This window comes from Volvox carteri (genome assembly GCF_000143455.1).
Source record: "Volvox carteri f. nagariensis unplaced genomic scaffold VOLCAscaffold_6, whole genome shotgun sequence".
Taxonomy (NCBI): domain Eukaryota; kingdom Viridiplantae; phylum Chlorophyta; class Chlorophyceae; order Chlamydomonadales; family Volvocaceae; genus Volvox; species Volvox carteri.
This window is the reverse complement of record NW_003307549.1, coordinates 1,873,493-2,147,919: the sequence shown is the minus strand read 5'-3', so window position 1 is coordinate 2,147,919 and position 274,427 is coordinate 1,873,493. Positions and strand designations below refer to the sequence as shown.

The window sequence follows — 274,427 nt, the reverse complement described above, 5'->3', positions numbered from 1 at the left end:
TCATGCCCTTCCTGGGCCCCTTGCGCACCTCAACGGCTCTTCGCACCACCACGCCACGCCACATCGCCTGCAGCACCGTTGCCGCCCGGCGAAGGCGTTGGTACCGCAGCCGCTCCACGCAGCACCGCCAGGACTGCTGAATGACCGTCGCGGCGCGCTCCACCCGCAGCCGCCGGGCCTCCCGGCGCGCCAGGAAGCCTCGGCAGTGGGCCTGTGCGTAACGGAAAAAAACATTCATCACGTGCCACGAACCGAAACCACGCTTGCGAGACGCGGCGTGCGTGCGTATTCTAGCCAAGAGGTGCCACGGTTTTGCACATATGTATGTACAACTGTGACACTTAGTGTTACGTCGTACTTCTCAACCTGCTCCGCCGCGAATGAACACCAGCTCACCCGCCATCCCAAGCCGTCCTACCTGTATGGTGATGATCGACCGCCGCAGGCGCTGGTACCATTGCTCCACCTGTACATGCAACAGTGGCACGTGCGCGTTTTTGGACTGACGTAGAACTGGAACCATTTCATAAATACACCTCGCATAAGATACCATGCGTTCTTGCAAACCTGGTTGTGTGCCCTCCATCCACTCACGATGCCGTTTAAAAGGAAATGCGGCACCCACCAGCCTTTCCCCCAATATGTGCGTACCTGGTGTCTCCGCAAGTGCGCCTGAATGGTCGTGGCCGCTGCGTTCGTCGCCGCCAAGCGCCGCCGTTCCAGTGCCGCTGCCGCTGTGGCGCGCAGAAACACCTTGGTGTGGCCTAGGTGGTACTGCGGCCCCGCATCCACCTCGCCGACACGTGGAGTGTCCTCCTGCCTCGCCGCAGTCAGCAACGTCAACGCCGCCTTCCGGAGATCGCTCAGGTCCAGGGAAGCGAGCTCCAGGGATGGCCGCTCCTGAGCAAGACACTCAGGTCCCAGAGCTTGACGTCGCCGGTGGCGATGATGATTGTGATGATGATTGTGATGATGATTATGGTGATTATGATGATGGTGGTGGTGGTGCCGCTGCTGTGTCAGCTGTAGCTCCGCCAACTCGGTGAGCCGCCGTCGCAACGCGTGGACGGGTTCGGGGCACAGCTGCCAAAAGTGTTCCAGGAAGGCCGCAAAGGGGCGCCTGCGTGCGCGGGAAAGGTTAAACCTGGTTTTACGGGATTCGATCATGAGCCGTCACAACCGGGTTTAATCATAGTCCGCCACCGAAAAAGCGCCTGAAGAAGCGGTGATGCAGAGCAGCCCCTGATGTGCATGTTGCTGCAAATACACATTCAAACGCAATCAGGTTCTTTCTCAAGATTTGTAAATAAATTCTTGAATTTTCCACAAACGGTGGCGCCCGTGTTCCCTTCCGTGCGACCACAGCATCATCTGTGTGTTTGTGTGTGAGAGAGAGAAAGAGAGATCTTAGGTTGGATTACTCTCCAGACGTGTAACGGCCCATACGAGCCGGAGGCCCAAGGGCCAGTCTAAGGCTGTCCGAAATAGATAGGTATCATGAAACGCAGGAACTACTATACCTGTACGAGTAGCCCGCACACGCTATACGTACGGCCTCCATGACACCGCCGCAGCGCAGCTGATGCAAGCTGTACGGCGCGTTGAACTCGCCAGGCGCACCCGAAGGGTTGGGCTTGATGCAGCGCACGTAGTGGGGCTGCAGCTGCGACAACGCCGACATGAGTTCCGCCAGCTGGCGGCGGCATTGAGATGAAACGCTGCGAAACTGAAACTGACTTTGGCCGCGAGGACCGCCTCCGGCGCCGCCGCCGCCGCTGCTGCTGCCGGATGCTCCCTCACCGGAAGAGGACGCGGCGGGGACCTCCGGCGCAAAGAGCTCCTGCAGCAGGGGCCGTCGGGATCGGCCCAGCAGGGATTGATGCTCCGCAACCACGTAGTCCCGGTTCTTTTCTAAAAAGTTCTGCGTGCTGTAGGTCACGGAGCCTGCACAGCGACAGCGGCGGCAGTGGCGGAAGCGACAGTGGCGAGACGACGGGATACCGCATGCCCAGACAGTGACGGAAGTGATGACGAGGTCGTTGGCCAGCCGTTGGCAATGAAAATGCGCGGAAGGGCGAGTTGATGAATCGGCAAACGGGATAACCTAAGCCCACCGATGGTGGAGAGAATACAAGGGGAGGCCGAGCTGCTGATCCCGCTGCCCCTGTCCTGCGGTACGCGCCCACCATCTGTAAGTGAACCCCCCTCTCTGTGTTCGTACACGATCTGCCCCAGGCCCTGCGCCCGCACGCCGCTTCGGTAACTTAAGAGGGACACTCCCACCCTGGTCCCCTCTGTTTTCCCCTTTTTGGGGCATCCATAGGGGTTTCACCCAAAGATATACCCTTCGGTGTTCCCTTCGGTGGACACCATACGGGCACGAAGCAGCTCTTCCCCTCTGGTTTCGCCAAAGGGGACACCGAAACACCCTGGCCTTCTCTCCATCGTTCCAGTAGTCGCCTTCGCCCAAACCCAAACCCAAAAACCACATGTCCGCAGACCCCAATCAAGCAAAAATCTTTCGGCCTCGAACCGAGCAAGTGAGCCTCGGAACTGACCAGCGTAATGCTCGACTCCGAAGGCCGTTGCGGGTCGGTTCAGCTTCGTAAAGCGCGGGTTGGCTGACACGGCGGCGCTGCTGCGGTACTTGTGAGACAAATCCTCCGCCGAAGCCTGAAGCGCCACCATAAGAACCGTGAATACCGGGGCTAGGGTTGGTGAAACGAGGGACGGATAGCTGTGTCGATCATGCGACTGGAAACTCGACACATCCATGGCACTTCGCCGCGAGGGCTTCTTATCATGGCAAGTGGAAAGCGCCCCCATCCCCTATCTGCAAAGCAGCAAGCGGCCCTACCCCTGCGGATGACGTGAATATCTACCGCGCCGCGCACCAAACATGTTGTGCGCCGCGTGTGAGGGCGGATGACTTGCTCCCTGTTGCCCAATGCGGTACTGACCGTTACCCCAAAGCGGAAATGCCCCGAGAAAATTACCAGAGAAGGAGACGCATCGGATGGGCACTGGGTTGCACGCGCACCTTTGGAAACCTGCACAGCTCGTCCAAAAGATCCATAAGGCCCATTCGACCTTCCAGCAGATCCAGGACTTCCGCATTGTCCCGAAAAGAGATGTACGACCAGTCCACGCCCTCGCGCTCGTACTCGGCCTAGCGCAAGACACCATAGGAAGCACGGGGTGGAGCACGGGGTCATCGGGGTGCAAAGCGCAGAGAGAGCAGGGGGGCAGAGAGCCGCAATGACAAATTGAAGCATACCGGCGGCATTGCTCATTGTTTCCTGCCCTCCCATATGATGCTGCTGAGTAGATGGACTTTTTAGAAGCAGTCACAGTACATTTGTAACAAAGCAGTTTCCTAACAACCTGTTTGAGGACCAGGGCAAGAGAGCTTACCTGTCACTGTTCCGCACAGAGAGACAGGTCATGAAAGCTAGATGCCATATGCGTTGAGCTTGAGAACTACCCGCTGACTTCGCTACTCGTGAATGGTTTCCTCTACTCAACAAGCAACGCCCCTTTTAAAATCCATGTCGAAGTGTGCACAGCACATGCAGGTAAAGTAATCGTGCACCGCCATCGGCATGTTTCCGTCAACGCGCCTCACGCCTCAGAACATCTTATAAACAACAAATGCAGCGCCCCCTACCTGCTCCCACTTGAATACATGCTGGTTGAAGTGCTGCTGCAGCTTCTCGTTCGTCAAGTTGATGCAGAGCTGCTCCAAATCGTTGACCTGTGCAAAGATTGTTTACGGTTGGCCACGTAAGCCGTGTTATCAGACAGGTTACACGAACGCGCTGTTTGCAAAGTGCGACGTGCCGCTGACATGCACACATGGCAGAGCCGCATTGCTTCAGGCTTCCCGACGCTGTAACCCTTGAGAAAGCCTCGCTACGCCATCCCATTCGCAGTTCCAGGTAGTTGCGATTAGAGGCCCCAAAAAACATATACACGTTCCCTGACGTTAACAATAGCTTCCATGCTCCTCCCACCAAAGGCCGCCATGCCCCCTCACAACCATCCCCGCATAACTCTTCGAAAGCGACCGGGACCCTACCCACATCGAAGCTTTCAAAGCCGTAAATGTCAAGCAGACCGATGGAGAGGTGCCGCCCCGGCGGTGTGCCCCCAGACGACCCGCCACCGGCACCCGTCCCGTTGTGCGCCTCGTCCACGGCAGTGTTGATGGCTGAGACAAGCCACTCAAACAACCGTGCGTACACGACCTTTGCCATGGAGTCTCGCGCGTCCACCGCGGCCTGCACTGACAAAGGCGTTGCAATCGGGCCTGCAAGGAGACGAATTAAGCCATGTCAGTTCGGGGTCATGGCACGGGAAGATAGAGCTTGCTGGAAGGGGAACAAGGCCATTGGTGGGTACAACTATCCTCTGGTGGTGTACGACGCCGGCGTTTGCCGGTATGTGAGGTTCAGTACGATGCTCTTCCCCGTGCTTGTTCGTAGGAGCCCTTGGGTGGTCCTCGTGAGGCTACGTTTCGCAGAACCAATTAATTAAAGCCCAAACCCCCTCCAATTAGTTCCCAAACCCAATTAGAGTGCCCAAACCCAAACCACATCCGCATCCTCAAGGCACGCCCATGCCCCGCGCCCATGTTCATCCGTCGGTTAGGCCCTGGAGCCACGCCACCCACCACCCTTCAGCTGGTCCCTCTCCAACTTCGCACCTCCCATACCGTCCAAGCAATTTCCACGCCCACTCAGGCAAGCTCCCCCCAAGATTTACAGAGGCCATAACGAAGCGCACCATCCTTCTCAGTCCATGTCTTCGTTTAACATACCTTCCGGTGTCTGAATCTGCCGTGTTGTGAGCGCCTCAGCCAGGGGCTCCGGTTCCACACCCAGCAGCTCCGCAGCCGCCTCCAGCGCCCTCCGCCCCGGGGCCCCCGCCACGACGGCACCTTCGCCATCCGAGTCCGTGAAGGTTATATTGCCCAGGTGCAGCACAGCGGCCACCGTAGCCAGCACCGCTGACTGCTGCTGCTCGCTGAGGCCGATGTGCGACATTGCGCGCCGAGTGTGCTGCACGTAGGTGTTTTTTCATTCCATGGAAGCAGAGCGCACAAGGCGTCAGTAAGTTACAACCTGCCAGTTGAGGATACTTGTGCCATAGGCGCACACTTCTCGGGCACCGTTGTCCTGATAATGCATTATCGGGGTTCCCCGTGTGAGTGGGGTTAGTCATAAACGAGAAATCCAGAAATGAGCTGCCGGCGTCCAAAGTCCGAAACTGCTGGAGCCCTAAGCGTGTGTGCGGGGGGTTCGGACAAGCAGCTAGACCGACGATCATACAGGCGCAGGTGTGAACCGCAGGGGCGCAGGCAAAGGGAAAGGCACGTCCATGCTCAAAAGCAGCGCCCCGCCACTGCTTACATGGTACTCCTCCACATTGCACTGCCCGGGTAGTGTGAAGCAGGAGCTTCTAGCCAGGTACGCGAAGTCCGACGCAGACTCCGGCAGTCGCCATGCCGCACGATCTCCTGGGCTTGCACCGTATACGAGCTGTACATACGGCATGTAAATGAAGCGGGCCGCGTTCGGTGTCAGGTGAACCCGAATCAGTATCCCCACGGTCGGGTCAGAGCTGAGGGAAGAACCGGAACGCACCAAAACCGCTGACGCACTTGCTACAGAAACGGGGCCTGTTAAGTACGGCTCCCCAGCGTGTTGCAACAAGTTTCCTCAAATGTGGTGACCCCGTTGCACAAATCGCACAGCATCTTTGACGAGGTCTGCAAAACACCCCTTGCAGCCCACGAACAAAGACACGCAAAACGCCAGCGATTCGCTGGGCGCCCTCCGGTCCCGGTCCCCTCAACCTCCTCTCAATCCCCAGGCGTTGCTTTTTGCATAAGGTCCGTAGTCGTTCCTTGTAAGACTGCACCTTCTCCATTCCCCCAACCCTAACCAAACGCTGCTACGTTTGGCAACCCTGATCCATCTCTCTTGGTAAGCTAACGTCAACCCCAAAGCCCTACCTGGTAAAAGATGTGGAAGGAGCGTTCCGGGTTGTTCACCGCCACCACCCGCGAGCGCTCCAGCAGGTAAGTCCTCACGGCCGCCCCCGTGACCATGCCCCCAGCTGCGGGATCGAAGAAAATCTCCACGTACTTCCCGAACCGCGAGGAGTTGTTGTTGCGCAGGGTCTTTGCGTTGCCAAATGCCTCCAGCAAAGGGTTCGACTCCAAAATCTACGATGCCCACGCCGCGTGCAAAAAGTCATACCACCACACCGGTACAAGCTGCGACGAACACACCACCACTCCCACACGCCCAGAACCACAAACCCGAACGTCATGACCACTGACTACCATGTGGCGGCAAATCACCCATCCTTCCTTGTCGCCCGTTTCGCCGCCGCAGCACTCCGCTTGAGCAGGAAAAGACATTTAGCCCCTTGCCCGCCCCGTGCCATCTTACTTCCCCATATACCGTCCAAATGTAACATGGCACTAGTTTTCCTGGCCGGTTGCAGTTCAACGCCCTCCTCAAGCGAAATTAACGTTGCCCTGGAAGGGCTATAATCTGGGATGGTTCTCTACGTTCTCAACCCACGCCCAGACTCCCAAATCCCGTGTTGCCTCATTCAGGAGCCCTGCTAAAGAAGGCGGAACTATATGAAAAATCTGCCCATGTAGCTCCGAGCAAATTAGTCCTTAGGGCCTGAGCCCGAAGCGGGTCCTACTGCCCCAGCTCAAAGCACATGAATCATTGCGGCCCAAGGACGCCACTGCCACGCTGGCCCCCCTTGCCAGTCGAGTCCCCACCTTTTGTTCAACGCCAGATACGCCCGATGACTGAACTGCCCCAGCTCCGCTGTGCCTGGAACTACTGTGCTGCGCTCCGAGGTGCGTCAGGCACGCCATGATCAGCTTCGCTGTCTCCGTCTTGCCAGCGCCGCTCTCCCCGGTGACCTAATACATGCCCCACGACCATGATTATGGTACACACGTGACAACAATAGCGGTGAACCACAGTTTGACCAATACAAGACCCAAATGCAAACCCTTTGCAGCCCGGCCCCATAAGCGCCAATCCACTTTTCTGCTAAAACATCACCCGCGACCTCGATCTGCGTTCCCTGTTACTGTGCACGCACACAACCCAGATCGCCTTGTCATTCCCCCTAATTACCCAGATCCCCATTCCTTGTAAGCTAAGGGAGTAACAGTCCTGATGTACCACATTTGGCCGTCATCATCCATCCAACATGCGCACCAGCCCTCGGTAACAGAACCCTGCGCATATGCCTTCACGCACGATGCGCCACGAATGCCAACCTACCAGGATGGCCTGTCCAGCACCGTCCCGTATCATGTTGCGGAAGGCAGCGCACGCGGTCGCATAAACGTGTGGCGGCAGCTGCTCTCGCGGTGAAGAGCGGTACTGATCGATTACATTTGCGCCGTACAAGTGGGGTACCGGCCTGAAAGGGTTGACTGCTATCAGAATGCTTCCTGTGTACGTGTAGATGTCGCCCCGCTTGTACCGGCTCTGCAAGAAGGTAGCAACCCACATGGTAAGGCAATACAGTATAGCTTTCCTTAAGTGAGAAGGTGCTCGTGAACGCCGCAAGGAAGCATGCACCTGCCAGTGTTAAGGTGCTGACCGCAGGGTCCAAGCCCCTTGCGTGGGAAGGGCGGAAGGTGGGCCTTACGAAACGGGTTTCGTACCCCCCCTTCGCCGGAAACGAAGTCCACAGGATGGGTCATGCGTTGACGCTGCAAGCAAAACCTTCGCACTCCGGTAATGCATAGTGCCTAAGTCCCCCTTGGCTCCCTCTGCGCCCAAGCGGGCAACTAGCTGGAATCTCAGCGCGTCTTCAAACCCAAATTCCAATAGAACTTTCCTTACCTGCAGGTTCCATAATACGCCAGGCTCATGCAGGAAAGACAGCGCAGTCATGTCCTGCAGGGTACGCAAAATGCCAGGCATGCGATGGTTTCATCGATCAACTGTGTTTTGGATAGTAATCAATTGTTAGGGTTTAACTGTGATTCGTGATAGCAGTTGTCCCCGGCACACCCTCGACGGAAAGCTAACAGACGGTTGCGAGCGACAAGAAGCTCCACACTTGGGGGGCTTGACGGTATAATTGAGGCATTCCTCAATGCTACCTAGTAACTCTGGGATACAGATAACCAGGCTAAAGTGACACACCTCAACATCACCGTTATTGCATATGTGTGCCTGCGAGCTGTCCAGCCAAACCTCGTGGTTGTCCTCCACCCGCCTGACGCACAGCTGCTGTCCATCGGAAGAGACGACTACTGCCTGGGCCCAGCCAGGCTCCCGTGGCACCCAGACACGGGCTCCAATCCCCGCTGCCATCGCTCAAGATAGCCCGCCTTGGCTGACAGTTGGACAATGAATCAAGAGGCTTCTGCAGTCACAGTTCTTTTATGTGGCTGCGCGCCCTCTGCGTTCGGCTCGGAAACCCATATCCTTATTGACCGTCTGCGTTTTCAAACAAGTTGGTATAGTAGATAGCGAACGCGCGCAAGTGTATGCATGTATCATAGATAAAAGGTGTACGCTATGATTTCCCATGCCTCCTGAGCGATAACAATCGGGCCTGCATGGTGTTACGGCTCCGATGCCGGACAAAAATGCTTCTCGAATAGACACGGGCTACACAGTGTACCTCAATTCCTATTTTTAAGACATCTGCAATCTGAATCTCTCGGCATTACTGTTACTGAGTGACCACTACGCGCTGTCACAGCTTTTCATTTATCGTTGTTAGGTCAGGTTGCGCGTGTCCTGTGCTCATCCTCGTCCACAAGAACCAGGATCATAAGAGATGAACCGGAAAAGACCAGAGCCGATTGCTGTCCCCGAGGAAAAGAAGACGTCCTATGTCCTGTGAGTAATGCCTGCCCACAGACCTGCCCCTGACTGGATTGGCATGGCGAGGGCTAGATTAAGTAGTCTAGTACATAAAATGTATCTCATTCTCCTGCCGGGCCGCGGCCTAAACCCATCTTTACGCGTTGTTCTTGCAGCACGAACAACGGCACGTTTGTGGAGGGCGACCTAACCATAAGTCGTGAAGGTCTGCAGATAAATTCACCAGCAAGCACGCTTGGGGCTGCGCGCCCTGGCTCGGCAAAGTAAGAATGTCCAAGCGGCTCTTAAACGGTTGGCTTGCTGCACAGGTTTGGGGTTTGCCTATAAAAAACCTTTTGCGGAATAGATAGATAAGTCTTTCGTTTTGCCAGGGAATGGACAGAGGCCCAACCGCTTGCATGACACCTAGTGACTGGCGCTGCGCATTGTAATGCAGTTCATTGCAGCCAAACAAGCGGCCACTACCACAGGAAGAGGACTCGGCGAGCTCGCGGGTAGGTTTGCGTTGTGAAGGGACTGCGGTTTCTGGCGTGTAGGAATGTTTCTGTACTTCACGCATGTCACCTTCCCCATGCAAACTGCATTTTTGGAGCCACACGCCTTCCCTGGGGCGGTAAGGGTCCCTAAAAAACGAACCTTGTCGCTCCTTGACGTATCCTCCGCCTCACCTCCACGGCTAGTTGCCGACCGCGTATCGCTGGTAATATTTTGAAGGCGCTATACATCCCACTGTCTATGGTTTCGGCGCTCGGAGGGCCTGCGCCTTTCTTTCGCGCAACTGCGTTGAGCGGGTCCTTTCCCACCCTCCCGTGTACACGAGACCTCATAAACTGACCCTTTTCCTGGGTTTCCGCATGCTTATTCCGCATCCGACCTACTCCCTTTATGCACCGTCCTTTGCTGAACCCCCATTTCTCTGCATCCGCGCCCATGACTGCACTCCATCAAGTAAACTCACTCGCACCCACTTGCACGCTGGCCTTTTCCGTTTTGACGTTGGCATTGTCTCTTTCGCTCATATTGTCCTCACATGTTCATTATATCGATGTCTTGGACAGGGGCCTGGCGAGGCAAGTACCAGCGGTAATGGTGCGGCATTGACCAGCCCGCACACTCGTTGTGGAGCTTCAGCGTCCTCGGAGCCGCTGACCCTGGATGACTTTGAGGAGATTTGCGTTATCGGGCAAGGAAGCAGCGGTGTGGCGAAGAAGGTCCGAAACAAGCGCGACGGCCGGCTCATGGTCTTGAAGGTCATTCAGTTTGATGTGTCTTCAGACGTCATTCGTAAGCAGGTGCGCGGGTCGTGGTGAGCACATGGCTTTGAACAAGAATTGAAGAAAGGGATACCGGATAAGAAGAGCCTCAGCAAAGACACAACATGGACCCGAGGGTAATATAGGGTTCGCTCCATGCAGGTGGGGTCTGGCGGGTAACAGTCGGGCTAGAGTTACGCTTGATTGCCATTTCGGTGGCTGGAGCCACTTGCAGCATAAGCCCGATGCCCGTTATCATGATTTTTTCGTCTTCGTAAAATCTCGTGCAGGTCACAACGGAATTACGCACGCTGTACGGTGCAGCCCACCGCAATGTGGTAAAGTACAGCGCAGCCTGGTTTGACAATGGTGCCATCACCATTGCCATGGAGTACTGCGATGCTGGGAGCCTGGCAGATCTGCTCAAGGTGGGGGGCCCTGTGGGGTGGCAGTGGATCTGGCGCGTTCCACTGGGCTGGCATTCCCTGCCCCAGGCTTCCATTCCTAGGAAAGCAAGGCCACGGCGGAGGGAGCAACAGGGAAGGCGCTGTCATACGCGGCGCGTTCTTGACACGTGCGGCATGGTTCATGGGGGATCATGGGGGAGACAAACGCAAGACCAAACGAAAAACGGCAAGGGGTTTACGTACGTGTGGCGTGGGCGTTATATTTCCTGCATGCGTTGTTCGCCTTCACCATGTCGCCCTCACCTACCTGGCGCTCACCAAGGCAATTCTTTAGGTGTCGCCGCCTGATCCCTGAAGCGAACATGCCCGTTTTATTCAGCACGCCAAGTCCTGCAGATAAAGACAGACGTCACTCGAAGACTCCTTGAAACTACAGCTTAACAAGCCATGCTGCCCTGTGCCCGGTAACTGCAGGCGCGCATGAGGCAATACCAGCAGCAGCAGCACAAGTTGCAGCACCAAGGCAGCCAGAAGGGCAGCAAGGGGATCGCTCTTGCTACGGCAAACGGAGGAGTAGCTGCGACTGGGGGGTTGGAGGAGCGCCTGGCGGGTCCGGGATTGCCGGAGCCCGTCATTGCACACATTGCTCGGCAGCTTGTGGCGGGGCTTCACTACCTGCATAAGGAGCTCAAGGTGTGGCAAGAGAAAAGAGGCAGGGGGCTCGGTGGGAAGTTGAGAGAAAAGAGGTTGAATGAGTGGTTGGGTTGGAGGATAAAGATAGGGAAGGACCGAACCAGAGCAGGGAGAGGTGGGTTGGGCGGTCAGATTCTTTAGAGGCAGCTATCGTCGGCTCATTGCTTCAAAGCCCCAGCCTTCCGGTCACTGCCACTGCCGGACGGCTTTCTGGGTTACAATGGAAGCTCGGGTCGTAGAAACGCAGAATCGTCTTGCTGGGTCTGCCCTGGGTCCTGGCCGGCTCCCACGCAACCCCCATGGCACGGGCCTTGACTGGCCGCCATTACTTATCACATCTGCCTGTCATGGCTGGTCTGCCCTTGTCGTGGTCACCCGGTCCGCACCGCCGCGGTGCATCAGGTTGTCCACCGGGACATTAAACCCTCCAACCTTCTGCTCAACGGCAAAGGGGAGGTCAAGATCAGTGACTTTGGCGTCTCGGGACAGCTGGCTTCCTCCGTATCCAACTGCCTGTCGTGGGTTGGTACGGTGACGTACATGAGTCCAGAACGCATCAAGGGCGACTCGTACAGCTTCGATAGCGACCTGTGGAGCCTGGGCCTTACATTACTGGAGTGCGCATTGGGGCGATTTCCGTACCCACCGCCTGGTGAGTCGGTGATGCCTGTGGTGACGAATCCTTGTGGGATGACGACTGGAACTGGAGATTCTCTCCTGCAGCATGGAGATCTTCAACTCCACAGCAGCAATAAGCCTGTCTAAACGTTCATTGCTCTAGGCAACGCCAGAACCGAATGGGTTTTGTGCATGGTGATAAAAGGGTTGCCTGCGCGAAGCCATTTACAAAAAAAGCAATCCATGTTTTCCTTCCTGCATACAGATTGGCGTCAGTAGCCTGCCAGTCAATGCATACTGTAACTTCTCTTTGACCCCGCGATCCTGTACCCGTCTTTCTTGAACAGGGGAGACTGGCGTAAACTTAGGGTTCTGGGAGCTGCTCGAGTACATTGTCATCGAGCCCGCGCCCACGCTGCCAGCTGACCAGTTCTCGCCAGAGCTGGTGGATTTCGTGGCGCAATGCCTGCAGAAAGATGCCAAGGCCAGGGCTAGCGTCACGACCCTAGCGCAACACCCCTTCCTCAAGCTCCACCCCGACGCATCTCTACAGGACGTTCTGGAGCCGGTGATGGTTGCCGCCGGGACGGTTGCTGCTGCTGCCGCAGTGGCGCCGCTGCCGCCGCCGCCGCCGCCACAGGCGAAATGAAGGGACAGGAGTTAGAGGAATGCAGAGCAAGTCCTTCCCCTTTGCTGCCTGAATCTCGGTGGAGGCGTACGATGTGTAGGGAGAAGGAAGGGCTCTTGTTTTTGTTTTCCCATTCTCAGAAGGGAGGAATGGGGAAACGGAACCCGCACGAGGAGCGCGAGATGGAGATGAAGGGCAGGGTTGGCAGTGCAGGCTGGTGCACGCGCGCTTGCGTGTATGGTCATGGTTGCAAAGCAAAAGCAAAACTTGGGGCAAATGTCGGGAACGCACTTCTCCGTCTTCACATGTTGACAACGGCGTCGGGTAGGATGGCAGCGGAATAGCACGTGTCAATTAATAACGGCTATGTTCACTGTCTGTTAGTCTAATAATGGCTTTCGAGGAGTGTCCGTTTAGGCACGGAGTAAGATAGCGTGGTGAGCCACCTGCTGGCTGGCTGGTTGGCTGAAGGGTTCTGTTCCCTGTGAAAGGGGAATGATGACGTGCATGCACGGTAGCGCGATGACAGGAGCTTGAATCCCAAGTACTTGACGCATAGGTCGCTGTGTTGCCAGCAGCCAATCTTCAAGTGACAATTTGCTAAACACGTGCGCTAGTAGCCAGACCTCATTTTTGAGGCCGGACTCGGATCTTTGTACTAGACTTGGTACGGAATCAAGCTCTGGATAGCAGCTCAATGACTCGATTTATGGGTTGTCCACGTCACTCCAAGGACTTCGGGTGACCAACGTATCATCAGAAAATAATCTCCGTACCTGCCGTACCAGAAGTTGGCGGTCAAACCTGCGCGCCTGTGTTTGCGTGTTTGCAACCGGACGTTGTGGTGGTGTTCCACGATTCTATGCTTCACTAGGGAGGGTGTAGGTGGCTGCTTCCCTCTTATTATGGAGGGACCTCCCGCTGCACTATCATCCTTGAAATCACACACATGGTCGCAGGCACACTAATTAGGGCTGTCGTTACGTGGTCGGCAGGCGCATCACCTGCCTATAATGAGCTGCTCGGAGCGATAACTTTGAGGCCATTTTCGGGGTTAGCCTTTGCGGCCGTGGAAGGCCGCACGCTTTGACTTCCTGCATGTCTTCACTAATTTCCGAATTTCAACAAGGCTTGCCCTTGCCGATATTCGGATTTCACTTCGGGCCCCCGTAAGGAAAGGGCATCACATCTTTTTGTGGTGGCCTAGCGTGGGAGCGTTGATCCCTTCCTCTGGAGATGTCCTAGAGCTCTCCTGCAAAGAGAAGTGACACCCAAGCGTGTCATCGATTGGTGCATTGTGTTCATTGCAGGCTTGACGACAAAAGCATTTTTCTGAGGGTCAGCAAGACTGCTTCCCACGTACACTCGTGTGTGCGCGTATCACAGCTATGGCTTTTGGTCGAAATGCCTGAGGTGGATTGCTGTCTGGAACCCTCCCGATCATGGTTTGGTTTAAATGTCATTGTTATGATAGAAGACTTCTTATCTGGTAGGTAGGAGTCGCGTGCGATGAGTGCATACGTTGACCCGAGCAGGTGCAGCGTCGAGCGTAGCGAACTGTGTGTGCGTTGCAAGGCAGCACCGCTTGCCTATTCGCGTGCCAGTTTGTCGGCCATTTTGATGCCGTTGCAAAGTGATGGCAAGGGGCCCTGTCCCACCGCGACGATTTGTGTGCCGGCTGGTTGGATGGCGAACTAGCCGGCTAGGTGGCATAATCTGGGCGATTAATAGGGACTCGTGAGAACAAGGCAGAACAAGGTCTCCCGCGAATCAGCGGCATAAAATGCATGCCGGACGTGTTATGGTTCCCTAACAACTGCAGCGCGTTGCCGCGGCGGTCCACCTTACCCTATCCAGCGCGACCGGCTCATGGTGCAGGCGCCGATACCTAGTGGCCGGCGTCCTCCTCTCTTTTCCGGCACGTCTCGGTGCGGGCAGCTGAGCGGAGCTGTATGGGGTATTGGCGTGGGTATTGAGCTGCGTTGGACGGAAGTCTAGGAAGGCTAGGGGGAGGAAATAATGCGAGCGAATGAATGTGCTCTTGAACGCCCCTGTTTACTTTAGGTCATGTCTCATCTGGGTCTCGCCTGGCCCCGATGTCCGATTACCTGCTTTGGGACGCCGGTTCCATTGATGGCGGCCTAGAGATGGCTTCCTGTTTGACTGGGTTTATGACAGGTCAGTTCAAATTTCTTTTCTCAATTGATGCAGGCGACCCACAGGTCGTGTATAGAAGGGTAATGGTTGGCATTGGCAACGTAAGGCCCGTTGGCCATCCCGTCTTAATCTTTGTTTGGGTGGGAACAAAAGGTGGAAGTACACACAACCATTGGCTGATTGCGACCGCGACTTTGGGGAAGGCGGCCAGGCTGGAAGGGTCTCCTCTAGGCCGTCTTTGAATTACGGTTGTGTATTTGCTGCACTGTTTTATGGAATGTGGTTTGGGCGGCAGGTGTTGTGATGGATGGGATGGGATGGGAGAAGGGTGGTCGGAGTGAAGTTCGCAGGAGGACACGGAAGACGCGAGGGGGTCAGCCCGTATTTTTTGTCCCGCAGGAATGCCTTTAGGGTGTGGACTGGAGAATCCGGCTTGGTTGCCAACCGTGCGAGACAGGCTGATAGGAGTTGGCCAGAAGTGTGGGACCTGCTGAAATGATGCTTAACATGTTATGCTTAATGGTGTAGTGACCTGTAGTGGCGCATTCTGTTGTGAAAGCGCATCTTTTCGCGTCGTGCCCATAATCTGTAAGTTGAAACTTTTCCTAAGCGGTGGTCTCCTTCGATATCCTGTCGCAACAAAGCGAAGCCTTGGGGCCCATCCCCGTCGAGACGCATCTAACGGTTATGTCCAGCTCCATGTTTTCGGTAGCTTGTCCAATTTATAATGATTTTGTAGGTCTTGCATTTAAGGCCCCTTACATGCGGGATTGGGCTCGTCAATGGCGGGAATCGCCCCAGCGCATACCATGCAGTTTTCCAACTGATTCAAGTCCACATGCAAGATGCAACATACGAGAAACAGGACTTCGTCCCAAAATAAATTATGAACAGTACAATACCCTTACTTGAGCCTATGCACAGCATTCACAGTGGCTAGGCTTTTCGCGTCGATGCTCCTGTGCCGGCGGGCCGCTACTATAGTGCACGTCTCTATTGTGCAGCAACTACCCTTACGCAATCTTTTTGCTGGTCTTCGGGTTCCACATTTTGGAAGGAACGCTGCCTGTGCGCTTCTCCGGCCGCCGGCCTGCCTTGCGCCGGTGGGAAGCAATCACAATTTTGCAGTAGTCGACGAGGTAGAAGACGAACTCGACATGGAAGGCGATTTAGATAGGGAGCAGACTGGTCCTGCAGCAAAGCGCCAACGCACAGGTGAGTGGGAACGCTACCTTCGCATCGGCGATATCAATCTTGAGTTGTACGTGGCATGACGGCAGAAAAGCTTAATTGCTACCTGACACGGCTCGTGTTGCAAAACGGCGAAACCAACAGATGACGGTCCGGCTACCCATCGTGCTGGCGGCGGGAGCACAGGTGCCAACTTGCAATCAAATGGAGCTCAGCCTGTTCCAGCTGAAAACAAGAGGATGCGTGCTATACGTAAAAAGAAGGAAAACCCTAAAGATTCCCGGGTGCGTGCAGGCTGGTTTAACGCCATCCTCTAGGCCTGGCATAAGCGTTTCGAATTGGCTTTGATCCACAGCACGCAGAATGGTCCAGGTGACAGGCGATGAAGCCAACATTTCAGGGGTATTCTGGGCAGCGCACCCATGGGTGGTCTATGTTGGTCAGGCCCGCAGTACCGGGCTCCCCTGCCTGGGGTCTCCCTCGGAAAGCGCGGCCCTTCGGGACTGCCGCTGGGGTTGTCGCGGGAAGGCTTGGGCCAGCGTGAAATGGGGGAAGCTGATGATGTGCCGCTCAGTGCTTTCACATCTTCTTTATCACATCCCCCCCAGAGGTTTAGTATACATGTACCTTGGGCCATTCCCTGTTCCCGCATCCACCCTGAAACAGAGGGCCGTTAGACCGCTTCGCCGAATAGCACGAGCAAGGTACCTTTGGCGCACATGTCATTTCATCACCCCCTAGGTGTTGTTTGGCGATGTGATCTAAATGACCTCCGGAGGCGGATGGTACATATCACCCAGAACAACGAAAATAACCAAACCCATCTGTTTCATTTTCATTTGCTCATTTCTGTTCGTGACAATCGGAAAATGATGGTGGTGATGAAGATGATGACGACGAAGGCGACGATGTCCGTGTAGTTGCATGACCATTGTGCGCAGTTTGCGAGCAGCTCCCGTTACGCAACTCACTAAGCCCCCTGTCCTGCCACAAACCCTTACTCAGATTCCGGTCATGCAGCAGGCAGTGAAGCGGAACAACCTCAAGGTGGGTTTGCGGATCCGGGTAACTTGTCTGGGTCGGTGTCACGGTGTTTGCTGGCCTGTCCCGCTGCTTCCTTCCTCGCGATCAACTATGACGACTGTGTAAGCGTAGAAAGACCAGGAGACGTGTTGGGCGGAAGTGATCTGGACATTGCAGTGCCGCAGGTGGTGCAGCTACGATATATGCTTTTATGTGTGGGTATGGGAGGGTTGGGGGAAGATGTAGGGATGTGAATGCACTGTTATCGAGCTTTGCCGGTGTGGAAATGTCATCTGTTTGTTCCTTCGTTTGGTGTGGATGTGGATGTGGGGCGTCCGCATGCAGTTCGCCATGGAGAGGTTCCGAGAGGCTGTGGCGGAGGGCGGGAACCTGCCCATCACCATCATCAACTCGCTGCTCTACGTGGCAGTGGGGGGAGATCTGTGGGAGCGACACGCGCGGGGGTTGCCGCCGCTGGTGGGCGCGGAGGCAGCGGCTGCTGCCGCCGCTGCTGCGGCCGCCGCTGGCGGGGGCGGGGGCGCGCTGGCCGGCGCGGAGGCTGACGCGACAGAGCCCCAGCAGGGCCAAGAGCAGCAAGAGCAACAAGAACAGCAAGAGCCACAGCAAGCCAAGGTCCAGCAGCAGCAGCAGCCTCAGCGTCCAGGTTTGTGCCCGTGTGGGGAAACAGCTCTCAACATGTCGAATGCATGTGTGTATTTTACGTCGAGCGTGATGTGTATTATTTGGCAGGACAGGAGCGAGTTATCAGGAAAACTGGAAACATGATGATATGCGGAATGCCTTTTTATATAGAAGCATCGACTTTTGTCAAAATTGTGGGAGCAGGTGCATTGCGCATGCTGTGGGAGCAGACGCAGGGGGCAGCGCGACCTTGCAGGAAGGGGATCAAAGGGCGTTCGGATGTCGTGTGGCATCTTCATAGCTGCAACCCAGTACCATTACCGCCACCCACCTACCACTACCACCCCGTCGCCATGGGCCGCGTCCTCGGACTGATCCTCTTCACATGAACTCTCCCTCTTGGTGGACAACTACGGTGATGGACCCCTCTCCTCTCGCTCGGTTGCGCTCCTGTCTCTTACGAAATCACCTGCGAAGCCCGGCAGCCGTTTCCTACCTCAACTGTGCCTTTCTAATACCCTGCTAGTGGTTCTTAGGTCCGCGAACCCTAATATCCCGGCGGCTAATTTCCCGATGCTGTGAATAGAGAACTGACCTAGCCCCAACCCACTGACGATTTGTTGTCTCATTCCTCATTAGCGAACAAGTCGTCCACGCGGCCGTCGGTTCCCGATCCGGAGGGGCCCCCACCCAGCAAGGAGGAGCTGCTGGCGGCGGCGGACGAGCTTTGGTCGTACATGAAGTCTGCCGGGATGAAGCCGGACCAGGGCACGTACCTGGCGCTGGCCCGCAGGGAGGCGCTGTTGGGGAACCCTCAGGCCGCGCTGCAGCTGGTGCGTTCTGGTTAGTGGTTCGCCGTTACAGACAAGGAGCCCTTCAGTAGCCAATTGCTGTATGGTTACATTACAGGAATGAAGGAAAATAAGTTGTGTGTGTGTGCGCACGCATGTCTGTTTTTCCTTTGAAGAGGCTAGTGAAGGGAAACTTGTCTACAGGCGAAACTTGGCGCTAGCGCAACATGAAAAGGGCTTGAAACGCAACATGAAGAGGGCGTGAAAGGGTAGTTGGAAGGGAAAGGGGAAGCGGCTTTAGTAAACGCCGTGATCAACCTTGTGTGTAATGATTAGTTATTTACTTGGCAGGAGCAGACAGACAGCCGCTCATGTGGAATGAGCAGAACCTCCTGTTTGGCTGCCTGTATCCGTATGTATATATATATATAGGTCTCAGGTTGCAGTCGCCGCTGCTTTTTGCCCATTTGGATTGGTGTAGCTGTATAGGGCTCATATCTTGCCAGGCTGCATCACCGCAGCATCATCACCATCACCACCCCATGGTATCTGACAGTCCTTACCCTCTTACCAAGAGACATAGTTTCAATCCCTCCACGCATTTCATCTAGCAGATGCATCTTTGGTCAGCACCCTAGCTCAGGTGCCTGTCACAGCTTTGGAACGGGTAGCGCGTCTGTCACTTCTCCTTTCCTTGCTTCCAGATTGCATTTTCTCTTAGTATTCCCCATACCATAAAAGCACATGCACACCGTACAATAAAATCGCTAAGAAACGCACCGTAAAATCATGCCACAGACACAGGAGTGCATCCAGGATGGCAAGCTGGCGCAGCTCCGAATGTTTCACCCCGCACAGGTAGGTAGCACAGATATATTGATCTACCATGTGGTTTCGGAGAGGTAGGGATTGGTCGAATGGTGTTACGGCTTAGCACCGCAAAACCACCGCAGACTCCTCCCTTATGGCCCCCTCCTCTCATGGCCCCCTGATTTTACGGACGCTACCCCGTACTTATGCGGGACTTGTAGCTTATTTCCCAGCGGCTGGGTGGGAGGGGAAGGGGAAGGGGAGGGTTTGGACGAAACGGCCTCCCGCAACAAAAGAGAATAAGCATAGCAGCCACGCATGTCCAGCGCCCCACAAAGCGCTGAAATGTCCCCTTCCAGGTCGCGGGCTCATTGATTGAGTGTATGCTGATGGATGCAGTTCATGTCGGCTATCATCCTTTTTTACCTGTCATCCTTTCCTGCGGGACCTCCACTCGCCGCCAGGTTGGCTACTGCCTATCCGGTGATGTGGCTCAACTGCACCACATTGACTCCATCATCGCCTCCCACCGTCTGGACAACACCGAGTACGAGTTTGCGAGACTGCTGGAGGGCATTGCTGCGGCGGGCACGTATGAGCAGATGAAAGGTGTGTTGGCATATTGGGCGAATACCAGGAAGGTAGCTTCTTTTTAGAGCAAGCGAAGCATTGACGAAGCGAAGCGAACCGAGACTGGTCTGTCGCGTGGGTGTGTGTGTGGTCATACTAAAGGGGGCTCGTGGGTGAGGTAGGCGAGAGTGTGTGCGTGTGAACAGGGGGAAGGGTCGTGCGCGTGCGGTTCCGGGTTAAATCTCTGAGTGGGTGTGGGTGTGGGTGTGGACCAGGTCGATTGCGGTCAGTTGACGGGTGGGGAGCTGGGAAACTGGAGCACTGGAGGTGTTGGGTTAACTTGGCCAACATGGCGAATGAGGACGAGAGATTTCAGACTCATCTGGTTCGTTTCTGTTTGTTGTTGTTCATTAAGGAAGCGTTGGCCGTAGCAGGGGTGGGTCCTGTACACGTATGCTTGCGCGCCTGGCGCCCGCCCAGCTCCCACCTCCTCCCGGGCCCCACCTCCTCCCGGGCCCCACCTCCTCCCGGGCCCCACCTCCTCCCGGGCCCCACCTCCTCCCGGACCCTACCTCGAGGGAGCCCACCACCGACCACCGACCGCCCTCGATACCCCCCTGCACATCATATACCTTAATTCCCTGTTTATCCAAATCATTCGTCCCTCCCTCCTCGGTCTTTTCCATTTCCCGCTTCAGCCGTGTTGGTGCGCATGCAGTCCGACATGAACCAGATGTCCCCGGAGACCGCCGGACATATCACCTCGTTTTTTGAGAAGAACGCCGCAGCACAGCAGGCCTTTGCGCCTGCAGACCAGGGCGGCTGCCGTGGACTGGTCCGGCACATAACTGACGCTGGTGGGGACAGCGGTGGCGAGTGGCGGTGGCGGGTGGTTCAGAACGCTGAGGTGGCCGAGGATGGCCGGTGTGAGGCGGCCGGCGGGACGGTCAAGGTGATCGACTTGGAGGATGAAGAATGGTGCGTGGCGAGATGGTGATTTGGGGCCTTAGGGGAAGGGTGTCTGTATCGGACCTGATGGAAAGCATTGTGGGTCGCTGCTTCTCGCATGTGCTCAGTCAGGAGGGTTGCGGGCGGTTCGGGAAGGGGCTGCTGGAGGTGAAAGGGCGTGTGGAGATTCGGCTCCATGGGGGAATAAGGGTGGGTGCTGATCAGGATGTGGACGGGGGTTCAGGGGGTGAGAGTGGAAAAAAGTGCAGGAAAAGGTACTCACATACACACTGGGTGCACCTACGGGCTCGTTGCGCACATGAAAGGGACTCTTCAGTCCTTCCCTCCCTCGTTGTCACCGGTGACACGTACGTCTTATGTGGTGTGTTTGGTTCTTCTCACGTTTGCACGGCACAGAAATTGCATGTGCTTTGCCTGGTATGGTATTAAACGAACATGTCCTCTAATAAGGTTACGTACGGCATTAACTATTTGCATCGAACCTTTTTCTTTAGGGACGCCTTTGCAAAAGCTATAGCGGAGCTGGCGCGCAAAAATATGGGCAGCCGCGCGGGCGACTTTGACGCGTACACCCAGTGGTACGAACGCAACGGGCCGTACGACATTATGGTCGACGCTGCCAACGTTGCTTTTTTTGGCCAGAACCGCGAGGGCGGAGGCTTCAACTGGCGGCAGGTGCAGCACATGTACGAAATGCTACGTCAGCGATTTCCCAACAAGAAGATTTTAGTGGTGAGTGAGTCTAGCGTGGTGGGATGCCCCGGGAGATAAAGCGGAACCCGGGAGCGGGCGGATGATGCGGCACAGGGACAGGGGCCTAGCGTTGAGGTTACTGGGTGGGAGTCATCCGACCCCAACTAAACCTGAGCTCCCGGGAGGCTTCATACAAACTCGTCGCTCGAGCAGTTCGGCGGTCAAGAGCGCCCGGCTCTGGTCTAAAGATCCAACTGGTCTTGCTCACAAAGGAAAGGGCCTGGTTGGGCTGCGTGGACTGTTAAGGGTGTACGGCTTGGATCGGGATTTATGGTGGCAACTGATCGGCGAGCTGTCTCCTTTCCTCTTCCGCTTCCTGCAGCCCGCCGTTCTCATGTCCATCCCTCCTGTGGCTCCCTGCTGCTGCCGTTTCCGTCACCCCCAGATGGTGCATCGAAAGCGTGTCAGCGACGCGGAGTCGCGTGCCCCGGGCGTACAGGAGTTCATTGAGAGGCTGCGCCGCGCTCGGAGCTTCTACCATACGCCGCCGGGTGCAAATGATGACTGGTAGGTGGGGGTTGAATATGCGCGCACACACACACGAGAGGAGAAAACCACTTTTGTGAGAGCGCTGCCTTACGTGCTACCACACGCATGCGTTGTTGTTCGTGTCTTTTGAGGTCCGTTTGCGATTATGGTTGGAAGGACTGCCACCAGGTGGGTCTGTCGGATAGAAACCTGCAGCCAGACGCAGTTTGTCCTTTTGACGCGCGTTGACACCGTTTTTTGTTTTTCGTTACTGTTTTTTGTAATCCCAGGTTCTGGATGTACGCTTCCGTGCGCGCCAAGCACAACGGCTTGCTGATCTCCAACGATGAGCTCCGAGACCACATTTTTAGCTTGCTGCGTCCCAGGCACTTCCTCAAGTGGAAGGAGCGCCACATTGCGCACTACCGCCTGTCGTCCAACAACCCCGGATACCTGTCGACCGTGCAGCTCGGCAAGCTGTTTGTGCTGCAGATGCCACACCCATACACGGCCTGCGTGCAGCAGCTAGAGGAGAGCGGCGCCTGGGTGCTGCCTGTTAACGACGGCACGTGGCGATGTGTGGTTCCAGAGCGGGCTTAGGCATGCGAATTTTACAACGAAGGGAAGGGTTACGCTGCAGCAATGCTGGCGGTGGTGGTTTGCAATTCGAGCGGAACTCTAAACTACCTAAGAGCTTGAGGAGGATGAGGAATACATGTAGGACGTCTGTGTAATAGCAAGAATATGCGAAAGGGGGGGGGGGAAGTGCCCCCAACTTTCCTTGGTGGTCAGCCGAAGATGATTTTGTTGGGTTTCGGAGTTCTACAAAGCATGCAGGGGCCGTATCGCATCGACGATCTTGTCACGTATCCATGTGTTGTTTTGGTGTTATAACATGTGTTGCGCATTTAAAAATATGGATATTCATTCTCCCGCGGTGGATGGAGCGCCTCCTGCCTGTGCCCTCGACTTTGCAACTGACAATCCGAGCCCACTGCCAGTGGGGCTCGTTGTGCTGGGCAGTTATTCGAGGGGCATGAATTGAGATCAACAAGCTTTACTGTACCCTGCTTATTTTAGTGCGCAGACTGCCCATTGGGAGGACAGGATAGAGGGCAGGGGTTGCATGGCGAGAGATGGTAGCTAGACGGACAGGATGTACAATTTTTACCCAGTCATCTCTTGTCGTCCGAATTAGATGCGACCGTGTATTAACGTGAAGAGTCGTGTGGACCTTATCTTCAAATGCTGAACAACTTCAGCAATCTCAGTCTGCACCACCTCTGGCCTTTTTCCAGTTGTGTGCGATATCCATTACTGCCCCATATCCGGTCCTTTAGGCGCCTTACCGGGAAGAAAACAATCATGGCTAGCTGCTGAGATGTGGAGTTGAGGTCACAGTAGATGGACCAGATTCGCACGCTTGATTGGTGGCAAAAGCCGGCACCTCCGACTCTTCGGACATTCGGGTGAATGGTTGAGGAGGGATCCCTGAAGGCTAGAGGAGGGGTCCCTGATCCGACGCCTCGGACATACAGTTTGTATGGCGAAGTTCAGTGTGTTAGTGGTGGATGGTGCTATAAGGCTATAAAACGTAGAACTGACAATGTGATAAAGCGGTCCAGAAGCCTCCCACTCTGTAACGTCTCATATAGCAACATAGATCCGAAATGGTGCTCAATTATCGTACATATCGTGGCGTAGTGCGCATTGTAATGACGCAAGGCCCATCTGAACATCCCGGGTTACACCTTTGCTTTGTTACAATGGTATTGAGACGGGGCCGCACAACTTCCGATGTAAACTTCGGGTCGGTGGTCCGATTCTGACAACAAGCAAGTATCGTCAACGGCTTTACTATGGTGTAATGAATCTAACGCAAAAAGCGGGAGGTGGGATAGCTCCTATGCTCGAAATAATGGCCGAGGATGTCCATTGCTAAGCGGGGGGCAATGGGTGACCCCCGCGTCTTCTCCATAGGAATTACCGGAGCCAAGGCGTGTCGCTATATGAAGTGGATGGGAGCTGCCCCGCCTAGGGGTGCGCGTCTCAATTGGTTGGAGCACACTAAAGGGACCATGCCCCAGCGACTTCATCATGTGCTCATGTGTTTTCGGTTAGGCTGTTGGGAGTTAGAGGTTAATAGGCCTAATGGGCGTGAGCGCACCGCGTGTACCTGCAGGCTTTGTGACTGTGGAGCGGTTGAAGATGAGTTGCATGTTTTCGAAGAATGTCCCGCTTACAAGAGTATACGGGCTAAGTATGATGGTGACCTAGTCCTTACGGGGCGCAGCATGCGCACCACTATGACTGAGGCGCCACCCCTGGCATTGGCCAGGTACCTCTCGGAAATTTGGGAGGCCAGGCATGTCGCGCTGAGGCGCTTCACCCTGAAGCGGACGAGGGAGAATGAAGATGACCTCCCGCGTACCTGCATCAATACCAATACAACGTCCATGGCCCCCCCGGCTTTTACGGACACACCCGCACTTGTGTGCGGAACTTGTAACTTGTAACTTGTAACGACGCAATGCCCATCTGAGCATCCCGGGTTACGCCTTTGCTTTGTTACACGCATACTGATTTACAAGTAACTTGCAACGCAAGTAAGCGCTTCACAACACATTCCGCAATTAATTTGTACCCAGTGCCCTTGACTCTTGTTGGCTCGTCTTCTCCTTTCCAACTTTGGATACCAGTGTGAATCAACGTATTGCATGCCCACTATCTGAGGGCAGCTTTGAATCATGGCATCAAGGATGGCCGTGTCACAGGCCATTCGCGCAGAGACCACCGGAGACGAGCTAATGGACTTGCTTGTTTTCGCGGCGCGCGTGCCCGAGACCCAGCTGGCTGTGCTTCAGGAAGCTGATACCAACAAGTTCATCGTGGACTTTGTGCGCCGGCTAAAGGCCGCAGGTGCGTTTCCCGAGGGCCTTTGTTTAAGCGTTGCGGTTGAAAGCGGACGAGCTTTTTCGCTAGCAGGGTCAGCTCGCTGAGATATGCCATAGGATCCGATGTGGTGTAGCCTCGCAGAACTTCTGCTCCAGTGCCGACTGTACGCGAAGCGATCGCTGCAGTCGACGGAGAGACTGAGGCCTCGATTGCTCCCATACTCGAAGTTCTTGAAAGGGAGGGTCACGATTTGAGCGCTGAGGCAGGAGGCGCATTTCGTCGTCTCGACGTAAATGACCTGCGAGCGCAACTTAATCTCCGGCAACGCAGGGCGTTGCGTTGCCGGAGGCAATCGAAACAGGCATGCATCGGCAAGCTTAGCTGCTTGTGGAAGCTCAGCGCATTCCTAGACTGGGTTGGGAGTTTCTCGGGTCGCTGCGGCTGGGCCTGTGACTGGGCTCCCGACGAGCACCGCTGTTTGCTTGTTTGTGTTCGCGATAGAAACACCCGCTGTACGTAGGAACAACGCTTGTTATTCGATTGTTGTAGTGTATGTCTTGAGTGACACACAGCTGACGCCTTTCCTTCCAAGAGGAAGGAAAAAGGATACAGATAGTGCTCTTTTTACTAGTTTTACAGCAATCTTTAGATTAAATTACATTTAATTATTAACAATAAAGGAGAGGTTATGGCTATTAAAATTACTAAGGGAAATGCCAAGTCATTGCATTATATTTCTTAGCTAAGGAACAGATATCTTGTATAGAGAATAAAACAAGAACTAATCTTTTTAGAAGAACAATAAAAAGTAAAATAAGTAGTAAACTTATGGCTTGGCTACTAACAGGGTATTTCCACTAGGCCGCACACTAACTTTTGGACATTATCTTTAATGTGGACTTAGTTTGTGGCTTGTGGACAGGTGTTTCCACTAAGCGCCCCGGAACCATACAACAGGTTGCTATAAAGGCACCAAACCATTGTTATAGTAAGATTGGGTGTAATTTAATGCGCAAATCATTACAGTTTGGTCGGCGAATTGCTGGAATGTGGGCAATTCGACCGGTCCTGCTGTGAATTCCACTGGTTAGCGGGCTATTTGCGGCTGTGGATAAAGGAAAATACAAAAGCCAACGTAGGGCCTTGAAGAAGGAAAATGGCTGACTATGAATTTTCCCGCTCGGAAGTTAATGTCCACTTTGAAAGTTATCAGCAGGTCTGAGGCCCTGATAACTAGTGTGCCACTAAGGCGGACTTAGTGTCCGAGGCGTTTCCACTGGGCCCTTCGGCTTTTCGCGTACGGAGCCCCTTTACGCGATTTTTTTAAAGAACTTTTACTTTCTATTAATGTATTTAACTAGTTTCTTATCGCTTGCATGATTTGCTGAGCCAGGTGTGAGATTTTTTGAACTTAATGTTAGTGTGCGGTCTAGTGGAAATACCCTGTAACATATATAGCTATATATAGCTAAGATTATTCGGTCTGGCTTAAACTAAAAACTAATGCTCATACGGCGTTTTTACGAGAATTTCAGGATTGGCAACAACCTCTTGGAGGGGAGGTACACCCAGACAGGTGCACCGGCGTGAGGTGCAAATCATTTTGCTGGGGGAAAAACAAGCACAGGGGTTGTATTTCCTTGATACATGCACACATGCTGTCTCTTTTTAGTCATATTACATTTTTAGGGTATTTTCTCGTTACTACGTCACCTCACATAGCATATGAACTCACCTCACACTAATCAAGCCATGCCTACACAACTGCATAAATGATCGTGTCCAGCCTGAGTGCTGACTGCTAACTACTGCTATAACACGTTCCCATTGTTGAGCAACTGATGATGTCAATGGTGCATCCCTCTCGTTTCTCCTTAACGTGCAGCTGCGGATACGGCTGGCCCAGGTGTTGTTGCTGGTGAGTGTGACCTGATTTTTTTGCTTCAGTACAAAGACACACCAAGGCCAAGGTCTTGGTCATGCAGGGTTGCAACCGTATTACAGAATAATACGCCAAGCACAATTACGCCCAAATATATGGTGGCGAGGTGGTTGATTTTTTGGGCGGCGTAATAGTGGCATAAAGTAGGCGTGAAACCCGCAAACCCTATTAGTTTTACCGTATAGTCATATAGGACCCAAACCGCTTGTTCTTATTTTATTATATGTAAGAGCTCCCTAGGCGGCTCGATTCCTGGTGGGAATGCCTGGATACCCTAGGTGATCCACGCACCTTCCCAAGTGGAAGTACTGGTGTCAAGGCATGTCACTATCTGAACTGGATGGGGGCGACCCCGCTTAGGGGCACACGGCATAAGTGGCTGGCCCACCCTGAAATAGACATGCTTGTGGAATGCCTGGTGTACACTAGTACACTGGCTAAGTACGAGCATGACCTCGCATTTCAAGGATGCAACATGGGCACAATTATGACTGAGGCCCCAACCCTGGCACTAGCCAGGTTCCTCTCGGAAGTCGGTTTTATTGAGGATCGACACCCATATGGGGTCACATTCTAACCGAACAGACACCTCGGTCGGGGATACCTGAGGTTGTATGGGCCGTCTAAGCTTCCTAAGCTCACCACCAATCAGCGTGACGCACCTCGGTCACATACAATTTGTTGATACCCATCGGCTTGGCTGTTGGCTGATATTCTGTTCCCGGTCTGTGCTATTGTGCTTATTGATATTTGCAGGTGCTGACACGACGGCCGAGTACCTGAAAAAGTGCCTGGCTCCATTCCCTGCCGAGGTCTTGCTGACAGGGGAGAACCTGCAGCAGTACCTCGAGGGGGACCTTGGGGAGGGGCTCCGCCTGCCGATGTCGACAAGGGCCGCTGAGCGGCTTTTTAGCTTGCATCCCTCAGGCGTGGAGCACCTGATGGTGTCGACGAGAGATGACCCACAGGTATGTGGACTGAGCTGGGTTGTTGGGCGGTCAGTCCGGCGGCATTTATTACTGCTGGGCGTGCAGTTGAGATCCACACCCGTTGCTAGCTGGAGCCGTTGAATATGCATTGTCATGTCCCATATTGTTGTAGACTTCAGACGACACAACCACATAATGGGGGCATCGAAAGATACCGATTGAGACAAGTGTCTTGAATAAATAGTCATCAGTGACTCCACTTGGGCCTCGCGCCGATAAGGATTCCCAGTACGACTGGGCAGCGCCGTATCCAGAAGCCATAGTTCACAGGAACTACTCTCGCTCGGTCAGACGAAACTGGGACACAGGTCCCAGCTTTACGTAAGTAAAACCCCCGCCCATACGCAGGTATGGACTTCCGCAGTGGTGCAGCATTAAGGTGGCGGACGACTAACAGTAGTCGCTGAGCCGCCGTCGCCCATAGACTTCCGCAGCAGTGCGGCACTTGAATGGCGGACGACTAACAGTAGTCGTTTGATCTGCCAGCGCCTATGGACTTCCGCAACAGTGCGGCATTCGGATGGCGGACGACTAACAGTAGTCGCTTAGCCGCCGTCGCCCATGCACTTCCGCAACAGTGTGGCACTTGAATGGCGGACGACTAACAGTAGTCGTTTGATCCGCCGGCGCCCATGGACTTCCGTAACAGTGCGGCATTTGGATGGCGGATGACTAACAGTAGTCGCTTAGCCGCCGCAGCTAACAGTAGCCGCAATTAAACTAATATCAGTATTAGTTAATACCTGTAAGCACCAACCGTGGAATTGACGGGTTGTTAGTTAGTAATATTGGAGTTTGGTAAATCGGAGTGGACGAGCTAACCACCGACAGTTAGGTTTCGGCACCCAAACCGTTACAGAAAACCTTTACAGGATACAACACATATGCATTGCCATGTCCCATCGAACACCGTACCTGGTACTCTGCAGGTGGCCAAGGCAGAAGACCTGCTCGAGTTCCTACAGGAGGTCGTTGCGCCCTGGAACATTGACGTGCACGGCTCCACAGAGCCATTCACGGCGTTCTCCACGCATATAGTAATTGGAAGGCCGCTCAGGTTCATCACGAAGTACATGACTTGGCCTGTTCTTAAGATGGACAGGAATGCGAAGGACAAGAGTAGAGGGACAGGTGCGACTTTGGGCAGTGTTTATATCATGAACCAGTAGTCCTTCCTGCTTGCCTATCCACCTTACACACCCCTCCTATCCCCTGGGCAGCTCGGTCCTGAGCATGCATGCCTACATCAACCTGTGCTGTTTAGCTCCATTGCGCCTGTGTATTGTGTTGGTTGCTGGTTACAAATTATTCTGTAATCCTGCAACGGCTTCATGCTTGGTACCATAGTGAAAAACTGCAGGCCCGACTTCCTTTGCTGGGTCAACAATGCCCTCTTGTTAAAGGGTGAGGAGAAGGCAAACAGGGACAAAATGCATCTAGCAGTTCGCGAGCTGGTGGACAAGATGTCGGACGTGTGGGCCACACAGCTGCTGCCAGACTACCCCGTCCCCTGCATGCTGGCCTTCGCAGCAGCCGGCACATTGCTGCGGGTAGGTTGTAAATATAGCCATGGTATTTGGCTGGTGTGTCGCACCTTGCCTGATTATCACTCTCCTGGTGCAGCTGGTTGTCGTGGGCCCTGTTTGCTTGTAGATCTCTGCCTCATCATGCTGCATGCTCTGCCGACGCCTTTTTGGACTCTTTCCCCTTCTTACCCATTCCTCATGTATCCCTCCCCCTTTCCTATGTTACCCTTGGTTGGCTTGAACCTGGATGGCAAGTTCTTCTGTATCAAAACAGTGTAAGCCTTTTCGATGTTCTCACATCTCGTTAGGATGCCCTGTCATTTGCCTGCTTTGCTGTTCTGTAGTAGGCTGGGCACTGCTGTTTGTTATGCTCCCACCACCTCCCACTTTGCATGTTGTTGACTCAGCTTCGCATTTTGCAGAAACGGCCGGGTTACGATCGAGCCCATCAGCACCATCTACGAGCTCTCGCTACCTGCTGGGCGGTTGCAGGCAGTGCGAGCCACGTTCAATGCCTACAGGCTGCTGGCTGGCTATGCGGCAAGCATGCCGCAACTTCCATTCACTATTGGCCACGTCAGCAACCTCATGGATGGCGGCGGCAACATAGAGCGTTCCATCACTTACCTCACTGGTCAGTGCTCCAATACCGCGATCTTGCCATTGAGTCAGTGCATTCAAGTGTTGAACTGCAGGCAGGTGTGAGCATGCTTCATGTTTACTATGTACCTTGATGAACCGGTTGGAGTGCTCTTGCAAGGATTTGCATGGATTGCCTTGAGTTGAAGCGTGGTACTGTATTGCTATCAAGAGCCTGATATGGTTTTGCTGATATGCCAGGCAACTCACAGCAATCTATCAGTGCTGAGTAGGCTTGCTGCCTGTAAATTGTGGCTGCGGTGTGTATGTGCAGGCTTCATTCGGAAGAGCCTCCCCAAGTTCTCCACACTGCATGCAAGGTATACAAGCTTCGAGCTGCTGCAGGACGTGTATCAAAAGATGAAGCGGCATGACGGCAAGATCATCCAGCTGGCTTTCAACATGGCTGCACCGCGCCTGGTGGAGGATGAATACATTGTGCACCTGGCCCCAATCGGTGTGCCCTGCACGGGGCCCCCGGGTTCCGAGGAGGAGCTCAAGTGCGCGGTGCATGGCGCCCTGACTGGCCTAGAGGCATTGCACGCTGAAGGCAAGGTCCCTGCTGTAACCGGCATATGTGAGGGTGTTTCACTTGCTGCTGCACCTCACGCATTTGTTGCCAGGTGCTTGATTGTCGCTGGTGCATCTAAAACGGTGTACATATGTGTGCGCACATGCAGGCTTTGTGCACCGGGACGTGCGTTGGACCAACCTCATTTTCCTGCCGGTGCAACGCAAATGGCTGCTAATTGACCTGGAGCACGTGGGCAAGGTCGGCTGCAAGTGCAGCGATCCACCCTACCCGCTGAGGTACTGGCGCAGCACCACCCTGGAATGCGATGGCACCTACACGCCATACTCAGACCTGGACATGGTGGTGGATCAGCTAATGAACCACTTGGCGTTTCCATTAAGCAGTGCGGCTCAGGACCTTCGGCAACAGCTGGAGAGGCGCAGCCTGACCGCCAAGGATGCGCTGAAGCACACGTGGTTCTGTGGGCTGTAAGCTGTACATGTGGTGGTGCTTCATGTCATGGGCAGCCGGCTTGAGTTGGGGCGTGGGCCTGTCCTTTGCCCGCCGCTTTTCCCCATAATAGTAATAACAGTGATGATGATAATACGCCTCAGCTTGAATCAAGGCGTGTATTAAGGGGGCAGGGGTGGAGAGGTCATGGGTTTCCCCTTGCGCCTGCACTGCCCACCACCGGTTTGGTGTTTGACTTGCTCTCCCTTGTCTCCCAGTGGTCCATCTCTTTTTTCCTTTTGGGGCCGGGCTCTTACGTATTGTTTAGGATTACAGTATGGTCGTGCAGACTGCAGCAGACAGCTGGTTGGTCACTCAGGTTTGATCAGCAAGGGCTGTAGGTCTTTCCGAATGGTGACCCCAAACCCTAAGCTGATGACCTCTGGCTTGGTGTACCGTACCTGCCACCCAGCTTCGGTGTGACGTTCCGCTAGTATGCGGTGTTGTTGTGCCTCTTATCGATGAATTGCCGGCTAGAGGGTGTTTCGACCTTCGTGCTAGCTAGAGCTGTCCGTACCAGTAGTCTAGGCAGCACTTTAACCCTTTGTGCCTTATAACCTTTCGGTTCAAGTTACTTGTGCAGCAACGTTCAGTAGTGGTATTGTTGCGAATATAGAGGTGGTGTAGAACGTCAGGTTTGTATATTCCATGTGGACCTCTGGCTTCACTAGGACCATGATTCCACGGTGGAGTCCGTTGGTGATAGAGGCCAGCATTGCATTCCGGTCCGTTGGTTATGCAGCCCCTCGTTAAGCAGAAGCGGATCCTGTGGCGCATATGATGCGTGTAGCCCCTACAGGGGGGGTACTTGTAAGGAGGAGGAGGGCGAGGAGGACGGGGAGTGTGTGGTGAGGATCCATGCGGTTGTAGATCTGCTTACGTGTGCGTGTAGGGTAAGAGGAGGTAGTGCGGTGAGGTGTGAATGATGGCTTGTGGTGGTTTTACAGATGCCGCATCTGGCGCGGCGGCGGGGCTGAAAGGCCTGCGGGGATACTGCGGGTTCGGAGTCCGGGTGGTGTGTGTGCGTGTGTGGACGTGAATGAGGCATAGCGGTTGCGTGTTTGGCTGTTGTGTTTGGCTGTTGTGTTTGTTTATTCATTTATGATGAATAAATGGTGGCGCTTAGAGTCTTGGGCTCCTGCTGGCTTGTATGGGCTCGTTAGGCCTCTCTGGGTAGCGCAACCGAGATGTAACACACACACACACAAATGGTGGAGGAGGTTGATATGGAGATGCGCGATGAATGGCAGGGTTAGGACAGCGACGCAGCATGAGTTATATGGGTGTTGGACAGGGCGAGAATACGGATGAGAGTTTGGCCCGGCCGGATTGTTAAGCTTTCACTGGATAGTATTACTCAATTTCTTGGACCGGCCTATATTTATTGCGATCGGGCTTTGTTTTTGCATCACGGAAAGCTTGCGGACTTTGGCCATTTTGTTTCGGAGAAATAATATACCTGTTTCCCATCCGAAACCCGATTTTTTTAGCAATTCGTTTCGCGCAGGCATTTATTGGTTGCATTTTTGGAGCAGGGCTGGATTGATTAGTTATTCTAGTCAACTGGAAATATCCCTTTGTCCTCCTAGCACTTCTGCAAGCACATCAAGTAGTAGCTCTCGATGCTTATTCGCAGTGTCCACACTACCTTGAATCAAGAGCGCAACCCGAAGGGTCACATATGAAGTGCGCGCAGCTACTTCAGCGGACAAAAGGGCCAACCAGCAGGTTTAAAAGGAGCAAAAACAGCCTTTCCGACACAAAGCTTGTGGCCAAACGTGTCGTGGCGTCGTTACCACATCCAAGTCTTCTTCGTAAGTGTGATTTTGCTAAATCGGAAGCAACAGCATCCTAGTTATCCGTCGCTTCGTGTGTTCAAGTTGGATTCCGGAAAGATGCGGTTGCACCAGCTTCACCGAGGCCGCAAGGCGTTGCCCAGAATCCTTTGGGTTAGAGGTCTACGTGTACGCACAGAAAATTGGGCAATACGTCCCACGGCGAGTCATAGTTAAGGAGTCTCCTCAACATACAAAGCTTGGCTTGCAGTTTAGTTTATCCTAAGTCTTCCAGCGTCACATTTCACACAGTTACCCATAGAAGTACCGTAACTAATTTCTTTGCAACCCCAATCACCACCAAGCTCGATGCCACTCCCAACCCAACCAGGTCGACCGCACGGACACAGTTCGCGCGCGGCTTGCGGCGGGCCTATTCGAACGCTGTGCCGAGTGGAATGGCTATGGGAGGTGCGAGCGGTAGCCACGTGGCCCGGGGTCGCCGTGCCCTACTGCCACCGTCCCCAGCCCTATTAGGTCAAATCATTATGCTTGCCTGTGACTGTCGCCACATCATCCTCACACTCTCTCTTACCTGGCGTTCCTCTTCGTCTCACATTCTTGTTGTTGTTGTTACATTGGTCGTGGGTGCGTTCCCCGTACCTGCAAACCACCCTAATACGAGCCGAGGGCTCAAGGGCTGCCAGATCGCCTAAAAGCACCATCCTACCTCGCACTTCCAACGAAACAAGTGATGAAGGATACTAACGGCCAAAGGGAACGATAGAGTTGCGGTGGGACCATATACGTTCCAGCATCCTTGCCAGGCGTTCAGGTTCCCACTTCATAGCGTCCTTCATGTGCTCGAAGCGTGGGAAATCCATATCAAATCTGATTTTGTCGTACACCGGACAGTCCAGCAAAATGTGCTTCTCACCTCGATATGTAATGTAATGTTACAGAGTGGGAGGCTTCTGGGCCGCTTTATCACATTGTCAATTCTACGATTTATCACCTTATAGCACCGTCCACCACTACCACACTGTACTACGCCATACGAACTGTAAGTCCAAAGCGGTGGATGCAGCCTTCAGGGACCCCTCCTCATCCATTCACCCGAACTTCCGGAGAGACAGAGGGTTCGGCAATCGCCACCAGTCAGACGTGCAAATCTGGTCCATCATCTGTGACCTCAACTCCACCTCTCAGCAGCTAGCCATATTCTCGCGCTCCCGACTAATTTGGGGGTCTTCCCAGGGCGTCTTCCCAGGAATCAAACCCAGGACCTTAACCATTAATTACAGTAGTGTCAGCTCAGACTTGACCATCATCCTCGATATGGCTATCAGTGCCGCAGCACAGCAAAGCATCATCGCTCATCCCTAGGTATGTAACGCCGTCCCTTACGCGCTCTGTTAGCCGCCAATGCCCAACAGCAAAGCCTAAACTGCATAAGCTTGCGATTCGCTGAACGCGGGATAAACATTGTGAGCACCTACTTCCTGCCCGCTTGTTCGGCCGCCAGACCCATCCAATGCTTATACTTCGCCATGTGGATTCCTGGTTGCTTGCCGTCTGACGGGTACACGTCTGGCTGGACATCTAAACGCGTATGCTTCCAACCACTCACTAATCGGTCCTTGAACTCCAAAACCACACCTTCTGGCATTGGCCTGTTCATCAGCCACTCCACCCGTTCGTCTACCTCGCGTAGCCCTTGCGGGGCCTCTTTCCATACGTCGTGTCCCCAAAAACATAGAAAACGGAGGAGTAGTGTCCCCCATCCGGCCCCTTCGGGGTTGGAGAGGGACTCTGCGACCTCCTGTCGCAAAACTTGGTGTGCCACAGACCCACGCTGTAAACGGACACGGTTCCAAAACCTCACAACCTGTTTGAAAACGTGGTATTGGAGGGGTAGCTGCGACAGCTCTGCAAACAGGAGGCGGTGTGTTGATCTGGCAGCTCCTACAATATGTCGCATGAAAGATATCTGAAGCTGCACTGCTCTGTCCTTTAGGCATGCCTCGAAGAGCCCCCCTGCAAGGTTATCCGCATCACTCCGCCTCCTGAGCCTGTCCAAGACCTCAGCTAGCATAAACGGCCCCCACGCTTGACAACCATACAACAGTATTGCTCGTACCTGCGTATCGAAACACCTAATCCTCACATCTGGGGCGAACAGCTTTAGCTTATCTAATTTCGCACTCAACGCGAACATAGCTGCTCTAGCTGTGTTATACAACTGCTGACGGCAGGCCCAGAACTGCCGTTCCGGCCCATACACTAACCCCAGATATCGTGCACTATTCTTAGCCGGTATGGCCTCTCCAGCCAGCCTGAGCTCATCACACGATGCTTGGACAGCACTTCTAGTGTCGCTGTCGCTTGCAAAAACGAGGCGTTCACATTTCGACACATTTGGACGCATCCCAAAATCATCACAGAACATGTCTACAATGTTGAGCAGCTCCCCCATGCGCTCCGGTGTTGTTGCCAGAAGGCTAACATCATCGGCATAGAGGAGGATGGACACTCGCTCATTTCCAACCTCCGGTGCATCCTCTGGCCGTGCCCCGGTGCTAACACCGTCGTGCATATCGATGACGTCCGCGAGAGTTTCAATGTAGAGTCCAAACAGCTCGGTTGATAATGGACAGCCTTGTTTCATACCCTGTTTTGACTCAAATTCACCTCCAGCCTTGCCATTCGTCTTGATGACCATTGTAACCTTGTCATACGCCCGCATCAGCGACCGCAGCATGGACCCTCCAACCCCTCTCTCTTGCAAACGAAGCCACATTCTATATCGCAGCCAGCCCCACCTTTCAGCTCTCTGTACCTGTGCTGTACCCTTGCCGTACTCGCCAGACAATTTTGCGGACAAGTTTTTATCTTAGCCTCTGCGATCCATCTCTTTCTTGGCAGGGCTCTGTATCCCTGGACCTTCGGTATGGCGGTGGGCGGGCCCCGTGGCATTCACGCCATTTCCAAACTTACAGCCCTAATGCGAGGAGCCAGCGATCTAGAAATCCTGCCTCGCTATTTCACTTGACCTGCGGAGGCCTTTGAGCTCGAGGATTTGGACCGCTACGACTTGGTCATGGCGCTAGATTCGCAGATTCTGGACGAGATGCGCCAAATGGTGGTTTCGGAGCACCAAGCCGGACCGGATCGAGACTACTACCTCGAGGTCGGTGATTTAGGACCCGTGATGGACGCACGATGGGGTATGGACCAGTAGCTCGCCTATATCTTATCAATACCTACCTCTTGTGTGCGGGGTGTTTCCGCTGCGAATGACTTCCTCACCCTGGGCCTAACAAGACCCAGACGAAACTTACAGAAGGGGCCAGAAAGATGGCTAAGAGTTTTTTTGCTTTGCAGCCGTGTCCTGTGGCTCCCGCTTTCTGCATTCCGGCAGCGTGATTCAATTCGACTCCGGTTCCGGATCCACATCTTGGATCTGATAAGATCGCAATCCTTACAGAAATTTTGCCTCCTTACCACATTCAGCCACTATGAGTCGGATGCGGTGCTCACGCGGCGCGGCGGTTTCGCACTGCTGCCGGCGCAGCTGTCTTTCCTGCTGAAGAAAGGGGCCGGTGGCCTCAAGGTGGGTGATCAACGGAGGGAACGGAAGCGGGAAAGGGTGGGCAGGAGGAATGGGGTACTGGGGGGTTTGGCTGAATCGGAGGGGTTGTGGATGAAAAGTAATAATGACAAACATAATAATATTATAAATAATATTGGCATATTTTATTAGGAATAATTATTTATGAACGGTTAAAACAATTATGAACCGGTTATGTGGCTGAGCAGGAGCCAATACCCACCAGGACTTGCTTGCTTGCATGTCTCCTCTCATCCCGCCATGCACTTCCGCGCCCCTCACCTCGGCTCTTCTTATTCACTATTTTATCTTTTTCTCAGGCGAGCAAGGCGGTGGTGGACATCGGCTCACCCGACCTCTCTTCCCCCGATGGAGCCGCACAGTGGGAGGCCACTGTGGCTGCTCTCATCCTCTCGACCGCCAGCCTAGTAAAGCACCTCATAGATACCTACCCGGAAAACCCTAAAGCCCCATTGGGACCCCATAGACTGAGCATGTTTGCACGGTGAAAGCCATGGAAACACGGATACAAGTGCCGTGGGCTCAGAGTTTTGTGTCAAGCACTGTTGACTGCACCACGGATGCAGGGTGCATGTTTCCTCTTGGGGAACAGTCCGCCAGCAAATGCTGAGCGAAAGAGGTGTGCCTGAGTTTGTCCTTGTTCAGTTGCTTGCCTGGCTGCGCACTCGGCTCGGTTTGGCATGGCTTGGTGCAGATCAGTTGGCGTGGTGTGGCGTGGCGTGGCGTGTCCTGGTTGCAGTGACACAGCGTGGCCAATGCCATGTTTGTTGGATTGTTGATGTTGTTACAGGGTGGTTAAGCTTCACAAGTGGCCTCCTTCCCGAGGCAATTCCCTGCTCTCCCCTGCTAGAGGGGCACCCTAAGCCAGTTTGTTGTTTGCCACAGTGAAGCGGGATGCTTGATGCCCATCGCGGTCAGGAAACTAGAGTCCCTTGGCCTGCTTGGTGCCAGCAGTGCCGTACCCACTAGGGGTTATCACCATCGATGGCATGTCCAGTAGTGGTGCAGCCACCACTGCTATTCTCAATTTGCTGCCATAGCTTGGGGAATGGAGGGTGCGTGATCAGATGAGGAAGTGGGAGGTGAGGAGTTTGTTCAGGGGATACCCCCTTTCCGTCTTGGTTCATGGTTTCGGAGGGTCAAGTAATGTGAGGAGTTCAGGAGGTCGCAAACTTTCGTACTGTTGTAATGTAACAGATGAGCTGTATGTATGTATGTATGACGTTGATTACACTGTGGGCTGAAAAGCCGGGGGCCCAGGGCCGAAACATAGCGCGGGGAGCGGATGCACACGGCCAGTTAGTCTCATGCACTCCGCCCCCGGGTCAGGCCGCACGGGAAACGACGGCCGGCACACATCAGCGCTCCCCTCTGGGGTTTGGCGCTCCAGCTAGACGGGATCTATGCCCGCTGGTCTCCTAACATAAACGAAGTCGCAACCGGGGGGCTCTTCCTGCCGAACGAACGAACCGAGCATCTCAGAGAGCTTGCAACCAGGACCTGGGCGACCGGGAGCCCGACGAGTCTTCCCGGGCTGGGGAGGTCACCAAGCTCAAAAATCCTCACGCAAAAAGAGCGCAAAGAGCTCACACCACAAGACGCCAAAAAGCCTCCTGAGACTACTACCCTCCTCCGCCTCTCCCTCCCTGCGCTAGTCCAGGGGAGATAGCACCCGCCGGGGGGATAACACCGCACAAGCCCAGGCCCTTCCACAGCACTGGGTCTAACTTGAAAAGTACTCAAAACGGGAAAACCCTGCGGCGACGCCGGGCGATCAAGCCTCCGAAAACCACAGGGGGGGAGGGTAGCCAGCTCGGCGCACCTCCATTACCGCTCTACCAAGACGGCTGGTTCCCAAGATCCTATCTCACCTAGACGCCGCAACACACGAAAATACCCTGAAGAACCTAGTCCTGCACCACGCGCGCACCTCCGAGTACGGCCCCTCCTGGGTGCCCACCTCCCCCTCATCCGCGCCCTCGCTACGGCCACCTGTTTCCACTCACCACCCATCAACCCTACATCCTCTTGGTGCTCTCTCTGCCTCTTCCCCTCCCCTCCCGGCTCTCCCCGCCCATTCCCCGGTCTCCCCCCTCCTCCGCCGGCACGGCTCCCCCAGGCAAATAAACCTTCCCTCCCCCATCTCCCCTAGCGCGGCACCCCCCCAACCCCCATCCCTGATCCCGCACCCCTCGCAACCTTTCCCCGCAACCTTTCCCCTCAACCTCCCTCTCGACCTCCCTACCACCTCATCCCCCCTCCGCGCCTCGACACCCTATCCCCTTATCCCCTAAACTCCAGCTCCCGCCACGTCCGCTTGACCATTAGGTCGTGATGTCCACCGCCTCCGCGCAGCGCAGTGCTCCCCCGACGATTGACAGAATCGGGTGGTGGGGTCCCACTCCGTCCCAGCCCCGCTTTGGGACGTTGAGCGCGGTGAAAGAGCGCAAGCGCGCCCATAAGCCCACTACTGCCCGAGCGCGGGCGTATTCCAGGGGGGTTGCTGCTGCTGTTGCTGTTGCTGCTGCTGTTGCTGTTGCCGTCCCCGGTCCCGCGATGGGCCCCTGCGTTTGATCCTCGAGTACCGGCGCGTTCAGCGACGGCCCCTCGTGCGGTCTCACTCCGTTGGCCAGGTGAAAGAAGTCCGTTATCCGCCGCTGTTGGGGACCTTGCGCCTGGATCTGTTGCGCTTGCTCTGGCTGTTCTGTCGCGGGATTAGCCGCCCTTTCCAGTCGCCTTCCGGCTGCTCGCAGGCAGCACCTGCCTACCTCCATAGCAGACAGGGCCGCCAGGGCGATCACATCCCAGGGGGCCTGCTCGCAGCCGGTCGGGGCTTGGACCAACCACAGCTGCTTCCGTGTGATGCCGCCTGTCGCTGCCTCCTGGGAGGGCTGTATGTGTCGGTCAATTTGCTCCCGGACAGCTTGTGCGACGGGGCACTCCCAGAAGTGGTGCATGCGTGGGGAGCAATGCTGGTTGCTGGCGTTGCCGAACCTTCCACACCCACATCGCTCGGGCACCATGCGGGCCAGGTGCGTGTTGCCGGGCAGGGGGATGCCGTCCACGGCAAGCCGCCACAGCGTTTCTTTCTTCTCGTTCTCCCACCGCACCCCCGACCACAAGCGGGCTTGCGTCGCCCTGAAGCGGCTTGTTTCCGCTGAGGAGGAAGGTGCCGTGCCCTGTGGGTCCAACGCTTCTTGCACAAATGCTGCCATCAAGGGTCACCGTTTTTCCTCCGTGGCCCCGCATTGCAGCTGTGTCGCTAAGGCGGACCGTCAGGCGTGTGAGTGGGACGGTTGTTGTGCCGCCCGGTATCTGCCATCCGACCCGCTTTAGGATCATAGCTGTTGGGGGTGCTTGGAGCCGTCGTGTCCCCCGGCGTTGGCATCTCTGGCTGCTGCTGTTGTGGTTGCTGCTCATGCGGCTGTGTCTGTAGCTGCTGCGGCGGCTGTTGCTGCTGTTGTGGCTGCGGCTGCGGCTGATGCTGTGTCTGTAGCTGTGGTTGTGGTTGCAGATGTTGCTGCTGTTGTGGCTGTACCTGCGGCTGCGGCTGTGGCTGCGGCTGTGGCTGCGGCTGTGGCTGTGGCTGTGACTGCGGCTGTGGCTGTGACTGCCGCTGTGGCTGTGACTGCGGCTGTGGCTGTGGCTGTGGCTGCAGCTGTGGCTGCAGCTGTGCCTGCGGCTGGGGTTGCTGTTGCTGTTGGGTTTCCACTGCTCTTGCAGCTTCGAGCCAGGCCGGGTTGATAGCGCCATGTAGCGTCTTAAGGGCTGCCAGGGTCGCTGACCTGTCCCGCGTGGGTGCTGGGGTTGACGGGTCGAGGTGTGTCCTGACCCATACGGGCCAGGTCGACCTGGGGAGGGAGGCCACTCGAGTATGCACAACTAGGTCCCAGACACGCACTAGGTCGCCCACCGTTTGCAGTTTCCTGCATGTAGCGATCCCCACAAAGTGCGCCTCCAGGCCCGGGCGGCGGTTCAAACTGTCTGGGTCTGCCTCGCCGGTATTGGGGAGCAGCGGGTTACCCCACAACGCGGTTGCCCAGCACCAAGGTCCGGGGGACAGGGGGTTGGTCTCGATATCCCGGAGCTGTGGCAGGTGTCCCAGGGCGCCCACAATCCGGCTGATATCCGTGGGTAGATCGCTTCCGCCGAGTCGGGGCCCGGCTTGGCTGGCGGTCGTCAGGGCCCACGGTTGGAAGGCGGGGTGGGTGAGCAGCATATAGGCGGAGAGCGTCCGGACCCAGGGGTGGAGACCACCATCTGCCCTCCCGTGCCCCCCCGTACCACCCGTGGTTCCTGCAGCTCAACCTGTCCCTGGCCCACATGACGCGTTAGATAGCCCGAGGGTGGTTATGATGAAGCGCACAGCCCATACCGCATGCCGAGCCTGGATGCGTTGCTGGAGGGGCAGCAGGCCAAAGCCTCCAGCCGACGGGTGGCCGGTCAAGAGATCCTTAGGCACCCCTGTCAAGTGTCGGCCGGGGTCTTCTGGGCCCTGCTGCCGGTCGACTAGGCGGGCCGTTAGGCGTTCTATTTCGTCCAGCGTACGGTTGGGGGCCGGCCCACCATGCTCCATGTGCCAGGTGACTGTCTGCAGGCCGTACACTGATGCCGCTGTGGCTCGACCGAATGCTGATAGCGGGAAGCGGGAGAGCCGCTGCAGTCGCCGCTTGGCTTCTCTGAGTCTCTTCATCCTGTCGGGCTGTGGTGGGGATGGCTGGTTGTCAATCGGCAGGTTCAGGGCGGTGGCGGTGGTCACCACCTTGAGACCTCCTATTGACTCCTGCTGAGGGGCAGCTGATTGGGGTCCGGCCTGGGTTGCAGGTTGCGCCTGCTGTTGGTTTGATTGGCCAATCCACAGCAGCTCCACATTGTTGAGATTTAGGCGTTGGCCGGATGCCCGGGCAAAGGTGTCCATGGCCTGGAGGAACGTGTCATCCACATATTGACACGCGGTGACTGGTTGTAAGTCGGCCGGCAGTAATTTGATCCCCACGTCTTGGCTCCGGAGCCAGCATTGTAGGGCCTGGGCGACGAAGAGGTAGAGCAAGGGCGCGAGGGGGCACCCATGCCGTACCCCTGCCTCCATGTTCACCAGCTTCAATTTGTAGCCATTCACCATCGCTCGGGCTCGCGTTTCGCTCAGCAGCAGCCATACCCAGGCGCAGAGCTGTGGCCCTGCACCCATGGTCTCCATTGCTGCCAGGAGGAACCCACGATCCACCGTGTCATAGGCCTTGGCGAAGTCCAGGAATGCCAGGAGCCCCCGGCGGTTCTGCTTGCGAAGGAGTTGTGACAGGTGACGCAGGAATAGCACACTGGCTCCAATGAGGCGCCTGGGTGGGAAGGCTGATTGCTCGGGGGTTATGACTTGGCCAAGGGCAGGGCCTAGGCGGTTTGCCAGCACTTTGGTGAGCAGCCGGTAGTCTGAGCAAAGCAGTGTGAGGAGTTTGGGGTCGCCTTTTTTGTAGATCACCGTCAGCACCCCCTCCAAGAAGCCCTTCGGCACCTGCCCCGTCGAGCCTATGGCGGTGAGCAGGCCGGCCATGGTGGTGCCAATGGCCGACCAGAATTTCCTGTAGATATCGGCTGGGATGCCGTCCCATCCCGGGGCCTTGCCAGGCTGGCTTTTCTTATGTGCCTTTCGTAACTCGGTGGCCGTGATGGTTCTGGATCCCAACTGTTCATCTGCCTCTATGTAAGCTTCCAAGTTTACATAGCCAAACGTGGCATTCGTCCCATCCCCGAGCCAGCCTTGCTGCAGTTCATGGCGCTGCCGCAACCTCATCTCATCCACCACAGCCCATAGAAGAGAGGGGCGAAAACAAAGGCACAGTGCCATACTCCGTAAATCATGACCTACGGCTCTAGTCGTGCCGCCCAATACCCAGTGAACTTGTGTTTGTTCCTATATGCTCGTGCAGGCGAGCACACCGCTGTTTGAATTGCGTGGCAATAATATCCGCTGCCACAACTTCCATGCGCCCCAGGCCACGCGGCCACACCCATGCAACTGAGTGCTGCTGCGGTAAAATACCCCAGCCCGCCGCCAGTGCTGCCGCCGCGATGATACATCACCCATCACCCCCGCAGGTCCTTCTTAAACAATAGTAATGTCATGATGCCCTACTAAGCCTGTACTACTACTGCTGTTGAGAGTGCCAGCTACCGCTCCCAGGCCGTGGCATGGCAGCGCGATTGAGCTGGTCCACGGATGGGAGGCCCTTGTGCAGTACGACAATGTCTCCCAGTTCGTGGTCGAAGCGCCCCACCTCCACCACATCTTCCAAATCACCGTCTTCCCACGCCAGCTCAAACGCGCCGACACTGCTGCGGCACACTCCCAGCAGCACTGGCCGCACAAAGTCCCAAATGCCCCGGCGTGACGTGATGCCGTACGTGAAGCCACACTCAAGGTCATACTTGTTGGGGTCCGTTGGCAGCACCAGGTTCCATTCCTGGCGGTGTTGCACCTTGATCACCTGGGCTCGGGAGTGTGGGTACGCAACGGCAGGTGCGCAACGACAGATGCGCAAGGGCCTCAAAAGGCACATCAGGCGTCTTGATACATGTACTACATGTTGGCTTCATGTACGCGTAGCTGCGTGCATGTATGTTCTATGTGAGAAAACGGAGTCCTTTATGTCACCATCATGCGGCCCTCCCGTTCGGGCACATCATCGCATCCCAATAGCGCTACTAGCATTCACACGCAGGTCGCATGACAGCAGCAGGCAGCAAGAGGACCAAGTGCACCAAGTGCGCTGTCCCCCCTCTGCTCCTCTGATCGGCTGTGACGGCTCCGTTAGGAGGAGGGTGAAACCTTAGCCGAGGAGGCTTGAGGCGCAAACGAGTGCCACCACAGCTAGCGCCCTGTAACGCCCCGCAGCTGCGCTCCCTGAGCCGTGCTGCTTACCATAGCCACTCCCATTTCCTCGGGGCCGTATGCCACGTATATGTCAGGCGGCGGCTTCAGCTTGCGAGTTTCATGGATGGCACTCAAGTACGCGGCTTGGTTGAATTTCTCCGGCTTTGCCAAAGAGAACTTGAACTTGCCCGGCATGGGGCACCGATGATGTTAAGTTCAACTGTCGGAGCGGAGCAGTTTGGAATTAGTTGTTGGTAAGATAAGAACAGCAAGAGGGCAGCCCCCGCGAGGCCGGATACAGTGTAGCGCGTGAAGAGGAAATACTTCGAGACGCCGTGTCAGGCTGCGTACTTCAAAAAAACTGTGACATGGCGTGCTTGAAAGTACCCGCTGTACGGAAAGAAAAAACGTTGTGCAGAGGCAGTTGCATTACAGCGGGATTTGTATGCTTTACTCATATATGTGCGAAGTGGGCACCGGAAGACTGACCCCTCTGTGCGAAGTGCAAAGGTAGCCTGCATCACCAGAATGGCGCCTTTGCGCTCCACTGAGCTAAACTGACGCTTCAGCGCCAGCTTGTCCGGTCGCCAAGACAGGCACGGCAAACACATGGCCGCGAGTAAAGCACACGCAGCACGCACACACACACACGCACACACACACACGTTCTGAGGTTGGTTGTGAGAGGGCCTTCCTAGCCTCTGTGCGCTCTTCGATCATAAATAACATGAGGTCGAGACACAGGGCCGCGCGCCCCCGGACTTTACGAGCAGGAGGGGAATATGGGGCCCCGCTAGGGAGAGAATGCTTCGGCGGTCGTTCCCCTTGGGGTACGGTTAGGTGCGACTGGCCAGCGTCAGGCCCGGAGCGATGTGTAACAGAAACATACACAAACACACGGGCATGCCTGCCCTTTGCGGCAGTCTTTTGCATGGAAGGTCACTTGACGTGCATATGAAATACATTTGCGCCACACGACTGTGCGCGCCTGCTCAAGTACCTGCTGGTTGCACGGTGATCGGGGAGCCGAGAGGACGGCGTTGGTCGATCAACTCCTCCGTGGACTGCCGAAAAGCAAAGAGAATGGCGCATGAGACTCTAATACAAATTTGTAAGAAAAACGTTGTTTCGGGACGCTGGCCGCCCAAGTTGCCATGGACTCGCATCATAGAGCGTTACAAGCTCAGTCCGACATCGACCTCATTTTTATTATCGTACCACGAATCTATAAAAACAGCAACTTATATTGAAAGGAAGTCTTCCTCACATCTCAGGTCCAAACTTGGAACTGCCTCTAGCTGTCCAAATGACACCAGACACCAACGGAAAAAGGATTGCTCAGCTGGATAAAGCAAGGTCGCATTGAACAAACAAGAAATTAAGTTGCCCTACTCCACAGCGCAAGAGATATTGCGGAAATGTGTCGTTGCCTTATGAGCTGGTCACTGACTTAAGTGTCCAACCAAACGCACAGCAATCCTTAAATGCTAGAATGTAAGACACAGAAGATACACGGTGTGCGGAGTCATCAACATGGTCTTCGTTCTGTACGACGGCAGGTAACCATGCGCAAAGCATACTCTTCGACAAAAATCCAAATAAGGGGATAAAAATCCTCATTAAAAGATTCCATGCAGTACGTATGCATGCATACAGGCCTCACCGGCCAGGGCCTGCCTGCAGGAGCGGTCGCAATTCAGCAGTCTCAAACGCGAACCTTCGGTGCAGCCGCGGATCCTCCCCGAGCATTGTCGCTTGTAGAATGGACAGCGTGTCGCCGTGACTGACCAGCATTATAATGGCTCCCTGGTGCTCCGCCTCCAACCTCTGCTCCGGGAAGACATCGGGACCCCGGCCAGGAGGCATTGTTGTCTCAAAGGGTGTGTGTGTGAGTGTGTGTGTGTGTGTGTGTGTGTGTGTGTGTGTGTGTGTGTGTGTGTGTGTGTGAGTGTATGCGCGCGCGCGGGGGCGGGGAGGTAAATGCCAATCACTCAGACAATTTCCGTGCGTGAATCAGCAGGTCAAGTAACGGTGCTCCTGCGTAACACACGTTAGTCCTTGCGCATGCCAAATAGCTGTTTCCCGGACTACACCGCCCCTTTCCGCCACCCCTTCTTTACTACTGCTAGTGCTTCTAAAGCACTGCTTGCTACTCGAAGAGCTCTCAGTCGTCTTGCCCATTAAGCCATCATGCGTGATCCTATACATTTATGGGATCCCATGTCATACACTCAAGGCACAGCTACCTTTGCGAACCCATAGCTCACTACCTTGTGCTCGAAACGAGACTGCTGCTTCCCCTCCATTGAATTGTCCTAGGATTTTGGGTCCCTTCACCTTCCCCTCCATTGTCCTTTTCCCCTTGGTACCTGAAACAACTGCCGGATCCGGGAGGAAACCTCGTCCACACTCTCTCCGTTGCCGCCGGGCACGTTTGTCGATGACACCTCGTCTCGCTCCCAAATCTTGCCGTACGCCGTATTGTACGGCTGTAGCTCAAGCTTATCCCCAAAGAAACGCTCCCGCAGCTCCGGAGCCACCTAACAGAAAAGGAAATGGTGGTTTGAAGTCGGCTAAGGTAGGATGGAATGCAGGACTACTGATGGACGAGATGACCCGTGAGTCGCTAGATACCAGGAGAAGGCGGCATCGCACGCATGGCCATGCATGGTCTGGCGTCTGGGTGGAAAGAGGAGGACTTGTTCTTTTGCGGGATGCAGATGCGAATGATACATACATACAGTGTGCACCCCATGGCGCTTCACCTCCTTGGGTGGCAAACTGCCGCATCGCATCTATCATGCAGGCATTTACCTGCACGGGGCAGATCTCCGACTGCAGCCCAGCCGCTTCCGCTGCCAGGAAAGCGGTTCGTTGAGTCCGCGAGAAGGGCGAGGCGTACACCAGCACCTGTCGGCTGCTCCGCTCCGCTGCTTGCAGCGCCTGGCGGAACTTGAGCCTACGAGCGGCGCCCACACAGCGTGTTCTTGATTTGACACACTCCTCTAACTTAGACCTGGCGGAGTCGTCCTAACGGAGTGATTCATCTTATTTATCGTTCGAGGGGAGGGGATGGAAAGGAAAGAAAAGGGAGTCTGACTTCAGCCATCGAAACCGGTCTCACCCTGCTGCCCGCGCTTGGTCTTCACCCACAGGTGCCAAAGTCCAGCGGTCGTCAATGCCATTCTCCTGGGCATTTGTAGGAGTCCTTCCGGGTTGGCATCCGCTGGGCAAACCCTTTGACCTACTGGGACTGCATGTTAAACCGCTTACCGGCTTACTGACGATGGTTTCAGCCTCGTTAGCTAGGCTTCGGCCATGGCGAAGCAGCCTGCGGAGGAGCTGCGCGAGTCACGAGCCACGATTGACAGAAGCAGCGGGCAGGGTAGTTACAACTATCAGTACGCCCTACCAGTATTCATTTTTGAATTCGGTCGCCTGCATTTCACCTCAAAGTGTCATGCAAAGGATGTCGCGCTAGGAGCTTGCTGGCGATGATGTGCAAGCAGCCTTACAGATAGTTGCAGGTGGCACTCGCAAATCAGCTTTGTATGAATGCCAAAGTTTCTGCTTAGAAATAAAATTTGCATCCCCATCAGCATTCAGGACGCCAGGTAGCTAAGGCACCCCGCACGACCGTTGGCGGTTGCTACCAGCGAATCAACCCTACGCGAGCGCAGCAATGAAGCGCCCAATCATCAAGTATTGCCCTGTCTATCTTCAGGTTTTACTCGATAGTATGGCTCTAAGGAATCTGCGCCGCCCTCCCACGGGGCGATCACAAGCGTTTGGCCCATCGATTCGACCTGCAGGTTGACTGGTGCTTAGTTGCTTCCCAATAATTGTGAGACACAAATTACACGCTATGTCGTAATTACCATTTGCAGCTCAAGCTCAACCAATTTGGGGGCGCAGGGAGCTTCTGCAATTGGGCATCGCGCTGCCCTTCATTGTTCAAAAGTAAGAAGAAAATATGTCACTTGTCTTTAGTTTTGATAGCTTCTCCTGTAATTCCTCCAGATTTACATTGGTCACAACCCTACGACCGCGACCCCAGGCCAGCCTTTGCCGATGGACCTGACGTGCCGGCGCCGGTAGCCGATCCAGCTATTCCAGCATCCGTTGTGCTGAAGCCGGCGGAGACCTTTCTGGACCTCGAGTTTCAGCTTGTACCTCCCGCCTCATTCAAGTTTGTGGACACTCAACCTGTGTACGACCCCAACCGTGAGTAACCCCAGGCATGCGTCTCATGCACCCCTACCTGCGATCAGTCGATTGGGCAGCGACTGCTGCATAAAATGCCGCCCACAAAACCAGCCGCCCAACCGTTATCGTGGTAATGGACGTATCACCTTGTGCACCCCTTTTACCCAGCTGATCCAAGGGATCAAAGCGGTCCAAGCCCGATCTCTTCTCTGCGTGCCCCGCAGGCCGCGGCCCAGCTCCAGAACCATCCCCTGTCCGTGCGCGATTTGATTCGCCTGATGGCTCCACGGTGCTGTCCGTGGTGGTGCGCAACGCCCAATCCCTCAGGCCATCCATCCTCCAGGTACCGTACGTACTATGCAGTACGATGCGGATGCTCTTTCCTTGCATGCGTGATTTTTGCCGGGTGGGGCCCACCCCCCCACTCACCCAACCCCTCTCACCCACACACACCACTGCCATGCTCGGGTGCTGCGGGTCCGAAGTGGAATTTGTTCGCGGCAATTCGGGAATTTCCTGAAATTCAAAGGTTTTCCGGCGTTAAAATTGCCACAAATTTGCAGGTAACCGACCTCAGCGTGTTTGGCGGCTTGGAAGAGGCCGCCAAACTGCTGCTTCCACGCGGCTCCCGTGTATTGGCCGCGAGTACTTTGCAGGTACTATATGTACGATGTTTACGTCACGTTTCTCGAATTTTGGGGTTGTTCTTGCTTTCCGCCACTCTTCCGCCGCCGCCGCCGTTGCCATCCTACCCCCGGCGTGTGCATACGTGTTGCTGCTGCTGCTGCTGCTGCTGCCTCGTGACTAAAGGTTGCCCCCACTATCACGCAGGTGGTCCTGCCGCCCAGGCAGACTGCGCTGGGGCCAGTAGAGCTGCCACCCAAGAGCTACTACAGGCGAGTACAGGGCGATGAGATGTCGAACTAGCTAAGAATGTGCGGGGTGCTTTGCTTATTTCGACGGAGAGGGGGAAGCCCAATCGTTCCCGCTGCTCATCGTACTGTGTTGTAGTCACGTGATGGTGCACGATACAGGTACGAGTTCACAACGACCAACGGTATTCACGTGGTGATGACGGCTGCGGCCATGAAGGGGAAGGTGTTTGTGTGCGGCGGCTCGGCAGCGGCTGGAGCCGGGTGGGAACAGTACGGCTCCGAACTTCGGGCGGCCACGGAGTCGTTCCGACTTCGGAGCGACAATCAAGTGCTGTGACCAGGAGGAAATGTTGTGTGATGAAGAATGCGCTTTCGCGTCCGGCTTATCCGCGAACCTTAGGCAGGCCAATTGTTTGTAGATGTCGGTCCGTGTACACGTGTTGCAAACCATCTGCAAATTGGATGACAATATTTACGCGCACGCGTGTGTGTGTGTGTGGTATATATTGGAAGGAAACGTTGCACATGCGGCGCGTGTCGCAGCTTCGCAGGGAACATCGCTCAAAGTAATGAAGTTGGCTTTCTGGATGTCGTTGGTCGTTGGATGCCGTTGCGGGCTTACATGAGGCAGCTCGGCTAGCTGCCTGGCGACTGTCCTCCTGTACCGCGAGGGCTTACCCTGCCTGTTGCGTTGCCTCCTTAAAGAAACCAGCGCTCTTTCTCTCTCTTCGCCCGCTGGCATTAGACATGCAAGCAGAAATGGTGAAGAGACGGATTTTCCTTTTGATGGAAGCGACAAGATGGGATTTCTCTCCGTTGGCCCCATATTAAGGCTGCGCTGGGCTGGATAGCCTCTGCTGGGCGCGTGTTGGTGGCGGAGCGAGGAGAATTAGTCCAGGAGAGGGGTTGGGGGTCGGCAGGCAAAGGGTATAATCAGGCAGCTATGGGCAGTGGCAGCGTGCCGACCGGGTCTGGGAGGTCAGGATGGGACATGGCGGGCCCCAGTGGAGAACAACTGAAGGTCCGAGCCACCGGTCTGGGGTGGGGTGGGTTGAAGTGGATTGACGAGTGAAGTTAAGGGTATGTTGGTTTCGGGCACGGGTCACGAGATCGAGCCTGGATCTGAACAGCGGCTTGCGGTGCGCCTGGTGTTTTGAGGCTTCGGAAGATCCAAGGGATGAAGAGGCGCGCACTGAGTGTTCGTTGGAGGGGTGAAGGATCCCTGTGGTGGCTTAAGGCTTCCTGGCTAGCGCTTCCTTGTGCATTAATAGGCCTAGACAGCGCGAAGGGCACTTATGCTTGGAGGAACCCCATGGGGCTGGGAACCGGATAAGTCCTTGTGGTGGATTTGGCCATGCGCGTGGTATGTCTGCTTGGCATGTTGTGGTCGCTGCTCCCCGGTCTGGTCAGTGCGCCATCCGGATGGGCAAACGGCAGGTGATGTTTGGATGGATGGGCAGCCCGCGCGGAAGGGACACACCTTGGGAGAGACATTCGGCTCGCGATGTCCCGAAACCTCTGAAGCTGTTTTATCCATTCATATTAGTGGATGGTGGTGCTTCCCGAGAACCCGGCTTACTAATGCCCTACAACATGTCGTTTGGTGCATCACTTAGTGGAGGTGGTTAGGCGGGCGGTTTCGCCGCTTTCGTAGCACAGCCACACGAAGACGTTCGAGGGAAGGAAAAAGAGCCACAGGGACGCATATCCTATAGCAGGAAATTGTCCTTCGCGTCTAAGGGCTAAAGCCCCTCTTGCTTACATGAACGATCCGTAGCAGCTACGAATAGCTCGAAGCCAGGCATTATGCAGTTGGTAGGTGGGGCATGAGGCGGGGAGCAGATGTGCGCCCGTCTATGTATTGAGCTGAAGGAGGCAGGTCCAAGCACGCGTCCCGTAACCATTCGCCTCGTTACACCTGCCGCTAGCAGGTTGCTCCGGAGCCAGTGAACGGTCAGGCGTTGGTCTTTTGAAAAGTTGTGTAAAGTGTAACGGGGAATTTAGAGTCCAGCCATGTTCACCAGGGTGTGTTGGTTCGAATCCGATTCTTCCGTGCGTCAGTGAGCGGGAGGGCGCGCAGCAGGCTGTGGAGTGAACATTAAGAAGCGGGCATGGAACATGTCCACATATCTCTGATGCTTTTCCATGTTCATGACAGCGCGTCAAGGCGCGAAACGTTGGTTTCATAATCTCTGTTCAGATCAAGGAAGTTTTCGCCAGGGAAAGTCTGCTCTGGTGAAAAATGTATATGGCAATGATTAGCAAGCGGAAAAGCTACGTGTACGGTTAAGTACGGCGGCGGCGACATGGAGGTAAAAAAGTTGCACGCTTGATCAGCTCTACCAGCCAAGCATGATAGCGTCCCTGAGTGGACTGTAGGTGGACTCACAGTATTATGTCACGGCCGTTCCGCGGTAGTGCTGGCTTCGCCAGACCGGAGAATGCCCTGAAGAGGGCGGACGAACTTGAGGCGATTGGCCAGAAAGCGGCTGCTTTGCAGACTCTGCACGATGTGGTTTGCAGCAAGAAGCACCGGACCTGGTCCAAGACTTTTGAGTCCATTATGCAGCGCCACGTCGAACTGTGTGTGGACATGCAGAAGCGTATCTACGCTAAGGAGGCTCTTCTGCAGTATAGAAATATGTGCCACCAGGTCAACATCAGCTCCCTTGAGGAGGTCATAAAGCACTTCTTGAAGCGCGCAGCGGACAAAGCGGAAGAAGCACAGGCAAAAGCTGCGGTAAGGAAACCTACCCTCCTAGGGCTGGGATCTCTGCACTTTAGGCTTGGGACATGCGGACCTAGTCGTGCCTGTGCGTCGTTGCTCTTGAGCGATCGCGGTAACGCCGCCAAACTCGGACTTGCGCTTGGTATGGAAATCTGCGACTTGGGGCCCGATGTCTCTGTAGATTCTTATTCTTGTTGGCTTGGCTTCGGGATTATAAGCTCTGGCCGTGCGTGCCAAATGCCGAAAAGATGTTTGCCGAACTTTGTCCGATGACAAGGATAATCGACACGAACTCCTTTTGTTTTCCCTGTGAAGGCTGTGACGCTGGATGTGGAGGACTTGGAGGAGGGTGCTAGCCCTGAAGAGCTTATGCTGAGCTATGTCAGCGGCGAGAAGAACAAGGTGCGTCGAAGACTCATGTGATAGAAGTACCTGTGCTATAATCCACTCAATTGCAACCAAAGTCCTACCTCAGTTCAAGCGCAGCAACAATTTCCCCCTATGGACTACCGTTCTCACCTACCTTTCCACCCACATGACACACCCTCTCAAACTTTTCCCTGCCTGCTTCTTAACCCTGGCGTTGTGCATCCTCCATGACAATTTCCACCATCCATGAACAGGATCGCACGGACCGCGAGTTGGTCACGCCGTGGTTCCGCTTCCTGTGGGAGTCTTACCGCAGCGTGCTGGAGATTCTGCGTACCAACCCCAAGCTAGAGCCCCTTTACGCGATGACAGCAACCAAGGCGTTTCACTTTTGCCTTCAATACAAGCGCACCACGGAGTTCAAGCGCCTTTGTGACATCTTGCGCCAGCACCTGACAAACCTGGTCAAGTAAGTGTGGCTCGGGCCTCGTGGTTATAAGGAGGCATGGGATTGTTAACTTTTTTGGTGTTTGGACTCGGTATACGGGTTTTCCGCAGTTTGCGTCTGTACAGGGTAGGCCGGATCGGAGACCATAACGGGGGTATGCGACCAGGTCCTCCTCTCGTCATGGTAAACTTTCATGGCATGATTTGTCCCTCCGGTTCCTAATTTCAACTTTTCGCCTTCCTTAATGGGTTAATAAGCTAGGCTTGATGGGTTCCGTCGAAAAGCTCACGAGAGCAGCAGCTCGTAAAACTTCTGACACGTTTTCCGCCATTCTTAGCTTCTGCTGGTGCTTGCACCTGTCATGGTGAATGCCCACAGTAAGTTCCGTGACCAGCGTGATGCTGGCCCAGAGAGCATGACCATGCACTTGGAAAGCCGTTTCGAGCAACTGCGTGTTGCCTGCGAGCTGGAGCTCTGGGGCGAGGCATTCCGCTCTGTCGAGGATATTCAGCAGCTCATCGCGCTGACAAAGAAGGTGCGCGATCTGCGATAGGATGTTGGGTAATGGACAGTCTAAAAGCTTCACCTCCTCGCGGTATATGTGTATGCACTTCACGATGATAAAGATGGCGTCACCTACGTGCTGATAGCATCGGTTCCGTGCACATGAACTTCTTGAGCTTTGGATTGGGTCTTACGTTTGCCCTTTCACAAATTATTGCGTACTACCACCCGCAGACACCCAAGCAGCCGCAGCTGGCGTCATACTATACACGCCTGACACAAATCTTCGCAGTGTCGGACAGCCCGCTCTACCACGCGTTTGCATGGCTGAAGCTCTTCAGCTTTGCACGGCAGCATGCGCGTGGCCTGCTGCCTTCTGACTATCAGCAAATGGCTACTTCTGTGCTGCTGGCGGCGCTTGCCATCCTGCCCTACGAGCGGGGCCCGGCTGCGGGAACGCGCACGGGTGCCGTCGCTTCTGATGCTGTTGCAGCAGAGCAGGAGAAGGACCGCGCGAATCGCATGGCTACTATTTTGGGCTTTGCTGTGGTAAGACCGGAACCAGTTCTTTTGACAGGGCGTGAATGGGGCCCTGACCCTTCGTGATGTTTCCCATCTGTGCAAAGGAAGTCAGTAGGTTGAGGGGCCTGAGCGGCCAGCCCTGTTCAAAAGTCCGCGCAGCGCTTGTGGTTACCGATTGTTGAAGCCGGCTAACGCTGAGGATGCACCTCGTAGAGTTTTAGTTTTATCATCACTCGATACAGGTCATGTTTTGCCTGATTCGTTCGCTTGTGCTCGAGCAGTCTCTGACTGCATGAAGTGTGCCCTTGATAAAATGTGATACCTAATGGCCGGACGTTTCCTTCCACCAGGATGCCAAGAAGGACGCCCGTAGCCTGCTGACCCGCCAGGCCTTGCTAGCAACCATCAGCTCGTCCAACCTGCTGTCTCTGGTACCCGCGGAGGTCCGCGCCATCCACGACGCATTGTCGCAGGTAGGACGAATGCGTGTGCGCTGTTCATTTCCTGTGCCGTACTCGCCAGGTTCGGCTAGGGGGAGGTCCCGGACAGACGGCCGTACTACCGTTTTGGCGGAAACGTCCATCAATATCCACTCGCAGCTTGCACGCATTGTGGTCATTAGCGCGGTGCCTGTATCGTGACTTGCCAATCACGCAAATGCATGTTGCCCCTGCCTTCAATTTCCTCCCACATCGCTCCCTGTGTTCGGGCTTTTTAGGACTTCAAACCGCTTGAGCTGTGCCAGCGCCTGGCTCCTCTCCTGGAGAAGCTTCCCGAGCTGGCGGCCACCCCGTTGTCTGGGGCCGCGCCAGTGAAGGTGGTGGCACTGGACAAGTACGTGCCTGCATTGAAGCAGGCTGCCGTGTTGCGCTTGCTCAAGCAGCTCAGTGAGGTGTACAGTGTCATGCGTATCAGCGAGCTGGCTGCGCTGGTGCCGTTCTACACGTTTGCCGAGGTGGAAGCGGTGGTGGTCGACGCCGTGAAGTATGAGTACCTGCAGGTGCGTACTCTCCACTCTTGAGACAGCCTGCATAAATGGATGCGGAACAGTTCAAGCACGCTTTAAAGTTTTTTGCTTCGTTACTGTCAGCAGATTGACCTGTTCGGGGAAATAGAACACTCTTGTCCCCATCGTCCTGCCGTCCAGATGCGCGTGGACCACCGCAATGGCACCCTGCACTTCGGTGCTCAACACGTGGAAAGCGACAAGATCCGCGGCCATCTGGCTGCCGTGGCCAAGCGTCTGGCTAAGGCCATGGCCATGATCCAGCCGTCGCCGCAACCTCTGCCAGCGGTAGAGGCAGCGCGCCGGAAGGCCATCATCAGGGCAGCGCGGGACACGTTGGAGGGAGAGCACCTTAAGGCGGTGGCCCGCAAGGTGGGTGGTTGTCCACCTGGATTCTGGAATGTTTGGTGCAGGTTAGGTTTTGTTTAGTGCTTCGTGTTAACCCGCCGGTGCAAAGCTGCCAAGTCAGTTGCAGCAGGCCTACTGTCTCAGTCAGTTTGAAATACTTCAAATCATGTAAACATGATGGTGCTTGCCATACTTGTGCTTGTTACAGATGGCCATCGAGAGAAAGAAAGAGGAGGCGGAGCGTGCACTGTTTGAGGCGGAGCAAATGGAAGCCCAGCGTAAAATGCAGGCACAAAGGGCCCAGGAGCAGGCGGAGGACAAGCGCCGCCGCGAGGAAGCAGCGCGTCGCGAGGCGGTGGGTGTTCTAGAGACATACTTGATGAAGCAAGGACTAAGGGAATAGTTGTTGTATGTTATAACCATCCCTACGTGACCATGGCGGCCAATTTACGTTGTGAACTGATATTCCTCCGCGTCCTCCTCTTGTGGAGTGTTCAGTGTTGCGTGCATTGCATGACGAGCACGTTCTGTTCCGCGCTGCAGGAGAGGCTCCAGCGCGAGATGGAGGAGCGTGAGCAGGAAGAGCTGCGCGCCCACTTGGGTGCCCGCAACATAAAGGTGAGCACAAGAGAACGCGAACTGACTTGAATGCTCTGACGCCACGTTGTCCACGCGTGCGATGTCGATATGATTTGCATGGCAGGGCGTGATGCCGAAGATCGTAAGGTGACGGGTTACACTATTTAACTGCAGGTCAAAGAGGGCGAAAAGCTGGAGAAGACGGCCGTCATCAAGGACCTTATGTCGGAGCGTATCAAGGAGCAGCAAGAGTTGGAGCGCCGCATGGTCCGCCTCGCCAAGAATTTGGACCACCTGGAGCGGGCCCGCCGTGAGGAAGAGGGTCCCTATCTAGAGGTGCGTTCGCATGCTGCAATAGTGCCCTAGGATTTTGCGTGTTGCTTGCCACATCGCTTTGCGTGTTAGGATGGACGTGGGCGACTGTCCTCAAACGGAACTGTCGCACAGGCAAGCATCTAACTGATTCGCAAGTTTCATGGAAACGCAATCTGTTGCCATGGTGTTTTACGGCCGAGTACCTTGAATCGCTGTCGTGGCTAAGCATCCAATCGCGTGCTCCCTTGATCGTCACCTGCAGGCGGCATGGAAGGAGCGTCAAGAGATGGACCGTGCGTACTGGGAGGCTGCACAGGCTGAGGCTGCACGTCTTCATCGCCAAGCCTGGGAAGTGGACATTGAGGAGAAGAAGCGCCTAGTGAGTTTGCAAATGTTGCGGCATAAGTGAAGTAAATAAGACGAGTCCTTCACAATATAGGCAACGCCGATTACAAGACCCCAGTCATTGGCCGTGTAATTGTCGTTTTAGCTACTGAGTCGTGTAGGCTCCATGCCTTTGCAAGTGTTGCCGGTTCATAATCTTTGCAAGGTCTGCTCTCAAGTGCTCCCTAACCTTGGTCTGCAGGCGTACATGGTTCCGGATAAGGAGATCTTCAAGGCCCTTATAATGCAGCGCCGTGAAGCAGAATTCCAGGCGCTGCGGCGCGAGCGGGAGCGCCGCATGGCGGAGATCCGCCAGCAGCGCAAATATGAGCGTGAGATTGCCCGGCGTAAGGCCTACGTAGCACGTTGTCGGGCTGAGGTTGATCATCGCCTTCGGGAGCTGGAGGAGCAGCGCCGCCGCGAGGAGGAGGCGCGCAAGCAGGTGCGTCCGTACCAAGCATATGTAGGGGCATCCTGCGGCTGTGGTTATGCCGCGGTGTTTCGTGGTGGCATGGACGGGCGCCCAGAGGATTCGATGATGCTGCACAGAAAATACATGTTAGACTACTGACCCCCATTGGGGCATGAGTACAACATAACCGTGCTGAGATTCCTCTGCAGCAGCCTGGTAGCCTTACTGTTTTGGGTGCCCTACATTCATGCAAGGCCGCTCGATATGGCTGTGAGGGGCGGGGCGGGTGGGAGCCAATGATGCTTTTGCAAAAAAATACATGTTAGACTACTGACCCATTATGGGCATGAGTATACTTATCCAGCTGAGGCTTGCTCCCCTCCCTTGCTGTCTTCAACAATTTAGACTATTTTGGTGATCGGTGTCTTAGTCCTGTATGTAATCTAGGGTAGTCTTGCACGCTCTCTCAGGGCATCCCATTTGGCAAATGGTATTTGTGTGGTTCACGTTAAAAGCATTTTCTGCTCCCATTCAATGAGCAGGCAGAGGAGGCTGAGCGTCAGCGCAAGCTGGAGGAGGCACTTGCCAAGCAACGTGCTCGCGAGAAAGAGATTGAGCGCAAGACAGAGGAGCGCATGGGCCTGGGGCCGCCAGCTGCGGCTGCACCAACCGCTGCGCCAACCGCTGCCTCCGCTGGCGGTGGTAACAAGTTTGTGCCACCGCACCTGCGGCGTCAAATGGAAGCTCCTGCTGCATCAGGCGGCGGTGCGGCACCTCCGGCCGCGGCACCACCAGCAGACGATGATGGCAGCAGCTGGCGCCGGCGTGGTCCTGAAGCTCCGCCGCCAAGGGACTACCCGCCGAGGGATAACCCGCCAAGGGACAGCTGGCGCACTGGTGACCGTGATGCGCCCCCACGGGATTTGCCGCCAAGGGATGGACAGCCAAGAGACGCGCCACCAAGGGATGGACCGCCGGCAACCGCGGCAGGGAGGTTCGTGCCTTCTGCGCTACGCAACCGTCAAGATGGCGGACCCCCTCCCGCGGGCTCGGCCCCTCCGCCCTCGTCGGGTGGTGCTTACCGCCCGCCAAACCGACGTTAAGTTATGTCTGGCGCTGTTAAGCGCAAAGGCGTCGCTAAGTGGAACATGGAAGTGGATGGTTACTTAGTATTGTTTTTTTTACGCAGGCTTTTTGTAGTGTAGAAATTGGTCACGTCTTCTGTAGTGCCGTGAAGGAGGATGACGGTTCATTACCTGTTCATTTCCTTCTGCAGGTGTTGTGCGACGTTGCTGTCGATAGTGTGCTGCTCATTAGCTTAGCTTGCGGCTTTTCTCCTCTCCGAGAGCGTGTCAGCACATGGGACTAAGTAAATGTTCAGTTCAGTGCAAGGGATGATTGCACCTGACTGCTTAAGCGGTGCGTGGTTGCTGGTGCAGCTTTGTCATGCAAGTACGTTTGCGGCTTACGAAACAGATAATTGTTGTTGAGGTACATATGGTCGGTCCCCTCTAAAGATGAAGTTAATATCCAGATTGGTGGCATTAATATGGATACGAGTGCCGTTCACCATTCACAATTACAAACGAATGCGAATTAGTAATTTGAGCCGCGCAACAGGACAAATTTCGGGTATCGGCATAAATAAAACTGTCAGCTGGATGCCACATGGCCACCTTAACGTGAACGATGATTGTTTGCTACATAGTCAGCAACAAGCGAGAAAGGCTTTACGTGTACGTGACAGCATAGTTGACGGGGGTCACGAGGATGGGGCGGATGATCTGCGGAACGCCCTCCATTTATGCGATTTCCGCGCTCCGCGTCAATCGGTTGGGATGCTTGTTTTCCATGTATGCGTCAGAAGGTGAGCCGGGTTTGACTCAAGGGAAGCGAATCCCATGGAGATGTTTATTAACCATTATTACAAACTTTCTCGCATCAGGACATACGTGCTTCGGAGTGACTTGAAAAGCTGAAGCTGTAGAGAAAGGTTAAGGTACGCCTACCTTCTGCAGAGAAGGCTGAGCAGCTTATCGTTGTGCGTTTTGATTGCTGTCCACTAATCCTAATTATGTATAGAGGTACGCATGAGAGATACACACTGTAGACGGCCATTTCACAAGGGGAATTGTTAAGATTTAGTTGCAGTGACGGTTTGGACGAGGATTATTGTTGTATGAAGTTGTGCTGTTTCCTTCGACTTACGACGCGCCTTCTTTATATTGCACGATACGCACAATCCAGTTGCGTGACACTAACGGAACTTATGTTCGACATCCGACATCCGACAAGCATGTAGATACGTTACGGGGCCATACGGTTTCGTGGGGTAAGAGAAGTGATACGTGACGAAAAAACAAAGTTTAGTATGTACTTGCCGCCCTTGCCGCTGAGGGCCCTTCGCCATGGACCTGGCCAAGCTTCTCCGGGTTAGGTGAGGCTACGTGCATCCCCTCCGCCGAATGCTTCCTAGGACTCCCTTTCGGCTAGAAGGCGGTTTCAATGTAGTAATGGCTTGGGGAGCGCATGGGCTTCATGCAGAGTGCGGCCCACTTTATTATCTCCTTCAGTCGAGCCAGCTGTCGTGATGTGTTGTTTGAGTACAAACATACAGTGGGTTAGCATCTGAGCGACGGTCTCCTGGTGCCTCTTCTGCTTCCGTCGAGCAGGCCCGCCCTTCGGACAACGCAAGAGCTGAAAGAAATCAAGGTGCAGCTCGAAAACTGCGTAAGTATGGCATCGAGGCTATCGTGTCGCATCACGCTGCATGCGGTATGTCGTTTACCAGTTCGTCTCCTGTTGGGATTCCCGTCATCTGCACCTAGCCGACTTGGCCCGATCTGCCTCCCGCAGCCTTTCTTCGCAGACTGGGCTGATGAATCCTTGACGCAAATCAGCGGAGTCCTCGGTAAGCCGCATGAGACCCGGGCGCTTCCGTTCCGTGCTTTTGACGTGGGAGCGAATTGTAACGTGACTAATGGGCATAACTAGTCGACGCATGAAATGGGCAGCCAAACGATGACTCTTTGTCTTCGTCTTGTCACGTTATCCAACAGACCTCGACCTACCTACCTATTTCACATCCAATTGTGCCCCTCCTCGGTGTCTGACCTCTCTTGCATGCCCACGCACCATCGTCTCGTGCATCAGGATGTGCCAGCTTTGCAGCAGGGGAAAAGGTGACAGAGCCTGGAGAGGCGGTGTCTAGCATGTGAGTGCGCATCGGGGGAGGGGAAACGGGATGAATAGCAGGAAGCCCGGGGCTTGGTTGGAATGGCTTGAGTGAAGCCTGGACATGACATGAAGCCTCACGAGATGTATTGCACAAGGCCAGATACCATAGCTGATCGGGTCATGCCACCACATCATGCAGTATGGCATGTGAACTTGCTTCCACCCGAAGCCTACCGACCTACCGCCGATGGTCCATCTGCCCGCCGCACCCATAGCATCAGACAGCCATAGTCCACTCCTTCTACACCCGCTGATTTTTCCCCTGCCTTGTGCAATCCGCTGCAGCTTCATCGTGTTGTCCGGCAGCTGCGACCATGCCGTACCGCACGCAACGGACCCGCGGGTTGCTCCGCAGCACCGAATCCTCCATCCCGGCGATGTTTGCGGCCGCGAAGCCGTACTGTTCCATGACCCCCGTGCCCGCGGCCGAGTCACAGCCGGCCCTTCTGGGGCACTGCTGGCCACCCTCAGCAGCAGCGCCTGGGCTGGCGTGTGCACCCGCGCCACCGCCGGCAGCGCCCCATGGATTGCTGCACGAGCAGATTTGTTGTGCTCGTTCCTGCGGCAGCTGGTGTCGGCAGCCACCGGTTCCGACACCGGATCGCAGCACGGCCAGCAGGAGCAGCAGCAGCAGCTGCACGGGCAGGATGCGGCTAGCGTGCTGAGGGAATCTGCAGGCAGCGGCAGACGGGAAGGTGGTAGCGAGGGGGGCCTTGCGGTAGAGGATCCGGCGGAGGGCCCCGCGGAGGCGTTGCGGTTGGAACTGATGGCGGTCCTGTTGGCGAGCCTTCCGGTGGGTGCGCATGTATGTATAGTGGGGAGTCATCTGCAATGCGTGTGCGTGTGTAGGAGGATGAACATGCATGCGTGTGGGAGCAGGAGGCGCGAGCGTGAGAGGGTACGGGAAAGGGTAAGGTGGGGCTCATGTACGTAGGGAGGCTGGGGTCGTGGGTTTGGCCTGGAAGATGGAATATAGAAAGGTGAGGTTTGGGACGACAGGATGCAGAGGCTTTGGATGTGAAGCGAAGCAGGTGGCTCCTTTGGTTTGACCTGGCTTGGGCTGACTATCATCACCAGGCATGACCTGAGCCGCATCTGCTTGAGGGATTTCGCTAAGCATTCTGTAAGCACAGTACATTCAAAGGCGTCGTGATTTTTGCCTTGATTCCCTTTTTTGCTCCCTTGCTGTTCGTGCCAAATAATGGCGCGTAATCCAAAGAGTAACATGGCGGCCATGCCCCAGAGCATGCTGCGTGAGGCCACCAAGAGCTGCTATGTACGGACTGTACGGCCGTACAGTGTGCTGTACAGCGGCCGGAACGCGCCAAAGTTCCAGGCGGTGCTGCTATCAGGCGAGATGCAGGTGTGTGTGGGAGGCCCGAGGGTTGGCTTATGTACGGCTTACATACGGGAGGAGGACGCACTGGCAGGCTTCGAGCACTCCTTAGAGCGCGACCTTAGAAATATGTCCGGTCATTCTTATGTGCATGTATGTATGTATATGTGCCGGGCTCCCAGGGGAGAATGTTACGTCACGTATTTAATGCAGGGTAGGAAATGTCTGACGTGGTATGGAAGTTAAGAGACAGGCCTGCGCGCGAGACGTTATCGCCACGCAGGGGTTGCATGCCTCCTTGATTGCTCCATTGCTTCCTGCCTTACAATCGTCTAACTGCTGCCATACACGCCATGCTACTATTAATTATCTTGTTCCATGCACAGGTACGGAAGCTTCGTCCTGACCTTCCTTCAGAGTCCTTATCCGGCCCCGCAACTATATCAGCCGCCGGCTCCCATGTGAATATGCTGTCCTCGGATACAGCCGCATCCATGTCATCGCCGCTGCCGCCGCCAGCGTCGCTGTTATCATTGGCGGAGGCAACCGTGGCGGCGCCTCCGGGAGAGGCCGTCGGGAAGCCTCTGGCAGCCGCCGGCGAGAGAGGACCTAGCTCTGAGGAGACCGGTATCTCTATCTCGTCCATGGCTGACAGCGTTACTCCAGGGGGGTGGGAAAAGAGTTATGGCACTGCGCTGGAGACCCCTCTTGGAATGGCGGCCTCTGCAGGCGAAGACGCCGACGATGAGGGAGTAGATGGTGGGCAGCATGAGGATGATGACGATGGCGATGACGAAGTGGAAGATGGGGATGAGGAGGAGGAAGAGGAGGAAGGAGACGAGGGAGGAGGAGAGCACGGTGCCGATGATAACGAGGAGGCGGAGCGGCGGCTGGCTAATCGCTTCGGTCGGATGGTGGGCACAGTGACCCGTGGGTCGGTGCTGCTGGAGCTGCCCCTTGTCAGCATCTCCCGGCGCAAGCGACGAAACGGGGTGGTAGTTCCTCCGCGGGCAGCTGCACTGACGACAGGTGGGTTTGAACCCGTGAGATGAATAGGAGGGTGGGTTCACCTAGCCCTCGCCGTCACCATATCACTCTTCTTCTTCCCACTGCCCTCCAGCTCCGGCACCCCGCAAGACACCGCTGCTCTACTGGGCCATCCTGCCAAACATCCTCATTTCCAACCGACCCATTCTGCACCTGCCCACGCCCTTCGCGTCCATCCAATATCAGGCGCATTGCCCGCTGCTATGCTGATCCTGCCGCTCTGGGCTCTTCGTCGTGGCTACGAAGTCGCACGAGCTGCTCTGGTCGCCAGTCGAGTGGCGTTCATGTCATCCAGCTGCAAGCCGCTCCGAGAACTGCTGAGCGCGAAGGAGCTGACGAGTCTGGCGCTCGCGGCCCGCCCTCTGTGGCTGGCAGGGGGTGCAGTGGTGGCTCGGCAGGGGGAACAGGTGGAGGCGCTGCTGCTGGTGGAGGTGAGGGGAGTGTTGTGTCCAAACCAGTATGTCAGAATCCACATGTTTACCCCACATGTTTTGACGGGCTTCTACGCCGCGGGCTTTTTCGTTCTTTTCCATTCGTGCATTTTCAGTAGTGTTTGAACGGTGTCCACGGTGGCCTCCATACCGGGGCTTTGTCCCGCACAGTGTGATGCCCTTCAAAACATTACTTGCAATAGTACGGGAAAACAGTGCCCTCGGTTGCGTTCCCAGGCGCATGTGTCAGGCCCTCTCCTGGAGCAAATATTGTAGTCGCACCCGCATTTAGCTGGCGCCTTGCTCGTCTGTCTCTCCCCCGTCCAATCCTGCAGGAGGGCGAAGTACGACTGTTGGATGACCCGGGCGGTGGTGGTGCCCTGCATCACCACAATCAGCATGACCACCACAGCCACCACCACCACAATCAACATCACCACAAGCACCATCAACATCATCATCAGCACCACCACCACCACCACCACCACCTCCCACACCATCACCACCAGTTGGGAGGCACCGGCAGCGCACCGACTCGCGGATATAACTCTTCCGCGCTGGTGCTGGCGGCGTTCCTTGAAGACCCCGTCATGAGCAGTGAGGGCTCTAGTAGGGCCCCTTGGAGTTCGTACAGTCATCCGTACAACCACCAAAATCATCACGGCCCCCACGACCCCATCCTCGCTGCTGCTCCGTTGGACGTCTCTGCAGCCCAGGTGAGCTCTGTCGTACCTCACCAAGGAATAACGCAATGGTGGATTTTCCTTCGCACGCAGCGCCGCCGGCCTCAACATACCCCTCTGCGCATACCCCTCTGAACAGCTCCCGCTGCCTGCGCTCTAGTTGTCTGTCTTGGCGTAGAAATGATGTTCCCTTTTTACATCTTCAGTTATCAGCCCCTCACAAACGGACCTGATGGTGTGTGGTGGATGGGCTCCACGCAGGTCCAGCGGTCGTTGGCTCATCTCACCCCACTGATGATCGTGGAGCCCGGGGGTGTTTTGGGGGAGAGCGTGTTGGGCTGCTCACACCCGCCGGGGGGAGGAGACGAGGAGCAGGATGGCGAGGAGGAGGACGAGGAGTTGATGTCGCTACAGCAACAACAGCAGCAGGTATTACGGGCGTGTAATGAACGGCTTATGGGGGTCAGTGCATTTCGGGATCCTGCCTCTCCTGGCATTATCTCTGGCCAATTTGGTTTCCTTGGGATACCTTGGCTGTATCTTGGCAGGCTGATTCTCGTCCGCTCAAACCGACCAGGGCAGTTGTACCATCGCTTTGGACTCCAGCAGCCCCTGGTGCTTTGGACGTCGCGGCAGTTGACCCGCTTGCTTCTTGTGTGTATGGTCATGTGTACCATCCAAGCGAGTCTTCCCCGCACCTGTGTACTCTCTGATTATGCAGGGTGACGTGGGCGGCAAAAGCGGCAATTCAGCGACACACAAGTCACAACAGCATCCCAGCGGCCAGCTTCCGCCTCTTCCGCATGCCTCGTCGTCCTCAATGCCCCTTCCTCCGCATTTGCCGCAGCAGCCGCAACCAGCTCTGTCGCCGGCGCCGCCGACCAACACGCCGTCGGCGGCCGTCGGCCGTTCTCCACTCCACAATCGCCCGTCCGTTCATCGTATAGCTACAGCTACTATGGGTACAGCAGCGGCTACTGCCGACACGGCCGATGATCCACCGTCGGCATTGGGAGCGGCAGAATCGCCGACGGCTTTAAAGGAGCAGCATGCGCCGCAGCTGCTACAGCCACAGCAGCTACAGCAGGACCAGGCGAAACCGCCGCAGGCGCAGCAGCACCAGCGGCTGAGTGCCGAGCTGCAAGTATCACACATAAAGCAGGAGCCCAATTCGCAATGCCCGTCACCAACCCCGCCAGAGCAGCAACAGCAGCAGCACCAACAGATGCATGACGCCCAACACAACCACCATAAGCAGATGCAGCACCTCCACCGATTGCTTGTAAAGCAAAGCCACGAGCAGCTAACACAACCTACCGACAACCACCATAACAGTAACCTCAACATTAATCACAGCAATTTTACCTACTGTAATCCTCACAGGAACAGTAGTAGTGGTAATAACCACAACCGCAATGACAACCGTATCAGCAACAACGGTCATTTGCACGGGGCCCAAACCCACGCCCACACCCACACGCACCCGCCGATGACCTCCCTTGACCTGACTGCCGCCACCGCGGCCTCGGTTGACGGTACGATGTCGACAACCCGTGCTACAGCTTCGGCATCGGCCGCCGACGTGCAATGCGGGGGAAACGCAGCAGCAGCAGTCACGAGGGCCGATACTGGCGCGACAGCGACAGAAGCAGCGGCAGATGGAGCAAATGATGCATCCGCAGCAGCAGCAGCGGCGGCGGCGGCAACATGGCGCGGCGTGTTCCCAGCCACAGCTGTAGCTGTGGGAGTTGTACGACTGCTGGCGGTGCCGCGGAAGGCGCTACTGCGTCTACCACAGCTACAGCCTGTGATGGCCGCGCAGGCCTCGGAGCAGTTGCAAGTCTTGGAGCAACGGCGGCGGGACGCGCAGGTGTGTGTGTATGTGTGTGTGGTTGTTGGTTTGTCTGTACACATATCCGTGCTTCCATGTGCGTATGTCCTAAGATGGAAACACGTATGCTGACATGATTCCGTGTGTGCATATGCTCTTACTAATCGCCTATTTTGGCCCATGCATGATCCGCTACTAACGGACATGCTCGCCTGCACTTCCCCCTCGTAGCTCTCAGTCTCTTAGGACACACACCCCATGCACACGCCACTCCATGGCCTCTAGTTAGTGCTACTCGTAATGGGTGTGGATAGCAATAGAAGTTTCGCTGTGATATTCATGCAAATGTTTAACACTTGCTAACACACACATACACACACGCACGCACGCACATGCAGGAGATGCGCAATCGGCTAATGCATCATACGGCGGCGGCGGCAGACGGCGGGCCGGGAGACCTGACAGGCGTGGCGCCATCGGCATCCTCGCTATCGACGTTGTCGACGTCACCGTCCAGGGACCCGTACGAGGCTGCGCGGCGGCGGCAGTCGGAGCGCCGCGCCGCTGTGGGTGCACTCAACGGCGCTACGGCGGCGGCGCTTCAAGCTCCCGCGGTGCTGCCGACGGAGGAGATGATGGCGAGGCCGTCGGTGGCGCTGGAGAAGATGGGTTTCAAGGTGTGTACTGCGCCACAAGGTCGTTGGGTTGTTTCTGGGCTTTATCAAGCCGTCTGTGACTTAATTCCGGGTCCATGAGAGAGCACACGGCATCGAACCGCTCATCCCATCGCTTCTTATCGCAGCTGTTTTCCGTCAACAAGTCCTCCGATCGCGACCTATTCGCAACACTCCCATGTTGCGGCCCTCGTCCTTCTCTGCCCTGACCCACCTCCTCCGGTCCTCCGCGCCCGGCAACCCGCCACCAGCGCACCAGTGTGGTGCAATCAGATACCCGGAGCACGTCTTTCCATCTTCACTACCATTTTGAACCAATCATTACAGTAATCATTATTAGTATGTATATCCGCCGCCGCCGCCGCCGGAATATCCGCCGGCTACGTCGTAATCGTGATGGTATCGTTTCCATCCCGGTTCCACTACCGACCCCAATACCGACATCTCCGCGAACCCGCCATTGGTGTTGCGCGCTTATTCGCGTCGACTATGGTTGTCGTCCATCAGCCTACAACGTTACATTCCATCTCCACCTTTCGCAGGTCCCCAAGCTCCGCGGCGCGCTGCAGCACAGCACCAGCGTAGGCGGCGGTGTCAGCGTCGGAGCCATCAGCCGCCGTGCCTCCGAGCACACACCGCAGCCGCAGCCGCTTGCGCCTATGGAGGCCGACGGGCCCATCCATTCAAGCCTGCTTCTCACCTCACCAGCCATCGCCGCCGCCACAAGACAGAGCAGCACAGGCGAGGTTTTTGGCGGACTGGTAGGAAGCCCAGAAGGCCGCTTGCTTAGCGTCTTGTCTGCTTGCGCAGCCGTCGCTGCCGTACCGAAGATGCCGGCGTTGCCGCCTTTGAGCTCGAGCATGGTGGGCGTGGCCCTGGTGGATCTTGAGGCTTCTGCCGCTGCCGCCACTTCACCGATGGCGCGCGGTGCCGCCGCCGCTGCAGCGGCGGGCACTGAAGGTATGCTCAGCGGCGGTGACAACTGTATGGCAGACAGATTGCGTGCAAGCATCTCCATGCCGGAGCGGTCGGGGCACAGCTTCAGTGGCAAGTTAACGACGTCGTTGACTTCGGTTACTCTGCCACGGATTTCGACAGCGGACGGGCGCCGGTCCCTGCGCGGCAACGGTACTGGCAGCAGTGTGCGAGGCGAGCGGACGTTCTTCGGCCTTGGCGGCAGTGTTGCCGGAGGCATTGCTCCTTCAGAGCCCCGGTCGTGTTCGGGCTCACCAATGCGCCGCTCGCCGCGAGTGTACGACATGGATGCGTACGTCGCCTCCGCCACCAACTCGCGCTCTGGTAGCTTCAGGGGTACCTGCCCGGGCGTAACTGGCGGCGGCGGCATCGCGGGGCGTCTGGGGGCCCTAGGAGGCATGGCCCATGGCGACAGCGATCTGCTGCCACGGTATGTTTCATCCGCGGCCGCAGCCGCCGCTGGTGTAGACCTCGTGGCGTCTGCTGGCTCTCCGCGCTGCCTCAGTCTGTCGGGAGTGCCATCGGGTCCCGCCGGCGACGGTGCCGCCGCTGCCGCCGCCTCACTACTGCCCAAGGCGTCGGTTCCATTGCCCCAGGCGTTGGCATCCACAGGCCTGTCCGTCCGCACAGCGCCCGTATCCAGCCCCAGTCGTCTAGTCATCCCGGACGAAGGTCCTTTGGGTAGGTCCAGTCGTGCAGGCAGCGGCGCGATGTCGCCTGTCGGCACTGCCTCTCAGTCGGTGACGCAAGCACCGCTGCCGCCGAGCTGGCGCCCCAACAGGATCACGTACGAAGATGGCCGGCTTCCCGCGCTGGCGTCACCGCAGCGACCGTCCAGGATGTTCCAGGAGGAAGCAGCCGCGGCGGCGGCGGCGCTGCTGCGCGGCCATACGGCCGCAGGCGTGGCGATGGTACCGCCGCCGGCGCCCCCCGCTCGGCCTGGTGCAGGTGGCGGCGGCGGCAAGAGCTTCACCAAGACTGCGGCGGACGCCGCGGCTGCCAGAGGGTGGCTGGAAGAGCACGTAAGTAGCTTCTCGACTGGTTCCGGCGGCGGTGGTGTATCGACAGGGATGTTGCACCGGATGACGCTCCAGGGAACACAGTCGTCCGCTGCTCAGCCGCCACCTCCGCCGTCATTACTGCAGAAGTCATCGGCGGGTGCGGCGAACGTGGAAGTAGCTGTGGCGGCGCTCAGGAGGGGATCGGGGGTTGGACTTTAGGATTAACAACTGTCGGTGGTTGTAGTGGTTACGGCGGTTGCGGATATCCCTCAGGGTACCCAGCTACGTATGTCACTTATTGGTGATTATGGTTGGTGGGGTGCTGGCGCTGCTGGGCCCTTGCGTGATTGGTATTCTGGGGGATATTAGTGGGTCTATCGCACCTGAAATGGAGCGCGAGGGGTCCCGAGTTGTCTCACGAGGGCGTCGGCCCGTCGTCGAGGAGCTTCGCGTCCACGTGGGTTGTGGAGGGCCTGAGGACGGGGCGTTGGCCGTTGTTTTTTCCAGCACTGTTTGACCGCTACTACCCTCAGCTGTTGGAATGGTTGCCGAACCCGTGTTGTTGTTTTGTGTTTAGTTGAAATGACTCTGGTTGCGTTGCGTACTCTTTTTGAATGCACAGAAGAGGTGGAAGGCACGAGCAGACAGCCCGCGTTTTGGACCCGGGCAGGGCGCGAAATAACCTCACCGTTTGTGTGGCGTCGCTGTACTGACGTAGTACGACACGCAGAAGGGTGTCGTTACTGCATTTGTTTATTGAGGCTACTGCTGCCGCTGCAAAATCGCGGTGGAGCTGCCACGTGACACTTTTTTGTTGCTGGGGAGCCCTTCGACTGCTTGATGAGGTCGGCTTTGCCATGTCTGTTGCACTTGCCATGCCGCGTTGCCTCCGTACATCGGTGACCCACCATCGCTAGAACACTTCCTTGACTTTCAGTTGCACGGTTGCGCTCCAAGTCTGCTCCAATAAGAATCTGCAGCTCGTGCCACCGCGTGCGGAAGTATTATTAATTGCACTGAGTAAGATTCGTCAAGATAACCGTCGAGGAAGGTCTTTATTTTCCACCACAATGGTGCCCACCTTTCATGTACTTTGTTGACTTGTTGTGACGCCGTGTTGACTGCCATCCTGTAGTCTGCTGTTCTATGGACTCCTGTCCCACAGTCTGGGAGTCCGCTGTCATATCGTCAGCTATGATGTGATGTGACGTTAGGGTGACATAAGGCGCCACGTTTTGCCTTGTGTCCACAGAGTAAGGCGTCGTCAAACAACATTTTCCTCGTGACATGCCTCCTTTGCGACAAGGACGGGAAAGAATGTACGATTTATACGTTGTTCGCCCATGATGTTCGGGTGGTCGTCGTGAACTGGGGTTTCCGCTTGCAGTACAGCAGAGACCGGTTTTTTTATTGCACGCGCGGCAAGACCCGTGCAAGCGTGTGGATTCATCAGACGGTGCACAGGTGGCAGACGAGAGATGCGCCGTACATGCGCATGTGCACTGTGCTGAGTATGTCGTCTCTCATTTCGGCTGAAGATCTCTGAGGATGACTCCCGATTAGAAATGTTCTCGCTGATTGCTGTACCACGATTCGGGGGTAGTTTACCGTGGAGGATTAAGGTAACCGTTACTTGTTTGGTCAGGTTGCTGGACGGAGCTAAGGCCATCTACCTGCGACACGGCGAGCCCTCACTCCGTCGCCGTCGTACACGGTCACACTCGTGCGTCAAAATAAGCTGCACACTAGGACCGCACTGAGCCATCCACTGCTGGGCTAAGACTGCAGTAGGGGCGGGCAGTAGGCCATAGGGCCGCGGGGTCTGCCGCTCATGTGTGCGCGGCCTCACGGATTGTTTGGTCCCTGTTAATTGTTTGCAGAAAAGGTTTCACCTGTTTGGGACGCGGCCTTTAAGTGCTGCGTAGCGTGAGAAATTATGGCTTCCGTTGCTGCATGTACAGCAGTAGTACGGCAAGCACTGGAGTAGGGCCGTGGGAAAATTTGCCATACGGTACTGGTGGTGGTGGTGGTGGTGGCATCACCTGACACCATCCACGGGTTGAGTACTGTTGAGCGGCCTGCAAGGTGGTCTGTTTTGTAACCCCGTACGTGTTTAAGGTCGCTTCGGGTGCCAATCGCCCTGAGGGGGTTCCCGTGACCCCCCCACCGCACCCGGAGGACAGGCAGGGGTCACTGGCCTCACCTGCTCCGTCACCTGCTCCGGCCCCGGCCTGGGTGCGCCGCCACATACTCAGACGGCCTGGCCGGCGACCTCACCCTGGCCGAGACCCTATCCGAGCGATGTCTTCTCCTCCGCGTCTCATTACCCTCAGGTTCTTTCCCCCCATGCTTTGTTGAGCCTGACCCTCTTCCCCGAAGCAGAGGACCGCAGGACCAGTCCAGACCGGCCAGGCCCTGGAATTAGCACACTCCGGGCCCTTGTCACAAGCCACTGTGCGTGTCTGCCCCAAGAACGCGGGCCCATTGCACAACGAGCCGCCATCGCCCGCAGGGCGCCACACGCACTCCGTTGTCCTACTCTGCTTCTACCCGACACTCCACCGCAAGGCGGGGACCCCGGGCCGGAGAGCACAGAATGTAGAGATGCGACCGACAGGTGACGTGCCCGGGGCACAGCGATTGAACGCCGCCGCGCGTTGAATGTCCGGGCGCAAAGAGTAAGCTCCACATTGAACTACAGGGCCCTCACCGCCGCTACGACGCCGGGTGCGAGCCGAGGTTTACAGGGTTGTCGTCTTTTGCTGCAGCTCACGTGGGACGCGAGACATCACAGGCCAGGATGTCCATTACGCAGCCAGCGACCTAGCATGGTCCAAACACATTATGCATAACGCGTGAAGTCAACTTCAGCTCACAGATTCATTCCAGTTCGATGACTTTCTGGGATTGTCACTTTGGCTGACGACTCACGGGTTAAGGTCGCGCTCGTTGAAGTTTTCTAGGCAGAGCTGCGCTGTGTGATACCTTTTCCGCGGCCATTACGGGATAAGTTGGTGTTCCGAGCACGTGCAAGTAGCTTAGGGGACTTAGGGACAGGTACCTGGAGGGGCCGACGGCTTTGCTGTCCGTTCGAAGGGAAGGGGGAAAGGGACGGTGTCGGTTAGGGACGGTGGAAGGTGGTTAGGGGGTGGAAGGAGGGATGGGCGGAGGGCTTGCTTGTCCAGTCTACCCTTTAGGAACAGGCTGTCGCGGTGATCTGGAGGTCACGGGACTCAGGGGTTGAGACAGACAGTGCGTGCCCTTGGGTTCTGTATCCCGGTTGAGCTGCCGACGACAGCATTGTATTATTTGAGCCGCTCGTTAAGGCGGTGGTGCACGGTGGCCACGGTGGTGCATCTCACGTCCAGCAGGTGGAGGGGTGCGAGAGAAAGCGGTTGATGGTATTATGCCAGAGGTTCTAGACAGGTCATACATCCTACACGATGGACGTATTCGTCGTGTAGTCTGCATGTGAGATTTTTAAGTTTTAGACAAAGCGGCCGCTGCACCGCGACGGCGACGGAGAGGACTTGCAGGGATACTTTGCACTTCAAAAACCTCGAACGGGAATTGAATAGAATTCCCTCCACGGCCGTGCATACACCCTTTGTTTATCGTACATATGTAAGTAGTGAAAACCGAGGCAAACTGCATGCGAGATTCTGGGTCATTCATTTCCGGCACTGGCTGCTGGAGGAGCTCTCATGTCCTCTTGACTGTATGCTTATAGAACACGCACAGGCGACATTTAAGTGATGGCGGCACCTACCTGCCATGGCGATCATTATTATGCTGTTGTTTATGTGCGTGTGAGGCGTGCTGCTGGCTTGTTGAGGGCATGGCCCTGCACTACACATGCCCCAGCAAGGCGGGTCCTTGGTTCCTGCTGGCTGCCTGCTCCAACGCAGTGAGCTGATCCTTAGACACACCACACGCTCATTCTATTAAAATGTCACATAAGCAACGTAGTAGTCATCCGCGCTCAATTGCCGCGACCATTAATATTGACAATAAGACAGTAGTGTCACAGCATGCGCGCGGATATTTCAAGCCTGCCGTTTTCAGTTGCAAGCGCAGAAAGTAAAAGGAACCAAAGACAAGCTGGGTTGCACCAACGCTATCCTAGCTCTCTCATGTCGGGGCTGTAAGGGAGATATTTTGGCCGGTGACGGCCAGGGGTCTCTCAGTGGAGTTGGGCGTTACACAGTTTGGAGGTGGATTCGGCTAGATGTATGTGTTAATCATTACAATGCGAATTATTATGATAATTATTATAATTGAGTTTACGTTCAGTGCCCGGGGAATGTGATGAAAAGAGAATGAAAGGTGCTGCGTACAACTAGCTCGCGTGCCTTGGCTGCCATTCGTCTGTACAGCTGTACTGTAGTTCCGGCTGTTCCAACACTGGTGTTCAACACCCATAACCTGGGCCTCAGGGCCTTGTCTCCGAAAAGCCCGTCGAACTGATGTTCACACTCGTTTTCTCTCGTATGCATCTGTCTCAGTAGTATCAGATACCGACAGTCCCAGTTTCACACATAAAAAATCCATTGACAATGGCTTGGCCCACGACATCTTTTCGGGACCCGTGGTACATTTGAGAGTGGTTTGTTTGAGGATTATGCGCATCCTCAAACTTGTATATTTCCACGCATTATGCGCGGCAGTACATGGGGGAGTTGCATAGAATTCTGGATTTGAGGATTAAGGCCGCTGTACGGGACGAACCAGCTGACGATTTCCGACTGTGAAGCTCCTATGTTTTAGCTTAGATGCTGATAGATCTTGTAGTCTTTTAAGATTCTCGTGTTAAGCGAGGAATAGCACGAAAGCTGCGCATCTTTTTGTTGTTTTCTAGCGAGTATTTTTCCCTTCTGCGCTTCTCAATCTTAAAAGGATGAACGTAACTCATCGTGAACATCTGCGGCAAGATGTGCGACGAACCGTCAGGGCCAAAGCGCCCAGACTTATCCGAGCGAGTCCATTCGCGCCTTCGTTCGCCCAGCGTGCAGCCACCGGAGCACCAACGCCAGCGTTGCTTCCTCAGCATCAACGCAGAGTAAATCTGTTGGCGCAAGCTACCGCTGCACCGTTGGTCACCAGCCAGCTGGGTCCCGCGCCTACGCCGGTAGGAGGCTTTACGATGCCCTCCCAGCCCGGTTCAGAATGGGGACCTCAGGGACACCCGCTCCAATCCGATTATCCCAATCAGGACCTGCCAAAGTGCTGGCCCTGCTGCAGCTGCGGCTCCGGCCCTTTTGCTCCTCTCACACACACACCTCGTTGCCCCCATCAACTCCCTAAACCCCCCGTGCCTCCATTTCAAATGCGAACTTTAGCCCCCTTCCCGCGCGCGTGGGTACCAGCACACACACAGGGCTTCACACGCGGCTTCACTCGGACCCTAAGACCCCGTATGCACGACTCCGGGGCTGCATGATTGCTGGACTTCAAACATCCAAGTTAATCCACACGTCTCCATTCTGAATTCTCTTCCCCTCCCCTGCTTCGGCCACATAGACCACATAGCTGCTTCCGAGGTCGGCATGGCGGTACTGTACTGCATTGCCAAATGCATTTTGCACCTTGAAGGAATGACGTTACTGTACATGCGATGTGTGGATCTCCTGATTATCCCTTTCCCCACATCACCTCCCCCACCTACCACACAGCCCCCGTTGGAGCCTGTCGATGTGGAGTACGGTCTGATACCTGTCGCCCCCAACGTCAAGATGCTGCGGGGGACGTGCCGCAGCGAGCGCCTTAAGTACGAGGTGGAGTACGGACTCAAGCGCGGTACAACAGACAATTCGTACCTGGTCACGGTGGGTCGCGGAGAAGGATATGGAAAGGGAGCAAGGTGGCGATTACGTAATGGGTGGGACGGAGTTTCAGAGTTGGAGAGAGCAGTACGGGCAGGAGTACCGTGCTCGGCGCATCCAGAGGTTGTGGCGACAGACTTCCACGCGGGTGTTCGTTTGTTTGTTTGTTTGGGGCGTCTTGCTTGGGTTGGAGTCCAGCAGCGGCAGCAGTGCAACGCGCAGTTAGCTTTAAATACGTTACGAGGAAAGAGAGTTGTGTATATCCACACCTCCATCACATGCACCGCTGCCCTCTAAAAGAACACCCTTTTCCCCCCTCGGGCCTTTCCCCCTCACCTTCCACCCTTCCTTTCCCGACTCGCATCTCCTCATCCGCGGATGTGTGTGGAAACTGCCTCGCGGTTGGTTTGTGTTGCGTGTGTGGCGGCGGTGTGGCGGCTGGCGCATGATGATGATGATGATGATGATGATGATGATGCTACTGTGGCAATGGCGACGGCGACGGCAGTCTTCGGAAGCCACGGTGCTGATAGATGTGCCGTACGAGGCGTACAGCGGGAAATTTGGTGGGTATTATTGTCCCGTCCAGTATGGCGACGGTCACACGGACATCACATGTAGAGGCGTACAGGGATAGAGTGGTCTCGCTAGTCCTCGTGTGCCTTATTCGATAACTGCCAACACATACATATATACATACAGCCAGCCAGCCAGCCAGCCAGCCAGCTGTCGGGATCTTCCTTCGTCTTCTTCTTTGTACCCTTCGTGTAATGGGCCCCGGATTGCCTTCCATTTCCTTGGATCTCTCTCCTTTCTTGGCACGTCCCAACTTGTCCCTTTCAACCCACTCCTTCCCCCTGTACCGCGCTTTGCCGTCTTGTACTGTACGACAGTGGCTGCTGTGGAGTCTGCAGTACCGCTCACCTCCCTGACGCACCTCATCCTAACCCAGCTGGACACAAAGGCCATACCCTCCCTGGAGGCGCTGCTGGCGGCACGAAAGGCGGCGGCGGAGGAACTGGTGGCGGCGGTCGCGAGTGGCGGCGGCGACGCTGCAGCGGTGGCGGCGGCAGCGGTACGGCCCCTGCAGGTGGTGCTTTCTAATCCTGCGTTGCGGCTGGTGCAGACGAGCCTGGGTGAGTGGAGGGCTGGCGAGTGTGTGTGTATGTGGATGGATTAGCGGTGATGGGCGTAGTGGATGATTCGGTTGCCAGCCGCACCCCTTACCCCCCTGGTCTGGTTAATTCAGCGGATGGCGGCCTAGTTGATGCTCCCGGGTATTCCCCCGGGGGTCGAGTTGGGGCCCTTAGCAGTGCCCCCCGGGGGCCCGAGCGCTGTATCTCGTGAACACATCGGCACCTGATCTTTCGCAGGCATGTATGTATGTATGTATGATGTTACAGGGTGGTATAGCTTCACCAGCGGCCCCCTTTCCCAAGGCAACGCCCTGCTCTCCCCTGCGAGAGGGGCACCCTAATCCAATCACCCCATCCGACTTCAGAATGTACTCGTTGGGTTCAGCAACTCACCACCTGCATCCAACCAAATCTAGCGGATCAACGGCACCACAACTTAGTTCCTGGTCAGCTCGCAATTGCTATAATCGCGTCCTACACCGTCCACAAGATCGGGGGCCACCTCCCAATTCAACACCCCTCACACATCGAGGGGTCGGCAGGCGATTTGAACCCGGAACCTCCGGGAGCAGAAGTCAGGCCTTAACTTCTGCCAGCCACCTGCCTATGTACTTCCTGCCCCACACCCTGCCCTCTTCACGCTCCTCCACAACCACCGGCCACCCACCCGGGGGACAATTATTATCTTCGACTTGGCGTATGATGCCCCTCCCCCCATTAGGTGAGAAGGCTGATAAGGCCCCTCTGCTGAGCACTGTCCAGCTGGTAGTGGCCAGGTCGGGGGCGATGGTGGCGCCGTGCGGGCCTGCGCAGGAAGACAAACTGCAGGTGTGTATGTACGTACGTATGTATGTTTGGGGAGGGTGAGAGAGCTAAGGTGATAGTGAGGGGGAAGGGGAGGGGGTGGTTAGCCCCAAACTACATACCTCCCCCCTCCGACGCATCGCAGTGGCGGTGGGATGTTGCATGGTAGGTAGTGCGCGGATGGGGTTGGGGACTCAACTTCCGTACCGTAACCTCTAGTCACGTGACCCGCCAACTGTCAACTGTCACTATTATCGCCTGTGACAGGTCGTCCTGACGCCAACTCCTCGATGGCCGGATCTTCTCGTCGTACACGACCCGGTCAACCGCCTGCTCTTCTCGTCCAAACTGTTTGCTGCGCACGTGGCCCCGCCGGAGGTGAGCGACACGCGGCCAATTATCGCAGGGTATCTATATATATCCATGTACTTCTATCTCTCTGTATATAAAATTTTTTCCAGACACGGTGACTTCTCAGAACGGGTTTGATTGGCGTTCTCCCATCTCCACACACACCTCCGCAACCGCCCGCTGTGTTCTCATCATCATTGACACACACATCCCACATCTGGCCAATTTACCGTCGCTCAATCCCTTCCCACCCTCCACTGCATTTTCATTTGGTTTCGTCTATCTTGCCCCAAACCGTTAGCTGTTAACCGCCAACCGCCAACTGTCTTCAGGATGAGGGCCTGGACGAGGGCGGTTGGGAGGCCTTCGGTGACGACTGGCGCTACTACTTCGAGTGCATGCTGGCTCCCTCGGCTAGGCAGGTCTGGTGGGCATTGGGCTGGTGGGGGAGTGGGGTTGGGGTTGGTGAGCTGACGGTGGGCCGACCGCGGGGGGGTGTCCTCGGCTCCTGTCTACGGCTGAACACCTGTCTACTCGCTTACTGCAGGTCGCATGTGTGCGCTCTGCACGCGTACTACTTCCAGATTGCTCCTGTCTTCCTTCCTTGGCCCGTGTACCCGAGCGCCCCCGTCGCCCTCCCCCTCAACTCCCCCATATCCCCCCGTCCCATTGGTGTTGCTGTCCCCGGCTGCTCTTGCCCCCAGTAGCAGCTGCTCCCGTACTCTCACACCTCCCTCCACGTCAGCCTCCGTCCCCCGTCGGCGGCTGCTTAGACGTCTCCCATATAATTCTCCTCCACATACTCTCTTACACACACCCTCTCAGACACGCACACGCACACACACACACACACACACCACTCACACTTCTCCCCCCCTTGCAGGCCGCTGCAGCCCTGGAGAAGTTGGATTTGGTTCCCGCCCGCCGCCGACCCGGGTTAGCGCCCAGGAGGGTCAACAAGACCAGTGCCGCGTTGAGGAGGTGAGGGGGTGGTGGAGGCAACGGAGAGGGGTGGAGTGGAGGGGGCTTGGAGTTCGGGAGGGGGGTTGTGCGGGGGGGGTAGGAGGTGGTGGGTGCGGGGTTGGGTGGTACAAGCAGCGTTGGGGGTTGCTTTGGGGGAATGGGGGGGGGGGAGGGGTGAGGGCGGGTGGAGGATGTGGGGAGGAGGTTTTACTTTCTGTATGTGTGGAGCACACCGCCTACTCAGTCAGCGACCCCCTCCCTCCCCCCCTTCCCGATAGCCTCCGCCTCCACAACCTGCCCCTCCCAGACACCCCCGCAGCCCCCCTCATCACCCCCCATTAGGAACCCCCACCCACCCACCCACATACATACATACATACATACATACGTACGTACATACATACATACGTACATACACACCTTCATACGTCCCCATGGGTTGCCCACAGCCGCCGCAGAGGCTGAGTGTATCAGATGACGTGACAATGCCCGCTACCTCCCCATATTTCTACCCGTATACCGTCCCGCTCCCGTACTACTTCCACTGTAATGGCACGAAACAAAAAAGAGACGGTCTGTTAGCTTATTATCATTGTAATTGATCAAGTGAAATATTACATTCACAAGCTGCCTGATTTAAAAGCACCAATTGGCAACCAATCGCGTGGACTGACGTGCAGCTTCTTTCGGAGCCTCCTGGGCTTAGAGAAGCGCAATGGCGGTACGGCAACGGTGGCGGCAGCCGCGGAGGCGCCGGCGGCGGTTTCGACTCCAGCCTCGCCGCCGTCATCATCGGCGTCGCTGCCTGTGTGTATGCTACTGCCGATGCACGGACCAGGTGTGTCGTCGGCGCTAACTCAGCTGCTACAGGAGTATCGCGGCTGGGTGGACGAGCAAATCAAGGCAGCCGCCACCAGCTGCGCGGCGGTGTTTTACGCGTCGGCGTACGGCAATACGGCGGCGCTGGCTCAGGTATGTACGGAGGCATGCAACGTTAAATCGTTTTTGTAGGGATGAATACGTTGAATACGTGGTTGGCTGGTGTGGTGGTTCGTCGGTTGGATATTTTAAGAGGAGGTTTCCGTCGGAGGGTGTGTGGTTGACCTGTTGGTTGTTGTTGCTTGTATGTGATTCCTCCTTCCCCCTCCAGCCTCCCAATACTCCGAATAACCCCATTACCCCTCGTTACTCGTTACTTTCCCACCCCCACCCCCACCCCCACCCCCACCGTTCCTTTCTCGCGCTCAGGCCATCAGCCGTGGCATCACCAGGGGCGGTGTGGCGGTGGAGACCATCAACCTGGAGCTGGCATCCCTTGGGGAGGTGACGGAGGCCATTGGCAGGTCGCAGGGCTTTGTGCTGGGTGAGTGGGGTGAGGCGCTCGGGGTGTACGAGGAACCACTGGCTGGCGCTTGGGGCGGCTGGATGGCCTAAGCGGGGGGGCCCCCGTCTGGGAGGAGGAAAGGAGGCTGGGGAGCTGGAAGTGGGCGCCTCGGCGGGGCCGGAAATTGGTAGCGTCAAGGGGGTGGGTTTTGTGGTGGTGGCTATAGCTGGCGGTCTTATGTGGTAGTTTCATCAGCCATCAATAATGATAATCCTGAAGTTCAAGCATTTTCTGATCGACTAGAATTGCTAGTAAACATGCAAACTACCGCAAAATTCTTCTGGTGCAGGCGGGATTCCTTCTAGATTAATTTGTCCAAGCAATTTATTACACAGAGTTCTTGTACAGGAAAATCCTGAAGTGGTGGCGGTGGTGGTGGTGGTAGTAGTATTTGCTGTAAGAATGCGAGGGTCGAGTGGAGATCAAGGGGGTGGGGGTGTCTGTGTGTGATCAACACTGTCACAACCATGTATTAGCACCGTTTCACCGCTCTCGAACTTTCGAGAACCCCGTCAGGCAACCCAATCGACCCTTTCCCTTCCCCCCTGCCCCTCCATCCCCTCCCTGTCCCGGTCCCCTTGCTGCTGTCGTGCTTACAACGTTCCCCCATGGCCCCCCTCCACCCGCGTCGTCCCTACTCCCCCCTTTCCCAGCAGCTTCACTCGCTCGTGGTTCGTCTCCCCCCCCTTTCCCCCTGGTAGCTGCTTCATTCGTCAGTGGTTCGCCTTAACCCCCCGGTCTCCCCCCGCCAACCCCCCCTCAGGCAGCCCCACCCTGGGCGGCCACATGCCCACCCAGGTGTCAGTGGCCATGGGGGCCATACTGCGGGAGCCCACTGCCAAGACCATGCCGTGCGGTGTGTTTGGCAGCTTCGGCTGGAGCGGCGAGGCGGTGGATGAGATGGAGGGCAGGCTGAGGGACTCGGGCTTCGGGTTCGCGTTCGACTCCATCCGCGTGAAGTTCAAGCCGACGGCGAAGGTGAGGTGGCTGCTTGCGGAAAAAAATTTGGGTGGGGGATGGGGGTTGGGAAAGAACGTAGCATGGCTTGGGAGGAGGAATGGGATTGAGGGTGGTAAGGGGTTGGGGACGGTGAAGGTCATTTCTGCGGCCTCTTTCATCAAGCCTGTGCCTGCCTGCTCACCATTACCCCTCTCCACAGCCTTGTGCACCTGTTCCGTGTTCGATTGGTTGGCTTTTGCGTAGAAGAATCTGCTTCCGGCTTTTCCGCACTCCTCCCGCCCTCCATCATTTTCAACATTAAAAATCATCATCATGATCATTTCAATTCACCTTCGTGTCCTTCTACACAATCTTCGTCTTGGCGGTGTTTCTCTCCCTTACCTTCCCCCCTTAGGCGCCCCCGCCTCCCATCCCTCCGTACCCTCACTCCCTTTATGTAAAATAAACCCCAACAACCCCAACAACCCCAACAACCGCAGGATCTGCTGCTGTGTGAGGAAAGCGGTCGGGCGCTGGCCCAGTCCATTAAGAAGAAGCTCAAAGTCCGGGAGCTGGCGGCAGTTCCCGGTGGGTAGGATTGGGGGGTTGGGGTGGGCGTTGGGAGGTAGGGGGATTGCGTTGAGTGTTGTGTGAAGGAGTAGTGGGGGTGGTAACGTGCGGGCGCAGTTTGGTAAGGGGCCTCTGGTCATCCCCTACCCCCCTGACCCTTGGCAGTCACCGCCATTTCATCCGCCTTTCTGACCAACTGTTTTAAACAGCGATTTATTAGAGGATGTAGTGTTTTTAGAGCAGTAATTAAAAACAGCTGTTCGGTATGGCTTTCCCGGCAAATGGCGGCGGATGTGGTCCTCTCCTAGGGTGTTGTCGGCGTTTGTACATTTTGGAGCTTAGGGCCATGTCCTCGTATGAACCAAATCCGGCACACAATAGATTACACAATTATATCACTTATGGTAAACTATATTACTGTTTCCTGGGAAATTGAATTTTACTTGTGTGTGTGTGTTTGCCTGTGTATTTCCTGTTGTTGGCGGTGTTGCCTGATCAGGTGCCCGCGCGCTCAACGCCAGCGGTCCGCAACTGGCCATGGGCCGCGTGGTTGGCTCGCTCTCTGTGCTGACCGCCAAAGACGAGGACGCCAGCAGCGCCATGTTGGCCAGCTGGATATCGCAGGTCAGTGACTGGTAGAGGTGTAAAAGGGGCGTTGAGAGGGGCTCCTTCCGTACAGTTAGTTGGCTGGGGAGGTGAACAACAGAGGGCAGGCCTTGCGAGGGGGCCTCTAAGCTTGTGGTGCTTTGCGTTGAAGCGTTTCCTAGGAATCTGGTCCCTCATTCCTATTCACCCACCCACCCACCATCCTCCCATCCCCCTTCTTCTCCATAGCTCCCAAGGCTGCCTTTGCAAACATCCCGCATGCATGCACTCGCATGTGTTTTTTCGCAGGTATGTTTTAACTGCCCGCGCACAGCCTCATGTGAACTTCCCCTTTCCCCCGGGCCCCCATATATACGCACACACACACACACATGCACGCACGCACACTTCCCACCCCAGGCCAGCTTCGACCCTCCTGGCGTGACTGTGGCCGTCAAGAAGGACCGCGCCATTGAGAAGCTGTTGGTGGTGGGCGGCAAGTTCTGTGTGAGCACGGTGGCCGAGGGGCGGGAGAAGCCCATCATGAAGGCCCTCACGCGGCCCTTCAGCCCGGGGGAGGACCGACTGGCAGGTGGGTGGGTTTGTGTGTGGCGGGGAAGAGGTAGTTAGCGAGAGGACTTGGAGGGGGAGAGGTGGATGTGTGGTGGGAAGAGCAAGGGGGGGGGCCCTCGGGTTTTCGTGGGTTTAGCAGAGAAAGGTGACGCGGGTTGGTTAGAAGGTTCCTTCGTACGGCGGGATTGCGACGTGAAGCAGTACGGCAATCTCCCCGGGTGGCAGCATGGGGGAGGTGGAAACGACAGGTCGGCCGAGCAGCTTTCCATGCGTGTGTATACACACACGCACACGTGTCAGCTTCTGTGTGCTCGCTTTGAGCCATGTGTTTCCCTGTGTCTGGCTCCCTTGCACTCACCCGGCTACTGCTCTCCCTTCCTCCGTCCCCCGTGCGTCTTTCCTGTCTTCCTTATGACCGCTGTTGTGCTGCTGGTTTTGCGTTGTTGCGTTGCCGTACAGGTCTCGAGACAACCCCCTCCCCCCAGTTGGGCGTCCCGGTGCTCAGCAGCGCTAACAGCTTCTTGGAGTGTGCGGTGGTGACTCGCATGGAGGCGGGGGATCACTACGTCGTGTATGCGCAGGTGAGGGTCCTGCGTGTCGTCAGAGTGAGCCTCGTGAGCCCCTCATGTGCTTAGGTCTACTTTTTGAGGTGGGCGGATGACGTAATGGACGTTGATGAACGGCGATGAACCTTAGGGCTCCCCTCCTGCACGCATATACACATCATCGTCGCTTCATCTGTACTGCGATGTACTGCACTACCGTACAGCTAACACCTACACGCGTACCACACACCTTCCGCTCGCTCCTTGTTGCCAGGTTCTGGACGGCAAGGTCTTGGACGAGAACGCGAACACTGCCGTACACCACCGCAAGGTCGGCAACCACTACTGAGCACAAGAGTTTAGTCGGTTTATGATTCGGCTATGTCAGTTCACTTCGTTCGGCTGGAAAGCATCCGTCCGAGTTTTAGCACGGTGTCCAGTCTCCGTCTTGCGCCCTCTTGATGCCGACATGGTCTGGATGGTCTGGATGTGTGGAATGTGGAGTGTGGAGTGGGATTGGGGAAGGAAGTCGGGGACAGCGGGCGAAACAAGCCCCTTACGCAGGGCCCCCAGGGCGTCCAATGGGCCCCAATGCCGGCCCCGTGTCGTGGTGGTGGTGACGGAGGGACTAAGATGTACTGGTATGGGCGCCTGCATGTCCTGTGTGTTGTACTGTTGCTGATGTTGATGTCCAGGTAGGACGGACGCCAGGTAGCAGGGAGGGAGGGCGGCTTGTGGCGGGCGGTGGAGAGAAAAAAGGGGGGGGAGGAGAGTATTCGTGATGAGGGGGCTTCGGATTGTTGATTGGTTGAGGTCGTGTTGGTGGATGGGACCTGAGGAGGAGGAGGAGGAGGGCTGTTCCAGGAGGGGGCTTTTTCTTTCGGGTTGTGGAGGCGCCTAAGGTGCTAAGGGGATGCTGCGCTCTGCCTTGTGTCGCTGTTGTGTTGGAACCGTCCGGGTTGGGGAGTGGAGGAGAAGCTGCGGTCGGGTTGGGTGCTGCGGTAAGATAGCGGCGGCAGCGGCGGTCGCGGCGAACCTCACGTACTGAGGGACGCACTGCCTTCTGGTGCTGCAGTCTTGTGGTGTGTGCTCTTCTGGAGTGTGGGGATGAGGTGGAGGTGATGTTGGTCCGGGCAAAAGGCGTTGCGAGAACGGCGCAAGGGCGGCGGCGGCGGCGGAGTCCAACTCAGGAGGTGTCAAGGTTCGTTCTTGTTTGCTGCGAAGTTTCGATTGTCAAGCCGTTTTTTTGCCCGCCATGGGAACGGATGAAATAGGAATGGAGTGTTGTGCTTGTTGCTTTGTACCTTTGTATTGCTGTTCGTTATGGCGTGTATGCATCACTTGGATGGCATATGGTTTCATCATCGCGGAAAACAAACTAAAATTTTGGCTATGATGAGCTGTTAAGATATATTGAGGTGAGTGCTGTGTGCGCCTTGCAAGGGAATAATGAAGTTCTCCGGCAATTTGAATGCGACTTCAGCGATGGGCGTCCCTTTTTCGATCGGGATCCGCTGAGGGAGGCGGCGCAGTTTACCTTTCCTCTTATCATTCCTGTTGCTGCTGTAGCGCTTCATGTTTATTCCGCTTATTTCTTATTGAGAATGGTGAAAAAAGCTGGTACGCTCTCGCATAAATGGTGTGCACCTCGTATACGGTATCACGGGGGGCGCGTAGCCAACAATTTTGTATGACCGTTATTGGCCGCGATGCAAGTCCTGTCGGGCACAGAGCTCTTCTGGTGAGTACGGCCTCCGGAAATCGCATATCGATAAAGACATGTGCGTGTGTGTATGTATGTGTGCTGATATGTATGCGGCGGCGTGTTGTGCGGTTGGTTGCCGTCTACCTGGATTGGGGGCTGTGATGGCACATGTCCTAATAAGGATGTGGGTTCTGTATGGCGTATCCGCTGTCCGTAGCTGGTGTCGTACAGAGTCACATAGTAATCTCGTGTGATAGCAAGACAGGCCTGTTACCGGTACCCCATGTGGGCAGGAGTAGCCGTAGAACGGGTAACTGACCTCTTAGACTGGGGATTTCTTGTTACCATCCGCTTTGTAACTGGTACAGGGTTATAGCTACCGGGCAATGAACGCTACCTTAGCGATACAACGCTTATTGGGCGGGGGCCAAGGTTCATTCCTGTCTGTCAGTAAGTCAGTCAGTGTCGTGCTGATCCAATACCTGCCAGTATGAAAAGCCAGCTCATATTCTAAGAATTTCCGGAAATTTGGAACAGGGGACAGGAGAGAGTGTAGGGGAGTGGGGCGGCAGCCCCACGGCCCCGCACGTACACCGAAACCACCGACATGCCATCATGTTAGAGAAAGTGGTAGCCGTGATATATAAAAGCGTGAAACACATGTGCTCGGAACAGGAACAATCCAGAGCAAGGAGCAGAGAATAGATGCCGACGTGCATCTTCGAAGCGACTTCGCAAGGAGGAAAATGGCTTCGGGTGCAAACCCTGTGGATAACCAGTACCCAGTCACCAGTGCCCAGTTTGGAGGCCGGAGGGATCCCAATGGTCAACAAAATTACAGGCTCGCGCAACCGTGGAAGCTCCGTTTTAACCTTTGCAAGTTGTCAGAAAGTAGGATTGCAGGATACAATTACGGCGGACCAAGATTTCAGTTAGCGAGGCCAGCCCTAAATGGTTACTGAGAACAACGCTGGGATGATAAACCTAGTTGACAAAAATCATTGCAAATCTTCAAGCTTCAATCTCAAATGCAATATTACTCAGCTTATGAGCAATTTCTAACTCCGATTGCCCTGAAACCGTGTGCTGGGTAAGCCTGCGTCTGGTATCCTCGTACATAACGAACCCGCGGACTTGGACGGATACCAAAGCGCATTCCACATGTTTCATGACAGCCGAACGTGGCGGACGGAGTATTTATCCCATGGATATAAAATACCAATCTCCAAGATGTTTGCAGCATCGTCATTGCGTTTATATGTTGGACAGCAATGGCCGCTTGACCGCAACCTCTTCGGCATCTCGTAACTGAGGGCAAAGCGACGGAAGCACCAACCACCATGCACAACTTAGCTGGGCAAATCCTTGATACAGAAAAAGAACCTGTAAATAGCGCGGATGCCGGACGACGCTCGAGCTTCAAGGCCCCTTCTCCTTTGAACACAAACGATGACCTACTGGACAGAAATATCTGGAGTCCCAACCGGCGCCTTTCCAGCCTTGCAGCTAATGGGGAGCTGTGGTCGTCGAATTCGCCGCGCACGACGCAACCACTATTGGCTTCCCAACCCTCCGGAGGCTCAAGCTTAGGCAGCCCCAAACCTGTAAGGAGTTTGCTGGTGCATGGGCCGGCATCGAAAAGGAGTCCCGCGTGCTTGCGTCTCTGTGAATGCAAGTACACGGCAAAGCGGGTCAAACTTATGAACCCCTGTGCCTGACGGCGTATATGACTTTACGTTGTTACATTCGACTTGTGAAGCCGCGTTTTTTTGATCAGCGTGTTCGGGCGCCCGGACTGCCGGTCAAGGACCGCGATCTGTGACACACCTCTAGCCATGTGTGTAGGTTCAAACTCAAAGTACGGTTATAACTCATGCTGGTTTTTCCGAGTATCTATGGTGCGAGCGGTGGCGGCCAAATGTATCCCTGTTGGCCTCATAATTGGGACCTACCCCCACCCCTACTGCGGCCACCTTTATTCTCACGTCCTGCCTTGCACGGATAGAACAGGCTTCCCTGCATTTGCATTACGTCGCCCTACAGGCTACAACGCGTAGCCACATCGGGCCCCCCAGCCCCACCGTTTTCCGTTCATTCATCCCTCATCTCCTCTCACAACTCACCTCCCCCAGCTCACTGCTTTACTAATCCACTTTCGGACGCACACCTCTCCCGCAATTTGACTCCTTCCTCGCCCGTCCCCCCCCGGCCATCTCTCAGACCACCCCTACAAGGTTCGAGGACCCCCTACTCTCCATGCCCTCATTCCGACGGAGCGGAGGATCGCCAACACTCGATTCCGCCAGCGGCAGCCACACCGGTAACGCCGCACCTGTGACCACGTCGGCGTTGGTGCTCTCGCCCGCCCTTCGCGCCGGCGGCGGCGGCGGCCTTAGCAGTACCAACAGCTTTTCCGCCCGCTGCAACCACTTTATTGACTTTCGCCGCTCGCTGCCCGGAGGGGGATCCCCTGGAGCCACCGGGCAGGGAGACGGGGCCCCGACCCTGCCAGCCATGTCGCGACCCACATCGGCCCGACAACCCACCCTGAGCGCGGGCAACTCCTATTTTGGCAACCTGGATTATAACATGGGTTACGCGTCTTCAATTACGGGATCCGAGTCGGGTGGGCCAGGTGGGTCGTCCGCTGCGTCTGCAACTCTTACCGGTGGCTGCGGTGGCGGGGCCGGCGGCTGTGAGGCAGCAGCCACCACGACGCTACCGCCACTCTCCTGAATGCCCTGGATGTGCTGCTGCGGTAACATGATCCGCTAGCTCGTCGCAATCTGTCCTTCCCCCGCGTTGATGGTCTCCGAAACCGCCATCTGGGTCGGATGTTTACGTATGTATGTATATATTCAACAAGATGCGCGAAACCCAGAGCGCACATCCTTCACAAACCCAACCCTCATTTATGTTTTTCACCCTCTCCGGCAGGTCTGGACGATGACGAGGTGATCGGCCCGCCAATAAACGCGGATGCTGCTGCCGCTGCCGCCGCCGCCGCCGCCACGGTGGCTGCAGCGGGATCCCAGACGGACGGTGGTGGCCACAGCCCTGTTTCGTCCCTGCTGCAGGCCCGCAGCGCGCCCTCCCGCCGCCACTCCGCCTTCACGATGCGGAGTCCTCCAGGGGCCTCATCGCCGCCGTCGTTAACGCCAACATCGTCGACAGTTTTGGCGCTGTCACGGGTGGGAGGCATCTCCCCGCCGGCTCGCCTGGCTTCACGTTCGTCCGAGGGTGATGAACTTGTTAATTTCGGACTCCTACAGCAAAATTACCAACTGCAGCAACAGCAACATTACGGAGCTGGCTCCACTTCGTTTCGCGATCGTCAACGCGGCGGGAGCTACGGACACGCAGGGCATTTCGGGGGCCCCGGCGGCTCCCTATCGCCGTGTGAGGGGGGCCTCCAGAACCAAACTCATGCCGTACTGGAGCAGCTTCGTGGGGAGCTCAAGTCCTTGTCGATGAGGTCACTGCCCGTTTGCGGCAGTGGCGGTGCTGCTGCTGTTGCTGCAACAGGCGCCGGGACGGCAGCAAGCTCTAGCGGCGGTGGCGGCGCAGCTAACAACGGGGGCCATGTTGTGACGCTGATGAGTCACGGCAGCGGAGGCGGTGCCGGCCGTGGGGGTTCCCCGGGTCCGGGCTCTGGGCGAGTGAGTGATGGACAGCCGCCGCAGGTTTCACCGCCTCGGCTATTTCTTAACCGGACTAATCATTCCATCGGCAGCGGCGGTGCAGGCAGCGATGCAGGCGTCGCTGCCGGTAGCGGAGGTGGAGACCACGGCGGCGGTGCAGCCCCGGAGGCACCGCCGGAGCTGTTCCCGCCTCGGCAGATCTCGTCGTACAATTGTACGGAGGCGCGTACACAGGCGGTTGCGGTGCAGCGTAGCATTCGCGGGGATGAGGAAGCGGAGCAGGAGGCCTTCTGACAGTGCGGCTCCGGAGCATTGGTCGCCTGGAACCGGGACACAGCCGCCCGCAGCGTTGGCGTCGGTGAACAGTTGTGATACAGGGGGAAACCGAACGCAACCCTCAAAATTCGTGTATAGAGCTTGCGAATCTACCTAAGGATTTCCGTCGTCCGCAATCTTCAAATCATTTGGTTGATTTCCTGACTTGACAATTGTTATCATGACGTGCCTTCGTTCGCTTTACCACCGCGCGGTTATAACTACAGCTCTTGTTGGGGTCCCTGGTTGCAAAGTATTCACCGGGGTTAGAGCCCGCTAGGAATGTGCCTTTGTGGGTCTACGAGGCGATGGATGTTCAGTGACGGCGAGTTGGCGAGTCGCGGGAGAACGTTGAAGACGTGTTGTAAATGATGTTGTGAAAAAATGATGTTGTGGGCAAAGGGAGCAAAACAGCTAGCGTGAATCCTGCGACGCATGTATGTTTATATTGATGTCGTCCGTCGGTATATAAAGCCATCTTGTGGCGGTGTGGCTTCTTGCCGGAGCCCTCAACGGGCTCGGGCCGGGGCCCCAGGATCTGGTCGAGAGTCCTGGACATGAGGGACATGTCGTCTGCTGGAGCGCTGAGGAGTTCGGTGCGCACTTTTGTGCGCGACGTGCGTATGTATGTGGATGTGGGTGCACTCCCGACATGACGGCCCTCCATGAGGTGGTCTCCAAGGAGGGGATCTCCATTTCGAGACCCTTCGCAGGGAATGGAGAGATTGAGTCTGTGTCGATGTCCATCCGTTCCCCCCGGTGCGTACCCCGGTGAATTCGGAAACAAATCACAAGAAGAAAAGAGGGGAAAAAGAGGAGATGTGCGTCTGTTTGCGCGTCCTGTGTGTGTGTGTGTGTCCCCTTTGCCGCCGGTGCCTTCTTTGGGCGATGGGCTGCGAAGTTTTGGCCCCAGCTGGGCCTCCGCCCGCTCGTCAGTGTGTTTGTTGCGTGCTGGTGCTCACCGCCGCTGTTTTTGAAGATTACTGGATTGATTGGGTCATCGGCATCCCGATGGCCTCGATTTCCGTCTGGTGCTGGTTCAACTGACGCGCGATTCGCGAGTGGTGGTCTGTTTGGCTGTTGACGTCGTAGGTGGAGGCATCCCTGAAGTCCTAATAGTGTGTACGCATGGATTCCCTTGAAAATTAATTGTGTCTGCGCGTCCGCGTGGATTTAAGTACAGGATACTGCTAACGGGATATCGTGCTTGTGAGGGTTTGCTCGTGATCACTGTGTTTGCTGCACCGAGCGCGACCTTGTAGCACCAGCATGGGTCTTTTGCGCTGTTGGTCTGCACTGGGAAAGTGTTTTTCGTTAAAGCCACCGGGTGCCGACCATGCACCCTTAGATTGCCGTACTTGTACTGCAGTGTACGATACTTTTCTCCTGTCTTTACAGCGCATTGTGGCGTTAGCCCTGAGGTTGAAACGATTACCCTAGGTGCTGCCGGCATCTTGTCTTGCCGTTGTAGTAAGAATCCTAGTCCGTATGTACGGGAGTCGTAAGGACGCTGACCGCGTTCAGGCCATGTCGCCATTTTTACACCGTACACTGATCACTTTACGCACGCGCGTCGGTATGAATACGTAGCCATACCATTTGTACAATCCGATGCATGCAATCACGTTCGGATAGCATCCGTGAAGTGACTGTCTGTGAACTTGAGTATGCTTTGGCTGCATACGGTCAGCAGCATCTTGATGACGTGACGTGCCTCTAACGCGTTGAAGAGGAAGCACCCGCCATTTAGTCACAGGTGCCGCATCCGGCTTTGGGGGGGAAGGGAGGCGCGTGCGCCCCAACGGGCTTTCTTCGCGCGGCGGCAGTACATATCATGCCTTGAACCCCAGGTCGGTCTCTTAACTTGTCCCACTCTGGCTCTATTTCATACACACACACGCACAAAACCTTGCCCGCCCTTTGTTGTGTGTCCTCATTCATGTGTGCACGGACAGTGTTCGTGTGCCAGACCGATTTTTGGACCGTTGTGAATGCAAAGCGTGGTTGTGACCGCGCATGCTGCGTCGGGAGGGAGGGAGAGCTCCGGGGAGAGGAAAAAGGGGCAACTAGGAGGGAGTAGTGTCCGTGGCGATGATGGTGGTGGTGGACGGTAATGCGAAGAATTGTATAGTGCCACGAATGCGTGCAGGCATATACCTGTTGCTACGCAAATGGGAAGTGAGTTATGTATGTCTGCCCCCTTATTCGTGGCAAGGGGCCAGGAAGGCAGGCAGCCCGTTTCCCGATGCTGACTGCTCTTGGACTTCGGACGTTGCCGTCCTTTTCCCTGCGTTGTACACCTCTCTCTTGTTTAACGTTACTTGACGAATGAAAGGCGGTGAATAAAGCGAAATGTCACAGGGGTTATGTAGAGAATCTGAGTCCCTCCTGATGGCTGTCCTCGTTGACGTTGGAAGTTTCGTCTTGCCTACTTTGCGGTTGGCCACGCGTTCATCTTTACCTGCTTAGCGGAATGATATCACCAGAGGGCTTGGTCAAGCTCATGCGCCGCCCACCTAACATCTGAGGGTTAGGCACTACACAAGTTAAAGCACTACTGCCATCGCGCGACCATTGCGCCTGGTAGATCCCGGGATGGAGACCTGTCAGGGTCGAAAATCCTTCGGATGGTGGAAGGTATTGCGCCCCTAGTTGATGGACGGTGGTGACCTGGGATAAAGTTAACCTGCGAGCCGGCCAGGAATGGAGTTGGGCCGCTGTCGACCCGGTAGATTCCGTTGGATGCTGGTGGTGGGTGCGGAACCTGAGTGATCCACTGAGATGTTAACTAGGGTGACTGGATGAGGGTGCCCCGAAATACCGGGGAGGGCAGGGTTTCGCAGGGTAGCTGCCACGGGTGAAGATATACCCCCCTGTTTCACACATCTGAGGGAGCGAGAGCGAGAAACAATTGACGAATATGTTTTGTACCGACAATTCCCCCTAGGGGTGCTGGATTAGGTTGGGGGGCTGCGGTAGCACCGGTTATTGTTGATGTTGATGTTGTTACAGGGTGGTTAAGCTTCACCAGTGGCCTCCTTCCCGAGGCAGTTCCCTGCTCTCCCCTGCTAGAGGGGCACCCTAAGCCATTCACCCCATCCGACTTCAGAGTGTACTCTTTGAGTTTGGCAGCTCACCACCAGCATCCAACCAAATCTAGCGGATCAACGGCGCGTCAACTTAGTTCCTGGTCAGCTCGCGAGTTGATTTTATCACGTCCTACACCGTCCACAAGATGGGGGGCCACCTCCCATTTCATCACCTCTCAAACACCCCGAGAGGTCGGCAGGCGGATTTGAACCCGGACGCGCTGGGACGCGACGGGAGCAGAAGCCAGGCCTTAACCTCTGCCAGCCGCCTGCCCCTATTGTTGCTTTTCACCATTTTCTGAATCCGCTGGGCTATAAATTTATGCAAAGTATGCTGGTCGCGCTGCTCGTCGCGTTCTGGATGTGTGGTTTTAGTGATTCGTACGGGTTACAGTGGACACGAACGGTCCTCAGTGCAAACCCCGCCTGTGTGTTTTTGTCTGTAGCTGTGCACATATGCGTATTTTTAAACACGCATGTATGCCTGTTGTACATGCGCTTGAAGCGGAAACTCAGCGTTCGCAATCTTGCGCGTACTTAGTATTTTACACCCCTATAACTTGGCTCTTATGACTGCACTTATAGACTGTAGCACTGTGCCCTGCACATTATCGGTCGGTCACACACCAGGTTCTTCGGAATAACGTCAACTCGGTCAGCTCAGTCAGTCAGCGCACACCAAGTCGCAGGATGTGGAGACGGAAGGGAACCAGCAGCCGGTGAAGCTCCTCCCGCATTCACGTCTCCTTCGACGACGACGACGACGGAGGCGGCTATTCCTCCAAACGGGGGTGCATCCACGCACACAGGCTGCCAAAGTCACCCAACATGGCAGCTGGGAAGCTAACCTGGTTCAGTACTGTTCATCAGCTCCCACAGGAAAGTCGACAACATCCTCAATGACCGCCGCCGCACACCATCAACCAAGTCACATCCAGCCGTGAGAAACGCAGTGCATCTCTTACCCGGCCCAACCATATGTGCAAAGCATTCCCCTAGCGTGTGGCTGGAGGTGTTTTTCACGCAAATCCTCTCCTCTCGTCAGCAACCCGTTCCCCTCCCTCAGCGCCGTACAGAACCCATCATGTCATCATCTTCACTTGTAAATTCGCACCCGGACTTTAAGGCACTCCTCCGTCTTGTCCTCGTCATCGTTTACAAACACGAGCACGTCTACAATGCCTGTGGTGGCAGCGCGCGCGTCAAACGTCAGGCCCACCGGCCGTGTGGCGCCGGCGGGCATTTGCAGCCGTGGTGGCGTGAAATGCACGAGCCAGGGCTGGTTGGAACGCAGCGTGAAGACGCGGTAGTGCGCATATGGATTGGTGTAGGTGATCTTCTTGTTGGCCACGGTCCCCACTGGAAGCTCCACTTCAAAGGTCCTGCGGATGCATTTTAAAACCGCGGTGATGGTTACAAGTTTACAATGTACGGTGGTATCCCTGGTGTGTACGGTATAGGTAGACGGCGCCGTGAAATTTGTCCGCATCCGGATAAGTGCGCGGAGCATTGTTGGGGGTGCTGAGAGTTCAAACAAATCTTCTTCCTTAGGGAAAGAGCCTTCCCACCCAACCACCTGGTGATGAGCGGTCCCTGTGCCTCCGCGCTGACCAGCAGCGCGTACACCAGCTCCCGGGACTCGTTGTCTACGATGTTGATCTTGATGTCCTTCAGACCCACGGCCACCGGTCTGAAGCTCAGCAGCAGCTCAGTGAGAGCGCCACCCACCAAAACGAACGAATCCGGGGACACCTGCAGGATCCGGAAGAGGGAAAGCATGGGGTTAACAACGGCTGACACGTCAGGAGTTTACCTTAAGTCTGGGTATAGGTTTAAACAAGAGGCTGAGGTTTGGGGTTCGGGTTTTAAAGCGAGTCAGGCAGGTTTGCAATTCATGAAAGGGATGTAAGGGAGCAACCAGGTAAAGCCATAGGCCGAAGGGCAGATGAGCGCTACCCGTCAGTCAGACAGTCAGCAATTCACCGCCTACACACCCACGGGCTCCGCAGGGGCACCAGTCCGCACAACCCACGCAGTCTTCCCCGCACCTGCAGCTCGTCAGGATGCGTGTTGTAGGCCGCCACTCGGCGCGATATGACGCCCCTCACCACCACACTGGCCTGGCTGGTCTGTCCGATCATGGCGCGCATGTCCACCTTGCGCAGGGAGTGCACGAACACCTGCCACACCTCCACCGGTCGAGCCATGAGACGGTCCAGGTAGAGCAGTACGTAGAAGTGGGCCACTTCTGGGGCGGCGCCGACCTTGGGGCGTTGTCGTCCGTTTGTTGGTAGTTGTTGATGTTATGTCGGTATTACCATAGATGTTTCGGAACAAGGGAGGAAAGAACGGGACAAGCAAGGGATACGCCAAAAGAAAAGATAAAGCTGCGACGCGAAGTCAGGGCAAGATGTTTTTATCGCCTGCAGAGGGGAGGCCAGGCAATGGTGCCCTTGAGGGGGAGCGCGTCAAAGTGATGTAAAACGAACATAATCCTCGGAAACGCTCGGCATGGAATGCACAGCATGGATTGTATCAGCACAGAAATCTCGTCAAATCGCCCTCAAACTCAGGGATCGAAAGCCCTAGTAGGAGAGAGACCCAGCAAGAATCCTAAAACTCCTCAATGGTCCTCCTAGCACTAATAATTCACAATACCCACCTTGTATTTGATGTAGAGCTCATCTCGATCAGGGCCCCCCGTGAGGGCACTACTGCCCACCCCCAGAATGACGTCCGGGTTGCTGCAGGCGGCACACACGTGACGGAGGGCGCCAGGTGCCGCGGCCAGGTAGGAGGCCTGAGCCCCCGGCAGGTTGCGCAGCTTGACGGTGGTGCGCAGCAGCTGCTGCTCGGGCTGGTAGTACCTGAGTGGGATTGGATGAAGGAGGTGGGGGAGGTGGGGGAATCGATGTTGGGGTGGTGGCCGGAGGACATGGGTGGGGACGGTGTTACGTGCTGTTGCAGCCGATAGCGAGAAAGCAGCAGAAGAAAGAGGGAGTGGGGGAGTTGGCTAACAGTAACAGCACCTCACCACAGCAACGCAGCTGCTGACCGCGAGGGGACCTGGATAGGGTAGGAGTAGGCCAAGCCAAGCGATGCGAACCTGGCATGGCACGACGCCACGCCACGTCGCGTCGCTTCATGTGAAATCACGCTGTGTTGCATCGCATCGCTTCCTCCCCGTCCTTTACACAGACTTCATACCACACCTGAAGGTGCGGTCGATGATGATGGGTCGGGGCACCACCTCCAGCTCCAAAACCGATACAGGCACATCGTCCTTGGTGCTGATCATTTCGATGGCCACTGTATGACCCGAGGGGAGGCCCGGGCTGGCAGCGGTGGCGGCACCGCCAGCACCCGGTCGCGCTGGACTGCCGCGGCTAGCCGCAGCTGCCGAGCTTCGCACCTTTGCCGCCAGCGAGTGGTGAAGGGGCTGCGGCTCACCCGTCAGGACGCTGCTCTTGTATCCATCCGGGGGCTCGAAGGACTGCAGCCGGAACGGTAGCGTGATGCGCTCGTGTGCCTGCGTGGATTCGTTTCGGGTATTAAAGGGAGTTGTTGTTTACATGAAGAAAACGGTCCCGAAAGCGATTTCAGCAGGAAACCGGATTTCCTTCATTACAACATGGACCCGACGCGTATATGTAACGGTGGCGGGCAGGGACCTGGGGAAGGCAATGGAAGGAATGAGGCACAGAGGAAGCGGCGACTTCGGATGGGGAGGCGGGCAGCAGAGGGCAGACATGGCCAGGACAGGGTACAAGAGAGGGGCGAGAACACAAGATGGGGCCCCGGCACAGGATGAAGGTCAGTCCAATCGCAGCGTTATGCATCGCTGTACACTTCCCCTACTGTACACTTCCTTCCGACCTTTCCTGTTCGGCGTCCTTTCCATTTCGAGACATACGGAGGTGGTAGTACCGGAGCGCGATCGGCATACAAGCAGCAAGAGCGTTGTAGTTGGTAGTTTTCGACCAAGCACCTGCCCCCAACCATACAGCACACGCAAGCCCGCCGGTTCTGCCCTGTTCACTCCGCCCACCCCCACACACACACGCCTCTCTTCCCCACCTGCAAGTATATCCTGTTCCCGCTCATAATCTCCTGCTCCAGCGGCCCCACCGGTTGCGACACGGTACCCAGGAACCTGGCATTGGCGGCCCTCAGAGCCCGGTAGTCCTCCATCCGGGAGAGCACCGACACCTCCGTGGGCTTGCTGATGCGCAACTCGAACGTCTGAATAAGCAGGTTAGTTAGCAGGTTAATCAAGAGGGACGCTGGGGTGGACGGTGAAGACGGTGGGTGGAATGTATTTGGCATTGGTAAAATTCAAAGGTAGCAGTGAAGGAAGATATGGTTGGGTTGGGCAGGGGTAGGGGTAGGGGTGCTTTTGGCTTACGTGGGTTGCGGTAGGGTATCCAGGGGAGGATGGGAGGAGAGGGGTACACGGTGCATATGATGCTCGCAAGGACACGGGTCACACACACCAGCAGCAGCAAACGTCGCCTGCGCCCCTCTTACGCATCCAAGGCACATGCAACGGGAAAACGCAACGCGCTGTGACGCTGCCGCAGTTCTGTCTTGCAGAGGGCCGGAGGGCCCACCGGGTCCCCGAATGCACTTTACCAGGGCCCCATTCCATCCCTGTCCCTCGTCCCCTCCCTCCCCCTGCACCTCCCCACTTAACCCAACTCGCACGGCACCCGTACTCACCTGCTCATGGCTGTACGGATTTTGAAACTCGTGCTCGTACACCAGCACCTCTCCGTACGCCGGCCGTACCACGCGCCTTGTAACCATGCTCTTGCGCAGCTGCTCTAAGATGAACTCATGTTTGCGGCGACCTCGCGCCGCCGTTACGTCCGCCAGGAGCTGCTTTTGGACCCTCCGGAACTGATCCTCCCGACCAGCGGAGTACCCCGACTGACGAACACCCTGCGACAGATAGAGAGAGAGGGAGAGAGAGAGCAGCATGGGTGGCCACGCACAGCATTCTGTGATTCACTGCAACGTCATTGATTCACCAAGTGGCCTCTCACTACAGCTCAGGCCTGGGATCAGATACAGGTACCGTAGCCCTGGGAAGAGGTGTGAGCGAACCGTGAACCATGAACGGTCTATTGCGGAGTACGGTAAGGTACGGTAACAACCCTAAGGATTACCGTAGTGCAATTATCGTGGCAATGCGTCGCTGTGTACAATTACCGCAGTGGATATGCGACGACGAGGTGTGTCGTTCAGTCCTGATTGCTAAGATCACCTCTCAACAAGTGCGATGTCGATCTGGGTCCACTTCATTGCCGTTGTTCAGAACACCAGAGGTGCCCCACCCCAGCTCTCTGCCACTCCGCCCAATCCCCCCCATGGCTACACCTATTTCTCGCTGTCTTCTCTTCTGGATCCATCCCCAACTCCCCCGCTGCTCCAACCCGTCCCGTTTTCAAGTTACTTCCGCTCATGGGCCTGTCCGCCAGCCCAGCCGTCCGTCCGCCAGCAAGTCAACCAAACAAACTCCCAACCCTTACCCCGCCGGTCACGTCCACGTCCTCCAGCTTCAGGTACTGCTGCACTCGTGCGCTCTTGCGGTGACTGTTCTCCAGGATGCGCAGCTTCATGTCCTCATAAGGAGGGGCCAGGCCCGGACCCACCGGTGCACCGAAGGGGGCGGCAACGAACGCCGCGGACCCGCCGCCTCCGGGGGATGCTGCCATGCCGGCCGCTGCGGCGGAAAGACACGTAGACAGACGCGGCGCGCAAAAACACGAAGCCAGCCGCTTCAAAAACAAATTCCGAAATGAATCGAAGCGCCAAAATAAAGCGAGGTAAGTCAAAGCGAAGCAGGGTTCGTTGCACGCGGGCAGCGCATCGCCTGGTCCGTCGTAAAAGTATTAGTCCGTTGCCGATCCACCCATCCAATATATTCCATTCGCCCATTTGCCCGTACCCAAACCAATTACAGGTTTACGGCCCACTCACCCATAGCCACCCAGGGCCGGGCCCCCATATACACCCATGCACCCACCCGGACCCGCCGCCAGCTCCCTGGCGATGGGTGACTGCGGTATCTCCCAGGCGGGCTTGGCCCGCACCCTCTTCTTGTTGGGCCGGTTGTGTGCGTCGTCGAACTCGGGCAGCTTGGCGTCCGAGTTGCGGGAGTCCCGGCCCAGGTTGAGAGCCCGCAGCACAATCGAGCCCCGGGAGATGACGGTAGCCTTGGAGTCGTTCTGACCTGGGGTTGGGGGAGTGGGGATGTGACGGTGTTTGTTGGCATGCGTATTTGGTTTTCACGTTCTATTGATTGTCAAAATTTGCGTATGCGTATGCGTATGCGGGTGGGGTGGGCTAGGGTGGGCTGGGGCAGGGTCGTAGAAAAGGCAGACTGCGGAAGGTGGCAGTACGTGGTTGGATACTTATAAGTGCTTTCAACATGTCTTTCAACCAGGTTTCGAAGTTTCGAACCCCACAAGGAAAAATTCCAGGAAGGATTATACAGACCCCGGCCCAGGGACTCTTCCGCCAGCCCGGGCACCCACCTGTGTTTGGGTTGTAAGCTGCTTCAGCGAAGCTCTGACCCTGCAGGGAGGGTGCCACTGCCGCCTGATCCAAAATAGGCACCTCCACCAGCAGCTCGGAGAAGTCCCGACCCTGACGGAGTAGGGACTGCAGGTCGACTGACGCAGTGCCGATCTGTTTGTGGGGAGGGAAGTGGGAGGGGGGGATACGGGAGGGGGAAGGGGGGGAGTGTAAAACCCTAGAGTCTAAATTTGGAGGAGGATGGGTGCTTGGAAGGAAAATCCGCGGACTCAAGGCAGGGCCTTTGAAGTAAAGGCCAGCAACTGTGTTGCGTGTACATCTGGAGATAACATGTGTATCCACATGTGTATATAAGCCAGCAACCAACCAAACAGACAAACATCCAACCGCTTAAATCAACAACCGACCCATTTCTCACACGTCCTTACCCCTGCACCTCCACCTCCACCAAGCAATTGACGCAAGCAAGATTCCCTTCCCAACACAGAGCTCGTAAGCCCACGTACCTGCAACAACGACTCCCCGTCCCACACATCCAGGTGCAACGTCTTATGCGCCAGGTACTGCGCAAACGCCATGGCCGCTTCAAAGCCCGCCTGCTGCGCCGTCTGCCCCGACGGCACTGGCTCCGCGCCGCCGTCCACCTCAAACTTAAGCACCAGCCCCGCGCCCTTCTTCGCCGGATCCGCCGGTACAATAACGCTGGTCGAATCCACTGCGTCGTCTTCCAACCGAACCGGCACCAGAAAACCCATTTCGCTGGTGGTAGGCGGGAAGTGATAGAACTGGAAGGTAAGGTAGAGCGATTTGAGGTTGACCGGCGCGTTGAGCGTGTCGTGATGCCGGTACGCCAGGAACTGCAGTACGATGTCGGAGGCGACCCGTGGGTCCCGGGCCTCGATGGCAAGGTCGTACGGCATGGCGGAGGGGCCGCGCGGCGGCGGGCCGCGGCGGCGCAGGATGGCCTGGACGTCGCCCGGCAGCGCGTCGAGCATGCCTGCACGGTGGAGCCATGGCAAGTCAGTAAGCATACTGCGGTGGAGTTGCGATGTGCGCGTGCGGGTCCCAGAGCTCTAATGTTTTAACACGAATAGTAAGCAAAATGAATGGTGAATGACAACTCCCTTGTTACAGTTGGTCTGGCGCTTCGTGCACGATCAGATGACGGTATAACACGGATGATGCCAGCGCCGCGCCCGCTTGCCCCATCCCCCTCGGAGCTCCAACCCTTCCGGAGAGCAGGTTTGGCCCCCTTCCCAACACACCCCTCCTCTCCCCTGACCTGGTCTGGGCCCCCGGCCGCTACTGCCTTACCCGCGTCGTGCAGCTGCTGCAGCAGCACCCTGGAGGGTGCTGACCCGGGCATCTTGCCGTCTGGTGCCTGAGCCCCGCTGAACATGGCCTGATCCCCGAAGTTGCGAGTGGGCTCCATGTCCAAGAAGCGCTTAAGCTCCTCGGGGGTAGGCTGGGGGGGGGAGGGAGTGGGAGGGGAAGGAGGAGGGAGGGGAGGTGGAGAGAGAGGAGAGTCAGGACTACGACCACGGGAGGGACTAATGCACGCTGGTTGGGCAGAGGCATGATAAAGGAAGCACGCTAGCGGAGGCGCGACGCAGGCATTTGGCCAAAGAATGGTATATGTGGCGCCCAGGCAAGTTGCAAAGTGGGAGAGTGCCGTTGCTCCGGACACGCGGACTGGCAGCAGTAAGGCCTTGGCGTGGGCGTGGGCACGTTTGCTTTCTCAGCGCCACGCGCCCACTCTCTGCCACGCATACACGCCTTACTCCTTGCTTGCTTTTGTCACACCTTGGCTCACTCCTCGTTCGCTTGCCATCCGCTCACTTCTTGTTAGCTCGTCCGAGGGGGGAAAAGAGTACTAATTAACTTCTTCTCCTTTCCCCCCAAAAATCCTCCCTTAAACTGCCCATGGGGCCTTTTTGACTATCGCCTGACCGCAATGGTCACTTGGCCTTTGCGAAACACACGCACACACATACATACGCACGCACCTGTGCTCCGGTGCCCCTCCTATCTCGCTGTGCATCGTAATAGCGCTGCACCGCCGCTGCGGCGTTGTCGCGGGGGTTGACGTCGTCCGGCAGTCCCTGGCGGTCCGTGAGCGTCAGGAGGGAGTTCCGCAAGGACTTGCGCTCCTGCGGACACAGCCGCACGTTGACAGATAAACCGACAGACGGACAGAAAGACAGCTTAGCGAACAGCGAACAGCCATACGAACGGATAGGCCGCTGGGAGGAGAGACAGGATGGAAGGCGGGTGCAAGGTAGGTTGGGCAGGATGGAATGGTGGCGGAACTGGTGGGAGACCACAGCTGGCTGACTTACGTCCTTGAGTTCGTCCACAGCCCGGGTGAGTAGCTCCAGTTGTCGCTGCATGGCGGCAGTCAGCTCGGTCAGCTCGGGGGGGAGCACGTAATCCCGGTTGGAACCTGGAAGTGGGAGGGGGCCATGAAAGGGGGGAAATCATATGCAAATATGGAAGCAGCAAAGAGCCCACTGCCGAAGGAGAGAGTTGTGAGCAGAGTAAACGAGGAGAAGGGCTAGCTGCCAGTGGAAGGTAAGAAAAACAGGGAGGGACCATGAGAAAGGGAGAGGAGGAGGGGGGATGAGGAGTGAAGGGAAGGGCCATGGAGGTTGGGGAGTGGGATCTTAATTTCGAGAAGGATCTAGCCAGGGGCTCCAGAGGGTGAAAGCATGTGGTGGGAAAGATGTGGGAGTTGGTTAGTTACTAGCCCCGTCACCTGTATCGCAAATGCGGGCCCCGCACATTCTAATCCGTTCTTAACCCACCACCACCACCACCCCTTCTCATTCCATTCCCCAACCCCTTCCCCGTAGGACCATTGCACGCCACCAAGCCTATCCACCATACAGTTCAACACACCCACCCAAGCTTCTCCTGCTCTGAATTATCACATCCCCCGAGGGAACTCGCTCCAGGCCCGCCTCCTCCATCCCGAACGCCGGCTGAAGTGGCAGCGGGGGCGACTCCCGCGCATGTGGGTCCACCTCGTTGACCTCGGGGGGTGGCTGTATCTGCCCGGGTACTGGAACAGGCTGTAGCAGCTGCTCCAGGGGCTGGTCGCCCATCTGGGCCTCCTCCTCGCGCTGAGCTTCGATTACCGCAAAGACCTTCTTCAGGGGCGGCAAGATGGGTGTGCGGGCTGCCGGGGAAACGGTGAGGGCGGTTGGGAGGTGGGGTGAGTGGCGCCTGACGCGTTGCAGGTGGGGGTCAGGATGGGACGGGAGAGTTGTACGCATACACGCGCCACATGCACGCACACGGCCGTCCGCACGCACTCTCCACACCCTCACCCACCCGTCTCGAACAGCTGGAACTCCACCAACGGCTCCGGCACATCCATGCTCAGCATGTCTCCCAGCATGGCCCTCCAGTTGAGTGGCGGCTGGTCTCGGAGCAACAGCGGCACGGGTGGCCTGAGCTGGTAGCGGTGCACCCCCACAGCCACGTGGGCTGAGCTGCCGTCCTCGCGAATGTCGGAGAAGGGCACGAAAGATGTGTAGCCGATCAGATATTGTAGAGGTGCTAAACCTGGCGGTGGTGGCGCCTGTGTAGAAGGGAGGAGGAAAGGGGTGGGGATGACGTGGCCATGCAACGCAACGGCAGGATAGCAGCGAAGTAACACACGCGAGGCGAGGTAACAAAATAATATACAGACGTTCATAATGGAAAGTGGGGCTTTGTTTTGGTTGTACACCCACGTCCTCCTCCTCGTCCCCCCCAAACCCACTTCCCGGCCCGTTTCCCGGCCCTTCCCCCCGCCCTACCTGCGGTGGTGTCGCCAGCAGCTCCACTACAATGGTCACCAGCACATCCGCCATCACGTAATCGAACACCGGGTGCGGGGTGGGCACCTGCAGCACCTTCCAGCCCGGTACGTCCAGGTGGGTCAAGTCGTTCAGCTCGTAGGCGGGGCCCACGAAGGTACGGCCGTTGTGAACCGACACGCGGATGGTGTAGGTGAGGGAGCCGGTGGAGGGAGACTGGTAGATGGGAGACTGCGCCGCGGTGGTGCCGGGAGGCGGCACGCTGAGGACGCGTGTGTGTATGTGTGTGTACGGAGGGGGACGGGAGATAAAGTGGGGGTTCGGAGGGGGAACGCGGGGGGAGGAGGGGTTGGCTGGAGGAGGCAGTAGGTAGAAGCGGCGTGGGTTGGCTGCTAGGTGATGCCACGTCTTGGCCAGGCCGAGTTAATGGTGCGACTGGTGCACGTGTCTAAAAATGGATTCGTCCATTCCATCCGCTATCGTTCGTGCACTCTGCCTTTAACGGCCTTCCCTCCCACCCTCTTCACCCTGCCCACTAGGGAACCCCTCGGCCATGCCCTCCATCAAACTCTGCGTCCTCAGCATCTGCCTTTCCCCCCTTCACCACACAGCCTTCCGCCTCCCACCCGCTCGCCAACCGGCAGCTATGCCTCCCCTCGTGCCCCCCTTACCTCCCTTCTCCGCTCTCTCCGCCATCCCTCCTCCTCCGGAACTTCCCCTCACCTCCTCAGCCCACTCATCCATCCCCCCTGCACCCACTCACTAGCCCGTCGCCATGCCATGCCTCGCATCCAGCGACATGAGCAGGTCATGCACCCTCATGGGCAGCGCCAGCTGCAGCCGCCTCAGCATCACCGAGTAGGTGGGGCTCAGCATGGGGGAAGCCAGGGAGGAGATGACGGTCTTGGTGGTGGTGGATAGGTGGCCGGACGCGGCGAAGCGACGCAGCCCCGGCACGGTGTCGCTGTACGTGACCAGGAAGTTCTCGGGGAGCAAGGGGATGTAGGGCTCCATGGCGGGGTACACCTCGGCCTGGGAGTGCGTTTGGGGGCGCAGGAACGGGCTTCGAACGCGACCAAAGATGTGCGATGGCAGGTTGGGGTCGGGAAAGGTCAAGAGAGAGACGTGTGGGGCTGCAACGGGTGGAAACTCGGAGGAGTATTCGCTTGCAGCAGCCAGAGGTGAAATGCAAGCGTGGCAGGCACGGTCATCTACGAAAGTTCAACGCTGGCAGCTCGGCAGCTCGAGAGCTGTACTTTGTACGCCGCGCACAACACCAGTGCAGCACACGTGCGTGCGACACCGTGTTCTTTGCAGGTCACACAGTTGTGCCACACCTCCTGGACAGAGTCAACAACGCGCCACAGCACAGCGCGGCACACGGGCAACACCACCAAGGACGCGCACATCACATCACACCTCACCACAGTGCATACATACCTGGAACAATATGGTGGCGTCGGGTATGACCTTGGGCGGCCTGAGCTCCTCATTGTACACGTTGCGGAACAGCAGGTAGCGGGGGGTGCCCGCCATCAGGCGAGCAGCCATGGGGCGGCCCGGCACATCATCCAGCTGCATGGCGCCCACCGCGGGGTATCCCGGAGGCAGAGGATTCTGGGAGACCTGCACAGACGCATGGAGAGGACGAGGACGGGGTCGGGAGTGGGGAGCGCTTCGGGGGGGGGGGTTCCCCCTACGCAATGGAAGGTAGAGGGCTGGAGTGGTTAGTTTGAAGCCATGCGGGATGATGCATTGACACAGCTACCGGTTCTAGTTCGTTCCTGTGGAATGCTACAACACACAACAGCTTACACCCTTATTCTAAAACAGAGCAAGACTACACTCTTCACGCTGGCACACCACCACAAGACCCCGCCTCGTGTCCTCGCGACCCCTCTTAGAACAACTCGCCCCCACCGCCAAAAAGAACTACACCCTCTCCTCCCATAGTCCAGTACACAACACCAACGACTCTTCAACTCCACTCACTCTCACTCCACAAAACCACCCCTACATACCACTGCGCAATAATCCCTCCCCATCACCCCTCGCCACCACACTTGCACACAACTCCTCTGACACACGTAGCCCGCCTCTCACGTAGCCCGGCCCATCCCCCGCGCCTCCTCCGGTCCTCACCCTGAATAGCGGCAGCAGCGCCCAGCCCAGCGAGTACTGCCCCTTGACCACTCCGTCCAGCATGCGCTCCAACATGATCACCTCAACCACCGCCATGCAACGCGGGTCAGACACCGTCGTGTGGTAATACACGTCGAAAGACACGTCCAGGTCGATGGCGTTGCGCTGCGCCGCGCGGCCCCGGTCGTACGTATCCGCCATGCTGTAACACGTGTTGCCGTAGAAAATGCCATACGCCTCATCGTACAGAGACACGCCGAGTTGGAACTCAAAGGTACGGCCGTCGAAGGTTGTGTTGATGGGCATGTCGCTGACCTTAAGGATGCGCAGGCGGTAGCCTGGTAAGGGACGTGAAGAAAGGGGGGCCAAGGGACGCTTTGAAAGGCTGCTTAACGAACTGAAGCGCTCGTCCTTCCCCTCATCCCCAGTAACCACACCCCAACCTCCCCTCCCTTTCTTATCCTACGCAACTACACTGCTCTGTCCAACACATGCGCACATATGTATATATATATATATATACACACATACATTGCTTACCCTGCGTCTCCGGCAACACCCGGCGATTGGCGTCCGGCGGAATGGGCGCATAGCGGTGCTTCTGCCGGGCAGAGAACTCCGCCCATTGAATCAGCGGCCGTTGCTCCAAGTAGTCCCTCCGGTGCTCCAGAGCCTCACGCAACACGTCACGGTTCTTAACAAAGGTGTGTGTGTCGCGATTGTACTCAATGAAGGTACCTGCGCGGCGCTCCGCGCGGGGCAGCGGCGGCACCAGGACGCCGTACTTGGGCATCCTGTCGATGTCGATGATGGGCACGGTGGGCAGCGCCTGGCAATCCGAGGCAATCGAAGGAAATGCAGGTGGGAACGTGTAAGCCGACTTGTGGGCGAGGCTGTTAAGTCTAAGCCTCAGCGCCGAAAGGAACGAAAAGCTGCGGGCTTACCACGCACGACAAAGCGACTGCAAACCTCAAACGAGCCAACCCAGTCCAAGCGCCGTCACGTGGCCCCGGACGTGTTCCCAACGTGGCTTACTACTCCACGTGTGCCCTCCCCATCTCCAAGTACCATCCCCGGCAGGAGGACCCACCCGTCGAGGCTCGAAGCTCGTCCCCGGGTCGAACCGCACCCTCCCCATCATTTGTTGGTCGGGCGTCAGCCCAAAATGCTCATCGCGCACGCCCGGTGCGGCCACCGCAGCCGGCCCCACCGCCGCCGCCCTCGACCGCGGGCCCCCGCGGCGGAAGATGGGCGCCTGCGGCGGCAGCGACTTGCGCACACGGTGGCCCCGGTAGTGGCGCTGGATGGTGACCGCAGCACGTTCCATGTCCTGCACGCACGTGTACGATAGATAAATGTTTTACGGCAAAGGTTTGTACGTCTGGACAACGTTTGCATAACGGGCATTGAGTGTTGAACCATCTGTATTCAGATCCACGCGCAGTATGGGACGGGGCAGGAGTCGCAGTGTTTTCGCCCAAACATGATCCCACCAAGAGCCACAGCACTTGAAACCTCCCTGTATCTCCCCTCTACCTATTGCCGAAGCTATGTCCCCCAATCGGACATTTCTTGACCACCGTGGTGGCCACTTGGCCATGAAGAATCACTGAAACACTGCCTTTTCATCCACATGCCTTGACTTTCCAATACACATATACACGCACACTCTACACCCCGTCCTAACGTATGGACATCATAGCCACAGCCATGGCCTGTGTGCTGCAATGCAGCATACTTCGCCCCATGTGGCTCCGAACGCAGCCTACAGAGGGCTCCTCCAGCCCGCCAACCAAGCCTGCTAAACTGCCCGGCCTAACGTGCCCGCCAGTCAACTCAACCAACTAGCCACTTAAACCAGGTGTTACCTGCTGTGAGGGCGGCCGCCGTGTCATGACATCCACCTGCCGGTCTAGCTGCTGCTGTGCGAGACGCGAGGCAGTCTGGCGACTGAGCAGCTTCTGCGCCTTGGTACGCGCAAACAGATCAGCGGGGTCCTCAAAGGGCGACCTGACGGGATGGAGGAGCGGGGATTGGGTTCCATTAGGCCGCACTACTCTCCCCGTAATCCAGCTCAGGACTAGCCAGGCAGTCGGCGCATAGGCGACACGAGTGGTGGTGGTGCAAGGAACGCCCAAGTGCGTTTGACCCAGATGGCGTAAAGGCAAGATGGACTATCCCTCATGTCGGAGCGCATAGCGGGTTTGCGCTTAGTTGTCGTAAGACGTGGATAGCCAGGTTAACGGACATGCGTGTAGGCCCCTGTGTTACTAGGCACGGAGGTGGCAGTGGAGGTGGCAAGGCCGGCTATGGGCCCTATGTCCCCCACCCCACCCACCCGGGACCTGTGGACGCGGGACCCAGATCGTCCGGAGGGTACATCGCAGTCGGCGGTATCTGCTGAGGTCGTCTGGTGTTGTCCTTAACCAGGCCCGCATCGAGGTCGGAGCGCTGTGCAAGCCGTTCTCTGCCTCCCACGGGGCCAACACGCCTGGGCTGCCTGGCAGCAGTGTTTACAGCAGCTGCTGCGCCTCCCATAGGCCTCCCGCCCTTTCGGGCGTCTGGTACCGGAAAGTTAGGATCTGGGTCTTCCGGTGTTGTATGCAGACCCGATGTTTCTGCTGCTAGGCCAAAGTCGTTGGCCAGTTGGGGGGCCCTCCGCCTGCCTGGGACCAGCTGCGCAGGAAGCACGGGATCGCTCTGCCCTGAGGCACTGCGCGGGTGCTGCACCGGCGGAATGCCACCGCCAAGGCTTGCCTCAGCGACGAATCCCGAAGACGCCCCCTGCAGGTTTGCAGGTTTGGTAGGCACGAATTAAAAGTCGATTGTTGACATGTTTTATATGATGTAGTGCGGGACTAATTTCGTCGGCCAGCACTTTTAGGAGGCCCTCGCGAGCTGAGATGGTCACCTCTCCAGGGTAAGGTAGCTGCGAAGCATGGAGTTCTGGTTAACTAGAGTATTACAGCATTACCTGCTGCCCAAAATCATCCCTCGGTCCAGGCAAAGAGCTGCAGGGCACAAGATGGGCATTGTTGGCGACGAGCTGTTGGAACGGCTGCTTTAAACGAAACCAGTTCAAGCGCACCCGTCATCAATTTCCGCAGCGAGTCCGAAGCCTGACATCTAGCTGGCGTCAGTTTATTATTGCACCATTAGTCGAGAGTGGAAGTCAACTTCTCACGGTTCCATGACTGTGTTAGTTACAAGTTGCAGCATCCCGTGCGGAATCGTAAAACGTTGATTTTACAAAGGTAAGATCATAGTAGGACTAGAAATGTGCAGCCAAAGCCGCTGCTCGAGATGGCCTCGACAGTGGATAGACAACGACAGAGCGCCCTACGGCATGGCTTCACGTCGTGTAGGACGTGGCCTCCACAGGATGTAGAGATGTAGTTTGGCTTGCAAGATTCCGTCCATTGATCCTGTTCTGTTTCAATCGACAACTGAAACCACTACCTGAAAACGAACTATCGTACGAGTTGAACGTCTTAGGCTGTTAAAGGTAAGCACCCTTAGGTTATAGCCCTTAACGCATTTTGGGGCCCCGCATGCCATATACGAGGACACCCTCTGCAGCAATTATAAACGACTCGCGCTGTTAGCAGTTGCACTTTGGACGCGTGCGCTTGAATACAAACCAATAAAGTAAGATAAACTAGAAATGCAAAGAAGGAACAGAGTCTAGAGCTGCCGGCTGGCGCATGCAAGTCCAACCATCCGTGCCGAAGGCACTGAGAATACAGCATGGAACATGATCATATGTGCATACGCGCCAAGGTGCTTCCAAAAGAGGTTCTTCCCCTAAGCGGACGCCTGAGCCTAAGCTGTTTACAGGGTTAGTGTCCCAAGGCTGCACTGCATTGGCCAGAACGCTTGGGGTACCTGCAACACACATTCCCCGACAGAAGTTGTCAACCAGCGGATGGCAAGCATGGAATGGGGGACCAGTGGGCAGATGTTTATAGAACGTGTTCACAAAACGACACACAGCTGCTCCTTCCAAAATTCTCCCGGGGCTGCCGGGAGCATCGCGAGGGCTTCACCGTACATCTGTCCCCAAATTACCATCCTATCTACGCAGAACCTCTCGCCAACCGTCGTTACAAAATGCAGCGCGTGACATCATCGTGCTCGGGTGCCTTATTTCTAATACCCAACCTTCGTACGTATTCGCAGCAAAGCTGCCGAACCGTGCAGCGTCTCCGCGGCAATGCGGGGATGTCGTCAAACCCACTGGTGATCGTATATATCGTCCCCCGCTATTAATCCGTGTCCAAAAAATCAACTCTAGTAAACGAGACCACACGCTTCGGGTGCACAACAACACTTGATCACACTCAGCTGGGATCACAGGCTAGCTGCCCGTTTTCCTGTCCCTCCGTGTACATGGGTAAATGCATTAACACCGCATGCAGCATAGCAACCATCCGGAGCTCACATGCGCGCCCCACAAGTCCTGTCCACCCAGTACAATCACTTGCAAATCCTTGCCACGCTCCGGTTGCTGGTGATCACCTACACACGTATCCGCGCACGAAGACCCATGATGTATGTGGCTGTGCCCCAGCGCCGCTGCCCTCGCTCCTCCGTATTCCCTCACTAACGCTCACGCCACACCAGCCGACATCAGAGCCCCAATAATTCATACGGGTCCACAGGACTGTGACGTTTCAAGCCGACCCAGACAAGACGACGACATGGCGACCGTGGAGCAGGTACTGGTGCCGGCGCCGTGGAGAAGGGGCATGGAACGGCCAGGTAGCTGGTCCCGTCTCACGTCCGCAGTGGCGCATTGCTCAGGTCCGGCAGCGTGCTGATGGCCTTGTTCATTTGACCAATCATCCCGGTCACCAGCTCGTGCAGCTCCCGGGTCACTGGCAGGTTGTCCTGAAGGACCCAGCCCTCCTTCCAGGGCTGTGGCGGCATGGTGAGCAGCGGCACCTTCAGCGCAACCTCACGCGATGTATAGTCACGTTTCTCCCATTTCCAAATTTCCTTCTTGTTCTCGAAGTAGAGCGTGCCCCTGAGGACACCGCGGTTTAGAGGGGAACATCTCTTTAGAGGCGCGTGCGTGCATGTGGTGGTGCGCGCGAGAAATGCGAGAACGGACGGCAGGAAAGGCGCACATGTGCAAAGGTCTCGCCACCATCACGACATGACAATGTCCGCCCCCATAACGAGTCGGTCCACATCACACGCCAGATGGAGACTCCGCCGGCGCTATGGCGCGTTCCAAACACAAAGTTATCTCAAGAATAACACGCGCATAGGTAAGGTAATAAGCGGGCCTCATTACAGGGCCTCATAGAAATCACTGTAGGAGGAATTGATCTATGCTGCGAATTCGTACACAGACGGGTTTCCACGCACATTGCTAACGGAATGGCAGACTATAGACCCTCGGACAATGGAGGACCTCAAACCCTAACAGCTGACATGTACAAAACCCCCGCCGCTCGCACTACCCGTAGCCCTCTTCGCTAACCCACCAGGTATAGTGACACATGGCTGCGTCTCCCAGGACGAGGTCGTGCGGCGGCTGGGCAATCAGCCGACTGTGCGGCGGTGTCTCTGTCACCATCGAGACGTTGTGTAGGGCCAGTGCGATGTCCCAGGCGTACATCTCCCGAACCCAGTCCAACTGCTTCACTGCCTCCGGATCCGCTTCGATGGCGGCGGTGACCCTCTCCCAGTCGGGAGTTAGGGCGGCCAGGTCCGTGTAGCGGATCAGCACAGGTGCCGGACCCGACCTTGGAATGTCCTTTGGTTCCACCCGGCCGCCACTGAGCTTATTCATAAAAGGGACGGCAGCTGCGGCAGCAAGCGAGAGACCACGCACAAGGGCGCACGGCGGACAAATTTAAAAAGGATGCGAAGTACATTCAGGCTACATCTGTCCAGGTCAGCGGGTGATACCGACATCGTTCCCCAGTACCAGGTTCGGGAAGTAGGGACTTTACGCGCAAGCATGCATGGTTGGCATCACCATGCATGGCAATGGTGGTTCTAATTGCCCATGGCAAGAGGCGTTGCGGCCGGGAGCACAGTAACCGCCATTTCAGGTGGCGCGCTATTGTGCTCAGATTGGAAAAACCCGTTACCGACCGCCGCGGGACCAGCGAGGACGCAGGACACTAGGCTCACAACCCCAATCACCATGTTCTCACTCCTTCACACACGGCATGCCTTGTGCTCTAAGCAGCAGCCGCGATGTTGCAAACCCTCTGTACCTTACTTCACCCCCAGCCGCCCTGCCCTGCTGCGTCGCTCTCATTCAATTCCTTCACTTCATTCCACCCGGCAACCCACCAAACCTACATGGATGTTCTGGCATGATGTAGTCAAACATGAACTGGAAGCCGACCGCACTGGAAACAAAGGTAAGGGAGGCAATGGGGGAAATAATTAAAACGACTAACGACGCCATGAGGAAACAGACAGACGAGCTCCCGCTTATACATCAATAGCAGATGGGGATCCCTCTCCTACAGCAAGAGCCGTGACATCAGCCGAACCGTCGTAATGGTGGAGGAGGACGATACAGGACAAATGGATTATAGCTGACCTGGTGTCGTACGCGTCCGGCGCCTGTACGGGCCGCATCCAAACATAGTCGCACTCCAGCAACAGAATCCACGCGCCCTTAATCATGCCGGGCTCCTTCGCTGCGGCGTCCAACCACTGCTTTACCGCGTTGGGCCGGTCCGCCACTGGAAAGTCACACCACTCATCGCATTCAGGGTGCAGCGGGTTCGCCCTGAAGGTGGGGATCTGCGAGCCGAACCAAAACAAAGCGGTCCAAGCCGTCGTCGCACACAACCGACCAGGTCGCGTCACCATGGACCATTCACATGACATCGCATCGCAATGTGTTTAGGCGCTTAACCATTTCGCCCGGCGCTACCAGAAGGGCTAGCCGATACACCCAGCTGCGATGCAGGCCCGTGCAACCTTCGTTAACGCCGTGCCTGCAGAAACAATCCCCCACCCCACCAGGGGCGCACCTCGTCCATAAGCTCATCCGGCTTCATGCGATGCAGGATACGTGTAAAGCCTGTGAGCTTGTCACCACCGGGCATCTTCTGCACTAGCTTGTAGGTCCCATACCTGCAGCCAATCTCGTTCAGGATACAGCATGAGGGAGCAGTAGTGGCGGGGGTCGTTGGATCTTGCCACATACATCTCAATCTCTGTCTCTGTCGGCCTGTGCAAATACTTTAGAGCTGACCCGAGGGCCACAGGAGATGCAGGGGGGGCCTGTTCGAGATATGGTGCACTCACACGCAGGGCTCTTGGGTGAACTGATGAGAAGTAGATCCCCCAAATGCGACTGCATGTCTGGCCGATCTGATGGATGGATGGATGGTGTGTGTGTTGTTACAGCTGGCCTGCACGTGTCATCAACACGGCACCGAGACTCACATGATTCTACTTTGGAAATCCTGATAATAGTCCCCGCCACATGTAAAGATGCTGTGAATAGTGTCGCCAGGGAGTTTAGTGTTGGTCCCTTTGGGCCTGCCGCCACGCAACGAGGGCAGTGTGAGGGACGAGAGGAGAGGGTATATACGCGCAAGGGTACCGATGAGGCCCGGGCGGCGCCGATAGAACCTTTGCAACAGTAACTCAAGATGGTGGGGGTGGCAGGCGCTCCAAAAATTGTTGCCCACGAACCACATGCGCGCGGTACACATATACTGTCCTTCCACTCGTCCCATCTCAGCAGCAACTCACATAATGCGTCCCTGGAAATTTTGGTAGGGGCTCCCGTTGCTGGTCAAGACAGAGTGGATGGTCTTTCCACCGACCTTGGTCGCGCCGCCACCTGTCGTGAATTGGTGACGAGTGATGGGTGGACAGCAAGGTGCAAAGCCGGATTCAGCAGAAGAGTGTCTTGACGCATGTACGGAAATGAAGCAGCGTGCAGCTAACAGCGATAACGGACAAAGCAGAAGCGCGTATAAAGCGTGTTACCTTGCCCCGGATTGCCGCTCAAAGCCACCGCTGTTGGGTTGACGGGGGTCGCGTAAAACTGCAAGTCACATAGTGAGAGGGCAACTCACGGGGTACGCACCAAGGGGCTTCCTCCAGGGCTACTTGCCTAGAAACACCTATAAAGTTGCTTGTGCGGACCTCTTGTCCGCCACAGTCATCCGACTCACCATATCGACCGTCTCCATCAAAGCCACGCCGAGAAGGTATCCGGCAACGATGCCCGCAGCAGTGGCACCAATCTTATGCCAGGTACTGACGACTTCCCCTCGTCCCGCGCCACGCCTGCCTAACATCCTTCCTGACTTTCCTGCAAGCCCCTACCGGATCCTGTGCAATCTAACTACTTGGGTCACAACTCTACACGATCACGTCATCAAATGTTTATACGAGGATCCCACTATTAGGATAACTGTGATCTGCTACGTTTAGTTAGGGCAGGTCGCTGTTGCACATGGGACAGTTCGTATTTTAAGAATTCCTAAAATAAATTACTGCGCAGTTGTGGTTTCTTGCTAGACACGAATAAATTGCAGATGTTTAGCAAGATGCTTTTGAGAAGGTTTTGTGTACGGCCGTTTTGTGAGACGTTGACCCAGGGCATTAGTTACAAAACCGAACTCAAGCGCACATAGCGATTTGCTAAACTAAGCTATTGTCCGCTTAAACCACAGCGTGATCTGTACCAGAGCATAGAGTGTGTTGCAGCTTGTCGACCCAGAATTATGAATGCGTTCATGTCCACGTTACTATAGTACCGAACATGCATAAATAATTAATGTGAAAACGTTTCAGCCTTCTATTAGGCGGTCGCGGGCCGCGGTGTCGAAACATGCCCAGCTTAGAGCGGCTGATAGCGGAGGTGGAGCCTAATGTTATTACGGAGGTGCTCACACGAGAATGTATACAGGTAGGGATTTGGATCTGTTATCGCTTCGGCTGTTTTCGGCACATGGCGGAAGCGCTCTGGCAAAATTCTGTAGATACAAGGGGGGGAACCCGACACAGCAGCCAACAAGAAGCGCAGCATGCCGTTCCGGGACGTGGAGTGCTTGGCATTCAGCTTCAAGAACCTGGCTTGCATCGACAACTTGAGGGGGTTGGACAACTTGACAAAGCTTCAGTTGGACAATAATCAAATCAAGAAAATTGAAAATCTGGCCCACTTGGTAGGGCCGGTTATATGGGAATCAAGTCCGTGTGCCGGGCGCTGGATTGGGGGTGTGCTGGCCTGTGTTAGAGCAGCAGGACGACGCAGCTGGTTGCACGGTCCTGCGCCCAAAGGGGGTACCGTTGTCCCAATGGATCCGGCCCAAGGCATTTCCCAGTATCCGTTCCATCACTTGGGGGTTTAGCCTATGGCGGCCCAAGTCCACGTGTGTCCCATACCATCCGTATAAAAGCTTCCTGCGTGCCGTATCCTTTACCACCGCCTCCCGCCATACCGAGTTTAACCAAAACCTCCCGACTCGTACAGAAACAATTGTGCAGGCTTGCCCTCTCCGTACGCACTTCCGCCGCACAAGCGCTACGCTTACCACCCACTAACGCTTGCAATAATCCCCGTCCTCCAACTCGCCTGCAGACAAACCTGACCTGGCTTGACTTATCCTTTAACAAAATCAGCGTCATCAGTGGCCTGGAAACTCTTACAAAGCTGGTTGACCTCTCGCTGTTCAACAACAACATTTCCAAGATTGAAAACTTGGACACGCTGGTCAATCTCAATGTCCTGTCACTGGGTGGGTATGCTAGACGGCGCAAGACAACTATGCACATATGGGAAAAGCGGGCAACCAGGCGGGCACTGTAGGAGGTCGTGAGTACGCGGGGGCTCGCAGACAGCCGGGCACATGCCAGGTAGACAGTGTTGGGCGCTTACAGTCTTGAACTTGTCGCCATGGAGTAATATGGGCACTGCTAGAACCCCGCAGACGACCAGCTGATGTTATAGAGGCGACAGCAAATGCGCTGTGGGCTGGGCAGAGCCGTGGACCCGGTGTTGGGGACGGTATCGGGGCATAGGACGCTGGGAAAGCAATTGTTATGGCAGCTGTCAGCAACTGAATACAATACCTACAGCACCAACCGGGTCTATGCGGGATCTCCCACTGTCCTGGCCTTTAGACGCATGAAAACCACAATTATCGCTGCAGCTACTACCAACAACAATAATGATGATATTAGGCACGGGTGTGGGTATGTCGGCGGGGCTGAAGACGGGTTACCGGACGTGTGTTTTGGTAACCGGGTTGGTCCAGGGTTGTGGGGCAAAGTCGCGTCTCACCCTGAGCCGATGTCCTTTCCATCACTTCCATACCCAGCCCTGCCACCCACGCTCTGTCGACAGGTAACAACCAGCTGACGCAGCTGGACAATGTCATGTACTTGCGTCAGTTTAAGCAGCTGCGGCTGGTGAACTTGGCGGGAAACCCCATCTGCAAGGACCACGACTACCGCTCCTATGTGCTGTCGCACATTAAGGACCTCATCTACTTGGACTACCGCAGGGTGAATCCTGCTGATGTGCAGGCGGCCCGGGAGCAGCACCAGGTGCGAGTGAGGTTGCTGGGGAAAACTTAAGAGAGGGTTTGGACTTGGGAACCCCAGCCCTTAGAAGGAAACGTGGCTTGCACTGGGCATCACACACCGTGAGGGTGAACATGTGTCAGCGCGTGTGTACATGTGTGTCTGTGTTACATGGTTGGGGGTGCGTGACCCCATACCTGTAAAACTATCCATACGCGCCAAAGGCCCAAGGGCATGTGTGTGTATGTGTCTGTGTCCGCGCAGTTAGTCCGTGTACTTGCATATGTAGGCGCAAATTGGACTTTATTTCGGGGCCCGATTCATTAAAGACATACACACGCACGGACACACTCACACGAAATTCACACTGTGTCCATTGTGTTTATGCCCATATCCATGCTTTTGCCTAATGATCGCCCACAGGACGAGATGATTGAGCTGCAGGAGCGCGAGGAACAGCAGGCGCAGGAGGAGAAGCTCACTGCGGAGCGGGAGGCACACAACAAACTCATGACGCAGGCGAATCTGGAGGGAGTGGAGACGCTCATAGACGATATGGTGGGTGATGAGACTGTTCTGGGGTGATGGAAGTCAGGCAGTGAAATGATGAAGAGGATTAAGTGCGGTTTCGGCGTGCGTCCCTTGAGCAACGGGGGACGCGGCGTGGATAACACCACGAACAAGACCCCAAAGGAGGGGATGGGCTATCGGGGATGAGGGTGGAACATGTAACTTTGGGGGATGGTGGCGTGCGCACCGTGGCAATTGGAGTTGCTGCGAGACCTGTGAGGATATTGTGTGGAGGCGCTCAAAGCTGCCATAGCACCCGGGCAACACACCCTGGCCCTGTGCCTGTGTCCGCAAAAGCACCCGAACACCTTTCGCAACCCCTCTTTGGGTTGTGCTTGAACTTGAACTTTCTGCTTTAAACGTTCCGCAGGTGAAGGAGGATCCAGAGTGGACCCGACTCGTCCAGGTGCCCAATCTGTTGGACCCATGGAACGACATCCGTGACAAGTTCAATGTCGCCACGGACGAGTTTAAGGTAAGCATGCTAGAAATTTCTGGCTTCTCTTTGCGTGCATAGCGTGTCACTGCATGGTGCATATCACACTGCATGCCATTGCGTCCTGATGTCGGAGCGCCGACCAGGGTAAACCTGATCCTACCTGGGTTGGACGGGTGCTGGCTCTAGATGCGTTCGGGTCATTAACATCCCAAACCATCGAATAGCATATCCGATTTTGTGTTAGGTGCTCGGAGTCAGGTACACCCGAGTGCCGCCCGAACCCCGATGTTGAACGTGGGGTATAACCCGGCCCATACCCCGCAAAACTTCACAGATGTTGTTTGCCAAAACTTGTGTGGGTTGTAGTCGAAGAGACATCGCGCGTCCAGGCTTTGTGTGGTCGTTCTACACAGCTGTTAGGAATTTAGGCTGAGGCGCGCGCATGTGGAGTGGCCCTGAAATACAAAAAATAAGCGTCCTGCAGGAGTCACACGTCACACTATGGCGCATGCATGCCCATGCTTGCTTGAATGTGCTCATACATCCGTGTAAGCATGCACCAATGCATGCAGGCTTCCATCTTGGACCAGCATAACCGCAAGAAAGCCGAGTATGAGGAGTGGCTCAACGTGGTGCGAGGGTACCTGGACGAGAAGGATGCCGAGGCACGCAAGCTCATTGTTGAATTCGAGAAGGCCAAGAAACACACGGCCCGCACCGTCGTTGACAACCCGGCTCTTGCAGATAACCAGATCCTCAGCCTCAAGGTGCGTGGCAACCGGCAAGAGAGCATGTATTTGCATCCGGGAAGCATTGCGAAGTGACATTATCGCTTATACGTTTACAGCCTGCACATAAAACAATTGTGTTCCAGTGGTCACAAAAGGATCCTCCTTGCTGAACGGTCGGACCTCTGGATCCGTGGCCTCTATGCGTTTTAGGGATAAGGCTGTGTTGCCGTAAGTTGTGTAGTTCTGTTTGGCTTCTGCGCTGTGTTGTTTCCCTTTGCTTCAGCGGCTGCCGGGCGTGTCTTCGGTTTCAGTCTTGGCTCTGTGCTGTCCGCTCTCTGCCGGCGGACAACGGCGTTCCGTGTGCAGGTGAAGTTGATGTCGCTCAAAGACCAGCTGATGGCAATTGAGATGGAGACGGTGGAGATTCTGGATGGGCTGGTGCAGGAGTTTGACCGCGCGTATTCGGAGTTGGCGGAAACCAATAAGGGGCAGTACAACACGTATTTTACCCAAGTCCGTGACCTGCAAAACTCGTTCTTCAACCAGCTCACATCTGTCGCAATGACGGTGTTTGAGAAGTACAACCAAGAGAACAGCGATATTGAGAGCCTGCCGGAGGATGCACGGACGTTGCTGCAGGTGTGTGGCGTACCGAGTGCGGCTAACCTGCGGCACATTTTTCCGAGCAATTGGGTACCTGGTTGCTCTAAGCCTTTGACCCCACACATCCTCTTACTTTCCGCTGCGTTATGTACGTTATGTCCCTAATTCATGCATCTTGACCACTTGTACATCCTGAACCCACGCGTGGTGTTTTTGACTGCAGGACAAGGACAGTCTGATGAATGCGCTGCAAGCCAGCCACGACGCGCACATGCAAAAAATCGATGCGTTGGAGGATCGGCTGATCAGCCAGGAGCTGCGCAGCGCCAACGACCTTACATCATCCAACGCCACTTGGGCTACCAGGCGCAATCGCGACCGCATTTCAGAGATCATCAACTATGTTGAACGCAATGTGCTAGAACTGGACGAGCTGGCGGGCGACGACGATGGCGGGGAGTCTTGATCAAGGATCTGCATCTGAGTGCTGCACATTAACTGGTGGTTCGTCATTTGTGTTGCCAAATAATAGGATAGGTCAAGGATTTGCCGAGGATAGGTCACAGGCATGTGACATCGCACTTAAGTTAGAGGCAATTTCGTGTGTCGGCTTAGTGGCAACTGCACGAGGTTCGATTGAACGGTGAAAGTTTCGGGTAAACGGTACAGCAGATGTATAAACAAGGTAACTAGATAGTGCTCGTTTAGGACAAAAACAGATATGATATGGAAATTATACGCTTCGATGCTACGAAACGGTTCGATCATGTAAGCATACGGTTCGATCATGTAAACCTGGACGCTTGGAAAAGAAATTCTAATTAGACTGCATAACTTTCTTTCCCATTTGGTCGTTAGATTTTTTTCACTTTCTTTGTTAGACGATCTGGCAGCCTTTTGAGCCCTCGAATGTCATGTACGTGTTATGTAGCAGAAGTTGTGGACAAGAAAGTTTGACGCATATGCGGAGTCGACCTTACAGTTGATAATTAAAGACGCCCAGCATCTGTGAACCACAGATGTATACCAAATCTCCTGCCGAACTCCACACCGCCCCCGGTTACACTAACGAAGTCATCTTGCACGCATGAACAATCCCGATTCGACTTGCTTATTAAATCATGCGACGTGTCCTGACAGTGAACACTCGCGACGAGACATGTGGCATACAAAAAACCCGCAACTGTGGCCTCAGTCCCTTAGATGAAAGGCATCACGATGCTTCAGGGAGTTAAGTTAGGTCTGTATCTTTGTCTTCATCACAGGCCGATACAGTTGAAGCGGGTCTCGGACAAACAAGCTCGGCAGTGGCGTAAATAATGTTAGTTCAATAATAGGCCTCAGGTTGAAGACTGATATATATTGGTCAATCTCGGAATCATGTGACCCGAGTCCCTCCACTACTTTTATAAGTTGAGAATCATAGGCCAGACTTGAACATGACGCTACAAATATTACTGTCTCAAGCACTAATTCGTCCACGATCATATTGAAAGTCACGTGGACGACTCAACAGTTGAAATTAATGTGGGCTATCTGGCAACCAACTATACTAGCGCAAGGCTTGGCAGATGGTTGCCAAACCGCAGTACAGTCCATGTACCCGAAGCCACGGAGTGCTAAACATGAGCCGTCAGGCAGCCATTTCTCTTCAGATAGAATCAGACGGTAATTCCATTTAATTTAAAATCATCAACCGGCCCATGAAATGAAGTCAGAATGAATGAATATTAAGGATTAATCCAAGAAAACCAGTCTCAGGACTTCTTAGAGGGTTTGTCACATCAGGCCTTTGCAGGCTCAGTGGATTGACAGAAAAAGTCTCATCCTCGACATTTATAAGAAACGAGATGAATGATGTTGAATACAGGACAGGTGGATGATGTAAACACTACTCGGCACCGAACGAGTCATATGTGGATCTCGCCCAGTTTCCTGAGCGTTAAGGCATTGATATGCCCGCTCCCACTGACAGATGTGGTTATTGCTACCGTAGTTGCTACCACAGCCGTGGCAGGGGGGGGCGAAAACAAGAATGTGTCAGAGGTATCTTGACCCAGCCAGGCATTACATAAGCCATGCTGAAACACGTGCTCTCCTGCGGTCACCCGCGACTGTAGCACACGCCATTGGGACGCACAGATCCAAGGGTAAGGACCGCCGCCCGGGGTTGTTGTGTGTGCATATCACATGAACAAGACACGTACGAAGCCTCTTAATGCACGATGGGAACTACGCTTATGCATAGCATCGGAAGAGTTGTGCCAGGAGACAGGTCAGCATAAGGCCTACAGTAGGAGAAGGTCTAAGCTGGTTTTTAATCTGGCTTTATGCAATTTGCGCTCCCCATGACACCAGGTGAACACCGCACAAGAACACCCAGCAACGCCTTTAGAGAGCAAGATTCAGGATGCAGACACTTCAGGGCATGCCATTATACGAAAACCATTGCAGTTTGACGGCTCAGAGTTGGCTGTAAGTTATTCGATTCCGTGCCGACTTAATCCTCACAGGAATCAGAAGAGGGAGTCTATGCATCTTCATTGCCGAGAGGTGAGCCGAATATGACAGCCGCCTTGTTGACAGTAATGTGATAAGATCCACTCACCTGCTTATGGTGGATTGCGACATGTTCGCCAGGCCACAATTGTAGCCGCCGAAGCCCGGCGGCGCCACCCAGTACCATGGGAAAGCTCAGGTTTGACGGCCATGACCATTACTCTCGATTGATGTCAGTAATTATGGCCTCTGTTGGTCATGCCCATTCTTGAAACAGCTCCATTTAACGACTGAAGCAGTGCCACATAATATCCATTGCCAGCACAGAAATTGATTACATTGATGCGTCTGAGATAAAGATAATTAAGACAAAAGCAGGATGCCGTTTATATGGGCATGGCGGCTCTGAAAGGGCCCTAGTTGTACGACTTCCTCTCAAGGCACAGTCGCTGCGAAGGATTCGCCATTCGGTCAAATTACTAGTGTCAAGTATAGCTACCCGTTATTAATCTAGAGGAAGTGCCTAGGATCTGTGGGAGCCATGGCGGTAAGTACGTAGTTTTCGAGCCGTTGTCAGAATTTCTTAAATGAGCATTGTCAACCTCTCAACGGCTTCAGGACAATGAGGTTGAGCAAGTTGCGGAGGGTGTTAAGGAGCTGGAAGGTACATCTCTTATTAGGCGGCCAAATGCCTAGAGCGCGGAACACACTAATCCTTTGACTTACGTGCAGTCAACGATGACCTTGAACTAACTTTGGACCTGGGCAAGAAGAAGAAAAAGAAGAAGAAGGAGTTAGTGCTCGATCTGGTAAGCTGTCGACGCAAATTTACAGTTACTAAGGTTTTTGCTATGATGCACGGGCTCATTTGTTTTTTGGACGACTGACAAGGATGACGCTGAGGCGGCAGCAGCGCCAGCAGCTCCTGCTGCGGAAGCCGACGATGGTATGGAAATGTCCCTGGACCTGGACCTGAGCAAGAAGAAGAAAAAGAAAAAGAAGGTGGGCAGGGGGGGAAAGGATTACGAGCCAATCTAGTTGCGAAATGGAAGGATTGCCCCCTGGCCCGTCAGGCTCCCCACGCAGATACCCACGTAACTGTCCATGGTGCACCGTGCGTGCGTTGTCTCGTTTTTAGATGCTTGATTTTGAATGACGCTGAGAACGCGTACACGAGTCAATTGGATTACGAGGACCAGCCTTGGGCACATGCCGCAGAACCGCCAAGAGGAGGCTGACTTTGAGGAGGGTGAGGAGGGCGCTGTGGGACCCGCGGACGACGGCCAGGAGAAGTCCGTCGGCAAGTTCCCTTGGTCGGGTTCAGACCGCGAATACGACTACGAGGAGCTGCTTGGTGAGGACATATGCCGCTGCCATAGCTGGTTAGGATTGCATCGATTTCAGCATCCGAACAGCTTACGTTTGTAAGAGTGTTTGTGCAGCAACGGAGTCGTAATAAAGTAGCAGTACCTGTTTAATTTGTGGCAGTGTCGATGAAAAACGTAAATGCTAAAATCATGATAAACTAGCAATATAGGCAGTGGGAGTGACGAAAGAATAACAGGGTGAGCCAGAGAGAAGGGCCAGAGTGGCGAAGGGGATGTTAACCATAACGCCGACGGGATTTCGTGCACGGTGGTTAGCTTGTGTTGCATCGACAACAGGACTCGGTTGTCTATTCGACCGGCCCCGCACTGATTGTATTTTCTGTCGGTGCCTCGAGCGCACCTACATCGTCCTTTTGTACCGCGGTGCAGAGCGTGTATTCGGTATTCTGCGCGAGAGGAACCCGGAGCTCACAGGCGAGCGCCGCCGCACGGTGCTTAAGCCGCCCCAAGTCGCCCGTGAAGGCACCAAGAAGACGGTCTTCACGAATTTCATGGACCTGTGCAAAGCTATGAACAGGCAGCATGAACACGTGTCGCAGTACCTTCTCGCTGAGTTGGGCACGAGTGGCAACCTGGACGGGCAGCAGCGGCTGATTGTCAAGGGCCGTTTCCTGCCCAAGTCGTTCGAGACGGTGCTTCGTCGCTACGTCAACGAGTGAGTGTGCGCGGGGCGTTCGTTAGGAAAGTCGAAATCATAATTATTGGTAGCTGGAACACCAGTAGCACCTGCAGTAGTCTTCATCACCACTCAAGTGGCTTGCTGCAGTACTCTTTCCTACTCAATTTAGTGCGTGTGTGATACACGTGAGGCATCGGGTAATAGGTTATTAAAGCTGCTGCTGAATGCGAGAGTTAATTGGGCAAACGCATTGACGCCATGAGGTGATGGAAGGTAGGCTGTGAATGCGGGCTGCTTGCTGTCGTGTTTAAAGCATACACTTCCTTCACTTCCTTTTGCAGGTACGTGCTCTGCCCTGGCTGCAAGAGCGTAGACACGCTCCTAGATAAAGATAGCGCTACGCGTCTCATGCATCTCCGCTGCCAGCAGGTGGGTCTCGGGGGAGGAAAGGGATTGACAGATGCCGGTGTCAGGCGAGATAGCCGAACCAGATGGGGAACTTTAGTCATATCGGTTTGTGAACTTTCGCCACTCCGTGTTGGGTGTGATCCCGCGCCAAATCGAATACGCGCGTTTCCACTCGAATGTCAAAGGCTTCTACAAGCCCAGTGCCCACGTGAATTTGTGAAGTCGGAAGGCTGCAGGCGGCGCTTGGTTAAGAAAGAGTTACTAGGTGCTGTACGTGTTTTCCTCCCGGGAACGTGCAAAGTGTACATTGGATTTTCATCCCGCAAAATTATGAAAACGGTAAAGAAATTTAGGTATCAGTTATTTTTGCAATATCTGTACCATGCACCCTTATTGACACCATGGTCGTTCCGCAGTGTACATTTAATAGTCGCCCATCTACTGGTGTTGTGTCAATGGCCTTAATCTATGCAGTGCGGCGCTTCGAGGACCGTGCAAGCAATCAAGGCGGGTTTCGTGGCGCGCGTTACGAAGCGTGTGGCGGACGCAAAGTAAGCCTAGCGATTGCGTCAAGGCTGCTTTGTGCGCCAAGCAGGAGGGGTTAAAGCTGTGTAGTTAATGGATTCCCCTATGCATGTCCCGATTGCTTTGACCTGGGATATGCCAGCGTGGGACCACCATTGCTGTTCTTCCGACACCAGATGATTTGTTTTGACAAGCGCCAGGTGCGGCATGTCACCTATATGCGTAGCCTATTTGTCTGCAAGTTTGGACGGATTGGCGTTTCCTTGGGCGTTGTTTCCTTGGAACCGTGGGCCAATGAGTTGCGCATGCCTTACGTACGCCTGGGCGGTCATAGCTAGCTGTAGAAGCTTTTCGTGCTTGCGCCGCTTGGCTGGCAAAAGGTGCAGCAGGTTCTGTGGGAAAGTCGTTGTGTGTGCGGCGGTGGGGACCTTTTGTTGTGTGTCATTCAGCGTAATGGACGGGAGGATAGACTGTTATGTAATGAGGAATGTGGCCGGCAATCCACGTTCGCGGTTGAAACAATTGCACGGGTTCGGATTCGGCATCAATGGAAGATGTGAACGCAATGCAAAGTGGTCATAGCGTGGCCTGACCAACCGCTTCCCTGAACTGTTAGAGTGTCTGCTGTGGGTTTCGAGAATAGTTTGCAACCATTACCGTTCCATTATCGCTTAACATGGTCGCGTGAGGTCTGATTACTATGTAACCAGCCCAGGGATACCCGTTTGCATTTTTCCTCCTTTGCCGTGAGGCTCAGCCCAGGTAGTGGGAGTTTTATTTCGTTAGGAAAGGCCCAGCGTCGCTACTCTATGCCCGGCAAAACATAGATTTCCCAACCGAAGCGGACTGTTCCACGAAAGCGAAGGTAGGCATGTATCAACAGCCGGCAACTCGTTGTAACAGGCTTGCCATCCCTCTCTGAAGGTATCACCACCAATGAACTTGCAAGTATCCAGGAAGCCTGCGGGCCCCACGCGTCGCACCGCTATTTGCAGCAGGAATTTGAGCTTCAACTCTTTTGCGGGGGTTCCTCCCCGCACAAAAGTTAAGGAATTGTAGCTCTTTATGACGTATATAGTTTCAGGTCTCGCAGCAAAATGGCTGTTCGGAGCCAGAGTCCGACCTCCCGAGTCCCGAGCTGGTTAGTGGTTACACTTAAATCGGTTGTCGTTGACCTTAGGGGTATCAGTTGCACTTGCGTAAAGTGCTTGGGTTGGGGTAATATTTCTTCCTTGGTTGAGCGGGTAGAGATTGATGTATTAACATACTTGTGGCCAATCGAAAATAAGTATATGCTACAAGCGATGTCGTACGGCCGCATAAAGCATCGTTCTATAAGGATACCAGGATAGCCTTGAAGGTTATCGAGCCACTGTGCCAAATGTAACCACAGCAATGCTTCGCAATCGACGCATCTTACCTCAATATCCCATATTTATTTGTTCTTGGCCTGTCATTGGTTTCGGGTTCCTTGTAGGCCTCGCCTATCTGCAGCTGCTTGTCGGGCATATCTGGCAACAGTGGCATTATAAAGATGTTCAAAGACCGCAGCTGGCCGATGAGCTGACCCGGGCCCTGGCCTCGTTGGCCACGCGAGACGGGGGAGCACCGGTCGAAACAGCCTTAGATGTTACATGTCATGATATTAACCCCTTAACCTATCCTAGTAATCCCTTCGTCAACGCAATCGTTTTGGCCCGTCGAAACGGCCTGGTGTTGCCTTGCCACAACGCTGAGCTACAAAGTTTCAATCTTTTAACATGCTCCGGAAAATGCATAATTGCTGCGAATTTCTACAATTCAGAGCAGGTGCTCCCGAATATGCTGGTGCAGCTTGTGAGGGTAGCGCAGCTGCTGGGGCCCACCAATATTCTTGTTTCTATATACGAGAGCGGCAGCAATGACTCCACGCCTAAATGGCTTCAACTGATAGGGGGCTTGCTTCATGCCATGTCCGTGCGTAATATAATTACTGCGAATGGCAACTTGACCCGCGCCCCGGGACAAGACAGGATCGCTTTCCTGTCTTCAGTACGCCAGGCCACCGTGGACCAGGTGTTAGCGGCCTGTAATAGCACCTCTGCAGGGTTTTGTAACGCGTCTCGTATCGTCTTCATCAACGACGTCTTTTTTGACGCTGTGGGCCTCATCCGGCTTCTGCAGTACGGCACCGACGACATTGCCTGCGGCCTGGACTTTGAGCCCATCCTGGCAGACCACAGCCCTTCTCAGCAGCGAAAATTCATGGCACAGCACTTGGAGAAGGTCTGGCATGCCCCGCCCTCCGTGGCAGCCGCCCTTGCGTCCTGGAAACTTGCCTTCCGCCTGTGGCGCCGGCCCTACCGCCGCGACAACTCTCTATTGCGCCTCTTGCCCCTGTCGTTTTATGACATTTGGGTCGCACGTGACGTGGGCGGAGGCCGCTTCTACCGCCAGCCACCATACACTAGGCACGAACCTACGGCGAAGCGCCTTCAGGCGGGCCTGCCTATCAGCGCCTACTGCTGTTGGAACGGCCTGGTGGCTCTTCAGGGTTACCCCCTGCTCAGTCGCCGGGTCTTCTTTCGTTCACACAGCGAGGGCGAATGCTACGCATCGGAGTGCAGCTTGCTCTGTGATGATCTCCACAACCAGGGCCCCACGCGCGTCGTCATTGACCCGGGCGTACGCGTCAGCTACCGCACTGTGGCGGCGGAAGTTATGTACGGCCTGCATGGAACGATCGGCGCCGCGTCTCCTGCACCCACGACAGCAAATGTATCCGAAGGACCCATTGCACCTGCAGATCTGCCGTACGTGCCTTGGAATCGTACATTACTGGCGGATCTGGAGGCGTGGCGGCAAGAGCAGGGCCTGCCGCTTACTGTGGAGTGTTGCGGCCTCACGCCAGGTCGCGACACCGTGGACTTTGGGCACGACTGCGCGCGTGCACCCGTGTCGGGCCTTGCTCCGAAATCCTTGATTCGGAACGATAGCGGGACGGGCGGTCAGGGCGGTGGTGGTGCTGCTACACTTGGGCCCCCCGGTAGGCCGCCCTCGGGGATGCAGGTCCCTGTCCGGTTGCAGCCGCTGAAGTAGGCTGTCGAGGGTGTTGGGTTAGGCCCCTGCTTGAATTGGTTACAGGTTGCCTCTGTCTTGGTCGTTGCCTTAGCGGACATGGGCATAACCTTTCGGTACCGTGACGACCGCGGGGACTGGAAGAAAAGTAATTCCTTGCAGGACGAGCGCTGTGTTGAGACGCCGTATCGCGGCTGCTGCGGTACGGCTGGAGGGGAGTTGGCTTTAGGGCTGCAACAATTTACTTGTCTCGTATAAACAATTGCGCTGATTTTCGCTTTCAGCATTGTACGTCTTGCATCTGCTCTTGCTTGAGTTCGAAATTTTTGTATTCCGCCTCGCCCTGGCAGGCGAATTTTAACAGGTTATAGTGTACGGTGTAACAGGTAGTGGGCCAATCTCAAAACTGGGAGGAGGGATAGTGCGGGTAGGGCGATGGACATTTGAAAGTCCCACGCAGTTTCCTGGCAGGGAGCCGGTGTGGCCCCCTCGAGGAGCAGACCCAAGTTTTTATTTATTGCAAACTGTAACTGGCGATGGCAATATTTACAAGACGCAGCGGCCTGGTGTTGTTGCGCACGGTCAACGTGGTTGTTAACTCGGGGGGCACGTCCCAGCATGATGGACACACGCCAGGTAGGCGCGTGCGTGCATGCCGACGCGCCCGCGTGCGCTGTTCAAAACTCTGTCCAGCGCCTGTGCCTTGGTCATGATTCCCTACGAGACAGAATGCGAGGATCCTCTTCTAGTGGGAAGGAGGTAGATGGAGGCCGGGCGATGTTGCCACCGCGCGGCTAGGAGACAGTCGCGGTGGTGCCCTGTTAGCAACCTGTGCCGGGTTAGCATGTAGGCTTTTGTTAGCAAGGAGGTCTTCTTAGGTACGCGGTGGCGGGAGAGGGAGACGGACACCTTCCGTGAGCCACGGCCAAACCGGCAGCGAGGGTATTTCTGGCGCCTGCCTAAAGAGTAATGCTGAGGCTATTGATGAGCGCACTGTCGGGAGGGCGGAACGGAGCGAACGGGCGGGAATGCACAAATGCTACTCCTTCCCTTTTGCAATGAATTTGTTCAAGCATCAATGCATATGTGTTTATTGTGTATGTGTTGCTTCGTACGTTGTTTTGCCTGCGTTTCGTATTGAGTGCTCGTACATCTGCCGCGACACCGGGGGGCCACGGGAGAGGAGGAGACGCTCATGACGTTAATACTTTATTTTTAAAGATTGAAAGAGCAATGCTAAGGACTGGAAAAGGTTATTGAAGTGCTGCTTTTTCTTGTGTATGTTGCGTGGTGTTGCATGGCCGTGGAAAATCAGCTGCACGTGAGAAAGGTATATAGGGCTCCCACGAGCTGGACAAGGCTCATATCTAGCACACGTTGTCCTCATCAACCTCCTTGCACACAACCCGACCTGCCAAAACCCGACCTGGCCCTTGTGGTAGCGTAGGCGGAATGAAAGACAACGAGCTGTATCCCTTGTGCGATCCCATTCTCTTGTGCGTGTGCGTGGGATAGTCGGCCGAAGCTCCCCGCTTAATCCATGTGCAAGTGTCCTTCCTCTGTTTGTGATCGAAGGGCAGCGCCGGTTGTGTGTGTTTGCGTGAAGCTTGCATTCATCGTTATGTGCTACGAATAGACGTGATTAAGAAAGGGTGCTCCAGGTACATGTCCTTGAGTTTACACGCAATGGAGCAGGTGGGGAGCACGAGGTGTCGGAGTCGGAAACGACAGGCTGTGGCGTGTTCAGAAAGAACAGGTGGTGTTTGTCCGAAATGAGTTGCGAACCATTCATATGTGTGTTTGATGTTAGACTAAACTGTGCCGCGGCCTGTTGAGACCTTTGCGTGTGGTAGAAGGCGGAATCGCGGCGTGCACGCGTGCATTGCGTTGGTATATGCAAATACAGGGGCATGCGGGGCCACAAGAGGCAATGCGAAGGAAAGGTCTCCGCCAAAGTTCCCATCTCGGCTAAGTAGAAGGAACTATGGGGCAAAGCAACAAGGGGCAAGATAGGTGTATGCATGAAAAGAAACGGTCAGTGTGCATTGCTGTATGCATGTGGGGACTGGGTTCCGCTTGGCGGCAGTCCGCACACGTAGTAGAGGTTTAGAGGTGTCATACCCACCACAGCTTTAACCGCGAGGAAAGGACGGAGGCGCTGACGTTGTCAGGTGAGGTTGGATCTCGGTATCTGTGCGCACGCACACATTCTGGCTCGCAATGCGTACCGCCTATCCCTTATTCGGTTGGACTGGTTAGGCGCGCTGCTGGCCATGGTCCAAGTTATACGGAAAGGCTCACGGATTGTTACCGAGCCCTAGGCGGAGATGCACGGGAGAGGTATGAATGCGAGCACTCCTCGCACCCATGTCCCCGTGCGACCCTATCCACGAACTGTATATTTATCTGCGTATGCACCTCAGCGCACACGCTCTTGAAAACAGCGGAGGGAGGTTGAGGGGGAGGGTCAAGGCAGTGATGAGACCTGATATGGAAATGCTATGCTGCTGCTCGAAGGACAACTTGGCAATTCCCATGCTAATTTTCAAATGTGTCTCTGTCCTTACCTGACGAAAGTGGTGAGTAAACCAGTAAGATGTGTCTGATCAAGCTTTGCTTTGGGACACATGTTCGGGGCGTGCATGGCCCTACTTCGCGACATGCATTGTGAGGCACTTAAGCACTGTCCTTAGCTATCGTGTTTCCCTTGCGTTATTGAGGTGGACGGGGCTGTTTTCCATTTGGGCCAAGGAAGTAGTTGCAGGTGCCTGCAGCCGAGCGGTTTGGGGCCTCCGACCTCGATGATGGATGGTTCGGTAGGGACGCATGGAGAGCTCCGGTGGAGCCTTTCAGCTGTATATGGCGGCGGCTATGGCGGGTGGAGGACCATGATTGCCGTGTTAATGGATGCACGATGTGCATTGCGCATCGGCGACAGACGGCGGTAGTGCACAGTGGTGCTGTATCATCGCGCTGCTGCGTGACCGGGGTTTTCATGGCTTCGTAGTCGGTTTATCTGAAAATTTGAGTCGGTGATGGAATGCCAAATACAGTGCGCACTTAGCCTTGGATGCAAGCACCTTGCGAGCAGGGCTTGCGGGTAATCGCAGTCGGGGTGGTAAACCGCGATGATAGTGGTGGCCGTGGTTGCTAGCGGCAGTGGTGGTTACAGACTGTGTTCAGTTGTGTAAGTCCATGAATGGGGAGCCTTACTATTACCATGCCACTATGGAACTCTACCAGAGGACATGCCACCGCAGCGAGAACCTCCACCGCAACCCCTCATTCCGCCCCCCTTCGTGACCCCTCTCTGCACCTCTCCTGCGCGCTGCTCTTTCTACACCTCTACATCTGCACCCCCGCCACCGCAGCCGGCCTCCACACCACCTGCTGGCGCGCCTCCTTTGCCTCGCTCACAACCTCGCCCTGCAGCCTCGCGCAAATAAAATGCCCCTTCACCACCACATTCGACACCTTCTGGGAATCGTCCTGTTGGGGCGCCCTTCAGCTAACCTCTGGCTCGACCGTGCAGCTCCTTTCTATGAAGGTGAGGGGCCCGGTGCTCCTCCGACCATACGCGTGCTCCTTCCCCCATCTCCCTTACCTCTCAAACCCCAAGTCCATCACACAAAGACACACACCGCCTGCGTGTTTACTTGCGCCCGCGTCCCTGCGCCACTGCCGCTGGTGGGGCCGCTGCTGAGGAGGCGACAGCGGCAGCAGCAGCGGCTGATGCCTCTGCGGCGCGCGCCTCCAGCCTCGCCGCCCTCTTGGCGTCCTCCTCCTCCATCAGCTTCTTCGCCCGCTCCACGTCCCGCTTCAGGTAGTGGCCGGTGGTGGCCAGCATGCTGCACAGCGCCAGCAGTGTCAGGTAGCCGCGCAGGCTCATGTACCAGCTCGGCAAGTAGCCAGAGCGGTAGTACGCCGCGTCTGAGATGTAGCATATGCCCTGGCGTACGGTGCGTACGGCATTACGGCATACGGGATGCAGACGCCGATGGAGGGCACGTCATCCCGCGGGACGGGTTGAGAGGCAGTGGCAGAAACAAAAGCTGCGGTAGGGCAGTCGGGCCAATGACTTCCCTCCACCCGATACTCCCTTGGCCTTACCCTTGGCCTAACCCTTGCCCTAATGCCCCAATGCCCTTACCAGTAGTACCGCAATGGCCAGGCTGCCCTGTGCTGGTGGCATCATGAGCGCCGGAACCACCCCCAGAGAGGGCACCACACTCCACACGTAACGCTCGTTCAGCGCGCCCGCCGCACGGGATCCCCCAGCTGAGCGGGCAGCAACCGGAAATTGTCAGAGGTCAAAGAGATGAGAGAGATTTCCGGATGAAGGGAGAAAGTCACAATCATGGCAGAAGTGAAGAGAACAGGATACACCAAAGAAAGGAGAGAGACTGTGAGCGTGAGCGGATTGTGGGTAGAGAGCGGGGTGCATACTGCAGGGGAGGAAAATCAGAGGAGGAAACAGCATGCAGCATCAAAAGATATCAGGGAACTGGCAGACGATCCAAAAGGTGAAGAAGTAGGGGGCGGATCAGAGGCAAAGTCCTAGAGGAAAAGCCAATGCTAGGAAGCAGAGAGCACGCAGCAGCCGGGATGAAGAGGTGGTGGTGTCAGATGCCCGTACGTACGTACGTACGTACGTACGGGAACCACACCAGGTGCCTACCAGCCATCGTTGAGCTGCTCATCGCCAGGCCCCAGTGTACAGCACCCAGGAATGACACGATGCTTCCGCCGTACACCAGCTGCATCTGCGCACAGTAATCCACGAGGTCCGGTAGCCCCGCTGTCTGGACGAATGCTGGCGTCAACGTCGTGAAAGGGATGGCACCTGGAGGAAAGCGGTTAGCATGTACGGTAAGCATGGGGTTGTACGTTGACAGTTGGCAGTACACACACAGCATGCGGGTAGGTTCGTACTCAGGTTCGGGTGGGCGTGCGTTGGATACATCCTAAGGAAGAGGGCTAGGGCATGGGGTTAAAATAAGATGAGGAAAATGTGTGTATTAGAAATAAAAGGAGTGGGCGTTGGCACCAAATACCAAACAAATGCTCCGCGACCAAGGCAGGGGCTTCACACTACCGCACTACCGCACCCGCACGAAAGCGGATAACGCTCCCTTATGTGTCGCCTTAAAGCGCCCTGGTGGCAACCAGGCTGTAGCATGACCCCCGTGGCGGCAGCAACAGCAGTAGCAGCAGCAGCAGCAGCAGCCCGTGGAATGTGGGACGCGAGGATTGTTCAGTATCCCAAAGCCCTTGCTGCTGCTGCTGGCAACCGGGCACTGGGGTTTAATTTTATCAGGCTTCACAGCCGTCCCTACGCCCTTGTCTGGTAGCGCTGCGCTTCCCCTGTCCGCCGGTCCTTGCTGTCACTGGTGTCTCAGTAACCCTGACGGCCCAGAGCTGCCCGTTATGGGCTGTATTGCATGAGCTAGGATGGCTTCCTATACCTGCAAAGCCCAATAGCTTGGGGTATAGGGGCATGGCCGCCAGATTCTGGCTCTGCCGCGAAAATACCGAGAGGGGTGTCTCTCCTTCGCTGCCGCTGGTGCTAGCGGTCGATGCTGCGGCCGCGGCCGGGGCCTGATGCGAGCCGGACGGCCCCGCAGATGTCGAAGCGCAGCGAGCCCCGACATTGCCGTTGCAGCGAGCTGGAAGCCAGCTTGCTAGACCAGAGCTGCCCTCGCGATATGCATCCAATGCAGCGGCCTGGCAAGCCTGTGGGCGTCATCGGAAAAAAATGTGATGAGTGAGAAGTCAACAAACCTTCCGACACTCTATAAAGTGATGGCACCTGATGCAGTTGATGTGCAAGCTTCACTTTTCGAAGCATGGGAGCGTCCTGAGCCGAACTGTTATCAACTTGCACAAACCGTGGGTCGGTGGGACAACCCGGAGACTACGACTTGGACGTACGAAAGGAGACGTATGAATAGCTTGCCATAAACCAGACTGGCATGCTGCAGGCAGATAGTATGAGGAAGCTAACATACGATTGCGGACGCATGCACCGTGCAATCGACGCTTTTTGAGGATAGGGGACCTATTCGTTAACAAACTGTACGCAACCTTTGTAGACTTGGTGCATATAAGATTAGCTATTAATTGACCGTGCACGGCGTCAAAGCAGACCTCATTCTTTCGGCTGAAGGCCCTGTTCCCCTCGTGGAGGGCCTCATTGCATACATTCGGTCACAGATAGGGGATATTGAACTAAGTGAAAGGCAGATCGATTGACTTCGGCGGGGGCAAGGGTTGTCAATGTCGCGCTTGCCGCTTCCGACCTGCCAGGGTTCTCCCAGGTGTCCGCTGGGCTCCGTGCGGCTTCCTGTGAAATCTGTGGCATGTCGCGCACGATTACTGGCCTCGGCTCAGCGCCACCCGCTGTGTCCTGGTCTTTTGCTGTCGGCACAGCCTGGACGTAGGGTTGGCCTGTGTGTACTTGCAAGCTGTCAGAATGCTTCTCAGCCAAAGGTATATTGCTGTCACACCGAAAAGAATCGCCATTTGGAGATCGCGTTCGTCTCTGACCCTCCAACGCGAAACGTCGCGTCAATTTGGTTGTGCACTTGCAGGTCTCGCTTTTGGCTCCTCTGCCCAAATGGTGTCAGCGCTTGGCCGGGGTGCGTAACGCATGCTTGCCCCTTCGCGTGGTCGGAGGTTTTTCAGTTGGCTTTTAACAACCATGTTCTCGGTCGCAGGCCTTCGTCCTTGTCCCGTTTCTGGTGTTTGGGGGCAGCAGGAATGCTGTTGCACAACCAGTTGCTTCGTCTCATGGCACGGTGCGTCTGCGCTAGCTGACCCGTTTTCCTGTTGTTCGCGTCCGGCTGTTGCCCGACAGCGTCATGAGCAAGAACTTGTGCGCCGCGCATATTCCAGTGACACTGATGAAATTATATCTTGTGCTGAAGCTCTGTTTCGCTAGGTGCCGATCTCGTCTTTGCCTCTTATCTGTTTGCTACCCCGACAGTCGCATGTTTCTTTCCTTCCAACCAACCAGTTACGCTGCCCTGCCAAGAAAGCAAGCTAAATGTTATACCTGCTTCCTGCAAACTATTCGTCGTCACGTGTGCCATTATGTGCGGCTTTAGAAGCTGACAGCCTTAGCCTTTTAGCCTTTCAGGCTAAGAGACGAAGCTCCCTCCCGGCGTTTCCCTGTACAGGTGCCCTTCCCAGTCGCATCTGTCAGGATGAATCCCCTCTTTGAAACTGGGGTCGCAGACCTGAGGACCTTACCGCAGGTAAGCCACGCTCACGACTCGTCCCCAGCTGCGGAATCTGCGATCTCTGTCCCGCTGCGCGAAACCCTACACAATCCCCATCTCCAGGGGGGTCTTAGCGGGAGCCCTGAGCTCTAGAAGCTATCAAAAGAGGTCCATTCAGTCCCTCTCTTGCCATCAAAAAAGTACGGCATGGTAAAGAAAGGCAATCTTTGATCGTGCGGCTATGGCTTGTTAACTTCGTACATGCAGGCCCGGGCCGCCGCTGCCCTGGCGGCGGCCATGGTGGGGTACGGCTTTGTGCGCAGCGGCGGCGCTGGTGGCATGTCGGCGGCGGCATCGGCAGGCCGGGCCTCCTCGTACAAGGCGCTGGTTGCGGCCCGGAGCATGGCGATTTCGGCGCCGCCGCTGGACGCGGCTGCATCTGAGGAGGAGCTTTACCTTTCCCAGCTCAGCCGGCGGCTTACGGAGCTGGAGGTGGGGCTGTAGTTCTGCAACGTAGCGGGGTAGAGGAGTCGGAGGGTGGGGAGGTCGGTCCGTCAGATGTCGTCCCTCCGAGGGGAGTAAAAGAGAGGGGTGCTAGGGGTCGGAACGTAGGCGACGTTGTGCTGCACCTCCTGTACAGTTCCCGGCTTTTCCTGGCCTTTCTGCTGATGATACCGCTGACCGGAATTGCACTCCTGCCCGTGTGGCCATCCTCGATGACGCAGCTCCGAAACGAGCTGTTGATGGCTCGTGCCAGGGAGCTCATGGAAGCGGACGCATCTTTGGGTTTTGTGGAGGCCACCTTCAAGGCGGCGGAGACATTGGACATGGACGTGGAGGAGGCGGAGGCTTTCATCGCGGCCAATGCCAGTACGGCAAGGATGCCACCGTCGCGTCCTTCCGGCGGCGCATCGCGCGGTATGCCTGTCGCCGACGTTGTCGCGGCGGCGGCGGCCGCTGCGGCGGATGTGACGGCGGCCGCCGCCGCTGCAGTAGCGGCTGAGGTGCAGGTTGGCGTGCCTGTGCGTCCCAGCGGCGGCGCGTCGCGTCTGGCAGCTCCGCCAGGCGGTTCGTACATCTCTGATACACGCGTGCCGATGCCGGAGCGCGCTGGCGGCGCGTCAGCACGTAGCGGTCTGCCGCCGGCTGCGTCGGCGCCGCCGTCGCAGGTACCTCCGCCGCCGCCCCAGCCTGACAGCAGCAGGGTGACGCCCAGCTCAAATCTTGATCCTTGGGCAAGTGACGCGTTGGACAAAGCGTCGAAGGCGACGGAGCCTGTGCCGCCGCCGCCGCTACCGCTGGCAGCGGCTGCACCGCCGCCAGGCCGAATGTACGACAACCCCCTAGCCGACGAGTTCCGGCCAAGTCTGCGTCCGACGCGGCGCCGCGCCGCGCCGCGTGCGCCACGCATGTATCGTGCCATTGCTCCGCCGCCACTGCCGGCGCCGCCGCCACCGCGCATCAACCCGTCGTTTGACGTACCTGAGGACGCGCCGTCGCCCGAGGAGTACCTGCGCGAGGCCGACGGCCGTACCGCTGACGGCCGCCTTAATCCCAGCTTCGCCTCCGCCTCTGCAGTGTCTGCTGCACCCACAGCGGCGGGGCCGCCGCCAGCTGCGCCCCTTCCCACCACCGCCGCCGCTGCATCACCGGCGGCGGCAGCGGAGGACTCCGTGTGGTACAACCCCCTGTCGTGGTTTACCCAACGTGACGCCGCCAATGACCTGAGCCGTACAGGCGGTACGAACCCCAGCTTTGACTCCTCTCTGGCGGTTGATGCTGCGGAGCCTGTGAACCAGTTGCTACAGCCGCAGGAACAATTGCAGCTACTACAGGAGCAGCAGCTGGAGCTTCAGCTACAGCCGCAGGATCAGCTACAGCAGCCACAGGAGCAGCTGCAGCAGCAGCTGGAACAGGAACTTCAGCTACAGCCGCAGGACCAGCTGCAGCTGGAACAGGAACTTCAGCTACAGCCGCAGGACCAGCTGCAGCTGGAACAGGAACTTCAGCTACAGCCGCAGGACCAGCTACAGCCGCAGGACCAGCTGCAGCAGCTGGAGTTGTCGCTGGTGGAGACGCTTGTGGCGGAGGCGGAGGAGCAGGCGGAAGTGACGGGTGAGGAGGTCGGCATCGGCGCCGCCGCCGCGGCTTCCTCCGCGGCCTGGTCGGAGGCGCTTACGGAGGGTGCGGCCCCGGGTGACTTCACGCCGGTGGAGCAGGTTTCGGAGCTGCTGGAGGTGGCCATGCGGACTGAGGAGTACACGTATCCCAGGTGACTGCTGCTAGGGGGCTGGGGGCCGGGGCGTTAGGACAGGATAAAAGGGGGCCCTTAAGTATGGATGGCGGTATATAGATTTGGGTCTTCTTCTTTAAGAGTCCGAAGAATAAACCCCAACAGTCGAAGGGCGAGGCATTCTCAACTCTTTTTCTATCAGTATGCCCTGCGTTTTTTGATGATCTTAGCCGCGATTATGGCCGGAAAAGGTGATGGTGGTACACCAATAACGCCACTTCAAGTGTTTGTTTCATCTCTTAGGTTGTAATCTCCCCTGCGGGGTCCAAGGTGTTTTTTCAATGTATGTTTCTTCAGCGCATTTGAGAAACATCTCTGTATGGTACGACAGGTACGATCCGCTCCGTAATGCTCTGGCGGATGCCACCGCTCCGTCGGCTGCGCACAAGTACGACATGATTCGCAGCCTGTTGCGGGCGGGTCAGGAGATATCAGACGCCGCCACTACTTCCGCCGGCGCGCACAAGTACGATCTTGTGTACGACCTCCTGCAGAGCGTCCGTACATCAGGTACGGCATGGCACTGGGGCCTCTCTGCCTCCATGCATTGCCTCCACACACCCCTCCCCCACCCCCACCCGTTCCTCGCAGGCGACCCCGATGTCATCCTGGCCGCCAGTGACCCCCGGTACGACCCGGTATGGAGCCTGCTCAACATGCGGGAGCCAACGTCGGCCGGGCCGCTGTCCAAGTACGACATGGTGGGCTCGCTGCTCAAGGTGAGGGAGGGAGACGGAGGCGGAGGCAAGGCAGGAAGGATCAGGCTGACGGGCAAAGTGGACATGAACCGACGTACAGACAGAGGGATAAAGGGAGGTGACGAAGGGGCCAGCGTACTGAGCCGCGCGGGCGGAGCTCTAGGGATCCCCCGCGCACACCCGCGCTGGCAGGGGTTCCACCACCACTATCGTCACTACTGTCAAGAGCCCCAATTCCACGAGTAATTAAGATTCTTGGGAGTAGGGTAACTAATTAAGTGAGAATCAATAACAATCGTCATATCGTTCCTTACTTACTTCTACGGTTAACTACCCGCCTCCCCTTCCCCCCCCCGCTTTACTGGCCGTGTCCTGAAGGCTGCGCTGGAGGCCTCCCCCCAGCCTAGTCGGTACGACCCGCTGCAGGCCGTCCTGCAGGCTGAGCCCGTCACCGGCCGCTTCAAGTACTGCCTGGCGGAGGTGAGGGGGGGATGGTGGGTCGCGGAGTGTGAGGGCGTGTGTATGTGGGTGTGAAGTGGGGGGATGGATGTGCATGAGGGTGTGGGTGTGGGCGTGCACACATGACGCGTGTGGGTGGTGGGCGGTGGACAGGCGCCGGCGGGGGAACCTAACCCTACGTTTTTTCTGTGTAGCTGAGCTGAGCTCATGCATGTGTCTGTGTATGTATGTATGTATGTATGTATGTACGATGTTACAGCGTGGTAAAGCTTCGCCAGCGGCCCCCTGTGTGTATGTATGTGCGTACGTATGTGTATGCAATCGGTGTGTATATATGTGGATATGTGTTTCGGAGCGCAGGTGCTCTTGCATGGCGGTTGGCAGCAGCCCCTGGAGTCGGGTCTGGTGGATCTGCCCTCCTGGGACCCCATATCGGCAGTAGTGGGCCGTAGCACGAGGGAGAGCAACAGCGCCGGCGGGAGGGAGGCGGCAGCGAAGGCAGACTCGACGGCCGATGTCGGCAGCCGCCGTACAGTAAGCAAGTACGACATGGTTGGCCAGGCTCTGGAGGCGATGGTGGCATTGCCGGAAGACCTGGCCAGCGGCAAGTGGGCCGCGACCCAGGTGCGGTTCGGTTCGGTGCGGGGGTCTAGTGGAACTACCTTTGTACATTCATAAAATTTATCCCTTGTTCTATTATGTTATCTACATTTCTCCATGTTATTTATTCCTGTCCAACTTTCTTTCCAACTTCTTTCTGGTCCTCCTCCCCACCTTACAATCTCGAATTCCTTTCCGGACTCCGCCGCCTTATCCTCTCGGTGCTTTCCCCGCTTTTGTTTGTGACTTGGGTTCTTTCCCCCCGATCCCGGACCCGCCCCCTCCCCTCCAAATTCCCCGCCTCGACACGCCAACAGCCCCGGGACCCGTTCCTGGGCCGCCGGCCGCGTGCTGCAATTCCCCGACGGCGGCAGCGTCGGTCCAAGTACGACATGGTCGGCCAGGCCCTCGACGCAGCGGCAGCGCTACCAGAGGACCTGGCCAGCGGCAAGTGGGCCGCGACCCAGGGCCGGGAGCTGTTCGTGGACACCGTCAGCAAAGCGATGGACGAGGGCAGCGAGGGGCTGTGGCAGCGGCTGCACAACGGCGGGTCGGCGGCGGTCGGGGCCGTCACGACGGTGGTGTCGCCGGTGAGCAATCTCGTGGCCAAGGCGGTGGGACTGCCGTACGAGGTCGCGCCAGGTGTTGTGATGAAGGTGGAGCGGTCCTCGTCAGCGGCGGCAGTAGCAGCTGCAGCAGCAACAGCTTCGGCGGCCGACGCGCGCGGTGTCGTTGCTGAGCTGCCGACGGTGGTGTATCAGTTCAAGTCTGCGGCGGCGGCGAATGGCAACAGCCGCAGCGGCAGCATCCGTGGTGAGATGGACAGGGCGGCTGGGTCGGCCGTACGGTCCGCGGCGCCGGCGGGGAAGCGGCGGCAGCGAGTTGCCGCCGTCGGCGGTGTTGTGTTGCCCCCGGCAACACCGGTACCAGCTGTCCCACGGCTGGAGCGGGCGGTCGTACCTCCGTTGCGCAGCACGGGCCGGCGCGTGGCATCGAGCCAGAAGCCGCCACAGCAGCCGCAGCCGCCACATTCAGGACCCGATCAGCAACAGGAGCCGCAACCTGCGGTCGCGTCGGCGGAGGCGGCCACCGCAGAGGTTCAAGTCCAGGTTCCCTCGGCCGACAGCGCGGCCGTGCAGGCCGCCACCGCCGCCGCCGCGGCGCCAGAGCCGTCAGAAGAGATCCCGGTCCTACCGAGCTCGACGCCCAGCACACAGGAAGTCAGTGTGGTTAACGACGCAGCAGCAGCAGTTGCCGCCGCTACTGCTGGTACCGCAGTCTCTACAGCCTCTGAGGCTGTGGCTCCGGAGGCTGTGGCCGTTGCCACATGGACGCCGCAGGAGCCGCCGCAGCCGGCGCCGCTGCCACCGATGACGCTGTCCGAACTGGCAGTGGATCTGCTGGTGGTCATGTCCGTACAGGGTTCGAAGGGCGGTGACCCGCCCAGCATGGCGGAGCTCGTGGCGCGCTTCGGTGACGGCTTCACTGTGGTAGCGGCCCAGCTACTGTCGCTCCGGGGTAACGGGCCCCTGATGGGCCGACACCCCGCAGTGGCTCGTCTAGTGCGCGCAGCGTCCAAGTCGGCGGGCGACGGCAAGGGCATGTGGTCGCACCTGTACGATATGCTGGGTGCCGTACGCGATGCTGAGTTGGCAATGCCGGCGTTCCTGGAGGACTGCCGTACGCCGTACCCGCTGGTGCACGGGCTGTTGACCACGGGCGACATTGGGCAGGGTGTCAGGTAGGTCAAATGGAGCTGGGGGGGGGCACAGCGGCAAGAGTTGGTAGGTAGAGAGGTGGGATGGGAGGTTGGGGGTTGCGGTGAGGGGACATTACTGCTAGAGGGCTTGAGGGGGGCTGTGCGGTAGGGAGGACGAAACAAATGGCAGGAAGGGGAGTATGGTTGGGCGGGATTGGCTGGCGGTTTCGCGCCACCGTACAGTACGGTTCACAACGCGCACCTATGCTGTTGCTGTGTTGGGGTCTTCCTTTCCCTCGTCCTCCTCCCTCTGCTTGCCTTGCCTTGCCTTGAACCCCGTTGTCCTCCCCTTCCCCCTCCACCAGCAGCTTCACTCGTTCGTGCTTCGTCTTTCCCCCCCCACACACACACACACCTCTCACCTCCCTCTGCAGTGTGCTGTGCACCCTATGCAACCTGCTTCCTCCTCAGCCTAGCGGCAGTAGCAGGTAAGAGGCTCCTGCAGCAGTACCGGCAGCAGCAGCTGCGGCGGCAGCGTAGCTTAGGGTAGCTTAAGGTGGCACACCGGCCGCGAAAGAACCTCCTAAGAGGTATCCCCACCTGTGCGTGTGTGTGTGTTTTGTAATGGACCTGAGCCGCGGGAAATACGTCATACGAGTTTGGGTATGTGTGTGTTTTTGAAGCTGAGGCTTCGTGTACTCGCGTCGTGCACCTGCCCAGTGTACCCGTCCAGGGCGGCCTTTCCCCGCCCGCCACAGCAGCAGTACGAGTCTACTGAGTCGCGCATCATGCAGAGTGCTTTTGAAGGAAGAGGAGGAAGAGGAATAGGGGGAAATGGTGGGCACCTGTGGGATGTGTGCATATGTTGCGGTTTAGAGCGGAGCATGTTTTGTGTGAAACCACGCGCATGTTTGGGTTTGTATATCTATTTTATATATCCCGCATATCACCGCTGTGTGTGGTCCGTCATATGTAATTGTGATGGCAGTGGGAGGGAGCGTGAAGTGATTGTGTGAGGGAGCAATGGCGGGATCGAAGTCATCGAGGTGGCGATGATATCACGAGAATGATGGGGGCAACCTGTGACGATGGGGATGGCGATGACAATGCGGAGTGTTGCATAATGGCCGTGACGGGTCCGATGATGACCGCCCCCGACACCCCCCGGTAGATACACCTCCCAGGGAAGAGGAGCGCAATACGCTGTGCCGAAGGAGGAGGGGGGAAGGGGCCAGATGTTATCAGTATCGTGTGTACCGCTTTACGAAGTTGTGCCTACCCGCTGCAAAAAGAGGCGACTTTTGTTTAGAAGGGAGCCGGAAGCGGAGTTTTCCTTTTTTTTAGTTTTGGCGGTGCCTGGGTTTGCGTAAAGCCCCGTTCCGCAGTGCGCAGGGCAGGGGGCAGCGGTTAGTGTGTTGCATACGGTACGATGATCTATCAGCCGTACCGTGGACGATTTTAACAATGACAAAATCGTCCTATTAGACAGGGCAGCCTGGCCTTAAACACGCCGAACAATTTTGCAAATTTGTTCTTTTGCGTCTAAATAGTATAATAAGGGCAAAACGGGTTTTCGGAGGGGTATGCCGGAGTTGAATGGGCGGAGCAGGTGATTGCGGTTTTTTGCGTTTGAAACTCTGAGGTGGTTGTGTATAGCGCAGTGGGTTTCGGAAGTCCAGCTGGCGAGAGGTGACGTGTGGGAGAGGACGACGAGGAGGGCTGTGTATGGGCTCATCTCCTTTTTGCTAGAGCTATTGCTGCCCTCGAGCAGCCATCTTCTTGGATGTCGACCTGCATGTATGTCGACCAGCGCAGTGCGGGCCAACAAGCAACAGTACGACAACAGCAGGTCCAGCCCTAAGTCGCCCTATGATATTTAACCGAACGGCGTGGAGTGAGTAAAAGGAAGGAAACTGATTCGAAGCCGAGGGCGGAGCGGTGTCGCTACGTGCTTATCTATCCAGTGTTTCGTATATTGCCGTACAAACCCTAAGTGCCGTATATTGGTAATCCTTACAGTGTTTGGAGGTGAGAGGTGTGGATCAATCCAGGATTTCGTACTGCCGGTGATGTGCGTATGAAGGTGCAATTTTGTTCACACACGTAAGGATACTATTTTGCCTTGGGCTAGTATTGGCATCTAATTTTGGACATATGCCAGGCTATGTATTTGTTTGTATGAGTCCGGGGCCATCTTCTTGGGAATCTCCAGGAAAATATCTTGGCTGGCTGGTTACCTTAACACCGTGTCTGTGGCGCGTTCGGGTGCTGTCGTTGTTCTTTTTGTCAGCAGGCTCAGGGCCTTATCCGTTCTGTTATGATTTCGGCGGTGGTGGTGGTGGTGGCGGTGGTAGCACTGAAGCCCCCGGGCGGTGTTCCCGGGGGAAGTTGCTGAAAGGGACGTTTGTGCGTGGAGTTGACTTTGGCTGGGTGTGCAATTACGGCGCTGCGCTGCTGCAGCTGCTGCTGGTGGTTTGTTGTTCGTTGGGACGCGACGCTATCTGCATTTGTCTAACGTGGGGAGTGCGGCGCTGCGACGGTGATTCTGGAGCCGAGCGGTCTCCGAGCGATGGCCGCGGTCAGCTGCCACGATCTTCCTTTGAACCGGGGCGGCGCCGGGGTCTGTGCTGGGTGGCTCGCAAATCCGGCGGCCGGACGACACATTGCCGGCAGCCGTGGCAGCGGTTGTAGAGATGGTTGTGGATTTGAATTAGGGAAACATGGTGCGTGTTGCTGTGCGTGTGGCGATGAGGTTGCGAAGAAATGCGAATTTTGCACTGGTGTATATAAATTGTAAATGTATGCGATTCCTCCGGTCTCTGTTTTTGCGAGAGACTCGTTTCCCCCCATGGACCTCGACAAGCGGTTCAGCTCTGGTAGCGGTTCCGTGCGTGTTACCTGCGAGCGGTGCTCAGGTGGACGGAACGTGAGCAGAGCTGGTCACAGACGTAAGCGAGTCTACAACTCCTGGATAAGCCTGCGCGCTGTCCATATTAAATCCAAAATCATCCAGGAAATGCTGAGCTCTGAACCTCGTCATGTATAGTAGGACACATTAGGATCATTGTGCCACCTGTCAACACCAACTCACATTTCGAAGTTGCCTGTGGGGGCTGTTAGTACTAAGTTAACCGCTAGGGGGAAATAGCTCAGGTTGGGAAAAATGCTACATCTAAGGATGGAGCAGCAGTGAGCGGCATGGATATGACCAATGCCAGTTATTGGGAGTGCGTGAGAATGGGAAGTGCGCAGTAATAATAAGAGGTGATTGATTACGTCTTGCGGTCGGTCATGTTTGACATAAGATCAGGTGGTGCGGTGGTTAGCTGTGCGGTAGCCGCTCAGTCGAGGGGCTTTTGCAGGACGCGAATATTGTATACACTGGCATGGAAAAATGAAATATATTCAATCCTCCACTGTCAGACTCCGTGGAATTGGTGGTACTACAATGGGAAGTGTGACTGGTTCAGATCGGTTTCGGAATGAGTAAAATGTCACAGGCATCAACTTCCTCATAGCCCATTATGCAGAAGCTTCATGCGGTTAAGCGAGAGGCATATTAGTTTTGCTTGTAAAACCGTAAGAGCTCATGCACGGACATAAGCGGTTGTGATTTAACGGTGTGGCAAAGCAAGCAAGCACTGGCAAGCACAAGGTTCAGAGACAGCCTGAACATAGAAATAACTTTAGCAGGAACATTTATAACTGCGTTGAAGTTTGCTGGGTCCGTTATAACTATTTCGATAGTTTAGCTTTGCTTGTGGTTTCTAGGTTTTGAAGGCCAGCTGCAGCACTGTCGTTTCCTCCTCTGCCACCTGGTTTCCGCACCATCGACTTGCCACATTTCCAGGCAATTATTGCACACACTGGCTGCCTTCAGGCACCTGTAAATCCGGTACCCGCTTACCCACAGATCGACCCCAAAACCTGTGGTGATACGGAGCAAAAAGGTAAGGCACCGAGATGGCGAATGCAGCTGTCCTTAAGAGCCGGCGAATGTGTCCACAACAGCCGGTCTTGCTGAAACGGAGCATCCGGGCGCGGAAAAACCAGAATGGGTCGCTCTGCGCGTAAACTCCGATGGAGTCTCCCTCCGATCCGGTAGTCTCTCTCGCCTGGAAGGACCTCCCGTCGCTGCTAGACGGAACAAGCGGCCTCTGTTATAATCTGTCACCGGAAAGAGCACCACTGGCTTCTATGCAATCATGGTAAGAAATCCCCAGCAAACGGTGTCCTTTGTGGATGCCATTTGTCGGGAGCACTCTAGGCATTTGCGAGAGCCATTCATTCGTCAATGGCATTCCGGCATCACGACGACCTGAAGGGCGACGTCCGCGCAAATTATCGCATGCACGCATGCGATGATGACAGGCCTGGCTTGCAGTAACTCTTATGCAGGCTTCTGCTAGACACGTTCCACCTTGGTATTTTTTTACAAATGCACGCACATGCGAGCGAGCGACGTGGAAAGAGCGGTTGCTGGTTGTTGGTGGCCCTTGGCGTGACGGTTGTCGAGCGACTCCGGCTCCTTCTACTGGTGGCCACGCGATGGTCGTGTTCTAACGCGCCTAGCCAGCTATCTTATTACCCAGCCAGTAACAGAAATGCGGGCCAATTGACAAGGGCCGCGCCAGGATAAGCCGCCTGGCGGCGGTTAAATATATAACAATTATATTGCCTTGTTGTTTAGTCGGGTTCTCGAATTCTAATGGAGTGTTATCGGCTGGTTGGTTGCATTGATGCATCCATCTGACAACGTCCGTCATTAGAAAAAAGCGTTAGAGCGACGCGACTTGCTGCTGCTGGATGGCGCTAAATAGGGCAGTCAATTCCATGCTGCATCCTTCGTGTTGCTGCTGTGCTGTCCCGGCATGCATGTTCTGGCTAGCTACGACCAAATACCCCATGTACACATGCACCAACGTATACACGTACACCCACCAGGATGGATCGTGTTACAAGTCACAACACGATAACAGCTATGTGACCTACGCTCTAACCACTGCGCCACACCCACAAGTATCGCACAAGTAACGTGACAAGTGCATACAAATTGTACAAATCGTACAGGACCTGGGTACACACGCACCCCCGACGATTGGGCCAAATACGTATACAACGCATCTACTGCCAACGCATTAGCTCTATTTTTTTCCCGGGCACGTGGCCAGGAAGTGTATATCTGTGGGCGAGCAGTGGACGAGCAGTTGTATGCGCGAAGATAGGTATAGTTACTGAGGGTTCGGTGCTTCGCTTCCAAAGCGCCGCATCGACTAGACTTGTGTCGCAACACTTTTCCCGTATGTTCCAAGGCTTCGGTGCGTGGCTGATGGACGGTCATGCTTTGTTGTGATGTCTTTTGCCTCGGATGAATGCGGGAACGCATGCACTCGCTTGCTAGTTTCCAAACCAGCCTAACCTGGCATGGTATCGTCTGTCATGTGGTATTGCCAGGACAGGTCTTTTACTATTCGCCGCACATGTTCGGGTAATAAATGCCGATACGAGACGGCGGTGGAGAAGCGCGTTTTTGGCGCGGTGTATCTGATTGTATGTCAACTCAATGCTGCGGAATGCATATAGGGTGGCCGGTAGCAGTGTATGTTGCGGCTGTAGGGGAATTCTGTTTTTTGGGTCCCTGTCCATGTTGCTTGCTTAAAATCCAGATTACCACTACACGTTACTTTAAGTACTAAGAGCTTCACAGAGGAAAAGATATGCACATTTGTGTGCGGTGGGATCACACTGTGGACCTGCTGTTCACAAGCAGAATAAATGCACGCTTCTCGGCTGCGACTGCTAAAGGTATACACTATGTCGGGAACAGAGGCAGCTCGCAAGTACTTGCAAATGCTCGCCTTTTTCGCGTCGTGCTCGTCATATATTTGCAGATGCCTTCCCACGCCACTGTGTTGATGTTCCTCTGTTGATTATGATGAAGGCGCTCCATAAAGCTCATTCCCTTCTTGATTAGCCGGAGACTGCCTTAAACCAACTGCTTCGAATGGTCGGACATAGAAGCTGCCCTTCGCGAAGCTATCCATAGGAATTGTGGGAGCAATCTTGCAAAATATTACATCATAAATAACGGCTTGAAATGCCTTAGTTATGCCTAGGAAGAGATGTCAACAACACCTTCTGGGCTTGCGGCTGGCTGACGTTCCTTACGGTTGTTCGTTGCTGGCCTCAAGGCCTCCCTGCGAGGTGCCGATCTGCCAAGCCCGCTGCGACACATCCTTTCCTGGAGCAACTAATTAGCGCAAGATATTACATCTTTTACCCCTTATCTGTAAAAGGACCTTTGAGCAATTCATGGGGTCCGTGTACGAACGTGCACAAATCATTCGCGCTCCGGTTTAACTACTTCGTTTCATTCAAGATTTCCGTAAAAGGTCATGTGGAAATCTCTTTACCACGTTTAACGAATATAATTGACACGTGGTAGCCGTTCAGCAACCAAAGTCTTTTCCACCTACGGTTCTGTGAAAAGACAGTTGGGCAGGTAGAACCAACAGCGTGGTTCGACCAAATTGTGTGGCAGTTACCCTCTTAAACAGATTCTCCTCGCAGCTGCCAGTTTCAAGCTTGTGCAAAGTCGGCCATTTGTAGGGTGGCCCAGGAACCTCCCACACAAGCAACTGTGCGGAGCTTCAAGTTTATCAAAGCAGCAATTGAAAGGAGTCATTCAGTAATCTACAATAACCTACCTGAAGGTCGTTTAAACGCTTTGGACGCGGCAATGGCACAACAGGGCTTTGATGTGGCGGATGCGCAAGCTATTAGCTCTGGGGCCGCTGGAGTCATCGTGCATGTTAATCCAGATGAGACGGAGCTGCCTATTTTTCTTGCGTGGAAGGAACTCACGGTAACTGCGCGAAGGCAGAAGCGCCCTCTTCTCAACCAGGTCACAGGAAAGATTACTTCTGGGTTCTACGCAATTATGGTAAGTTAACGAATGAAACTGATTACATGCCTTTTGCGGTGACGCTGTTTGGATTGCAGAGTTTTAGCTCTTTAGTTGCTGTTCTTTTCTTCGCACGCATGCTCTGCTAGCCTTAATAAAAATACGAGTCTTTTTTGCTTTGTTAAAATTCATTTACTACAACTCTGGAAAGACTTGCGCGGTGTTGCAATTTTTTTGGGGAAGGCCGCTTTTCTACCCTGTGCATGACGTCAACATCTCGGACTAAGCCAATCAACCTAAAAACTCAAAGGCGAAGTCCATATGTTCTACCTCCTTCGTCTTAAGCCTGCCAGCTCGTGACGTCTCACACCACAGCCACTGTAGCCACTGCAGCCAGTTTTTAGCCTAAATTGCCCAAATGTCTTCTTTCCACAGATAAGAGAAGCAAGCAGCACAGAGGTTGGCTGGCTGAGGTGCTTAATTGCTCACTCTAGGTCCCTTGCCTCTATCAACCAACCTACCTACCTACTGATTCACCCTCCGTTACTGCGCACGTACGCACATAGGGCCCTTCTGGGAGCGGCAAGTCAACCCTCCTAAATGCGCTATCTTGCCGCCTTGACCGCGGAGTAAGCATGTCTGGTGAACTGAAGCTCAATGGTCAACCATACGGCAGCACGGAACTGAAGCTCATGTCCGGATACGTCATGCAGGTATGTGCGTATGCTCTAGTTGCATTTTTGTGCTCAACATTCCATCGAATGCTGGTGCCATTTCGCAAGGCAAGCCTGCTCAAGTCGGTCGGCTGACGGGTCCCGAACGCTCGGGGTTATGCCAAGTCCAGCTGACGCGATGCAGAGGTGACAGCAGCTTTTGCCATCCGCGGGATTGTCTTTTCAGCCTGTGATTGTCAGCCTGTGACTGCTAGCACCTGCAGCCCACCGTCCCGCGACGCAACTAAACGCCCACTTCACCCCGCTCTCCCCTCCTCCACTTACATGCTAACAGGACGACTTGCTGAACGCGCACTTGACGGTTGAGGAGACTCTTCGCTACACGGCTGAGCTGCGGATGCCTCGCACTACCACCCCCGAGGAGCGGATGGCGCGAGTGGAGGAGGTCATGCAACAGGTAGCCATAGCAGTGTCAATAGTGGGGAGGGGGGTGGGATTGGGGGCGTGGAGAGGAGCGTCTCAGGATGGGGGAGAAGGGCCTTTGACACGCGGGGGGTTGCGGCAGCTGAATGACCTTACGCATTCGCCGTCCTGCGCCCCTAGTTCCCCCTCACCCATACTGAATCTCATCAACCACCAGCTCACCTCCCCTCTCTCCCGCTACAGGTCGGCCTCTCCCACGTTCGCAGTGTGGTGGTGGGCAGCCCTCTGAAGAAGGGCATCAGCGGTGGGGAGCGCAAGCGGCTATGTGTGGCCATGGAGCTGTTAACCAAACCAAAACTGCTCTTCTTGGTAAGTATGTGCGATAATGAGGATAATCCACTAACAACACGGTACGTAGCTAGCTGCGCAAGACAAGCAGATACGGAGGTAGTGACAAATGGTAGACTTCCGGTTGGCAGGGGTGGTGGCGATTCAGGAATGGAGGGGGTTGCCCGAGCTGCCTAGCTTGCATATTCTGGGAGGCTGTACTGGGCAGGTAGAGGGCGGACGACCGGGAGGAGTAGCAGCTTATCACACGCAGCTCACATCGCCTCCCTGCCTCCCACCTCGCAAGCCCCTGCTCGTTACCCCCCAAAAGCTCAGGAAGACAGCATAAACTTGTGGTTGGCTGCCCCCACCATCGCCCACGCTATCCCCCTTCGTCCCACCCGGCCACGTCGTACAGGACGAGCCCACTAGCGGTTTGGACAGCGTCACTGCGCTGTCGCTGTGCAAGCTGCTGCGCCGCCTGGCGGCCAGCCGCACTTGCACCGTCGTGTGCACCATCCACCAGTGAGTGCGTTTGGCGGGGTTCATGGTTTGTACCTAGAGGGAGTTTCATGGGATGGCTATGATAGTCTTGCTGCTGATGATGATGATGATGACGACGGTAATGGTCACAGGGGCAGGTAGCGGAACGAATACGAACCCACATCCGCATCAAATCTCTCTTAACTGCAGCGTGAGTCTACCCACCTGCATGCACGGTAACAATGTACCGTACCCGCTGTGTGTGCACCCATTCAGGCCCCAAGCCAAGATTTTCAACCTGTTCGACCAGCTGCTGTTGCTCAATCGGGGGACTATTGTGTACCAGGGCCCGGCTCAGGGCGCACTGGACTTCTTCGACCGCTCGGGATTTCCCTGCCCGGCCTACGAGAACCCCGCAGACCACTTTTTGGGTGAGGGAGATGGGGAGGGAGGGAGGTTGGGAAGGAGGATGGGACGGAGAGGGGTTGCTGGAAACGAGGAAGCAAGTTTGGTGGGAGCTGTGGATGGCAGATAGATGACATGACAAAGATATAAACCGTACTTCCCCTTGCCGTGCATGTCAGAGCCGTTACCTCCCAAGCGAGCAACCCGCCTGTTCCTCCCAGGGATTCTCAGTTGGCTACCAGCTACGGTTTCATAGCTCTCGTCGTTACTAAGTGTAGTGTTGCGATGTGCTGGGGCGAGATCGGTGAGATCTGCAGTGGGATCGGTTAGACGCGCTGTACTAAACCGTTCAGCTAGATCTACTTGTTACAATCATTTTTTGACAACAAGTGCTCCTTTATCCATTTGATTTAATTATCTGTAATTATCTCCGTATAATCACTATCTGTATGTGCCACCACGCAGACGTCATCACCCCCAGCATGAACGACAGCGTGGAGAGCCTGGTGGAGAAGGAGGAGAAATTGAAGCGGCACTACACGCCACCGGCGGTTGACCACTTGTTGGGGAGCCCCAAGCCGCTCATCCTGCCTCGCGACACGACTCCCTGGTCGAAGCAGTTTCAGGTGCTGTTGCGGCGCAGCCTCAAGGAGACTTGGCGCAAGCGCAGCGCCACGTACGTGCTGCTTGCTCAGACGGTGGTGATGGCCGTCCTCATTGGCACGGTGTTTTTGCGTATCGGCACGAGCCAGACCTCCACCACCCGCCGCCAACCCGTGCTCTTTTTTACAGTCATTAACCAGGTGGGTGTGGCTGTACGTGTTTGTTACTCCTCCTTGTTGCGTTACCCTTGAAAGGCGTAACGAGGGATGGCCAAGGGCCAGACATTGGCTGACCGAAAGAGCATTCGTCAGGAAACGTGCGGATGTAAATAGGATGACAAGTACTATTATGTTGTCCAAAAAAGGGACGGTGTTTATGCCACGGAAGTATGTCGGCTATTGGAGACCTGGAGCCCGATAGTCCTGGCTCCCTACCCCTAGCCCCAAGTCCCCCCTCATCTATGCCCACATTTCCCAACATATGCTTGCAGGGTATGTTCGGCGCTTTGATCGTCATCAACTCCTTTCCTTCCGAGCGCCTGCTATCCCTCCGAGAACGCGCCGCCGGCACCTACCACGTCAGCGCGTACTTCTTAGCGAAAATCACAGCAGAAACGATTTCACAGCTGCCGGCTCCGATCCTCTTCTCCTGCATCGTCTACTTCCTGGTCGGCTTCCAGCTGGTGGCATCCAAGTTTTTCATCTTCATGGCGTTTATGGTGCTTTGCTCGCTGTCTGCTACCAGCCTTGCTCTGGCCGTGTCGGCAATTGCAAGGACAACGGACATGGCGGTCACAGTGCTGCCCATGGTGAGAGGGGGAGGTGAAAGGGCTAGGGAGCTTTGGCGGAATGCATCTCCCTGGTTACCGACACTGGAAGGATAGTAGCTTGTTATCAGTCATTTTCAGCCGAAATGGAGATTTCCCGCGACAGAGAGGAGCAGCAACGCCGGGCCCATCGCCTTGGCGCAGTGGCTCACACGCATGCAACATACACAGTGCCGTGCCTCCCCAAAGCCCGCGCTTTTTATAGGGACTTCTAATGGCGCAAAATGATATAATGCATTGTCAGGGGTTTGACGACCAGGGGGTTGAGCAACCCAGCCACCTGAGATGTAGTTCAAACCTGCGAGCCAAACCTGCAAAATTTCTTAATTGATATCATCGTCCGCAAATCATCACCACCTATTTCTCCGCCTCTAGGCTCTGGAAGTGTGCCGCCTTTTCGGCGGCTTCTTCCTATCACCCGCCAACATCCCGCTGTACTTCAAGTGGCTCAACGCGCTTTCGTACGTGCAGTACACGTAAGTACAAATCCACCTAATTCCAGAAGTCCGCCAGCGCCGCAACTTGTGGTTCATGCCTTCATGTTTGGTGCCTGTTGGCTCATTACTACGACGCATGGCAACGTAGCAATTTACGGCACAAACCACATATGTTTGCACAGCATGCTGCCCAAGGCGCAGTAAGAAGACTCCGCCACCACCAGTCCGCCTGTAACGGGCGGCGCTTGCCTTTCCCTTCCTTGGGCTTGCCTCTGCAGGTATGTGGGCATTTCCCTGAACGAGCTTCACGGGCTGAAGCTGTACTGCGCCCCCAACCAGATCAACAGCTCGGGCAAGTGCCCCGTCACATCCGGAGAGCAAACCATCAAAGCGCTCGGCTTGGACTACATCTCCATTGGCGGCTGTGCAGGGGTGCTCATCGGCTACATCATTTTCTGCCGGGTTGTGGCGTACCTGGGAGTGCGCTTCATCAAGTACTAGTTATCAACAAGAGGCTGCTTGTGTATTTTGCTACCAATTTTGGGTGTACCAATATCGTACCGTGTATGCGAAATACTGCTTAGCAAGTGTTGCCGCGATACTACGAAGATTATACCTGCTATACACGCACAAGTGGCTGGCGCTGTTACATGGCCGGTGCAGATGTGGTGGGCCACATGTGGCTGCAAGAGCGTGCTTTTACTTGGGTACAGCCGTATTAATTCTTATTATCATTATTATTATTTCTGCACATTAATTGTGCAGTGGAAACTGATGAATGTTAACTATCTAATTGTAACACAAAACGTGCACCGTTATAACCTGATGCAGGACTGTTCCGTACGCATGTATGTGCTGTGTTTATACCTCATCTATGATATGTACCACCTCTGCTGGGGCGCGTGCATGCGTGTGTGCGTGCACAGAGAGAACTATCCATCAACCGGGGAGCTCATCCCTGGACTGGATTTGCTGTAATCCTACGTGGAATGTCTCCTCAGCCGCCTACACTTCAATTTTTACAATCTGTACGGTCCTAGTTTTACAGAATTCAGTCCGGGATTGATGCTTTGGAATTCGGAGTTTTACGGCCTTAGTGAACCTTCCGCTCACAGCTCCATGCATTTATCGAAACGCTTGGCAGCAACACGCAACTCCTGTTATACTGAAAGGAGAGTGGTAGCCCAGTCACAACCACAATAATGTGCATAAATCTCTTACTATTTTGATCACGTGACGAGGAGTCGCCATTAGCGCATTCCCAGCCCCGTATCCCCAGCCCAAGGGGCTATGATAAATGCGGTTCGGACGGCTGCTGTTGTTGACCCAGCCAGAAACATTATGGGAAGCGTGCCCACGGCTTTACCCGTCCAGCATTGATGGTTTTGTCTTGGCGCCTGGCACGTCGGCAGGCGGTCCGCCAGTGGATGTGCCAGGTGCTGCGGGACAGGAGTGGGGGGAAGCCGCGGGCAAATTTCCTTCAACAAGTTTGGGCTCAGAAGCAGCAGCAGCAGCAGTTCCAGCCGTGTGCACGAACTTGAGCCCCAGTGGGCGGGAGTGTGCCATTAGCGCCTCCGCGAAAGTCTGTAACTTCATCCCGCTGTACCAGAAAAGGAGTCGCGAGCTGCATATGGCACAGGCCAGCATGAGTCAGGATACGTACGTACATATGTATGTATACATCTATGTATTTACCCTGGATACACCAGCATGCATCAGTTTACAGGTCGTGCCCATCCTGTCTGCAGCCACACTATGGGCCAGTACCCACCCCATCATCCACGACTAATCATGATGATGATGATGCTCGTGGTGGTGATGGTGTTAATTGCGGCGATGGATACTGATAAGTCTGTCTAGATAAGTCTGTCTAGATAAGTCTGTCTAGGTAAGCAGACGAACTCCCAGAGACCGCCTGCTTCGGCAATAGTCGGTATGCAAGACTGGGATATGAATCCAATCTTGCAGCTAACGACAAAGCCACTGAGCATGCGTAGTGGTATCCTAAGCCGATCACCATGTGCAGATGTGTACAGGCAAGTTCACACCAAGATGCGGCCGATATTTCCTATATGAAGCGCAACTTGCAGGTCTGACGGCGTGATAGAATCTGCCGAGATGGCCGCTGCTTCTCACATACTAGAATAATCGCTGGGACGGACTACCCTGGGTAGCAGGATGGACACCGTTACCCTCATACTGGAATCTGTCGCGGACACAGTGCACCAGCAGCCCAGCAATTATTTTAAATTCCTCCAAGTTAATTAGCTAGTCCACCAACTCGCTAACTTAACCGTGCGGCATCCCACCTACACGCGCCTCCAACACGGCCTGACGGCAGCAGATCACGTACCACGTACACTTAAAACTAGCTTCTCCTAACGTGGCGCCCTGCCACCTGCTATCCACAGACTGCATACGTGCATCCAGGATGGAGCAAATACACTGCATACATCGACTTAGAGTGGGCTTGTCACCACACCACACCTACATGCAGCCCCTAAGTTCCAGGCCTCCCCAGCGTCCAGCCAGCGCAGCCGCCAACCCCAGAAAAGTGGTACTGTGTGTCGTCGTATGTACGGATTAGCCTCGCAGCCCCGTCCATGTGTCGAGCAACAATTCCGGCTTGTGACTAAGGTCGTGCATGCCGTCCGTAACGGTGGTTGTCACATTGTCAGACATCCCATCATGTATATGTTACATAATCCGAAAGTGGCGCCCCTCTCTGGCCTGATGTTTAGCGAACACCCCGTTCAATTGCGCCGTCCCCTGCTACCAGCCGTCGCCTCCGCTCGGCTCCGCTGGTTCGCAAGCTTAGGCTGTAAGCGCTGCCGGAGACTACGGATAAAGTCCCGTCGCTGTAGATTGAGTGGAGTCGCTGTGCTGCTCTTTACTGATGCAACGACAGCCGCAGGGCGTTCCTTGAGCAATCGAACGGCAAGGCGGGTTAAAGCAAAGAAGTCCTTGTAGACTTGAGCCGACATTCCAACAGCAAATTTGCTGTGAGCAGAACTTCACTACTTGTAACTTGTTATAAACGTACCTCCTACCTAAACAAAATGTTAGGTGGACAAGAAATGCACACAATGTGTTGAGTTGTCATACTTCGAGTAAAAGGAAAGCACTTAAGCTGTCGTACTATAGGGTAACGCACAAAAACTTGGGAATAAGGCATTTAATAACCAAAGCTTTCCGGTAGCTCGTTGGAGGAAAAGTTCACTATAACGGTACAGCGGAATGAGAGCGGCGTCTGGTCGAACGGCGAGTGAAGGGAAACAAAGCGCGCCCAGCCAGCGCCCGAGCCACAGTAGCCATCATTTGAGCCGACGCATTGCATCATGCATCTCATCGACGCAACAAAGGCTTTTCACCCAGCACTACTTGCCGCGGTCTCCAGCTCCATTCCAACAACTGCACCAGCGAAACCCTACGTTTGTGGCTCTGGCGTCGGCGGAACCTTCCAAGAGCACAACACAGCAACCCATCGCGACTAATTACGGCTTTGGCTTCTCAGCTGGCGGCCTTCTTTTTCCGTACTTCTTGGGCGTGGCCGTACAGCTTCAGGTACGGTGAAGATATCCCTCACGTCTAAAGGCGAGCTGACATCTCAAGAGCTGGGATCATGGCGCATAGCTAATAACGGTCCCTAATGAAGCATCAGGCAGGAAGGGGCATGCCGCAGGAAGGGGTTCACACCGTGTGGAACAAACCTGCCGCGTAGCAGCGGCTAACAACCTAGGGTGCAGGCTGTCTATTGGTTAGGACGGACGAATGGCTCTGGCCAGCGGTCACACGCTGTACTCTCTCTCTGTCTCTCTCTCTTTTATGACTTGTTGATGATGATGCCGCCGCAGCAGTTGTAATTACGTGCAGTCAGGGTCGGTCTGCAAGCTTCCCTCAGTCTACCTACCTACCTATCTACCTATTTGTCTTGATGTACGGCGCTTCCCTCTGCCTTCCCCTCACTCAGCCGCCGCTCCATTCAGGCCCAGGCTCAGGCTCAGGATACAGACCCGGTCGAATATGATGTCGATAACACACACACACACACACACACACACACAAGTACACACACAGACAGACAGACACAAAATCCTACGCGCTTTCCGCCCTTGCACTGGCCCTCTATCTGCCCATATGCACATGTGCGGCTTCCTCAGTCCGCCCATGACTCCCGTGCTGTGTTATGGTGGAATGCACACGCGTGTGTGTCTGTCTGTCTGTCTGTCTGTATCTGTACACCTGTGCCACGCAGGCCATGAACGTCCTCCGCCCGGAGACCCCGGTGGCCGGGGCCAGTGCGGGGAGCATCGTGGCGGTGTGCACGAAGAGCGGCCTCAGCGAGCAACAGCTCTTGGACGCCTTCCTAGACCTCGCCCGGGTACGGCATTTACCTGAGCTGTCATGTACGGGATATACTCGAGGCATTACGTACGGCATATATCCAAGTGTATACTGGAGATGTTTGCCAACCCACAGCCAGCCTGCATCTAAGCTCGGCTTAACAAGCTCCACAGAAATAAATTTTTGCAACGAACTTCCCAGGATTGCCGGCAAGGAGGTACCCGTACCCGTCTCAAGTCCGTACTGCAACGTGTACTTCAAGAGGCCCTGCCGGACGATATTCATGAGCGCTGTGAAGGCCGCGCCTTCCTGGCGGTCACGCGCCTCTGGCCCCAGTTCGAACCCTGCACGGTGCGGTATGATGTCGTGACTGTGCCGTTTATGTACGGGAGCGAGTTCATGTCATGTACAGGCCAGGCAGTGTTTTTTTTTGGTAATATATTACTTTTTGGGGGAATAAATGGGGGTCTGTGCCTGGAAGAAATGGAATAATTGGTCAGTTGGCCGTACTGGTTCATTACTTCGGCCATAAGTCGCCCCAAATGCCTTCTGCACATATAAAGCTGAACATTTGGAGCTTATACACTATTTATATATAAAATATTTGATGATATCACCATGAGACGGCCCGCTGTTGCATTCAACTTAGGTCAACGGGGCATTCGTTCATTCTTGACCAAAGCAAACGGCTCAGAAACTCCGCAGACACTGCTCACAGAGACACTGGCGCAAATGCAGTTAGGTGCACAGAACGATGGTGGTACGGCATGTTTGTTTCCAGACGTCAGGTGTTGTTTACAGCACACCGTACAGCCTTTGAGGGGGGGGTCTGTGGGGGGCGCAGACCCCCCAGCGACTATACAAAAAGGAATTGTAATCGCAAGAAACACCCAGTTTATTACTCTAGGGTATTAGGCCCAAAACGAAAAAAAAACACTGAGGCCAGGTCCATTGGGAATAAGATTCCCCCTGGGAGTGCGAATGCGAATGCGAGTGCGAGTGGCGCCGCGAATGGGAGTGGGACGAAGGCTGCGACAATGGAAGGCGGTCAGAAGGCGGTTCGTGAGAGGCGCAGCGGGGCGGAGCTGGGGAGCGGCACGATGCCGCGGTTGTACGACATGTTGAGGCCTGGCGCTGTCGTTGCCGATTGCCGCAGATCCTCCCCGTTCTCCTGTATGTATATATGTATGTATCCACTCGACCTGCTCCCAGCGCTAATGCAAGTCCGTGACCTTGCTGTCCCCGGCCCGTGCGGGTTATTCAATACTTGATGCCTGATATGGACGTGGGTCACCAACCACCAACTGATACCCTGGGTCAGCCAACCAATATTAAGATCCATGTGAACCGACCGTGACATAGAAGACCAAGTCACCTGACCCATGGGTCACTTTCCGGTAAGCCGTGGCTATCGTTACCATCCTGCAGGTGAGCTCTTTTTCCAGTCGGCAGGATGTAATCGACACGATGTTGGTGTCCAGCCACATCCCCTACTGGTTCGACGGTGAGTTCGACCGTTGATGGTTGGCGGTTGCAAGTTGAGTACTGTGTAACATTGATTAGTACGCGGAAGAGTGGTATGTCAGGTCGCCTAAACTGCAGGTCCCCTGTGTAGCTTATGATTGGCAACTGGCAACCGGCGTTGTAACCAGAGCCCCGGGTCGGAACCTCCCGCAGCTGCTCTCACTCGACTCACAGTCCGCAACCCATGGACCCAACAGGGTCGCACCCCGTGTCTGGGCCCCCGCGAGGCCGGGCCCCTCCTGAAGCCCTTCACAGTTCTGTCGCCAATGCCCCCCTTCCCTCCCTGCATGCCTCCCTGCCTGCCTGCCGCCACATTGTCCCCCTCCCGCCCTTTCCTCCTCTAGGACGTCTGCAGTGGTTCCTTGATTGGCCTAATTGGCATAATACCCTAACCACTTCTCCTCCCCTCCCCTCCTGCCCGCCTCCCCTCCTCCTCAGGAAACCTGTTCACCTCGTACCGAGAGGGGATATACTTCGACGGTGGTGAGCAGGACAGGACAAGGCAGGGTGCGGGAAGGCAGCAGGAGGGATGAAGGGGGAATTGCCTCATATGTGGCGCCCTCATATGGAGGGAAGGGCTGACTGGCTTTGGATTCGCCGTCAGGTGTTCAAAACATCGGTACCTCTGACAAGCCCGTCTTCCCACCCTCCCTGGCCCCTCTTCCAGCTTCCTCCCCAGCCCTGCGATGCCTGTGCTTCTCCCTCAGCCACCTCCGCCTTTCCTGGGGGGTTTGAAGCCAAACGCAATCCTGAGGCTCAATTTGACACCCCTTTCTGAAGCACCATGCCACTGTCTTTCTGGGTGCTGTTGTGTAGCCTCTTCCCGTCTTCTGGCCCCGGTCTCCTGACCCTCCCAAACCCCCTCCTCCTCCACGCCTGGCCTTTCCCTTGGCAACCCCCCACCCCACCCCACCCCACCCCACTACTACTTCCCGCGCCGTCATCGAAAGGGATCACCAACTTCATTCCAATTACCCCCACGGAGCGCTGTCACCGGGTCTGCTGCTTCCCGTCGCAACAGCTTCGAACCTTCCGGAACATCGACCTCAGGTGGGCCCTATGTGGGCACCTCCCAGTGGGCAGACCCCTTCTCCAAATCACATCCACATCGCATCACATCAGCGCTGGTGTTTGCTTTACCGATGTAACGTGTTCCCTGGTAAACCACGTGCCGTACACGGTACTACACAGGGTGCCTCCACCTTCATGCCATATAGGTTTTAAATCGATACTGTCCAAACCCCTTGACCGACCGCATAACCTTGTAAGCCCTTACCGCATTCCTTCCCTTTCGTTCTGCGTTTTACTTTACCTTGTCGTACCATCCCAGTCCGGACACGTACGAGGCCTGGCCGTACGACATGCGTACGATGCTGTCCTGGGCGTTCGAGCCTGCATCTGAGGAGACCCTTTTACTCCTGGTGGAGAAGGGCAAGCGCGACGCCAGGTCCTGGGCAGTTGCCAACGTTCCGGTGACCGAGCTGGTGATGGTGTGAGTCATGACGGTATTTCCTTCTAGCATCAGGACTAGAAGAAGAGCCAGGAGGAGACTCCAGGGGAGAGGCACGAAGGGAGATTTTTTGCGAACTTAAATTGCATAGAGAGTGGCGGCGACGCCTCGTGTGTATGTTTTTGTGTGTTTGAGGGTTCAAGCTGAGCCGCTGTCACGTTTCTTCGAGAGGGCGGAAGGGGTTTGTAATATAATTTGTATGTTTGGATTAATGTGACCTGTGTACGTGTGATTGTACGGATGTGGGAAGGTGAGATTTTATAGGCCGAATCAAGGGCGTGTTTCTTAAGTTATGGCCCTCTCGGGGTTGAGCTGGGGGAGCGGTACGAGAGGACACCCAGGGGGTATTGACACCGCGTTCTATGGCATGTAGTTACTGGCGTGCCTTTATGGCGATGTACTCTATTGTGGTGATGAACTGATGGCAGTGTGAATGATGAGCGGTTGTGGTGTTGTGTGTGTGAGGCCGAGGAAATGGAGAGCGACAAGGATTTCGGCACTGTGCGGGCACTAACGGGCAGTGTAGTAGTGGGCGTGGTTGTTGGTCGCTGACAATGAAGTTTGTTGTTTGGGGAAGGAGGAAATACTCCCTAATTGTCGCAGTGCATAGCTGGTTTGGGTGTGGAGGGGGGTTCATCTGCGTGATTGTGAGAGAAAAAAGCGGGGGGGTGAGAGAGGGAAAAAGAGAGGGAAAGAGACAGAGAGAGAGAGAGAGAGGCGCGGGGACAGGAAAAGAGAGAGAAAGAGATGGCTGAATGTAGACGGGCCCTCACTAGGGTCTTGGTGGTCGTGGCGGGTCGGTAATGAGTCGGCCCCTGCCCGTTTAAGTGGCGTTGAGGCTGCGCTCTTGTAACGTTAAGAAACATTAAGAAACTAAAAGTTGAGCATGTGTTGAAATGAATCCCGGTGCTGTCCATCCAAGGATAAGCGCGAGGAGGGGCCCCTGGTGTAGTCAATGAGACTCCGGCGCAAACACGTGTGTGCTGCCGCTTTTAGGGCACGATATTGAAGACGACCTTGTGCGCCTGGACCTGTGGGGATGTGACATCAAGACACCATCTGGGTGGGGCAGGAGAACGGCCATGAGGACGGTATTTCGCCATGTCGCCTTTTCACTGCAGTGCACACTCGTCCTTAAATTCTGACTGTAGCAGTCCTTCAACCGGACAGTCCCGTGATCCAGAAGTAGACTCAGCCTCCTCACCCACACTAATAAATTACATGGGTGCAGCGTCCGGTTAGGAATCAAAGGCACTTCTCACCTCCTCGCAAGCTTGTCGTCATTCAGGAAGACGAGCTCAGCTCTCGCTCCCTCGCTCTCACTCCGGATTATGCTCTTCATGTGTTCTCACAATCTCGATCTTCCTCCCCCATAGCAAATAATGCAACCAATCCGAAGTAATTCACACCACCACGCCACATGCAACATCTGCCCACCTCATCGAGCCGAACTTTCAAGACCGCACAGACGTGCATACATACAGGCAAACAGCAAGACCAGGAAGCAGTAAAGCCAGCGTATGGACGTTAACCCCTTCCCCTTCCCTCGCCATCTCCCTGCCTTCTTGCTCAGGGCTCCTGCCCCACCTCCTCCTCCTCCTCCTCCTCCCCTGCACATTTACAATCAATCGGACGAAACAAGCCCTGATGCCCGCCCGCCTCGCACCAGACAGCCGCGACCAGCAATGAATAAAACTCCATCATCGCGCATGCAGGCACATGCTCCCTTACTAAAGGCCGGCACTGTGCACATGAGCCGCACACGCATGGCCGGTGTCCGGAGCTGTGACGTGGGCCGGTCCCCTGAACTGGGGAAGGTGTCCGCGCAAGCACCACCCTTCCGAGGGACAAGCAACCCTCCAGCGCCTTAAGTAGTCGAGCGTTATTCCGGCAGTAGAGCGCGAGGCTGCACCGCACTACACCTCCCGCCTTCTACCCTCCCCCTCGCTGTCCTGTCCTCTCATACCCCTCGACGCCTTCCTCCGCAACGTCCACCAAATCGACTCGGACGCCAAGCCGAGCCGAGCGCCTTTTCCGTTTTCGGAACATCCCCATGAAAATGTGCGCACATGAGTACACTACATTTCCCCCCCCCCACACACACACACACATTGGGCCGGCACAGTGGGCCGGCACCCCCCTTACCACCACAGACACAACTAGGAAGTAGCTCGCGAAGAGCGAGGCGAGGAGAGAGGCGGGTAGCTTGCGAACGACCCCCCGTCCGCCAGTCCTGGCGGCCACCGAACCAGGACAGCGAGAGGAGCTGTTATCAAGACATCACATATCGGGGGGAGCCGGGATAGCTGCTGCTGCTGCTACTGCCACTCATCCTGCCCATTCCCTCTCTGACCGGCCAGGACGACGACGGGGGTGAAGTGAAACGGGAGCGCGGTGATGACGAGGGGCTGTGTATCGGAGCTCGCGGGACACCACCGCCGCTCTCCCCATGCAGCACAAGATCGAGGTTCTGAAAGTCCCCCCCCGGCGGCGTTGAGCCCGCTAAATAAGCAGGAAAGCCTTTTTGCGACAACCACACACAAAAATTGGGGCGGGACGAGAGGGTACGGAAAAAGATGCACAAAGGAACGTGCTCTGCCCTTCTTTATGCGTTAGGGCGCAGAATTAACGATGATGTCCCCTCTCCTCCTCCTCCTCCTACTGCTATTTACGTAGTGTTCCCTCCCGCATTATAGGGCGGGAGGGAACATCACTGCAAAGCCGATGACAATCATCGGCCTTGCCGTCCTGAGGGGAAGTGGCGCACACACTGGAGCAGTAACCCAGATGAGATACTAAGTGCACGCGTTTTTCCCATAGCTTTCAGACCACCACAACCGCCATAACCACCACAGCATACACAGAACATACTCCCCAACTCAGAACGTTAAGCAGTGCCGGCCCCAGCCCGTCATCATCAATCTCCTCAACTCTCCCCCCCCACCGCCTTTCCCCCCTTTCGCAGTCTCACTCCTCCCAGCACGTGCACTCCGCACCTCTACCCGATCTACATGGCGACTGTCGTACAAAACCTGGCAATTATTTCGACAGAGACATGCACTGCAGCTCTCAGCCACACCACCTGCACCTCTAAACCCCGAATACCCACCAACACAGTAACCGTGGCAGCCGTGCCAGCAGGCCCGAGCCCCACGACACGGCCGCGGCCGGTTCACAGCCACAAAGGAAAGGAGGATTTTCGTAAAATCTGCCCGGGGGTTCTGCCCAGCATCTCCTCAAAAACACCGTGCCAAACCCACCGTGTGTCGTGTGTTTGTATCTTTCGTACAGTCGCATGACATTTCATGTTGTGCACAGGACGTAGACCCTTATTACCATTCAACAATGTACGGGGTACGGCAATGGTTATCGTGGAGCAGAGCGCAGAGTTACGCGTGGCGCAGTGGCGGTGTGGAGCAGGGCGGGGCGGGCTCGCGCCAAAACGCTCCCTGCAGCTGATCAGTACACAGCAACACGGGGTTGGAGCACTACGGGGTTGGATTTCCTGAAAGGTGTTTCGTTTTTCCTTGAAGGCTGCACCTACTCCTGGTGCACTTCATACATACATACGTACATACAAAGAAGCGATGCATGTTTTCGATGGGCAGCAGGTGGCGCAACCAGGAAATCGCAATGACTCATGGAAGGGGCACCCACAGGCAGCCACGTGTCATTAGCACTGGCAATGGCGGCCACAGTGCCAGCAGCAGCAGCAGTAGCAGCAGTAGCAGCAGCCACCGTTGCGCAGAGGGGGACTTCTTCCACCCTCCACCTTCATAATACCGCGCGCACACAGGGGGTTATAAAACCGTGCGCCCCATAAAGCCAGTGGACAGAAGAGTGAGCGCTGGAATAATCGGAAGCGCAACATAACCTGCCTCACAAACGCGCTTTCGACCCCAGGGGTCTCCCCCTTTGGACCGTATCAGGGAAGACCATCACCAGCACCACCACCGCTGCAGCCGCCTTGCCGCTAACATCGTCACAGCAAAAGCACGATTGCTAGCACATCACCGCCACCTTACCACAAATTCAGTACACACCACCTCAACCACCATCATCCCCCAAAACCACTTCCCAATACACCACCTGCCGCCATTACACAGTGCCGTACGCTGGCCGTACATTTACCACATGCCATCGCCTAGCAATACTCAACCACCAGAGAGCGCAACAATACACCACCACGTGAATGAATTGCGCACCACACGCAACATATCATGTCACGCTGCAGTCACCCGCGCCATCGCCTAACACCCCCCCCCTAACCAGGGCTTCGTGCCTGGCTGTAGTGGGGTTAAGGGCCGTCAAAGGGCGGTCGAAGGGAAGTCCATAGCTCCGCTCCAAAGGGGGGGGATGGGGTCCCAGAGGGGAGCGCGACCCGGGAGGCAGTGCGGCTGGAAGGAGGGAGGAGGACGCCAACCCAACCGGACGACAGCGAGGAGACCAACTTCACACACTATTCGACCAGCAAATTCCACTACCCCCTGCTTCCTGCCACCAAGACACACACCAAGAGACATACATACATACATATGTATATACATACATACAGCAGAGAGACACCCCGAGCAGATGCAGCAGCAGCAGCAGCGACTTGCAGCAGCAATGGCTGCAGCACCCCCATCCTCCCTCTCACCCGCCCACCAAGACACACAAACCCACGACTGCACTTCACAACGGAGCTTGGGACAAAAAACCATTTCCTCCGCCGACATTGTCCTCCTCCCGGGATCCAAGCCGCCGCAAACCCAGATTGCGGATCCACCTTTTGAATCGCACGAATCCATAACGACTGCGCGCATACACACACTTCACTCCTCCCCTTCCCCCCCTCGCCTGTGCGCTTGTGTGTGCGTGTGAAGGGGGGAGGTGTTAGTGGGGGAGAGGGTTCAGGCCCCAGGCCGGGGCCGCATGGAGGAGGCAACACACCATCAGGGAGCCATCAAACCCCCCATCCTCCTCAGACCTCGACACTGATATCCCCCGGGCTAGCAAGGCCCCGGACAGAGACCCCAAGAAAGCCTCGGCCAAAAACTGGAGTTTATACGGATGCTGTAGCTGTAGCTGCGGCTGCATCTTCGGGGGATAGCTGTGGCCGCGCAGGCCTCAGCTCGGGAGCCCTCCTTCCCCTCCCTCCCCTCCCGGGGGCCTAACCCGCGGAGGACCTTGACCGAGAGCTCACGGCTGCGGCTGCGCCCTCCCCTCAACCTGCGCCACCCACCGCTGCTCACCCCTCCCCAGTGCCGCTAGGCGCGTGTCGCTGACCGGCGGGAAACACACGGACTGCCGTGTGCTGCTGCTGCTGGTGTGTGTGTATACGCACACACACCTCCCTATCACAGCACTGACGTGCGGGATATCGCTCATCACCATCCGGTGGTGGGGATTAGGAGACACCTCCTTTGAGAGGTGAGGAAGGGGGGAGGTGGGGGAGGTGAGGAAAGACGCAAGAATCAGCTGCCTGACGCTTCTCCCGCCTCTCCCAAAACCGCAAACTGCCGAGTGAGTCGCAAGCGATGGGATGGAGGAGTTGGAAACGGGGATGGGGAGGAAGTCGAGGGGAGGATGTAGAGAAGAGGAGGGAGGTGGCGACGGGTAGGTAGGTAGGTGGGCAGGTAGGTAGATGGGTAGGTAGGGGTGAGAGAAAGCCCATCTTTCCACCTCTCCCTCTCGTCACCGCTCCGCACTTCCGTTGTTGTACGGCACCAAGTTGAACTCCGGATAGGCGGGACCCCCGTGTTCCATGTTGTCCAAACCCGCCAGCTCCGTAACCTGAGGGGGGGGACGGGGGGGAAGGAGGAGTGTATGTGGCTTTTAAAGGACCGAGTTGCGAACCGTGAAGGTGTGTGTCTGTGTGTGTCTGTCTGTCTGTCTGTCCATCAGTCTCCCCGCACTCCCGCAGTGAACACCCGACCCTCCTTCCCTCTTCTCCCCCCATCACGCACCTGATCTACCCTGAGCCGACCTGTACGACGTAGGGCCCAAAAGGCCAGTACGGAGAAGGCGCCAGTCCAGGCAGCCACCGCCGCCACACCTGCAAGTAGTGAGAGTGTGGGTGGGTGTGAAAAAGGGCGAGAGGGAGGAAGAACGGCAGGGATGCGCTCCAGGCGGTGGGGGGGAATCATAAGGCGCAAAACTGGCAAAGAATCAACTACCCGCCGGTGCTTCCAAAGCCGCCAAACTACCGTAGCCGTCCAAAGCGATGAGGTGTGAAAGAGGGAGGGTAAGGCGGACAAGAAACCAGCCAAGGTGCGGACAGCACCAGGTTCCGCCACCCTCTCAGTTATCCCTTCTCTCAAACGCTCAAACCCAGAGTACTCCCCGACCCACGGGTCGTTCATTTGCTGCTTCCAAGGGAAAGGTAACTGGAAAAACATTGCACTACCCACACCCACAGTTCTTAAGCCCCCCCCTTTTCATTCTTCGCTCAACCACCCCAAGCACCCCACCCCTCAAAACACACACGTACCCAGCGTCTGCAGCCCCAGCAATACCCCTCCCTTCCGTCCGCCGTACACCAGCCCTCCGCAGGTGAACCCGGTCAGCTGCGCCACGTAGGGAGGTCGTGCCAGGAAGCCCAGCAGCAGGGTGCCCGCCATGCCGCACGCGAAGTGCACCACGGAGGACTCCAGGGGGTCGTCCACCTGCATTCGGATCTACATACATACATACATACATACATGCAGACATGACATACATACATACTACATATATATGCACACATACATACATGCACATGAACTCAAGTTCAAGGAAGGTGTGGGGAACTGTAAATGCTTTATAGGCAGGCGGCTGGCAGAGGTTAAGGCCTGACTTCTGCTCCCGGAGTGTCCGTCCGGTTCAATCCGTCTGCCGATCTCTCGGGTGTGTGAGAGGTGTTGAATTGGGAGGTGGCCCCCATCTTATGGACGGTGTAGGACGTGATAATATCAACTTGCGAGCTGACCAGGAACTAGGTTGAGGCGCCGTTGATCCGCTAGATTTGGTTGGATGCTGGTGGTGAGTTGCTGAACCCAACGAATACATTCTGAAGTCGGATGGGGTGAACGGATTAGGGTGCCCCTCTAGCAGGGGAGAGCAGGGAACTGCCTCGGGAAAGGGGGCCGCTGGTGAAGCTTTTAACCACCCTGTAACAACATACATACACGCAGACATACATGCGCCACCCTCCCTCCCGCCCTCACGCACCAGCAGCCGTGCGCCCCCCAGGTAAATCCCCGCCGCCGCCAGGCCGTACACCACCGCCGCCCATGACGTAATGAACCCGGCGGCCGGCGTCGATATGACCAGGCCCGCCAGCAGCGCATTGCAGCACACCACCAGATCCACGGTTCCGGAGCGGATGCTGCTCAACAGCAGCGCCGTCAGACTGGAGATGCTGGCGGTAAGTGTCGTGTTGAGAGCCACTCGGTCCGCGGGAGAGCCGGCTGGCTGGCCGGCAGCGGCGGCGGAGGAGCTGGCGGCGGGGGGAGGAGAGCCGCCGGCGGCCATACTGCCCAGGTAGACATATGTCGTACCGCAGTTGAATCCAAACCAGCCGAACCACAGGAAGCTGTGTATATGAGCATGTATTTATGTATGGATATATGTATGTATGTATGTATGTGTGTGTTTGGGGGAAAAGGAGGGAGAAAGAGAAATCAACGGGAGGGTCGAGACCGTGCTAAAGAGTTTGACAGGTACAGAGGAATAGATACAGATACCCATAGACATACATACACGCGTACTCACAGCGTCCCAATGGCCGCGGATGACACGTCGTGTCCAGGCATGTCCTTGGCCCGACCGTCCTCGAAGCGGCCGATACGGGGCCCCACCACTGTGGCCCCCACAAGGCCCATCAGTCCACCTGAGGAGGTGAGGGGAGGTGAGGGGAGCGGGGTCACATGCAATATGAAGGAAAATAACTGCCGTGGTGAGGGGGTGACGGGGGTGAGGAGGTGAGGGGGTTGAGGACGGAGGTTGTGTGTATGCGTTGAGTACGTGGAAGTCCGCCGACTCAGACACGGCCGACCCAAAACGCGGAGTCGGGAAACTTGGGTTGTTTGGTGCTCCAACAACAACAACAACAATAACAGCAGTAGCAGCAGCAGTAGCAGCAGCAAGGAAGAGTCACCCGACACAGCGACGCAGCGAGCAGAACCCCAAGACGAGTAAATACACACACATACATACATACATACATACATACATACATGCATGCACACGCACCGCACACATGCACGGCCGCTCCCCCTGCAAAGTCCAGGAAGCGGCACTCCTGGCTGATCCCCAGCAGCCACGACCCTCGCTGCCAGGTCCAGTGCGCCGCCACCGGGTGCACCCAGCTGGCCATCAGCAGGGTGAGCACGGGGTACGCCACCAGAGAGGTCCGCTCGGCCAGGCAGCCGGACACGATGGCCACGGTGGCCAGACAGAAGGTCCAGCTGTAGAACCAAATTTTGACGGCGCCCAGACTGCCGTCGTGGAAGAACCCCGAAGTGCTGAGGGAGGGTGGGAGGGGGACGGGAGAGTGGAGACGGGGAGAGGACGGAGGGAGGGTGGGAGGGGAGATGGGGAGGGAGGGCGGGAGGGGGAGGGGGAGGGAATTGTTGCGGAGGAAATAGATATTGATGTAACCCACCCACCCACCCATACACACACGCATGTGTGTGTGTGAAACGTTGGTAGAAAGAAAGCCCTGGGATGGTGGTGGAGAGAGGAGGGAAGTATGGGGAGGAGGGGCGGAGGCCCCGGGTGGTGCGCGCTGAATGTGGCTGGAGCGGGTGGGGGCGGAGGTGCTGGTGGTGGAGCCGGGAACTCCTCCCGGGCTCAGACGACATCCGCACCTCCCGTACCTTCCCCTTTTTCCTTTGCAGCTCGGGCCCCCTCCCCCCTCCCCTTCCGGCTGTATGCTGCTGCAGCCGCAGACAGACAGGCAGGGCGGCGGCCCCGCCTCACGCTTGTCCCCGACTGCTACTGCTGCCGCTACTGCTGCTGCGTTCGCATTTGGCTACTGCCGCTGCCGCCTTTCCTCCTCCCCCTCTGCTGCTGCAGCTATGGCAGCCTTGTCCAACCGCTGTTGGAGCCTTCACGGGCATCCCACTTCTTAAGCTCCAAGTGTGGCCGCCCACCACCCACCGCCCACCAAATCTCCTGCTCCTGTTCCTGCTGCCACGGCGCAGCAGCGGAGCCCTCCTTAGCCGCTGCCGCTGCGCAGCCACTGCCGTTACTGCTTCTGCCTTCTCCTCCTCCGCCGCCGCCGCAGCAGCTGCTGCCCTTTGTCGAACACGGCAGGAGCAGAGTGTTCGGGGTACCCCGCGCGGCCGAAGGGTTTTACGCGCGGTAGCGGTGGCTGTAGATATAGCTCCGGGGCATGTGGACGGCGGCAGTGGGTGGAGGCGGAGACCTGCCGCGCAAAAGAGGGATGACGCTGGTGGCGCGCTGCCGGCAGCGGCAGCGGCAGTGGCAGTGGCGGGAGGCTGTCCTCACCAAAGTACTGAGGCTGGCTGGCTGACGGCTGGCACTGAATCCCCACCCAGCCGGGGGCTTCGACGTTCCGATGGGGGAAAAACCCGCACACACGCACACACACGTGCACAGAAGACATGTACGGGAGTAGCTGGCGGCCCCTTAGCCGCCTGCCCAAGCAGGTCCAATACGTTGAACGTGCGACGCCTTGTGCGGTGCGCGGCAATGGCAACGGCAGCAAGTTGCGCACTTGAGGTTATATGCTTGGTTTCCCCTTATCCTCACCGCGCAGGAAGCAGGAGAGAGCGAGCTGCTGTACAGTGACACGCGGTGATTATGTGCATTTCGAGTATTAAGTTTTTGAGGAATGAGCGCTGTTTGCGCAGCACCACGGTGTGCGTGCGCGCGCGCCAGGTCTAGGAGAATGGCGTACGAAGGGGACAGTACTGGGAAAGGTGGACGTGGTCGCGATCGGCGCATGGTTTGGCGTCAAACGAGGATTAAAACTCGGAAGATAACCTTGCGACAAACGGGTTCTTAAGGAGCAGCGCTTTGAAGGGTGTCCTACCCGATAAAACCGCCAGCCGAACCGCCGAAGGAGAATGCATAGCCGACGGACCACCAAACTATTGCGCATATCAGGATGTTGACTGTGTTCTTCAGGAGAATGTTCTTCACATTTTTTGAGCGCCCGTAACCGACCTCCAAGGATACGAAGCCGACCTTTCAGCAACAACGGCAATATCGAACCGTTAGCATCCTTGCATAACCGGCTCTCTGCCAGGGGCCCTAAGTTGCCTTTATGCTTACCTGAAGGAAGAAGACGATTGCCCTGCGGAGGATTAATGGGACATCCACGTGAGAGGTGCGTGGGACAAGTCCATGCGCCCAACAACGACAACTACATACAGCATGGGTGTTTTAAATCGACATCCTATCAAAATTTGAGCTGGGGGCACCCTGCTTTTGTCCTTCGGGCATGTGTCCCGAGGTCCCGCGAAAAGCCAGACCGCAAACTCACCCATGGAGGATTAGCAAATCACTGTAGGGAGCATCCTGCTCTGGAACAAAGTCCATTGCTGAGGGTGTCGGCCGCCCTGCCGCCTATGCGTCAACACCCCCAGCGTATGCCTCGCTTACTATCCCATGCCAGCATTGGACTCAGAAACGGCTTATTCTTAAGTTAAGTCCCTAAAGTGCACGCAGCATATCGCTTCATTAGCTCAATCCAGTATGAAAAATCAGTTTACAACGAACTGTCATAACACTGCACGTCGTTTACGATGCTGTGGTTGTGTTCTGTTGACAAAGGTTCCAACAAGCATGGACTTTGTTCCTTGGATATGGCAGAAGGTGTTGGTCAGACATTGAGCCATGATTCATCTCGTCCATCCCGTGGGCAGGACTTTTGACCGAAAGGGACTGAAGGGACAGTCGCTTGAGCCGCAGAGTAAGAGACCTTTTTGGCGCTTATCGGTAGCATCGCCCTGAACATGCGTTTCGACCGTCCTAGTGAGGACAAACGGGGCTGCAGGGATACATACGGCATTAAGTTCCTGAGATTACGTCGCAGGGAGGCTGGCATCTGATCGCATAAGCTGGTGCGCGTATGTGGCACGCAAAGCGAAATCCATGGTGACCCGACGTCTATCAACTTGACGTCCTTCCGACGGCCGCCATGTGAGAAGCAGTATGTAGGTGTTCACATGTATGCAAGGACTCATCACATGGCTTGCATACGACAGGCAAGCTAACACCGTAGCTGAGAGATAGGCGCCTTGGTCAGTTTCATGCTGTGCATTGCTGTTGCGCGTGAGTTCTGCATAGCGGCTGTCCATGCAACTCAGAAAATTAAATCAATTTATGAAAGAAGCAAGGCTAGATTATATTGGCGAAAATTCCATGGGCGGATTTGCTATTGTCTCTTACAAGTAATCTACCTCCACGCCGTCCTGCATCGATACCTGCACTGCTTCAGTAGCATCGCCCCTGTTAGCAGCTTAGTTGTCTTCGGCAAAGAAAATGCCGAGGAACCTCCGGAACGGTACTTCTGCAGTTAAAGCTAGCCCGCAGGCCCCTGCAGACCCGCAAGCATGCAGGGACACTGGACAACGCGTGCCGTAACCATGCTCTGTTTGGGCCTTTGGGGGTTTTGGAGTTTTGACATTTTTCTGGGACGGGACAAGCATGGAACGCAGGGAACCTACGCTTACGCTTGTACTACGGCGTTTCCAGCAAGCGAGCACGGATGGAAACTATTGCTTTAAGGAACGAACTAGTAAAACCTGGGACGTCGAACAGCTGTAGCTGTGTATGGACGAACAGGGTGGTGGGCCCTCGAGCTCACGCGAGACAAGCTCGCGCTAGAAAGCACGCACATCTGCGACCTTGGTGCTTTCTTCGATCCAATTTCGCAGACGTGCGTGTTGAGCCACGCGCCTACGCCGTGTCCTCATGGACACAATAAGCAGCTGCGCTACCAGTAGATACACCTGGTCAAGTATGTAACCGTATGTAATTATGAAGGCAGCGGCCTCGGCAACCTGTGCATTCTGATTTCTACTCAGACGTCTTCTCGCCACCGCATTCCCTGCGTTTGCCTGAGTCCCCCTTTTTTTACTCCCCCGCACACTCTTGTAGCAGAAATTTCCTCCAGCACCTGTAACACCCAGGCGGGCCACCAACCGGAGCTCGTGACGCAGTTGTGACATTTATCACGTCGCGCCATGCAGTGTGTAGAAGTGCGAGTCTACGGAGGCTTTTTTGATCCACGTTTGACTTGATGCATGACTTAATATACTAAACTTGAGTCAGGCTGGATTGGAGGACACGACAGCCGCACGGCAGCACTGCGTACTGCAGTCATTCGCGCTCACTTAGTAGGACACGGAAGATTGACCTTCGGCTTTGTTGTGACAATAAGGTGAATGGCAGAGTGTAGGGAATAGAACCCCTCAGGGCCACATCAGCACTACAAAAAGATTTAAGCTGCCAAAGCTAGTTCTTGTTGCCAGCTGCCAGAACGCGTTCGTCGGCCACGAAGTGCGCCGTGTCTCCATGGGGATGTGCTCCCTGCACCGTGCCATGCCCGTGCCGGTTACATGCGCATGTGTGTGTTTACTAAATATTTCTGAAGAAGTCCCCTAAAGGGAAAGAAGGGTTTTTTCTTCTTTCCCTAAAGGGGAACTTTAGTTCCCCGAAAGGCGTGTGTGTGTGTGTGTATCTGTGTCTCTGCGTTGAAGTTATTACAAAAACCAAAACGCAACAAATAGCAATAACAACAGCGTCTGATACATATCACCTGATATCTCACTAGCTGCTCTCTTGTACGTGCGTGTCATCCTTGCGCAGGGGCCATGCTAATCTTCTCTGTATTTTTCCAATTTTAACATTTGTGCCGAAGCACAGAGAAGATTAGCATGGCCCCTGCTCTCTTGTAGGTGTACGGCTCACACGCATAAGGCTGACAGGCATTCCTTCAAAGCCACGTAACCATAGGCTAACCAAGCCCGATTCGTGTGAAAAAAGGTTGTACGTGTCCAGAATTAAAGATCTACATGTTGATATAAGGCGCATTTCGGGCTTTCGAGTTCCGACCTGGTTACACTTCGGACTTTCATTCTTCAAATCTCCTCTGCCTGCCTAAGTAGACTCGCAACAAGCTTCCACCACTCTTTTTGGGCTATCTCTGGTGCAAAAATGGGCTGTTCTGCGCTCCGTCGAGGCAGCCTCCTCCTCGTCAAAAAGCCACGTGTAAGGACCCTGTGTGTGCTAACAGATTACCTGATGCCTCTACAGCCCGAGGCCCTTTCCCCTCTCGCCAAGGTCCCATCCTCCAGCCCCGAACCGCCTTTGTCAAGGCGAGTCGTCCACCACAACGGAGAGCTCCCCATTGGCGGCCACCAGACGAGATTCAAACCCGGAGCCGAAATCCCCCACACCACAAAAGAACGACAGACGAACAGACGAAATCGCCATCAATGCACCACTCCCCGCCGGTAGCTCTCCCGTCCCATCCCGTTCCCCCTTCCTGCTCCCAGGGCTCCGGGCTCCTCCCTCGCCGAACAGCCGCAACTCTTCCTCCTGTGCTCACAGCCAGCTGGTCAGCAAGAGGGGAAGACGAGGGAGACAAGCGCAACGATTTGATTTACTACCTACACACCACGTCGTTGACCTACGCCCACCAGCGCTACTCAACGTCCAGCTTTATTCACGTCGTCCTCTGCCTTCGTCGCCACAGCCGCCGCAAATCTTGCCGGCGCTGCAGCGCCGGCGGCCTCTGCTCCCGTTGCCACCGCCTGCAGCACCGCCCGCCGCAGCATTGCCTCGACTGCTCGCCGCTGTTGCTCCGGAGAACGAAGCCCGTCCCACATCCGCTCCCGAACCACCACCACCACCCAACCCAGCCCCACCAGCAGCCGCCGCCGCAGGGCCGCACCACCCGATAGCATCCAAGCGGAGTTCCGCACCACACCACTGCCGCTGCCATCGCAGGGCCCCGCGGCGGCGTTGATGGTCACACCCGCCGCCCCTGGCGGCTGGAACGCACTTAGCTCCAGCGCGATGCGAACCTTCTGCATGCTCCTCCGCCGCAGCTGCCGTACTGAGGACACGCTGCCGAGCTGTCTACCCCCGCCGTCACTCACGGCTTGCTGCCCCTCAGCGCCGTCAACATTAGCCAAGGCAGCCGCAGGACCCTCCGCGGCCAGAGGAGCCGACACGCTACCTTCCGTCACAGGGGACAGCCCCTCCACGGCCGCCGCCGCCGTCCCGTCCGTAACAGTCTCCAGCTCTACTTCTACACACAAATCCACACTCAGCGCGCCACCACACAGCAGCAGACCCGTAGTCACAGCGCCGCCACGGACAAAGCGCACCGTCCGCGGCGCTGCCATGGTAGCAGCGGCCGCGGCGGTAGAGCGAGCGGAATTACCTAGCCATGGCCGCGACGGCTGCGTCGCGGCTGGGGCGGCATCCGCCGCCGCGGCGCCATCAAGCACCTGCCGTACAACACCCGCCACCTGCGCAGCCCATGACCCAAGCGCGACCAGACGGAGGCGATTGTGTGTTTTCAGTGTACGGCGTGTGGCGGCGGCGGGAAGGCAACGAAGGGCCTCTCGAACCTTTGGCGCCAAGGTCGCCCAACTGGACGCGGTACCCCCGGGGGATTTGAGGGTAACGCCCTCACCGCCGCCACCTGTCGCGTCACCAGGACTAGCGGATGCTGGCCCTCCGGTAGAGCCAGGACCACCACCCTTCCGCTGCTGCTGCTGTTCATGTCTTCCTTGCTGTTTCTGTTGTTGCTCCCCAGTCGCCTGCTGCTGCGGCTGTTGGGGCTGCTGCTCTTCCAGGTGCCATGAGATCACCGAGCAGGCGACCAGCAGCTGGGCATGGTGGCCGGAGGAGGGCCATGTCCGCCGGTCGTAGGTCGCCAAGGACTGCAGGTACCCGTGAAGAGCTTCAGACAGGAGCGACAAGTGCTGCCGCTGCTGGTGCTGGTGCTGCGTCCCTTGATCCTGTTGCTGTTCGTTTTCCTGTATGGCAACTCCTGCGGGAATTTCTGCACCAGCGTGTCGGTGCCGTTGGGGTTGCCGCACACGGTGCTCCGCCAGGCCGCCCGTCAGCACCAGGATCGCCCAGCACAGCGCTGCGCGCTGCGACAAGCTCAGCCGCGGCCATTCCGCCGACCGGACCGTGTGCAGCGCGGACAGCAGACCCCGGGGCCGGAACTGCAAATGGCCGCACGCAGCGGCCACGGCAGCAAGCTGCGCGGGCGGCAGCATCGCCACCGGCGTCGACGCCAGCGAGAGCCCAAAGGCATCCGCCGCCACGGCGCGCAGGAGGCCGTTGCTGCGGTAGGAGAGGTGCGCACAGGAGAGCAGTACACTGGCGCGTTGCCAGGCTGTGGCTAATGACCCATGGGTCATCATGCGCTCCGCCTGCGGTAGGTAAAAACGAGCAGGAAGTCTCAAAGAGGAAGGAGGGAAGTCCGGGAGCTCACGAATGGCGTCCGACGTGACCCCGAAAATGGCAGGCACCCCTTCGGTGAGCACCCCCCTCTCAATGAATGCAACCCAGTGCACGACGGAAAAAAGTTGTCACAACGACCAGTCAGAGCCCTAGGAAATTTCCCACCCAACACTTCGATAAGCTCCGCGACAATAAAAACGGTACACGCGGAACGGACTCAAGATGTACGACAAGGTCACGTAGGTGTGCTGTACATGCCGTATCGGTTTTCAAGACGAAGACGCCGCGGAGGGCTGGTTCCGCACCATTTTCCGTAGCAACACGGTCTCGTAGTGGCCGACTGCTGAGAAGGCTGCAGCCAAGCGCACCATGTCGCCCGGGGACATGGCTTCCAGGCGCGCGAACCCTGGTAACGTGCACATGACGACGGCGGCGTGGAAGAGCGGCATGTAATAGAACCGGAGCACGACTGCGAAGCTGTGTAGCAGGACGACGATCTGCGGCGTTAAGTGTCCGGGTGAGAGGCGAAGAAGGAAAAGGGGTGTGTGAGATCTTTCCCTTTCTCTTTCCCTGAGGGAATGGCAGAGCTAAGCGGTCCGATAGAGAGAAGTTGGAGGGAGAGGTGGCGGAGGGAGGGAAGGTGGTGAAAGGAGAGGAGAGGATAATGGGATGTGGAGGTAGGGTGTTGCAGCGGCGCTCTAAGCCGCCGGCAAAGACCCTAAGCCCCCTGTCTGGATCCAGCTAAGCTGGACAGGTACCATGAGAGAATACATGAAAACATTTGGCGCAGGCTGGCGCGCACATAAACACACACCCGCACACACCTACACCTACTTACACAGGCATGGAAGCCATAAAGCCATGCGGTCTCAGATGGAGACTGGTGGGAGGTAGGCTTCCGCACGAAAACACCAATAAATGAACGCAAGGAGTTCAGGAACCCGCACAGACGGTTCCGCGAAAGCAAGGCCGCCAAGTCGTACGTCCTACTAATTTTAATTTGTACGGAATGCAGCGTCGTCCTACTTTAGTTCTTCCCCGAAGGGGATTTTTCTACCTGTTGCGCATCCATGTTGATCATCTGGTTGCGGCAAGCTGCTGCGAGGGCCGAAAGCCACGTGACATCCCTGATCTGCAGCAAAGCAGTACCCGTGTACAGATCACAAACGGAGCCGTACGCAAGTTACGGGATGACAAGTCAATAGGTCTGCACGGGACGAAGGGTAGGTATGGAATATGTACGGTATGTACGGGATTTTAATGTGCATGGAGCGCCGCGGCGCGTGGGCGCAAAAGGTGGATTGAGAGGAGACCCGGCCTTTTAGGACAAGAATGCGCATAGCGCATGAGCTGCAAGTTTCACCTGTCAAGAATTATCAATATTTCCGTTATGGCTCAACGACCTTACCGTTACTCGCAACCCCCACCTGCAGTACCGCCAAGGAAGCTACCATAACCGTCAACGGCTGTGGCCGTATTGCGGCGATGCGCGCCAGCGTACAGCGCCGCAGCGCCGCCAGCATGTCGGGATCCGCTCCGAAACCTGCCTCCGCCGCCACGCCGTACGCCTCTGCCAGCTGTCCCGGATCTAGCTGGTCAAGCTGTTCACACATTTTCCCCCAAAATACAAAGGTGCCGATGTTGGCAAGAGGGCATGTGAGGACATGTTTGGAATATGTGCAAGGCCGAAAGGGCGACGTATTCTTGGGGCGTTGCAAAGTGGTGACGCAGCGACGGGATGTTGCGCGCGGTCGTGCGAGGGGCAACCGTGGGTGAATTGAGGAGCAGACGAGCTCCCCTCCCTACCCTGCCTTACCTTACCCTACTCCCGCCCTTAGCCCACGGTACCAGTTATGCACGATGTCCACGTAAACATCCTTTCCTTTCTGTCCTGAACACCCTTTCGTTTCCATTGCTTTTTGACATGCAGTGCATCCCTTTTTGCCGTTCACGGATACATATTCGGAGTTAGATACATACCAATGCACACAGCCCACATTGCCACATAGGCCCTACAAGGGCCTGTAGTTTTTTCATAGCCTCAAAAAACGGTGGCACGCCATTACTATGAACAATAATCTGCTTATACCGCAGACAGACAGACAGACAGACAGGCAGGCAGCTCGGCTACTCGTGTATAGTACAAAACAAGCACCCACATCGCACGGATGAGCAACACCCCCCACCTGCGATGCCGCTCGTTCCAACAACTGTAATTCCACCAGCGTTTGAGGCGTGTACGACACTTCCCTGTTTGCGACTATCGCTGCCGCCGTTGCAGTACCCAACCCCGGTGCCGCCGCCGCTGCTGCCACAGGGGTGCCCTCTGCGCCGCCGTACATAACAGCAGCGACCTTCAGGGCCCATAAGGCCCACAGTGCTTCACGGCAATCCATCAAATGGATCCAGCCTGGATCTACTCGGACGGCCTCAGCGGCCTCAGCGAACAGCACCGCCCCAGCGGTCGACGCATCGGCCGTCGCCATCGCCCTCGGCGTTGGTGGTGAAGGAAATGCGACGGCAGCGGCGGCGGCCGCGTCGCTGCCGCCGCCGTTGTCGGTTCCATCACGTGCAGCTGTTTGCTCCAGGGTGGCATATGCCCACAACGCCGCTGCCAGCCACGTGCCTTTCCACTTGGCGCGTGGCGTGACGTCGCCGGAGCGCAACGCCGCCGCCAGCCAGCGTCCTAGCGCCGCCATCAGCCTGGCGTCGCGGTACCGCAGGCGCGCCAGCGCAGTCAGCATCACGCATGCCGTACGGAACGTCAGCGGAGCCGCCGGTGATGGCGCCGTGGGAGACGATACGGGCACAGCACGGCTACCCCTGCGCGCGCGACGGGCTGCTACCGCCGCCACCGTTGCCATCTTCTCCGCCGCGGTCGCCGTCAGAGCACGCAGAAAAGGCTCATGCCGATGGCCGGCGGCAGCGTACGCCGCCGCAATGTACGACAGCTGTTGCAGGCCCAGCGGCTGTACCACCAAATCGGGATGCGCCGCCGCTGCCGCGGCAGCGTCCTGGTATGTACCGTACTGATACCGTGCGTACGGCGCCAGGAGCGCGGCGCCATCCTCGCGGCCAGTGGGAATGTAACGCACCAGCTTAGCCAGGAGCTCGCGTGCCGCCGCCACTCCGGGCGGCAGCACTTCCGCCGCCGCCGCTGCTGCGCTGGCCTCAGCCAGCTGACGCCGTACGTCCTTAGCCGTAGACGCCGGCGACACAGCGACAGTGCCACTAGTCTTGGCCTCCGTTGGCTTAGCGAGCTGCAGACTGCTACTGCTACCGCCCGCAGCCGCGTCTTTAGGATCCATCGCCGCTGCCTGGGTCGTTGCAGTCATCGCTGGCGGCACTGCTGGCGACATTGTTGGCCGCATTGCTGCCACCGTTGCTGGTGGCATTGCTGCCGCCGTCGTTGACGTCCCTGCTGCCGCCGTCGTTGGCGTCATTGCTGCCGCCGCCGCTGGCGTCATTGCTGCCGTCGCCGCTGGCGTCCCTGCTGCCGTCGCCGCTGGCGTCATTGCTGCCGCCGTCGCTGGCGTCATTGCTGCCGCCGCCGCTGGCGTCATTGCTGCCGTCGCCGCTGGCGTCATTGCTGCCGCCGTCGCTGGCGTCATTGCTGCCGCCGTCGCTGGCGTCATTGCTGCCGCCGTCGCTGGCGTCATTGCTGCCGCCGTCGCTGGCGTCATTGCTGCCGCCGTCGCTGGCGTCATTGCTGCCGCCGCCGCTGGCGTCACTGCTGCCGTCGCCGCTGGCGTCACTGCTGCCGTCGCCGCTGGCGTCATTGCTGCCGCCGTCGCTGGCGTCATTGCTGCCGCCGTCGCTGGCGTCATTGCTGCCGCCGTCGCTGGCGTCATTGCTGCCGCCGCCGCTGGCGTCATTGCTGCCGCCGCCGCTGGCGTCACTGCTGCCGTCGCCGCTGGCGTCCCTGCTGCCGTCGCCGCTGGCGTCCCTGCTGCCGTCGCCGCTGGCGTCATTGCTGCCGCCGTCGCTGGCGTCATTGCTGCCGCCGTCGCTGGCGTCATTGCTGCCGCCGCCGCTGGCGTCATTGCTGCCGTCGCCGCTGGCGTCCCTGCTGCCGTCGCCGCTGGCGTCATTGCTGCCGCCATCGCTGGCGTCCCTGCTGGCGTCGTCAATGGAGGCACTGCTGCCGTCGCCGCTGGCGTCCCTGCTGGCGTCGTCAATGGAGGCACTGCTGCCGCCGTCGCTGGCGTCCCTGCTGGAGTCGTCAATGGAGGCACTGCTGCCATCGTCGTTACTAGCATCGCCGCCGTTGTCGCAGGCGTCGTCGCTGGCGGCACAGCGGCCGTCGCCGCTGCCGCCGCTGCCATCGACGTCGACCCGGTCATAGCGGCGGCTGAGTCCGTTAGGTTGCGTGCCGCAACGCCGGCAGTAGTGCTCCGGCCCAAGCTCGTTGCCGTCGGACTGCCGAGTGCAGCGGCGGCTGTCGGCTGGCGAACGGCTACAGCAGGCTTCGCAGAACTAATAGCGGCGTCTTTGGGAGGCCTTTGGAGAGCTGCTCCTGCCCCTGCGGTGTCCTTCGCCTTCTCCATCGCCGCCTCCATCAGCAATATCCTCCCTTGGAGCGTAAGCGGCAGTAGTGCCGCCGGCACGCGTGGCCCCAGTGACGCGGCTTCCGCCGCTGCAGCTGCTGCTACTGCCGTGGGGTCGTTGCCTGCAGCTTCCCCCGTAGCGGCGCTCGGCACGTCTCGTGGGGGCGGCCGCATTATTCCTGGAACCGAAACCTGTACGGTTGGCTGGCTGCGTTTTGGCGGCCTGGTGCTGCCGGCTGCTCGTGCTGCAGTCGCAGCTGCTGCGTCGGTGGGAAAGATAGGATTGTTCGCGTTACTCGGCCTGGACGAGGCGGCAGGTGCTGGAGGCGTTGTTGCCGGAGGTGCTGCGGCAGCAGCTGCAACAGCATTGACCCGTGGGTCACTGGAACCGGCCACACCCGCGGCGTTCTGTGCGCTCTGCGGTCCTTCTCGGGAGCCCAGAAACTGATTCCATTGCCAAAACACTGCCGTGCGCCGCCCATCCAGGTAGCTGGGCACCACCTGTGGAGCTCGCGCCTGACCGCCATTTTCACGGGTTCTACTGCCGTCTGTTTCCTTGCTGCTACTGCCACCACTTGTAGCACGTGGCAGAGCGGTGCTATTGCCGATGAAAGAATTACCCTTGGCGGCAGCAGCCGTAGGGTTGCGTTGCGGTGCTCGCGGAGGCCCTCCCGAGGGCAATATGAGCGGGGCCACAGGCAACCCGTCCTGGCTTTTTTGGATTGCCTGTGGCTTTGCTGGCTGCGTCGAAGCCCTGCCGCTGTTGTCGGCCTTACCGGCGGACTGCAGCTGTTTTTCCGATCCAGCTTGGGTTTCTTTTTGCAACGATGTCCCTCCTTTCTGCGCCAAGGGAGCCTTGGGCAGCGGTCCTTTGGATGGGCGGCTTGGCCCTGGAGAGAGGGAACCTGGATCGGAAAGGGAAGCCGCGCCTTGCTGGGGGAATTCGCGATGATCTGTGGGCAGAACGGCTACGGAAACTGGTGGATGGTCAACTGCCGATGTAATCTCGGAGCGACTGGATGGGCCTGTCGCAGGACGTGGGGCGATAAATGTTGGAGAGAGGGCATCTGGTGCTTCAGAAGCAGCCTCAGCATGCGGGTAAGAGGACGTGGCCGCGGCTGTGGTAGCCCCGTCTGAGGTTGCTGCATCTGCAGTTGAGCCGTTGGAGGAAATGCCTCCTGCCGGGTCTGCGTTTGCAGAATCGCCATCCTGAGCCTGCGTTCGTTGATGTTTACGATGTCGAGGATTCTTGGCCGCATGCGTACCAGTAGCTTTTGAACGTGAGGATGTCCGAGTGGCAACACCGATTGGGCCCGGCGTTGCTTGCTTGCGAAGTGGTTTGCCTGGGATCCGCGCATATGGTGGCGTTTTCACCTCGTAAGGAACAGCGTCTTGCTGTAAAAACTCTAGAAGGTCGCCGACATCCCCTTCTGGCGCCCTTGATTGAGCTGTAGGAGCGGCGACGGTAATCAATGTAGGCAAACTATTAGCTTTTGCAGCAAGCGAGCGATCATAATAATCTAGGCAGCGCCTCAGGAGGCGCACGCGGTATCCCGCGACTGAGAATGCACTTGCGGAGTCGCGGCCAAAGGTTCTATTGGCGTGCTGGTGCATTGAGATACAACAGTGTAGAAGTTACAGCAGTACCCCATAAGCCGGCAAAGAGGAACGTTTACGCGATACTGCATTTTGGTTGATTTGGATTGCAGTTGGGCGAAAGGTACTGTGTACTACCATGAGCCTGAGGAGTTATTGCGCAATAGTAGTAACTTCAAACTACATACATCTTATCATAACTTAGCATCCTTTGCTTTGACCCCACGAAGCATGGACGTGTCGCGGGATGCCAGCCATGCCGAGGCTGCACCCTCAACGGGTACCACAATTGTAGCTTGCACATATAAAGGAGGAGCCGTTTTAGGAGCTGACGGTCGAGTTAGCATTGGGAATTACATTATGAACCGCGCATCTAACAAGATCGCGCCTCTTTCGGAGTACATTTTTCTCTGCCGCTCGGGTAGTGCTCCAGACACGCAAATCATTAGTGACAATGGTGAGGTTTGGCTGTGGAGACGGTTCACCGCAGGAGCATAAACTGCGGCAGCATGCGTCACACCCTCATGCTTCCTTCCATTGTGGCCGCAGTCAGACACTACTTGAATCATATGATAGCTGAGTCTGGGGAGGAGCCCTCCGTGGAAATGGCAGCTAACCTTGTCCGTCTGGTAAGCCATGAAGCCACGCAAATGATATCGGACCTGGCAGCCTGGGGCTGGCAAGCCTGGGGCTTCCTGGGCTTCCTGGGGCTCTCCCCCATCTCACCTGAGGATGAGCTGGCCACAATCCTCGCCAGGCTGGACCTCGTCATGGAGGCCGGAACGTGCACGGAACCCACTTCATGATTCCAACTCCTACCCCACACCCCCAACCCAACAAGACAGCAACCCTCGGTGCACCCTGCGTGCGTTGGTGCCGGCCGTTTTCCCCCCCACCACACCTTCCTTGTTTGTTCCCACAAGCCACGCCACCTACCTGGCAGCATGGACTACCACCACCACCACCACCCATCACTCACCCGGCTTATTCCCATGTCGACCTGTGCCCAACTACTTACCTGCAGAGCACCACCCAGCTCCTCCGCTCTCTTGTTTTTCGATTGCTTTAATCTTTCATTCCCACCTGCCCCACCGCCCTCACCTTTCCCAGCTGAGCTTTGCTCCCTGCATCATAAGATTCTCCACATTCTCCAACCCACTTCCACCCCCTCTACCTGCCCCGAACCCCCTCGTCACTTTAATACGTCGGCAGTGAACTCTTTGCTTCTTGTAACGCTATCACCACATAATGATCATCGTCACCACCACCACCACATATATATTCCCCTCTTCAGATAAATTACAACAACAAGGACCACCTGGTGGGTGCCATGCTGGTGGTGGGCTGGGACAAACACGGAGGAGGTCAGGTGTTCGGCGCGCCCATAGGCGGCACACTCGTCAAGGAGAAGTGGGCCATTGACGGCTCGGGCAGCACCTACATCTGGGGCTATTGCGACAGCGAGTTCAAGTGAGCACGATATAGGGGGTCACAGAGAGGGAGAGAGAGAGAGAGAAAGACGCGAATTGTTGCGCCTTTATGTGGCCAGGGCTGTCCGTTTTGCGAGGGAGCGAGTCCAGAAAAGGACCCTAATGGATACCACGTTTTGCGGATACCTGCCATCTGTACGACATGTACGGCACCCTGTACTTGCGTGCCACCCTGTGTATCTGTGTCTCTTCTCACTCCTCTTTGTGGACTCCCCAACTTAGGGAGGGCATGACCCGTGAGGAGGCGGAGAACTGGGTGAAGGAGGCTCTGGCGCTGGCCATGACCCGGGACGCCTCCTCGGGTGGCACCATCCGCATCATCACTCTGGACGGCACGGGTGCGCACCACACCTACGTCCGCGGCGACCAAGTGCCGCAGTTCGTGGACGACATGCCCTTCCCAACCCACGCGCCGGGTGTGCTTTCGGCGGCCGCATCAGTCGGGGAGGGCGGCATGGTGATCGGTTGAGACGTGTGTGTGTGTGTGTTGTGCATGCGGCATGTTCGATACTACGTGCTGCTGCTGCTGCTGCTGCTGCACGGAGCTGACGTATGCGTATGTGGTAATGGTAGAGGACTGGGGGTGCCTGTTGAAATGTATACGCACACGCCTATCTAACCGAGGAAGGGGGTTACCTTGGCGATCTGTACTCCTCGGATCTCCCGGTGTGAGGCCGCTCACCCATCTCCACGACGCTGTCGGGGGGCCCCAGGCGGACTACCCGTGTCTTCGGGCCCTATGGCGCCGCATGGGCCCCACATGTGTACGTCGGCTACCGCGAGGGCCGTTGGGCATCTTTGCCCACTTAGGGTTCCGGCTGCGGAGCTTTCAGGTGATGCGGGTGTGTCCTCCGGTGTCCCGGTGTTGTCGAGGGACCCTCCTGGAGACCTGGGCAGACTGGGCACCGGCCGTTTGCAGCTCTTGCGAGTCCTTTTGCGGTGCTGGGGGTACTGGTGGTGGTGGTGCCGGTGTGGTCATTTGCCGGAGACTTCCTTTCTACAAGAGTTCATCTGCTGTAGCCCTGCTGTACTCGCGTGTGGACATCGAGGGGCGGTGTAGTTTAGGACCCAGTCGTACCTTTAGGGACGGTCGGTGCTTGTGTGTGCGGCTAGCTGGTTTCCTGGTTTGGGGCGATGGCCAGTGGGGACAACCCCCGTTGTTGTTGTTGGTGGTGGTGTGAGGGGGTGTTTTGACGCCATGGGGTTTTTTCTTGGGTATCCTAAAGCACGCGCATCTGTTGCAGCTTTGCGCCGCTCAGGAACCTGTAAGCTATGACGATTAGCGCGCTGCATTCCCCGTATCCCCGTTTACATACCCCCCGGGACTGGGGCCGGACGTGGTCCCGTATTCGTGAGTGTGATGGGAAGGGGAAAGGAGGGAGGGGCGGATGCAAACTGAGGAGGGGCTGGGCCCATCCTGACTGTGTTGGCTGTGTGACGCACCGGTACCCGTGAGGGGCTCCTTGGGGGCCCCGGGCCTTCGCTGGCGGGGCCCTGGTGGTGGTGCTGGTGCTGGTGCATCACCGCGTCGTCGGAACGCGTCATGGTTGCGTTGGAGGGGTCGATGCAACAGAAGAAGGGAAAGGATTGGCGAGCATGAATATGCGGAAGCCCACTTAGTTGAGAAAAAAGGAGGGTGAAGCTTCATAAACGGGAGCAGTTAAGCAACCGTCTACCATGTGCCTGTGCGTATTGTAGTCTCACCTAGCTCAATGTTTGTCAGCAAAGGAGGAACGCGGCCGCGGGTATGCCAGGGTCTCTAAACCCTGCAGGTTGCTTCAGGCGTCAAGAGGCGTTTCGTTTCCTCCACCAGGGAGCAGGTAGGCCCCAGAGGTTGACTGGAACTGGCCTCGCATGCGTACCTGCAGGCACAACACACCAGGCATCGTTCTTCGAACCTTCATTTTCTTGCGGTAAGAGTGAGGGATATATTAAATCGTAACGGCCACGCCATGGTAAGTATCTATCACAGCTGCTGGCCAACCACACAGTTCACAGTTAGGTCCGGAACCCGATGTCACCTGATTTCACCGTGGAGCGGCCTGAACCCCCTCGTGACTAGTCGAGGCAGGAAGCAATGGCGCAATGGAAATGGCCTCCATTTTCCAAGTCCATCGCTACGATTGCTGGGGAATGATTCTGTTACTGCCTTATTTATTTAGCGAGATTAATTCTACAATTGGCTTTATCAGTACTATATTGTTCGACGGCTTGTGATGCGAGCTTGCGGTTCGTTCTCGTCGAGACCGCGAGTTCCTGTTGTACTGCTCTACCGTTGGATTGTTACAATGAAGCCAACTGTCACACGCTTAGTGCCCGACTTCCGGTTGAGAATTAGATCTGAATTAATAGGGCAGTGTGGCTTATTTTTATTTGCCTCTTTTAACGCTCAGGTGAGAAGATCATAGAGCCATCTACTACTGTGTCGGAAGTTGATAGAGGTCAACGGCGCGGCTTACTGCATCGCCTTTAGGGGTTTCCTAGACGCGTAAAACAGATTAACTGGCATGGACGTCTGGAGCAAGGCGCGGGTCTTAATTCGGACCAAAAATGAGTGGCAGAGAAGGGCTTCCGCTAGCCGCTTTGCACTACTTGCAGAAGGTAGGATCAGTAACCAATTGACAAATATAATCCAGAACTTCTATAATACAGGAAATATGAAGCCAGAGTTGGCATGACAGCCCCTTCCGGTCTATCTCAAAGTTACGGTACCGGACATGCATTTAAGTTTTCGCTTGACAGCCGTCCATGCACACCGATCCTCTCAGGAAATTTCCAATCATTTGCAGACAGAGAGGCATTGCTGCGTCAAGTGCCGGTCGCCGAATCTGGGCTTGGCAAGGAGGAGCCATGGTGGTACAGCGACTTAAACGCTCTGAAGGACATGCTGAGCAACTGGGTCAATGTGCTTCTGGTGGCAGTGCCTATGGGTATTATAGCAGGGGCCCTAAAATGGGGTGTGATTTACGTATTCTGTCTGGTAGGTAAGGCTCTGGCCGACCTTGCTTCACGCATCGAACGCGCAAGAAACGAACTCGGCGGTCAACCTGCTATTGTGTACACTCATCTAATTATTCTATACTTGATACCGCTCTACTTGATATTTTCCCTGCTTGCAGGCTTGTTTCCTGCGTGCTTACTGCTCGCTTGCTTGGCCTCGCTTGATCGCCCTACTTGTTCATTCTGCCTCCTTCTCGCTCTCCCCGTCCTCCAGAACTTCACGGCTCTCATTCCACTGGCGCTGCTGTTGGGAGACGTCACCGAGGACTTGGCGCTGCGGTACGGCTCCGTCATCGGTGGCCTGATTAACGTACGCGAGGGCACGTGAAAACCTTTGTCGCGCGTCCATCGTTTGGGCCCGTCGTCCTCCTCATTGCCATCTTTTGGACCCTTCCTCTTTCTTATCCTTCATCTTATGCGCACGCATGCACATTTTGCGGGCCCTACTAATGGTCACCCAGGCCACCTTTGGCAATATCGTGGAGATCATTCTATCCATCGCGGCGCTGTTCAACGGCTTGTATGATGTTGTGGCGGCGTCGCTGCTGGGGAGCATTCTCTCCAATCTGTTGCTCGTTACCGGTGGGTAGATAGTTGGTGGCTTTGGTTACGAGGCAACGGTCATTAACTGCCAGAGCGGTTTGTTACCCTTTCGAGCGTGGTTTTGACAGTGTTCAGTTGCACCGAGTGCGCGTGCACGCGGCTGCTGTGGTCGTTAACCGTTCGCCATTGACATTCCCGACAACTGCCGTGCAAAATGTGACATACTAGCGAGGAAAGCACACACTCGGTATGAAAACCGAGTATGAACTTGCACGGGCCATGCCACCCTCGCTCTGATTCCCGCCCAGGCTGCAGCTTCTTCTTCGGTGGCCTCTACAACAAGACACAAAGGTTCAACCCCACCGGCACGCAGGCTTCAAGGTTTGACCCAGAACATCAATCCGGAAGAGGCGGAGGGAGAGGTTCACATGCGAAGACAGGAAATTTTTAAGTAGGAAACTTGGTTCCCAGCCAAGAACCTGCTGTGCTGTCCCCCCTGCCAGCCCAACCGTCGTCATAAACATGAACTCCGCCACCGCTCGCTCCGGTTCTCCCCGCACACCACCGTCGCGACGCCGTATTATTTTCTATCACATGTACATTTATATGGCATATTTCTGTTCCATCCCACGTCCCCCCTGCTGCGCCACCCCTCCCGTTCCCCAGCTCGCTGCTGTTCGTCGCAGCCCTGGCCTTCCTCATCCCAACCGGCGCCGGCCTCATGTTCACTGCCGAGAACCCCCAGGACCGGGAGGACATGGTGCTGCGCATCAGTAGGGGGACGGCGGTTGTGATGCTGCTGTGGTGGGTGCGCGGGTTGGTATCTGGGTTGGCCTGAGGAGCGGGTGTGCAGTGGTAGCATATCTACACGTGGTTGTAGGTGGGTGGATATGCACATATGTGTGTGGCCGCGTGAGTTGCGTAATGGCGGGGTGCGGGGGTTCGGGGCGGGGTTGCGGCGAGGGGTGGGAGAGAGTTGAGTGGGAAAGGCCGGCAGTCCCGCGCCCGTGGGGGTAGGTGCCCCGCAGTGCACCCCGGCCTTTCTCCCTTCTCCATTCCCCCTTCCTAGCCGTGGTAGAAGCTACTTTAATTACTGATAAATCCTTATAATAACACTACTTTCTTCAGCTGTGACTTCGTCCTTCCCTTCCTGTTGCATTTCTCTTACATCAGTAAGCACAATGCATCTTTTCCGACCTGGGTTTGCGATTCTTGTTTTTAAGGGCCCCCTCTATCTGCCCTCCTCAGCCCCCTCCTGACCTCTCTCCACGCACTATCCGCTTCCACCTTCCCCAATTAAATAACCTCACTGCTGTTAACCTCCTAACAACTCTTCCGGTTTCGGTTGGCAGTTACGGTTGCTACCTGGGCTTCCAACTAGGTACCCACGTGTACCTCTTCCAGGTGAGGTGCGGTGAAGCACGTGTGGTGAGGGAGAGGGGAAGAAGGGGTTCAAAGACGAGGAAAGCGGACCTTCGCCGCATAGGAGGGTGAGCGGGAAAGGCGTGGGAGGGAAATGCAGGCAAGAAAGAGCTTGTCGGGGGCTACTGGGGGCCACTGGGTTTGAGAGGCCGTAGTAGGCTCGGGAAGGGGCGAAGGATAAAGCCACACCGTGCAGGAAGTCCAAACATTTGGAAAGTGACTGCCAACAATTTGGCATGTCTTCCTGCTCGGAAATTGAAGCAAGATAGGTCGTACACTTCTTTCCCTCCTTCTGGTACCTTGTTTCCTATATTTGACATAGTACGTACTTACATACTTACAGGACGACCATGGTAACGGTGGCAGCGGCGATGGTAGTGGCGCCAGTGATACGGGTAACGGCAACAGGGACAATGGCGGTCATGGTGCCGAGCCTCAGCTGCGGCCTGAGGAAAAGCCCATGCTGTCACTCTTCACCTCCATCACGCTGCTGGCCGCTATCACCATAACTGTGGCTGTAGCGTCCGAGTGAGTAGGGACGGAGAGACTGTAAGGCCCCACAGTCATTAGTCTTGCCCAGAGTGTATCCACACAAAGGTAATACGCGGGGCTGCAGATAATATAGCCACGTACCACTTCGCCCACTGCCGTGATCTGCCGATCACCATGTCGGACACGGCACGGTGTAGATATGCATGTTATACGTGCTCTAATATGCAGCATACGGTGACTGTATCAATGTTATTGCAGTTTCCTAAATTTATTCGTTCGCCACCTGCTCTGTATACCTGGCACACAGGAACTTGACATCGTCGCTGGAAACGTTCAGCAAGCGGTGAGGACAACCTAAGAAGGAGATAGGGTGTTCCCATGGAGTGATTATCCAGGAAGGAAAGACCATTCACGGCGGAAATTTCGTAGGCCCACTCTTAAAAAAATGACCCCGGTGGGGATCGAACCCACAACCTTCGGATAATTTCCTTGTTTGGAATCCGACGCGCCACCATTACGCCACGGAGCCGCTTTCAAGCGGGGGATTCCACAAGATGACATAGCTATTTTTACATTTGAATACATTCACCCCTTAGGTCATAGGTTCCTACTTAAGGGAGTACACGCTCGGGAATAGAATACACGCTCCTAATGCATTATCGGGATTCCGATACATTATATATTTGTATATGCTTTTATCCTTATATCACATCATGCTCAGCCTCGCTTTCGGCCCCTGTCCCACCGTCGGCCCAGCTCCGGTCTTGGGAAGGCCTTTCTGGGCACCATCGTGCTGCCCATTGCCGGCAACGCATGCGAACATATGACGGCTGTCATCGTGGCTACCAAGAACAAGATGGACCTGTGAGGGGGTAAATTGGCCCATGTACTTGTGTATCTCTGCTTGCATCTCATGTTCTGATGTCGATGTGGACCAACGCTGACCTGGCCCCTGAGAATGCTAAGGGCGCAATGCCAGAGAACAGTGCAATTTATTAATTCCTGCAGGCTGCAGGTAATGGCCAATATCCGTTTGCAATAGGAGAATAGGTAACTTTACAAAGCGGTCCTTACGTATGCACTACGACGGATTGAAACATGGAATAACATATAGAGTAACCTTATGCGGAAGCATTACAGAATATATATGTGACCCGATCCCGATAATCGCGGCCGCCGGAATGGATTTCTAAAAACCCTAACTCTGGCACTTGGCATTATTATTATCTACATATCTTTTGGTAATAGGCCCAATAAAAGCCCAATAAAAGCCGACGTGATTTCTTTGTGTGCTGGCATTGTTAACTTCTCTAATTGCTGTCCTACCGTATATAGATCTATGGGCGTGGCCATCGGGTCGTCCATCCAGGTGGCGCTGTTTGCCGTACCGCTGGCAGTGGTGGTCGGATGGGTGTCCGGTGAGCACGCTTGTATGTTTATCTGTGTCGGATGTTGTGGCAGTCCTTTTATTACAAGACACTCCGCAGGCCGGCGTGAGCTGTACACCGGGCGTCATCCAACCCCATTGGGTTGAACATGGATCCTCCTGACTGCTTGTGAACTTGGTTACGCGGCAAGAAGACGAGCAACAATACGAAGCATAGGACATGACTCTTGAATTACTCCTAGATGTCTTCTAAGGACTGCTGTTGAACTCCTGATTCGGGGCTCTGGGGCTTTTAGAGATAAAAGCGGCGCATAAGCCGGGCTTGTGTATTGTGCGAGCTTCTCCTGGCCTTTATGCCCGATTATGAATAACGTCGAACACATCATTGCAGCGAAAAACACGTTACCAAACCCTGCCTGTCTATTGTCTGCAGGCCACCCTTTCTCTCTGAACTTCGATCCGTTCTCCGCCATGGCGCTGATGTTGTCAGTGGCACAAGTGGGTAGTAATGCACGTAATGGAGACGTACGCGGTTTGTGGGCATTCGATGTACAGTTTCGGAAATCCCTTGCTGGGATTAGCAAGGTTAAACCCTAGGATAATAAACCAAGGCATTCTCCCCTCGTCACCTTGGCCACAGAACACAGAAGCGCATTTTGATTAGTTGATCATAAGGGATTTTGGGTATCCTGTTGAGAACAGTGCATATGCCTAAAGGCTGGAATGACCTGCAAGGGAGGCTGCTGATCGGCACGCATCGACACACCAGGTGCACGGCAAACCGCTGCACCTGTCATACTGACAAACTAATAACCAACCGATCTGCCAACTGACTCCTTCTAAAGGGCCGTGTTTCCGCAACCGTATGCCGTACATTAGCTTGTTTCTGCGTAGAGTTCTGAGCTTGCTTCATGCTTGTACGCGAACCGGCACGGGCCCTAAACGCCAGTTGCTGATGACGCCCTAACCACCTGGCCCTAACCACCCCTCCAAACGTTCCAACCAACTCAACCCGCTCGTTCAGGTAAACTTTGTGACCGCCGGTGCAACCTCGCATTGGCTGTTGGGAGTGCAGCTCCTCGCACTATTCGCATTGCTGTCCCTGGCCTACTACTTCAAGTGATATTGGCGGTTCCCTCTTTCGCCATTAAGGATGCTGCTACTCCACAGTGCTTTTGAAGCTTCCACGAAAATGGTCCTTTCCTTCGCTTCGGCCATTCAGCATATTCGGGGTACTTGCACTGTGCTAATGAAGTTGGCACCGTATGGTCTCGGAGAAGGCAGCAGCAGGGAAAACATGTAACTTTTGAGGTGCAGATGAGGATGGTTATTTCACTTGCGGCAACGTAAAGTTGGGTGTACATACCTGTGTGTCATTGCCCTTGGCCTGCGGGCATTTAAGGGCATATACCAGCCTAAACGAACGTGTTACGTGTTTGACGCATTGGTTGTCGTATGGAGGGTGCATGTTGGGGGAAAACACATTTTTGCACACTGCCGCTGAAACACTTTGCATGCTACGGCTACCCGAGAAAAAGGGCACTTAGTCCTCGCGTGTGTCTGTAGGTGTGTCTGCGCGTGTGTCTGTAGGTGTGTCTGCGCGTGTGTCTGTAGGTGTATCTGTACGTGTGTCTGCGTGTGTGTTGTGTCTGCACGTCTGTACGTGTGTCTGCGTGTGTGTCTTGAGCATGTGCGTGTACGTATGTGTGTGCTTTTCGTATGTGTGGACAGGTCAGTAGTCAGTACAGAAATGGTAGCTAGGCCGAAAACGAATAGAGACGCGGACAAGGTGGACGTGTGTTCGGCTGTAAACCCAATGCCAAAGAGTCCGGGGCTCGGGAGGCAAATCAAAGGTGAGGGTTCTTTAGTTCGCATCCCTCCTAAACACCAAAAAGCGCGTCCGCATGCATGTTTTGTGCATGTGTGTGTGTGTCTCGATCTATTGCTGCTGTAAGTGTAACCTAGTTATAACCGGTAATTACAGGCTGGAGCGAGTGCCAAGAGGAAGTGGTTGCGAAAGCATTGCCGCGATCCCCCTTACCATGCAGCGAATCCAAGGGAATCAATAGCAAGGACGGACCGGGCACGGAGCTGAACAGAAAGCCCCAATGGATTTCAAGTCGTTTGAAATGGGTAGTAACTGGTAACTGAAGATCCAAAACGGATCAGCCGCACCCAAACAAATATTGAGAAGGTTTATGGCAGGCGTGGTTACGTTCATAACGATAATTTGCGGCGATAGCAAGCTATGGCTGTCTACTCTCTCCCAAACGCGCTGGAAGGGAGCCGAACGGCAGCAGAATGCACAGCGGGCCAGTCTTTTCACGTACACCTGCGAATGAGGTGAAGGAGTCGGAAAAGCTGGCGACAGATTGTTGACTGTGACAGCATCGATTTGCCCGTGCTGCTAAGGGTACATGTAAGCCTGCACAGCTGTACAGCTGTCCATGGCTTCTAGCGCCTTCCAGTCCTTCCAGCGCCTCCTCGTGCAACATCCAGCACCTTTCCATGGCTTCCGACGCCTCCTAATCATCCATCCTTGCCCCATATCTTTTCCCGCCACTTGTCTATTTCTCCAAGCACCGCCTTCTAGTGTAGGGATAATTGAATTCTGTTTTATATATATCCCATCTACCATTACCCATGCAACGCACACACACAAAAACTGTTAAGATATAGGCGAGTGGAACTGTGTAGGTAAAGCCAACCTTAACCGTTACAGGTATCACAGAACAATCTTTCAGTCAGAACATCATCTCCTTTATACCAAACATTCCATCTTATCTGTCGTACAGCCGTTAGTGTTCTGGCCTCTGTTCCCTTGCACTAAGCACTGCAGCGTCTGTGCGGGGCCGCTTCTAGGTGAATGGCGCAACATCATATCTGGCCATTCAACTAGATCGCTTACGCGGCAGCGGCTCGCACCGTCCTAGGTTAACAGCGGTACTATGCAGGAGAATGAAATGGCCGGTGGACAGTGATTTTTTTTTCATTTAGGGGGGGTCTCAATTTATTCCAACCTAAGTAACAAAGTTGCTAGCGTCGCCGTTATGTATTCCTTAAGAGTGGGGCGCNNNGGGGGGNTACGCCCCCCCCCAGACCCCCCCCCGGTAAGTTACAACAGCACCGCCGTCCCAAACGCCTTTATCAGGAAAAATTTCAGACTTATCTTGCTGTTTTTGTGTTTGTTCGGCGTTCAAGTCGTTGCCTTTTGCGTGTTTGTCTATGGAAGGACCGGTCATACATTCTGCTATGCCGCGTTGACTCACGGGCTTGACCTTCTTACGGCCCCTCATATCTATTTTATGATCGATAATACTAAGTTCTGCACACTACGGAGCAATCTGGCAGCAATGGACGTTTTTGGCTGAAGGAATGAAAATGTACGGATCGGCCTCACTTTGTTCCTTATTTCCAAAGGCCAAAAAGGCCTCTTTATTCCTTAAAAGTAATACATTACTTAAAAAAAAACACTGCCGGTGGAGCTGACCACACCAGCACGATAAGGTGCAACTGTGCGGTGCCGGTATGATGTGGTGCGACTTTTAGATGGCAATGCGGGCTACCGGGAAGGTGGGTAGTTGGAAAGTTGGAAGGATGGGGAGATGGAAAGGTTGGAAGTCGGCCGACTTCCCCCCCGCGGGGGCATAGGAAGATAGGAAGGTAAACCTCCAGGCGATTAGGTAACCCTAAGAAGGGAGAGATGCAGGTTGTTGCGAAGCAAGTTCGCTGTACTGAAAAGAGAAAAGACTACAAGACGAGGATCGAAGGAGAGGTTATGCTAAGGTCAGGGACCTCAGTACTTTGAATTCAAATGGACTGATGCTGGTCAAGGTTGTAACTGCCCGTAACCTTCCGAGTACGGGCAGTCGAAATGTTTTTTTCCTCCATAATATCCATAGTAAAATGATCTATTTACATAAAGATGTCATCTTCTGTGTGGCGGACTGCTCGCCTTGGGTCGGCGATTTCCTGCAAAAGGGCGTGCAAACAGAGTGTTCGTTAGCTGTTCACCAGAGCACCAACCATAAGGTTTGGAAACTTGTCAGGCGTATTTTCGCAATCCATGCGGGGTATCAGTTATGGAATTTGAAATCAGTATAGTTGGTATCAATGTAAACATTGGGAAGAGGATACGTTGGGTGTTGCAACGGAGCCCGTCGCTTGAGTTCGGTTGCCGTTCAGGGGCCTTACGATATGCTGTTAAGCGGAAAGCGTAGATATCACCTGCACTCAGTTGCTCATGCTGACAGATGTCCGCGGTTTGGTGGGTAGACCCGCTATCACAAAGCACTCTACCTGTACCGGTATCGTAGTATTCACTATCACGTTCTAACCTCCATCCTCCTCTCCCAAGAACCCCATGTTAGGTAGGCCTGAGGCCCGCAAAGTTTGAACAAGAACGTGTAATTAAGCACGCCCCGCGCTGTATGAATAATCAAGGATGCGACGAGCAGTAGTGGCGCTCGCATATCTGGCTCTCCTTTCAATATCTTGTGAGTTACCGAATGACTTGAATACTTTTGGACATAAGCCAGCTGGGTAGATTGAATGCATAACATGCATGTCAGTGCGGACTTACCCGGCTGCGAGCAATACATCAGCTTTTAGGTAACTACATTTTGTTCGGAGTTAACAGATGATTTTGCTGGTCCTAGTCGCATATTGTCCTGTTGGTTAACACTTTCCCACGCGTGCTGCATAGCGCGATCAAGATTTCTAAATTTCAATAAGGTCATAAATATGCAGACGTTAAGCCAATCATCGCCTATTTTTTATGCAAAGGTAGGAAACCTTCCGACGCAAGCGTATATTACCCCGCCCTAACTTACCTGCAGACTTCGCTGCGGCCAAGAAACCGCGTAAGTTGTATCAGGCTTGTTATATGTCATGCACGGCCGCTGTGATTATTCGTTCCTATCCTTGACGTGGTAGTAGAGGCGTGCAGACAGTTCATGGCGCGCCCCGCTGCTCAGTTGGAGTGCCGCGCGTGAAGGCGAAGAAACATGTCATGCGCTTGCCAATTTTTGCTCCCAGGAAGTGGCAACGGGATTCGCCTCGTGGAGGGTTCGGGGTCCACGGGCCGGCTGGAAATTTCATCAACCACCCCGTGGCTGTTGACCGATGGCGAAACGATTGCCTGGCGTCCTGTGTGCGCCGTTGGGGGTCTAATTGACAACGTTGCTGCCCAGGTGGGATTGTCCTTGTGTGCGCGTGTACCCAGATACATGTGCAGGATGGTGCCCACATGAGTCGAGTCCGCGCTGTTCGCGGTCTTGGGCGGTTCTACGAAGCACCGTCCTCGTTTCTTTATTGCTTCTCCTTACATCCTGTTAAGCGCGGGTCAGGTGATTTGGGCATTGTTCCAGACTATCAGACTTGCTGCCGGCGTTGCTTTGCGTGGAGAGCCCGAGATTGCTGCTGGCGGCAGCGCACCCCGCAAGAAAACTGCGCGTCGGTCTTCGGCGGTCGAACTCCAAAAGCCGTACCAAAGGAGCCGGATCGTTCGGAGCGCTTTCGGGGCCGCTGGCGACTTGTCAGGGGTTAGCAGGGCCATGCAATTTTGGCGAATGGCTCGGCTGCCATCATCATCATCTATTATCATCATCATCATCATTATCATCATCATCATCATCATCCATGCATAGCCCATCTTTACCCCCAGCGCCATTCGTGTCTGTAATGGAAGTTGCGCAACTCAAGAACCGTGAATTGGCTGACCAGGGCAAGAGGAGGTCAGCTGCTGCGAATAAGGTTGCTAACTCTGCCCTTCCACGACCCCGTGCATGCACTAGTGCGAAGCTGCAGCACACACCCATCCGGGGCTGTTGCCGCGGTTCGCTGTCCCGCTGCAGATTATGTGCCAGCTATTGGGTTACAAGTACGGCAGGCGGCACTACTCACCCGACGTTGTTTACCGACGTCCGAATGCCTCCCTGTCGTTCATGTACGTCATGGGTGCCGTACATACATTCACTTAATCAGGTTGGGAACGATGCCAAAGCTTGTCAAGAAGCTGTCAGTGATGTATCCCAATTATCATTTTTAGCTTTTAGATGGTTTGTTTCCCAGTATGGAAGATATTATTAGCGTCGAGGGAGGTGTCCTAAGAGATATTAAATGGCGGACAGCGCTATGAAACCTCTGCTTCCCAGGCTCTGCCTTCCTCCGCCTCCAATTTCATTTCTTATGTTACACATACATACCACTACATGGCTGCACCCGGGCTGCTTGTCCTGTTTTGCGCTTATTACGGCGATCCTGTACGACCATGTGTTAGCTGTTTGAATGAGCCTACGCGTTACATAGAACCCTGAGGTGCCGATCGTCAACACACACACACCAACTAGTTAACAACCCCCCCAAATAATATCCCAGCACCTTGCCCAGCGCCACTGAGGAGACCTCCGATCACGTCCCAGCCTAGTAGGTAGGTAGGACTGATCCTGTTGCTTTTGCATTGGCGACGACAGGATATAACGGATCACCGCCACATCCCCACAAACACACCATTACCCCACTTGTTGGCGTCTGGGAATTGCAGTCATGACCCCGTCGGCTATGTATACTGCACTCCAAACACTGGTGCGCGGCGGCTGAGTGATAACGACACCGCGTCAGGACTAGCAAGCGACGCTGGCGCTTCCGGGGATGAGCAGGTCGTCCATGAGAGGGGGACTTATCCGGTGGTCCTCCAAGAAGGAGGCGGCAAGGCCGAGGTTGACTTCGGCAGCAGTGGCCGTCGCCACCGCCATGCTCGGTCGCTTTTGGCCTCTCTGTACGGCACCATCAACATCCCGGCGACCGCGCCGTACCGTTGTCAGTTTCGGCTGGGTGACTGCCCTTACACTGGGCCTTTGGTCGGCATCGAGTGCTTCAGTAAGTCAAAGAAAAGAAAATGTGCGCGTAGCTATGATGTTCAAAACTTGAAAATTTCTTCTGATTTCAGAGATAAGATGTACAGTTCGTGGACGTACGACAGAGGGTACGGCACATACCCAGTCTTTTTGCGGCTTGTGGGGTGGGTGCGATGTGTCGTGACATTCTCTCCTGAGATCCTTTAAAGCCCGTCGTCTTCCCTGACACGGATGGAATGAATGTCCGTGTTATTGAATATGACCCCTGGATGGAAAATGGGTCATTGACGATGTGTGCCGCTTATCGTTATCCAACTTCCAGAATGAGGTCAGCATCTCCTTAGGGGCCTGATCCCCCGGGCCAGCTGCCAGTTTGTAAAGGAAGCGAGACCAGGGAGGGGCAGCTCCGACAGTAATCATGTATCGTGTTGTAGAGCTGGAGCAACACCCCCTCCTTTCACCCTCTTCATGCTGGCGGAAGGAACTCTCCCTTGTCATCCATCATTGCTCCATCCCCCTGTGCCTTTATCGCCCGTCCCTTCCCCTTCCCCTTCCCCTGCCATTACGCTGCAATCTGTGGGCGTATTTGTGGTCGTGATTACCTGACGGTATGTTGTCGCGATGGTCGCAGATAGAAGGATGCCACCTGCGCCGCCGCCGCCCCCATCACCTCCGAGTCCACCTCCAGGTCGATCCCTGATGCCGGGGTCTGAACGCTGCTGTCGTCCTTTGCTGCGAACCCGCAATGTGGAGCTGTTTCGGTTGTGGGCGGGGCGGGGCTCGGGAGCGTGAAACGCAAAGCAACAGCAGCAGCAGGCTACAGGCAAACTAGCATTTATGCAACCGTCGCACCTTGCGAGGAGGAAACGAAGATATCGGGACTGGGGCAGGGGTTGAGAAGGGCATGCAAAGGCCAGCTGTAGCCGCTATTGCGAGTGTCCCTTGGGGGGGTTGGGGGGTACTGTGTTATTCATGGCTACCTGGAGGTGCAAGCACCGCTGTTTTTATTCAAATTAATTATATTAATTTATATATGTATTATTTATACAATTTATTGTAATGCAATGATCATATGCCATATGAATTTATTCAATATATTATAACTCATGTGTGTGTTTATATTTACATGATTCAGTCATAGGATGCGGGTACCTAACTGCTGGCCATGGTCAATTGGCATGCTCTGGTTGCTGCCAGGCAACACGTCGTGGGGTCCCCGTACCTTGTTCCTTCACCTCGCACCTCGTCCAAGCCTGTCTGTCTGTCTGTCTGTCTGTTTGCCTAACTGCTTTTTTTCGGCTCTGCCTCGTAGCTCCCCCTCCTGGCTCCCTATCTATTCGGCTGTTTGGTCCCAACGGCTTTCCGCTGGAGCCCAACCTCTGCCCCTCTCCGGAAGTCTGCATGTACTACAACCGAGTGGAGTTGCAGGTGGGGGTTTGCAATTGGATTTACTTTTGGGATTCAAACCGAATAGGGTTCCCCCAGTTGTTGATAGTCCCTTACTTCCGCTGTGAATACCAAATACTGTCCTAAGTCCTTTGCCGTACATGCTACACACATACATATGTATGCCTCTCATACCCCCTACCCCTTATGCTGCCCTTTACTACACCTCTGGGGCCCCTCCCCATCTTATGCCCGCATGCTAACCCACAGGTGCGTGCTCCAGGCAGCGCATCCGGTGCTTTGGTGTGGGCACCTCTGTGTGCGCCGCTGGATTTGCACTTGACGGGCCCCGTGGGCGACATGGTCTGCTGGCAGGTGTGGTGAAGTGGTGGCGACGTATAGCCGCCTGGGCTGTTACCCCGCCGCCCCCTTGCGGCGCCCAGTGCATAGCAGTTGTTCCTATCAGAAGGACGCCCGGGTGCGTGTTAGGACTACTCGCCGTTCGGTTGATTTAGGAATGGCGAACTGTTTTGCTGAGGGCACCGAGCGCGTGAAAAAGGCCTTTTGTTATCTCTCGATTACGTTGCGGGACGAGCTTATCCTGTATTCCATCGGGACATCGAAGCATATGACGTATTCTTGTCTGTTCCTTCCTAACTTCTGCGTCCGCTGCTGGCTGGCTGCAGGTGTACAACTACTTGCCGGGAAAAGTTCGTCCTGAATTTGTTGTGACAAGCGACCCCAGCATAACAGGTTTTCCGCTTCCGAACCCGACTGTGGCACCGGGTACGGTAGTTCAGGACCGTGGGTGTGTGACTACTGCGCGCCGCATGTGGTTGAAACTCTGTGGCGCCAAGTGACGGAAGTTCCGTACTGGCAGCCGTACTTCCCGCTGTGCGTTTCCCACCTGTCACCGGCTTCGAAAAGTACTCGTTTTCTGATTTCCTGATGAGCGTATGGGACCTGCCATGCCTAGGGAGGGTGAAATGAGAAGACGTATGGTTTTGGAGTAGCAGGATAGATATCAGCATCATGTCACTGCATCAGTCACCTCAATGGGAATAACGCAATTTCTTGCGCGCCGTTCGCCAGGTGTATACGGCACATATATTAGCAGTGAGGCTCCTTTGCATGCGTTGACGCGCGGCTGCCCGCCTGACCGTGCGATTGGTGCTCTGACGATCCTTGAATCCTTCATCCTTTTTAAATGCCTTACTGCCGCATTTGTACAATACTGCTGTGGTATCGTTCAACCAGACCGCATCGTACCGTACCGTTGCCTGCAAACGTTGCCACCGCAAGGCAGTACGGTGCCACGCAAGAGCACCGTCACTGTGCATCGCGCACCGTTGGCTAACCCTCCGGCCGTTTGATGAACTCCGTCTCCCCAAACCCGGGTCATCTGCGTAATCCATCGCTTCGTTTTGAACATACAATGGAAACAGCGGCAGGTGGCACGATGCTGAGCTCTTACCACCCAATCTCCCCAATGCAAACGATGCAGGCCGTCCCAAATTACCCGCACTGCCGACGGGGCCAGACGTGATGAGCCTGGAACCGCCATTATCACCCTCTGCACCGCCGCCCCCCCAAGCCCCTCCCGTCTCCCGTCAGTTCGACCCTGCCGGAATCACCGCCTGGGCCACCGTCACAGGGGCCAATAACTATGACACTACGGCACGTCGAGTCCAAGATTTTGATCTGGAGGTACAGCACTTCGCTGTCGCTGCTTGAATAAGTTCATCTCGTCGCTTTCTGTTCGCGAAAATTTGACCGCGCGTCTATCTATCTTGCGCATGACTACTGATGTTTTTTTTGGTGTTCACCGTTTTCGCATCGTTACCTTTTTCATTTGGCTGTATCGTTCACTCTTGCCCGTGGAAATTCCAATCATAGCCTTTTCTTTCCGCGTCGTTTTAAAACCGTCCTTTCCGTCCTGACGGCTGTGCACTTACAGGTGTCTACCACCCCATGTGCGCGAGGTGCCTTGTTCGCCGTCGCCTGTTTCAAGCGTGCTGGGCACTAACCGTCTATAAATGTTTCGGAAGCGGGCGCGGAGTCTTAGGACGCGGCGAAAAATGCGATTGAGAGAGGTCCGTGCCTTCAAAAAACCATAACATTGCGTTAGCTCAGGTTTCCCGCCCTATTAGCAAAGGATTGACATCATCAACAGGATCGGCAGAACAGAACCCGGTGGTTTCCTGCGCCGTGGTGGCATTCCTTACTACACTACACTTGATAAGGTTATTACACCACACAGCACGACACCGTGAGGGGGGATCATACTTAATATGCTGATTGCGGGTAAAGCTTCGGAGACTTGTTATCACATGAAGCAAATGATGATGGAGGCCAGAGGACTACTGTCCATACATCAGTCCATACATCGCAGGGCCGGACAGCTGCAGGCAGCGAAAGGGAAGGCCCCGCAAAGGCCGCGGGCCGTTGGGCTGAGGGACGGCATGGGCCGCGCAGCTAGCGGAGCCCCAGGAACTTTCCGCATGCACGGGAGGTGGAAAACTAGGTCCTTGGTGGGTTGGCTGCAGCAGCGATGACTGAGGAGGAGGAGGGGTGAGGCTCCTCGAAAGCGAGCTGGTGCCGCCGCGGCGTCCGCCGTTCTCTGTCGTTCTTGGACCTGCGAAGTTCCTCTCCTACGACGCTCAGCCTCGCCGGTTGCTGCCTTCGACAGCCGTGCAGCTCAGACAAGAAGGTACTAATACTGGTATATGGGAAGGTACTAATACTGGTATACGCAGTCGGAGCTGAAAGAAGTTCCGAAGACTGTTGGCATTTGGCAGAGGGAGGGGGAAGCATGGAAGCGGGGAAATGGAAGGCCCTTGGCTGCTGGAGGCCTTGGATAGCGCTGTGATGTGTGCGATTCTAATCGTTACGTTCGCGCCTGCATTTCGTGTCAGAAAAATTGCTATGGTTGGTCCATGAAAAGGTTTCGGCTTGTTTGCTTTTATCCTAATAATCTAGATTAGCATAGGTGCTTGCGTTCAGGAGATTATTTCCATATGCGAGTTGCTGGTCGGCTAAGTTGGCAGTGGTAAGGAGTGCTATTTATTAGGGCTCCAATACAGCTACCTACCTGTTTGGTTCCGTTTGTTTACCGATGCCGTCCCGTTCCGTTGCGGTACGCGTTTTATTAGCCAAAAAACATCTTTTCGAAGGCATTATTACGAAAAATGTTGGACGGAATGAAAGGCTTAGATGTGCGTGACTAGGACTTGTGATGTATCCTTTGAAGGTGTGTGAGCAATCTTTCGGATCAGTTTGGTTTTTCTCTATGTCCGCGCCTGCATCCTTTCATCCCGGTGCACAAACCATACCTGATAGATTAGTACTTGTGTTTTAAGTAGAAGTTGATGGAATCATGTGGACCGCATCTATGCTGGCCTGAAAAAACATCCAGTTACAGGGCTCTTAGCTGCCTGGTCACCGGTCACTAGGATCGTTGCATTATATGCAAGCATGCTCCGCTATAATGGCGATAGGAAACATTGCAATACTTTTTTTGTCTCCGCATTGCAGTTAGCTGTGTGCCATGGTAGTGAAAATCCTGGCTTTGATTATGCCGTACGCTGTACGGAATGATGCAGGAACTAACCTGTCAATCCTACCCATTAATAGATAGAGTGGTTTTCGGGGTCGTCTAGGTCGCTTGCCAGTTTGCGATCTGCTGGTTCTTTTATTCAACACAAATGATTTGGACAGATGTTTGTAGAGATCGCTTCAGGAAGTTTCAAAGCTGCAGTTCTCGTGCATCTCCGCGTGCGACCGCTCAACTGTGCGAACGGGGGATTTTCTTGTGGGCCTTTTTCCTTACCACTTTTGTCTAATGCCGTACAGCAGTTACCGTACCGTGCATGGAAACGTGTACGGTCCGCGGATGGCGTTACTGCTTTTTGTTTAATTGAGCCTTGCTGCGGCTCCAACGACGTGCATCCTCTCGCGTTCACCCTTCCCTTGTCGAATCCCACCGAAGGGGGATATCACCGGCGAGGGTTCCTGCTGTAGCTCCTGCGCAACTGCTTATCAGCGCTGTTGAGGGTGTATATGTTGTTGGTTGATCTGGTGAGTCCTCGATACCACTGCTGCAGTGCATTTTGCTGTACATAGTTGTGTATATGACGCATTTTTGCGTTTGTAAAATGGTTTTAATAAGTTAATTAGCTCTATTTGTAAAAACCCACCTTTGGAAGAAGACTCGGCTTCTGATTTGTGCCGCGGGCGGCGCGGGGGCCCTTCTCAGGACTGTCTCCTTTCGAGAAAAGGACAGACAGAGAGGCATATTGACAGATGCATAATAATGTATCGAGTGTGCGGCATTTCGCCGGCTATTCTTTCCAGGGTCGACTGACTTTCAAAAACAGCAAACCTGAACGAGGCGCACATGTCCATAGGAGGTCCGTCACGCTTGATGGTTAGGCCACCTCTCAGCTGATCTTCCCCGCGTTCCTCAAAAATGGGCCTTATGGAGCTTCCTCCTGCCGCAGTACGTACTTTCGATAGGCTATCCATCGTAAATGAACCCAATCAAACATCCTGATGGAGTTCTAATTAGGACACGCGCATGAATGATGTAAAAATATAGATTCTGTCAGAAGACGCCGGCAGGGAACATGCAAACCGCGTCCCCAACACCCTCAAAGCACTGCATGCTGAGCCCCATCACCGTCATCATCGTCCTCTGTTTAGGCCCCGGCTCCTCAAACCCCCTCCCAGCTTGAGAGCTCATCATGTCCGATTCTGCAGTTTTGCGGTCTTCCTAAACTCTTCTCCTTCTAGCCGCCCTGTTCACTGCGTGCATGGGTACATGCATGACTTTTGCCCCTACCACTACAACCACTACAACCACGCTTCAGTCTGTACCCGCCTTTTCCTGAAACCCAACTGCCCCTGGATTCATGCCACTGGTACGGCACCCAGGCAGCAAGGCACGACCAGTGCCTGCTCCGTTCGACTTCCCTGAAGTACCGCATGGCGCAGCCACGCCGTCAGCACCCCCACCGCCTCCGCCAACCTCCCCCCAACGCCCACCATCTTGACGCCCGAACCCCCCAAAACCCTGGACCCAGCCCTGCCGCTACCGGCTCCCTCCTCCTTCCCCTCCTCCTCAGCCACCTCCTCCTTCAGTCCTGCCTCACCGTCCAATGCACCGTCCGATTCGCATCTCTTCGCCAGCACCGCTTCGAGCCACACCCGCTGCTGCTCCGTTAAGGTCGCAAACGGACCGGAAACCCGCCTCGCTGGTTCGAACATTTCAGAGCCAAGCAGCGAGGCCGAAGGGACGGTTGTAGCAGCAGCGGCGCCGACGCCGGCTCCCGCAGCCACCGGCAGCGTGTGAGGCTCCTTGATGCCTTCAGGGGTCGGGCCACCTGTACTCGCCGTACTTGTCGTACTCGTCGTACTCACTACCTCCGCCGCAGCCGTTCCATCAACAGGAATTGCAGCAGCAGAGGCAGAGGGGGCGCCATCTTGGCTGTGCGGATGGCCGTCCGCAGGCCCGTGGTCTTGTTGACGTGCCTTTCCTCCCCGTCGTACACCTCCACCTCCACCTCCACCTGCACCTCCTACCTCCGACTCCGACTCCGCCGGCACCGCCACCGGCAGGTCTCGATTTGCGACATCATCCCCAATAGCGATCCCTCCTCTGCCGCCGCCGCCAACACCATCACAATCATAGCTGCTATCTCCACCACCACTACTACCACTACCAACTCTACCACCACTACTACCACTACCAACCCTACTACTTTCACCACCCCTCACTCCCTCCCCAGCACCTGCACCAGCACCCCTATGCTCTCCTGCTGCTGCATCCAAACCATCGACTAGGCGACGGATGCCGGATGAACCTAAGCGGGCAGCCTCCCCGGCAGGAGGAATCTGCTCCGCTCCCCCTCCCCTTCCACCTCCCTCTTTCCCTGCGCCTCCCTCTTCCTCTTCCCCAATCCGTCCACTCAGGCAGCCGCCAGCAGCTGCTGCCGACATCGCTGCCGCAGGAGGCACCAGCACCGGTGACGGCTGCGGCGGCACTATATCCGCCAAGATCAGCCCCACCTGGGTCGCCGCAGCCTGCCGTACCGCCCACACGGGATCGCCGCAAAGCGTCACGGCGCACTGCGCGACGAGCGCCGTCGCTTCGGGACTGGCTCCGTCGCCACCGCCGCTGCCGCCACCCCCACCCTGCGCTACGGCACGCATGGCGACGTGCAGCTGTAACGCCAGGCTGAGGCGCGGACGCCAATCGCCGCAGCGAGCGGTGGCTTCAGCGGCAATAGGCGGCTTGCAGAGCGATGGCAGTAGCTGTGGTTCCAAAAAAGGGCCAGGAGGCCACGGCGCAGGAAACGGATCAGATCATCCTCGATCAGCCGCGTGAGGGGCGGGAATCAATCCTCCATATGGCGAAGGAGCAAAGAAACGTTAACGGCTTCTGACGTCCAAAATCAGAGTGAAGGAATGAGCATGGCAGGTTTCGTACAGACGACCTTCCGTACTCACACGAAACACAATCCAACCTGAGGGAGCAGCCCAAACCCCCCTCCCCCCCATCTCCCCCCCCCGCATAGCATAATCGGATTCATCCCCTCATCTTCTGGCACGCCATCATCCCCGACATCCCCCTTCACTAACCTGCAGTAGCTCCATTTGCAGCTCCGGGGGGCAAACCCCCAGCAGCCCTGCCAAGGCGGAGGACGCTGCCCCTGCCACCACGTACAGCTGGTTCCGGAGCACATCGAGAAATAGCCCCGAAACCACCTGCCGTGCCGCATCATGCAGACGCTGCCTCTGCGCCTTGTCCTCCGCCTCCTCCTCTCTTCCAACTTCCGGAGCAGCCGCTGCTGCGGCTGCTGCCAGCAGCCGTACAACACGCTCCGCTGACGCCACCAGGCTGCAGAGCGTGGGCCCGTCGTTTGATGCCAGCAGTCGCACCATAACGGGCTGCAGTTCGGACCAGCGGCAGCAGTCCGCCTGCGGTGGAGATAAAACACGAAGAGGGCCTCACATGTTTTGTGTTTTCTTGGGGGGGTGGAGAAGGTCTCCACCGAGTGAACTATGCCGGGAAACCATGGCGGCGCAAACACCGAACAACACTCAGCCAGATCAGCCAATAAACTGGATGCATTGCGAAAAAAAGACAAGCTGATCCCAATTCAACTGGTTGACGCCCAGACAAAACGCAGAGAAATAAAACAACTATAAAACATGTTGTGGCGTGAAGTTGAACAGGGGATGACACGCTGACAGGCGACAGCATTCAGTCAATCAGAACGCTTTGAACTACCAGTAGGTAACGGGAATTGTTGACAGCAAACAGAAGCCAGGGGTTGGCCCAAAATCCCCCCCTGTCTCTCTCCACCTACCCCTATACCTACCCCCTACCACCTCCACACGCATTTTCACATCTTACCTCAACTAGCTTAGCCACCACATCTCCGAAGCTCTCGGCGCACCTCCGCCGTACCTCCACTGCGCCCTGCCCCACCGCCGACGCCGAGGCGCAGTACGACTCCACCAGCGGCGCCAGCAGCTCCGCCGTCGGCGTCCCCCGCCGCAGCGTCGCGACGGCGGCACCGGCCTGCTGTCGGGCTGCTGTCACAACCCATTGGGACTTGGTCGCTAGCAAGGTGTCCAGGAAAAGGCGACGTAGCAACCGAATTTGCAACTCATCAGCACGTTGTCGCCGCTGCTGCTGCTGCTCCTGCTGTTTTGGTTTTTCGTTGCTGTTGTTTTGCGGCTCATCGGCGTCGCCATCGGTGCAGCTGCATAACCGTGATAGCTCCGAGACCACACGAGCACATGCCTGCCGTACGCTCCACACCTTGTCGCTGCAGAGCGGCTCGTACGTGTCGAACATCTGCTCTAACGCTCCAGGGTGTGCGGCGTAGCCGCCGTACAGCTGCGGCAGCGCGCTGGCCACGACCTTGCGCGGAGGATGATGGAGGAAGAAACAAAAAACGGCACTCGGACACTCAGAACACAGAAGCGCGCACCCATTTACAAAGCCGCTTGCAGTTGCTGTGCAACGATCCTCGGTTGGCATCACTTCGCTTGTTCCTCCTTTTGTCCTGGAAAATTGAAGCATTAAATGCTTAACACACAGCCTCAAAGGCTTTACGTTTCCGTTGCTGACTAAGACAAAAGCTAAGCGACGCAAGCCGTCGAGAGACGGTGGATGAGGGAGGTGCTTTAAACCCTCCCCCTTAGGAAAAGCACAAAGCAGGGCAGGTACGCTTGGGGAGAGGCTCCCGGCGCAATGCGCCAATGGCGTATCAGGACGTGAACACCACAGCACGACGTTCCGTACGACATTCGTTTCGTGTATATCGTACACCCGTGTCCGAACATACCTCCCGGACCCGCAGGTCAGCATGGGTGCACAGCCGCCCGGCGATGGCAGCCATGGCCAAGCCGCCGCGACCCGGATCCAGGTGCCGTACACCCACGACCGCCAACGAAAGCGCCATTAGTGCTGCGTCACCACTGGCCTTGCTGCCACCGCCGCCACCGCCAATGCCGCCTCCACCCCCTGAGGCAGACTGCTTATCAAGCGCGTTATTAACAGCTCGCAGCAGCCGCAGCAGCAGCCCGCTGCGTTTTGCCCCCGGCAGGTATCCACACACCGCGTCCAGCGAGGCCAGGAGCGCTTCCCGGACCTGCCGACAGCGCAAACCAGCCAGAACATGTACGATGCATGTACGGCATTATTACGGTACGGCATCACGGGACACGACTTAACACCTGGACGTGTAGCTCTAGCTCCACTCAGCGGGTTGTGGGGAAAAACCAACAACGAATTCAACAAATGAAAAACGCACACAGCAAATGCTTTAACAAAGTGTTTCACATAGTGCAAGAAATTAACCTCCTAAAAAAGTCGCCTAACCAACATAATGCGACCCAACAATACACAGCGCAGTTGTATCTCCAATGTGCACAATAAAACCAACTTTTTTTCTCCGCACGGGCCTCGCACCAACACTCAGCCCCCACAGCCACGTGGCTCGGACGAGACCAGGCATGCCAGCATGTGCTGATGGGGAACAGCGGGAGGGCGACTACTCGGGTGACCCGGATATCGCGAGCAAAGTGGAGTAAGGTGAAGGGCCGGGTGCCCCTAGTGCATGGCTCTCACAGCAGCTCACCATGGGCAGTGCTCCCGTACCCGCCCCTCCCTGGCGTGTGCTGCCTCCCGGGCCTCCCGGGTCGAGGGAGGGCCTCAGCTGCTGCTCCAGAGCGTCCGACACCGCCTCCTCCACGTCCTCCCGCGACACCGTTTGACCAGCCAGCTTAGCTGTCACGAGGTCGTAGTAGTAGTAGTCAGTATTCAGGGAGATGCAGGGCAAGGAGGGCAATGCGGTGTTCGTATGGCAAGGTATGGCAGATGCCGGGGGAAGTGCGGGATAGGAAAGGGAAGATGACACGACGCGGTCGTCTCTTTCCTTGTGTGCGCCTTGGCGCACTTAGCCAGCTGCTAGCTAAGATGTAAGGCGGGTTGCGCAGCCCGATTGCTCTACGCAGCCAACCCTTCATGTCTACGAAGAAAAGGTCTTCATCCTGACGAGAAGCGGCCGACGAGCTCTTCACCAGCTTTCGTGCACAGCGACCCGCGGGTCAGCAGGGCACAGCAGCACGCAAGGCACGCGGCGACCCATTGACAGAGCGACCCCCAGATCCAAACATTCAGACTTCTCACATCCCGCGTGTCCCAAAAGATTCGGCGACAAAAATGAGCCATTTGTCAATGTGCCAATGCCTGCGTGACGCTCAGCGACCCACGGGTCTACATATTGAGTGATCCACCCATATCAAGTTGACTCACCCAGCTGTTGCAGCTGTTGCAGAGTCTCCAGTCGTACACCCAGGGCTTCGTCATCAAGCAAAGGCTCCAATGCCTGCCGGCGCGGGGTCCGGGGTGAAGCGAGAGCAACGGCACAGCCAATGACCGTTGAGGACGGCCTGTACGACGTTGTACGATGCAACAATGCATCGCCGTGTGCGCGAGGGACGCGTGCACAACAAGATCGTCTGGGTTATAGGGCTGCGTGCATTGCTCGCTCCTTCAAGGTAAGGAGTTGCAATATAGCAGCAATAGCTACAATAGCTAAATGCCGGTGCCGACGTCCCGGAGCTAACGAGGCGAAGCCATGGAGTTCAAAGGAAAACGGAGCCCCCGGAGGCCCTCACCATTTTCTACAGGGACATCGACCGGCGGAGTTCCACCTTGCGATATGAGCTCTTTTTAACGCGTCTTGCATACACACGCTCACCCTATTTGCCGAACAATTTCCCGCTCCGAAACCCTCCCCGGCCCCACCTCCAGCAGTTTGCCGAGCTCCCTTTTGCTGGCCCGAGTGGCTGCGGACGCCAAACCCTAAGGTATTGATGGAGGGTTGGGACACGTGGGGAAATTCATTTATGGTTATATTTTTTAAGGACTGGCACGCTTGACCAACCAGGTTACCGAGTTTAGTAACCGAAGAGTACGGTGTCGGCCGGATTGAGGAGGGGCTTCTGGTTATCCCCCCCCCCCGGGCCCCGGGAGCGCCTAGGGCAACCAACCTGACTCACCTTGATGTAAGCAAGCCGTAAAGGGAGGTCATCACTGAGGCAGTTCTTGAGCACGACCTCCGCAGAAACCGAAGTTACGTCCACCTGCGCAGGATTTGGGCCAGAGGTATTTTAACAGGTGGCGTATGGACAAAGCTAGCGGCAGGGCGGCAGGTGCTTTGGCGGGTGCACCGTGAGAGCTCCATCCTCCCATGGAGCGCGTTCCATGCCGTCATCGTCTGTGTCCATCTTGTGCACGTGGCTCATGCAGGCGACTCTATAATGATGTGTATTCGTCACGTTAACGGGAATTGGCAAGGAGAACGCTGAGGCCGTGTACGGATGCAGCGGTTAGCCCATCCGTTCGCTCTCAACTCTCACATGACCTGAATATTTTATATGCTTTGGTATACTTTGATAAATCCAAGCCCTTAGGTTTCTGGACGACAGGATTTTAAACGCTTGGATTAATCTCTGCTTGAGCTTCCAGGTCATAAGCGTTTTGCACTTAAGGAAGGAAACTTAAAGGATAAAGAGTATAGCGTCCTTGTGGAATTGTTCTCCCGCTTTTGCTTTTCCTGGGTTGGACACCAGGCGACGCCAGGAGGGCCAGGTCAGGCTTATGTCCCATATTGGACGCATGTGATTGTGGGCCAAGTAAAGACAAATGTCTCACCAGGGCGGGGTTCCTCCGATGGCCCCGGGCCTCCCGAGGCAATCCCTTGCACCTGGTCCCCCTCCTGGAAGCCAGCAAGGATTAAATATGGCATCTATGGCGCCATCAGTCATAGGCTCAGGTGCAGGCTCGTCGCTACCCATTCAACCGCTGAACGTGGCGCCGGGGTTGCCAGGGGCTTCTAATGGCCCACCCCGGCCCCTAGCCCCTGGTTCAGTCCCAGCCACTCAGCCGCTGTCCATCTCACCGCTAAATATGCCTACATCAGGGCAGACTTCAGCCCCGCATCTCGGCATGTCAGCCGCCCAGGTGCTGAACATTAACTTGGGGAGCCTCCAAGGGCAGACTAACCCGGCGGCATTCCCCCAGGGTCTGCCGCCGCAGCAACCTGGCCTGCAGGCATCCCAGCAGGGCGCCGGCCTCAAGCGCCCCGCTGAAATGGCCGGCCCCCAAGATGGCGGCTCCGCTCCCAAGCGAATGCGCGCCGGCGAGGGTGAGGTTGAAGCTGGTAGTAGTGGGCCGGCCAGGCCCCCCGGCCCGACTGCCGGAGTTGGTCCCATGACCGCTGCTGCGGCGGCAGCTCCGGCCCCGCTGCTGCAACAGGCACAGCCTGGGGCCAACCTGGGCTTGGTGCATGGAGGCGCCCCGGCGTCAAACCCCACTGCGGACCTCGCAGCACTGCTCCTTAGCGCCAACCGTGCCAACCCCTATGCCGCCGCCGCGTATCAGCAGGCTGTACAGCAAGCCGCGGCCGCACAGGCAGCTGCCCAGGCTGCGGCGGCTGCACGGCGAAGGGCCGCCGCCGCAGCGGCCCCTATCGCCGACCCCGATGACGAGCGCCGGCTGCTGCCGCGGCGCGGCATCCGGATGGCCCTCCGTGCTGCTGGTATGGATCGTGACTACGTGGTCGATCCAGCTACTGAATCGGCGCTGTTGGAGTTCTACACGGAGTGGATCGGCAACGCGGTGGCTCTGGGCTGCGAGGTGGCCAAGCGACGCAAGTCGAATATCCTCAAGGCTCGCGACATCGCGCTGCACCTGGAGCGTTCCTGGAATCTGTATGTCCCTGGCTTCAACGGGGAAATGCTGAAGCCGTACCGCCGGCCGCACGCATCGGAATTGCACCGGCAACGGCAGTTGGCGGTGCGGCGAACGGCGGCAGAGCTGGACCACCAGCAGCAGTACCACCAGCATCATTCTCATCACATCGGAGCCAGCGGCACTGTGCCGCAGGCGGGCGCGGCAGTGGCGGCCGCGGCAGGGGTGTCGTTGGGCCCGGGAGGGGCCTCTGGCAGTGGCGGAAAAGGCGGCGTTGGCGGTGCCGGGGGGGACGCAGGCGGTGGAGCTGGGGGTGCGGGGAGTACGGGAGCCGCTGGGTGATGGGTGGACATTTAGCCCACCTTAGTGGGGCCCGGGGAATAGGGACGAGCACATATACGCCTCATGGTGAGGTGCAGTATATGCAGTTCGAGGCAGATTCGTGTCTTTCAGCTGACAGGTTGCATTATAGGTCTAGGTTGCGTTGCAGAGGTTCCAGGTCTTTGACACAGGACCCATCATGGGTCATTCTGTTGGTGCTGTACGGGGAATTGGTTTTACCTGGCAAAGGCAGCAGCTGGGTAATACGCCTCATCACATGGCTCAAGGTTCTGGCTGTGTAAGTGATTGGTGTTTTGTTTGTCCAACGCTCCCGGTTTGGCAAATGGGCTGGTTAGATTTGGATAGAATCGTTTACATGAGGTCTGGGCGATGCTCGACGCACATGCGTCCGTTGCCATGTGCGATAGTGTGCAACCTGTAAATCGCAGCTCATATGCGGTAAAATAGTTCGAACGTACTGACCTATTTCGACTGACCCAATCGAAACAGATTATGCATCACGGCCGTGTTACATCAGCTTGAAACGACCTGAGACCGCCGAAGCACCGCAAGACCAGCCTTGCAACGCAGGTCAGCGGTAACGACCTCGCCGTTTTGTCTACGGATGCAGTACCGCCGCCACGTTAATAGCACTGTACTGCAGCAAGACTTGCGGGTCACCTACAAACACGACGCAATAAGTATATACGGACGACAGACCCATAATATTAAGCGGCATATCGCAATTCGGTCACACCATATCGCGCGCACACCCCACAGCTCCACGCATAGCCATGCGCATGCGATCAGCTCAGGTCATGACGCAGCTGTCTGGCACGCTCCGTGAATCTGAAGGAGGTGTGAATTTTGCGAACGAGCACTTCATTTCGCATGCGTCGGGAGTAGACCTAAGGCCTTACGGAAAAGCCTTACGATCGCTGCACAAGAGATCATTTACTGCGGGCCCTTGAGGATGGATTTGATGAGCAGGCGGGCGACAGTGTACGGGTCAACGTTGGCAGCCGGGCGACGGTCCTCCAGGTAGCCGTAGCCCTTCAGCATGACCGGCAACGGGATGCGAATGGACGAGCCGCGGTCCGCAACACCGTGCTTGAAGGTGTTGATGTCGCACGTCTCGTGCTTGCCGGTCAGACGAGCCTCATTGCCCAGACCGTACTGGGTGATGTGCTCAATGTGGGTCTTGGAGAGCTTCTCCACGGCGTCCTCAATCACCTTCATGCCGCCAGGCTGGCGCATGGACTTGGTCGAGAAGTTGGTGTGCGCGCCAGTGCCGTTCCAGTCGCCGGTGCGGACAGGCTTGGGGTTGAAGGTGCAGACAATGCCGAAATCCTCGCCCAGACGGTGCAGCAGCCAGCGCGACAGCATCACCTCATCGCCCATCTCCAAGGGACCCACCGGGCCAATCTGGTACTCCCACTGGCCTGGCATCACCTCGGCGTTGATGCCAGAGATCTTAAGACCAGCCTTCATGCAAGCCTCCATGTGAGCCTCAGCCAGGGGCCGGCCGAACGCCGACTCCGCACCGACACCGCAGTAGAAGGGGCCCTGTGCGCGCGGATCGGGGTTTCAGGGCTTGTTGGAATCAGCACAAGTGACATCCGGCCAGGAGCTCACACAGCGTCCTCTTGTGCAACGCCGGTTGTGGGTAATCCAAAGCAATGCATTACCACGGCCCATCCAATCGGTAGGTGCCTGCACGTCAGCAGAGCTCCCAGCAAAGCACAAAAAGAGACGTCCTCACCTGGGGTGCAGGGTAACCGCCGCTGGGCCAGCCGTAGATCTGGCCGGTGGTCTTTTGAAGCATGGTGTACTCCTGCTCCAGACCGTACCAGCAGTCCTCGGCAAGGACCTTGTCGTCAATGATGTCGCGCAGCTTGGCACGAGTGTTGGTAGGGTGCGGGGTGCCATCAGGGGCGAACACCTCGCACATCACCAGCACGTGCGGCTCACCGCGGATGGGGTCCTTGATGACGCGGACGGGCCTGGACGAACAAAGGAGAATGCAGGCATGCATCAGTAGGCATCAATCTCTCAGGTTCTTGAACTTAATGAAGTGGTCCTGGTCAGAAGCCCCTAGTAGCACCAATTGTTGACCTTTTGACATGTTTATATGTTGGGGTCGTTAGTACGCTGGGGTAAGGTCAGGGATAGCAACCGTGGTCGAATGCTTAAATTGCGAACTCACCTAAATACTCACGTCCTAAAGCGGTTCCGAAAGATACGCAATGCACATGTGCAGATCATATGAAGCCGACGCGAGTCGGATGAGGATTTCCATACCATTCCACTACATAGCCTCATCACCAAAGGGTTGGGGATGGCATTTCAACTTTGGGGACCATCTTCTTACATGTTCCACCTGGACACCTGTAGCTATCACTCACCTGAGAATGCAGTCGGAGTTGTTGCCGGCGGCCTGGCCGGTCGAAGAGCCATCGAAGGACCAGTCGGGGTACTGGCCAGCTTCCAGGGGGAGGGCCTCATCAAAGACCTTGGTCTTCGAGCGCATCTCGTTAAAGATCATGCCCTGGAGTTTGGAGTCCAAAAGCAACCCAAAAACTTTCTTTAACAGTGCGTTGCCAGGCGTGGTACGCCGTCATCCCCCCTAATCATCGGCAAATACTCCCATTTCACGATTTGCGTGCTGCTCCACTGTACAGGCAGCGTGTTGCACAACACTTACAAAAAGGACGCACCTTCTCGGGCCGGCCTTCGTTGCCATCGGCCCAGATATACTCTGCCTTCATGCCATAGGCCCGGACACGCACGGTCAGCGTGCGGCCCTGCAAAAGAAGAAGCAAGCAACCCAATGAGTCGCATATTTGACAGATTTAACGGCCCAGTCCAGGAACAAGCACAGAAAACTAGGCAAAAGGATAAGTTCATTTATCAAATTGAGCTGCGTGGCTTCCGCGAGATTAGGCACAACGACACCCCGCAGCGAGCCCAGTGAATCCACAAAGCCGAAAAAAAAGCTGATCGTCGAGGGCTATTTGTTGCTCTTTGTAATATATGCTTTAGGACCTGTTCCACAAAAGCAAGTGACCGCCGCCACCACGAACGCGTTACTCACAGCGCGAACGCCGGCATTGCGCCGAACCTGGATAGTGAAAGTGTATAAGGGCAAGCCACACGTCATGGGATGCAAACGCGCTGAAATTCATGAGCTCAACATTCAGCAAAGTGGAGTGCATTCAAGGCTAACCTGCGTGTTGGCAGACACGCCACGGAGAGCAAAAGCCATTTTTAGTTTCTGCACCAAAAGAAATATTAATGATGCTCGAGAGATTTTCAACAGTCTCAAACTCGTACGGCATACAATGTCAAGCCTGCGTTCCTGCCTTACTTACAACTCAGCCTACCCATCAAATCATTATTGCTTGTGTACTGGCATGAAACTTCTGGTTCCCTACAGGCCATCACGACAGTTGATAAGAAGGCGAACAGCTGTACTGCTACGATAAATGCATCCATTTTCCAACTTATGCGCATGAGGTTTAGAATGAACGGTTGGAATCAAGGCAACGTACTTGGTCCACGCTTACTTACGCCATACGTTATGGCTGACTTTCATACGAACACAACGACCCGCTAATGTGCCATAAAGAACAGAGAAAGATATTCCTTCCGGCTGCCTGAGCTGTGAGCACAGTTGAACCAAATGGAGACATGGCAAAGACAGATTAGTGCTATACCTCGCCAAACCCTCTCCCTATTGCAACGCTTAATATTTAAGAAGGAATCTAAATAATTGAAGAGGACGGCGAACATGGAGCACCGCAGCTGTTTCTCACTTCAGCGGGGTAAGTGCCTAGCAGTCAGTAGGTCGATAACCGCCAACTGTAAAGAGGAGCACTGTCGAAACGAAGATAATCTAAGATGGAAAATCTAATTGGTTGCTCATAATGGGCGTACCGGAGTACGCCACTTTAGAGGTAAGGCTAGTCCTAAAAAATTACAATGAATACCAGTGCCGCAAGATAACGCTCTACTTCGGCCCGTATTAGTAACCCTCCTTAGCCTTTCGCCGCTTATGCAGGCATATCCCCCGTGCCTGTGGCCACAATCGGTGGCCGGTCCCCTGAGTCATCATGATGGGCACCAGCTGCTGACCCAGATGCAGCCAGGAAAATTTCGCAGTAATCGCCACCCTCGTGTTGTACGTGAGGTTAACTAGCTTTGCAAAATGAATAGCGTCCAGGATGGCACCAGTTCGAAGCCAGCTCTGGCCGCACATGCTGGGTCCTTGTCCCTTCCAACATAAGAGTTCAAGAATCCGGGACCGATATTCATTGCGTGCGATTATATGGTACAGGAATAAATTTAAATAGCTCCTTCTACGACGAGGAAATCCGAAGGACAGCCATCAGCTAGTGACAGCCAAGGCGATTCAGTAAGCTCTTGGTAAAATTGCCCAGGAAACGCGAAGCATACCTGTGCATGCAGACTTACAAGGTCTGGCAGGGGATTCCAGCAAAATCCTCTAGTTGTGGTTGCCAGGTCACGAACCGTACTAGACTGTAATTGGACAACGCGAAGCCATACTCATCATAACTCAAAGGATAGGATTACCCTAACTCCATGTAATCGAGTTCGGATGCTACCTGCAAAATCCACTTTCTCCACGCTGCCGTACAGCATCACGCCCCTATTCAGCGCAGGGGTACAAAAGGCGGCAAGTGCCTTTACGTCATATCATTAACTTGGTCAAAATCTGTAATCATGGCTACCATGCGCATGTCCACGAAGGTTAGCTATCCTAAACCAATTAAATGTACTGCCCTAGGGCTTTGCTTCAGAAGCGTATGCGAAAAGTTGACATCGGTTCCTTTTGATGCAGGCTCAGGGCCGCGTCGGGATTGTCCGCAACGTGAGTACCGACTTGCGATTTGCACTTTTACTTGTCCTCACGTGTTTCAAGGGACCGGCGGCGGATCAGCGTTAAAAACTCTGCTTTACTTCAATTATGCTATTCATCATTTGTCGATCTGTAACATGAAGGGCCCTGATCATGCGTGCGCATTCTCGAAATCGCTGACACAGCGCCGTGCAATGGACGGTGCAGACGCGGACCCTGACAGTGCGCGTACGTGCGTATGGTATGAAGGCCGAATATATCTGGGCCGATGGAAATGAGGGCCGGCCCGAGAAGGTAGGCTTCCGCCAACTAACATCTCCAAAGCCGTTGAATTGCTTCTGTATGCTTCGAGCAGGATAGTCTGCCCGTCCTTTAGATGCCCAATGTTTGTTGTATTGAAGGTTCCATTTTCCTGACTTTCGGGTTGTGCAAGCCTCCCGTCGGTCTGGGCGTAATGCCGGGCAGAGGCGTGCTCCTGATCAGGTAGCATCACGTCAAATTCGCAAGTGCGAAGGCGTCATTAGTTGTGTCGCTGTCAGCGTGGGAATCACTTCCAATCCACGATTTGCCTAGCATCTCCCCGAAGGGAGAATGAGGCCTGTTGCGGAATACCTCGCTATGCAATCCCGGGGGGCTTAAATCGGTAAATTTCTATGATGTTTCTATGTGTTCGTTTTGCCTAACCCAGGGCATGATCTTTAACGAGATGCGCTCGAAGACGAAGGTCTTTGATGAGGCTCTACCCCTGGAAGCTGGCCAGTACCCCGACTGGTCCTTCGATGGCTCTTCGACCGGCCAGGCCGCCGGCAACAACTCCGACTGCATCCTCAGGTGCAAGGGGTGAAAACAACATGGCCCGGCCCTAGCTTGGCTTACCTTGGGCCACTCGCTGTTGAGGTATTCGAATATCATTACCTCAACGGCACGAGTGGAGATGTGACGGCTGTAGCACGGTATCAGTCATCTGATGGTCATAATTGTATCTGTAAGGAGCCCGCTACGCCGCCTCAGTGCCCAAAGCCAACCTTCCTGCGTATATAGCTTTGCGACCTAAAGCGGCAGCCTTCTGCTTCTCTGTCAACCTCTTGACTTGATGTATTTTGTTTTTATTCCCTGGGCTTGTGCAGGCCCGTCCGCGTCATCAAGGACCCCATCCGCGGTGAGCCGCACGTGCTGGTGATGTGCGAGGTGTTCGCCCCTGATGGCACCCCGCACCCTACCAACACTCGTGCCAAGCTGCGCGACATCATTGACGACAAGGTCCTTGCCGAGGACTGCTGGTACGGTCTGGAGCAGGAGTACACCATGCTTCAAAAGACCACCGGCCAGATCTACGGCTGGCCCAGCGGCGGTTACCCTGCACCCCAGGTGAGGACGTCTCTTTTTGTGCTTTGCTGGGAGCTCTGCTGACGTGCAGGCACCTACCGATTGGATGGGCCGTGGTAATGCATTGCTTTGGATTACCCACAACCGGCGTTGCACAAGAGGACGCTGTGTGAGCTCCTGGCCGGATGTCACTTGTGCTGATTCCAACAAGCCCTGAAACCCCGATCCGCGCGCACAGGGCCCCTTCTACTGCGGTGTCGGTGCGGAGTCGGCGTTCGGCCGGCCCCTGGCTGAGGCTCACATGGAGGCTTGCATGAAGGCTGGTCTTAAGATCTCTGGCATCAACGCCGAGGTGATGCCAGGCCAGTGGGAGTACCAGATTGGCCCGGTGGGTCCCTTGGAGATGGGCGATGAGGTGATGCTGTCGCGCTGGCTGCTGCACCGTCTGGGCGAGGATTTCGGCATTGTCTGCACCTTCAACCCCAAGCCTGTCCGCACCGGCGACTGGAACGGCACTGGCGCGCACACCAACTTCTCGACCAAGTCCATGCGCCAGCCTGGCGGCATGAAGGTGATTGAGGACGCCGTGGAGAAGCTCTCCAAGACCCACATTGAGCACATCACCCAGTACGGTCTGGGCAATGAGGCTCGTCTGACCGGCAAGCACGAGACGTGCGACATCAACACCTTCAAGCACGGTGTTGCGGACCGCGGCTCGTCCATTCGCATCCCGTTGCCGGTCATGCTGAAGGGCTACGGCTACCTGGAGGACCGTCGCCCGGCTGCCAACGTTGACCCGTACACTGTCGCCCGCCTGCTCATCAAATCCATCCTCAAGGGCCCGCAGTAAATGATCCCTCGTACTGAGCCACTTCGGTCATTCCGACGCACCCATAGGCAACTTACGGTTACCTAGTCTCGGACGTTCTTGTGAATGGGTTGGCCTCATTTGCAGGATGGCATGATGGGACAGGTGTAAGATGTTCTAGAGGCTCTGGAGTGGGCTTGGGGCTGGAGATACCCCGGTGCATGTTTGTAGCTGTGGGTTGGCTGGTACGATGTGACAAGAACCGTCCGGAACTATTAAGAAGTTCATTGGATCAATGGACAATATATTTATTGCGGAAATGTCTTTTTGCGCGTTGACAAGTGGCTAGCTGCTACTGATCCTACTATTATCTGCCATACTTACGCAGTTTAATTTTCGGCATCAGTGCACACGTTCTCCTGTAATGGTTAGGAAACATGTGCTATTGAGGAGACGTGCGTGTGACTGATATCCTGACACGCCTAGGTATCGGAGTGTACGTTGAGTTCCAGTTCACGGGTTCATGCGGCTAGCGGGCATGCCTTGGCGACGGCTGCAATTGCACCGAGTTGCCGAGGGGTGCATGTGCATAGCGGGTTGTCGCATACGGAGATAATGCTCTTTGTGTTTGGGGCTTTTTTTCCTGTGTGTAGCTCTCTTCTACAGCAGCTAAGCGAGCTTAATTCGTGAGGTACAGAGAGTTTCATCTACTGTATAGATTACTTTATTTCCTTCCGGGTATTGAACGATTGCATGCCGTACCTGGGCATGTAGTCTTCGACGTACGTGTGCTAAGCTTCTGCGGTTCTCATGAAGTGGAGATGCCGCATTTGTATCATGATTGCACAAATATAACGATCTTGGTGTGTCAGGCCCGGGCAAGCTGCTGTGCAATCACCTGATACTGTCTCGATTGATACTGTCCTAAAACGATTGTTATCATTACTGCGTGACATCGTACGACGCAGCGTAACTTTTCTTCAAGCACAACTGTCATTGACATACTGTCTTAACGACAGGCACAAATCATCAAGTGTTTAAAACGGCAGGCCGTTCCGCGCTGACCTGGTGCTGGCATGGCTCCTCATCCAGCGAATGGCAATCAAAGTGGGTAGGAAACCCAACTTGATTTAAACACTTGTTTGGTATAGTACGGCAAAAGTCAACGACCCCCGAACTTGGCTGTACAGCATGGGTGGTGATTTTCTTCAGGGACACTTGAAACTTTGTATACACATGCCGGAATACAGTCAACAATATTTATTAAAGCAATTGATTACAGAAGTCTTAACAGTGATAGGACACTCATTTAGTTGGCAGTTGTAAAATGTTATAAAATGCCACGTAAGGTTTCAGGCGAATCCGGCGCCTGGGGACGGTGTGCGTAGGCTTGCTTAGGCACACCATGGCAACAATGCGAAGGATCCGCGATGGCTGGCTAGTAACCATGGCGTTGTGTAAGCGCCTGGAACTTTCCGTGGCCTTTCAGTTGAAAGCAGTATCAGTGTTTAAGCATAATGAGCATTTGTACGCTCTTTCGAAGGTGCGATTTGGCGACGAATTATACATTATGTGCGGGGTGTGTCTTACTCTGCCTGTACAGTCCGCTGTGGCTATACGGCTAGTGACCGACTTTGTTCTTGATCCCCCTAGTAATATCTTCCCTTAATAATATCGCCTCCAAAAAAAAGTCCCCTCGATATTTTGAAAACATGTACTAGAGGGCTCATTATAATATTTTCCTAAACGTGGTACAGCGCGTCCTTTGTAACGATGTCCTGTGTGCGTTGTTACAAGCTCTCCTGGACCATTCCCAGGACACCCAAACTTGCTAAAGGGGCTCCTCCCTAAACACGGGCGAAACCAGCAGCCGACACAGCCGCGGATGCACCTCCAGGTACAGCGGCGCCTCCCGCACTGCCTCCCCGTCCAGCACTGTCCATGTGGAATCGTCGCGCTGCTGGAACAGCAGCGCTCGGGCCTGGATGCAGGTTTCACACAATACGGCCAAGGCTACAACGACTGATGTCACACAAATTTGGAAAAGGGGGTTCACACCATGGATGCGGTTGCCGTTGGCCGTTAAGAGGCGCCAACACGGGGGTATCACGGCCTAGTGGCTTGCCAACCATGGAGGTACTGGAATGGCAACCATTACGGCACGGCATCAATGAAGCCAATTTGGTAGTGGGTGGGCTTGGCTGGTCTATATTATGGTTGGCGCCTATCTTACCCAAATCCCAACGACAGCCACCCTGTTAAGTGAGAGTTGAAGGACCGCTCAAATTTCGGTGCCGTCTGGTCCAGGAGTTCTTCCTACCCCACCGCCTGTCGTTCGCTGAACCTGTCTTCCCGAGCTCATGGAACACGCATCTACATCTGAAAGCCAGATCCAATCGCCAGCAGGGAATAGTTTTATACCTGCAACCATGTGGAACCGCAGGCCCCACATGACCCCGGATCGCAAGTCACGACAGACCGCACCTTGGTCACGTGCATCACGCCAGCCGCCTTCGCAAAGCTGCCGTCCTCCACTCCCAGAAGCACCTTTAGGGAGCGCAGTCGCAGCCCCGCGCCAGCACGCCGGCCCTGCGCCGCCAGCTGCCATACCTCCCACGCGCCATCAGCCATAAGGCCCCCCGGGTTGGCCCGCGCACCTAACGCCACGTACTGCACATATGACGCCGCGATGCGGCCCAAGGGAAGTAGGGACGAGACAGAGGCGAGGACGGAGAATGAGGTCGTTCCATTCGCCGATGCCGCCGACGCGGCCCCGCATTTACAAGGCGGGCGACACCAGGCCGGCAGCGCCGGGTTGGAGTCAACACGAATACCACGGTTGTCCTGAGAGCCCTACAAGGCCAGGGCTCCCAAACAGGGATCCTTCTCTTCTCTCAAAAGGGTTCCCACGTACCGCTGGCTAGCGTTCGAAGCCGGGGGGCGGAGCAGGCGCGCAGCAGGTTGGTGCAGCGCGTCAGGGACGAGCAGTACCAGGCGCCGTATTGTCGCTCAAGAAGGGGGAAGGGGGGCGCGGATGCGGTTAGAGGACGTTGCATGCCGTACCTGCGTGTTGTAGGCGCCAAAGATGGCGAATGAGTCAGCGAGCTGCTGCCAACCTCCCGGCAGCGAGGAAGGGGAGTCCGGCAGGCGAGTGGGCAGGCAGGGCAGCTGTGAGAGGAGCGGGAGGGCGGGACCTGCGAGCAGCAGGAGCCGGCCGGTCGACCGATCGGCCGGTCCAGTTCGAGGGAGAGGAAGAAGAGTTCCAATTCGCCAGGAGAGGAGAAAAGGATATAAAAGCAAAGGCACAAATTTGACTTTGTGAAAGAGAGCACTGGCCAGTCTACAGATACTCCTGTCGCAAACAATCACCCTGCCAGGCCTCACACGTGCTGACCAACCTGACGGGTAGTGTGCCAGGAGCGTCACCTGCCTATCATCAGTGCTGTCGCAACGGCGTCCCGTGGCGGCGGCAGCAGCAGCGGGGCCGGTAGAGGCGCCAGCGCCGCCCATCCCCACACACGCAGATCCAGCCGCCTGTGGTAGCAACGGTTCCTGTATTCCAACGTCCCCGCATCGTCGCGCCGACTCCATCACGGCTCCCACGCTTCCTTCCCCCGCCGCCACCGTCGCCATCGCCACGGCTCGCTGCTCCAACTCCGCCCCCGATGGTGTTGGAGCTCGCCCGTAATCCACTGGGCAGTTCCCACAGGCTGGCGATCCTGCAGCCCCGGCCGCCGCTGCAGCAGCAGCAGCAGCAGTAGTAGCAGCATCCGCGGATGGTGCTGTTACAGCTGCCGGTGCGTCCGGCGGTAGCACAAATGCACGGCAGTGGTAACAGCGGCCCCGGAAAATCTCCCTGAGCCCCCCTAGGTGGAAGCGCAGCTCGCCCATCCACCTGGCGAAATGTGGAAGAGCATTTTAAGCGCCGAAGGCGTCAGATGAGGGGTAAGCAAGTTAAAGCGGGTTCAAACAAGCAGTTATATAGTGAGGGACGGCGGCCCGCAAGCATTACTGATCCACGCGGCTGTAAGGCGGAGGGTGGAGTTTAAGAATTTTGGAAACACACGGAAAAGGACAGTGGATGCGCCTTCTCCTTGGTAAACGTCTTTCCTTCTCATGTTGTTGTAAGGCCGCGTGTCGTGTCATAAATCCGGGGCGTGCAGTCGGTGCTACGGATGGAGCAAAAAGTCATGACGCGCAAAACAATTGTGTGTAACTGGCAGAGAGAGCAATAGCGAAGGTGCTTCGCCCAACATGCGGGGCCCAGGCTTTTGCGCATATAGCCCCTATCTGCCGGCTCCAGCAACCCGACTCTGCAGCGGAACGAAACCGCACCTCCAGTGCTCGGTCCCGATGTCTAGGTTGGCCTGTTGAAGGTACAAGATGAGATGAAGTGGGCAGAAGTAAGTTGTGTTCTAGTCGAGTAAGTGAATCAAGGTGACAAACCAAGGTGATGTGGGGAAAAAGAAGATGTAATGTATGGAACCAGCTGCTCTCCAACTCGTCAGCTTAGGAAGGCCGCACCCACCATCGCGCCGTACACGACTGATAACAGGCAGTAGTACCGGTTGTCGGGCGGCTGTAGCACCGAAGCGACATCAACCGGTGCGACCTGTCCGCGGCACACCGCCACGACGGCCGTGGGAACATCCCACAGACCGCAGCTAGCAGCCACGCCGTTGCCGCTGCCGCAGGGAATGGCCACAAGGGGGATGCCCCGGGCGGATTCCCAATCCGGTCGCTGGAAAAGCCCCTGCAGTGGCACGGAAGTTGGGTACTAATGGCAGGGTGCCATGGCATGTTGTGTTGCGACGGCAGAGAACGCATCGCTGTTGTGTGCTATGTGAAATATCGCGCAACTAACGCGGGGTGTGACATTACTGTACATGCCGTTCTACCAGGACTGCTGTGCCAGTTCCGTTTGGTCGGTACTGTGCCGTGACACAGACTGTGTCGCGTATTGGCGTGGCGTGACGTGGCATGATACAAGAACAAAGAAAAGATGAGCCAGGGCGGTGACACATTAGGGGGTCATCCGAAGAAACATCCAAATCACACTTTCGGGCGTGGGATGTGGAACTGCACTGCAGGAAAGTGTGCTCGACGTTTGCTGCCTTCCGGAGCTGCCTCACCTGCAGCCCCTCATGCAGAGTGCCGTCACCGCCCACAAACATAATCAGGTCGACACCGTCCGCTGCCGGTACATCCCCCGCCCCTCCTCCTACTCCTCCTTCGTCTCCTCCATCTCCTCCGCCTCCTACTCCGCCGCCTGCCACGTTCAACGCCAGCTCCCGCACCAGCGCACTCGCATGCCCTGCCGCTTCTGTGAGCCGCTCCGAAACCCGCAAGCCCGCCACGTCGCGCAGCAGCGGCAGCAACCGGCCGTGGAACAGCCCGGCGGCGCCGCCGCGACCGGCCTTGGGGTTTATGATAGCTGCCACATGGGGTGGCGTGTCCCGACCCCACCAGCTGGCAGCTCGGCGGACACGGGCGACCAGCTCCGAGGCGGCAAGTGGGTCGCTGGCCTCGAACCTTGTCGGGAAAGTGGGAGAGCGAAGGCAGTCGAAATGGAACAAAAATAAGCAGCCTCATCCACCTACCCACCTCATATCTACGGTAACCAATCCTAGTATCTGCTCCCTTGCCCCATGCAAGGGGTTGGGGGGAAGCAAGTCTGATGTAACGGGGCCAGATGCGAGGGACCTGCCCAAGTGCTTGAGGAAAGGAAACCCCGTTGACCCAAAACCGAAAGAAGCGCAAAACACAACGCAACCTCCCATTGTTCAAAAACCCAAATCGCAGGACCCAGATCGCAGAGTGCAGACGCAACATCGGCCCGGGCTGACCGGGGTGTTTGGCGAACCCTGAAGAGGTGCTTCGTGACGCAGCCCATGCGGGCGGTGTGCGGGGTGGCGAACCACACGGTAAGGGTGCAGGGGGACTCAAGGCGGGCCCCAAGCAGCTGATCGGCGGGTATGACCTGCGTAGGCGGGGAAAGGCGAAGCGCAGGCGAGTGCACCAAGGGTGGGAGGGTGACAAGACGAATCACTGGCGAATGAAAAGCAGATACCAGGGGTTTCCAGCAGACGTGCAGGAGGGAGCCAAGCGTGCAGGAGTGTGTATAAATGTCGAAGGATGGGGCGACCGGAAGGAAACGAAAGAAGAAAGGTAGCCAGGAATGTAGCTGTGTAAGAGGACGCAAGAGGGGAGGGCAGCAGGATGGAAGTGAGGGCGGGTGTGAGGACGGCAGACGGGCGAGTTAGGCGGACGGGAGCAGCAGCCGCCCAAGGGCCATGGAGCACGCATTCTCCCCTTCTTAATCACGCGTGCCTAGGTAGCCTGGAGTACTTCACCTGGTGTTGTACAGGTCGTCGCAAAAGGCGGAACAGCCAACCGATGGGGCTCCTGTGTGGACGTGCATTGGCCTGTGAGGCGGAGGGGGTGGTACGGGTAATAAAGTGCGCATTAGCTGGGCTGGACTCTGACTTACACGCCTAGTTCGCCTACCTTTGTTTTCGCAGTTTGCCTGTGTGTTTGCTACACGTCTTTGTTCGTGGTAACCACCACCGTGGGTCTGCATGTGTGGCAATTGCACCTTTGGCAGGATTTGACACTGGTCAGGGACACCCTTCCAGCCCTGCCCTAACGAAAAGACCGGCAAACACTATCCTGAAAGGAGAAAATCACGTTGTGTGTCGCAGTGTGTGCCCATGTTTGCCATATCCACATACACATACACACAGGAAGCTAAGGTGGCTAAAAACATTGCTGAATTAGGGACAGAGGAAAGCGTATGGCGTGCCACAACAACCCCATCTGTCCCGGGCTAGGCTGTCCAAGACTTGAGCCTCGAACCCACGTCATAAGCTGCAGCCGGAGACCTAACGATGCCGCTGTGGTGAATACGCATTACGGTGGAGACGGCATCTTGCCATGTCAGGCCGAAGGGGAGCTCGCTGCCAGACCTGGCTGGAGCGGAGGTATGGCAACACCCAACAGCTACGACTGCTGACGCCTCAACCGTCTATGTGGGTTTACCCTGCACGTGGTTCCTAAGTTTACAAGGCCCGGGTCTAAGAACCTACAGGATCGGGTGTAAATGAAAACATGCCATCGTCCTTCAGATGGATGGTCCCCGTAGCAGCACCGCAGCGCACGTTCAGCGACCAGGAGCCTTGGGCTTCCTCAGGATCAGCCTGTGAAGCCTTCATTTTTGCTCGGGCGCTTGCGTATCTCGAAGCCCTGCCTTTACTTCTGCTTTTGGTTTAGACAGGCCGAACAGAGCCCTTATGTCAGGCAAAGCTCTTGATTCATTTAATTATATATACCCTACAAGATGTGCCCCATTGTGAAAATTACGGACTATCCCGCAAGCAGCGAGACAGTTCTGTCGGCAAAGTTTCAAGCGAGTACTTACTACGGCGGCAATTTGTCATCAGTTGCATATCGCCGTATCTGGCTACTGCGAGCTTTACAGATTTGTTCTATCATTCTTACTCTGACAGGCGCGCAGGCTTCTTTTGGGAACTTAAACGTGTCACTCTAGTACACCTAGGCCGGGCGCAAGGAGCCGGGCGCCCGAGCCAAAATGGAGTATTGGAGGCTTGTAAAAACGAGTACGAGACAGAAGAGTCTCGTTGTCAGATTAATGCGTGATGTTGAGAGCAACCACTTCCATATACCCATCGGGTTTGATGCCCTCACAAGGCAGGTTCTTCTGGGCTTGACATCTCACCATTATGCAGAGGTGACGGAACAGCAATCCATGCATATCTTGCTTAAAACAGGTACCGGACGGAGGACCTTTCGCTGCAATCGACGGCCCTGTCTCACCAGGTGGACCTTCCTGAAAAAACATTTCTCCGTGCATTTCTTGCGAAATACCCGGAGGTGAGGGAGGAAGGGAGGGAAGGGGGAGTACAGGGATCTTCCCTCAATTTGAAGCCCCACAGAGTTACAACTTGCAAGGGAGCTTCCTGTAGCACCCCTGAAGGCTTCTCCTCAATGCGCAGCGTCCGGGCCGCTTTCGCGGCGGATTCAATGACCTCCTCGGGCCATTAACCTGGACGCCCTCCCTTGCTGTCCCTTCCGCTAACCTCCCTGCACTCGCCACGTGCCATCCACATGCTGATTCTCTGTGGGTATTCCTCCTGCCAGGCCAAGAACGAGCCTGTCGCGCTAGGGTCGTTCACTCCATCTATGGCGCGGCGCTTCGTGCAACGCCAGATGCAACTGATGCGGGAGGGAAGCAACCAGGCTGCGGCCTTTGCTCAGGCAGAGCTCGACTTTTCCCAGCAGCTGCTGGACATGCGCAGGTGGGTGGGTCGGTAGGAGGCCATCGCGGCCAGCCGGAGGCTGTGATGGAATGGGACCAAGCCAAGTCACATCAAAGCACAACTTCCTCAACCCTTGCGGGCGGTTTCAATGCCTCAATTTGTCCCAGCCGATTGTTGATCCTCTCACCCACCAGGTCCTCATGCACGTGCGACAGCAAGATTGTACATTGTGCACATGCGCACATGCGCCACAGCTCCTCCCCCGGTTAGGCGCTCTGGGGAGCGTGTGTTTTGTTTGGGAAGTAGCCGTTTTCCTTCCGATCTATCCCACTTCCCTACCGCCCTTCATTTATGCCGCCATCGCCATTCTTTCCAATCACCGCGGGCACAGGCGCCAGCTGGGTTCTCTGTTTGGATCTGACCCCCTGGAGCTGCAGCTGCAGCAGGAGCAGGAGCAGCTGGATGAGGGGCTGGTGACGCTGGCGCAGCAGCGGCTAGAAGCGGGAGGCGGTGGAGATTTGCAGGCACATTAGCGCAGTTGCTACCATAGCATCACTGGATGGGCGTCCATGGAGTCCCTGGAGTAGTTGGGATGCCTCCTATCGGCGTCAGATTCATCGTCATTGTCATGTGCTGCGCGACGGGTGGAATGCGGACGATGGCCGCTGGAGAGGAGTTTTTAAGTGTTACGGAAAGCGACGGGGTATGTTACCGGAAGTGATACCAGATGTGAGGTGTTAGCAGCCGCCTAGCCTACTTCCCGGCCACCTGGGGTTATCCTTTGCCTACGTAGTGTGTTGTAGCGCACACGCAGTCTAACGTACAGCAACACACGTATGTTTGTCGTCTTTACCACGGAACTCCAGGGCGGAGGGGTGTTAATGGAGGGATAGACATGCGGGCTTTCGAGTACGACGCGCCCACTGGGACCCTTGTATCTCCCTGATTATAACTTCATAACGGACCATCCGCACCGGATATGGACAGTCGGAAATGGAATGATTACACTTGCGGTCGGCACCGGTGTCTACGACGCAAGCGGCATATCGGCTCGGAGACCTGGTCTCCGAGCCGATACATCCAGGACCAGGGCCGAGGACATCCAGACCTGGTCTGAATGTCAACACTCGACTTCGCAGCATGGTTCCGACAGGGAGAGGGGCCTTGCGTGCCTCGCCTACCTTGGGTGCAGGGAAAACACAGACATCGGCCCCTGATGGCGTGATGAGACCTGGAAATGGGGACGTCGCAGAGCCTGTTGACGTCGGTGGTTCGTAGGCAAGAAGCACGGGGCGTGACTGACTGCAAAACACGTGTGCATATTCTTCTTCTTAGTGTGCAAGCTACGGCCGTGCTGCTTCTTTCCGTACGCAAGTACAGCCCTCTGTCACTAACGGCTTCTGAACGTCCCAGTACAGCACTCGACGAATACTGGTGGTGTGGTTGTGCGACCGCCTCATTTGGAAAGCCGCGACAGAGGCAGAGGCAGGCGTGACACTCTTGACTTCGTAAACTGAATTTAATCACATGCGTGCGGAACATGCGCGCTGGGACCAGGCGCCAGCCTTGCTCCTTACCTTCCCACTACGTCGCGTCCCACAACACCACCATTAGGCAATCTCCGGACCCTGATCTGAATGACCCTAACATCCCTGCATTAAGCGCGGCGGATAAACTATTACGGCGCTTATTCTCCGTTTAAGGCAGAATCTAAGGATTTAACGCGCGGCGCCGAGCCGCGGAGATTCCTTCATTCGGAGGCTCGACTGTTCGACCTTTGGACCTGCTAACCCCTGGATTGGCCCTATCTGTTGTTATAGCAGTTTTTAGTGCGTGTGCGCTGTGGAGGCGCTCGCTCCGCTAGTACCAGGACTCCACATTCAAGTAACCTAGGACCCGGCGGCCCCTCACCGGTCATAGAGCTGCTGTCCTACAGCTGCCTCTACGGCCACACTTGAAGAGAAATTGAACACCGATGCCATGCAACAACCCCCAGAAGACGTAGCAGTATCTTGTTATGCTCCGCACAGGCAAAAATCACCATTAAACCCCGTGATACAATATCTGAGACCCAACCCTTCGTACGATGCCGTATGTATAAAACATGCCTACGCACCTATAAGCTTTACGAATGTCGCACTACATGTCGCATTCCTTTATGAAAACTTCAATGAAAAGGTAACCTAAGCAGGGAGAGGATACGCCAAGAGCCAAAGGCTTCTTTCCACCCTTCCATGGATGCTCGCCCTACAGCTCTCCTGACTAACGAACAAACCCAAAACTTATGTCAATCGCCCAGCATTAAGCTCCAATGCATGCAGCCACCATGAAAGCTCATTCGTAGGCCGGGGACCACAAACGCGCCTGCCAGCGCCAGGCCAGCATGAGCTATATAAACACACCACGCAAACCACATACCGCTACGACGCCAGGCCCACGTATACCTGGCAAGGAGTACACGTGCCACCATGCCATGCACTTTGTCTGCCTCGACGGTAACTTTCGTGGCAAGTTCTGAAGCTCGTTTCTGGGACTCCTCAGTGCAGGACACCGCGGCATCCTCTTCCATAGCCCCTCCCCTCAGAGCGAGAGCACCATCCCACCTTCCGATGCGTTGCCGCTGTGGCCCCGGCCTCTCCCAACTCCTAGGCTAAACCCTTTCACCCGCCAGGCAGTCCGCATTGCGCACCGTCGGCAGCCGCAGGAGCGTCTTCTACTTGCCCTTGAACAGAATCCACAAGAGGCTCCTCTTCCCTCTTCCTTCCATAGACTAAGATATCCACATGCGCGCCTGCCACCGACCGCGACATTGCCCACCAGGCAACGTCACCAAAATGTACGATCATAGCGGGCAAAAAAGACATCATCGTTGAAAAGGAGAAAGGAATCATCCCAATAATGCCATTCATTTTTTACTATGGGCCAATATGTACATAGTTCCGAGGGTCTTTTATTAACCTCCTGGGAGCTCCGAACCCACCTAACCAACCATCCAACACCCCCGTACAACAAACATCGGAAGCCCATAACTTCTGCCGTACAGGTCCGAATAAAATGTTAAGAGCAGATTCGGACGGCCCTTATCGAGCTCTCTACTATGTCGAAAGATAGAGTCCATCTCCAGGGCGTATTATACCCCCCTCCCTTGCTTCACAACCCTGAAAGTTGGGTCCTCCCTTACTGTTAAAGGGGGGACCCAGGACTCAGCTCCACCTAAATCCTCTGTCCTTGCCTTCTACTCCCCCAGCTTGACGCGCAAGCGAAGAGAAGTAAAACCCGATTTCAGCTGCGTCATTGCGACACCAAAGCACGTCCGAGGCACAGCACTTCGCACCACATGGTGACTGCCGCACACAAAGCTGAAGCTCTAGTCAAGGCAACACCCACACACTCACTCAAGTCGCTGTACACATACCTATACAGCCGCCCCTGCAATATCGCCGCTCCGCCCCGCCAGGCTGTCAAGCCGATAGCGCCCGCCGCGTTCCACCCCGCCATCCCCTCTCCTTTTCCCCTCATGCGTTCTGTGCACACACCCACCATGCCGTACAACCCCCACGTAGCCTCAAAACCGCAAGGCCCTTCCAACCTAAAGAACTCGCGCGGGTAGCGCTGTAGCTAGTGCTGGTCGTACTGCAGCTGCTGATAAGCGTTGCCGCACACCGCCGCCGTCGCCGCAGCACCGCCCACGAAGAGGCTTTGGAGGGAGGCAGCCTTTGAAACCGGCGTTGCCTGCGTGCCGGCCATGCGCTGGCCGCCGGTGCTGTTGCTTATGTCCATGAGCCCCGCTCCAGACGCACCGGCACCGGCTGCGTCGGCATTGTGCGGCGGCGTGGGGCGCAGCAGTCCCCGCCACGGTACCGCGCCTCCGTCGCTGCCTAGCGCTCCGCTGCCAGACTGCCCTGCGTCCCTCCTCGGCGGCGGCGGCGGCGTGTGTCCCCCCCGTGCTACGGCGCCAGCTACTGCCATCACTGCCGGCGCCGCCGCCATCGATGCGGCTACAGCAGCAGCAACAGCTGGGGGCGTTGCGCCACGGTACAAATGCCCGACATCAGGGTGCGGCGCCGTCAGGCAGGCCGCCAGGCATGGCGTCGTGGCCCCACCGCCGCCGCCGCCGTCGCCGTCGCGGCCACCACCTGCTGCCAACTCTTCGCCATCACTGCCGCTGCCGTCACTCTCGCTCCCCAACAGCTCCCCACCTTCCGCAGCTGCCACCGTCAGACCTCGCCTTGGCCTATCCTTCTCCAGCTCCCCCTGCTCCCGCTGCTCCCCCTGCTCCCGCTGCTTCAGGCTAGGGCCTTGCGCCTCCTCCTTAACGCAGTTCCCACCGTCACCATCCTCCTCGGAGTCATCAATCGTAATGACCTCCTGCCGCGCCCCTCCAACTCGCCCCGACTGCACAACCTGGAGAAGCCTCCTCCTGTTCAGGCCCCCGACGCAGGTACCGGCCTGCCGCGGACCCAAATCAGATACCGCCACGGTAGCGGGCGCGCCTACTACAGCCGCCGCCGTCGCCCTCCCCGGCGCGCTCACCAAGGACCCTGCACCTCCTGCCGTCGCCTCCTCCTTCCCCGCCACGTCACGCCGCGGGACTCCACCATCCCCGGGTTCCCCTGGACCCTGCTGCCCGGTGTGAGGGCCGTGGCGGGGAAGAGGAGGGTGAGCCGGCTGAAGCAGTCCGAGGGCTCGGTCTCCCGCGGGCCCACTTCTCCCTCTGTCGTGTTCAGGGAGGCCCGACTGCCGGTCATTTTCCTGCTGCTGCTGCTGGTGTTGCTGTTGCTGTAGCTGCTGTAGCTGCTGGTCGTGATGATGGTGCTGGTCGTGAGTTTGTTGGTAGTTGTGATGGTCTAGGTGGTTGCGGTGACATGTCGGCTGGCCATGTTCCCGAACCTGGCCCGGCGTCTCACCGGGGTGGTGGTCGTGGCCCTGCTGCCCTGGCAACTGTCCTTGTCCCTGCTCGGGGGGTGCCGGCTCCGAAGCCAGCGCCGTCGAGGCCGCGTGCTCCCGCCTGGCTTTGACCTGGGCGCTCATCCTGGCGTTGTACTTGGCGATGAAATCTGCCATAGCGTGCGGGGCCTCTGCGGGTAGCCTGGACGAGCAGGCACGTGCGTGGGGAGGGGGGAGAGGGGCAGGGGGAAGGAAGCGACGAGAGGACGGGTGAGGGCGGAGAACGCCGCAGGCCGAAGCATCACTTAGGATGCCGTTGAGCGAGTACGGCAGTTGGCGTGAGCATGTTTTGGACGTTATTCCCTTGGGTTGAAGGACAGCGAAGGGGAGGGGGGAAAAAGGGAAGGAGGAAGAGAGCGGAAGGAAGGAGAGGAGGGAAGGAAAAGGCTGAAGGGTGGAGGACGTCATAGGGCTCATGGTGCCTGTGCAGTCCTTGTTTCTACAGCACACCCACGCACCTGCGCGCCCTGTCTGCCTGTTTGGCCTCCGTTAGGAAGATGCCCATCAGTTGCCTGGCGGTTTTGGACGTGCCACGATCCTTCTCCGTCTGCAAGAAGGTGCGATACCTGTTGTAGAGGTCCGCCATTTCCTGTGTATGATCCAACACACACACACACACGAGGAGGAGGAGGAGGAGGAAGTGCTTCGGGGCGGTCGTTCCCGTTGGGGTACACGTGGGGGTTAGGTGGGCCTGGCCCGTGTCAGGCCCGGACCAATGTAATGTACCAATTACACAAACGCACACTCACACTCACAGAGGCGGAGGCGGAGGAGAGGCAGCATTGTTGAGGGGCCAACGGCTCGGCTCACGGCGGTCGATGTGTCGGCTGGAGTGGGCTAGGCTGCTGAGGAACGGAACCGTGTTTAGTCATATGGACCATATGACTAAACACGAGTCGAGGGCAATGCGTGTATACATACATACATACAGACGTACGAGCAAAAGAGCAGGCTAGGAAAGCAGAACCGGAGTGTTGCAGGGTCGCGACATGGACGGCACGAGAAGTACCGAGCCTCCGAAACCAAGGTGGACACCCGGGCGGGCGGAGCTGGTCCAGCACCAGTACCGGATCTGAAGCAGTCACACAACCCTGTAACCCGGTCCCTTATCCTCCTCCTCCCCCCCCTCCTCCTCCTCCTCCTCCTCCCCTCCTCCTCCTCCTGCACACCCTTCCTCCTTCAAAAGTAGATAAGGTGAGGAGGGGCTCCACAGCCATGCCTCCCTCTGCCTCACCCCCATCAGGGGCCCACCTGTTTACTGTTACTGGTCGGCAACCCGCATTCCGTCAAGACCTTCCTGCAAAATATGAAAGAGAGAGAAAACAGAACTAAGGGGAGAGGAGAGGGAACCAATGAAGTACAAAAATTATAAATCTTAGCTTCTCTCTCTCTCTCTCTCTCTCCCCGCGAATGGAGAAATGGAGTTGTGCAGGAGGAGGGAGCTTGGGGAACGGAGGAGCCAAGCGGGGCAGAGGGCGAATAGGGAGTGGGGCTCTGCGGGGGGCCCTGAGGTCTAGAATGGTGGGGACGAGGACGGCGCCGGTGGGGCCACGATCACGACCCGCTTTGTACACCATCCCGACAGTCAACCCCTTCCCCCCCTCAACACCCCCCCCCACGCACACAAGCACATACACACCGTCAGGGGCACGCGCTGACACGCACGCCGTGAGGAACTCCCTCCTTACTTTCGAAGGTTGTTACGAGCGAAAGGCCTCCAAAAACCCAACCGCCCGCGTATGCACATACACGCACGTCCACGTCCACGTCTACGCCTACACCTACGTAAACCACGCATCCGCCGCGCCACACAGCTCAACAGAGATGACACCTTCCCTTCCAGCACGCCGCCCGCGAGTAAGAAGGAAAACAAGTTCACCACGACCCACTTGGCTTCCTTGAGGCTCATCGGGTGGAAGGACTTTGCCGGTGGAATCTGGATAATCGGCGCTGGCGCCTCTGCCATGACCTGGGTGTTGGCCATTGCTCTCAAGGTTCTGTTATTATGGGCTGTTGCTGTTGCGGTTGCCGGCCCTGGCCCAGGCCCTGGCGCTGGGACGCCTCCTCGACGCCCACTCAGAAGGCCCTCACAGGGCGCCGCCGCTGGTGGCGGCACTCCCCGTGGCGCGGTAGTGGCGGCTGAATGATGCAAAACCGCCGCAGCTGCTTCCCTTGCCGTCGCCGCTCCTCTTGCCGTCCCCGTCCCTGCCGCGGCGTTCCCCGCAGATTCCCCCCCTGATTCCCCCAATCCAGCAGCTGCCGCTCCGCCGCCGCGGCCGCGGCTGCCGGTGCTAAATCCCGTCCTCGTAAGGCAGAGCTGGACGTGAGCCTGGAGCTGGCCCAGGGGGTATCGGGAGCCGCACACGGGACAGTCATCCACACCGCCTGGTGCCGTACCCACGCCAACTGGCTGCTGCGGCTGTGTCGTCGTGGTTGTTGCGCCTGCCGCCGAAGGCGGCTGCGGGCCCACCGTATCCGGAGCGACGGCAAGGACCCCGGCACTGCCATGGCTGCCGGAGGCGACCCTGGGGGACCGGCGGCTGCCATTGCCGCGAACTCGTTTCCGACCTGTCAGTTGTTGGCTCGACGTGGTGGCTCCGCCGCGACCTCGACGGCCGTTTCGTACGGCGCCGCCGCCGCGGCGGCGGCCGCTGGGCTCCCCTGACCCAGGACTGTAATCATCGTCGTCGTCATTATCATCGCCGTCGTCGCCGTGGCCATTGCTGTCGTCTGCATCCATGTCATCGGCACCGTCGTCGCTACTGCTGCCGCTACTGCTGCTAATGCGGCGGCGCCGGCGGCCGACGGAGCAGCTAACGCCGTCCCCACCCGCACCATCGCTGTAACGGGAGGTCGACTTTGTAACGCCCTGGCTCCGAGACGCTGCCGTACCACCGCGGCTGCTGCCGCCGCCGCCGACACCGCCGCTAGCGGCGGGCTCAGGACCGCGTTTCAACCTCTTCTTGGCCGGGTGCTGAACCTCCCGGCCCTGTCTATCGGACCCTGTGCGCTGTTCCTCGCCAGTCAGTGAATCTGCTTGGTCATCCACCATGGCATCGTCGCCATCTTCATCATCGTCACCAGCCTTCAAGGATGTTTTCCGGCCCTGGATTCCGGCGCTATGGGGCCCCGACGAGCGCTTCGCTTCCGTGCCGCCGCAGCTATGCTCCGGAACCAGCGCCCCATTGCTCCGTTTATCCAGAAGCGCGATGCCGCTGTGGCCGCGCTCGACCGCCTGAGCGGGGGATGTGGTGGGTGACGCCCGCCGGCCGATGACCTGGCCGTCCCTGGTGTTGGTGACAGCAGCGGTGTTGGCGGCAGCTGGATGCGGGCCAGAAGTGAGCCCGGTGCGGCTGTGAGGCGCGGCGGTGGGAAAAGAGGGGCTCCGCTGGTGCCTGTCGGCTAGCTGTGCGCGCAGGGCCGCGGCCTCCTGTTCCATCGCGACCGCTCGGCTCTCGGCTTCTTCCAACTTAAGCCGCAGCGCCGATACGGCGCCGGATGCGGAGGGGAGCACCAGCACCGCCTTGCGGACCGCCACCACCGGCCGAAGCGCCGCCGTGCTGCTGGGCTCGCGGCACGTTGGGCAGAACTGCCTCTGATTTTGTGCATGATTATAGTCAAAGAATTGACGGATACAGCTGGAGCAGACTGCGGAATTATGGGCAGGTGGTGTGGGAAAAAAGGACAGGGGGTTACGAGAACCGTGGTGATGTGCGTGAGGCCAGATGTACGGCCCAAAACTGACGCGTTTGTGCCTCCCCGAGGGATCAAAGCATTAAAGTTTGTAAGTTATGCAAGTTTGGGAAAGCTTGGACTTTAGCAAGGCCAGAACTTGTTGTCCGCCGTGCAATTTTGTTTTGGCGCCCTTCACACGGCTCACCCCCTGGCGTCCCTGGCGCAACTTACATACGTGGCCGCATTGTAGCGAGACAGGACCGTCAAACAGCTGCTTACAAATCCAACAAGTCAGTTCCTCAGTCAACCCAGCCAGCTCAGGCGGTGGGTTGAATTCGTCATCGGCCATCGCCGATCCCCAGCAATCAATGCGTTATGATTTGACGGCAATCGACGGCCTTACAGGGGTATTTTAAGGAGCCATAAAACACTTCCTATAGCCATTAATAATAAGACGCTTTTCCAACAAAAACAATTAAACATCGAGCTTTAAGAACCATGATTGTACTAAGTGACATGCGTAAGGTTGTTACAAAGTGAGTCGCGGGACGACTAGAGTACGGACGCTATATTTCAAAAGTCGTTGCGGCAACTAATTGTCGCTAGGGCATGAACCGAGAAGCTGAAGCCACGTTGCAATATTCGTTTTCTCATATAGCCTTGATCATAATAAAACGCTCTATGACACGTAGCAAGGTTCCGTAAACAGCATGCCGATAACTTGATTATCACGCAGGTTGCTTTTGCGCGTAGGTTTATTACAGCTCTAGGATAGCAACTCTTCGCTAATCCAGTATCCAGGTTGCCTTGGTAGCAGTTGGCCTTACTCACACGGAACGGTTTCCCTCCTCGACGCGAGTCCCAGCCATAAGTATTATTGTGCAGACGAGAGTCTAGTCTCGGATTTGGAAATGTTGTTGGATTTGCCCAGGTTTGCCCAGTGTCGGCTTTTGCTCTCACATCCAGGGCCGCGCCATGCAGTGTAAGACGCTGATGGACCATTTCTTACGGGGTTCATACATCACAAAGCTTTGCGGCACTGGCACGCATGTGAGGGGAAGGCCATTCCGAGCTAATGGGTGTAGTACACATGCAGCATTCTGATGCCAGTTTTAGACTGTAGCCAATGGGGTGCTAACAGGTCAACGCATCCAACGGAATCTAACAGGCCAATTGGGATCAGATAGTAAGTTTACAAAGCAGAGGAAACACAGCAGCATAGCAACAAGGTTCACGAGTAAGAACGAGATAACGAAAAATAGAAAAGCGTTATAATATGTGATGTATCGGCTAGTGGTCCTTGACAACCAAATGTCCCCCCTAGACGGAACTAACCAGAGGAAGGATATACCTACGCAGATACATCTGGATGGATACGACAGGCGGCTGTACGATTCCCCGTACGCGTCACAAGTAATAATTACATGCTGAATCATTACTATATTTAACGGTATGCACATACTAGCACACAAAAGCCAACCAGAAAGCTTTATCTGCGAATTCGACCAGAAGTGCAGAATAGCTCCTGTGCTATGCCCTGCATGCAGACATTTGGTGACGTTACTGATGCCAGTAACCCAGCCCCCTCGCGGTTCTTTGCCTGCGGCTCAGCCCATTAAAGTGCAGCACGCTCCTGCCCAAACTTAACAAAAGCCACGATTATCAATTAAGTTAGCCGGAAGCCCCTTCCGTACAGCTGGCGTTGACGTACGGCAAGCACCTGACAAACAGCAGCAGTCCATTGACAGCAACTCGACGTCCGGGCCGACAAGCACTCGCCTGACCCGGTGAGCAAACACTGCCTTGCTACCGTACAGATACGGCAGTACGATATGTACGACAAGGGTGCGGCCTGGCACTTTGACCATACCTAGGACGTCACACCTTTCACCTTTCACCCGTCATGCCGAACACACACACATCAACTGACTATCCATATAACCGAAAAATCCGTTGCTATTATTTCCATTACGCCAATTTTCCGTTCTCCTGCGACTTGGCCGGCACATTCACCATGCATCCCCCTTACTCCCCATTTCCACACTCGCTCGGCCATCCATTTCCGCTTCCATGCCTAGATACTCAATACGTAACACCCAATCCCCAAATACCCATAACCGCCAGGCACTGGCAACAATCCACTCGTCAAGTCGAGTAGATACACTGAATTTTCCGTACAGGTTACGCAACACTAGACATGTGCAAGGTGGAAGAGCTCACTCCAGACGCGCGCGCGTGCATGTGCAGGTCAACCGATTCACCGCACTCGTCCGATGCGCGAATTTGCCCTAGGGGTAAAAGGCGACAGGAGAAGCCTCGTCGGGAATCACGCGCACGCGTAAAAGACCGAACTCAGATGCACACCGGGGCCAACCTCCCCAAACCATAAATGATCTCATTCGCTTGCTGTGCGCGTTCCCTTCACACGCGTATCATCCACAAGGGATTTGATTCACCAACCCCATAACGCCCAGCCGTGCCACGTCACATGGCACGCAGGCCCGCACTTAGTGAAATGTTGTCCCGCAAGACCTGCGCTTAACCGTCCACCGTCCCATCCTCCTAGTTACGCAGCGAAATGCTGGATTGCCGGAAAGGAGCTCCTGTTAAGTGAAGTCTTACGCTTACAGGGCCGCCAGAGAGGGGGCCCTCGCATACAATTCGGCTGCAAGAAACTATATTATATCAACACCCAGAATTGTCAAGATCGCATTTTTTTTACTTGCCCACACCGCCGTGCACCATCGCCAGCCCGCCACGCAAGGATACCTCCATGCAGTCCCGTCAAGTCAAATTGGGGGATATAAAATAAAAAAGACAGGAATGAACAATAATACGATTCAGGTGCTCACAACGGACACAGCGTGACACTCTTGTTGTGACTTCACCCAACCTGGCCTCCAGCTCAGGTGAATATAAATAATAGCTAAATACTGCTGGCCCCACCTCCCCTCCAGCACAGGTAAGATGGAAAAGTACTACTTATCGGAAGACCTACCTTTCCTCCAAAACATGGTGATATACAGGATTATAGCTCACTCTTACTCTGCTACTTCACTCTCCAGCCATCTTCCAGCGCTCCTCCGCACCTACAAGAGCCCGACAACGAAAAAAAATACTCAACATGAAAACTACGAAGACTCAACGAGGCCTACAGGGCTGCCGCCGCCCACAAGCTGTGCACGCTATGACGTGGGCCCCTCCGTTCCGCACTCCGTTAGTTGCAGAATTTTGCGACATTGCCAACACAACCTACAGCACCCGAAAATAATAGAAATTACACCAACATCTTAATAGTCTCGATGCGCATTGTTGTGTGTTTCCTTCAAAGCCGCTACACACAACACTACGCACACACACAAAGACACAGACACAACTGCATGGGGCAACCTACGAATTCGCAACCTATCGTCAATAAACATGACACTCCAGGGTGCGGCGTCATCCGCCACCGCTGCTGCTGCCGCCGCAGTGGCCTCCTCCCAACCCGCCGCCCCTTCCTGCTACGGTGACGAGAACGCAATTGCGATCAAGCTGCATGCCATGATGATCATGCCCGCCGTCAGGAAGCCGGTGGTAACCCGGTCTTCTGGATCGAAGCTTCTAGCTCCAGGAAGGAGCTCCTTGAGGCTGATATACGTCATGATGCCGCCCACCAGCCCAAACAGGATGCCAAAGACGGTTTCAGTCATGGATCCCCCGCACACGACTGCCAGACCGATCAGGCCGCCTAGAGGCTCGGTGAAGGCGGCTAGGGCGGCCCATAAGATGGCACGGCCGCGGCGGCCAGTGCCGAAGTAGACCGCGGACGATATGACCATGCCTGGGGAGTGTGAGGTGGCGGGGGGGTTGTCGTGGTATGAAATGGTGGGCAGAGCAGTTGGAAAATGCGGGTTGTCGTCAAAAAGATTTTTTGATTTTTATTTTTACATTCCGGTATCGCTGGCTGTTTCCAGGGGCATCCTTAACACAACAGTATTGCGTACGCGTGTAATTATGCAGGAATGGACGTATGTGGATGTTCACGTGGATTTATCTTTATCTGTACAGCGAACGGCAGTAACATCCCAGGTACGATGATGATGCGGGTACGGCACATCCCCTTCCAAGCTTGTCACCTTCGGGAATGTTGTGGATGGCAATTGCCACGGCGGTCGTGATACCTGATGGTCGGAGGAAAGAAAAAACAAGGAACCACGGCGGGTGGGAGATTAATGAAGGAACTTATCTAAGAAGTATCGAAAGTTGCGAAAGCGGATGTGGAAGAGTCCCTGTACATGTGCAACACGTTGCAGCAACGCATCCTGTCATCTGTACGGCAGTATCGTCAACGAAGCTAGCAAATAGTAATCGGTTGAAGACACGCTAGAGGGATTTATTCCCCCCACACCCACACCCACACCCACACCCAATTCTTCAATTCCGCATGCTAACTTCATTTTGCCGAAAAGCTGCTGCATACCGATCCGGACTATGACCATCAGCTTGTCACTGCTAGGGCCCTTCCTGCCCGGCCACCGAGAACAACATGCACAGAAACTCCACATCACAGAAACTCCACATCACAGAAACTCCACAACACGTATCATTTGCAACCAGATGCAGCGGGTAGTCATAACGACTTTACGTACCACTCGTGATGCTGTCCATGTAGCCTACGAAGGTAACAAGTCCCTCGGGCATGTTGTGAAGTGCGACAGCCATCGCAGCCAAGATACCCATGTGTATCAGCTTCCTGGAGCGCACCGCCTTGACTGAAGCCTGTTCCGAGTCCATGTCTGACGGCCGCTGCGAGCCGAGGTCTGCGGCGCTCTCCACATCCGTGAGAGCACGTTGTTGCGGTAAAGTACCACCTGCAACTGACGTACTGTCGTCCGTTTGAACCTTCTCAGGTAGGGCAGATGTCGAGGGATGATGCGCCAATGGGCTTGGGCCTTCGCTCCCCTGATACGCTAGGCGTTCAGCTAACTTATCTAAGGCCCAGGAAATGGGAAATCCGCAGAAGAAGCAGATGGATGCATACGTGAAAGCGTAGGCGTCGTCGTATCCCGCCTCCGCGAAATGCCCAACGGATTTGCCGGCGAAGATATCAACCACTGAAATATAGAGCATGACTCCAGCAGCAAATGCTAGGGATGCTGCAAGAAAGAGGTTATTCTTCACCGGCACAGCGATAATAATCAGTCCACCGGCGACGGACGCGACGCCGGCACCAATGACGCACGCGTAGGCGACTCCGAGCCGACCCGCTGAGATGCCTTGGCAACCACCCGCCATTACGATGCTACGGGGCTTTATTCAAGCCGGACGCCTGAAAGTCAACACCAACAGTCCGCTTAGCAGGTTGGAGCTTGCCGTTGGTTAGTTACGATGATATCTCTTCGAAACACAATTTTACATACTTGGGTCGAATTTCTAGCCGAGGCGCACGCAAATAGGATTAGAGTCTGGAATTTTGATGGGAGTTTGTGATTTTCATGCAAGGACGTTGGACACCACGCGCTCAACACGCGTAGTCCGACATGTCACCGAACCGACGCGACATTGTAAAATAATATCGATGGCTTCATCATCTAACCAGATATACATTGCATAAATGTCCCACAAAATTGCGTGACCAAAGAGGCTTACTCATGATGTAAAAACCGACAGTACCTGCACTGTACCCTTGTGTACTGTACCTTCGCCACTGCGATGAGAGTCCTCCTCATGTTTATAAATGTAGATCACTTGTATTGATGTTAAATCTTAGAGCATTAGTAGCTGTCAGAACCTACAAGCTCCGCGCGGTCGCCATGTTGTCAAACATCTATCAGATGCAGGCCCCGTCTAGCCTCTGCATGCAAACATGAGATGATAATGAATGTTGACATATCGGTCTAACGATTGGGGCGCTTCCACAAAGAATTGTTTTACAACGTTTACCGATCGCACGTCTTGACATTGAAACTACGCAACCGCAATAGGATTACCGAGAAGCTGGATGCGACTTTAAGTATACTAGAGACAACTAAGAGACAACTAAGAAAAATTAACCGCGTGAAAGCTGCATAAGGCGGCCAGTTTGGTTCACTGCAGCTGCTGCAGCGTGCACACGTGCGGACCGGCCATTCGCAGGCGAACAGGCACGGACAAATTCACTAAGTGCCTTTGAACTTCCTTGAATTATATGTTTTCCTCTTGATTGGCGAGGGAGGAATCAAACAGTGAAATTTCCTGGCTAAGCTCGTTGCCAATCGCAAGGCGGGCGCAAAGTTCTTCGGCTTTAAGCCTACGGTAACCAGCTTCAATGATGGCGTCTCGACCCGAACAAAATAATCCGAACCAGTGAACTGCATCACGCTGCCACCGACAATGTGCTTATGTGCGTTCCCGAATTCCAAACACACCCGTGGCGCTTCCGTTGTGAGCATCCAAAGCTAGCTACAGCAACCGGGCTACCAGCCGCCCCCACTGCACACTGCCGTCTTTATTACCTGCATCTCGCACTATGGAAGACCCCCCATGCCGAGCAGAGCAACAGCAGATCCTTGCCCAAAGCCCTACCCGCAGCTTTAGCCGCGTAGCGCGGGGTGTGTGTGGAACCATTATCCTGTAGGATAATCGCTATCAGGCATTAAGCTGCCCAGAATGCCGCCCGCCCTCTTGCCGGTGCACAGGGTGCAAAAAGTTAGAGTTAATCACTAAATGCAATCATCAGCCAGCCTTCAATCCACGTTGGAAGTTGTTTGGAGAAGTTGCAGGTGGCCTTGTCCAGCCATCCTTATCATGCGGCATGCACACTTGGGCCCATGTGGGCAACATATGCTGCATGGTGCGCAGGCACTTTGTATTCGGCCAACACATGTTGCGGTTTACCGAGGCCTTTACAAAGCATTGCCCTGGTGAAACGCCCTTCTGACTGGTGCTGGAGTTCTGCTTGGAGGTTGATTGCAACGCTGTGACCTCTATGCTAGTCACGATTGGTCCAGGGCTCCAGCTTTCTAGTCCCTCCCTCCTAGCCCTCCCTCATAGGCTGGTCCAAGGCAATGCAGGATCACTGACTGCCATCGGCAAGGCCATGCGGTCACTGATTCGGACGGACGGACAGACGAGGCGGTTGCTTTACCGCTAGTCCTGGTGCCGGACATAGGATTTCAAGCCAGCCCGGGCCAACCAACAACATTCTGGGGTCCTAAATACCATAGCATGCCTTTTGTAGCGTATGCCTGATGCCGAATCCGTAATGTGCGACTGGGTCTGGGAGCGGGGATTAGCCCACCGGGGTTGCCTGTGTTGTTGTCGATGGGTGCAAATGCAGTAGGGTGCAGTCTCCCGAGACTACAAATGCCGAACTTCATCCTGGCTTCATAGGACGCACAATAATGGATCCTTGGAAGCGATTTACGCATAAACTGAATAAGCGGCAGCTTCGGTCATCGATAGGTTGCGGCTCCTTGCCCAATGGGGACCATGTATTTCGGCAGGACATGTGTACAACATTCAGACGTTGCACTGATCTGCACTGTCGCCAGCATTTGGGTAAATGCACCTGTAGTACATCATTTATCTTATATTGGTGTCAATAAAGGAAAAGGAAGATGGCGCTGGTCACCCAAAAGGCGAGTATCGTAGTTATAGCGACAAGCCGATTGGCGACGCGCTCTTATGGAAAGATTGAAATGGAGTATTATATTTGCTGGGCTTGTATAAGACTGCCTCAATAATGCTGCCGTCCTTACTTTGGCTGTAGGCGTTCTGCTCGCCACAGGCTCATGTCGGTAAGAAGCCACATGCATTTGCTCAAGGATTTCAAACAGTAGGAGATTGTGGCGACTTTAGCCTAACCGCCCCTGGTCATTTCATTCCCCTGGTGTGGGCTGACCGATGCACATCTCTTCGCTGTCCTGTCTTGAGCGCGTCATTTCCAAAAGCTACTCCTTCAAACAGATACCATGCAGTATCTCTCAGGTCAAACATATCCTGTTTCAGGTGGCCGGACACGCTTGAGGGCCGTACGGGTCTGCTGCCAGTCTCGGCCAGAGCAAGCGGCCGATGCACCGCGGAGGAATCTGCTGCAGAAGTCCGTGGCGCTTGTGGCTGCGGCAGCGGTGCTAGCAGGGTGGGTGACGAGTGGTAACAGAGAGGAACGGAGCGCCGTGAATTGAAAGGCTCCGTAGCAGTAAGGCACTGCCCATCGGCTGGGCACTCCAGTCCGAGGGCCGTAGTTTCTCTGCTAGGGCAGGGAAGTCCAAACTCAGTCGCCGCATTTGCTGCCCCCTTACCAAAGGCCCGATGACAGATGGCTAACCCTCATAAAGGGGGAAAACCCGCACATCGCGACACCGGAAGCTGCGGCGTGCCTATCTAACCTCCAGTTTGTGGGGGACACTGCTGCCAATGTAAATAAACGAAAGTGTAACTGTACAGAGCAATGTAGTTTGTGAAACAGTGGACCCGCGAAAGGCTCTTGGTCTCACCTAGTAACTTTCTACTTTACCAGCTAAAACCTGTTTGGAGGCGCCAGCAACCCTGTTCCGCACCTACCGCACCTTACCGCCCCGATATCCCCTGCATTGCACCGCCTCCATACCTACCTACCTCCTCATACCGCCCGCCATCGCTGCCGCTACAGGTCGCAGTCCGCCGCGGCGTTGGCGGCCTCCCTTCCCCCCCAGGACATCAAGGTGCTCTGCGATGTGGAGTGCTCCGCCGCGCTGGAGGCTGTGGAGGCCGTCACACTGCCCTCGGGCCTCAAGTACAAAGATATCTCCCCTGGAAGCGGCCCCAGCCCGCCGGTTGGCTTCCAGGTGGGCTGGGTGAAGGAATCGAGCGGGGATTAACTTTGAAGTTGTAGATATTACAGCGAGCCCCAGGCCCCAAGGGAATACCCAGGGGTAGGGCCATGGGAGCCCACAACGGACCGTGCCCCTTAACTATATAATTAACTACATAAATATATAATTCAATAAACTACATAATTATAATATAATTAACTACAAAATTTTATAATTATATAATGAACTATTTATATAATAATAAAGGGTTTGCCTACCTGGACGTGCTGAGTGCGGTACGCTTAGGCTGGATGATTTGGGGCAGGGCGAGGCCGGGCATTGGCCCTGAGGTTGGGTTATACGCATCTACGCATGTATAAGAGGGCTCAACTAGTATCCTGCAGGGCACATTGCTTTCTCAATAAGATTTCCTTTTTATGTTGCAGTCCTCCTCCTCCGCCGCCGCCGATTCCGGTTTCAGGTTGTGGCGAATTACGTGGCCATGACACCTAACCTTCGGGTCTTTGATAGCAGCTTGGAGAAGGGCAAGCCGTACGACATTCGGTAAGCCTTACAAAGGCCTGCTGCACACGCAGAGATGGTTGTGATGATGGGTTATTTATACTTGCGTCATTTGATTAGGGTCATGGGTTGCGCCGCGCATGGATGGAAGTTGGGCCATGTAATCGTCCTGCAACATGTGATGCGAGGTGGCGCCGTGCATGCCTATAAGCAAGTTAGTAGAGTGGGCATGTAAGGAATGTACCTACCGTCTGTTATTCCAACAGTTTCTTTTTCGTTGTACGGTTCATTAGTGTAAGACGATCGACGGCTTGGTTGTCCTGTAATACGCGATCTGTGCATGCATGCATGGTGAAGATTTCCATGCCGAGACGCACAGCGGAATGTTCGTTCGCTGTCCAGACGTTAGATGTTTCCTGGATGGTGACCATCACTGCCATGTCTACTAGTTCGCAGCCCCGGCAGCTTCGGCATTCGTTTTCCTTTCCTGCTTAGAGGTCGGTGCTAAGGTGCCGAAGTGCGTCATAAAACGTCACAAATTCCTCCGCATGCACCTGCACTCGTAGGGTGGGTGCGGGCCAGATAATCAAGGGCCTGGATGAGGGGCTCTTGGGGATGAAGCCCGGGGGCATCCGCAGGCTTTACATTCCGGGAGACCTGGCCTTCCCTAAGGGGCTCAAGGCCGCTCCGGGCAGGTGAGAGGTGTGCGGGGAGGGAGCGAGGTGGGGGTGGGACATGAGGTGACGTGTGGGGCACTGGGGGGGAGGATTACGTACTTCCTGCAGTGGTATGGTGCGCTGTTCGTGTGACGAGTTGTGTTCGATTTCGTAGCAACGAATCTGGGTTGCGCAATTACACGCCGCCAGTAGTCGCGCCGCAATCTTGCAGTTTTTTTATTCAACGGTGTTTTAACCTGTTGCGGTGTTCCTGCCTGCCGGAGCCTTTGGGCTTATTAGGAATTAAGATGGGCGGGAAAAAAAAGGGGAGCCCGGGTGGAAGGTGATTGGATAGCGCATGGATGCTGTGCCCCGCCAACAGGCTTCAACAGATCGCCGAATGTGCTACCGCGCAATGTGCTTCCGCACCGGTGCGCACTTCCATACCCCCATTTTAACGATTTCGGTTCTCCATTTGGAGCTTAAAAAGCTATCGCCGACGCAGTTTTGCCTGTGCGCCTCCCGCGTTGTGCAGGCCTGCTGTACCGCCCGCAACCCCGGTCGTGTTCGACGTACAGCTGCTGTACATCCCCGGCTTGGAGGGTGACGAGTGAACGGCAAGACGGCGGGTAGAGCGTGTGCATTGCCGCGCGATACAAAAATCGTTACTTGATGATACCGCGCACCAAACCGGGCTTCCCGTGTGGGACGTTACAGGGGCCGTAACCCCATGCCCCCGGATGTATGAAATCTTCTGGGGCGTATGAAAGTGATGCTTATTTGGTGGTAACTGCGTTCTTGGGGTTTGACGTAACCCATTTTTCCGATTTGCGTTTATTGCCTGCCTTGGGACAAGGAAAAAGTCGTTGAAATCATCATAAACCCACAACCTTTACGAAAGTTCACGGTCTAGGTTTAGGCTTACCGGCAGGTTTATAAGGCTGGTTGGGCAAGGCGGCGGCCGCCACATCCATCGGTACCTTGTTGGTGGTGAAGATGGATGTGCAGCGGGGAATTATATTTGGGACCCCATTCAGCGAAGCAGCGTGTGCTATTCTCTGTGTGGCAGATGGTGGTGTGCTATCTAACATGTGATATATGTGTGTGTACGCGCGTGTGCGTGTGCGTGCCTTTGCTTATGGCAGGTCGTCGGGATATCGCACTGGGCCGGGCGGGCGGGCGCCGTCGGGGCGTGGGTCTCGTACATGTGTGCCATTGATGTAAGATGATGAACAAACGACCTTAAAATGGGGAAATCCATTTACGGGACATCAGTACCGTGTGATGTGAGCTTCCCGCACCCTTATCCTCGGTGTCTGCCACAAAGGTAAACTTGGCGTATGACATGCGATGTCGTACACGGCGATGTCATACATCGCTGTGGCAGGGTGGCAATCTAACAGATGTTCTATTCCCGATGCGGCATCTTTGTCGGAAGATATAACAGCAACAGAACAGCCAGGAAACCTATGCAAATGCTGAAGTTCCTCCTTGAGAGGCACAATACCGTAGTGAATGCGGAAATCAGGGTTTCACCGATTTTGAAGCATGGCCTGGACGGCTGGTTATGTGAATATTCCGGCTGGTTGTGCGGGTGTCCCCTGCTCTTCATCAAATGTGTCCCAAAGACAGTCCTAATCCGAGCAAGCGCAGCGCTAGTTCAAAGCCTTTACACTTCAAGTCTGATTCGCTGTTTATTTTGCGATAACAGTCACGTCACAGTGCTGTGACTTGCACAGCGTGTCGCCGAGGACTGCAGGCGAAACTTCCTCGGGGAAGATCCGGAGGGAAAAAGTCATGATTGGGTGTTTGTATTTGGATGGATTTGGGCACCCGCGCTACTGTGGGTGTGGTGGCGGTGTGGAGGGAGTCGCCATCACTCCCTGCCGTCGCGTCTTCATCAGCAAAGTCCGTGCAGCTGCCGTGACATTACAGCATGAGGTAGCTCCGGGCGGCAGCGGCAGTAGTGGCGGTACCATTGCTATTGGTGCCGGTGGCCGCCTTATTTAGTACTGCTACACTCACCACCGACACAGCCGCTCCAGTGACCTGCGCTGTGCACTCCAGCAAATGTGTAAGGTGTTTTATTCCAGGGCCGGCTCACAGAGCTGGTCTGCGGAGGTGGCGGAGCTCTGGCAGCTGACTGTCGAGGCAATGCAATATGCACGGTGGCTTGACAGGACTGTTGCGGAGGCGAGGTCTGCTGGGCCAGATTTTGTCGAGCGCCTTGGCAGCGCTGAGGTTTGGTGGCGGGTTGGTGAGGAAAAGGTGATCTGTCGAAGTTCTGTACAATTACCCGATTTAGCACGGGATTATTTGGACAAAGGCAGCAGCAAGAGTCGACATATCGTGTCAGCCGTACACATTGACATATACCAAGATCAGCCTTGTTACATTACAAAAGGGCCCCTCCGGGATCGAACCGGAGACCTGCTGATCTGCAGTCAGCTGCTCTACCACTGAGCTAGAAACCCACGCTCTTGACAAAATAGATGTTTTAAGGTTATAAATTATGGAACAGCTCGTTCAAACATCTTCGTCCTGCTCCTTAGAGAGCGAAGTTTTCAAATCTTCAAACGCAGCGCAGTAAGCATAATGCTACAACAGGACTGGTCATATAAACATAGGCTCCTGGATACACGCATTGTTCTTCCGCAGGCTAGTTTTCTTACAACTGCGAAGTTAGGGGGTATAACTGAAGCGCTCATGGGCCTATGCAACTGAACGGTGCTCTACCTATTACACCAGCTCATCACTAGGGCCAACATTTTCGCGTGCGGTGAGAACATACAAAACACGTTTGCCGCTCTATTAGGACGTTCCCCGGGAACGCGTCCCATTCCCGACGTTACGATACCAAATCGACAATCAGTTTGTAGTGAACAATACTGCACGAAAACCAATGCAGTGCGAATATTCGGAAGGCATGCATACAAGGTGTTCAGGCAGATGAAAGGACAGCCGCGTGGTTGGAGCCCTGCAGAAACCGCACCGTAGCTGCCTGATGGCACCACATCCCACTGCACGAGTGGTGCGCGAAAGCAGCGGCGCAAACACAAAAACGCACCACAGCTTGCGAGTCCGCCGACGAGTCTGCTGTCCCTAAACACATACGTGCACGAGTCGATGCATCCACGATATTTCTAGTAACTCTAGAGAAAACACGCTCAACACATCGCCACATACCATGAATTTCAAATGCACCACCGGTCAGGCATGGCGCTCGCTAGCACAACTCACAAGGCTTTTTCCAAACCAGGCCGTTGCCATTGCTAAAAAAATTCAGGGTGGCCTTCGCCAATGCGTTCAGCTAGCTACAGAAATGCTGCATATATTATGGGACATGCCGACCGACATGCGGTCTAACTGTTCGTGCCCTGCCACGCTAATCCAATTGCCCCCTGCATCACCGCGGGGAGAGCAAACAAACAAAAACACCCCTACAATCGTACAGTACGAACTACGAACGTGTTCAGCAACACATGTAGTCATGACAGTACGGATGCACCGGGAGCCGTTAAGCCGTACAGCCCAGACAGCACACCGCTTTCCCTTCGTAGCTCCTGTAATCGATACGTTCACACCCAGATAGGATAGGATAGGACATCAGGACATCAGGAGATCAGGAGATCACACGTCAGGACATGGCAGCCACATGGGCGCACCTAAAAGATGGGTCGGGAACTGGAGAGTTTCCGTGAGCTCCGTCGGCTCTAAAGTTGGGCAAAGTGGAAAGCCGGGGCTGCCTAATCTCTGGCCGTACTTCGTGACTTCGTGCAGAAGTGTCGAATCGACCTGAAGCTGCTATGGAGGCAGCTGGGAGAGATCACAAAGGACACGCTGCCCCATTGAAGACGGAGTTGGTAGGTTGGGGAGTGCATTTTGAGCGGTACTAAAAGATGGGTCAGGCCAGTCAGGCGGATCCCGTTGCTGCACAGAGGTTCCTTGGCTACATTAACGGACGTGCTGTGATTGGCAATGGGCCCTTGGCCGGGCTACCTCTGGGTCTCGGGATCTGGAGGGATCCACACAATCCGCGATTTCTGGGAAGGAGGAGCTTGCCGAAGTGGTCATGCACATGACGCCTTTGAGGTTATACAGGCGGTGAAGGACCTACCCTACGGTAAGGCGCTAGGATGTAAAAGGGTGCCGGCGCAGTGCTATAAGTGGAGTGCGCCTGGAGACAGCATTTGAACACCTATGCTGCTTAAGATAAGATAGGAAAGAAATAACCATGCCTATGCCACATACCCACCTAGAGCACATCAGGGCAACGGGTGACACTTTCCCTGAGCAGTTCATCACTGCCACGATATTAACACCCGCGTCCAAAAAGATAAATGGTAACGCTGTTATAGCCAAACCGAGACCAAGCAGGTGGTGTTGGGGAAATGCTATGCTGCTATTATCCACCGGAGATACGCCATCACATGACGGGGCCTCGAGCTTAGGCCTCGAGCTCAGGCTGGTTTCAGGTTAAGCTTTGGTACGTCGCGAGGCCGCTGTAGCAAGCAAGCAAAAGCAATCCCACATCCACAGCACCTGCTGGGCAGCTATGGGCAGCTTGCTTGGGGCATCATCTTTTTGTCAAGCGGCACCTCACGCAGGTGCTTTGCCAACGCGGCTTATTAGTATTTAGACAAGCGTGGGTTGTGGCCCCTGCCTTACGGATTGGGCGCTTTGAAGGAGATCCGTTCCATTTGCTTCTACGGTTGTGAGACCTGGGGACCTGACCCCTAGATGAAGCTCTTGCACGAACTACCGTGACCAGTGGTTTTAAAAGTGGTTACTAGTGACCACGTGGTTACTGAGAAAATAATTCCCTTCCACAAGGTGGCCACTAGGAACTCTTTTGAGTCACCTGCCAGTAACAAGGTGGTCGCCAGGAAATTGGGCCCCCGTACAGAACACCGTAGTGACAACCTAAAAACTTTTTTGACGCTTGGATAGGAGCAGTGATGAGCTACTGAGCTCGGCTCGGGAAAGCATTGCCGTACATAGAGTCAAATTTATGAAAGCTTGAATGAGCGTTGTGAAGTTGGATCTTCGGATGCATGGTTCTAGTGGGCTCCTGTTCAGCATACTCGCTGGGGAATTTTTTGTGTGAGGTGGTTATCATATCCTTTTTAAGCTCCCGTTCATGTCGCCATGGAACCACGAGAGGCTGTCTGTATTGCCAGGCATTGAATGTTTTTATGTGTTCTTACGATATCTATGTATTCTGGATAGCCTTCGGCTGCCTCTTGGGCCCCCGGCTCGTATGCGCCCCTTACAATTTTGGAATGTAACGCAACAAGGCGTAACATACATACGCACACACGCCAGGATAGTACAAGCCGGTGCACCCGGCAGTAGCAAAGCAGCTTTTTAAACCCATCCCTCGTCATGCACTAGCCATCACCACCTTGTTCACCTTGGCGCACGTATGATACAGGATACCTTAACAAAAACCCCCCACTCCTCACAAAACCTTCAATATAGAGCATCACTCGGGGGGTTCAAGCTATACCTTTTGTTTCGGCGTCCACGCACACACAGCAGAGAGACGTTAACCATCCCAAAAAATCTCTAACAACATCTACAGATCCCTCGCGGAAGCCACCAGCACACAACAGCGCTGGGGCGAAAAAACTCCCGTTCGCCGTCGTCTCCACAGCTTCCCTCCGCCCCTATTGGGCTTTTAGCGTCGACCACCAAAGTGGTGCCGCCGTGCGTGATTTTGTCCGACACGAACTCTCCACATGTCACCTCACAAGCAAAACCTCTCCACTTCTCACTGTCATTGGAGCGCAATCAAAGCCTAATTGCAAATAAGCACACCAGCAAATGAGTTTAGAAGGTCAGTCGCCACTTACAACAATAACATTCCTCTACCGTACATCGTAGGAGTACATTGTAGCTAGCTGCAGGCCAGCCGTACCTCACCTCATCGCCTCACTTCATGTAATGCATTTGCCTTACCGGTCATCCATGCCGTACAGCAGCTGCTGACACCATGCTTTAAAACGCCATCCCACCAGATCTCCTAGCCAACGGACCGTATGCATGGAAATCTCCACAACCGCATGGTGTCGAGGTAGCCCGCACATGGTTCAAAGCTCATGTCGCGCCTCCATTTTCACCCCAACCACCATCGCACTTCCGTTTCCCTGTATATATTCTCGGCCTTTCAGTGGTGCACGAATGCAGAGGCGCTTAGTTGCATTTGTACGCTCGACATCATAGGACCAGCCCATTCCGTCACGTCTGATCAGTCGTGCAGTACAAGGCGCCGTGGGGAAGAGGCTGCCCGTGCAACCACTAATGACTTCAGATAGCCTGAAAGGCCCACTGAAACGTGTAACCCTAAACATGTACAGAAATGCCCTTTAACATGCCACCCCGCCAGAAAAGCTTCGCCACTGATGCGCGAAATCAACCTCCTGCTAAAGTCCAAAGTTGGATCATCCCACATCTAGTTCCACCCACGCTGCATCCAAGGTGCACGATGCAACCGTATTGAGAGCTGCGGAGCACTCGTTCTGCGATTGGACGTGAGCAGAGGCCTCCACCGGCGTAAGCAACACCCGCATCTCCAGAGCTATCCTTAAAAAGCTACCGACCAACCTCACAACTCTCTTAGACGGGCGATTATCCGGTCATAAGAGCAATCCACCATCTCGCTTCCTGCACTGGTGGACAGCTGTTTGCCACTGGTGGACGAGACAGCTGTCGTAAGTATACATCTATTCTGCTTGCCAGCCGTCGCAGCCACTCCCTCCCTCCCTCCCTCCATTAACATTTTGAACTGGATAGCAGACACCGGAACTGTAAATGGCATGGCCATCAACAACCTGACCTACTACACCTCGCAGATTCAGCCCAGCTCTTAATAAATGCGCTCTAGGACGTAGTCCACCATGAGCCGCAGGGAGCGTCTTGAGGGGCCCTCAGGGAGGCACTCCAGGGCTGCAAGTGCCATGTCCGCCTGTTGCCGCGCCAGAAGCCTCGCCTCTTCAATGCCGCCCGTCTCCCGGACCAGCTCAAGTGCACGCTCCAGGGAGCCCTCCTCGACAAACTCCGAGGAAATTATGTCCAAGAGTTCCGGGGACTTGCGCAGCGCGAAAATTGCTGGAGCAGTGAGGTTCCCACTCGCCAAGTCCTGACCCTGTGTGCATGTGGGAGACAGGAATATCATACAATCCGAATGCGGGCCGGAATGAAACCTAACTTTGCTTAATCTAGGTGCAAGGAAGGGGAAGGTGCAAGGAAAACCCAGATCAGTAGGAGGCAAAAAGGGGAATGGAGAAGGCAAGCTGCCGGCTCTCCGACCTAATTTTGACAAGAAAATGCGCCGTTTTGGTAGCAGGAAGCTGTCAACCCAATTCATTCAAGCCAACTCACTCCAGCGGGCAAAACCCATAGCACCTTCGCACCGCCCTGAGGTATGTGACAAGACTACCTACCACCAGCCAACCCTGATCAGGCCTTTTCTTACAGCTTAGTATCACAAAACCCAGTCCTCCCCAAACCGGCTGGGTAACCTCCCAGCCGCCGCACCTGCGGCTTGCCCAGCTGCTCGGTTGACTGCGTGAAGTCCAGAACATCGTCCACAACCTGAAACGCCAGACCCAAATGCTTGCCGTAACTGTACATAGCCTCCTTCACCTCTACGGGCGAGTCGCTGAACACGGCGGCCGAGCGGCAGCTGGCAGCTATGAGAGAGGCGGTCTTGTAGAATGACTTATCGAGGTATTGCTCCAGGGTGATGTCGGTATCAAACAAGCTGGCAGCCTGGCTAATTTCACCGTTGGCGAAATCCGCAATGACCTGACTGATAAGCTTGATAACCTGTCGCGTACATGATTTGGGTTGAGGACGCGGGCATGCATCTGAGCTGGGCTGCCATTGGGTGCGGAGGTTTTCAGTGCGAGGCAGCTTAGATACTGAACCTCCGACAAGAACCGAAAGGACGCACCTCTAGGTTGTCAAGGTTCGCCAGGAACCAGGAGGATTGAGCGAAGAGAAAATCACCAGCCAATACAGCGACGCGAGTCCCATACATGCTGTTAATGGTTTTCTTCCCTGCGAGTGGCAAACATGCGAGCGCCAACCTAAGGAAATAGCCGAGCAAAAGTGCCGTTGAAATGGGAGCCCCTTTAATTCTATTCACCTCGTCGGATGTCACATTCATCGAGCACATCGTCGTGCACCAAGCTGGCGGTGTGAATCATCTCGGTAATTTCTGCTAGACGTCGGTGCTTGTCTGTCAGTTCCCTGTGATGCAAGGACATGTTTGCTTCTATGCACAAGAGGTAGATAAGCGAACACAGCCGAGACGGTGCTCACGTGAGGCCCTCACGCTGGGCGGTTGAGTGCGCGACGAGGAAAACAATGACTGGCCTCAACTTCTTGCCGCCAGCACCAAAAATCTGCTCCGCCGCAGCCATCAGCATAGGGTGCCGGTTGCCAACCACGTTCTTAAGGTTTTGGTTCATTTGCTCCATATCCGACTTCACAGGCGCCAAAATCTCGTTCAATAGGTTTGCCGGTGGCACAACCTGCGCCTCAAGCTTCAGCGCAGTCTGCTCCTCGCTCCGAGTAGGTGTGTAGACGCATGTCCGCACAACTGGGCGCGCGTCGCTGTTGCGCCGCGAGAAAGTTGTGATGGAACGGTGGCGCGGCAGGCAAGTTTGCAGAACACGCGAAGAGCAGCCAACTGTCTCAGGCGTGCTCATCCGCTCTGGAATATTCATATTGTACAAGCCCATATTTCAGAGTCTGTGGCAAAGGACAGGTGTTCGTGTCAGCTAGTCGGACATCGACCTTTTCGTGAGTGGCTATGTCTCTTTCACGTTCCTCTAGGAAAAGTATAATGAAATAGAACAATGAATAGCTGGCAAACGCGGCAATAACGGTACTCAGCGGTGGAGCATGACTCTGGTCGCATCGTCCACACAGTCTTGATGGCTGGAAAAACAGCATCGTACAGGTGGGGCCCAAATAGGAAAACCTGACAGCCAAGCAAAGGTTATTGCATGTGATTTTCATTTCAGTGCGCATAGCTAACAACTGCAGTTGACCCCAAAGACCTTTGAGTGCTGCGGTTTACTTGCGACCGGTCGTGCATGCGCACCTGGTGCACATCTGCGCGCGTGGCGCGCATCCTAAACTAAAACCCCATAGCGGCTTCAGAGTGCATAATCCGCCGATTGTTGTACAGTGCACCTCAACATTCAGCCTGTCCACGGGTTCGAATGTCGCCTGTGACCCGTTGGCAGCGGCTGCTCAAGAACCATCCGGCAAGCATCCATTTCCAAGATTAGGCGATGCTACGCGAATAAAGCTCGCGCCTCAGGCTTCGCGCCGCGTGCCCCATCATTCCTCAACTCAAACCCGTTTAACCCCCCGCAACGCACATTCACAAACGCGCATGCTAGTGACCTCCAGACCATGGCCGCACGGTGTCACCAATACTGCCCTCGGCAGTACCAGTACCTCCTCTCTTTTCACATTCTGCTACCTAATAAGCGCCTGCATGGACGCGGGTGAAATTGAGGTATGTTGCTGGGCCCTCAGTCGATGTGGTTGGCAACGGCGGTGGTTTGGCTGGCCGATCAACTGTTGCATGGTATGAGTATCCGAAACGAGTCTGCCTTACGCATACGGGCATACAAGCTCTAAATGATTCAAAGACTCCTCAACCTGGCGACTCGTTAGCAAAGGTGGTGGTAACAGTGTGAAGGAACTCGAGATGTATGTAAGCGGTAACTGGCGGCATCTCCAGGCCCAGTTCAATGTCCTCATGCACATGCAGGCTCTTACTCCAGCCGCCACCGCCGCCGCCGCCGCAGCAGCAGCAGCAGCCGCAACAACAATGACAGCGGCGGATGGCGCATCCTTTCCTGTTCTCCGGCCATTCTCCTTCCCGTCTACTTTCCGGTCTCGCCGCGCATCTCCTTGTCTGTCCCTCCTCCAACCCCCCTCTTCCGCTTCCTCTTTCCTTGCCCTGCCCCTCCGAACCGCACTTCCTCACCCTTTCGCTCCACTCGCCATGGGGGCTCGGCCGGCTTCCTGGGAAGTAACGTCTCCTACGGGGAATGAGAACGAATGACGAGCCGGGGTTCTGAAACAAGCACTAACAAAAGATGTAGCCAGCCAGTTCTTTCACTTTACCCCATAAAGGAGCCCCTCCAGCTCCTCCATCCCCTCCGGTGCACAAGGCTTCCGTGTGGTTTCAATCCGCTCCTGGTCTACCGACCGAGTCCTGGACAAGTACTACCGCGGCCATGCACCGTGACGTGGCTGCCGTCCCCTGCATGCAAAAAACATACATACATACATACATACATACATACATACATACATACATACATACATACATACATACATACATACATACATACATACATACATACATACATACATACATACATACATACATACATACATACATACATACATACATACATACATACATACATACATACATACATACATACATACACTTGCAAACCTTCCCTGTTAGCTCTCTCCCCACCCAGGGGCCCCCGTCAGGTGCTGGATGCTTCGGATTTGGGTATGATTCATATGGCCACTAAATTCGGATCCGTACTTTACGACTGACGGCAGGGAGCACTGCCAGTTGAGCATTGGCAGTTGGGGGTTTCACTGGGGGGGAGTTTTCACTGCCGAGTGGTAAAGTATAAAGCAGGTTTATTGGCCAGCTGAGGCCGGATTCCCCGGTTAGTTGAGGCCTACCCTTCATGCGTACGTAGGCAGGGGATGCGGAAAGGGAGGTGGAGGAATGCAGGGAGGGAGTGGGAGAGTAATAAGTTGTTGCGGCCTATAGCGCAAGATGTCTGAAGGCAAAAGAAGAGGTACAGTTGTCCCAAAGCTCCCCAACCAGTCCATGGAAGCTGAGACGACACACGACAGTTTCATCCATCATTCCCCCACGCCCCTTTCCTTCCCCGACCACATTCCCTCCTTCCTGGAACAGCCATTGACGTTCGGCGTGTAGATTGCCGTATTGACGTTAGCGGTGCGAGCTTCCCATCTCCACGGCCTTGCGCCCTCCGTCCCCCTCCTTCCCTCACTTCGAACCCACTTCGTCTCGCACTCAACTGGGGATCAGAACCCAACATCACAGTCCCCCGGCGGCTTCCAGTGCCACCACTGCCGCTGGTGCCGCTCCATGCCCTCCTTGACATACGATCTGCCTTGGCCAACTCTGGTCGCACCTGGCCAGGTGGTTCAACTTCCGCTTAGTGGGTGTTGCGGGCCAAAACCCTTCAGCCTGAGGATCATGAATGCCGGGGCCCCTAGCTACGCACCGGCGCGGAATGGCTACCGTGAATGGGCATCGTACGACCTGCAGGACTGGTTTTTGTGTGTGGCGGGTAGGGTGGCCCGGAGCAGGGACAGGACGAGACGAAGGGCTGTTGTTGGGAGATGGTCTTGGTGGAGGTTGGAGTTAACGTATCCTGGCGGCGTGTGGTTTAATCCTTTATGATCTAAGACAGATGCATTGTACGGAAACCATGTATGTTTACAACGGGATCCAATTTAGAAGCACGGTGGCCACCCCAATCTCGCAGCCATGATGGTGGCCGTCGATGCCTGTTCCTGCAAGGGACAGAAACCTACATTCCACATTCCCCGTGAATGTGGAACCCGGCAGCCTTCTTTTCCAATGGACTGTATGGCATGTACGGTATCTTCTTTGCGCCTGCATGGCAGACATGCACTGTACAGGGTAACCACATCGTATGATATGGACAGCGGTGTGTTGACCATTTCGCACACGCCGGAATAAGACGCCGTGGTGCAGTACGCATACTTTGCGCCGTACCTGCTCGACCACCGCGTTAGGTGGGGAAGCCCCGTCGTCCCGGGTAATGGAGCTTTGCACGAATAACGCTTACGTACGCAATGGATCCTGGTTAGGCACCGCTGCGGCTCGTCGTGCTGGGAAGCACAGCGCTGGGATATTCTTTGCCAGAACGCAGATCAGCCACGAGGGCGCCAGTAAAGATCACCTCCCCAATGCTGTTAGCCTTGTGCTGGTTGTTTGTCGAACTGAAACCTCCTTACCTAGTCTGGGCGAATTCCCAGCCCTAAACAGAGACCCAACCCCGCTGTTCCTTTGTCCTCTCTTTCCCCTCGATTTTTTTGCAGCTGGCTGCTTAATTGCAGAGCCATGGAGCCAGTCGTAAAATCGAGGGGAAAGAGAGGACCTGCGTGGTTTTGCAATTGCGGCCCGGGGCGGAGCCCGGGGCGTACCAAGCGCCTGAATGCGGCGCTGCTGCAGGTGGCGCATATGCTGCGATAGTTGATCTGCGGGATCGGCGGGATTCGAATTGTGGGGGGAACCATTTCGGCGCGCGGCGTGGACGTTCGAGACGTGTCTCGAGAGACGGCGATTTTGCTGAAGAAAGAGGTGACGTTCTGCGTGCGGTACGGCGGCGTGATGCCGCGCTGTATGGTGCTTTGGTGCGGGCGCTAGATGGACGAATGAATTAATGTATGTATATATATGTACATATGTACACACACTGAGGTGGCAGCGAGCCCCTTATCGGCACCGATAATACTAAGCCTGCTTCAAAAGCCAACCAGCTACCACACCAAGGCGATACTCCCTGACCAAGGACACGAACGCAACAGAGCGTAGCGCAATCTTCGTCTAACAGCAAGGACGGGACAGGAGCCCCCCGCAGCAGATGCCCGCACTCGACGTACACATAAAGGCTGGTATATGTCGTACGTATCCTTGGCCAGCATCCTTCCTTCGTTTTTATCTATTAGCGGTTAAGAGCCAATCAAATAATAACAACGTGTAATAAGTACTTCCCTTTGCGTTCTATGCGATAACTCATCCCTCAGGACAGCATGGTCCCTGATCCGGCGCCGATCGCATGTAAAGATCGCGTGAGATATTTAAGCAGGTGTTAACCCCACTCCCGCTTCCGACGTACTCCGACCGTCCTGGAAAACACACCTCACTGCTATATGGCAGCTCCTGAGAGGTATCAGAACATTATCTGCCTAGCCCTCCGATCTGCTTCCTTGCCAACTGAAGAAGTCCCAAGAAGGGGGTTCACGATCATTTTCTAGTCCCGCACTTTGCCCTCCCGGAGAATGTTGCGAGAATTTGTGGAGTAACGAAGTAACAAACACCCAGTGATGTGGCGGAGGGTTCGGCCTTGAAGGGCTTAGTGTACTTGCGTGGTAGTTCCGTGGTTTTGTTGTGCTTTATACGGGAGACATTCGCTTCGCCCGTGTAAACTAATAACAGTGGGCCGCCTGAATCCGGGTTCGCAATTTAGACTCTCAGTTGTCAAGGAGGTCTGGTCGTGAAATTGTTTGCACTGTTGAACTAGCCCGGGTTTTACGGTTATCCGCCCTATCTGTTCCTTTTTCATTTGTACGACCCAAGTAGTTGGTCATATGCACTGGAAAACCTGAGTGCTTTTCATTGTGTCCCGTTCATCGCATCCCTTGACTACTACTCTAATTGACAAGCTGACGGTGTCGAGGGCTGTGTGTTGACGCTCTACCAGCAACACAGTCACGAACAACCGGCTTAGGTACAGTCCCCCAAGAATTCAATTTTCTTCCTGCCTGTTGTGAAATGGCTTAGATCTAGTTTTTTCAGAAAGAAGATAGCTTAAGGATACAGGAACTTAGAGGCAGTTAACGCGTGGGCTGCGGCGCCATGAACCAGCCGGACCGCTATGTGCAGTTTGTGCTTCCCGAGGGGGAACGCAAGGTTAACTATAAGGCCGATACAAAACTGAAGGATGCCGGCACCTTCTCGTTTCGTTCTGAGGACCACACCATGGGGAACCTGCTGAGGATGCAGTTGCATTCAGACAAGGCGATGGTTTTCGCTGGATATCGCATTCCACATCCATTGGAGCCGGTGATGGTTGTTAAGGTGCAGACCAATGGGACGAAATCCCCAGAGGAGGCAATGGTGCATGCGCTACAAGATCTGGCGAGCGAGTTCGGTTACATGCTGAATGAGTTTGATCGGGAAGTGATGAATGCACAGCAGAACCCGATGCACAACCTTTGACGTCTGAGCAAGAACAGATCGTACATAGCCGTCTTGGCGTCAGGTCTATCTATAGGTATCCACTTCTTTTGCCTAACATCGCGTGTTCTCGCGTAAGAACTGGGGGGTCGGCGGCCTGCAAGGTTGTCCTTTTTTAAACACTCGAGTGGTCGTTTTCCATGGAATACAACCTGACCTGACCTGTACGTGTATCTTCTATGGATGTAACGTTCACCGTTGAAGGCGTCTTGCGCACGGTACCGTTAGCGTCACTCCACTTTCCTGTGCACGTCGTGGCCAACGGCGCGGAATGGAGCACCAAGCCGTCTCCAGCACCTGTGCTGCGCCTGTTACGCTCTTCATGTTCTTCAGCTGGCGCGGCCGATGTTGAAGTCGTCAGCAGCAGTCGCATCGTGGAGTTGCATGTTCAGGGGCATGGAGACAGCTCATTGTCCTACGGCGCGACTTTCCGCGGAGTGCCACACACAGCAAAACCAATTGCCGATAGCATGCCAACATGTTGCTCCTCAACGGGGTCCGGGGCTGAACATACAGCGTTCATGGTGCGAGTACCTGCCAGCCAGGTGCGGTGTTCACACATGAACCCTCACCAGGGGAAGAACAAATTCATCCCGCGCCAGGCGCCCCCTTTACTTCATAGTCTGCTGCTGCGCCCTTTCACCTCTCCTTGACAATAACGCATCCCTGTATTCTTTATGCGTATCTCGCCGCTGACGATATATAGTTGCTGCATATAATAATCAACGGGTGATGGAAGTGTTATTGCCGCAGCAGAGGCACAGAACCCTAGGAAGGAATGGGAGGAGAGAGCTTGAAAAAACAGGAAAGCATAGAGCAGGATGACCCAGATGACGATCCGCACGTCTCAGTCATCACCATCGTCTAAATACAAGACTGCGTCTGCTGACCGAGCGCCAGGGGCCCAACATTCTCCTCCTACACAACAGAAATTTTCGCCCGTTCCATTATGCCTTATGTCCCCACACATATACCGCCCCATCCACACACACACACACACGTACACGTCTACTCACGCAAATGGTGGGGACGGCCACAGGCCTATCCCGACTGGCGTGTGCTGCAGCTGCGGTTCGCCTCCGCCGCGCGTGGGGCCGCGCGTGGCGAGTGCATCGTTCATGGCATTCGCCTGCTCCCTGTCGATAACGTCGCCGGCGAGGGTGCCACCACTTCCGGTGCCGCCGCCATGGCCACGACCACAACTTTCCCTACCACGATCGGTAGCGATGGTGCAGTGGTAGCAGCATCTCCCGCTCCGTCTTCGTTTCTTGCTGATGGTAGGACTTGTGCTGTGGAGACAGGGATGCCATGGCCTGAGCGCCAGCTGGCACCGGATGCGAAAAATCCCGTCGCAGCGAGCATGTCGGAGCCGCAGCCTGAACCGCCACCAGAGGTGCACAGCGCGCCAGCTGAAGGATCTCCCGCTGCTAGCGGCAGAAACCGCTCTGGAACCACACATCCGCCGTACAGTTCCGCGGAGGCAACAGTGGCGGCATCAGCTCAGCCGCCACCGTCACCGCTGTCCAGCAGCGCGTCTGCTTGTGGCCCAGCTGAGGCAGTGGCGGGGGCAGCCATGGCTGCAGCAACCGGGAGCAGCGACCCGTGGGACGGTGGTACGGTGGGCTCAAAAAGCCAGCCGGTGGGCTCCCAGATGCAGCAGTTGCGGGAGCTGTTACAGCGAGCGGCTGCTAGTGGTAGGTAGTAAAGAGGCCGTAATGAGGAAAAGCACCTAACCACCAGCTCTAGTCTGTCCGAGCAGGTTGAGGTGAAGCGTGAATGATGAAGTAGAGGGGTATGCGCCTTCCGGGGGATGTTGTCGTCCATCTGAACTGAGGGGATTAGGGGAGGGTTATTAGCGGCGGATGGTTCTGTAAAGGTCATGGTATTGTCGTGGACGGCTGCACTGTGTTGTGCCGTAGCGGGATGCCGTATTGTCGATGCCGACGGCTCATCCTTCAAACCGGCCTTTTCCAACTTGAGTTGATGCCCAGTTCCCTCGCCTTCCCCACACGTCTGCGTGCCATACGGCTTACAGTACCACCGCCGCTGACTCCGCTCGGACCGGCCCATGCCGGCACCAACACCACCAGCCCTGCCTCCGGTCCCACCGCCTCCGCTTACCTTGGTGCTGCCGCCGGCGCCTCCGGTACGACCGGTACGACGGCGGCTGTACCATCGGCGGCAAGGGCCAACCTAGGCCTGGCGGCGACATTGGCTCGGTCTCTGTTGCAGGCCTCGGCTCAATCCCAGACCCATGGGTCTTCGGCCTGCAGTGCAACGCAGCTTGCGCCAGCAGCAACAACGCTGCTGCCACCGAAATCGCAGGCCGGAGGCTTGCCGCAGGGGCCCTCACAGCCGCTACCACCACCGCCTTCGTCAATGTCGTCTTGGCCGCTAGGGCCCGGGGGCCTGCCGCTGCAGGGAGTCTCGCTGGCGGCCGCAGCCGCCCAGCTGTCGGAGGTGTGTGACCGGGTGCGGCGCATTGAGGACCACCTGCTGGGACGACCCGTGGGTCAGTGGGGCGGACGCGACGGGGTGGGCGGGGATGGCGCTGCTCCGAGTGTATCACATGGGGCCCGCGGCCAAGGCGCTTGCGGCCAAGATGGACAAGAGACAGAGCTGCACTCGCAGACACATGCAGCAGTGCAGCCGCAGAGACAGCTGCAGCCACAGGCGCAGATGCCGACACAGCTGCAGCAGCAGCAGCAGTTGGTCCCCGTGGCGCTAGTCGAGCAGCTGCTAGTTGTGTTGCCCTCCTTGTCTGCCTCTATGTCCAAGTTAGAGGGCGCGGTGATGCAGCAAAGCGAGATGCTGGCGGAGCTAAGCCGACAGGTGGCAGAGGTGCGGCACCGACTGGATTCCGGCGGTAAAGACAGCGGCTCCGCCACCTCTGTCTTGGGCTTGGAGGCTGCCTAGCTTGCAAACCTGCAGTGCAGCTGGCGCAACCAGCTGTTTCCGACAAAGACGTTCCGCACCCTTTGGATTTACACAGACAAGACTTAGGAGGTTTTGTTGGTCTGTGTTTCTGGCAAGATCAGACGGGCACGTGTGTATTTGTGTGCAGGGGCCATCATGGGCCTCTTGAAACAGGTTGTCTCGCATATAGTATAGAGAACATGCGCGAAGTGACCGAAAGTTGGGAGTTGGGGTTGCAGTATGTGAGCATCGTAAGGTTGCTGCAACAAACGGCGGCCATGAAGGTCTGTTTGGTTTTAGGAAACGTGAGTGTTGGTCGTCCGTCCGTCGCATATGTGCCGTCGCATATGTGCCAATAAGAAGTGTTTTGCAAATTCGCTCAAGGTTTGGTTTCGGTGCGAACTAAGAGGCCACGACCGGAGAGGCTGAAGCGTGGAGGATGTACAGGCATGGAACGGTGTATGTGTATGGCTCAAAGCAAAAGTGGATGTAACCCTTCTTCGGCAAGTGACTGCCAGGGGGGCATCGGCAGGTTTAGGGATTGCGAAAGGTTGCGCCTTATCCTTTACGCAGGGTCCTGAGGTTTCCATTAGGGTTGCAGAGCATGCTAAGTTATGCGTCTTCAGTTCAGGTTCATAGGTTCATGGCCTAGAAGCAAGGGTAAACAATCGATTAAGTACTATTTAAAGCAGAAGCCACGTATCACATGATACCCTACATGCTTTGCCTTTTTGATGATCCAATAAAATGATATTGAATAAGGAATGACAGTATCCTTGTTGTCGTCGCTTCGAACATTGTAGCATGTCTATAGGGTTGCGCCACTTACGCGTTGGGCTTATACAGCAAATCATCATTTTCCAGAATTATTTATGTATGCACGCAATAACGTTTTTATGAGACACGCCAAACTTTTTGTTCGCGTGCCGCACGTGTCGTCGTGCAAGCCCACGCTGCCGCCAATCACTTCAATTGTTGCAATCTACGACGCCACCTGCTCCATTAACACCAATATTATTGTGTTCGCGTCCTAACTTGCCTAGAGACGACGCTCCGGTGCCGCGCGGCGCATCGCACGAAAGCGACTTAGGGTTGCTCTGCCTTAGGCCCAAACTAGAGCCGTTATCCAGCAAGTATGAACACGACACTTCGTCAAGGTGCCCAAACAGGCGTGATAAGCCGTGAGACCACTGGCCGCCGGCAATTACACCTTGCAGTGCCACGCATCGGGCCATGCCGCCCGGTGGCAACCTTAGCCGCACCGCCACCGGCACCCACGCCAAGCCATGTTCCTAAAGCAGCTCCCGCACCGGCACAGGTAAGGCTTGCACCTGGGGCTGAGGCACCATTCGGAAGCCAGCTCGGAACTAATCAGCAAGTTTCGCTAGCTTTGAATACTCATGACTTCAGCAGCACTAGATATGCTGTATTTATCCTAATAATTCAAACTTGTATCCCCGCAGCTGCCCAAGCTGGAGCTGTCGGAGCTAACTGCCGTGAGCCCCCTAGACGGGTAAGAGAGCTCAACCTCTCATTCACACCCGAACCCATCCGGCGTCTACAGGCCAATCGCTGCAAACCACTCTTTATCCCCTACCTCACGCCTTCTGTAACCATTTTCGCCTCCTCCCCCGTCCCTTCTTTCCCCTCTTTCCCTCCCCCATCCCGTCGTTATTCAAGTCGCTACGGCCGTCTAAGCGCGCCGCTCCGCACCATTTTCTCCGAGTACGGCCTCATCAGGTTCCGTGTGTTGGTGGAGTGCCGGTGGCTGCAGCAGCTGTCCCGCATTCCTCCTGTGACGGAGGTCCCGCCCTTCTCCCCGGAAGCTAACCGCCTGTTGGACCGGCTGTGCACTCCGGAGGGCTTCACCCCGGAGGTGGCCATGAAGGTGAGAGGGGGGAGGGGGGCTTGGGTGTGTGTGGGGAGAGGGATTTGGGCAGAGAGCTGTTTGTTTGTTTGTGTGTGTGTTGGAAAGGAGGGCGTTGGGATGGTGGCGGGGGGAGCGGGGAATGGGCAGGGCTGTGTTCTTGTGTGTGTGTGTGTTTGTGTGTTGGGGGATGAGTAGGTGAATTTGTCAGTCAAGCGGCCAGTTAGTTGATTGGTTGGTCTGGGTCCATGTTCTTCCCAACTCTTGAATCTGTCAGTGAGTGTCGGCGGGTGATTTGGGTCCACGCAAACGGGAGCTGGAAAGCAGTTCTTTTAATGTGGGTATGTGCGTAGGTAGGTACGTAGGTATGTAAGTAAGTAAGGTTTTCAGGTTTTGGCGGGCAGGTTGGTGGACGGATGGGCGGTCATACTCGGTGTGACACATTGCCGCATTGTGGGTGAAACACGTGTGTGTGCGTGTGTGTCTGAGGATCGGTTTCGGGGCGGGGAGGGGGGGAAGACGAACCACGAGCGAGAGTGAAGCTGCTGCCAAAGAAAAGATTGCTGCGGCGGATGTGCAGGAAGCAGAACTGACCAAGGGGGGGGAAATTATGACAAATGACAAAATACGGACGCGCAGGTGTGTGGGGCTCGGGTTAGTTACTCGGTTGGGTGGTTTTCGGCGGTTGGAAGTTTGTTGGGCACGGCTTATTAGCCGCCATGGGGGTGTCGCTTTTTTCGGCAGGTCCCTCCTCTCTCCTTCCCGCGCTCTGCCCCCCTTCCCCTCCCCTTCCTCTCCTCATGCACTAATGTGGGCGTTACGGCGGTGGTGGTGGTGGTGGTGGTGGTAGTGACTGCTGTTCTGTTGCTGCTGTTGTCGCCTCCCGCTTATTCCTCTTCGCGGACGGATCGTGTTATGATGGTGGTGGTGGTAGCTAGCGGTGGGCGCTGGGGCATGGGAACGGGTCCTGATGACCCCCCTGGCTTTCAATCCCCACACGTGTCCTCATGCTCTCATCTACTGCCACTGCTGCTGCTGCCGTTATTGCCGGTTGTTACGCCGTTATGTCGTTGTTCGTTACAGGTTAAGCAGATCGAGAAGACCACCAATCACGATGTGAAGGCCGTGGAGTACGTGCTCAAGGTGGGTCGGGTGGGGGAGGTAGTGGTAGTGGGGTGGGGGCTGTCCCTGGGATGGGGACGACATTCGTATCTGTCTGTGTTGCCTTGTATCCATATACCCCCTTTTACCCCTTCCCTTATGTCCCCTCCTCCTCCTCGCCCTCCTCCCCCTCCTCGCCCTCTTCCCCCTCCTCCCCCTCCTCCCCCTCCTCCCCCTCCTCCCCCTCCTCCCCCTCCTCCCCCTCCGACACAGGGGGCCTCTGCAGCTCGGGGCACTTCCTGCTGAGTTGCATGTGTGTCCTGTGTTTAGAGATGTTTCTATCTCCCCCGTCCTTTCCTCCTCCCACCGGTTTTCCTACTTTGTTCTCCCCCCTTCTCGCCCCTTAAAGGAGCACTTCAAATCCGATCCCGAGCTGGCGGCTGTGCTGGAGTTCACCCACTTTGCATGCACTAGTGAGGTAGGGGGGTTTGGGGGGTAGCTGGCGGCGGGCGGTGAGTGAGTGGGGGTTGGCTTGGGGTTTCGTGTTCTATAGTAGTTGTTTTGGAGAGAAGCTGCCGCCGCGGTGGTTGTAATGGTAGTTGTGATGGTGGCGGTGAACCTGCGTTCTTTTGGCCCCTTCATGGTTGGAACCCCCTCACCCCGCCCGCCTAGTCCCACTCCCTTTTGCCGGGGTCCACCAGCGCGCTTGACGGGCGCCACAGCCGCCATCGCCCCCGGCTTGCCCACGACGTACCGTGTCGTATAACCCCACCTCCCCCAACCATCCCCCCACCTCCCCCAACCATCCCCCCACCTCCGTACACACACAGGACATCAACAATTTGAGCCACGCACTCATGCTCAAGGAGGCCGTACAGGAACACGTGAGTGGCCGGGACAGGGGGGAAGGGATCCTCTCGGGGTTTGGAGTGCCTCTTCGAGGGAACCGGGTACGACCGTCGTACGGAAAAACAGCAAGCCTGCATAAGCACCGCTGCAGGATAGGGTCATGTGTTTGGAGTGGACGCAGAGGTGCCGTCTGTGTGTGTTTTTTTTTTTCGATCCCCCCCTTCTCTTCCCCCGCCCCCTTCCTCCTCCTCAAGCTATAGCACTGGGCTCTCTTTGGAGACTGGGGGAATCATCATCGTAAGGAAAAGTAAAATATGCAGATACACATATGACGCAAGAGGTTTCTCCCCCTCTCAATCCCTCCCCCTCCGGGTGGATGGGACTCCGAGCCCCTAGGACTCCCTAGGGGAAGTTTTTATGAACTTTGGACGCCTTTTCCGGCAGTCCTTATTTCCGATCTCCTTGCATATGATTCCCCGGCTTTCCCTTCCCGTCGCCTCCCTTCCCCTCCCTTCCCTTCCACTCTTTCCTTGGCAGCAGCTTCACTCGTTCGTGGTTCGCGTTTTTCCCTCCCCTCCCTTCCCCCCCATCGCAGGTTCTTCCCACCATGGACAAGATCATTTCGGAGCTGTCCCGCCTGTCCGCTGAGTTTGCCCAGGTTCCCATGCTCAGTCGTACACACGGGCAAACCGCCTCGCCAACCACCATGGGCAAGGAGATGGCCGTATTCGCGTACCGCCTGCGCCGCCAACGCGACCAGCTGGCGGCGGTGCCGTACCTGGGGAAAATGGCGGGCGCAGTTGGCAACTATAACGCCCACCTGAGTGCGTATCCGGAGGTGGACTGGCAGGCGGTGGCGCAGGAGTTCGTAACGTCACTGGGTGAGTACGTCCTTGTGACTGGGATAATTCGTACTGCTGTACAATGGATGGGGATGTGTGTGTATTGGATGGGGAAGGAAACCGCCTCGTGAATCCTTTCCCCCCGCCGCCCGTGGATAGCCGAAGGTGGGGGAATGTTGGGTTTTAGGGTTTTAACTGGAGTTTTTTTTTTGGGAGCGAGGCCCCGGTTGCGAAGAGCTTTTCGTCTGGCCGAGGGCCCCGGGGTTCACTCCTGTCTGTCTGTCAGCGTCGTGTCTCATGATGAATTCGCATGCCACGTTGGACGGAGATTGAATTGAAAAGCTTATACTAGAACTCTCTATCCAGCACCGAAAAATAACCCACCTTTCCGCGCACGCTCCCCGGTGGCGGTGCCCTCAGGTCTCGAGTTCAATCCCTACGTGACCCAGATCGAGCCGCACGACTACATTGCCGAGCTGTACGGCGCCATCATCCGGTTCAACAACATCCTCATTGACTTTGACCGGGACGTGTGGGGGTACATCTCCCTTGGGTATTTCCGACAGAAGACCATTGCGGGGGAGGTGAGGAGGGTGGGCGTGGGCGTGGTGTGGTGTAGGGTAGGGTGGGGTGGGGTGGAGTAGGGTGGGGTGGGCGTGGGGGTGGGGGGCTCTGGGGGGTTGGAGGGCTGTGGGGATCATGTAGAGGGAGAACCAAGAACAGAGAAGAGTCAGGTCGCACACGCGCTTGCGGAGGATGATTTTTTGTTAATGTCGTTGATTTCGGAACGTACTGATGTGTAGAAAGTGCAACTCCCCTGACGCACGAATCCGGAGAACCGAAGACGCGTTGTTTATGCATTGAGCTCATTGGCGAATGGTAGCCAGTGGATTGGAAATCTGAGAGCCGTACCGCCACGCTCAATGAATATGATGTTACGGCCTTCGTAACCAACCTAACTGTCAACCGCTAACTGGCAACCACTAACTGTAATTGCAGGTCGGCAGCAGCACCATGCCCCATAAGGTCAACCCCATCGATTTCGAGAATTCGGAGGTAAGGGCTTGTATGTGCATGTATGTACGGTACGTGTACGGCACACGGCGACGGGTATTTTTAGGTTGCTTCGTAATTCCCTTCTTCCACCTACCCGACCTCTTAGCGCTCTCCGCCACGCGCCTAGGCCATGCCCCGTGCAGTAGTCGGCGCTGTTTCCTTGCGCTAAGCACCCCATATCCTCCCTTCATCGTTTGCATCCCCTCATCCGCCCTTCAATCCCCCTCTTCCCCCCCTCTCTTCTTTTCCCCCCAACCTCGGCCCCCCGCAGGGTAATCTGGGTATTGCCAACGCGCTCATGGACCACCTTATCCATAAATTGCCCATCTCCCGCTGGCAACGGGATCTCACCGACTCCACAGTGCTCCGAAACCTGGGTCTGGGTATCGGCCACTCGCTGCTGGCGTACGCTGCCAGCCTCAAGGGCATTTCCAAGCTGCAGATCGACAGGGCCCGTCTGGCGGCTGACCTGGACAACAGCTGGGAGGTGCTGGCAGAGCCCATTCAGACCGTGATGCGCAGGTGGGGCGGCAGGGGCAGGTGGGGCGGCAGGTGTGCGTGTCTGTGTGTGTATTTGGTGTTTGTGGAAGGGTTTTGAAGGGGGTTAAGAGGGAGAGCTGGGGCTGGGGGAGTGGGGAAAAAACACAGCCACCCGTCATGTCGGGAGGAATTCGTGTGGGGGGGGAAATGTAAGAAAGTACGGCAATTGATTCCGTGACAACATTGGAAATGAAAGTGGAGCGGTTGAGGTAAGGGCCAGAATGTACGAGGGTTCCGTTCTACGTGGCTTGGTACCGTTCGCGTGGCCTTGGGCAGCTGACACATGCCAGGGACACTCAAGCCGTGTGTTTCCGTACATGTACGATGCGTTCCCCGCCATACAGGTACGGCGTCCCGGAGCCGTACGAAAAGCTCAAGGCCTTCACCCGCGGTCAACGGGTGACGCAGGAGAGCATGATGGCGTTTGTGGACGGCATTGACGGTTTGCCGGAAGCTGCCAAAGACCAGTTGAAACAGTTAACCCCGGCCAATTACATCGGAAATGCAGCTCAGCAGGCAGCAAACCTGCAACATTATCTGTAGATAGCTGTATTTCCTATAAAAATTCGGCCTAGACGCTTCTGGGTCTGTAAGCAATAAGAAAGGGTTTCGGGACAAGGTCGAACATGCCGGGGGATGTTTTCAAAAACGATGAAGTAGAAGGACGGATTTCAGATTGAAGAGTTCTTGTCCAGGGCTTGGGCAAGTGAGCCTTTACTTGACTGGCATCGAACGTTTTGGGGCGGGCGGTTTGGGCTTTTTGGGGGGATTTTGCATTGTTGTTTTGCTCTCGGCTTCTGGCCCGGGAAGTACAGAAACTATGCGTAGCATAAGTTGTGCGTGAGTCTTACCTGCGTAGCGCGCTACGTTGGAGTAATACAGCCAAGCAAGGTGCTTTGCTGCCCGTTGTGGGCGGGAAACCGTTCAGGTGTAGACTTGCTAGGTGCGTCTGCCCGCGATGCTCCGGTCCTCTATCACCGGCAAACAGGTGGTGGTAACGGTGTGCGTGTAAGATGTGTAGAATGGTAAACAGAGGGATAATGTTAGTGGTCTGTAGGAGAGCTACTGCCGGCAAGCGAGGATGCGGAGTCTAAGATGGCAGGATGTTTAGTTGGGTCAAGGATGCGAAGTGGGTTACGGTGAAGAGGGTCGGTGGGAGATTTAGAATCTGGGATTGCGGTATTGGTGGGTAGTCCGGCCCTCGCAGCGGCTGTTGGTCCAAAGGAGATGAAGAAGACGGGTCTTGATGTCATCATCTTGACGGGTTTGGGGATTGGGATTTTACATGGTAAACCTGCTTGTTTTGTCGCAGCTGCAGTGTGACATTGCGAACCAAGGTAGGTTGTGCAGCAATGTCGTCATGTTGCACTGAAAGTCTGCATTAATATGAAGCCGCGGCAGGACGAGTGTAACAGTTCTCTCCGCTACATGGAACGTATAATATGGATATCGGATCGTCATAAACTCTTGAATACCGATGTACGATATTCGGGAAGCACTTAGCCGAGGGAAGCGCAAGTCATGTAGACTTGATAGTAGACTACTAAAAAGATCCATTAGATTTAGGTGGTGTTGAAAAACACCGGATTTTGAGCAGGTCACGCGGACGAAATTTAAGCGGACGTGAACTTGGTGACAGCCTTGGTTCCCTCGGACACAGCGTGCTTGGCCAGCTCGCCTGGCAGGACAAGGCGCACGGCAGTCTGGATTTCGCGAGACGTGACGGTCGGCTTCTTGTTGTAACGGCTAAGCTTTGAAGCCTCGGTGGCGACCTTCTCAAATATGTCGTTGATGAAGCTGTTCATGATGCTCATCGCCTTGGAGCTGATGCCGGTGTCAGGGTGCACCTGCTTCAGCACCTTATAGATGTACAGCTTGTAGGTCTCACTCTTGGCAACCTTGGCCTTCTTTTTGGACTTCTTGTCGCCATCCTCCCCACCAGCGGAAGGCTCCTTGGCGACCTTCTTAGCCGGCGCCTTCTTCTCCTTCTTCTTGGGAGCCTTCACAGCCTTGGGCTTAGCCTCAGCCTTAACCTCAGGAGCCTCAGCGGCCTGGGATGCGGGCTTCTCCTCCTTCTTCGGGGCCATATTTGACGAGTAGTAAATGAGTGGATGTTGATATTGCAGGTAACAGTAGAACTCTTGCGCTTTCAGGCGAACCATAAGGAGGTTTATACGAAGACAGGTATGGCTCACCGGGACAAGTTTCCAACGGTAACGGTCAGAAGTGGTTGGGCTCACCGGGGCAACCGCCATGCGATAAATTCCTTAAGAACCAAGAAACATGTTCGGTGTACATCCACACAGTATCTCCTTTTATCTTTTATATTATCATAAATCTGAAATGGCTGGCCGTGGCAAGGGTAAGACCGCTGGCAAGAAGGCCGTCAGCCGTAGCGCTAAGGCTGGCCTGCAGTTCCCAGTGGGCCGTATTGCGCGCTACCTCAAGAAGGGCAAGTATGCTGAGCGTATCGGTGCTGGTGCTCCCGTGTACCTGGCTGCTGTCCTGGAGTACCTCACCGCTGAGGTTCTGGAGCTGGCCGGAAACGCTGCTCGCGACAACAAGAAGAACCGCATCGTCCCACGCCATATCCAGTTGGCCATCCGCAATGACGAGGAGCTGGGCAAGCTGCTTGGCGATGTGACCATCGCGTCCGGCGGTGTGTTGCCAAACATCCATGCCGTGTTGCTGCCCAAGAAGTCCAAGGGTGGCAAGGGCGAGGAGGCTGCCTAAACAATCTGCTAAATGCTCATCCATTATATTCAACTCGGTGTTTTTCAACACCACCCAACCGTTGTATGTTGTCTCCGTCCGATGGTGTATGAATATTCACACGTTGGGCCATCTATTAAGTGCCATTTCTTCGTTTAGTATGTATGTTATTACAGGGTGGTTAACTTCGCCAGCGGCCCCCTTTCCCGGGGCAGTCCCTGCTCTCCCCTGCTAGAGGGGCACCCTAATCCGTCACCCCATCCGACTTCAGAATGTATTCGTTGGGTTCGGCAACTCACCACCAGCATCCAACCAAATCTAGCGGATCAACGGCGCATCAACTTAGTTCCTGGTCAGCTCGCAAGTTGATATTATCACGTCCTACACCGTCCATATGATGGGGGGCCACCTCCCATTTCATCACTCCTCAAATACCCGAGGAGCTGGCAGGCGGATTTGAACCCGGGTCGACTGGATCGACTGGGAGCAGAAGTCAGGCCTTAACTTCTGCCAGCCGCCTGCCTTAGTATGTATGATGTTTAGTACTTGGAAGGAGGTCGCAAGTATCCATGTTATCATATTGTCAACCACTAAGCAGTGTACATGATGGAAGATGCAAGTGAAACCACTCGGGAGGTGTCTCCCAAAAGCCGCCGAGCAGTGCCAGTCCTTAAAATGTCCAGGATGATATGCAAGGCAGTTGAAGGTAGATGAACATAATGTCAACGGTCGGCAAAAGACATGCCAACCACCTGACGATTGCGCAGCGATAGAGGTGTGGGAAGATAGAACCGTGCAAGGATAGCATTCCAGCTTCAGCCAACTTTGCGATACACAGGAGTCGCATCCCCGCAAACGGAAAAAGAAAGATAATAGCGACAGTTTGTTCTTATAGCGACAGTATATATAAGCTATAAGAATAGCGACAGTTCTTCACTAATACAAGGTACAGGTTCCGCATAAATGCAGGGGGCGTCCGTAAAGCTTCTTTATCTTTCGGAGCTTATGGCCCAGAGGTTTCCTGCCTGATCTCCTTGATTGCTAAGGCGTACGACTCCCTTGACCGTACTTTTTGATGGAGGCGATGGGGGCGGGTGAAGGGCTCATTGCGTAGAGACACGGCTGCTGCTGTCAGACACAGATTTGTTGGCGATGGTTAACGGGTTCAGGTTACATAAAGTGCGCCTATCTGTGGGAGTAGTACGGCAGGCTTGGCCCGTAGCGCCTTTGCTCTACCTTTTTCTCAACCCAAGCCTTACCCTATTGATTACAGCGGTTCTGCAGAGCGGCATCAGGTTGAGCCCGGAGGAAAGGGATATCACCAGCCCAATTCGCTGACGACATAGAGCTGGTCAGGAGGAAGCCATCCCTTCAGCCTTCGTTCAATGCATAGAAATTTACGTGAAGGCGTCAGGATAGCAACTTAAAATGGATACAGCAACTCAGCATGGTGGAACTGCTACCCATATGCCCGAGTAATGTTGAGAAGGGTGCACATCGCGGCGTGTATGAAGGTCTTCCAGATGGCGGCCACCCTAAACCTCCCCTTCGCGGACGCAAGGTTCCAACCCGAAGTAGATTGGGGGGAGCAACAGGGCAGGGTGTGGATAGGTTTCATCGCATTGCGGCACTACACATCTCGGTGTTCGGGCACACAACGCAACGGAGGTTTTGGCTTATGGATTGCATCGCATCACTTGGCATATGGAGCATGCGGGCTTACGCGCCGTCGTAGCCTTTTAAGAGGTTGAGGCGAAGGCAGGAAAATCGGTCGACCGGGAACTAGCAACTCAGGATGCGGAGCGCCGTGCTAAGGGGCTCCCCCGGAGACGTATGTCAGGACACTCTTCCATCAGGGGTTTGGGGGCCTTGCCGTTACCGTTACGTAGACAGGTGCAATCCCGTTGGGCGGGATGGGCAATCTCCTTCGTACGGCATGCTAGTGGCCGCCAATTGAATCAGCTACCATGGGTACGGGTGCTTTTGCGGTTTAGTTCGCTGGCCTGCACATTGGATTTAGCCCCATGGGACTGTCCTGACGGCACGCATGAGCGGCCCACGCTTGGACACGTATCTCTACCAGAGGTCGTTTACAGGGCGGTCACGGTGTTGGCGGTCCCTCCCCCTTGGAGGATATCGCTGATCTGCCGTTGGAACCGGACCCGTGGTGCAGCATCACCCTAAGGTTTTCCCGGGTTGCTTCCTCGCATTGAGGATAGCCCTACTCTGATGCACGCTCATCCGGGGATGGAATCTCGGCATTGAGGTCTTGTTGGGATGTTTGGGTTTGTATGTACTAGGTGACACGAAGAGTTTATACCAATGTCCTGAAGTGAGGAGTTTCTGGGGGATTTTCGCAGTCGAGTTCGCAATGGGTGGGCCACAGCTATGCAAGAACAGTGAGCAGAGTCCTCGGATCTCTTATGTACGCCAGTCTCTTCAGGTCTGTAAATTGCAGGATTACCTGGGCGCCTCTTAGCCGACGTCCCACGTCGGTGGCGGACTGCGGTTCTTAAAAGTTAAAGCCCTATATTAACCGTCTCGTCCCGGTCGCAGCAGCTTCCAGAAGTGGGCATTCTCCCATACAAGTTGCACAGCTCCTCAATGGGGGGTTAGGCTGGTGGCTGGTTGGGGGGAATTTTCAGCAATGAGGCCTAAGGGGAATTTACGGTGCGTTGGGGCACTGCATTTCAAGTTTGAAGCACGGACGAAGCCAGCTTGTTACCGCATCATTTGCTTGTACGGGATAATACTTTTAAACTCACAGCGGCCATGCCACATCTTCATGTGATGATTTTGGGATGCGGCCAAATGTGTTGAAATGTGAATGCCTCGTTTTTGCAAGCGACAGCGAAACAAGGAGTGCTGTTCAAGCATCGTGTAATGAGCTCATGCTGGCTGGTGAGGCCGTACTGGCTAAGGAGAGTGCACGATATCTCGGGTTAGTGTATGGGCCAGAACGGCCGTTTTGGGCTTGCCGCCAGCAGTTGTACGACATAGCTAGGGCAGCTATGTTCACGCTGAGTACAAATTGGATAAGCTAAAAGTTGTTTGCGCCAGATGTGAGGATGAGGTGTTTTGGTGTAGGTACGAGCAATACTGTTGTATGGTTGTCACGTGTGGGGACCGTTCATGCTAGCTTAAGGCTCAGGAGGCAGAGTGATGCGAGTAACCTTGCTGAGGGGCCCTTCGAGGCATGTCTGAAGGATGCAGCGGTGCAGCTTCAGGTATCGTTCATGCGGCAAGTGGTGGGAACTGCCAGACCAGCGCACCACCTCCTGTTTGCTGAATTGTCACGGCTACCCCTACATTACCACGTTTCCAAACAGATTGTGAGGTTTTGGAACCGTGTCCGTTTACAGCAAGGGGTATGTGGCACACCAAGTTTTGCGACAGGAGATCGCAGAGGCCCTCTCCAACCCCGAAGGGGCCGGATGGGGGACACTACTCCTCCGTTTTCGAAGTTTTCTGGGGCACGACGTATGGACAGAGGCCCCGCACGAAGTCGACGAACAAGTGGAATGGCTAATGAACAGGCCATTGCCAGAAGGTGCGGTATTGGAGTTCAAGGATCGATTGATGAGTGGTTGGAAGCATACGCGTTTAGATGTCCAGCCTGACGTGTACCCGTCAGACGGCAAGCAGCCAGGAATTCACATGGCGAAGTATAAGAATTGGATGGGTCTGGCGGCTTAGCAAGCGGGCAGGAAGGAGGTGCTCCCGCATGTCCCGGTGTATGACAAAATCAGAGCTGATATGGATTTTCCACGCATATTTTCCAGCATATGAAGGACGCTATGAAGTGGGAACCTGAACGTCTGGCGAAGATGCTGGACGTATGTGGTCCCACCACAACTCTATCGCTCCCTTTGGTCGTTAGTCTCGTTTACCACTTGGTTTGCCGGAAGTGCGAGGTATGAAGTGCTTATAGGCGATCTGGCAGCCCTTGAGCCCTGGGCTCGTATTAAGGCGGTTTGCAGGTACGGAGAACGCACCCTCACGACCGTGTCATGACCATGACCAACACACACACACACACACGGAAGACTAGTGCCCCTCACCCGCCCCCTTCGGGGTTGGAGAGAGCCTCTTCAATTTCTTTAGTCCCATATGAGGGGTTGTTTGCCGGCTTGGTATGGCTGTGGGGCATCTCCTCCACCGAATGGGTCACGAGAGCACGTCACTTGTCGTCATCACTTTTGGGCATGCAAAGTTGCGCAAGCGCTAGTAGATTGCTTGTAATTGTCAGCGGGTTAAGTGGTTGTTCGAAGGCAGGTGTCCGAGGCCATTGCGAAGCGTTATTAAACTTCTGGGTGCGCCTGAGGACTCTTGCGACTCCGGGTTTGGCTCCAAATGATGGGAGGTCAAGGTGGGTCCTCAGCACCTCATCCTTCGTGCTGTTCGGGGCGTCCTCTCGTGAGGCTCCCCATAATTAGATATCGTTATATTTTTTGCCGCATGGATATTGTTTTTACTTGTGGTGCGTTGGGGTTGCTCGTGTACTGGTGCGTCGATGGCCATACCCCATATGCACTACTTCAAAATAGTACAAGAGAAACAAACAGAACTTAACATCAACAGCTCGCGCTGAGATTTGAACTCAGGTCGGTGGATTCAGAGTCCACAGTGCTAACCACTACACCACGCGAGCACCTCATCAGCTGATATATACGAATATCTAATTTATGGTATTTGTCCAGATTAACATCTTAGGGTCAATTTTGGTTTGGTCACAGCAGTGTGAGGGCAAGGTTGAAACCTTCATGTACACGGAGATTTGTTTAAGAGATAGTGCGAAATGCCAAGTCCTAGAAACCAACAGGAAAGGTGGTGTTGAAAAACACCGTTTTGTGGGAAGCGATGATATGACCAATAGGACGACAGCCGCTTAAGCGCGCTCGCCACGGATGCGGCGAGCCAGCTGGATGTCCTTGGGCATGATGGTGACGCGCTTGGCGTGGATGGCGCAAAGGTTGGTGTCCTCGAACAGACCCACCAGGTAGGCCTCAGCAGCCTCCTGCAGCGCCAGCACCGCCTGGCTCTGGAAGCGCAGATCGGTCTTGAAGTCCTGCGCGATCTCGCGCACCAGCCTCTGGAAGGGGAGCTTGCGAATTAGCAGTTCAGTACTCTTCTGGTACTTGCGGATCTCACGGAGAGCCACCTGCAGATCGCCAAGGAAGACGAGAAATGTGGGCTTGCAATGACGCCATGGAAGAGGAGACAATAGACTTGTTACAAGCTACTAACTTACTTCAGTATGAGCCCAGTAAATAAATGTTAATATAGACTCACCGTGCCGGGGCGGTAGCGGTGGGGCTTCTTTACACCGCCAGTAGCAGGCGTCTTGCGAGCGGCCTTGGTAGCCAGCTGCTTGCGGGGCGCCTTGCCGCCTGTGGACTTGCGGGCAGTCTGCTTGGTGCGGGCCATTTTTAATTACACGATGGTGGGAGTCAGGTTGTGCTATTCCAACTGTAGGGCACCATTTTTAAGTTGCCTGACGCGGTTGTCCGTTAGTCGTTGCCCCGGTGAGCGAGCTTGGAACGGATGTACGAAGCCGTTGATAGCTCGCCGTGCCAAGTAAATCAGTTGTCAAGATTAAATTCGATCAGAATTTCCTACTTCTTAAAAAGTAAACTCCAGTCTATCTACCTTGACCCAAAAGGAACAATTGGCAATGTCTGGACGCGGCAAGGGCGGCAAGGGCCTCGGCAAGGGCGGTGCCAAGCGTCACCGCAAGGTTCTTCGTGACAACATCCAGGGAATTACAAAGCCCGCCATCCGCCGCCTGGCTCGCCGCGGCGGTGTTAAGCGCATCAGCGGTCTCATTTACGAAGAAACCCGCACTGTGCTCAAGAACTTCCTGGAGAATGTTATCCGTGACTCGGTCACCTATACGGAGCACGCTCGTCGCAAGACTGTGACCGCAATGGACGTCGTCTACGCCCTCAAGCGCCAGGGCCGGACCCTGTACGGCTTCGGCGGTTAAAGGTCTCCCAAGCGGCAAAAGTCCTTGCCAACACTTCTTACAAATCCGGTGTTTTTTAACACCACAATATGGTCGTTGTGTTCTCGTCATATTACCTCATTGGTGGAGAATGGTGTGTTCTCTCGGTCCTGGACGCAGGATGCTGCTTTTGTTTCCACTCCACTGATGCGAAGTTACGAAGGTTTGGCATCATCAAATTTATGTGAGCACCGCGTTATGAAATCTTACAGGCGGGGTCTTAAGGCGCAGACGAGCTTGGAGGCTGGATCAGGGGGTTGCGATAGATGGTGAGGTATCATGTTGCCAATAGCAAGGTCAAACGGGTACCCAGCAAGGTGGAGGCCGCCGAAGAACTCAGTTTAATATCTGTGCATGAACCCGATCTTCCCAATACCACCATTTACCAACATCACAAAAAACGCGCGGTGCCAAAGGACACCCCCCTTAAATCCGACTTCCACACCTTCCTCTCCCCTCTCCGTGCACATAAAAGCCGCAAATCCCCCCTACTCGACCACAAGCTCGGCCGCCGACCTCAACACGAGCGGCACGGCGAGCAGTTCCATTACACCTAATCCAAGCAAAATCCTTTTTAATTATTTCATTTCCACCTAAACTATCGCTCAGAAAGATACCAACAAAGTTTTGACGAACACGCACCAAATAACAAAACTGTTTCTTTGAATCGCGTGTTCATTCCCTCGTCTTCTCGTCCGGGTCCATACATCATTTTTTTGTCCGTACGAGTGTACATCAGTTTACGACAGGCCCAGGACCTTGCCGCTCACAGGGTCGAGGTCGATATCGTAGAAGCAGGGCCGGGTCGGCAGTCCGGGCATAGTCATCATGTTGCCCACCAAGGGATACAGGAAGCCAGCACCCACGGACGCGCGCACGTCCCGGATGGGAAGAATGAAGCCCGAGGGGGCGCCTGTGTGCGTATGTATGTATGTATGTATGCATGCATGTATATGGATGTGCGGAAGGGGGGGAAGCAAGTTTGCGGGAAGTTGGCACAGGGGAGATGGCGGGTTGGAGATGGGTTGGAGTTGCACCGAACTGGAATGAGCGGGGGGAAAGCGCAACTGAGTGATTTGGTTGAGGGGGGCTGTTGGAGGTGACGGCAGGGGAGGAAGAAGGTGGAGAGGGGGGATTACTTTCCGGGGACACGGCGGCGGCGGCGGCGGCGGCGGCGGGGGGAAAATGAAAGCCGGACATGCGGAAAAGGGTTTTCGGGGCGGAGAGTGGGACTGAGAGAACATGCCAGTTATTAACTTGGCAGGGAGCTGCGATTGTCTCTGTGATGTGTTTTTAGTGTTGTAGGATCCAAGCAACGCTGACAACACGCCACAAGAATTTGCTGCTTCAGTCACAACTCGTCCACTAGGTAGCAGGTGAATGGATGTATTACTGGGGTGTTTCAGAAGTGAGATTGGTTGCATCCCCCCCCATCTGCTCACCCGTGCCCATATTTATGCCCCACAAATTATATACTATATAACATAAAATTGTATGTTATATAATACACACAGACACACGCAGATCCAAAGTTACGAGTCGTGCATTGGCCCCCCAACCCACCCACCCACCCACCCCACAGGTATCCACTCACCCTTCAGAGCTGCATCATGAGAGAAGCTATACTGCGTCTTGGCCATGCAGATGGGCAGCTTGTCGAACCCCATCCGCGTGTACTTCTCAATCTGGGCCTCCGCCTGTAGTACAATGCCGTACGGTACGGGACGGTACTATTCAGGCGAGTGGCGAGGCGACGAGGTACGGAGAGGTGTTGTGGTACCAAGGAAAGCCACAAACAAACGTACGACATACGACACACCTACAACACGTGCCAATCTCTACGACCCCAGCACAGGGATGTCGTCTACCGTACATTTTATTGCCGTACAAACACCTCCATCCTAAAAAATACATACCTCAGGCTTGTACTCCACGCCAGCTGCGTGGTACATCTCCCGAGCGATAATCTCAATCTTCTCCTGTGACGGGGAAAGGCGATGTTTGCGATTGCATGTATGCATGTATGTATGTATATGCATGATTGTGTGAAGTCGGGGGAGATGTCGGAGCTTCACCGGCGTGTGGCCTCTCTCCACTAGCCTGCTGACAGCCCCCCTACCATATCACCGGATGCACCCCCCCCTCGGGGGCACCACCCTCATCCTCCTCCTCATCACCCGCGAGTGCCGCGACTTCTAGGAAGGCAGCACCCACCACCACCACCACCACCATCGACAGCACCACCACCGCCACCGGCATTCATCTGCCGCCCGATCATCAGCGGTGACAGCTCCACTCCACTCCGCTCCCGGTGGTGGTGGTGGTGGTGGTCGGCTCGCAGGTCTCTCACTAAAATCGGGGGGGGGGGGTCCATAGCCGCCCATCCGCATGGGGCCACCCACATACACCCTCCCGGGGGTTGTTCAGGGACTTTTTTTTAACTCTTCGCTTTTTGTCGGGATCGATCGTGAGGAAACGAGAACACACTCACCTTGATGGGCAGATCCACGTCGTACAGAAACTTGAACTCGGGCTTAGTTCCCGAGCAGGCCTCCACCACCGCCTCGCCTAGCTGTACGGCACCCGCACCCCCAAAACCATGGTGCGCGCAGATGACGGCGTCGCTGGCACCTGCACGCGCGTGCGTGTGCGTGTGTGTATGTCTATGTCTATATGTATATATGTAATATAAAAATTTAAATTAGCCAGCGACGAGGAATGCGAAAAAGGACAAAATCGAAACATGAACCCGGCGGAGGAGGAGAGCAACCGGCGGAAAGAGCTACAGCTATCCGAGGGCCAATCGAAGGTGGTGAGAAAGGCTGAGGAAGCGGAAGGTTACACGTCCCCTGGCCGACATGGAGGCGACGTCAGCTGCAGCTGCCCACGCAGCTGCCCTAAGAAGACGCAAGGGCGGATATCATCCGCAGGGGTAAGGCGCAGGTAGCGGGGTGAGGAGGTGGATGCGGGTGCGACAACAGCAACAAGCCGCCAACACACCCGCCGCCAGCGCCGCCTCCTTGACCGCCTGCAGCTCGGCATCTGTGTCCGATGCGAAGCGGTTGATCGCAACCACCACCGGAACGCCGTACTTGCGAGCGTTTTCGATGTGCCTTGCCA

At 55.7% G+C, this 274,427-nt stretch overlaps 36 protein-coding genes across 36 annotated transcripts in view; 19 read left to right on the top strand and 17 right to left on the bottom strand.

The window, feature by feature from the left end:
- The window catches only part of myoB (type XI myosin heavy chain MyoB), a gene marked incomplete at both ends in the record, with an annotated part of 8,433 nt that extends 460 nt beyond the window's left edge, over positions 1–7,973 (bottom strand). Inside the window, 14 exons of the mRNA XM_002947380.1 lie at positions 652–820; positions 1,061–1,120; positions 1,521–1,736; positions 1,812–1,944; positions 2,559–2,673; positions 3,041–3,169; positions 3,668–3,754; positions 4,083–4,309; positions 4,820–5,060; positions 5,412–5,540; positions 6,017–6,229; positions 6,842–6,952; positions 7,323–7,532; positions 7,893–7,973. Coding sequence (XP_002947426.1) covers positions 652–820; positions 1,061–1,120; positions 1,521–1,736; positions 1,812–1,944; positions 2,559–2,673; positions 3,041–3,169; positions 3,668–3,754; positions 4,083–4,309; positions 4,820–5,060; positions 5,412–5,540; positions 6,017–6,229; positions 6,842–6,952; positions 7,323–7,532; positions 7,893–7,973 — 2,121 coding nt within the window. The remainder of the gene's footprint in view (positions 1–651; positions 821–1,060; positions 1,121–1,520; positions 1,737–1,811; positions 1,945–2,558; positions 2,674–3,040; positions 3,170–3,667; positions 3,755–4,082; positions 4,310–4,819; positions 5,061–5,411; positions 5,541–6,016; positions 6,230–6,841; positions 6,953–7,322; positions 7,533–7,892) is intronic.
- A 732-nt stretch (positions 7,974–8,705) lies between these two features.
- Positions 8,706–13,160, top strand: VOLCADRAFT_73333 (uncharacterized protein). The gene is made up of 8 exons (XM_002947520.1): positions 8,706–8,903; positions 9,044–9,151; positions 9,325–9,382; positions 9,947–10,180; positions 10,432–10,569; positions 11,149–11,241; positions 11,644–11,901; positions 12,212–13,160. Exons 1-8 carry the CDS (start codon positions 8,842–8,844, stop codon positions 12,506–12,508), a joined length of 1,248 nt encoding a protein of 415 aa, XP_002947566.1. The 5' UTR covers positions 8,706–8,841; the 3' UTR covers positions 12,509–13,160.
- Positions 13,161–18,139: 4,979 nt separating this feature from the next.
- Positions 18,140–22,461, top strand: VOLCADRAFT_120484 (uncharacterized protein; the record flags this gene model as incomplete). Its single annotated transcript, XM_002947519.1, has 8 exons — positions 18,140–18,333; positions 19,090–19,149; positions 19,566–19,710; positions 20,370–20,649; positions 21,135–21,372; positions 21,779–21,900; positions 22,152–22,323; positions 22,384–22,461. Exons 1-8 carry the CDS (start codon positions 18,238–18,240, stop codon positions 22,459–22,461), a joined length of 1,191 nt encoding a protein of 396 aa, XP_002947565.1. The 5' UTR covers positions 18,140–18,237.
- Positions 22,462–41,980: 19,519 nt separating this feature from the next.
- VOLCADRAFT_103505 (uncharacterized protein) lies at positions 41,981–43,345 on the bottom strand (the record flags this gene model as incomplete). The annotated part of the gene is made up of 2 exons (XM_002947379.1): positions 41,981–42,764; positions 43,199–43,345. The coding sequence occupies 2 exons, from the start codon at positions 43,343–43,345 to the stop codon at positions 42,426–42,428; spliced, it is 486 nt and encodes a 161-aa protein (XP_002947425.1). The 3' UTR covers positions 41,981–42,425.
- Positions 43,346–44,321: 976 nt separating this feature from the next.
- pgm3 (phosphoglycerate mutase) lies at positions 44,322–46,730 on the bottom strand. The gene is made up of 7 exons (XM_002947378.1): positions 46,563–46,730; positions 46,424–46,481; positions 46,275–46,339; positions 45,965–46,109; positions 45,520–45,690; positions 44,814–44,980; positions 44,322–44,695 (listed from the first exon to the last, which is right to left on the bottom strand). The coding sequence occupies exons 1-7, from the start codon at positions 46,592–46,594 to the stop codon at positions 44,638–44,640; spliced, it is 696 nt and encodes a 231-aa protein (XP_002947424.1). The 5' UTR covers positions 46,595–46,730; the 3' UTR covers positions 44,322–44,637.
- A 3,858-nt stretch (positions 46,731–50,588) lies between these two features.
- eif3A (eukaryotic translation initiation factor 3a) lies at positions 50,589–57,538 on the top strand. The gene is made up of 15 exons (XM_002947518.1): positions 50,589–50,971; positions 51,275–51,361; positions 51,583–51,797; positions 52,155–52,311; positions 52,515–52,829; positions 53,153–53,275; positions 53,521–53,802; positions 53,950–54,180; positions 54,365–54,511; positions 54,700–54,774; positions 54,910–55,071; positions 55,313–55,429; positions 55,637–55,876; positions 56,389–56,840; positions 57,123–57,538. Exons 1-15 carry the CDS (start codon positions 50,627–50,629, stop codon positions 57,166–57,168), a joined length of 2,994 nt encoding a protein of 997 aa, XP_002947564.1. The 5' UTR covers positions 50,589–50,626; the 3' UTR covers positions 57,169–57,538.
- A 17,549-nt stretch (positions 57,539–75,087) lies between these two features.
- Positions 75,088–81,082, top strand: VOLCADRAFT_57212 (uncharacterized protein; the record flags this gene model as incomplete). The annotated part of the gene is made up of 10 exons (XM_002947517.1): positions 75,088–75,201; positions 75,513–75,624; positions 76,913–77,109; positions 77,386–77,504; positions 78,289–78,499; positions 78,961–79,052; positions 79,552–79,654; positions 80,036–80,207; positions 80,648–80,769; positions 81,008–81,082. Coding segments are annotated over 10 exons (1,317 nt in total), but the record flags the coding sequence as incomplete, so codon positions are not given.
- A 1,341-nt stretch (positions 81,083–82,423) lies between these two features.
- On the top strand, positions 82,424–86,373 carry VOLCADRAFT_87808 (uncharacterized protein; the record flags this gene model as incomplete). Its single annotated transcript, XM_002947516.1, has 3 exons — positions 82,424–82,474; positions 84,659–85,073; positions 85,376–86,373. 3 exons carry the CDS (start codon positions 82,424–82,426, stop codon positions 86,371–86,373), a joined length of 1,464 nt encoding a protein of 487 aa, XP_002947562.1.
- Positions 86,374–89,381: 3,008 nt separating this feature from the next.
- Positions 89,382–105,094, bottom strand: VOLCADRAFT_103501 (uncharacterized protein; the record flags this gene model as incomplete). Its single annotated transcript, XM_002947377.1, has 27 exons — positions 89,382–90,865; positions 91,060–91,235; positions 91,532–91,747; positions 92,146–92,350; positions 92,696–92,792; positions 92,934–93,012; positions 93,561–93,725; positions 94,203–94,424; positions 95,015–95,208; positions 95,512–95,718; positions 96,023–96,176; positions 96,530–97,020; positions 97,338–97,488; positions 98,030–98,266; positions 98,363–98,466; positions 98,926–99,201; positions 99,357–99,606; positions 99,827–100,088; positions 100,590–100,858; positions 101,267–101,452; positions 101,969–102,306; positions 102,509–102,797; positions 103,059–103,298; positions 103,873–103,978; positions 104,307–104,752; positions 104,943–104,979; positions 105,057–105,094. 27 exons carry the CDS (start codon positions 105,092–105,094, stop codon positions 90,580–90,582), a joined length of 5,721 nt encoding a protein of 1,906 aa, XP_002947423.1. The 3' UTR covers positions 89,382–90,579.
- A 1,650-nt stretch (positions 105,095–106,744) lies between these two features.
- On the bottom strand, positions 106,745–110,259 carry VOLCADRAFT_103500 (uncharacterized protein; the record flags this gene model as incomplete). The annotated part of the gene is made up of 10 exons (XM_002947376.1): positions 106,745–106,994; positions 107,461–107,782; positions 108,281–108,339; positions 108,537–108,742; positions 108,976–109,078; positions 109,253–109,318; positions 109,394–109,489; positions 109,706–109,796; positions 109,946–110,003; positions 110,134–110,259. 10 exons carry the CDS (start codon positions 110,257–110,259, stop codon positions 106,745–106,747), a joined length of 1,377 nt encoding a protein of 458 aa, XP_002947422.1.
- A 235-nt stretch (positions 110,260–110,494) lies between these two features.
- VOLCADRAFT_73327 (uncharacterized protein) lies at positions 110,495–116,488 on the top strand. The gene is made up of 9 exons (XM_002947515.1): positions 110,495–110,873; positions 110,947–111,132; positions 111,549–111,705; positions 112,314–112,516; positions 112,916–113,050; positions 113,433–113,537; positions 114,074–114,268; positions 114,599–114,871; positions 115,059–116,488. The coding sequence occupies exons 1-9, from the start codon at positions 110,796–110,798 to the stop codon at positions 115,299–115,301; spliced, it is 1,575 nt and encodes a 524-aa protein (XP_002947561.1). The 5' UTR covers positions 110,495–110,795; the 3' UTR covers positions 115,302–116,488.
- Positions 116,489–117,808: 1,320 nt separating this feature from the next.
- Positions 117,809–120,993, top strand: eif5Be (eukaryotic translation initiation factor 2 beta). The gene is made up of 8 exons (XM_002947514.1): positions 117,809–117,881; positions 117,953–117,998; positions 118,067–118,143; positions 118,226–118,336; positions 118,553–118,688; positions 119,092–119,377; positions 119,683–119,770; positions 120,224–120,993. Exons 1-8 carry the CDS (start codon positions 117,876–117,878, stop codon positions 120,302–120,304), a joined length of 831 nt encoding a protein of 276 aa, XP_002947560.1. The 5' UTR covers positions 117,809–117,875; the 3' UTR covers positions 120,305–120,993.
- A 5,990-nt stretch (positions 120,994–126,983) lies between these two features.
- Positions 126,984–129,179, bottom strand: VOLCADRAFT_87803 (uncharacterized protein; the record flags this gene model as incomplete). Its single annotated transcript, XM_002947375.1, has 5 exons — positions 126,984–127,280; positions 127,482–127,609; positions 128,010–128,174; positions 128,797–129,064; positions 129,141–129,179. 5 exons carry the CDS (start codon positions 129,177–129,179, stop codon positions 126,984–126,986), a joined length of 897 nt encoding a protein of 298 aa, XP_002947421.1.
- Positions 129,180–142,699: 13,520 nt separating this feature from the next.
- On the top strand, positions 142,700–148,370 carry VOLCADRAFT_73319 (uncharacterized protein). The gene is made up of 10 exons (XM_002947513.1): positions 142,700–143,243; positions 143,771–143,917; positions 144,213–144,335; positions 144,545–144,670; positions 145,047–145,153; positions 145,388–145,542; positions 145,982–146,319; positions 146,610–146,927; positions 147,321–147,421; positions 147,661–148,370. Exons 1-10 carry the CDS (start codon positions 143,040–143,042, stop codon positions 147,881–147,883), a joined length of 1,842 nt encoding a protein of 613 aa, XP_002947559.1. The 5' UTR covers positions 142,700–143,039; the 3' UTR covers positions 147,884–148,370.
- Positions 148,371–160,436: 12,066 nt separating this feature from the next.
- On the bottom strand, positions 160,437–165,290 carry VOLCADRAFT_87801 (uncharacterized protein; the record flags this gene model as incomplete). The annotated part of the gene is made up of 9 exons (XM_002947374.1): positions 160,437–160,535; positions 160,709–160,797; positions 161,233–161,419; positions 161,952–162,315; positions 162,495–162,612; positions 162,975–163,246; positions 164,782–164,936; positions 165,024–165,045; positions 165,235–165,290. The coding sequence occupies 9 exons, from the start codon at positions 165,288–165,290 to the stop codon at positions 160,437–160,439; spliced, it is 1,362 nt and encodes a 453-aa protein (XP_002947420.1).
- A 3,116-nt stretch (positions 165,291–168,406) lies between these two features.
- On the bottom strand, positions 168,407–175,755 carry VOLCADRAFT_87800 (uncharacterized protein; the record flags this gene model as incomplete). Its single annotated transcript, XM_002947373.1, has 6 exons — positions 168,407–170,152; positions 170,489–170,680; positions 171,241–171,315; positions 171,611–171,886; positions 172,370–173,500; positions 174,638–175,755. Coding segments are annotated over 6 exons (4,536 nt in total), but the record flags the coding sequence as incomplete, so codon positions are not given.
- An 802-nt stretch (positions 175,756–176,557) lies between these two features.
- VOLCADRAFT_57026 (uncharacterized protein) lies at positions 176,558–178,285 on the top strand (the record flags this gene model as incomplete). Its single annotated transcript, XM_002947512.1, has 4 exons — positions 176,558–176,783; positions 176,876–176,955; positions 177,621–177,796; positions 178,039–178,285. 4 exons carry the CDS (start codon positions 176,558–176,560, stop codon positions 178,283–178,285), a joined length of 729 nt encoding a protein of 242 aa, XP_002947558.1.
- Positions 178,286–178,529: 244 nt separating this feature from the next.
- VOLCADRAFT_87798 (uncharacterized protein) lies at positions 178,530–184,141 on the top strand (the record flags this gene model as incomplete). Its single annotated transcript, XM_002947511.1, has 11 exons — positions 178,530–178,993; positions 179,685–179,729; positions 180,610–180,796; positions 181,031–181,126; positions 181,278–181,398; positions 181,668–181,740; positions 182,026–182,167; positions 182,608–182,763; positions 183,221–183,309; positions 183,581–183,616; positions 184,030–184,141. Coding segments are annotated over 11 exons (1,521 nt in total), but the record flags the coding sequence as incomplete, so codon positions are not given.
- Positions 184,142–189,666: 5,525 nt separating this feature from the next.
- VOLCADRAFT_87797 (uncharacterized protein) lies at positions 189,667–194,939 on the top strand (the record flags this gene model as incomplete). The annotated part of the gene is made up of 9 exons (XM_002947510.1): positions 189,667–189,852; positions 189,897–190,203; positions 190,326–190,395; positions 191,205–191,539; positions 192,830–192,945; positions 193,174–193,278; positions 193,590–193,759; positions 194,518–194,610; positions 194,861–194,939. The coding sequence occupies 9 exons, from the start codon at positions 189,667–189,669 to the stop codon at positions 194,937–194,939; spliced, it is 1,461 nt and encodes a 486-aa protein (XP_002947556.1).
- On the bottom strand, positions 194,909–203,727 carry VOLCADRAFT_103495 (uncharacterized protein; the record flags this gene model as incomplete). Its single annotated transcript, XM_002947372.1, has 12 exons — positions 194,909–195,684; positions 197,100–197,167; positions 198,054–198,324; positions 198,970–199,215; positions 199,543–199,881; positions 200,321–200,809; positions 201,261–201,566; positions 202,056–202,204; positions 202,733–202,869; positions 203,181–203,284; positions 203,482–203,565; positions 203,653–203,727. 12 exons carry the CDS (start codon positions 203,725–203,727, stop codon positions 195,424–195,426), a joined length of 2,529 nt encoding a protein of 842 aa, XP_002947418.1. The 3' UTR covers positions 194,909–195,423.
- Positions 203,728–205,024: 1,297 nt separating this feature from the next.
- Positions 205,025–205,291, top strand: VOLCADRAFT_47527 (uncharacterized protein; the record flags this gene model as incomplete). The annotated part of the gene is made up of 1 exon (XM_002947509.1): positions 205,025–205,291. A coding segment is annotated over one exon (267 nt), but the record flags the coding sequence as incomplete, so codon positions are not given.
- A 561-nt stretch (positions 205,292–205,852) lies between these two features.
- On the bottom strand, positions 205,853–208,784 carry VOLCADRAFT_73314 (uncharacterized protein). Its single transcript, XM_002947371.1, has 6 exons — positions 208,722–208,784; positions 208,590–208,616; positions 208,213–208,299; positions 207,901–208,043; positions 207,258–207,498; positions 205,853–207,061 (listed from the first exon to the last, which is right to left on the bottom strand). Exons 1-6 carry the CDS (start codon positions 208,758–208,760, stop codon positions 206,450–206,452), a joined length of 1,149 nt encoding a protein of 382 aa, XP_002947417.1. The 5' UTR covers positions 208,761–208,784; the 3' UTR covers positions 205,853–206,449.
- Positions 208,785–210,224: 1,440 nt separating this feature from the next.
- On the top strand, positions 210,225–213,842 carry VOLCADRAFT_103492 (uncharacterized protein). The gene is made up of 6 exons (XM_002947508.1): positions 210,225–210,265; positions 210,357–210,386; positions 210,582–210,668; positions 211,063–211,205; positions 211,502–211,742; positions 211,939–213,842. The coding sequence occupies exons 1-6, from the start codon at positions 210,239–210,241 to the stop codon at positions 212,548–212,550; spliced, it is 1,140 nt and encodes a 379-aa protein (XP_002947554.1). The 5' UTR covers positions 210,225–210,238; the 3' UTR covers positions 212,551–213,842.
- Positions 213,843–214,339: 497 nt separating this feature from the next.
- Positions 214,340–219,719, bottom strand: kdg2 (diacylglycerol kinase; the record flags this gene model as incomplete). The annotated part of the gene is made up of 9 exons (XM_002947370.1): positions 214,340–214,489; positions 214,993–215,178; positions 215,572–215,676; positions 217,037–217,261; positions 217,641–218,040; positions 218,355–218,488; positions 218,862–218,933; positions 218,999–219,082; positions 219,594–219,719. The coding sequence occupies 9 exons, from the start codon at positions 219,717–219,719 to the stop codon at positions 214,340–214,342; spliced, it is 1,482 nt and encodes a 493-aa protein (XP_002947416.1).
- Positions 219,720–219,977: 258 nt separating this feature from the next.
- On the top strand, positions 219,978–222,321 carry VOLCADRAFT_120480 (uncharacterized protein). Its single transcript, XM_002947507.1, has 4 exons — positions 219,978–220,215; positions 220,296–220,398; positions 220,666–220,823; positions 221,176–222,321. The coding sequence occupies exons 1-4, from the start codon at positions 220,097–220,099 to the stop codon at positions 221,315–221,317; spliced, it is 522 nt and encodes a 173-aa protein (XP_002947553.1). The 5' UTR covers positions 219,978–220,096; the 3' UTR covers positions 221,318–222,321.
- Positions 222,322–224,402: 2,081 nt separating this feature from the next.
- VOLCADRAFT_116452 (uncharacterized protein) lies at positions 224,403–229,755 on the bottom strand (the record flags this gene model as incomplete). The annotated part of the gene is made up of 5 exons (XM_002947369.1): positions 224,403–225,873; positions 226,190–226,320; positions 226,983–227,028; positions 227,621–229,379; positions 229,638–229,755. 5 exons carry the CDS (start codon positions 229,753–229,755, stop codon positions 224,403–224,405), a joined length of 3,525 nt encoding a protein of 1,174 aa, XP_002947415.1.
- A 3,154-nt stretch (positions 229,756–232,909) lies between these two features.
- On the bottom strand, positions 232,910–234,683 carry VOLCADRAFT_87788 (iron-nutrition responsive ZIP family transporter; the record flags this gene model as incomplete). Its single annotated transcript, XM_002947368.1, has 3 exons — positions 232,910–233,229; positions 233,525–233,569; positions 234,038–234,683. 3 exons carry the CDS (start codon positions 234,681–234,683, stop codon positions 232,910–232,912), a joined length of 1,011 nt encoding a protein of 336 aa, XP_002947414.1.
- A 2,258-nt stretch (positions 234,684–236,941) lies between these two features.
- On the top strand, positions 236,942–240,579 carry VOLCADRAFT_103490 (uncharacterized protein). Its single transcript, XM_002947506.1, has 8 exons — positions 236,942–237,007; positions 237,139–237,166; positions 237,378–237,507; positions 238,021–238,195; positions 238,644–238,726; positions 239,251–239,379; positions 239,876–239,969; positions 240,486–240,579. Exons 1-7 carry the CDS (start codon positions 236,987–236,989, stop codon positions 239,952–239,954), a joined length of 645 nt encoding a protein of 214 aa, XP_002947552.1. The 5' UTR covers positions 236,942–236,986; the 3' UTR covers positions 239,955–239,969; positions 240,486–240,579.
- A 5,629-nt stretch (positions 240,580–246,208) lies between these two features.
- On the bottom strand, positions 246,209–248,057 carry VOLCADRAFT_57046 (uncharacterized protein; the record flags this gene model as incomplete). The annotated part of the gene is made up of 5 exons (XM_002947367.1): positions 246,209–246,487; positions 246,880–247,170; positions 247,298–247,404; positions 247,493–247,596; positions 247,669–248,057. The coding sequence occupies 5 exons, from the start codon at positions 248,055–248,057 to the stop codon at positions 246,209–246,211; spliced, it is 1,170 nt and encodes a 389-aa protein (XP_002947413.1).
- A 4,798-nt stretch (positions 248,058–252,855) lies between these two features.
- Positions 252,856–253,621, top strand: VOLCADRAFT_103489 (uncharacterized protein). Its single transcript, XM_002947505.1, has one exon. The coding sequence runs from the start codon at positions 253,040–253,042 to the stop codon at positions 253,400–253,402; it is 363 nt and encodes a 120-aa protein (XP_002947551.1). The 5' UTR covers positions 252,856–253,039; the 3' UTR covers positions 253,403–253,621.
- Positions 253,622–253,890: 269 nt separating this feature from the next.
- On the top strand, positions 253,891–263,134 carry VOLCADRAFT_87784 (uncharacterized protein; the record flags this gene model as incomplete). The annotated part of the gene is made up of 16 exons (XM_002947504.1): positions 253,891–253,965; positions 254,460–255,114; positions 255,456–255,880; positions 256,205–256,261; positions 257,800–257,849; positions 258,017–258,224; positions 259,287–259,378; positions 259,578–259,617; positions 259,714–259,782; positions 260,135–260,188; positions 260,749–261,034; positions 261,155–261,160; positions 261,416–261,579; positions 261,995–262,051; positions 262,323–262,573; positions 262,936–263,134. 16 exons carry the CDS (start codon positions 253,891–253,893, stop codon positions 263,132–263,134), a joined length of 2,688 nt encoding a protein of 895 aa, XP_002947550.1.
- Positions 263,135–264,204: 1,070 nt separating this feature from the next.
- Positions 264,205–264,678, bottom strand: hstH2B-1 (histone H2B; the record flags this gene model as incomplete). Its single annotated transcript, XM_002947366.1, has 1 exon — positions 264,205–264,678. One exon carries the CDS (start codon positions 264,676–264,678, stop codon positions 264,205–264,207), a length of 474 nt encoding a protein of 157 aa, XP_002947412.1.
- A 256-nt stretch (positions 264,679–264,934) lies between these two features.
- hstH2A-1 (histone H2A) lies at positions 264,935–265,324 on the top strand (the record flags this gene model as incomplete). The annotated part of the gene is made up of 1 exon (XM_002947503.1): positions 264,935–265,324. One exon carries the CDS (start codon positions 264,935–264,937, stop codon positions 265,322–265,324), a length of 390 nt encoding a protein of 129 aa, XP_002947549.1.
- Positions 265,325–270,191: 4,867 nt separating this feature from the next.
- hstH3-1 (histone H3) lies at positions 270,192–270,730 on the bottom strand (the record flags this gene model as incomplete). Its single annotated transcript, XM_002947365.1, has 2 exons — positions 270,192–270,464; positions 270,596–270,730. 2 exons carry the CDS (start codon positions 270,728–270,730, stop codon positions 270,192–270,194), a joined length of 408 nt encoding a protein of 135 aa, XP_002947411.1.
- A 247-nt stretch (positions 270,731–270,977) lies between these two features.
- Positions 270,978–271,289, top strand: hstH4-1 (histone H4; the record flags this gene model as incomplete). Its single annotated transcript, XM_002947502.1, has 1 exon — positions 270,978–271,289. The coding sequence occupies one exon, from the start codon at positions 270,978–270,980 to the stop codon at positions 271,287–271,289; it is 312 nt and encodes a 103-aa protein (XP_002947548.1).
- Positions 271,290–271,505: 216 nt separating this feature from the next.
- Positions 271,506–274,427, bottom strand: part of VOLCADRAFT_79713 (uncharacterized protein) — a gene marked incomplete at its 5' end in the record, with an annotated part of 12,011 nt that continues 9,089 nt past the window's right edge. Inside the window, 5 exons of the mRNA XM_002947364.1 lie at positions 271,506–272,220; positions 272,902–273,004; positions 273,224–273,286; positions 273,799–273,938; positions 274,308–274,427. The exon at positions 274,308–274,427 is cut by the window's right edge and continues 66 nt beyond it. Coding sequence (XP_002947410.1) covers positions 272,048–272,220; positions 272,902–273,004; positions 273,224–273,286; positions 273,799–273,938; positions 274,308–274,427 — 599 coding nt within the window. The 3' untranslated portion in view covers positions 271,506–272,047. The remainder of the gene's footprint in view (positions 272,221–272,901; positions 273,005–273,223; positions 273,287–273,798; positions 273,939–274,307) is intronic.

Excerpts from the sequence above, each read along its gene's own strand:
- VOLCADRAFT_73333 (XM_002947520.1), top strand. The coding sequence starts at position 8,842 with ATGAACCGGAAAAGACCAGAGCCGATTGCTGTCCCCGAGGAAAAGAAG. Across the intron at positions 8,904-9,043 it reads AAGAAGACGTCCTATGTCCT|CACGAACAACGGCACGTTTG; the intron begins GTGAGTAATGCC and ends TTGTTCTTGCAG. Across the intron at positions 9,383-9,946 it reads AGGACTCGGCGAGCTCGCGG|GGGCCTGGCGAGGCAAGTAC; the intron begins GTAGGTTTGCGT and ends TGTCTTGGACAG.
- pgm3 (XM_002947378.1), bottom strand. The coding sequence starts at position 46,594 with ATGCAGGCGACCGAATTCAAAAATGAATACTG. Across the intron at positions 46,340-46,423 it reads AAACCATCGTCAGTAAGCCG|GAGAATGGCATTGACGACCG; the intron begins GTAAGCGGTTTA and ends ACAAATGCCCAG. Across the intron at positions 46,110-46,274 it reads GACCAAGCGCGGGCAGCAGG|GCTCAAGTTCCGCCAGGCGC; the intron begins GTGAGACCGGTT and ends CGCCGCTCGTAG.
- eif3A (XM_002947518.1), top strand. The coding sequence starts at position 50,627 with ATGTCACGGCCGTTCCGCGGTAGTGCTGGCTTCGCCAGACCGGAGAAT. Across the intron at positions 51,362-51,582 it reads TCAGCGGCGAGAAGAACAAG|GATCGCACGGACCGCGAGTT; the intron begins GTGCGTCGAAGA and ends ATCCATGAACAG. Across the intron at positions 55,072-55,312 it reads AAGAGGGTCCCTATCTAGAG|GCGGCATGGAAGGAGCGTCA; the intron begins GTGCGTTCGCAT and ends CGTCACCTGCAG.
- VOLCADRAFT_73327 (XM_002947515.1), top strand. The coding sequence starts at position 110,796 with ATGCCCAGCTTAGAGCGGCTGATAGCGGAGGTGGAGCCTAATGTTATT. Across the intron at positions 113,538-114,073 it reads TCGCCACGGACGAGTTTAAG|GCTTCCATCTTGGACCAGCA; the intron begins GTAAGCATGCTA and ends CAATGCATGCAG. Across the intron at positions 114,872-115,058 it reads ATGCACGGACGTTGCTGCAG|GACAAGGACAGTCTGATGAA; the intron begins GTGTGTGGCGTA and ends TTTTGACTGCAG.
- eif5Be (XM_002947514.1), top strand. Across the intron at positions 118,144-118,225 it reads AGGAGTTAGTGCTCGATCTG|GATGACGCTGAGGCGGCAGC; the intron begins GTAAGCTGTCGA and ends ACGACTGACAAG. Across the intron at positions 118,689-119,091 it reads CGACTACGAGGAGCTGCTTG|AGCGTGTATTCGGTATTCTG; the intron begins GTGAGGACATAT and ends ACCGCGGTGCAG.
- VOLCADRAFT_73319 (XM_002947513.1), top strand. The coding sequence starts at position 143,040 with ATGGCACAACAGGGCTTTGATGTGGCGGATGCGCAAGCTATTAGCTCT. Across the intron at positions 143,244-143,770 it reads CTGGGTTCTACGCAATTATG|GGCCCTTCTGGGAGCGGCAA; the intron begins GTAAGTTAACGA and ends GTACGCACATAG. Across the intron at positions 145,543-145,981 it reads CCCCGCAGACCACTTTTTGG|ACGTCATCACCCCCAGCATG; the intron begins GTGAGGGAGATG and ends GCCACCACGCAG.
- VOLCADRAFT_73314 (XM_002947371.1), bottom strand. The coding sequence starts at position 208,760 with ATGGCTTTTGCTCTCCGTGGCGTGTCTGCCAACACGCAG. Across the intron at positions 208,044-208,212 it reads ACGAAGGCCGGCCCGAGAAG|GGCATGATCTTTAACGAGAT; the intron begins GTGCGTCCTTTT and ends TCCAAACTCCAG. Across the intron at positions 207,499-207,900 it reads AACTCCGACTGCATTCTCAG|GCCCGTCCGCGTCATCAAGG; the intron begins GTGAGTGATAGC and ends TTGTTCGTCCAG.
- VOLCADRAFT_103492 (XM_002947508.1), top strand. The coding sequence starts at position 210,239 with ATGGCTACCATGCGCATGTCCACGAAG. Across the intron at positions 210,266-210,356 it reads CCATGCGCATGTCCACGAAG|GCTCAGGGCCGCGTCGGGAT; the intron begins GTTAGCTATCCT and ends CTTTTGATGCAG. Across the intron at positions 210,387-210,581 it reads GCGTCGGGATTGTCCGCAAC|ACGCGGACCCTGACAGTGCG; the intron begins GTGAGTACCGAC and ends TGGACGGTGCAG.
- VOLCADRAFT_120480 (XM_002947507.1), top strand. The coding sequence starts at position 220,097 with ATGGAGTATTGGAGGCTTGTAAAAACGAGTACGAGACAGAAGAGTCTC. Across the intron at positions 220,216-220,295 it reads GGGTTTGATGCCCTCACAAG|GTACCGGACGGAGGACCTTT; the intron begins GCAGGTTCTTCT and ends TGCTTAAAACAG. Across the intron at positions 220,399-220,665 it reads TTCTTGCGAAATACCCGGAG|GCCAAGAACGAGCCTGTCGC; the intron begins GTGAGGGAGGAA and ends TCCTCCTGCCAG.
- VOLCADRAFT_103490 (XM_002947506.1), top strand. The coding sequence starts at position 236,987 with ATGGCGCTGGTCACCCAAAAG. Across the intron at positions 237,008-237,138 it reads TGGCGCTGGTCACCCAAAAG|GCGTTCTGCTCGCCACAGGC; the intron begins GCGAGTATCGTA and ends CTTTGGCTGTAG. Across the intron at positions 238,196-238,643 it reads GCCCGCCGGTTGGCTTCCAG|GTTGTGGCGAATTACGTGGC; the intron begins GTGGGCTGGGTG and ends TTCCGGTTTCAG.
- VOLCADRAFT_103489 (XM_002947505.1), top strand. The coding sequence starts at position 253,040 with ATGAACCAGCCGGACCGCTATGTGCAGTTTGTGCTTCCCGAGGGGGAA.